The sequence below is a fragment of the Rhinoraja longicauda genome, chromosome 22 (assembly GCF_053455715.1).
Source record: "Rhinoraja longicauda isolate Sanriku21f chromosome 22, sRhiLon1.1, whole genome shotgun sequence".
NCBI classification, from domain to species: domain Eukaryota; kingdom Metazoa; phylum Chordata; class Chondrichthyes; order Rajiformes; family Arhynchobatidae; genus Rhinoraja; species Rhinoraja longicauda.
In genome coordinates, this window is record NC_135974.1 from 13,552,974 (window position 1) to 13,841,331 (window position 288,358).

Here is a 288,358-nt window from a genome sequence, read left to right on the forward strand (position 1 = left end):
CAAGAAAATAATTTCACTGTCTTGTCACATGTGACAATAAAGTATTCCATTCTGCACAATTCCATTACATTGAGAGGTGCCACATAGGAGCAGGCCCTTTGGTTCATCATGCCTATGCCAACCATTTTAATGTGTCCATCTAAAGGGCGGCACGGTAGCGCAGCGGTAGAGTTGCTGCTTTACAGCGAATGCAGCGCCGGAGACTCAGGTTCGATCCTGACTACGGGTGCTGCACTGTAAGGAGTTTGTACGTTCTCCCCGTGACCTGCGTGGGTTTTCTCCGAGATCTTCGGTTTCCTCCCACACTCCAAAGACGTACAGGTATGTAGGTTAATTGGCTGGGCAAATGTAAAAATTGTCCCTAGTGGGTGTAGGATAGTGTTAATGTACGGGGATCACTGGGCGGCACGGACTTGGTGGGCCGAAAAGGCCTGTTTCCGGCTGTATATATATGATATGATATGATATCAATATAGTTGGCAGCATTTGGTCCATAGCCTTCCACGCCTTTCTGATTCAAATGCTTTCTAAATATTGTGAAAGGGTGGCACGATGGCACAGCCGGTAGAATTGCTGCTTCACGCGCTAGAGATGTGGGTTCAATCCTGACCTCAGGTCCTGTCTGTGTGGAGTTTGCATGTCCTCCTTGTGACTGCGTGGGTTTCCTGTGGGTGCTCTGGTTTCCTCCCACACTCCCAACGTGTGGGTTTGTAGCTTAATTGACCTTCTATAAATTGCCCCTAGAGTGTAGGGTGGATGAAAAAGCGGTGTGAACTCAGTGGGCCGATGGGCCCGTTTCCATGCTGTATCTAAATTATCTAAAAATGGAGAAATCCGCAGTCCAATGTGAAACTTAAACAAAACTTTAAGATTATAAGAATGTATGATTGTGAAAAGAAAAGTTATCCGGATCCTGACCAACATCATTAAAACATGTTAAGGTCTTCATTGTTTGTGTGAACATACTGTGTACAAATTGGCTGCCATCTCTTACATTGCAACAATGTTCACACTTTTAAAAGTAATCAATGGGTTGAAGTGGAGTCCGTGCAATACAAACTTGCTTCGGACATGCCAAGACTATTAAAGATGATATGAAAGCAACATAATATTGCCACTGCTTAAGTTTGAAATTTGTGAAACTAGGGAATGACTGATGGCTTCTGAAGCACTTTAGCCTATCACATTGTAAGCTATCAGTTTTAAATGTTGAGTCAAAGGAATAAAACAAAGAAAATGGCAAATCAAAAAGCAAACATCCAATATAAATAGAGAATAGTGTGTATGTAGTCTTTTACCCAGGGTAGGAGAACCAAGAACCAGATGAATGTAGAAACAAAGAACTGGTTTATACGCTGGTTTATACTAAAGATAGATAGTGCTGGAGTAACTCAGTGGGTCAGGCTGTATATCTGGAGATAAAGGATCGGTGACTCTTCTTCACACTTCTGAACTTTATGTCTATCTCAAGAACCAGAGGACACTGGTTTAAAGTGAGAGGGGAAAAATGTAATAGGAACCTGAGGAGCAACTTTTTCCACAGAGGGTGGTGGGTACATGGAACGAGCTGCCAGAGGAAGTAGTTGAGGCAGGTACTATAATAGCATTTAAAATACACTTGGACAAGTACATGGATAGGAACGGTTTGGAGGAATATTGCCCAAATTCAGTCAAATGGGATTAGTTTGGTTGGTTGGTTAGCACGTTGGTCGGCATGTGCAGGTTGGGCCAAATGGCCTGTTTTCTTACCGTATGGTATCTATAACTCTAAAGAGATGGAATAATTTTATTTTTTTTAAAACAGCGGCATCACCTGCAAAATAATTTCAACAAGTACAATAAAGAAGGAAAAGAAAATAAAGCAGAGATAAATAGTTGGGGCAAATTAGGGAATTAGGGACTATTTGTGCGGCAATTGAGGGAATAATATTTTTTGCTGAAATATGGCAAATAAAATAGCTAAAACTCAGATCAAAGAAGTAAGGAAATAAATTATCTTCAAACCAATGCTACAATCATTTTCAAGTAAGACAGAGGAACGATAAACAAAAACCCACCTAGATACGCATGGTATTAATTACAGACTTAGCTCCAATTTAATCTATCTTTGCAGGCCATACAACACAATTGATTTGGAAAGAACTGGGATAGTGTGAAAGGGAAGGGAGTGGAGGTGTAAATGATACCTTTATAAATGGCTGAGAGATTAAAGTCAACATTATGAACAGCTAAAGTCACTACTGACAGAACTAGAGGAAAGACGCCAATGCATTTTGAGAATATATTATAGATCTACCTGTAGTAAATTAGCAAAGGAATGTAACAGTGTGTGAATTATGAAGACTTGTCACTAGAAAATTGGTGTAAAATATTTATCAGCACATGGAATTGAAGAGATGTGGCAGCAAAGATGGAAAGTTTCCAAAAGCCGATAACATTAATTTGATGGAGGAAGCATAATGAGGGTGAATGAGAAATGATCTGAAGCACAACCATAGATGAATATCAAATGCCTTTGAATGTGGGATTGCTGGCTCTTTTTAAGCTAGATGAATTGAAATAGGTTGAACCTTATCTTACAGTCATTACAACGAGTACTTAATCCAAGTGTAAGGAACATGTTAGGAACTATGTTGAATGGAAAAAAAATTGTTTTGGAATGGTATATTTTGTTTTAGATTTTAGAGATACAGCATGAAACAGGCCCTTTGGCCCACCGGGTCAGCGCCGACTAGTGGTCACCTCGTACACTAGCACTACCCTACGCACCAGGGACAATTTACAATTTTACTGAAGCCAATGAATCTACAAACCTCCACGTCTTTGGAGTGTGCGATGATACGGGAGCACCCGGAGAAAACACGAGCGGTCACAGGGAGAACATACAAACTCCGTACAGACATCACATGTGGTCAGGATCAAACCCAGGTCTCTGGTGCTGCAAGGCAGCAGCTCTACCGCTACACCACTGTGCCGCTCTTTTTAAGAATGACGATGGATTCAATTGAAAGAGGCTGAACGTTATAGTCATTATAACAGGAACCATAAAGAATGGGATAAATGTATATTTTGTATTGAAAGATAGATAGTTCACAAACAAATTAAACATGCTTGCATTCAAGCAATAGGTCGATTGAGATCAGTTATTTTTGTTAATCAGAATTAGAAAATATTAATTTACATAGAGATTGAAAATTGAGTCCACATTTTGTTTACAATTTTCCTTCATTTTTTTTAATATAGGATAAATTAATGGCAAGCAGTTCCTTAACAGGGTTCAACAATGAAATCCATTTAGGAGGGTTATAGAATACATAAGATAGAGACATCCCTAAAAGTCAAATACTCTTTGCGAATGTGATCAAGACCATAATGAATAATCCAGGAACTGGATTAGATCTTTCAGCCTTCAAACACATTCCAGCATTTAATAATAACATAGCTGATCATTAACATTACGTCACATAATCCCTTTTGTCCCATATCCATTAATACCACCAGGTAGCAAACATTTATCAATCTCACATTAGCATACGGAAAAGAATCTAAAGACATTGACCAGCTTTTTTTTTTTCTGTAGACATGGCAAAGCAACGACACTTATTTGCACATCCCATTATCTGATGGTACACGGACTGAGGCACAGATTTCAAGATCTGGGCATAAGATTAATGGGTGAGGTGCAGAAACCCCCTCAACTTTAAAAAATGAGGATAAGTTATGATCTGGAATCATTACCTCCCGGGTGATAGAAACCATCATCAGGGTATTCAAATGGGGGGAAAAAAAAACAAAGTGCCAGAGTAATTGAGTGGGTCAGGCAGCATCTCTGGAGAACATAAATATGTCGCCTATCCATGTTCTCTAGAGATGGTGTCTGATCAGCTGAGTTACTCCAACTGGTCTTTGTGTCTTTTTTTAAAAAAACGAAACCAGCACCTGCAGTTCCTCGTGTCTTCATATTCAAATTGGAATTGGATAAACATTTGAGAAAAAGTAACTTGCAGGGTTTTAAGGAATGTGTACAGTTATGGAATTATTTGGACTCGAGCATGACAGGCTGAATGGCCTCCAATTAGGCTCTTATCATGTTACACAATGAGCCTATACATGATATTGTGGTGCAATTATTGTGAGGGTCTATGCCAACAGCCAAAAGGTCATGGTGGAGCATCTAGTGGAACTGCTGCCTTACAACTCCAGTGACCGGGATTTAATATGGACCATTGGTGGTGCCCGTGTGGAGTTTGCACATTCTCCCTGTAACCACATGGCTTTCCACTCAAAGCTGTTTTCTCTAATATCCTACAAAATTTGTGGTTTGAGAGATTAATTCACCACTGTAACTCACCCCGAGTGTGCAGATGACAGCAAAATCTAGGTGGAGAATAAAATGGGAGTAGGATTAGCATTAAAATGGATGCTTGATGGGCAATTGGGACACAAAGGATCCATTCTGTGTAATACCTATGATTTTATCAGGCTTTGCCTGCTAAACTAAAATAGATTATTAAAAAGAAAATTACATGGTTTACATCAAGCAACATCATTATCACATTAGTTTTGAACAAAGGTTGTGTGAGGAAGGTGGAGGAACTGAGCATCGACTATATTTATTGATCTTTACTGATATTGGTTTATAGTTGTCATAATTGCCAAGATACTGTGAAAACAATTTTGCATGCTCTCCGGGCAAATATCATACATCAGGTAGTGCAAAAAGAAAAAATAAACAGGGTGCTGAATATGTGTTACAGCTGCAGATGTAGATTTTTTTTTTAAAGTGCAAGGGCTACAATGAGGTAGATTGGAAGATCGGGAATTGAGCCTTAGCCTATGAGAAATCCATTCAAAAATCTGATAACAGCTAGTCCGTACTTTTTAACTTTATGTTCATTCTCTGAAAAAAGGTCTTTAAATCCTAATGTGCATTTAAAACATCTGGTGCAGGTAATGAGGTTTCAACAAATTCCTATCAATTCCTCTAACCACACAACTTTGTATATGTGATAAATTGGTCAGTACTCCAATCAATATTTATTTGCCCACATACAGAAGGAACACTGAAGAGGTCACGAAGAGCCAATGTGCATCTTCCTGATCTAATCTTATAAAGACATTCCAGTTTGATTCAGAACTAAAGAAATAAAGATTTTTTTTCTTCCCATACCAACTTTATTAACAAATCCCAAGTACCACTGGGTGTTTAGTTTAAGCCAAACACCAAGGCTGTCTAAATACATGCATCTCAGTTGAAAAACAGACACCATAATGCGAAGGCAAAATGCCAGGTTGACATGGAACTTGGAAATTAAATGAAAACTTTCAGAAACAGGTTAGTTAGCAAATATGGAGAGACAAAGTTAACATTACAACTCAATGCCTTTCATGCAAACCTCAACATCTTTTCTTTTTTATTTCAAATCAGCCACTCCACACTCTAAAATCAGGGTTTCTGGAATTCTAGCTTTTAAAAAGATATGTAATTGCACAATTTTATTAAAATAACCATCACTCCAAATTAGAGGGACTCACGAGAAAATCTTATTGTTTGGATAAGGGGGTAGGGCAGTTATGTTATTCAATAATTCTCCTTTAATTTAGTTTGGAGATACAGCGCAGAAACAGGCCCTTCGGCCCACCGAATCTGCACCAGCCAGCAATCTCCATACACTAGCACTAGCCTACGCAGTAGAGATCATTTACAAGATTTATCAAAGCCGATTAACTGACAAACCTGCAGGTCTTTGGAGTGTGGGAGGAAACCGGAGCACCCAGGGAAAACCCACACGGTCACAGGGAGAACATGCAAACTCTGTACAGATAGCACCCATAGTCAGGATCGAACCCGGGTCTCTGGCGCCGTAAGGCAGCAACTCTACCGCTGCGTCACTGTGCCATCCCCTCTGTGCAATCGTGCCGCCCCATGGTTTGTGCGTTACTGTCCAAAATCACTGCCGTTAGGTCTTAGTTTATTTGATCAGTCTTTAATTATTCTGTACTCTGATGTAGAATACATCATGAAAATGTCAAGCAGAACTTCAGTGATGCGAAATTCAGTAGCCAGATTTCTGCCTATAAATTCTGGGTGGGTTAAAACCCTTTTATATTTTCAATCTTGCTCTTGCACACCCACAAGATATACATGTAAAGGCAAATGTACACATTACATAATAACCAACAGACACACCATCAAATACATAATGATAATAAATACATCAAACACCCACTAAACCTACACCATCATATTAAATGCAAGTATAAACTCAAAAAGGAAAAGCCCTCTCTTAGGCACTTGGGTTAATCTTTCGTACTTCAAGCAGAGAACGTAACAATATGAAATAAGGCAATGTGCTTGCTTTGACCTTTGTATTATGGACATCTTCTTTTCTTTCAATCAGCCAGATTGTGTAATTGTATTAAAAAATATGCAATTTCAGGAAAAGATCAGGCAGCATTTATGGAATCTATGCAGAGACAAAGTTAACCTTACAACTCAATGCCTTTCATCCAAACATCAACAACTTTTATTTTTTATTTTAATCAGCTACTGTACGCTTCTAAATTAGGATTTCTGGAATTCTGTTTTTTAAAAAAACAAACAATTTCCATTAAAATAACCATCAGCTTCAAACTGAAGAGACTCATGTCAAAGTCTTATTGTTTTAACATGAGAGAAGAGTGGTTATATCGTTCAATAATCCTACACGCTTGTGCATTAATATCAGAGTGGACATCTAGAAGGCAGCTTGCGAGTTTTGTTTCATAAATTCTTGTGAAAACGGGTAAGGGGGAAGATCAGAACACCATTCGAAATAGGGGGAAAAAAAAGTATTTATAAATCAGTCCTGCACACACAGAGAATAGGCTGTTCACTGGTAAACAATAACGACTCCGGAGTTCTGGTTTGTTCAGTGAGAAAGGCACTGGGCAGCCATTTTGGGGTGCAGGAATCAAAGCCACATCTGACAGAATCTACCAGATAACTGATGCTTGGAAGAAATCAAGTCGTATGTGACTCCAAAACTAAATAAATTGCTGTAGGGATTGAACAGGTCATACAGGCTGCATCTGCGGGAGGAAATGGACCAGCACTCTTTCCCGTTGCCTCTTTCCACCAGCTATCTCCCCTCCACTCCACCAGTTTGAAGGGTCACAACCGGAAATGCAGTCTATCCATTGCCTCCACAGATGCTGCCCGACCTATCAGTTCCTCCAGCATTTTGTCTTTGCTTGAGATGTCAGCATCTGCAATCTCTTGCAACTTCACTAAAATCACGAACAGCATGTTTTTATCCTGAAAACAAATTCAAGCAATTTTTATTTGTGCTTTTTTTTTTTGAGGGGTCATGGATGTCAGTTCCTGAATTCGAAAATAATCTCCCTTTGTCTTTATCCTCAAAACCAAAATCATCTTTATTTGTGTGGTTAGATATCAAAGCAGTGAAGTTAATTATGTATCAAAATTGTATTATGTCCCTCAAAGCAACCGAGGTAAAGAATTTAAAATTTTCCCTTATTTTATTCCTTACGTTTACAAAATGCAAATTAATTTGAGTCATTCAGGAGAATCCATTTCTTTTCATTATCCACCCAATTGTTGCATCGTTTCTACAACAATAGTTTCATTTTTGATTCCATCTATCATAACCAAGGGATATGGGGAGAAACCAGGAACGGGGTAACGATTTAGGATGATCAGCCATGATCACATTGAATGGAGTTGCTGTGTCAAAGGGCTAATTGGCCTTCACCTGCACCTATTTTCTATGTCTAAGCACAATCTTTGATTATCAAAAAGAAAACCAGGTACGGTATTACAGACAATAAAAAAGGGAAGAAAAAGCCAACACTTATAAAGTGGTTGTACAAAACAATGGTACTTTTTGTTACGTAGGATCTTTCATATCTACCCATTGGAGGCAGGAGTCTCAATTGAACACCCCTTTCATGAGGTGGCACCTCTGACAACGCGAAGGTCCTTCAGTACTGCAACAGAGCGCACGGTTGGAATCTTTCGAATGGGGCTCGAGTCAAGCATCAGATGCAGAGGCGAGAGAGCTAAACTCCGGTCTTCAGCTACAAAAAAGGTGGTAAAATGTCTCCAATTTTAAATAAAAAGACACAGTCTTCAGAGAAAAATAATGCATCAAAACCGTAAACATTGTTTCCTCCGTGCAAAGAAATGACGTGCATGTTGGTATGCACAGCTGCAAGGCCAAACAACTATAATTCATCCAAGAAGCATGTATTCTGGTTGTTATGTTGAAGACTTGATATCTATCCATTGCACTGCCGGCGCTTGCTTAACTGCACTAGCCATTGGGTGCAGAATGAGGCGGTGTTCAGTTGCGCAGTGTGAATGAAGCCAGAGTGGGTACCTCGCCATGGCCGAACACCCTGCTCGTCAACTCTCTCCTGTCCCTCGCGGTGTACTGACCGGCCTCACGGCTGCGGATGGCGTTCAGGTGCCTGTTCCGCGAGAGGATGGCCACCATGTTGTTCAGCTTTGAGCGGATGGTGGAGTAGTGCATCTGCCGTTCTTTGCTCAGCTTCTGAAAGTAGTTCCACAGCGTGGCGTCGGCACTGTGGTGGGCCAAGTGCGGGTAACCGGCAGCTTGGCGGCAAGGCTGACCCTCAGAACCAGTGGTACCAGATGAAGTACTTGAACTGTCCGTGGACTCAGCAGTGGAGGCAGGAGGCAGATTGGGCAAGTCCATAGTCTCGCTGACACCCACCGTAGTGGGTGACACCAGCACTGAAGAAGTTATTACTTGAGCCCGTTGAACGACCCCAGATGTCGGAGTGTCAGACGATTGAGAGAGGAATGATGTTTGGGTTTCCATCTCCTTTGTTAAAATACAGGTTTGTGTAGAAACCCCCTGCATCCTGGCCTCTGGCATCCACTGCAGCTCAGTCTGTGTAGAAATGGTCCTCACCTCTTCATGCATCAGTGGAACGTTACCAGCCAGGGCCGATGCTTCACACGCGCGCTGGTCCGTTGACTCGGGGCTCTCTTGTCGGGGCCTTTTGTCGGCAGGTTTGAGCTTTCTTGGAGTAGACTTCACGATCCCTTGTCTTAGAGCATTGGCGAGAGCGGGATCTTTGGCCACCAATCTTTTCATCGTGAGCTCCTCGTAAATAGCCTGCTTCCCGTAGCCCATGTGGGTGGAAGGTATCGGCTCCGACTGGGCATACAGTATCCGGAACTCTTCATCATAGTACTCTGCCAACTGCCCCGACAGCACAGTCAGGTTACTGCGGTTCAGTTTGCCATCCGTCCAAGTGAAGCTGCAGAAGAATTGGAGGCAGCAAAACATAGGGGGTAAGGGTTAAACACAAACAGGGACAAAATGGCAGGGAAAGGTTAAATAAAAGGCAAGGACCAATTTAAAAAAAATTACAGTCAGCGTTTCAAGAGATGGCTCCAATAATACAAGTTAGTTTAGTTTAGAGATACAGTGCGGAAACAGGCCAACTGGCCCATCGAGTCTGCACCAATCACCTATCCCCGCACACCAACGCTATCCTACACACACTAGGGACAATTTACAATGCCACCAAGCCAATTAACTTACAAACCTGCTCATCTTCAGAGGTAACCGGAGATCCCATAACAAACCTTTGCAGGCAATGGGGAGAATATACAAACTCCATACAGACAGCACCCGTAGTCAGGATCGAACCCAGGTCTAAGGCTCTGTAAGGCAGCAACTCGACTGCTGTGCCCATTCTTATTGCCTAAATCAATCTATCTATTTCTCCCCTCAATCCTAATTAGATGTATTGAATTGATTAAAAGATACAGCATGAAAACTGACCCTTCAGTTTCCACACCGAGTCCACACTGACCATCAATCACCCAAGTTCTATGTTGTTCCACTTTTGCATCAGCTCCCTCCACTCTTGGAGCAATTTTACAGGGGGGGCAATTAACCTGCTAACCTGCACTTCCTTGGGATATGGGAGGAAATAAGAGCACCCGAAGGAAACCTACAGTCACAGAGAGAACGTACAAACTCTACACAGACAGCACCAGAGATCGGAATCAAATCTGGGTCTCTGCAGCTGTACAAGCAGAATTTGCTTAAATCAATAATGCTGCAAGGCTCACAGTCAAACAGTGACCAATGCACATTGTGCATTCAAAGTAGGATCCAAGGCTGACTCAGCATCGACTGAACCAAACAAACAGCTGTACTATATGTAAAATGCTCTGCACTTTCATATACAGATCCACCACTGATTTTCCAGCAACTAATGGTCCGGCACCTCCTATAATCAGGACAAAATTACAAAAGTGCAATCCCCCCCCCCCCCCCCCCCCTCTCGAAGATGTGGCGCCGAGGCCACATATGGCGAGGTGACTGATCTCGACCTCATCGGGACTTCTGCTCAGATCAGCGGGTCGAATTTGCCCCCTGCTGCTGGGGCTCTGGAACTCTGGCCCGGCCACACCCGGCAGATCCGTTCCCATAACTGACCCGAGACCGACTTTGCGGGCCGGTATCACAGCCCCCAGGCGGCCCACGCGGACTGTTCCAGTACCATTGGACTCTTCTTGGAGGCCATGAACTTTGTTGGCCTAGCAAAACGGACAATGCAAAGGCTCTGGAACCAAGGGTGCTGGGGCGGGGGGGTGGACGGGGACGGGACAGGGGGGAGGAAAACGGTGGTAGACCTGTACAAACCACTTAAAAATTAAATGATCTAATAAAGAAGTGATAAAAGGCACAGTGCTGTGTGTGGGGAAAAGAATACTTCTTCTTCCCCTACTGCAAGGCAAGGGGAATAATTTCTCTACCTCATACCTTCCATCAACAAATGAGTGTTTAAAGGATACCCACTTTCTGGGGAATCGTTCGCGATACAAAGGAATTGCATGGCAATATTATTAACAATTACAATTCATAGTAAACCTAATGGTTATTATTCATAGATTTAAATACAAACAGAGGTCCATTTTACCTGTAGGAGCCAGTAGCTACTTTCTCACAGTCAATTAACAAGAATTTTTCATGGACTTTTCCAATGACTTTGGCTCCTGTTCTTGAGTAATAAGTACATCCCTTTAAAGTGCGGACTCTCATCTTCTGGAAGTGAAGAATAGATAAATGTGAAACAGAGAGTTCAGGCAGCCTTTAGACCAGGGGTGTCAAACTTATTTTAGGTCACGGGCCGGAATGGGCAAAATGCGACCATGCGGGCCGGGGAACAGTTGTGCACGCGCAAACGCTCCCACAGCTTTCGCTGCCTTCATTTTTTCAACCCGCTCTCACATGTCTCAGTCTCTGCTACAACTACAAAGTGTTTCACTTTACGAATATTGTTTCTTATGAAGAAGATTGCCCAGCAAGCATTACTTTCATGATTGGTATCTAGGCCCGAGGATGTGGAAATAATGTTTCCAGTAATAGGAGAGTCCAGGACCAGAGGTCACAGCGTCAGAATAAAGGGTCATTCATTCAAAATGGAGATGAGGAGGAATGGGTGGTGAACCTGTGGAATTCATTGCTGCAGACAGCGGTGGAGGCCAAGACATTGGGTATTTTTGAGGCAGAGATTGATAGGTCTTGATTAGGTTACAGGGAGAAAGAATGTGGTTGAGAGAGAAAATAGGTCAGCCATGGTTGAATGGCAAAGTAGACTTGATGGGCTAATTGGCCTAATTCTGTTCCCCTGTCTTAGAGTCTTCCTACAGTGTTTATGTTTTGCCCACAATGGGCTGGCTGGGTGGTGAACAGCCATGGTGAAAGATGGTCTGTCCATCATCTCACCTGAAGGCCCCGCTCCCCATCCTTCTCCTTATGTCTGTCTTCCTTCCCCTCACATCCTCTGCCCTCACCTCCCATGTCCTTCTCTACCCTCACCTGCCCTCTCCCTTCCCTCAGCCTATCCCTTCTCTCATCCCCACTTCCTTACTTCCAGCTACTCCCCCACTCCATCCTCTCTTTCCTTACCTCGTTCCCAAATCCCCTCCCTTCCCTCATCCCTAAACACCATTCCTTCTCTCATCTGCTCCCTTCCTCACCCCCTCCCTCCCCACTTCCTTTCTTCTCCCCCACTCCCCTCCCTCAACACCCTCTCTTCCCTTCCTCAACCCTAAAAACCCTCCCTTCCCATCCTTTACCTCCACCTTCTCCCTTCTCTTCCCTATTCCCGCATAACTACCGGCACACCTTCACATCCCACCTAACCTTAACCCAAACACAGAGCCCCCACCCTGGAGAGCAGCTCAGATTTTGGATCGCTGGCTGCGGCCCCATTCACAGTGCGGCGACTTCCCACCAGCCTCTATCCACGCGCTCACCTGGGTTTCAGGTACATGGTGGCGGTCTCTGTGGTGGCAGCCCAGGCACTTCCCGGTGTCCACAACAACGCTGAGACTCCCCACCTTCCCCAGCGGTGGCCCTTTTCCCGCCCACATCACCACATGGCCGGATATGGGCGTAGCTTCCACTCACCCCCGGGAGCTGGGGAGTGGGAAGGTGACAAATCATCCCGCAGGACGGATTGGACCCCTTCGCGGGTCGGTAGATTGACACCCCTGCTTTAGACTATACTTTATAGTTACAGCACGGAAACAAGCCCTTCAACCCACTGAATTTGCGCGCCAACCAGCAATCACCCTAGTAAACTAGTTCTATACTACACACTGGGGACAATTTACAATTTTCTACCAAAGCCAATTAACCTATAAATTTCTACGTCTCTGGGATGTGGGAGGAAACCGGAGCATCTGGAGAAAACCCACGTAGTCACAGAGGATAAGGTACAAACTCCGTACAGACAGCACCCATAGTCAGGATCGAACCCAGGCCTCTGGTGCTGCAAGGCAGCAACTCTACCACTGTTCACCCCAAACCGTGGTAACACATTTGTGTGAGCAAATGTTTCCATGTTTCTAAATTGCAACCGCATTTAGTACAGGGTACCATCTGATAAAATACAAAGGGAAGAGATACAAACCAAAATGTAGTGTCAGGCAACCATGTTAGGCTTGAATGTTTAGGGTTGAGGCTCAGGGAAGGGAAAGTTTTAAAAACAGCTACAGATGCGCTTTCAAACACAATCTCAAAAGAAGCCATTTCATTTTTTTCATTTTTTTAAAGTACCTACAATAATTTGCCCCGAAAAGGATTCATGAATAGGGAATTGCAATAAGTATTTGAAGGAGCTATTGTGGAAGGGAATAATGGAATTAATCAGATTAAAAGTCTCTAAAGGCTAGCACAGTGCAATGGGCAGAAAGGCCTCCAAATTCTAGCAGGCATAGCTTTAAGGTGAGAGGGGCAAAGTCTGAAGGAGACGAGTGGGGCAAGTTTGCATTGTTGTTTTTGTTATACTGTTAAATACAGAGGGTGGTGGGTGCCTGGAATATGCTGCCAGTGGTGGTGGGTGCCTGGAATATGCTGCCTGGGGTGGTGGGTGCCTGGAATATGCTGCCTTGGGTGGTGGGTGACACAGATGAGCAGACTCAGTGGGTTGAATGGCCTAATTCTGCTCCTACGGCTTATGAACTTCTGACGCCTTTCACTATATCTCGGTTCACACGACAACAATAAACTAAAAGTAATTAGACACACCCTCTCTTCGTCCACCCAGACACCAGCATCCCGGCACATTTGTTGAAACAGTGGGAGACCAGATTGATCGAGAAGGATATAGACAGGGATTCTTTTCCTTCTGCAGGCTTCATGGAGGTCCTGGAGAATGTCAATATCGGTGAACGAGTCCATCACTAGTGCAATGACCTGCAATGTATTAAAAAAAATAAACATGCTTAGAAATTCAGTGAACTCTGCAACTCTGTCGCCATTAAAACATGGCAACACTTGTGTAGCGCCTTGGTCAGGTTTGCTACATGATTCCACTGGGTTGTATGCAAAATGAAGCATTTCACTATCCCCAGGAGCGTACGACAATAAGGTATCATAGAATCAGTGAGCAGTGGGTTAGCGGGGGGTTGAATTTCGCAATTTGGACCAGTTTGCTACCATAAAAACAGTGCTGGAAACACTCGGCAGCTCAGGCAGTATCTGTGGAGCAAGGTTGGTGTTTAAAGTCAACGACGCTTCATCAGAACACAGAAGGTGTTGGAGAAACACGAGTGGGTCAGGCAGAATCTATAGAGGGAAAGGGCAGACCACATGTTGGGTCTCTTTCAGGGTCTTTCAGTCGTCAGGATCGAACTCAGGCCTTTGGCGCTGTAAGGCCGCAGCTCCACCGCCGCGCCATTGTACTGCCCATGGTGCTGGCTGCCCTTTGTTTCCTTTGCTCTGAATTTCCAGAACCTATTATATATTTTTTCTTTTAAATTCCCTTTGATTATCCACAGCCAAGGACTTGAGCAGCGTTTGTGTTTAGAAACATAGAAAATAGGTGCAGGAGTAGGCCATTCGGCCCTTCGAGCCTGCACCGCCATTCAATATGATCATGGCTGATCATCCAACTCAGTATCTTGTACCTGCCTTCTCTCCATACCCCCTGATCCCTTTAGCCACAAGGGCCACATCTAACTCCCTCTTAAATATAGCCAATGAACTGGCCTCAACTACCTTCTGTGGCAGAGAATTCCACAGATTCACCACTCTCCGTGTGAAAAAAAACGTTCTCATCTCGGTCCTAAAAGACTTCCTCCTTATCCTTAAACTGTGACCCCTTGTTCTGGACTTCCCCAACATCGGGAACAATCTTCCTGCATCTAGCCTGTCCAACCCCTTAAGAATTTTGTAAGTTTCTATAAGATCCCCCCTCAATCTTCTAAATTCCAGCGAGAACAAGCCGAGTCTATCCAGTCTTTCTTCATATGAAAGTCCTGCCATCCCAGGAATCAATCTGGTGAACCTTCTCTGTGCTCCCTCAATGGCAAGAATGTCTTTCCTCAGATTAGGAGACCAAAACTGTACGCAATTCATCGCATGCCATCATCATGTGGGATAAAATAAAGGGAATGGAGTAACAGGACCCAAGGCATTGTTAATGCACAAGGTAGTCTAGCCAAAAATCACGATTCTTCAGATGAATAGTGTTGTAATTACCCATTCCCTTTGGCTCCAATTCATTGCTTTTAATTGCTGCTGCCCCGTTGATTGCAAGTAGTTTCATGGTAGTGAAGCTATGTAGAACAATACAGCATAGGAAGAGGCCCTACGGCTCATAATGTGCATGCTGAACATGGTACCAGGTTCAACTATTCTCCTCTGCCTGCATGTGATCCATTCCTTCCATTGCCCACATATCCATGTGCCTAACCAAAAGCCTTTAAATATCACTCCCATATCTATTGCCACCTCTGCAATGCATTCCAGGCACCGACCTCCCTGTACAAAAATAAAAACTTGTCCAACACGTTTCCTTTAAACCCTCTCACCTTAAAGCCATGCCCTCGATTTCGCTGGAAGACTGAGAATGTGAAAGTTGCTATAAAATTCACTTTTATCTTCCACTTTCCCCCACAAAAATAGTTGATAAGTAGTTTAGTTTAGAGATACAGCGCGGAAACAGGCCCTTCGACCCACCGAATCTGCAACGACCAGCGATCCCTGCACATTTACACTATCCTACACACGAGGGACATTTTTCACTTATACCAAGTATACAAACCCAAGCCAATTAACCTACAAACCTGTACGTCTTTGGAGTATGGGAGGAAACCGAAAATCTCGGAGAAAACCCACGCGGTCACGGGTGGAACGTACAAACTCCGTACAGACAGCACCTGTAGTCGGGATCAAACCCAGGTCTCTGGCGCTGCAAGCGCAGTAAAGCAGCAGCTCTACTGATAATCCAGTGATGAACTCTGACAATCCAGCATCGTTGGAGAAGTGGAACAGAGAGATTTTCCAGATCAAAATACCCATCACGTTGAGGGTATGGTAGGAAAGATTATAAAAGTCGCCAAGTGAAGAGTGCTGGCAATTGGAAATAAACGAGGAAGCAGATTAAACCTTAACATTGGAGACACAAGGAACTGCAGATGTTGGAATCTTGAGCAAACTACAAAGTGCTGGAGGAACTCAGCGAGTCTGGCAGCGGCTTGAAGGGACTGGGGAGAAGGTTCCCGATCTGAAGCATCACCTGTCCATTCCATCCACAGATGCTGCCTGACTGTCTCAGTTCCTCCAGCACTTTGTGTTTTGCTTAAAATTTAACATTGGGTTTTGTACAAGTACTGTACAATCATATTTGGAGCTCATTGCAAAAACAATAACGGTTTATGGATGTGCATGCTTTGAGTTCAGACCCTGCAAAAAAAACAAAAAACACTAATACATATTTCAGTGTTATCGAGTTTTCAGTGTTATCCTATACCAATACCCAAGGGTAGATGTTAAGTATATATATTTGGTTATGTGATTGTGGATTACAGCCTGTATTTCCAGTTCTGGAATGCCTTAACTTCAATCTATGTGCTTATTAGGTTGTCTACTAAGAAAGAATGAATCACCAACCTGTAAATCAATACTTACAAACAGAATAATCTGTTTTGATCATCACACATATAAACAAAGCAACTTACTCATTGCTATCAACTCTTCCATCTCCTTGGCAGCAATAAACACAAGATGCTGGAGTAACTCAGCGGGGCAGGCAGCATCTCTAGAGAGAAGGAATGGGTGACGTTTTGGGTCGAGACCCTTCTTCAGGCTGAAAGTCACGGGAAAGGGAAACGAGAGATACAGACGATGATGTAGAGAGAGTCTGAAGAAGGGTCTCGACCCGAAACTTCACCCATTCCTTCTCTCCTGAGATGCTGCCTGACCTGCCGAGTTACTCCAGCATTTTGTGAAATAAATACCTTCGATTTGTACCAGTATCTGCAGTTAATTTCTTACACTAGAGAGAGATATAGAACAAATGAAAGATATGCAAAAAAGTAACAATAAGGAATTAACAATGCCATGTTTCCTTTATCATTGTTACTTTTTTTGCTTCTCTTTCATTCCTTCTCCTCTCCAGAGATGCTGCCTATCCCACTGAGTTACTCCAACATTTTGTGTCTATCTTTGATTTAAACCAGCATCTACAGTTCCTACCTACTTCCTACTTATATCCATGGCAGCAGATAGGTCTAGAGCCTTGTATATGCAGAGTGTTCAGATGCTGTGTTTACAGTATTTCTTCTGGTTTACCCTAATAGGAAGGAGCTACAGATGTTGGTTTATACCAAAGATTCAGACCACAGTCTGAAGAAGGGTTACAACCTAAAATGTCACCACTAGTATAGATGGGGCATTTTGGTCGGCAAGGGCACGTTGGGCTGAAGGGCCTGTTACCATACTCTATGACTATGTTTCTAGGAGTTTAAAAGGTCCCAATTCACCAAAATAGAGCAGAAGAGTTAATCCTAACATGCCAAACATCTTTGGTATAAACCAGCATCTCCAATTCTTTGTTTCTACTACACGAATCAGTTTGAAGAAGGATCCTGACCCAAAACATCGCCTAAATAAGTTCTCCAGAGATGCTGCCTGGCCCGCTAAGTTACTCAAGAATTTTGTCTTTTTCTCCTACACGGAAGTGGTTCAATTGGATGGGGAAAAGCACAATATAACTGCAATATGATCCCACATCTTTTAAACCTTCTGGATGATGGTTCAATAACAACATTGAAAAGACATTTAGCCAGGCACGAGGATATGAAAGGTTCACAGGGAGATGGGCCAAATGGGATGAGCTTAGATGGGGCACCTTGGTCGGTATTGGACGAGTTGGGCCGAAGGGTCTGTTGCATAACTCTACCTGTTTTGCCTTCCTGATGAGGTTCCTGATGGCTTCCTTGCAGCTGTAGATGAGGTCGCCGTAGTTGGGCTGGAAATGCACCTCCACCTGAGTCACCCCTCGGCACTGGTCGCCCGGGAAGGTGGGCCACCCCAGGTCCAGGTCGGGGACCTCCATGTCCGAAACATCAGGGAAGTAAGTCCCGGTGGATTGTCCCTGGGAGCCGGTGAAGGACTGGTCCAGGGTCTCGCCAGTGGTCTCTGATGCTCTGACGGTGGAGCTCAAGATCTCCTCGATCTCCTGGCTCGACAAGAAGCCCGGCATCTTCTCGCGGTCCAGGAAAGTGGTGTAAGCCTCCCTGCCACCGGACACCAACTCCTCCAGGGCCAAGCGCTGGCTTTCGCAGTAGAAGTCGCGGACCCCCACCTCTTGTTTGTCCACGGCGGTCCACCGGGACACCACCGGGAAGTCATCCAAACACTGGGAGTCATTCATGGCGCGGTGCCAGATACTTCACACCTCCACCTACCTGGTGGTCCCCCGAACCCCTCCTGAGATCCCCCCCCACCCCGAGGTTCAATGGGTCTCCTGTACCTCGCCCCTCTCTCTCTCTCTCGCCTGGGTTACTGTCGCCCCATGTAAAAGTCTTGGACCCCAGCGAAACTGGGACTTGCTGCCTTGAAGTCTTGACCCCCTCCCTCCCTCCCTCCAAACCTCCAAACCTGAGCTCGCCAGTGGACGTCCCGGCACCGACTCTGCTGCACGCCTTGATCCTCAACGATAACTCCAGCTGGTCGTGTCTGTCTGGGACCTCACAGCCTGTACAACGCCCCCTGCGAACATCTACCCCTCCCCTGTCGTTTGGGAGCTAAAGAACCAACGCGTTCAAAGATCCCAGTCCTGAACCCATTGGTTACAGTTCCTGCAACCACTCCCACTCCCACCTTCCCTCCCACTCCAAACTTCTCCCTCTCTCTTTCACTTTCAACGGATTTTTATCCACAACCACTTCGGGATTGGCTCCTGGTTTAAATTCATCCGAAAACAGCCGGGAGGGTAGGGGCCGGGCCGGGCCGGACCTGTTATACAATGAAGGCAGGCTCGCCAGTAAACGCTGCAAACACACACAAACACACAAACAGATACTGAAACTCAAACGTTAAACAACGGGCGCTGCAAAGACTTGCGTTTGTATCAAACAGGATTTCACGCCAGTCAGCCACAAGGGTGTGGGGGGTAACGATATGTGTTGCGATATGGCGGGTTAATTCAATAAATTCAGTATTGAATATTAATAATAATATAACATATCCCTTTATTTGTTCCACGCCGGGGAAATTTGCAGTGTAACAGCAGCATAGTGGATAGCAAGAGACATTCATTATAAATAAAAAATAAAGATAAGGATAGTTGTTACAAGTTACTGTGAACTGGTCTGTTGACTGGTTTGCTGGGAGTAGTGCTGTATCGTACAATGTATGTATAGCCTCCGAGAATGTCGGGTGGAGCTTTTTACACGGTCCATCTATTGTATATATTACTTGAATAAAGTCTATTTTGATTTATTTTTTTTAAACAACAAATGCTGGCGGAATTCTGCGGTTGCAACTGTTGGGGGGGATTGCAATTTGTGGGTTTTTGTTTGCACATGATCCCAGGCAGCATCCGCAATCTCTCGTGTCTCCACTTCCATTTGTTGCGCCGGTCTTTTTATCCACTTCTTTTGCAGCATGTTCAAATCGTGCAGTGCTTATTTTTCAAAGAAACAAGTTTTTTAAAAAAAACAGCGAGCACTAATGAAATGCAAGGGGTGACGCCCGATTTGCAAACAACGCAAAACGCCAACATGTTTGGATTAAAGAATTAAAATATTCAATTTTCCAGCATCTGCGGTTTCTTTGTGTGTGCAATAGTTTATATATATATATCGCCGAGGCACTGGGAATAACCCACACCTGTTACCCCTCTTCCCCTCCACTTACCCCCCACTTCTCCCCCACTTCACCTTCTCTTCCCCACCCTCTTCCCCTCCACTTACCCCCCACTTCACCTTCTCTTCCCCTCCACTTCTCCCCCACTTCCCCTTCTCTTCCCCACCCTCTTCCCCACCCTCTTCCCCTCCACTTACCCCCTCACTTCTCCCCCACTTCCCCTTCTCTTCCCCACCCTCTTCCCCTCCACCTTCCCATCGTTCACCTTCCCACGTCCTCCACCTCCTCCTCACTACCCCTCCTCACTTTTCCCCCACTTCCATCCCAATCCCCACTTTTCTCCACATTACTCCCTTCCTCCCACCTTACCCCCTTCCTCACAACTTACCCCCCTCACCCCACCTCCTTACCCCCTCCCCACCTTTCCCCCCTCACCTCCCCCCACTTCTCCAACCTAGTCTTCTCCCCTTTCCCCTACCTCTTCACCCCTGTTATCATCCCCCTCTCTCCACCACTACTGCAATTATTCAATTAATAGATTTGAAATTACTCAGCTCCCTGGTAAACTAGGAATTCATGTCTCTGGAATTATAGTTCAGATTTTGGGGTTTAATGCTTCAGTAATTAAACCACAACGCTAAGATTCGCACAGTGGAAGTGTTCCAATGAATCACACAGGACTCGGAACTTAACATGACTGGGTGCTGTTTATGCAATTGGAGAAAAAGCAGGAGAGAGTTGAAATGTATGTCATTTACAGCAAATGATTCATTTTAATGGTGAGCATAGATTGAAACAAGATACTTACAAAAATATAAGCAAGTTAAACACAACAATATATATATATATATATACACACACATATACAGTTAGTACAGCTTTTGGGTTTTTTCAGACGAATTTGGGGCAGTTTAATACCTTGTACAATATTAATACAGCTATTACAAAGTCTAGGTAGCATGTGCAACAACCAAGATCTAGCTGAGTAGAGACATGAGAGCAAAATGGAAATACATGTGCAATTAGTCCTTAAAGTCAAAGACAGGGGTGACACAGTAGTGTTGCTGCCTTACAGTGCCAGAGACCCGGGTTCGATTCTGACTACAGGTGCTGTCTGTGTGGAGCTTGTACGTTCTCCCCGTGACCACGTGGGTTTTCTCCGGGTGCTTCGGTTTCCCCCCACACTCCAAAGATCTACAGGTTTGTAGGTTAATTGGCTTTGGTAAAGATTGTAAATTGTACCCAGTGTGTAGGAATAGTGCGAGTGTACTAGGTGATCGCTGGTCGGTGCAGACTCGGTGGGCCAAAAGGCCTGTTTCCACACTGTATCTCTAAACTAAACTGCATCGACCCATTTAATTTTTTTAAAATTACACCTTGTTAAAATATTGTGGGAAACACGCATAACACAAGCCCATCACAACAACTGAATTCCATTCACAAAAATACATTATCGTTGGAACCCACCAACAAAACCATCAACATAGCCACAAAAAGCTGGAGTAACTGAGCGGGTCAGACAGCATCTTTGGAGAAAAGGAATAGGTGACGTTTCGGACCCGCTTTTCCTTTTCCTATTCCTTTTCTCCAGAGATGCTGTCTGACCCGCTCAGTTACTCCAGCTTTTTGTGTCTATCTTCGGTTTAAACCACCATCTGCTGTTCCTTCTTACACAAAACCACCAGAGACACGATCTCACAATGATTTATTTATTTATTCGCTGGGGTATGAGTTAACTGTTATCTTGTTAAGATCTCGAGTCATTCTGATTTATGTGGCTTACTTACAAAAGAAGAAAGTTAATGTAATCAGGGAAGTAATTGTCCTTACATCTTCAAATAACAGCTGCATGCCCCATCTCACAAGACTTTAGTTCGAAAAACACCTCAGCACATTTTCACACGTAGAACTCGTGATTAGAATCATCTTCTCCTGGAGATATTCAGTGTTAGGGAAGCAATATTCATATGTACTAGAATACAAAATCAGGGATGTAATGCTGACGGATCTATAGGGCACTGGTCAGACCGCATTTGGAGTATTGTCAGCAGTTTTGGGCCCGATATCTGAGGAAGGAGGCGCTGGCTTTGGAGAGGGTTCAAAGCAGGTTTACGAGAATGATCCTGGTGATGATTGAGTTAACGTATGAGAACCGTTTGACATCCCTGGGCCTGTTCTCGTTGGAGTTTAGAAGGATCTCATTGGAACTTACTGAATAGCAAAAGCCCTGGATAGAGTGGACGTGGGGAGGATGTTTCCACTAGTGGGAGAGTCTAGAGAGCACAGCCTCTGAATAAAAGGACGTGCCTTTAGAAAGGAGATGCGAGGAATTTATTTTGCCAGAGGGCGGTTGAATTCATTGCCACAGATTGGCGGTGGAAGCCAAGTCATTGGGTATTTTTTAAACGGATTAGTAAGGGCATCAGAGGTTATGGGGAGAAGGCAGGAGAATGGGGTTGAGAGGGAAAGATAGATCAGCCATAATCGAATGGCGGAGCAGACTTGATGGATGTGTGTGTGTGTGTGTGTGCATGTGTGTATATGTGTGCATGTGTGTATGCGCGTGTGTATGTATGTGTGTGTGTGCGTGCGTGTGTGTGCGTGCGCATGTGTGCATGCACGTGTGTGTGTGTGTGTGTGTGCGTGCGTGTGTGTGTACGCGCGCGTGTATGTATGTGTGTGCGTGCGTGCGTGCGTGTGTGTGATATATGGGAGCAGAGGCTGGTTTTTTCTTGGCCACATATTTACATTTTGGAGGATTTAGTTGGGTTGAAGTTCTTTGGAAATCTGGGGTTGATCAATGGTCCTCACTCAGTGCCAAGGTCACATAGAAAGAAACTAGATAAGAGAATACCAAAGGGGAACAAAATAAAATGGTAACAACATTCCTTCCCAGTCCGACCTCAGTCTCCGTTTGGAGTTACATCAGCATTGGCTTTCAATGCGCTGGGGATCGGAGATTTCCAGTGAATTTATTGTCTTGGCTTTTAGATTGATAAGTACAGGTGTTACCTGCACTGGTTAACATCCCTGCAGGTAACAGGTGTTAACTGCAATGGTTGACAATGGTGGGGAAGATGCTGGAGTCAATTATAAAAGAAGAAATTGCGGAACATTTGGATAGCAGTAACAGGGTCGTTCTGAGTCAGCATGGATTTACGAAGGGGAAATCATGCTTGACTAATCTTTCTGGAATTTTTTGAGGATGTAACTAGGAAAATGGACAAGGGAGAGTCAGTGGATGTAGTGTACTTGGACTTCCAGAAAGCCTTTGATAAGGTCCCACATAGGAGATTAGTGGGCAAGATTAGAGCACGTGGTATTGGGGGTAGGGTGCTGACATGGATAGAAAATTGGTTGGCAGACAGGAAACAAAGAGTAGGGATTAACGGGTCCCTTTCAGAATTGCAGGCAGTGACTAGTGGGGTATCGCAATGCTCGGTGCTGGGACCGCAGCTATTTACAATATACGTTAATGACTTAGATGAAGGGATTAAAAGTAACATTAGCAAATTTGCGGATGACACAATGCTGGGTGGCAGTGTGAACTGTGAGGAGGATGCTATCAGGATGTAGGGTGACTTGGACAGGTTGTGTGAATGGGTAGATGCATGGCAGATGCAGTTTAATGTGGATAAATGTGAGGTTATCCACTTTGGTGGCAAGAACAGGAAGGCAGATTATTATCTGCAGGGTGTCAAGTTAGCAAATGGGGAAGTACAAAGAGATCTGGGTGTCATTGTTTATCAGTCACTTAAAGTTAGCATGCAGGTACAGCAGGCAGTGAAGAAAGCTAATGGCATGTTGGCCTTTATGACAAGAGGAGTGAGTATAGCACCAAAGAGGTCCTTCTGCAGTTGTACAGGGCCCTAGTGAGACTGCACCTGGACTACTTTGGTCAGAGGGTGGTGTGTAGACGGAATGAGTTAGCAGAGGAGGTAGTTGATGCAGATACCATAACAACATTTTGAGGGATTTGGGCTGGTACAAGGATAGGAAAGGTTTAAGAGGGTCATGGGCAAATTGCAGGCAAATGGAACTAGCTTAGATGGGGCACCTTGGTCAGCAGGAACAGGGTGAGCTGAGGGGCCTGTTTCCATGTCAGACTTTATCCAGCTTTAGACTTTAGGCACTTTAGAGACACAGTGTGGCAAACAGGCCTTTCGGCCCAACAAGTCCGTGCTAACCAGTGATCACTCCGTATACTACCAATATCCTACACACCAGGGACAACTTACATTTTCCTGAAGCCAATTAACCCACAAACCTGTAATTCTTTGGAGTTTGGGAGAAAACCGGAGCACCCGGAGAAAATGCTTGCGGTCACAGGGAGAACGTACAAGCTCCAGACAGACAGCACCAGTAGTCAGGATCGAACCCGGGTCTCTGGCTCTGTAAGGCAGCAACTCTACTCCTGTGCCACTGTGCCACCCCAAAGCTGGAAAGATGTCCTCACCCATTGTCCATTGTTGACCCTGGGGGTGGTATAATGGGTGGTGGGGAGTGAGTCGAAGTTATAGATGAACCTTAGCAGGATCAACCCTCCCTAACCCAGGTCCACTGAGGACAACTTGAGGACGCCCTGGATTCGAGTGACTGAAAATCCGTGGAATGAACTTCTATTTGAGCCTTCCACTAAACATTTAATGTAAAACTTGATATGATAGTAGTGTCACAACTCAATGATGATGGAAATCTTGTGTTTAGAACTGCACATTGTTTAAGCAAAGATACTTTGCTACGGGTTGTTTAAGCAAAGTCTGAAGAAGGATCCTGACCTGAAACGTCACCTATCCCTGTAACTAAGTTTCCTATACTTGGGAGGAACAGGTAACTTGGGATTAACGATTTCCAAAGTGCTGTATTGTGGAATTTGTTTTGACGCAAGGAACTACAGATGCTGCTTTGCACAAAAAAAATCAATTTGCTGGAGTAACTCAACAGTTCAGGCAGCATCTCTGGAGAACATGGATCCATGTTCTCCAGAGATGCTGCCTGACCCGCTGAGTTACTCCAGCACTTTGTGTCCTTTTGTGCATTAACCAGCATCTGCAGTTTCTTGTTTCTATCTTTGTACATTTCTGACGCAACTCTCCACAAAAGGCATGGGCCGATAAACACGTTGAGGAAAGAATGCTGACATCAGTATTGGCCTAGATTTTATCTTTGCACAGCAGCAGAATTTCTTGTTCAGCTTGAATGATACATTGAGCTATTTTTTGCTGGTCTATGTGGAATTGAGAAGCAGGAAGCTCGACGCTTTTTAACGAGGGAGCTGAACTCATAAAATGAAAGGGCACTACAGATTTCCAGGACTTTGAAAGCCAGCACTGAAATGAAAACAGAAAGAAACAGAAACAGGCAGTGGGTCAGGCAGACTTTAGACTTTAGAGAGACAGCACGCAACTGGGCCCTTCGACCCAACGAGTCCGTGCCGACCAGTGATGACCTCGTGCACTTTGTACATACTGTCCTGCACACTCGTGATAATTTGATAATTTTTACCAAAGCCAATTAACCTACGAACCTGCAATCTTTGGAGTGTGGGTGGAAACTGGAACATGCAGAGGAAATCCATGCGGTAACGGGGAGAACATACAAACTCCGTATGGACAGCACCCGTAGTCAGGATCGAACCTGGGTCTCTGGCGCTACGAGGCAGCAACTCTACTGCTGGGACACTGCAGAAAGAGAAATAGTTAAGGGCACAAAGTGCTGGAGTAACTCAGCAGGTGAGGCAACACCTCTGGAGAACATGGAGAGGTGAAGTTTTGGGTCGAAAGCCACCTGAGGTTTTCGATCCAAGTTCTCCAGGAATGCTGCCTGACCTGCTGGGACACTCCAGCACTGTGTCCTTTTGTGTTCTAACCAGCATCTGCACAATTCTTTGTTTCCGCAAAGAGAAACAGTGTGTGTTTCAGATCGGATACCTTTTGTCAAACCCTTTCTGAAACATTAACTCTTCCCCTTCCACCGGGACGTTGCCTGACCCGCTGACTGATTCCACTACTTCTGAATTGATTTAGGAATTTCCGTCATCTGCAGCTTTCAGCCATCAGTTGCTGAGAATGCTCAACTGGCCTGTTGCAGTCAGGAGCTGCAGGAACAAAAGTGTTTAATTGTCCTGTAAACTGAAAACAGAACAATTGAATTCTTACTTGCAGCAGCATGACAGGTCAGTTGCAAGTAAGAATTGCATTGTTCCATGACGCCGGAGATTCAGAAGTAAAGTCAAAAGCAGTGGTCTGAAGAAGAGTCTCGACCTGAAATGCCACCCATTCCTTTTCTCCAGAGATGCTGCCTGACTCGCTGTGTTACTCCAGTGTGATGTGTCTATATCAAAAGTAGTGGAATTGCTCAGTGGGTCAGACAATATCCATGGAAAGAGAAGAGTTAGACAGGGGTGGAGGCATTCCTTTTGATATAGCAGTCCCCATCTTTATTCTTGGTGACATTAGTGCTCGTTTCACCAATGGAGGAGCCAGAGTCTGACCAGTCTCATAGGACAAAAGACACAAAGTGTCACAGAGGGTGGTGAATCTGTGGAATTCTTTGCCACAGAAGGCTGTGGAGGCAAAGTCAGTGGAAATATTTAAGGTAGAGATAGATTCTTGATCCTTATGGGTGTCAGGGGTTATGGGGAGAACGCAAGAGAATGGGGTTAAGAGGGAGAGATAGATCAGCCATGATTGAATGGCATTGGCTCGATGGGCTGAATGGCCTCATTCTACTATCACATGATCTTATGATCTTATGAAGTGCTGGAGTAACCCAGCGGGTCAGGCAGCAGCTCCGGAAAACATGGATAGGCAATGTTTCGAGTCGGGACCCTTCTTCAGACCAGAGGAAGAAGGTTCTGAAAAAGGGTCCCAATCCTCTCTCCAATCAGGCAAGAGGTACAGAAGTGTGAAAACGCATACCTCCTGATTCCATGACAGTTTCTTCCCAGCTGTTATCAGGCAACTGAACCATCCTATCAACAACTAGAGAGCGGTCCTGAGCTACTATCTACCTCATTGGAGGCCCTCAGTCTTTAATCGGACAGTCATTAATGTGGAATTCACTGCCTCAGAAGGCAGTGGAGGCCAAGTCTCTGAGTGCATTCAAGAGAGAAATAGATAGAGTTAGGGATAGCGGAGTCAGGGGGTATGGGGAGAAGGCACGAACGGGGTACTGATTGAGAATGATCAGCCATGATCACATTGAATGGTGGTGCTGGCTCGAAGGGCTGAATGGCCTCCTCCTGCACCTATTGTTTATTGTCTATTGTCTATTACTGGATTTTATCTTGCACTAAACATTATTCGCTTTATCATATATATATATATATATATATATATATCTGTACACTGTCTTTCCATTGACTGGTTAACATGCAACTAAAAAGTTTTTCACTGTACCTTGGTGCACATGACAATAAAATGATCCAAAACATCGCCTATCCACGTTTTCCAGAGATGCTGCCTGATCCACTGAGTTACTCCAGCACTTTGTTTTGTTTTCGTAATTCGGCATCTGCAGTTCCTTGTTTCTACATTCTGTTTCCTAGGTGACTGCCCAATATTCCATTAAGAGGACAGACACAAAAGCTGGAGTAACTCAGCGGGGCAGGCAGCATCTCTGGAGAGAAGGAAAGGGTGACGTTTCGGGTCGAGACCCTTCTAAGAGGAGCAGGAGTCACTGAGGACCATTGAAATATGAATCTTCACTGGGAGTGTCCTCAACTCGGATCCATCATCTCTCTCATTTGATAACGGCCCACTTGGTTGATCATCGAGGAGAATGTGTACTGACGTAAGGTTTGTCTATTGTTCCTCATGGGTGTCAGGGGTTATGGGGAGAAGGCAGAAGAATGGGGTTGAGAGGGAAAGATAGATTAGCCATGACTGAGTGGTGTAGATTTGATGGGTCGAATGGCCTAATTCCGCTCCATCGCTTATGAACTTATGAACTCGTGAGCATTCCAGCTATGACACATCCTTCAAGCCTGGCAGGGCCAATTCAAGAGACTTGAAACACAAGGACTTCAGGATTCCTTCCTCACAAACACTCCCCAACCATCCCAGACCCTCACCCGGTATCATTCCTGGACAATCTATCCCCAGAGAAAGTTGAAAGTAGACTTGATGGGCCAAATGGCCTAATATTGATTTCTCTAATTGTAAGAAACCCTTAATTCCCTCTCTCTCTGTTCCACCCCCACCCTAGTCATCCTGCTAGTTTCATTGTTCACATCTATATATCCCTTCGTTATCATCTCTTCCACAGCCAACAATGGACCTTTGTGGGCGCCACCTTTCCTTGGTCATCGGTGCCGGCTCTAATTTTCATACCTCTAGTTTCCCGCTTGCCACCTGACTCTCAGTCTGAAGAAATGTCTCGACCTGAAACGTCACCTATTCCTTTTCTCTCGAGATGCTGCCTGACCCGCTGAGTTGCTCCAGTATTTTGTGCCTGGGGTTTGAGCTTTGTGGACTGAAAGTCGAGTTTTGATACATGGAAATGTTCCCCAAAAAACCACATTGGAAGATCTTCAGTCACTTTCATCCCATCGTGCAAATGTGCAATATAGTAAAATCAGTTCCTAGTTCAAGTTTACACAGCTGTCCTCAGTCCAAACTCTCTGGTATTGGATGGTGGGATGAGCATAACCAGGCAGGGTTCCCAAGAGAAATCAGCTTGAAGGACAGACCAACCCTTGCTTTGCCTCTGGTTGGAGAACAAAATTATTCTTAACTTCCATCAGTATAAGTTATCATACTTTCTTACAGCATCATGTGGAAGGAGGCCATTTGGTCCATTGGGTCTATACTAACTCTCAGAGTAATTGTATCAGTCCCAATCTCATGTCCCCATTTATTACACTGTAACCCATTCTCCCTCACACGTCTGTTTAGAAAGTCAGCGTGGAAACAGGCCCTTCGGCCCACCGAGTCCGTGCCGCCCAGCGATCCCCGCACATGAACACTATCCTACACCCACTAGGGACAATTCTTTTTACATTTGCCCAGCCAATTAACCTACAAACCTGTACGTCTTTGGAGTGTGGGAGGAAACCGAAGATCTCGGAGAAAACCCACGCAGGTCACGGGGAGAATGTACAAACTCCGTACAGTACAGCAGCCGTAGTCAGGATCGAACCTGAGTCTCCGGCGTTGCATTCGCTGTAAGGCAGCAACTCTACCGCTGCGCCACCGTGCCGTTCTACCTTATCCTACTTTCCCATCCACTCCCTACACACTGGGGGCAATTTGGAGAAGCCAATCAACGTACAAATACATTCGTCTTTGGGACGTGGGAGGAAACCGGAGCACCCGGAGGAGACCATCGCGGTCACAGGGAGAAGGTGCAAACTCGACACAGACAGCACCTAAGGTCGGGATTGAACCTGGGTCTCTGGCGCTGTGAGGCAGCGGCTCTACCCGCTGCACCACATTGCCACCCCCTGAACTAGCATCACGTCCTTCAACTTCCCAATTCTACCACAGCCCATCGACACTGGGAGTAGTTTACAATTGCCGATTCGCCCGCCAACCAGCATAATGTTGGAATGTGGGAGGAAACCAGAAACATCAGGTGACAGGGAGAATGTGCAAGCTCCACACAGACAGAACTGGAAGCAGGGTCCAACCCTGGTCGCTATGCTGTTTGGCAGCAATGCAAAAGCTGCACCACTGTGCTACAGGAACAATTTCAGTGAGGCGATGCATTAGTCACATGCCTTTGTGACTACTACAGACCTGACTGCTAAAAGGAATTACAGAGGGGATGACCTTAACACCTCCTTTACCCCACACATACTCTCTCCTTGAGGGGAGAATAACATTGCACTTAAAACGACAACTTTCTTCATTCCTACAAACTCCACAAGAGAGTTGTGTAGCATTTTGAGGACCGTGTTACATTGATACATCAGAAATCTTACACAAGGCAAGTAAGTGTACAATGTTTGAGTACTTCAAAAAGAACCAATAAATCTGTCACATTTCTTTAAGATCCTACTTGGAAATAAACAGTTTAAAACCGACATTTATTTCCATCAAAGATAGGCACAAATTGCTGGAGTAACTCAGCGGGTCGGGCAGCATCTCTGGAGAAAAAGTAATAAGTGACGTCTCGTGTCAAGAACCTTCTTCAGACTAGAAGGGGTCTGAAGAAGGGTTCTGAACTGAAACGTCACCTATTCCTTTTTCTCCAGAGATGCTGCCTGACCCTCTGAGTTACTCCAGCATTTTGTATCTACCTTCGGTGTAAACCAGCATCTGCAGTTCCTTCCTGCACACTTATTTCCACCAGCTGTATGGAGCAGATGAATGGGCTTTGAATTTGACACCATTGAGTTACAGAGACATAATCCAGAAGAAGGGTCTCGACCCGAAACGTCACCCATTCCTTCTCTCCCGAGATGCTGCCTGACCCGCTGAGTTACTCCAGCATTTTGTGAATAATCCCTTGAAATGTTTTTCTCAAAAGAATCAAAAATGACGTACAGTAAAATGGGAACTTGGATTAGCAAGTCCAGACAGTACACGGTATGTGACTTATAACTGCTGGGTGGTTAGGAATTCCATTCAGTAACCCTTAACCTGTTGAATAGTTGGGAACTCCAGATGATACAATGTGTAACCTGTATCCTATGGAGAGTTAAAAGCTCCAGTCAATTACTCAGTCATTCACTCTTACCCTCACAGAATGAAGAACTCCATAAAGTTGCCCAGTCCTTGCATTAAAATAGTGCTTAAGTTAACATTCTCGTGTCAGTACTTTCACTTGGAAGTCCCAACGCCAACCTTGTCTCCCAAGCAGCCGTTTCCATCAGATGCAACTTGAAGCAGCAGTTTTCTGGCCCCGTTCCTTCTCCGCCGTCACACAATCCTGCAGCAGCCCTGTCTCTTCACCTCTGGCGCCTCCGACGGGGCCTTCAGTCTGAGTATCGGAGGGTCACCGCTGGGGTGAGGGTGGTAGACGGAGCTACCGTTGGAACTGACCGCCGAAGTCCTTGGCGAGCCCACTAGGCAGCTCTTTGGCGGCAGTCGGTCACTTCCCGGGCCACTACTCTGGCCATTTGCCAGCGCGGCATCCTGAGACAACAGCTTCCTCGGTTTGGCTGCCGCCCGCTGCCTCTTCAGCTCCGACAACGTCTGGCAGCTCCTGTCCCCGCTGAGCTGTGGCGAAGGGCTCACGTCGCAACTCTCATGTGGAACCTGTCCATTCACCTTGTCCGCTGCGGTGGGGGACCGGGAAGCTGAACGTTGGGAGGCCGGAGTGGAGACCGCGCTGTTGCTTCCCCCACTGGAGTCTGACGGCTTGGTGCTTCCCCCACTGGAGTCTGATGGCTTGGTGCTTCCCCCACTGGAGTCTGATGGCTTGGTCCTTCCCCCACCAGCATCTGATGGCTTGGTGCTTCCCCCACTGGAGTCTGACGGCTTGGTGCTTCCCCCACTGGAGTCTGATGGCTTGGTGCTTCCCCCACTGGAGTCTGACGGCTTGGTGCTTCCCCCACCAGCATCTGATGGCTTTTGCAAGGATTCTGTTTGTTCCACCTCCATGGTCTGCAAGATCTTGGGTGGATCCTACGTTTAAAACAGGAGAGGAACGGATTACTTTCCAATGCCGACCAAACTCAACAAAATAAAAGTAATTGGCAGTAGAGTCAGAGAGTCAGAGTGACACAGTGTGGAAACAGGCCCTTCGGCCCAACTTGCCCCACACCGGCCAACATGTCCCAGCTACTCTAGTCCCACTTGCCTGCGTTTGGTCCATATCCCTTCACACCTATCCTATCCTTGTACCTGTCTGTTTCTTAAACGTTGGGATAGTCCCAGCCTCAACTACCTCCTCTGGCAGCTTGTTCCATACACCCACCCCCATTGTGTGAAAAATGTACCCCTCTGACTCCTATTAAATCTTTTCCCCTTCACCTTGAACCTATGTCCTCTGATCCTCGATTCCCCTACTCTGGGCAAGAGACTCTGTGCATCTACCCCATCTATCCCTCTCATGATTTTATACACCTCTATAAGATCACCCCTCATCCTCCTGCTCTCCAAGGAATAGAGACCCAGCCTACTCAACCTCTCCCTATAGCTCACACCCTCTAGTCCTGGCAACATCCTCGTAAATGAAGTTGGACAAATTGCAATGGTGTGGAATTTTTTTAAAATAATTCTGTTGGCAGGTTCTGGAATATTGGCATTGAGAGGGACTGTCCTAAAACGGTGCAGAAAGGAACTGCAAATGCTGGTTAATCCCAAAGAAAACACAAAAGTAACTCAGCGGGACAGGCAGCATCTCTGGAGAAAACGGATGGGTGACGTTTCAAGTCAGAACCCTTCTTCAGAATGAAAGTAGAGGGGACGGAACTAGAGAAAGGAAAAGGTCAGAACAAATCAGAGCAAGCAACAGATGGCCAAGGAAGGGTGGAGCCCACAATGGCTGATTGTTGGCTGGGGAAGAGGTGATAACAAAGTGATACAAGGAGTTCAAATAATTCAGCAGTTTCTGGGACCCCCATCTCCCAATCCCCTCTCCATTCACTGCATTGAAGTTTAGCTTTATTATATTATTGTCACGTCTACCGAGTACCATGAAAAGCTTTGTTTTGCATGCTATCCAAACAGATCAGATACACGGTCCACAGATGCAGGTCCACCACCGATTTACCAGCACCCTTGGTTCCAGAGCCTTTCTCGATTATATGTTTTGCCAGATCAAGAGAAGTCAGGGCTTGCGAGAGGAGTCCAGCGGTACTAGAACGGTCCGCCTAGGCAGGTGGATACCAGCCCCGCCACGTCGGCCTCAGACGTCGGCTATGGGAACGGGTTGGCCAACTCCGGCCAATCTGGAGTTCCAGGGCCCTGGCCACCGGGGGCAAATTCGACCCGCCGATCGCCCATGGAAGTCCCGATGAGGTTGATATCGGCTGCCTCACCCGACCTAGGCTCCACATTTTCGGGGGGGTCTTCCAAGGGGGATTTCAAGTGCGCGCTTGTAATTTGTCCAGATTAAAGGCGGTGCCGGTCAACCATTTGCTGTAAAGTCAGTGGTGAACCCGTGTAACTAGACAGTGGACAGAGGGGAGAGACTCTCTAAGCATTGAGATGGCACAGTGGCGGAGCAGTAGAGTTGATGCCTCACAACGCCAGAGTCCCGGGTTCGATCCTGACTACCGGTGCTGCCTGTACGGAGTTTGTACGTTCTCCCTGTGACCGTGTGGGTTTTCTCCAGTTTCCTCACACACTCCAAAGACGTACAGGTTTGTAGATTAATTGGCTTCGGTAAAAATTGTGAATTGTCCCTAGTGTGTAGGACTAGTGTGTCCCTAGTGTGCGGGGATTGCTGGTCAGTGCGGAAGCAGAGGGCCGAAGGGCCTGTTTCCGCGCTTTATCTCTAATCTGAACTAACAACATTGCTGAGAAGCAGCCGATGGACTAAAGAATGGGGTAATGATGTGTATTTTGCTTTGAGATAGTGGAAAAATCAGTTCAAGATTCAGATAGCTCATGATGTTTACACCCGAGTCCAATGCTTTTTGCAAGTGCACCATGAACACTTGTTCTTATTCTATCACCTCCAATGTTCGGCCGGGGATTGGCTTGAGATGTCTGCCATCTAGTGGCAAACCTAGAGCTCTGCAGTCTCCCGGTTCCTAACCATTTTAACTTTCCTTCCCATTTCCATCCTGACCTTTATTCACAAAATGCTGGAGTAACTCAGCAGGTCAGGCAGCATCTCGGGAGAGAAGGAATGGGTGACGTTTCGGGTCGAGACCCTTCTTCAGACCTTTCTGTCCTGGGCCTCCTCCATTGCTAGATTGAGGCCTGAGCGTGTACACACTCAAACCAGAGGAACGGCGTCTCACATTCCGCTTGAACAGCTTACAACCCAATGGTATGAACATTGAGTTCTCCAATTCAATGAGCGAGGTGGACCGTCGAGAACAATGGGGGGAGGGGGGGGGGCTCGGCGGGGAGCCATCAAGGGCCGCCGAGATCGAGAGGGGGTCCCGGGGGAGCTGCTGCCTCGTGTGGCGGGAGGCCAATCAGTGAACCTTTGTAACTGTGTCAGCGCCAAAATGTGGCGTCACTTGTGTACTGCCTGCCTGGGGTTTGCTGTATGATTTTACCGGATGTATGCACAAACAAAGCACTGCACTGGAGCGAGGTGCATGTGACAATAAAGTAGCATTGAATTGAATTGAATTGAATTGAATTGAATTCATACCAAACCCTCACCCATTTTCTCCCCCACATGCCCCCCCCTCCCTCACTCCTCCCGTCCCACCTAGACTCCCACCTATATTTCCCAACCTCCTCCGACATTCCTTCCTCTGGCTGCACAATTCACAACTCTTCAACCCCGTCTCACACCTTCTACTCTTATCTCTGGCCTTTGTTCCAACCATCTGCCTATCTAACCCCCTCCTTGCCTGCATCCACTTGTTACCCTTCCCCCGCTTTGTCCTGCCTTTCCCCTCTTCCAGCTTTCTTCTCCCCCCCCTCCACCACAATCAGTCTGAAGAAGGGTCTCAAACCGAAATGTCACCCATCCATGTTCCCCAGATACCACCTGACCATGCTGAGTTACTCCAGCACTTTGTGTCCTTTTGTGTAATAACCAGCATCTGCAGGTCCTCGTCTGCAGGTCCTCGTGGGCAGAAAGACCAACATATTTCCAACTCAAAGCCTGAAGGGTTAGTCAGGTAGAAACACAAAAATCTGCAGATGCTGGAATCTTGAGCAAAAAAAGCAAAGTGCCTGAGGAACTCAGCGGGCCAGGCAGCATCTATGGAGGGAAATGGGCAGAGGACATTCCAGGTCGTGATCCTTCCACTGGCTGATGGAGGGCACACATTTTTGCTTTTTCCAAATGGTGCCAGAAAAGTCCGAGGTCCAGTCAGGATCAGGACGAGTCATTTGGACCCTGTAGCCAGTTCTGTCATTCAACAAGAACATGGCTGATAGGATTAATATGTCAACTCCAGTTGCACCAGACCTGCTGATTATTCCCTACGCACAAAAAAAGTTATTCCATGCTGCCATATTGTTGTTGGTTTCTGTTTTGCACAGACACATGAAGCTGGGGGTCAAGTTTAATCTCTCCACAAGGGTGGGTGGCGCTGTGGTGCAGCGGTAGAATCACTGCCTTACAGCATTAGAGACCGGGGTTCGATCCTGACGACGGGTACTGTCTGTACAATGTTTGTACGTTCTCCCTGTGACCTGCATGGGTTTTCTCCGGGTGTTCCGCTTCACTCCCACACTCTAAAGATGTACATATATGTATAAGAAAATAACTGCAGATGCTGGTACAAATCAAAGGTATTTATTCACAAAATGCTGGAGTAACTCAGCAGGTCAGGCAGCATCTCGGGAGAGAAGGAATGGGTGACGTTTCGGGTCGAGACCCTTCTTCAGACTGATGTCAGGGGGGCGGGACAAAGAAAGGATATAGGTGGAGACAGGAAGATAGAGGGAGATCTGGGAAGGGGGAGGGGAAGAGAGGGACAGAGGAACTATCTAAAGTTGGAGAAGTCGATGTTCATACCACTGGGCTGCAAGCTGCCCAGGCGAAATATGAGGTGCTGTTCCTCCAATTTCCGGTGGGCCTCACTATGGCACTGGAGGAGGCCCATGACAGAAAGGTCAGACTGGGAATGGGAGGGGGAGTTGAAGTGCTCGGTCACCGGGAGATCAGGTTGGTCAATGCGGACCGAGCGCAGGTGTTGAGCGAAGCGATCGCCGAGCCTGCGCTTGGTTTCGCCGATGTAAATAAGTTGGCATCTAGTGCAGCGGATGCAATAGATGAGGTTGATGTACAGGTTTGTAGGATATTTGGCTTCGGTAAGTTGTAAAATTGTCCTCAGTGTGTGTAGGTTTGTGGACATGGTGATCGCTAGTCGGGACGGACTTGGTGGACTGAAGGGCTGGTTTCTGTGCTGCACTTCTGAAGTCTAAAGTAAAGTTTCTCATTCATCTGTCCAAATCCAAGCATGGAGAGGACATTAAGGGCATGTCAATGTCTACAATAATCACTACATTACAGCACGAACACGACAACACTAGATGGTGATACTGAGGGGACTTATGAGCACGTTACTCGGGATGGAGAATTTGAATGAATGAATGAATGAATGAATAAGTTTATTGGCCAAGTATACATGTACAAGGAATGTGCCTTGGTGCTCCGCTCACAAATGACAACACAAACATACAGTTAACAATTAAGAATAAAGCATAAACACATCAAAACAATAAGAATACAACATTACGGTCTAAACATGTGGGTGAAAATAAACCAGAGCAAAAAGAGACTATATGTGGGTGAAAATAAATCTTAGCCACGAGGAGAGATAAGCAAGGCCAGAAGAGTCTCGAGCAGAAATCTCACCTGGCCATGTTCTTCCTGAGATGCTGCCTGACCTGCTGAGTTACTCCAGCACTTTGTGTCTTTTTGTGTATTAACCAGCATCTGCAGTTCCTTGTTTCTAAACAAGGCAGTGATTGTTTTCCCAGGAGCAGCGAAGGGTAAGAGGAGATTTAACGGAGGTTTATTAAACGATGAGAGGCCCAGAGAAAATCGCGAGGGTCAATGCATTTCCCTTGGCAGAGAATTTATTGCATTGAATACAGGATGGACTAAAAAAAGTAGGGACGTCTTACTCCAACTGTAAAGAGTAATTTTGTGCCATACATAGTATTGTGCACAGATTTGCTCTCCATATTTAAGAAGTAATATACTGGAGGCAGTTTAGGGAAGATGGACTGGGTTGATTCCCAAGGTGTGGGAGTGGTTACTTATAAGAAAACGTTGAGCAGGTGAAGCCTATGGTGAGAAGAGACCCAACCTAAAACGCCATCTGTCCATTCTCTCCACCAAAGCTGCCTGACATACTGAGTTCCTCCAGCAGTTTTATTTTTGGATCCTAGAGTTAGTTCAGTACAGGAGAATGAGAGGTGATCGTACGACAGCGTCTCAGATCCTAAGGAAGCTTAACGGGATGGTCGCTGAGAGGACCTTGCCTCTTTGAGTGGTAACCCAGGGGTCAGAAAAGGGGGCAACCGTTTAACATTCAGACGAGGATGACTTTCTTCACTCAGAGGGTCATGGTATTATCTCTTCCAGATTTCTGGAAACAGAGTTTCTTCCCAGCTGTTACCAGGCAACTGAACCATCCTATCACCAACTAGAGAGCAGTCCCGAGCTACCATCTACCTCATTGGAGACCCTCGGACTATCTTTGATCGGACTTCACTGGACTTTATCTTGCACTGAACATGATACCCTTTATCCTGCATCTGTACATTGTGGATGACTTGATTGTAATCATGTATAGTCTTTCCACTGACTGGATAGCACGCAACACAAACGCTTTTTGCCGTACCTCGGTACATGTGGCAATAATAAACTACACTCAACTAAATTAAACTAAACTAAACTCAAGTCTGAAGAAGGGTTTCGATCCGAAACGTCATTTAGAACTGAGATGAGGAAATTAGAACTGAGATGAGGAAAAACTTTTTCAGTCAGAGAGTTGTGAATCTGTGGAATTCTCTGCCTCAGAAGGCAGTGGAGGCCAATTCTCTGAATGCATTCAAGAGAGAGCTGGATAGAACTCTTAAGGATAGTGGAGTCAGGGGGTATGGGGAGAAAGCAGGAACGGGGTACTGATTGAGAATGATCAGCCATGATCACATTGAATGGCGGTGCTGGCTCGAAGGGCCGAATGGCCTCCTCCTGCACCTATTGTCTATTGTCTATTGTCATCTATTCCTTTTCTACAGAGATGCTGCCTGACCCGCTGAGTTACTCCAGCATTGTGTGCCTATAAACTAAACTCAATCATTGAATAGATCGAGACAGAGAATATTGGGAGGGTAACATCAAGGGTTATAGAGAACAGGCAGAAAGATGTCATTGAGGCTAAGATTGGATCAGACTTGATCTGAAGCAGGTTATCAGGCCAGATGGCCAGAGTGGTCACTATCCACAACATTTTAGTTGAAGTCATTACCGGCATCACGTTCTCCTGATCTTTGGACGAATCTTTATCCTCTCCATCGCTGCTCGCCACCTCCTTCTCCATTTCTTTCCGTCCCATCTGCTGCCAGATAATTGCTTCCTGCTCGCACTCCTTCCTGTACAGATTATTCCGGTCACACACGCTGGCTCTCCGTACCACTGTTCTGAAAGGAAACAGGAGAGATGCATCACAGCGAGCTCAAAGTTCACCGTCGGTCTGCACGGACTGTGCAAACACGTGCAACAGCTGCCCCCCTACCTCCTCCCTCGACTCTGTCCAGGGACCCCGACCGTCGTTTCAGGTGAGGCAGAGGTTCACCTGCACCTCCTCCAACCTCATCCACTGCATCCGTTGTTATACATCGGCGAGACCAAACGCAGACTGGGCGATCGTTTCGCTGAACACCTTCGCTCAGCCCGCCTGGGCCTACCTAATCTCCCGGTTGCCAAACACTTTAACTTCCCTTCCCATTCCCACACTGACCTTTCTGTCCTAGGCCTCCTCCATTGTCAAAGTGAGGCCAAATGCAAATCGGAGGAACAGCACCTAATATTTTGTTTGGGCAGCTTACACCCCAGCGGTATAAAGATTGATTTCTGTAACTTCAAGTAACCCTTGCATCCCCTCTCTCTCTGCCCCTCACCCACCCTAGTCATTGTACTACTTTCAGTCATCCTGGTGAGTTTCAGTGTCTGTATAACTCATTTCCTCCCAGCCCACAGCTAACAATGGACCATGGTCCTTGGTCATCGTTACCTTTTCGCACATCTTTCATTCATTCGTTCTATATCTCACTATATCACCGTCTATATCTCTCGTTTCCCTTTCCCCTGACTCTCAGGCTGAAGAAGGGTCTCGACCCAAAAACATCACTTCTCCCTTTTCTCCAGAGATGCTGCCTGACCCGCCGAGTTACTCCAGCCATTTTTGTGTCCGTCTTCTGTGCAGACACAAGGCTGTGTAATGCATTCACCACAGTAACCTGGTTCTTTGCATGAACACACAGACGGTCAGCTTCAGGGCTTTGCTCTTTGCTGCATCTCTCTCGGTTTCCCTTGTATTTTCTATTTCAGGATAATAGGCAGAAACAACTCCGATGGGGAAGTCAGGAAGAACGTACTTTACCCTGGCAATGTTCAGGATAGGAAACCCTTTACCAGATGAGATGGCCAGAGTAGAAATATCCAATTGAAATCTGGCCGAGAATAGGAGGCACAGATGAATAACTGTGGGGGAGATTTTTTACGGAATATACACACTGCCATAAATCATCAGGTTAAATGCGCAGCGCACTATATTTTTAGATACACAGCATGGAAACTGGCCCTTCGATCCACCGTGTCCCCTGACCAGCGGTCACTCTGCCACTAGTTCTATCCTGCACACTAGAGACAATTTACAGAAGCCAATTAACCTACAAACCTGCACATCAGAGTAGGAATACACGGGTCCCTGACAAGAGTAGGAATAAATGGTTCCCTGTCAGAATGGCAGGCAGTGGCGAGTGGAGTGAAGCAAGGCTCGGTGCTGGGGCTGCAACTATTTACAATATATATTAATGATTTAGATGATGGAAAATTTGCAGATGACAAAAAGCTGGGTGGCAGTGTGAACTGCGAAGAGGGTGCTAGGAGGTTGCTGGGTGACTTGGACAGGTTGAGTGAGTGGGCAGATGCATGGCAGATGCAGTATAATGTATATTTGTGAGGTTATCCACTTTGGCGGCTAGAACAAGGAGGCAGATTATTATCTCAATGGTGTCAGATTAGGAAAAAGGGAAGTGCAACGAGACCTGGGTGTCCTTGTACACCAGTCACTGAAAGTAAACATGCAGGTACAGTGAAGAAAGCTAACGGCATGTTGGCCTTCATAACGAGAGGATTTGAGTATAGGAGTAAAGAGGTCCTTCTGCAGTTGTACAGGGCCTTGGTGAGACCACATCTGGAGTATTGTGTGCAGTTTTGGTCTAATTTGAGGAAGGATATCCTTGCTATTGAGGCAGTGCAGCGTAGGTTCACGAGGTTAATCCCTGGGATGGCGGGACTGTCATATGAGGAAAGATTGGAAAGACTAGGCTTGTTTTCACTGGAATTTAGAAGGATGAGAGGGGATCTTATAGAAACATATAAAATTATAAAAGGACTGGTGGACAAGCTAGATGCAGGAAAAATGTTCCCAATGTTGGGCGAGTCATTTTCGTCCAGAGATGCTGCCTGACCCATTGAGTTACTGCAGTACTTTGTGCCTATCTGGTATAAACCAGCATCTGCAGTTCTTTGTTTCATTGTTTCCACATAACTCTACTCTTACTGAGTGAACCCACATCTGACATTGGGAGGTTAGAATTCAAGACCAACATGTTTCTGAGAGGAAGAAAAACAAGGATGGCAAGGATTGTCAAAAGATGTTGCAAATACAGTCAAAGGTAGAAATGAAGCTGACGTAACATCTAGGGAATGGAAATTGGACAGGGTCCTTAAGGAATATCAAGGAAGCAGGAAAGAACTTAAAAAGGGAACCGGGAAGGCTAAAAAGGGCAAATGAAATGTGTTGGAAGGAAATGCAGATGCTGATTTATACCGAAGATAGACACAAAATGTAGGAGTATCTCAGCAGGCAGCATCTCTGGAGAAAAGGAATAGGTGATGTTTCAGGTTGGAACCCTTTTGTAGACTGAGTCAGACAAATGAAATCTCCTTGGAGAGAAGCATTAAGGAAAGTCCCAAGGCATATATGGGCAGCAGAGTGGTGCAGCTGCTGCCTCACAGCGCCAGAGACACGGGTTCGATCCTGACCTTGGGTGCTGCCTGTGTGGAGTTTGCACGTTCTCCCACGACTGTGTGGGTTTCCTTCAGGTGCGCCAGTTTCCTCCCACATCCCAAAGATGTTTGGATTTGTAGGATAATTGGCCTCTGTAAATTGTCCTCAGTGTGTAGGGAGTGGACAAGATAACAGAATAACATAGAACTAATGTGAACGGGTGATCGATAGTCGACGTGGACTCAATGGGCCGAAGGGCCTGTTTCCATGCTGTATTTATAAACTCTAAATGCATAATCAGCCTCTTGTAAATTGGTAAATTTGGGCAAATTGGAGAGAACACGAGAAGAATAAAACAATGGGATCAATGTAAATGAGTCAACATGGACCCAGAGGGCTGAATGGCCTTTTTCCATACTGTATTGAGAAGTAAGAGGACTAAACCGAAAATATGTTCTCTAATTTCAAGGAACCCCTGCATTCTCTCTCTCCACCCTCCATCACCCGGGTCGTCCTACTAGTTCCACTGTCCGCATGCCTGTATCCTTTTGTTATCACCTCTCCCCCAGCCAACAATGGGCCATTATGTGCTCCACCTTTCCTTGGTCATCTGTTGCCGGCCCTGATTTGTTCTGTCCTTTTCCTACCTCTAGACACACACACCCCCCCCACCACCCCTCTACTTTCAGTCTGAAGAAGGGTTCCAATCTGAAATGTCACCCATCCTTTTTCTCCAGACATGCTGCCGTTAAGTTACTCCAGCACTTTGTGTCCATCTACAGTGCTTTCACACAGTTGCAGTGAAAGCAAGATGTCAGCCCATATTTTGGTACGTAGTTTCTGACTCCGAGGCAGCTGTGAACCTCAGCCTCCACAGGCATGGTCTGCTGCAGGTTAGTTACCTGCCCCGGGTATAGGAGGGGAGGGTTTGAAAGGTCTTACTATACCGACCCTCGGCTTCCAGCACTAGATGTTCTCCTGGTCAGAGACGACTTGTTCTTTCCCTGCGACTTCTGGATGTTTTCATGTTTGTGCTTGAGCTGTCGTAGCAACGTCCTGAACTCTTCATCCTCACAAAGATCTGCAACGGGAATTTAACATAAGACGGGTATCGCACAGGCCGAGTCAATCTGCTCACAACATAGCGTAACGCCGAACACTATTTTTGCATTGAGGAGGGCTGTCGGACAGCAATGAAGGCTGGTGGAGAGCTATGGCCTCTGATCCTGGTCTCCCTCACCAGTGCAAACATCCTCTCCACATCCACTCTATCCAGGCCTTTCACTACTTGGTAACTTTCAATGAGGTCCCCTCTCATCCTTCTAAACTCCACATGTAGATGAAGTCGATGGTGTACTTGATAACTGGGCTGCGTTCACAATACCCTGCAATTTCATGCCATTTGGGCAGGGCAGTGACCAAGCCAAGCAGTAATGCGTTCTCTGGTGCATCTGTAGAAATTGGTTGTAGTCGTTGGAGACGTAATTCAAGTTGGCTGCTGCCTCTGTCCCACCCACTTGTCCAGGCAAACGCGCGGGAAGGCTCGTCGGTCGGTGGGACTGGAATCCTGCCGGAGAGATCGTCGGTCGGAGGGACCGGGAGAGCCGCTGGAGACGTAGGGAGCAAGAGGAGCAAGGGCCGGTAGGAGGGTGAACCGGGGCAATGCCTCCAGCGCCTTCAAGGTAGACTGCAGGGGGCGAACCCGGAACACAAAGATGGCCGGGAGAGGAGAGGAGGAGAGGAGAGGAGAGGAGAGGAGAGGAGAGGAGAGGAGAGGAGAGGAGAGGAGAGGAGAGGAGAGGAGAGGAGAGGAGAGGAGAGGAGAGGAGAGGAGAGGAGAGGGACGTCAGTTCACTGGAACTGCTCCGGCGCATCAAGCGCACGGGCCGAGCGGACTTTGAACTTTGAATAACGGCGCCAGAAATGGTGGCACCTGCGCGTGTAACACATGCAAAAAGAATTTGCATATGTAACAAATAAAGCACCATGGAACCATCGAACCCAATATGTGACTAACCAATTGGTGTTTCTTTCAGGGATGTCTTGGCATTCAGACTGGCACCATTGGCTGTCAGTAATTCTGCGATTTGCATCTGTGAGGAAGAAAAGGCAAATGAGAGACGTTGTATTTGTCGGGCATGAAGAAAAGCTGCAGCATTTATTTTGTCCATCGCAACTCTTCAAAACACAGCTGCTCAATAAACCCTCCAGAATACCTTACTCACACACAGCATTTTAAATGTTTTGTTAATAATGTTAATCTCAGGATAAAAGGACATACCTTTGGAAAGGAGATGAGGAGGAATTTCTTTAGCCAGAGGGTGGTGAATCTGTGGAATTCATTGCCACAGAAGGCTGTGGAGACCAAGTCATTGGGTATTTTTATAGCGGAGACTGGCAGATTCTTGATCAGTACAGGTGTCAGGGGTTATGGGGAGACGGCAGGAGAATGAGATTGAGAGGGAAAGATAGATCAGCCATGATTGAATGGGGGAGTAGACTCAAGGGGCTGAATGGCCTAATTCTGTTCCGATGACTTATGAGTTTGCTGTCCACAAATTTCCTGCTGTGTTTCTTGCACTAGAACAGTGCCTGCACTTTAAAGTTATTCCACTGGCTGTAAAAATATCCCAGGGGTCAAGCAAGACGCCATATGAATGCAGTATTTTTTAAATATTAATTTCATAGAAAAGTCCATTTTCGGATGACTTTTTTACGGTGTTCCTCAAATCCACACAAAAGCTGTGTTTGGACAAATATCACTGGAATTGGCCATCTCCCCTCTCAATCCCTGGGGTAAGAATGCAAACCAGTGACTGTGGCTGCAAAATTATCTAACGTTTTGTAAATGTTCAGCACCAGTTTAGTTTATTGTCACATGTACCGAGGTACAGTGAAAAGCTTTTGTTGCGTGTTAACCAGTCAGCAAACTTGCATTCAAATGATCAAATTCCATTATTATTAACATGTTTGCCCATTGGACTCATTGATTTTTATTTTATATTTCTTTCATTTGGTCAATAGAGTTCACGTTTCTGGAGAGAGATTTAAAATTTACAATTAGGACAGCACGGTGGCACAGCAGGAGAGTTGCTGCCTTAAATCGCCAGAGAGCTGGTTCGATCCTGACCATGGCCACTGTTTGTTTGGAGTTTGTATGTTCTCCCTGTGACCACGTGAGCTTTCTCTGGGTGCTCTAGTTTCCTACCACGTTCCTGAACTACTATCTACCTCATTGGAGACCCTCGGACTATCTTTGATCGGACTTTACTGGCTTTATCATGCACTAATTGTTATTCACGTTATTCCCTTTATCATGTATCTGTACACTGTGGATGGCTCGATTGGAATAATGTATTGTCTTTCCGCTGACTGGTCTGCACGAAAGCTTTTCACTGTACCTCAGTACACGTGACAATTGACTCAACTCAAACTCACAGACGTGCGGGTTTGTAGGTTAATTGGTTTCTGCAAATTGTCCCTAGTGTGTAGGATAGGACCAGTGTATGGATGATTGCCGGTCGGTGTGGACTCGGTGGGACGAAGGGCCTGTTTCCACGCTGCATCTCTAAAACTAAAAAACTAAAACTAAAAGATCACAACTGTATACTTGCCCCTTCTAACTTCACTAAGACAAGAGGATTACTCATGATGTTGGAGATTTTCACAGTTCGTGGTGCCTGCTCTTTATCAGTGCTCATATATCTTACAAGGAATTTATCATTGCAAGAATTGACCAGATGAGGGAGTTAAACTACACACAAGGATTGATTATTGGGTCTGAAAGCAGCATCGTTTGTTTATTTAAAGACATTCTTGCTTGTTTCTTTCTGCAGCCTCTACATGATATATAACCCTTTCTTTATTATTGTACTACAAAAGTCTTGCCCTGTACGTGTCTGTTCAGTATCATTAGTACCTCAGACATGACTGGAGAACATTTTGGAAACATATTCAATCATGAGTCGACAGAAGGAACTGCAGATGCTGGTTTACAAAAAAAAGACACAAAGTGCTGGAATGGATCAGGCAGCATCTCTGGCAATGTTTCAGGTTGGGACTCTTCTACAGGCTCTACTATCTTTAATCGGACTTTACTTGACTTTATCTTGCACTATACGTTATTCCCTTTATCCTGTTACTGTACACAGTGGGCAGCTCAATTGTAACCATGTATAGTCTTTTCGCTGACTGGATGGCACGCAAGATAAAGCTTTTCACTGTACCTCAGTACACGTGGCAATACTAAACTAAACTAAACTGAAGACAGATTTTGTCCTGAAACATTGCCTATCCGTTCTCCAGAAAAGCTGCCTGACCTGCTGAGTTACTCCAGCACCTTGTGTCTTTTTTTCAGTCACGGGTTGTTAGCCTTTACTGCCCATCCCTGGTTTGCTCTAAGGTTATGGTACAAGGCTGCCTTCTTCGGCTATTCCTCTCAGTAAAAAGTCCTGGCCTGGAACGTCACCTGTCCATTCGCTCCACAGATGCTGCCTGACCCATTTAAGTTCCTGCTGCACTTAGTGTCTTGCTCAAGATTCCAGCATCTGCAATTCCTTGTGCCTCAGTAACTCAGTAATGGACATGATGTAAAGAGCAGGAGAAGGCCATTCAGCCCTTTGTGCCTGTTGCTCCATTCGTCAATATGGCGGCTGATTTTCTAGGTCTGTGGGATTTAAACAGAACTCTCACCAGATCTTAAAGCCCAGCAGTCTATTAATCTCTGTTTGAAATGAATGTGGTCTGGGTTTCTACAGCTGCCCCAAGTAGAGAATTCCAAAAGTTCACCACGGAAGAAATTCCTCCAACAGCCTACTGCTTATTGAAAAGACAGTGCCTCCTGATCCTGGAGGAAAGGTTCTGACTGCCCACCCCATCTATGCATCACATAATCTTACATACCTCTATCGGGTTTCTTTAGACTTTAGAGATACAGCATGGAAACAGGCCCTTCGGCCCACCGAGTCCGCACCGCCCAGCGATCCCCCCTATTGCAAATTGTCCCTAGTGTGTAGGGTAGACATAGTACACGAGTTCTATCCTACACACTATGGACAATTTTACAGAAGCCAATCAACCCAAAAACTTGCACGTTTTTGCAATGTGGGAGGAAACTGGAGCACCCGGAGAAAACCCACGTGGTCACAGGGAAAACGTACAAACTCTGTACAGACAGCAGCCACAGTCAGGATCGAACCCGGGTCACTGGCGCCGTGAGACAGCGATTCTACCGCTGCCCCGCCGTGCCGCCATCTGTTGCCAGCACTGACCTGTCCCCAGCAGGCAGCTGCGTGCAGCGGCTCCCAACCATCACGGTCCTTGATGTTCACCTTAGCTCCATGTTCAAGCAGCATCTCAGCAACTGTGCAGTAACCGTTGGCAGCGACCACGTGCAGCTGAAGAGGAAACAGACAAGAGACCTGGTGTCAAGTGGTCATTCACTGACAAGAAGCAACAGGACGATAACAAACATCATCTGTGGAGAGTGCTAACTAGGAGAACTTCCAAAGAGATGAAAGCAAACTGTCGGGGCATATTGCATGAAAGAGCTTGTGTTTGGTCATTCCTTATTTTCTCATTATAAAGGCCCTACCTCAATGTTGTATTGATTCAACCACACAATAGCGTGTGACTATTTCATGGGGCAAAGACCCGTTAATAATCTTCCCCACCACCATCAGGCAATTGAACACTGCAAACACCAAATAAACTTTGAACTACCAACTGTCTTGGTTGCACTCGTGACTACGGGCCTTGTTTTGCTTTGTGCTATATATTGTTTATTTTTATTTTATTGAACTTTTTTTGTTTGCTTATTGTGTTATCTATTTTGTGCCGGCACCTTGCGTTAGTGCGAGGATCACACACATGAAAAGCAGCGTGTAAATCGAAAAGCGTGTAAACGAAACATATGCCAGGCACCGCGCACTATTCCACTGCCACAGGGTGCCAGGCAGAACTCTGAGCCCGTTTTTCCTGAAAATAGGAGTGTTTAAAATCAAACTTTAGTAGTAATTAGAGAAGCTAACATTTTTATTCTAAAAATGCGTAAATCAAGTGTCCATAAAATGCAAGGTGCCTGTACAATGTTTGCACGCCTGTTGTGTTGCTGCAAGTACGAATTTCATTACATATGACAATTAAACACGTTGCTCTTGACTCTCACTTATATAATTGATAAGCTGTGAGATTTATTTCATTGAATCTCTTCTGCGTTTTGCTATCTTCACAGGTGAAGCCTCATGCTTACGGTGGTTTGATGTGTCTTGCTCCTCCTGATTAAACTTTCATCAATAGAAGTTGCATATAAGCACCTATCCCTTTTCTAGATTTGAAATGGCGAAAATAGACTTTTACTTTAGTCTTTAGAGATACAGCGCAGACACAGGCCTTTCGGCCCATCGAGTCCGCACCAGCCTCGTACACTAACACTATCCCACACACTAGGGACAATTTACAATTTACAGACGCCAATTAATCTATAAACCTACACATCTTTGGTTAGTGGGAGGAAATTGGAGCACCCGGGGAAAACCAACGCGGTCACGGGGAGAACGTACAAACTCCGTGCAGACAACATCTGTGGTCAGGATCGAACCCAGGACTCTGGCACTGTAAGGCAGCAACCATACTGTTGCACCACAGTGCCATCCAGTGGATGTCATATAAACTTCTAGAATGATGATTATTTTCCAAAAACTTGCCAATATGGGTCCAAGCAACTGCAAGCTCTTGACATTTACTTCAATATCACGCAGAATAATATGCTACTTCTTCAAGGTCAGGGTGTCCTCCCAAATCTAGGGCCACAGCACATCAAGGTACCTATTGTGGTGTTGGGTTTGCTGTGAGGATTACAAAATGGCCGCCTACACAGGTGTGCCTGTCCCAACCTTTGCCCAATTTAGTTCTCAAAATAACCTACAAACAATGCTGCAGCAATCTTCACCTTGCATTGCAGTAAACTACAATGCAATGCAATAATCTTCACCCTGTCGGGTGGATTGCAACAAAGGTTCTCCTTCATCCCATGGCAGGAATGATCTTCAAATGAAGCTGGACCATGACGACTCCACTTACCAAGGTGGCTCCCTGTGCATCTCTTGCGTTGAGATCAGTGCCCTTCTGAACGGCCTCTTTGATATCTACAATCATCTGCTGTTCCACCGCCGTGCGGATTTGGTCAATTTTCTCCTGAGTGATCCCTGACGAGGATTCAAAGAGGAGAGATTGATAAATACCATCACTACAACGCTCCATTCACAAACACATCTCAAAGAGACTCATTGCGATTTTTTTATCATCACAGACTTTAGTTTAGTTTAGATAATTGGCTGTACCAAGGTACAGTGAAAAGTACAATACTTTGTCTTTCCGCTGACTGGTAAGCACGCAACAAAAGCTTTTCACTGTACCTCAATACACGTGACAATAAACTAAATTCAAACTCAAAGCTTTTTTGTTTCAAGAAGAGGCAGCGCACCAGTGATCTTTATCTGAATCTTTGATCTGAAACGTTAACTCTCGCTCTCCACAGCTGCTGCCTGACCTGTTGAGTATCTGCACTATTTTAATTTTTTAATTCAGATTTCCAGCATCTGCAGTTTTTCTTGATTTTCTATGAAAACATTGTGGCCCGTTGATCATTTTTAATTTAATTCCAGTGGGATCTAAACGTTGACCATCTTATCTCATGGTAATGTTATGGAGTCAGAGACTTATACAGCGTGGAAACAGGCCCTTCAGCCCAACTTTCCCATGCCGACCAACATGCCCCATCTATACCAGTCCCATCTGCCTGTGTTTGGCCCATATCCCTCTAATACCATTCTATCCTTTTAAGAGTTCAGCAATAAAACTGAAAAGCACATCACTAAAGAGGTTTTATTCTGTTGCTTCTATACCTCGTGTGACCTTCCCCTCAGCTAACAATGATCCATTCTACATTTCCTTTTAATCATCTCCTGCTCTGACCTGTCATTTTCACACCTTACCTTTCCACATATCTCTAGCCTCCCTCTCCCGACTCTCAGTCTGAATACGGATCTCGACCCGAAACGTCACCCATTCCTTCTCTCCAGAGACTCTGCCTGTCCTGCTGAGTTACTCCAGCATTTTGTGTCCATCACTAAAGAGGCTTGTGGATATAAGCGCATGGATATGCTGGGAATGGATGATGTGACATTGGGGATGACACCGGGTTGGGTAGTGACTGCAGTAGGGTAGTGACTGGACCACAATGGGGCGCTGTCCCTCATCGTCAGGGTGCATGTGAGGCGACGCTGGTGATCTCGGACTTGTCCCGGCAGCTCAGTCCTGGTCTCGAAGGAGGAGGCATGACGATCTCAGGCTTCTCCCTGCAGCTCACGCTTGCCCCCAGAGGAGGCGCTGGCAGTCTCGTGTTTATCCTAGCCGATCAGCTTTGGGGCTTGAAGAAGTGATGCTGGCGATCTCTGGATCATCCTGGCAGCTAAGTCTCTGCCTCTGTGTATGTGGGCACAGTCCATAGTTTTTCTGTGGAGTGCAAGAGGCACTGGCATCTCAAGTCTTAGCCTCAGAGGCGCTGGCTGTCTAGGGCTTCTTCCCGACAGTTCAGTCTTTATCACACGGTGATGCTGGTGGTCTCAGGTTTGACCCAGTGGCTCAGCCTGCCTCAAACCTACAACAGGGGAACACAACTAGCAGGGAGGCGCCCCACTTTCTCGTCTTTCCTCCTTCCATCTTTCCTTCTTTCCCTCCTTCCTCCTTCCCTCTGGCTGGAATGCCTGGGTTTCGTAGGGAGTAGGCTGACAATAGGCTGAAAGGCTTGGGTAGAGTGGACATGGAGAGGGTGTTTCCACTAGTGGGAGAGTCGAGGACCAGAGGTCATAGCTTCAGAATAAAAGGACGTTCCTTTAGAAAGGAGATGAGGAGAAATTTCTTTAGTCAAAGGGTGGTGAATCTGTGGAATTCATTGCCACAGAAGGCTGTGGAGGCCAAGTCAATGAATATGTTTAAGGCAAAGATAGATAGATTCTTGATTAGTCAGGGGTTATGGTGAGAAGGCAGAAGAATGGGGTTAGGAGGGAGAGATAAATCAGCCATGATTGAATGGCGGAGTAACCTTGATAGGCCGAATGGCCTTATTCTGCTCCTAACACTTATGAACATACATCAAACCATAGTATCAGCTAATGGGCTGCAGCTGTTACCAATGCTGCTGGGGATTGGCCTCTCCGGGCCTGTCAGGCAGTGAGAGGGATCAGAGCAGCATCCAAGGCAGGGGGCGCTGTCACAGTGCCTGGAACCTAAGAATGGATGAAATCAGGGACAGTGGACCAATGCATCACACTGGGCTTGATAGCCGGCTGTCACATTTGCTGCATGCTTTCATTTGCCAAGCATGTGAATCTTTGTATGATGTATTATTAATAACAATTATTAATTTACGCCCCAGCTGCTCCCCTATCAAGTGTTGTAACCACTTTTTGCTTAAAACAAATGGTAAAAGAATGCAACATCGCATAAAATAACAGCAATAATGCAAGTGTATGAAAATAGCACTGGTTGGAGACTGATATTGTAAACTAGTCTAATCTTTTAATTCCATTTATGTACATAAACAGAGACGTTAATGTATTCCCAGTGCATATTTCCCATCCACAGTGTGTTACACTCAGTAAGGTATTGCTAAAGAGACCCACTCTCGTTTGATAGTGCTGTTCCCACATACCCAGACGTTGCAAAATGATAGTAATAAATGCATTTTTGGAGTTCTGTGTAATATAATTGCAATCTTTGGGTGCTTTTTAAACATGAATCAGTCTGATAGATTTCCCTTGTCTTTCTTCCATTCCCATAAGAAGCCAGTCACGTAAGCAGTAAAGGATCTGAGGCCAAAGGAATGCTGGTTTCAGTTACTTATTCATGACCTACGAGCCACCGCATTGCGTAATCTGCCAACGGCTGCTGGAAAGAAGATCGACAAAAGTGCTGGAGTAACTCAGCGGGTCAGGCAGCATCCTCGGTAGAAAAAGGAATAGGTGGCGTTTCGGGTCGAGACCCTTCTTCAGACTGAGAGTCAGGGGGAGGGAAACTAGAGGCATGAAAAGGTACATAACAAATCAGAGCCGGCACCAATGACCAAGGAATGTTGACTGTTCACATCTATATATCCCTTCGTTATCACCACTTCCACAACCAACAATGGACCATTGTGGGCTCCACCTTTCCTTGACCATCGGTGCAATTCACAAGGCTGTTCTAAAAAGAAGCTGGGTTCCTTAATTGAGCTCAGTTTAGTTTAGAAATACAGCATGGAAACAAGCCCTTCGGCCCACCGAGTCCACTCCGACCATCGATCACCCGTTCGCACTAGTTCCATGTTATTCCACCTTAACATCCACTCCCTACGCACGAGGGGCAATTTATTTTTGACTTACAGGAGCCAATTAACCTGCAAACCCGCCTGTCTTTGGGATGTGGGAGGAAACCGGAGCACCCGGAGAAAACCCACGCGGTCACAGGGAGAACGTGCAAACTCCACACACAGACAGCACCTGAGGACAGGATTGAACCCGGGTCTCTGGCGCTGTGAGGCAGCAGCTCTACCAGCTATACCAGAGCAGTATTATCCACTAATCAATCTTACTGAACAGATGATCATATTACTACTTTGCTTGCTTCGTTTCCCATATTTAAACAGTGACTACACTCCAGAAGTAATTAATTTTCCAAGAAACATTTTAGTTGGCTTGAAACATGTGAAAAGCAATTTGTAAATACAAGCTATTTTCTCCCCCTCCACTCAAAAAATTCACAGTAATGTGTCAAGTCATATCTAGATCCTGATTTGTGTTACTTTCCCCAATGTTTCGTCTCTTAAACCGCTAACATTTATTGTTTTGAGTCCAACTTCTGTGGGAAATGTCTGCATCAGCAATTAAATATTTTGTATAAAGATATCAATGCTGTGTTCATTCCAATGTTGCGGATAAGCAAGGAATTTATACAATGCACAAGTTGGAATAGAATTGATTTCTACCTTAATAGTTTACTTTTCAAAATGCAGAAAATGGTGCAGTGGGAGTGAAGATGAAGAAAAATTTAAGGGTATTCACTTTCTAGTTGTGACCAATTTGGAGCCCCATATCTGAGGATGTGCTAGTGTGGGAAAGTTCAGAGGAGGTTTACGAGAATGATCTCAGGAATGAGTAGGTTAACATATGATGAGCATTTGACGACACTAGGCCTGTGCTCGCTGGAGTTTAGAAGGATGAAGGGGAACCTAATTGAAACTTACCGAATAGTGAAAGGCCTGGATAGAGTGGATGTGGAGAGGATGTTTCTACTAGTGGGAGAGTCTAAGACCAGATGTCATAGCCTCAGAAAAAAATGACTTAACTTTAGGAAGAAGATGAGTAGGAATTTCTTTAATCAGAGGGTGGTGAATCTATGGAATTCATTGCCACAGAAGGCTGTGGAGGCCAAGTCAATGGATATTTTTAAGGCAGAGATGGATTCTTGATTAGTGTCAGGGGTTATGGCGAGAATGAGGTTGAGAGGGATAGATAGATCAGCCATGATTGAATGACAGAGTGAGACAAAATGACCTGATGGGCCGAATGGCCTAATTTTGCTCCTATCATTTATGAACTTATGAACTAGTTAAAGATGGTACATCACTAGGAAATTTCCCATAACCTTGTAATGTGGCTATTCCTAGTGACACAGCATAGCACAGTGATGCCTACAGCCAGCTCAACAGCATCCAGGTCAGGACAGTACAGTCACCCAGGCTAGTCCGTCAGCACCTCGATAGCACAGTCATCCAGGCTAATCCGACAGCTCCTCCTGGACCCAAGATGCTCAATGTCAGTTTATCCTGTCAGGGCGCATTGCAGCTTGGTTTGGCAACTCCTCTGCCCAAGACTTCAAGAAGTTACAGAGTGTTGTGGGCACAGCCCTGTCCCTCATGAAAAACAGCCTCTTCCCTCTCCAATCACCCCCCTGCCCATCGACCCCCTCTGCAGGTCAGGAGAGATTGAGCAGTCAAGGGCTCTTCCTTGGAGCGCAGGATGATGAGGGGTGATCTTATAGAGGTGTATAACATCACGAGAGGAATAGATCGGATAAATGCACAGGAACGCTGCACGACTCCGTGACTCTATCACAAGCTTCCTTGACAAAGCTGAAAACATAATCAAGGACAATTCACACCCCAGTCATTCCCCCTTTTCCCCTCTCCCATCAGGCTTGAAAACACATACCGCCACATTCAAGAACATCTTCTTCCCCTATGTTTTCAAACTCTTGAACGCATCTCTCATAATCCCAGGATGAATTCCCAATCTCCCAATCTACCTCATTGCAACCCTTGCATTTTTTCTCTATCTGCACTTTCTCTGTAGCTGCAACATTATATTCTGCACTTTGTTTCCTCTCTCCATTTGCACCACCTGTTGTGCTCATGTACGATATGATTTGCCTGAGGAGCACGCAAGACAAGGGTCTTGACCCGAAACGTCACCCATTCCTTCTCTCCAGAGATGCTGCCTGACCCGCTGAGTTACTCCAGCATTTTGTGTCTACCTTCGATTTAAACCAGCATCTGCAGTTCTTTCCTACACACTGTTTTTCGTTGTACCTCGGCACATGTGACAATAATACACCCATACCAAGACCAAGCTTCCAGTCAACCTGATGAGTTTATAAGGAGTGTTTGAGAAAATGACCTGGCGAGATTAAAATGAATATGAGGAATGGTCAGTTCACAAGAAACATGGGGAATGTGGTCCTAGTAAATTTTAAAAGGTATATGGGAAGTGAGGCGCCTGTGAACCTAAAGGGGGTGAGGTGACAAGGGCCCTATTGAGCTACAAATGAGAGCAGGTGACACAGACCCAGTAAGTTTCAAGGGAGTGTAGAAAACGAGGCTCCAATGGATCTACGGAGAATGTAAAGGGAACGTGGGGATTAATTGCACCTTCTGGATGATGTGTGATGTGCCAACCATCTCCATTAAAAGCCACAACATTTCCATCCAGTCATTACCACATTGAATTACTGGTCTTGGAAGCTTTCTGTGAACAGATTAGTTGCTACATTTACTACACCACAACAATAACAGCATTTCAAAAGAACTCCATTGACTGCAAATAGACACAAAGTGCTGATGTAACTCAGCGAGTCAGGCAGACTGAAGAAGGGTCCCAACTCGAAACATCACCCACCCTTTTTCTCCAGAGATGTTGCTTGGTGGCAAGAACAGGGAGGCAGATTATTATCTGAATGGTGTCAAGTTAGGAAAAGGGGAAGTACAACGAGATCTGGGTGACCTTGTACATCAGTTACTGAAATTAATTATGTAGGTACAGCAGGCAGTGAAGAAAGCTAATGGTATGTTGGCTTTCATAACAAGTTGATTATAGGAGCAAAGAGGTTCTTCTGCAGTTGTACAGGGCTCTGGTGAGACCACACCTGGAGTATTGTGTGCAGTTTTGGTCTCCTAATTGGAGGAAGGACATTATTGCTATTGAGGGAGTGCAGCATAGGTTCACAAGGTTAATTCCCGGGATGGCGGGACTGTCATATGTTGAAAGAATGGAGCGACTGGGCTTGTGTACACTGGAATTTAGAAGGATGAGAGGGGATCTTATTGAAACATATAAGATTATTAAGCGATTGGACACGCTAGAGGCAGGAAACATGTTCCCGATGTTGGAGGGAGTCCAGAACCAGGGGCCACATTTTAAGAATAAGGGGTAGGCCATTTAGAACGGAGAAGAGGCAAAACCTTTTCAGCCAGAGAGTAGTGAATCTGTGGAATTCTCTGCCTCAGAAGGCAGTGGAGGGCAATTCTCTGGATGCTTTCAAGAGAGAGTTAGATAGAGCTCTTAAAGACAGCAGAGTCAGGGGATATGGGGAGAAGGCAGGAACGAGGTACTGATTGTGGATGATCACAATGAATGGCGGTGCTGGCTCAAAGGGCCGAATGGCCAACTCCTGCACCTATTGTCTATTGTCCTGACCTACTGAGTTGCTCTATTTTGTGCCTATCTTCGGTATATGCCAGCATCTGCAGTCCCTTTCTACTCCATTGACAGCAACTTGGTTTGGGGAAGTAATATACAATATCTATCTTGTCAATCCCACTGAATTTTGTATGCTTCAACTTCTCTAAAGTCCAAACGATGTTACATTCTACGCAAACTCATCGAGCAACCACCTTGTGAATCTATGCACAGCACGTTGAAGGTACCTGATCCCTTCCCCACTCAGGCTTCTCCAGGTACGGTACCATCAAACCCTGTGCAGTTCCTTGGGTTTGTGCTTTGTTATGTAGGCCATGTGTTAGTGAGAAGTCATTTCAAGTCATCAGCATCATTGGTGCCGAAGTGGAATTGGTTGAAGTTCCTAAGTGCAAATATTGTGGTTACAGTACATTGTAGCTATGGCCATAAAAAGCACACCAACGCCTCTACTCATACCAACCTCTACAGATGCACCATAGAAAGCATACTGTTGGGTTGCATCACAGCTGGGTTTGGGAACAGTTCAGCCCAAGACTGCAAGAAATAGCAGAGCATTGTGGATATAGCCCAGTCAATCGTGCAAACCAGCCTCCCCAATTTAGCCTCCATCTACACTTCACGCTGACTTGCGAAAGTGGCCAACATAATCTGAAGAAGGGTCTTGACCCGAAACGTCACCCATTCCTTCTCTCAAGCTTTGTGTGTCCATCTTCGGTTTAAACCAGCATCTGCAGTTCCTTCCAACATAATCACGGACCGTTTTCTTGAATATGTTCAACCCTATCATTCCCTTTTCTCCCTACTCTCCCATCGGTCAGAAGATACAAAAGCTTGAAGCAGGTACCACCAGACTCAGGAACACCTTCATCCCCTCTGTTACGAGGCTGATCAATAGCCCTTCCATAACCTAGGGTACAGTTCCAAATTTCTAAACTACCTCATTATGGACATTGGACTTTTTCTGTGGAACAGTTATGTTATAATGCTGGAAACTATATTCTGCACTCTGTTATTTTTGTCTTTGCTCTACCTGTTGTGCCTGTTTACGGCTTGATTACATTCAATTATTGTACGATATGATCTAATTGGGTAGCACACAATCAAAAGCTTTACACTGGAACTCGTCACACGTGGCAACAATAAACCAGGCATCTAACCCAAGTCAGCAGCTACACTTGGATTCACTGTTCAGCTAACAACACTTCAGCCAGGCAGTCAGGGCCGTCTTAACGCATGGGCCTGATGGGCACTTGCCCGGGGGCCCCATGCTGATCTGTGTATGTTAAGTGACTTGCAATAAATAAATACTACTTTTAAAATGTAGGTTCAATAAGTGCTTTTTTCACAACATTTTCAGTGCTTCTCACAACGATCTGTAAGTGCTTTTCGCAACAATGTAGCACCCTAAGTCCATCGCTAAGTGCTTTTCGGTGTGCTTTTTGCCAGCACGACAGGGGGGGGCTGGTAGGGAAAGTGGGGTGGGGGAGAGTAACGGTAGGGGCCCCAGTACACTGCTTTGCCCGGGGGCCCATAATGCTGTAAAAACGGCCCTGCAGGCAGTGACTTATCTTTTAACTACTAATTGTTATAAAAGCTAATTCACCATTAATAATATCCATCTTAACGTTTTATAATCCCCTGCAGTCTGATATGTCAGAGCAATGTTTCAATCCCGAACACGAAACATTATTTTCAACATTAGGAGAAGGGAAACGATAGAATTCCTAGGATCACATTGGCCAGACAAGGATCAATTGCATGGCCATATATCTAAAGCAAGTGTGTGTGTTTATACACTACACTGCAATAATAAAAATAGACCTCAAAACAAAAATACATCGTTGGGTATAAAGAGCTTTAGGAAACCTTGAGTAGTGAATGATGCTATTTATTCTTGCCGTGCACACACAAATCGCAGTTAAAGATATTTCTCCATTTATTTGCACAAATTGGGACTAACTGGTTTAATGTTTTAGTTCAGGAGCTCCCACGATGTTAGGGGCATCAGGTTTCCATCAAACCCACACCATGTGTCTGTTCTCTTGAATAAGAACTCACGGTGCTATTTTGAGAAATCACAGGGGAGTTGAGGCCAATGCTCCAGCTTCAATCAGCTGCACTGCAACAGATTACCTTGACATAATCATGTTGCTGTTTTGTGGGATCTTGCTGGGTATTGCTGGCTTCCGTGTTTCTAAAGATGACCACAATTCATAGAACATTGAACAATGGTGACACAGCGGTGGAGTTACTGTCTGTATGGAGTTTGTCCGTTCTCCCTGTGACCGCTTGGGTACTCTCTGGGTGCTCCGGTTTCCTCCCACATTCCAAAGATGTGCAGGTTTGTAGGTTAGTCGGCTTCTGTAAATTGTCCCTAGTGTGTAGGATAGAGCTAGTGTATGGGTGATCACCAGTCGGCCTGGACTCAATGGCCGAAGGGTCTGTTTCCATGCTGGATCTCTAACCTAAACTAAACTAAACATAGAACAGTACAGCACAAGAAGAGGCACCACGTCTGTGCCGAACATAATGCCAAGACCAGCTCTTATCTGCCTACACAAAATCCATATCCCTCCATTCGCTGCATATTCGTACACCTATCCAAAAGTCTTGTAAATGCCACCATAATATCAGAGTCCACCACCACCCCTGGCAGCACATTCCATTCACTCACCACCCTCTGTGTAGAAAACCTGCCCATCTCCTTGAAAAAGCAAGGAACTGCAGATGCTAGTTTACACAAAAGTTCACAAAGTGCTGGAGTAACTCAGGGATCAGGCAGCATCTCTGGGGAACATGGGTAGGTAATGTTTCAGGTCGGCACCCATCTCCTTTAAGCTTTACCCCTCCCACCTTAAAGCTATGTCCTCTGGTAGATTATTTATCCCTCCTGGGAGAAAGGTTCCAATTCTCTACCCTATCTGTGCCTCTCATAATTCTATCGAATGCACCACAACATCCAGCGTTCCAGAGGTTCAAAAACATCTCATTGGCTTTCGACGCCTTCGGACAAATGCAGTCACACAAAGTCACTCCAAAGACGTACAGGTTTTGTGGGTTAATTGGCTTGGTATAATTGTAAATTGTCCCGTGTGCGTGTAGGACAGTGTTAGTGTGTGGGGATCGCTGGTCGGCACGGACTCGATGGGCTGAACGGCCTGTTTCTGTGCCGATGGTCTGTTTCTGTTTCTGTTTCTGTTTCTGTTTCTGTGCTGTAATCTCTAACCTAAACTAAACTAAGCTAAACGAAATGCAATAATTGTTAATGATGCAAACCCGATTACTGATGAAAGAACTTTCTCAGTGCTGAGCGGTTTTCCTCCCTCAGTGACACTTCAACGATGCTGGTATAAAGTCTTGAGGAGAAGCTGATTGCAAAGGAGTTCTTTCTATGGATGATATTTCTTTCTATGGATGATATTTCTTTCTATGGATGATATTTCTTTCTATGGATGATATTTCTTTCTATGGATGATATTTCTTTCAATGGATGATATTTTGCGGGGCTGCTTGCTGAAAAATTCTGACTGAAAATAATTTAAAATATGAGTGAGGTACACAAAATGTTCAGAGTGTTCAGGGCGGCACGGTGGCACCTTTGCTGCCCTACAGCACCAGAGACCCAGGTTCCATCCTGACTACTGTACGGAGTTTTCACGTTCTCCTCGTGACCACGTGGGTTTTCTCCGCGTGCCCCGGTTACCTCCCACACTCCAAAGACGTGCGGGTTTGTAGGTTAATTGTAAATTGCCCCGAGAGTGTAGGGGTAACGTAGAGCTAGTGTGCGTGGTGATGGGTGGGCGGCACGAACTCAGTGGGCTGAAGGGCCTGTTTCCACACTGTATCTCTAAACGGAACCGAACGAAACTAAACCCGCACTTACACACATTCATTGCCATTCAATGGATTTTTACAAATGGTACAAAAACAATCTGAAGTGTGGGAAGTAAAATGATTCTCCATGAAGGAATGGGATACACAGGATAAGCTATCGATTATAAATGCAGTCAGCCCCACCTACCCCGACTAAAGGAATTGTTGGAATGCTGATTATTCCACTCCTCTAACTGCACTCTGCATCTCTTTTCTAAAAGTAAATACCTTGTATTTTTATTAATCTATTGCAAAAGCCTCAGTGATTAGATGGTGACCTCTTACGATGAACCTAGCTGCCTTAACCTTTGCACCTGATCCCTGCCCTCCAGTTCATGTGATTCTTCCATTTCCATTGCCTTCCTCGCTCCCCATCCACCTTCTTGCTGCCCCCACTCATTCCCAGGCTGGGGGTGTTACTGGGAGAGCCGACTCACTGCCTGCCTGTCATTGCCCTGAGGAGTGTGGTACGGTTGCATGGGAAAGGTGTTCCCACAGTGCTGCTCAGGAGGAAGTCACAGGACATTTCTTTTACACTTCTGCCTTAAAGGGAATGTTTAGGTAAGACCAGAATGGAGGTGGAGAAGCAAGAGATATCAGCTCAACAGATGTACAACTTTAACCATCTAACGGCACAGTGGCGCAGGGATGGCACAGTGGCACAGGGACGGCACAGTGGCACAGAGACAGCACAGTGGCACAGAGACGGAACAGTGGCCCAGGGATGGCACAGTGGCACAAAGATGGCACAGAGATGGCACATTGGCACAGAGACGGCACAGTGGCACAGAGATGGCACATTGGCACAGAGACGGCACAGTGGCACAGAGATGGCACAGTGGAGCAGAGACGGCACAGTGGCACAGTGATGGCACAAAGATGGCACAGTGGCACAGGGATGGCACAGTGGCACAGAGACGGCACAGTGCACAGAGATGGCACAGTGGAGCAGAGACGGCACAGTGGCACAGAGACGGCACAGTGGCACAGAGACGGCACAGTGGCGCAGCTGGTAGAGCTGATTCATCACTGCCGCAGAGACCCAGGTTCGATCCCAACCTGAAATGTTGTCTGTGTGGCGTTTGCACGCTCTCCCTATGACCATGTGAGTTTCCTCTGTGTGCTTCAATTTCCTCCCACATCCCAAAGACCTGCAGCTTTGTTGGTTAATTGGCTTCTGGAAATCGCCCCTAGTGTGTCGGGAGTGTATGCAAAAGTGGGATAACGTGGAACTAGTATAAACAGGCGATCGATGGTCTGCGTGTACTCGATGGGCCGCATTATTAACAAAAGTAAACGAACAATTTCAGTCTCTGCTCCTCTTCCCCAAAACATTTTAAATATTTGAGGTATCGAAGGTTTAAAGGTTTTTTTTTAACATCTTTTCACATTTAAGTAGCTAATGGATATCCTAGTTACATTCCATCTCGCAAAAGCAAAATAGAAGTCCAAAAAAATGACTAATGGAAAGAACTATTATTGTCCATTCCTTATTATGGAGTAAATTTGACAGCAATTTAGCCAAAATATGGGATGTCCCGGCTAATACGTGCCAGTTGGCAACCCTATGGTGGAGGCAGATATGATTGTGGGTGCGATCACCAGTTCTATGTGTTACCCAGTCTCACATCCTGCACACTAGGGGCAATTTACATAAGCTAATTAACCAACAAACCTGCATGTCTTTGGAATGTGGGTGGAATCAGAAGCACCCAGCCACAGGGAGAATGTACAAACTCCACACAGACAGCACTCGGAGTCAGGATCTAACCTGGATCTCTGATGCTGTAAGGCAGCAACTCTACCGCTGTGCCACTCTGCCACTCCTTTCTCTCGTAAGGCTGGGTAAATTTAGTACATTTCACAACAATACTAGAACAAGCAGAAATGTGTTCTACAGGTATTAATATTCAACCTCCTTCAGTCCTCTACAATGAAGCATGAGACATCTTATAATGTACAATATGAAACAATGCAGATTGGGTAAACATGTCCAGTGTGGTCATTCATCTTCTGTGGTTCAGTTCAAGTCCTGCAATTACAATTGGAAACCTTGCCTCTCCAAACATCCTGCATTCTGCACACATCAAACAGGATGATACAGCCGTTCCCAAATCCCTTAAAAAAACTTCCTGCATTATGTGTAAACATTTGTTATTAGTTATTCCAGTGTTGCTTGGTTAGAACAATGTTTCTTGATCCAACAGTTAACAACATTTTTGAAGAACTAACTATAATAACCACAGGCACATCAGCACGGTGGTGCAGCGGTAGAGTGGCTGCCTCACAGCGCCAGAGACCCGGGTTCCATCCTGACTACAGGTGCTGGCTGGACGGAGTTTGTACGTTCTCCCCGTGACCACGTGGGTTTTCCCTAGGTGCTTTGGTTTCCACCCACACTCCAAAGGTGTGCAGGTTTGATGATGATTGGTATGGATGTCAGGGGTTATGGGGAGAAATGAAGAGAATGGGTTTGAGAGGTAGACCCGCCATAATTGAATGGCGGAGTAGACTTGATGGGCCGAATGGTCTAATTCTGCTCCCGCAATTTATGAACTTATGAGCTTATGAAAGCTTGTAGGTTAATTAGCTTCTGTAAATTGTCCATAGTGTGTAGGATAGTGCTAGTGTATGGTGTGATCGCTGGTTGGCATGGTCTCGGTGGGCTGAAATGCCTGTTTCCGCGCTGTAACTCTAAAGACTAAAGTCTAACCATTTTCTTTCTATCATCTAGCTAACAGATATTTTTATTCATAGTCCGTTTTGCTACATTTTAGTCACTGATGAGCATGATTACACAGACACATTACGTACCAAGGGACATGTTATATATTCACCTCATTACACGAGTAGTTTGTCTTGGAAAGTCTCTCCCCTTGAAGCCCGACTGGTAACCAATTAACATTCCACAGAATGCCTACAACTAAAGCTCACAAATATATAAAGGTAATTCAGACCAAAGCTCTTGACCCTTGAAAGGAACTTTCTACCACTCGGTACAGTTCAGCTAAACCACACAGATACATTTAAGAGCACAAAGTGCTGGAGTAACACAGCGAGTCAGGTAGCATCTCTGGAGAACACGGATAGGTGATGTTTCGGGCTGGGACCCTTCTTCAGGCGGGGAAGGGGAAGAAAGGTGGAAGAGAGGAGAGGCAGGTCAAAGCACGGCAGGTAACAGATGGACCATTTAAGGTGTGGCACATGAAGGATCAAGGAGACACCTCTCCTGGTAGCTAATGCCCCATAATAAGGGCAGCATTGTGGTCAGCCTTTTCTGCACCCCCCACAGAGCCTCCACTTTCTTCCGGTAATGGGGTGCCCATTACAACAAGGTGATGTAAACCTTGTTCACCGTTTCTGTTTCTTTGTCCATTTGATGGAGTGGAGAGCTTGGTTCTCTGCAGTAATTGAAGTGTGACCTCATCACTGCAAAGGTTAGGCGTGGTAGGTGAGATGGACTGCGGATGCCAGCATTAGTTTGGATGGTCTCTCCAGTGCTGCGTGCATGCTGGATACAGCCCGCCTGCCGAACCAGCCTGCTGCATCTTACCTTGGTTCACCATCGCTGTCTCGATGAGCTCCAGTGTCTGGTCATCATCACACAGATCATAGGGCATGTTCCCATCTGCATTGACCGCTAACAGGTCCGCTCCCCTGTAACGCGAGGAGTGACAGTAGGTTACTGTGTGCCCTGGGATCAAAGCATTCTTTAACTTGCAAACAGCAAAAACAGAGACGCCAGAGACTGCAGATGCCGGAATCTGGACTCCATCTACACCTCACGCAGTCTCGACAAGGCCGCCAGCACAATCAAGGTTCATTCTCACCCCGGTCACTCCCTCTTGTCCCCTCTCCCATCAGGCAAGAGGTACAGAAGTGTGAAAACGCACACCAGATTCAAGGACAGTTTCTTCCCAGCTGTTGTCGGACAACTGAACCAACTAGAGAGCGATCCTGACCTATCGTCTATCGCATTGGAGACCTTCAGACTATCTTGAATCAAACTTTACTGGACTTTATCTTGCACTCAATGTTATTCCCTTTATCCTGTATCTGTGCACCGTGGACAGCTTGATCGTAATCATGTGTAGTCTTTCAGCTGACTGGTCAGCAAATCAATTCAATGGTTAAATGACATGGGGGGAGGAAGGGGACGAGGGGAGGGGAGGGGAGGGGAGGGGTGTGTAGATGGAAGTTACTTAAATTGGAGGATTCAACGTTCATACCGCTGGGTTGTAAGTTACCCAAGCAAAATATGTTCCGCTTCATAGGTTTTAATTAATGAAGTCATTGACCGTAAAGAAAATGCAGTTGAATTATGTGGATCCAAAGCAAGGCACAATATTTTGTGTAATTTCCCTTGTAAGAGAGCAATGAAGGGAAGACATTTTGTCAGGTATGTGGTTAGAAAAGGTTTAGAGGGATATGGGCTGATTGCAGGAAAATGGGCCGAGCCTCGATAAGCTTCTTGGTTGGCATGGACATTGGACCAAAGGACCTGTTTCTGTGCTGCATGACCCTTTGACTCTTTGACTCCAAGAGGACATTCCTTCCCTCTGAGGCCCCCCTTGGTTATCAGGGAGCACCATCATTAGGGGCACACTCATTAGTGAGTTTGGTTTAGTTTAGTGTAGAGATACAACATGGAAAAACCCCTTCGGTCCACCGAGTCCATGCCGGCCATCGGTCATAATCAGAGAAAACCCACAAGGTCACAGGGAAGAACATGCAAACTCCACACGGACAGCACCCACGGTCAAGATCAAACCTGGGACTCTGGCTCGGTGAGGTGGCAGCTCTACCAGCTGTGCCACTCCCGAAGATTTACCAAAGAAGGTGAGTCCTTCTTCAAAGGTCTTTCTGCAGAATCCCTTCAGTTCAAGTCTTTCGGCTCAGAAATAATTAACGAGATAGCAAAAGATAACAAGGGCAGCACGGTGGTGCAGCAGCAGAGCTATTCCTTACAGTGCCAGAGACCCAGGATCGATCCCGATTACAGGTCTGTGTGGAGTTTGCATGTTCTCCAGGTGACCGTGTGGGTTTGCTCCAGGTGCTCCGGTTTCCTCCCACATTCCAATGACATGCAGATTTGTAGGTTAATTGGCTTCGGTAAATTGTCCTTAGTTTGTAGGATAGAACTGGTGCATGGGTGATCGCTGGTCGGCGTGGACTCTGTGGGCCGAAGGCTAGATGCAGGAAGATTGTTCCCGATGTTGGGGAAGTCCAGAACAAGGGGTCACAGTTTAAGGATAAGGGGGAAGTCTTTTAGGACCGAGATGAGAAAGTTTTGTTTCACACAGAGAGTGGTGAGTCTGTGGAATTCTCTGCCACAGAAGGTAGTTGAGGCCAGTTCATTGGCTATATTTAAGAGGGAGTTAGATGTGGCCCTTGTGGCTAAAGGGATCAGGGGGTATGGAGAGAAGGCAGGTACGGGATACTGAGTTGGATGATCAGCCATGATCATATTGAATGGCAGTGCAGGCTCGAAGGGCCGAATGGCCTACTCCTGCACCTATTTTCTATGTTTCTATGTATCTCTAAACCAAACTACTCGAAACTGGTCTGAACTAAACTAAACTAAATAAACTGAGTTACACTATAAACGAAACCATGCCAGGCTAAAATAAGGACAATCCCCCTCCAGAAATGACTGGTGTAAACTGACCGCTCTACCAGGAGCTTCACCAGGTTGGTATGCCGGCACGTTGCAGCTGCATGCAGTGGCGTCCACAGTTCGTTGTCCGTCGCATCCACGTTGGTCCCATACTCCAGGAGCAGCTTCACCATATCTTCAAAGTTGTCGATACAAGACTGGAAGACAATCGCAAAGCGTTACACAGACGAGAATGCAAACATTTCCTTGGAAATGCACAATATATTGCTCCCCTAAATGGACTATCGGCATGGAATTGGGCAATGCTAGCAGGGCAGATTTTATTGCACGTGATTTGGGGGTGGCACGGTGACGCAGCGGTAGAGTTGCTGCCTTACAGCGCCAGAGACCCGGGTTTGATCCTGACCTCGGGTGCTGTCTGTACGTAGGTTGTATCTTCTCCCTGCGACCGTGTTGGTTTTATCCGGATGCTCCGGTTTCCTCCCACATCCCAAAGACATACAGGTTTGTAGGTTTAGACTTTTATTAGATTTAGAGATACAGCGTGGAAACAGGCCCACCGAGTCCGTGCCGCCCAGCGATCCCCGCACATTAACTCTATCCGACACACACTAGGGACAATTTTTACATATTACCCAGTCAATTAACCTACATACCTGTACGTCTTTGGAGTGTGGGAGGAAACCGAAGATCTCGGAGAAAACCCACGCAGGTCACGGGGAGAACGTACAAACTCCGTACAGACGGCGCCCGTAGTCAGGATCGAACATGAGTCTCAGGCGCTGCATTCGCTGTAAGGCAGCAACTCTACCGCTGCGCCACCGTGCCGCCACGGTTAATTGGCTTTGGTAAAATTGAAAATTATCCCTGGTGTATAGGATAGTGTTAGTGTACGGGGGTGATCGCTGGTTGGCACGGACTTGGTGGGCTGAAGGGCCTGTTTCCATGTTGTATCTCTAAATTCTAAAGTATAAAATGATTTTATTATTATGCCAAAATGATGCTTCATTTCTTTTTAAAACTTCTTGCTAGCCATGCATTAAAGTCAGGAGTCATGTGCCGATATGATCTGGAAAGGATGACACGGGGGATCCATCAGCATGATTTTGTGCTGACACCATCCCTTCCAATTGCCAACTTTATTCAGTTCTCCCTCATAAGCAAAGGTGGGGTTTGATCTTCCTACCTCCTATGGTCAGTGCAGGAAACACTCCATCACCAACATGTTGAGCACACTTCCACAGAAGGCTTGGAAGTTGCATTAATTGTGCATTGGCATGTCTCCAACAACCCTCACCAGCTTCTACAGAAGCTGTATCCATAGAAAGTGTTTTATTGGGATGCATCACAGCATGGTTTGGGAAAAGCTCCATCCAAGACCCCAAGAAATCTCAGAGAATTGTAGACGCCACCCAGATCATCAGGCACACCAACCACTCTTCCATTGACTCCATCTACACTTCATGCCACCTCAGCAAGGCCACCAGCATAACCAAGGACCAGTTTCACCCCAGCCACTCCCTCTACTCCCCTCTACCATCCGGCAAGAGGTACAGATGTGTGAAAATGCATACCTGCAGATTTAGGGACACTTTCTTCCCAGCAGTTATCAGGCAACCGGACCGTTCTATCACCAACTAGAAAGTGGTCTTGACCGACCATCTACCTCATTGTAGACCTCAGACTATCTTTAATCGGACTTTACTGGACTTTATGTTGCACTACACATCATTCCCTTTATCCTGTATCTGCACACTGTGGACATGTGATTGATTGTAGTCATGTATGGTCTTTTCGTTGACTGGACAGCACGCGACAAAAAAAGCCTTTCCCTGTACCTCGGTACACGTGACGATAATAATAAAAGTAATAAACTAAACTAATATACTGAATGGTACTGAAATATCCAAAGGCGTGGACTACTGAAGATCGCCATGGCAACCGTGGAGTTTGAATGTAATTATTTAAATAAATTCAGAATTAAAATGAAGCATCAGTAGCAGCAACTCCCCAATTTAGTCAAAAACCACTGCAGTTCATTAATTTACAATGAAAGCACACTTGCCATTTTCACCTGATTTGAACTATGTCTGATTCTAGTTACATCAATGTGATCGATTCTTCACTGAAAAGGCAAGCAAGCCAATACATATGGATTAACATAGGAATGCTTAATAAATATAGACCTTGGCAGCGATGTTCATAATCCCATTATTAAGTAAATAACACTGTTATCTCTGAATCAGACAAGTGTCCTGCCATGTGCTCCTGTATACTTGGACAACAGTGTAACTGGGGATGTGTGTTTCTCCTGACATTAACCAATGAATAATCAATAAAAATACATGATAAGATATGTTAAAATCAATGTAGAAGACTGAATGATGGCAAAGTCAGTAAAATATTCTAAATCTTTTGTCACAGTTCAAACCAATAGTTATTCCAATACCTCAATGAGATTAGTGTCTAATGTAATACTGAGCAGTTACAGAACAAGTCTGAAGAAGGGTCCCGACCCGAAATGTCACCTCTCCATTTTCTCCAGAGATGTTGCCTGACCCGTTGAGTTACTCCAGCACTTTGTGTCTACCATTGGTATAAACCAGCTTCTGCAGCTCATTTTTATTACAGTCACAGAACAACTAGCTTTGGTTTTAAATATTATTTAGTGTTTCATAAGCGAACTAAGCTTTCTCTTCTTCTGCATAATTTACAGTATGCAGAAACAAAGAACTGCAGGTGCTTGTTTATACCGAAGGTAGACACAAAGTGCTCGTGTAACTCAGTGGGTCAGGCAGGTGATGTTTCGGGTCGGGACCCTTCTTCAGACAAAAATTACCCCAGAGATGCTGCATGAGCCGCTGAGTTACTCCAGTACTTTGTGTTTATCTTTGAACTTACAACAGTCAGACTCTGGCAAGAATGAAACTGAACTGCCCAAGCATTCTATTGTAAAACCCTCCTGTCTCTGACACACACACCCTTGGAGAACACAAACATACATAATTTGCAAAGAAAGAACTGCACATTTACAGTTGCGCTGTAGATGGGCAGATCAGATATTTCAATCCACATTTTCTAGCAAAGCCCGCGGGGTGGCAATTATGGTTAAGAAAAACATAGATTTCAGACATATTTCTACAGTAAGTGACCCGAATGGTCGATTTCTCATAGTAACTGGGTACCTTTACTCCCTTCATGTAACACTGCTTAACATTTATGGTCCGAATATTGATGATGCAGCTTTCTTCCGCAAAATCTTTGATAAGCTACCTGACCTTTCTAATACGAATGTGATTGTTGCAGGGGACCATAACACAATCCTCGACTGGCACCTGGAAAGGTCATCAAATAAAATGTGTAGCCCTTCGAATGCATCCACGGTTTTGAAAAATCTCATCTCCTCCACCAATTTAGTTGACATTTGGAGGATACAACATCCCACAGACAGAGAATACTCTTTTTTTTCTAAAATGCACAATTCATACTCTCGAATCGATTATTTTTTATTAGACTCGAAACTCATACCTAATGTAATAAATACCAAATATCATAACATTTTGATCTCAGATCACGCTCCAACCTCAATTATCTTTGACTTTAAGCTGTCTAAACGATGTGCTAAATGGCGACTACGCCTTTCCTTGCTTAATGATGGAACTTTCTATTAATACATGTCTGAAAAAATTACAGAATATTTGGCGACCAATGACACTTCTGATGTCTCAGACTCCACCTTGTGGGAAGCTTTCAAGGCAGTTATGAGGGGTCATATTATTTCGTATGAAGCGTCTTTAAAGAAATCCAGAGAGAGACGTCTACAAGAAATTGATTCGGAGCTTTCTCCAATGGAGACTTTGTATAGGAGCACAAACAACCCCCAAACGCTGCAAAATATGCTTAGTCTTAAATATGAGTATAACACGATTCTAACAAATCAAGTCAGTGACCAGCTACTGTGACTGAAACAGCGATATTTTGAATTAGGGGACAAACCGCATACATTGTTAGCCCGTCAGCTTAGAGGGCAACAAGCAAGTAGGGCCATACATATAATAAAATCAGGCAAGGGTGTTGCCTTAACCGATCCAAAATTAATAAATGAACGCTTTAAGGAGTATTATCAAGAGCTGTATAAATCCAAAGCTAACGGTGATATCAATGCATGGTTAAAAAAGTTGGACATACCAAAATTAGATAGTGCCTCTTGTGAGGCCTTAAACTCAGAACCCTCCTCTGTAGAAATCATGGATGCAATTAGGTCGTTGCAAAACGGCAAGAGCCCTGGGCCAGACGGTTTTGGAGTCGAATTTTATAAGAAGTTTGCTGACCAGGTAACTCCGATTCTGCACAGGATGCTCTCCCACTCAATTGAGTTGAAAAAGCTCCCACCATCATTGTACAATGCTAATATTTCTCTCTTATTGAAACAAGACAGGGATGAAACCAATGCCTCCTCATACTGACCAATTTCTATGCTTAATTTGGATTTCAAAATTTTTACTAAAATAATGGCGACTAGACTAAATAAGTGTATAGAATCCATTATCCATACGGATCAGACCGAGTTCATCCCCAATAGGTTCTCTTTCTTTAATGTTAGAAGAGTAATGAATATTATGTATCACAAATTCGACCGTTCTTCCAAACAAGCCATTCTGTGTTTAGACGCAGAAAAAGCTTTCGATCAGGTTGAGTGGGGATATTTACTCAGAGTGCTGGAAGAGTTTGGTCTTGGTGCCTCTTTTATTTCCTGGGTACGTCTTGTATATGCTCATCCCACCGCTTCCATACTCACAAACCAGGATAGGTCACCCCCTTTTGCCCGTCAGAGGGGTACGCGACAGGGCTGCCCCCTCTCGCCGCTCCTCTTTGCGTTAGCCATTGAGCCGCTGGCAATCGGCATAAGAGGGCATGCGCTTATAAAACCGATAATACTGGGTGGGGTGGAACATAAGATTTCACTTTATGCGGATGATATTGCCATCTTTGTATCTGACCCTGAACATTCTGTCCCTTACCTATTCCAGCTTATTAATTCCTTTGGCGAGGTCTCAGGTTACACTATAAACTGGCAGAAGAGTGAACTTATATCGTTAACAGCAGAATTAGACCCTGTATTCTTAGCCAACATGCAATTTAAAACAAATCCGGACAGTATAAAATATCTGGGCATTCAAATATCTAAAAACCCCAAGACCCTTTTTAAAATTAACTTTACCGAAAGGTTGAACAAGCTAAAGGAGAACATAGAGAAATGGAGAACGTTGCCTATTTCCTTGATTGGCCGCGTGAACGCAGTAAAGATGGTCTCCCTGCCGAGATTTCTGTATTTATTTCAGAATGTCCCTATTTTTATCCCCAAATCCTACTTTAAGTTAATCGATTCTATCATTATGCCATTTATTTGGGGATATAAAGCACACAGGATCTCAAAAGCTTATCTTCAAAAAACGAGGGAACAGGGGGGACTGGGGTTACCGTGCTTTTTATATTACTATTGGGCGGCCAATGTTAGAGTCATGGTATACTGGCAGTATGCATATGAACGGGGAGTTGGATATGACCTGCCCCCTTGGCTGGCGATTGAAAAAAGCTTAACCCCAAAAACTTCTCTCCCTGCTCTCCTTTTTTCATTACCCAGATCTCTCACCTCTCTTAGAGAGGATCACTTCACTCTGTCCAATGCTCAGAGAATATGGCACCAAATTAGGAAAGCTTGTGAGCTTCCAAATACGTCAATGCACGCCCCAATCTGGCATAACCACGCTTTCCCCCCCATCATTTACAGACACAGCGTTCAGAGAATGGAGCTGTAAAGGGATAGTTACAATAAAAGATCTTTACATAAATAGACACTTTGCATCATTTGATCAGCTACAATCCAAGTTCTCATTGCCCAAAACTCAATTCTTCAGGTACTTACAGCTGAGAAATTATGTTCGACAAAACAATTCGCTTTTTGAGTCCCTGCCCGAAGACGACTCATTGTCCAAAGTTTTGCAGGGTCCCCCGGAAGCAAAGAACCTAATCTCATCTTTTGTAGGTATCTTTTCAAACAAACTAGATAAATCTACTTTAAAAATAAAACAAACCTGGGAAGAAGACCTTAACATTGAAATTGATGACGATGTCTGGAAGGTAGTACTGAAAAGTATAAAATCCTGTTCTATTAATTCTAGGCTACAACTGATTCAATTCAAGGTTATACACAGATTACACTACTCTAAGGTTAAGCTGCATAAAATCTTTCCTGATCTCTCACCTTTGTGTAATAGATGCAAGACCGCTGAGGGTACACTCGCTCACCACTTTTGGACTTGTCCAAAACTTCACAACTTTTGGTGTCTTTTATTTCAATGGTGCTCTACTGTTTTAAACGTCACTTTAACTCCGGACCCTGAAACTGCTCTATTCGGGTATTCCACAACGCTTGAGAGAAGCTAGACCATAATGCTCGCACAATCTTGGTTTATGGTATGGTAATTGCCAGCAGATGTATTTTGAAACTATGGAAATCAGACTCTGCTCCTCAGTTTGAGACTTGGTTAAGAGAATTAATGGGCATCTTACACGTAGAGAGGTTGAGATATGAATTGTCTGGCAACCCTCAAAAGTTCTTCAACATATGGAACCCAGTGCTGCAGCATATTAAGGACAAGTAAAACTATCCCCTCAATGCCACATGTTTTTGTACCTTCTTTGAATCCAGCGGTGAAAATACTGAAATATTTGACTTGTGAAAATTACCTTGCCTCATGTTTTTGTGTTTTTGTCTTTTTTGTCACATTGTAGTTATGTTTTTTTTTAAATTTATTTTTATTTATTTATTTGTTTGTTTGTTTTCATGATTATGTAGGGAAGGGGAGGGATGGGGTTTACTGTTGTTGTTATATGCACTGTAATTAATTAAATTCAAAATTAAAAAAATAAACATAAAACCCTCCTGTCTCTGACACACACACCCTTGGAGAACACAAACATACATAATTTGCAAAGAAAGAGCTGCACATTTACAAATGAAGAATCCACTAAAGCAAACCTCAGGGACTGAAGGCATGCAGATAATCACCACCCCTTCCCTTTTAAGCTTGTCTGCAATCAGCAGTCATTGTCTATTGGGGATTATTATCAGATGGTAACCAACTCCTTTTATCGTCTCGTTTAGTGGCACTCTCGCTTCATCTCATCCTATTGTAAAAATAATCCTTCATCGGGCGACACAGTGACGCAGCGGTAGAGTTGCTGCCTCACCGCGCCAGAGACCCGGGTTCGATCCTGACTGTGGGTGCTGTCTGTAATGAGCTCGTACGTTCTCCCTGTGACCATGAGGGTTTTTCTCAGGGGGGGCTCCAGCTTCCTCCCACACTCTGAAGAAATAAAGGTTTGTTGGTCAATTGCCTTCTGTAAATTGTAAATTGCCCCCAGAGTACAGGATCGTGCAAGTGTACGGGGATTGCTGGTCGGCACGGACTCAGTGGGCCGAAGGGCCTGTTTCCGTGCTGTATCTGTGTTATCACAAATAAAATTTATATTTAAGGCTACAATGCTTGCATCAGCGAAAACCCACTCGGTAACAGGGAGAATGTAGGGCGGCACGGTAGCGCAGCGGTAGAGTTGCTGCTTTACAGCGAATGCAGCGCCGGAGACTCAGGTTCGATCCTGACTACAGGTGCTGCACTGTAAGGAGTTTGTACGTTCTCCCCGTGACCTGCGTGGGTTTTCTCCGAGATCTTCGGTTTCCTCCCACACTCCAAAGACGTACAGGTTTGTAGGTTAATTGGCTGGGTAAATGTAAAATATTGTCCCTAGTGGGTGTAGGATAGTGTTAATGTACAGGGATCGCTGGGCGGCACGGACTTGGTGGGCCGAAAAGGCCTGTTTCCGCGCTGTATATATATGATATGATATGTAGATACTCCATACAGACAGCACCCAGAGTCAGGATCAAAGCTCGGTCTCTGGTGCTGTCAGGCAACAACTCTACTGTGCTGCTTTTCATACAGTCATAAATTAGTCTAACAATTGAATTTAACTTTGCCAGCTGCCACAGTGGGATTTTAACTCATGTCTGCAGGCGATGGTTTTGAATACCAGTCCACTAATTTATGCACCATGTTACTCTGCTTCAAGGCATTAATCTCCAGGACACAGCTATGAGAGACAGCCAGGAAAAAAATCTCAAGAAAACAGATTGTAGAGATGATTATCCTCAGGTTTTTTTTAAACTATCAATGACTTAATAAAATCAAATTGCAGGCAAGTTTAACTGGATAGGCTTGACTTTACACTTTAGACTTTAGAAATACAGCGCCAAAACAGACCGTTCGGCCACCGAGTCCGCGCCGACCAGCGATCCCCGTACACTAGCACTATCCTACACACTAGGGCCAATTTACAATTTTACTGAAGCCAATGAACCTACAAACCTGTAAGTCCTTTGGAACGTGGGAGGAAACCGGAGCACCTGGAGAAAACCCACGCGGTCACAGGGAGAACGTATAAACTCTGTACAGACAGTACCCGTAGTCAGGATCGAACCCGGGTCTCTGGCGCTGTGAGGCAGCAACTCTACCGCTGCGCCACTGTGCTGCCCCAAAACCGCATAACACCCAGAAAAAAAATGTCAAGAAAACAGATTGTAGAGATGATTATCCCCATTTTATTTAAACTATCAATTAAACAATAAGAGCAAATTGCAGGTGAGTTTAAGTGGATAGGCTGTTTGGAGGCTGCAGGAAATCTCTGCAGGAATCCATGGTCCGTGCAAGAACCTTCCTCCCGCCTCTCCCTCTCTAAGCCTCTACCGGCACCGGATTGTCCATCCACCCTCTGCCCCCTGGCATTGCACAACACAACCAAAGAGTCAACCAAGATAACGAGAGCATCCTCGCTGCATTTGTGGTTAGGTAGCATTGTTCGTGATGATGGTTTGCCAGCTTTCAGCTGCTTCAATGTTTGGGGACTTTCCAAAGCCACATCCAACATATTAAAAGCAGCAGATGTGCTCATCGTGCTACGGTTCAAATTCCGATTATCACTAAGGAGGCAACTTCTCCGACAGTCACGAAGCAGTGAAGCATGAGCACCAGGCCCGCACTAACCCTCAAGCAAGGCACAGTGGCGCAGCGGTAGAGTTGCTGCCTTACAGCACTGGAGACCTGAGTTCGATCCTAACTCCAGGTGCTCCAGGTGTACGGAGTTTGTGGGTTAATTGGCCTCCATAAAAATAAAACTACCCCAAACGTGTGTAGAATGTTAGAGATAAGGGAAATTAGAGATATAGACGATGATGTGGAGAGAAAAAGAATGATGAATGAAAGATATGCAAAAAAGTAACGATGATAAAGGAAACAGGCCATTATTAGCTGTTTGTAGGGTGAAAACGAGAAGCTTGTGCAACTTGGGTGGGGGAGGGATAGAGAGAGAGAGAGAGGGAATGCTGGGGCTACCTGAAGTGAGAGAAATCAATATTCATGCCACTGGGGTGTAAGAAAATAACTGCAGATGCTGGTACAAATCAAAAGTTTTAATTTCACAAATTGCTGGAGTAACTCAGAGGTCAGGCAGTATCTCAGGAGAGAAGGAATGGGTGATGTTTCGGGTCGAGACCCTTCTTCAGACTGGGATGTAAGCTGCCCAAGCGAAATATGAGATGCTGTTCCTCCAATTTGCGTTTAGCCTCACTCTGACAACGGAGGAGACCTAGGACAGAAAGGTCTGTGTAGGAATGGGAAGGAAAATTAAAGTGAATAACATGGGTTAGGATAGGATTAGCATATGAATGGGTGTTTAATGGAAGGACAGCATGCTCTTGGTGGGCCGAAGGGCCTGCTTCCAATACTGTATTTCTCTATGATTCCTTGACTCCTATGAAGTCAGAAAAGTTGTGAAGTTAACATAGCAAAGATTTGAAAAACAGAGAGAACATTTAAAGGCGGCACAGTGCAACAGTGGTAGAGTTGCTGCCTGACAGTGCCAGAGACCTGGGTTCGATCCTGACTATGGGTGCTATCTGTACAGAGTTTGTACATTCTCCCTATGACTATGTGGGTTTTCACCGGGTGCTCCAGTTTCCTCCCACATTCCAGACGTATAGGTTTGTAAGTTAATTAGCTTTGGTAAGATTGTGACTTGTCCCTAGTGCACGGGGTGATCGCTGGTTGGCACGGACTCGATGGGCTGAAAGGCCTGTATCCACACTGTATCTCTAAAGTCTAAAGTCACTCACCCCGCACACAAGTAGTTTAGTTTTAGTTTAGTTTATTATTGTCACGTGTACTGAGGTACAGTGAAAAGCTTTTTGGTGCATGCTATCCAGTCAGCAAAAAGACTATACATGATGACAATCGAGCCATCCACAGTGTACAGATACAGGATAAAGGGAGTAACGTTTAGTGCAAGATAAAGGTTCCCTCGCAGATCCCATTGTAATGTTGTCAGTTCCTTGAAGGGAAAACAAGCTGCCTCTGTTGGCTTATCTATTAACATTTACCATTACCGTACTTGTTTCCCGTGGGAGGGGAGGGGTGGGTTGGGAAAAGCCCAGATAACGGTTTGAAAGAATGATGTGCAAACACGATCACAAGAATAAGTGAAATTGCTCAAACATTTATCCAGAACGTTAGAAGAAATACTTGAGATGTAAACAAAAAGCAGGAAGACAGTGCAGTGGCCATTTTCACTCTTTCTTTTTTTTTTCTTCTTTTTTTTTTCTTTCAAATCTTTTTATTAAATTTCCAAAAATAATAAGCATAACAGTGATATTGATACATAGGGATCAGGATTACATTAACAACAAATGTAGCCTTAATATAAATCCAGTTTCAAAATACATATAGGGTGTAGACCTCCCAGTCTCTATGTAATTATAAATAAAAGGTTAAAAGAGAACTTATATATATATTTTTTTTTTAAAGATAAAAAGAAAAAAAAAGATTTTTTTTTTTACCCCCCTAAACTAAAATAAGCAAACAAACAATAAAACCCCCAAAACAAAACAGAATCTGGGCTGCAAAAAAAAAAATGTCAACAGTTTAGACCCCTGTTTGTCGTTAAATCTGTTCCACCAAATAAAGGTAGAAAATTATTATAACGGCTGGAGAGGGAACAACTTATATTGTGTGAAAATATTGAATAAAGCTTACCCAAGTCCTATCAAATTTAATCGAGGGCTCAACAATATCACTCCTAATTTTTTCTAAATTTAAACACGATATCGTTTCAGAATACCAATGGAGTGTGGTGGGAAGATTTTTCACTCTTGACCGAATGCCGCATTAAACCAACAATGAGCTGTTAAACAACACCCGTGTTGTTTAATTAACCCCTGTTGTTTATCTTCAACCTTCTAATACAGAGGTGAAGTGGCAGAGAATATTAAAGGGTCATCGAGTCATGGTAACAGGCCCTTCAGCCCAACTCATCCATGACGATCATGATGCCCCATCTAAAGTAGTCCCATTTGCCCATATATATATGTATATATATATATATATAGGATAGGATTAGTATATGAATGGGTGCTTGATGGACAGCATACTTTTGATGGGCTGAAAGGACTGCTTCCAATGCTGTATCTCTCTGTGATTCTTTGACACCTATGATGTGAGATATCTCATAGAGTTGATGAAGCAAAGATTTGCAAGGGGAGTGATTACTCCTCTCAAACATATGTAGAGTATACAAGGATTAAGTAACGGCCTGTGTTTGGGCCATCTATATAATGAAACTCTCGTTTGTTTGTTCGTTTGTTCCTGAACTACAGCCAAAACGGTACACGATAGCGCGACAATGTTAGGCCCACATTTTTCCCTTTGGTGCTAATGGAAGAAGTTTTATTGAAATTGGTGTTATATTTTTTAAGTTATTCATATTTTAAAGTTTAAATCGATCTCCTAGGGAGGGAGGGGGGGACGGGTTTGGGAGGGGAGGAGGATAAGGGGGGTTGAGGGGGATGGAGTGGAGAAGAGGGGAAGCGGGGGAGGGGAAGGGGGAGGTTGGGAGGGGGGAGGGGGGGGGGGGAGGGAAGGGTGTTGCACCAATGTAGGAGAAGTTTGGGCCCAATGGGTCCACTTGGTCTAGTATCCCTCCAAATGTTTCCTAACACGGATTTTCATCCAGAGACCCAGGATCAATCCTCGCCTCGGTTAGTAACTGTGTGACAAGCTGAGTTACTCCAGCACTGTGTGTCTATCTTCACAGGTGGACATCTTGGTCCGCATGGACGAGTTGGGCCGAACGGCCTGTTTCCGTGCTGTATGATTCTATGATTAGAAGCATTTGGCCATTCAGCCCATCACGCCTACTACATGCCTACTACACCACTCAATAAGATCGCAACTGACCTACCCCGTCTTATGCCTCGTTCCTGGACTAACCCAGACAGCTTTAATATCTAAAAACAACTTTCAAAGGGCTGGCATTGCCTTTGTGGGCTGAATGGCCCACTTTAATTCCAGGTTCGGAGGGACCACATGCTTCCCTATGGCTTTCCCTCTGAATCAGATCCAAACCAGCTGATCAAAACTCATTGAGCAGTGAAAATTCCTGAAATTGTTCAGGATTAACTGCTAATCAACAAAAAATCTCTGGTTCCAATGTTTCACAGCCCTCAACCTCCACCAATGAATTTGAGCTGCATAACTACCACTTGCTTCAGTCTGAGTTTATGAGGCTGATAGGATTTTGGCAGCAAAGCTCTATAGTCATGGGGTTTGATACAATAAAATTTAAACTTGGCTGACAACAGCCTAACAGTCTCCACATGTTGCAAAGCAGCTGATCTAAGTTTTTGAACTGGCGTTGGTTGCATTTCTTAACATAACCACGGTACAACACACGACTCCCAGAAAACGGCAGAAATTAATATTACAAACAAGCACAGGCAAGTGCAGGGACCAGAGGGAGATATAGATCGTGTGCAGAAAGATAAGTTCATAAGTTGTAGGAGCAGAAATAGGCCATTCGGCCCATCAAGTCTACTCCGCCGCTCAATCATGGCTGATCTATCTATCTCTCTCAACCCCTTCTCTCCATAACCCCTGGCGCCCATTCTAATCACGAATCTATCAATCTCCACCTTAAAAATATCCATTGACCTGGCCCGATCAGTAATATGTAGGAAGGAATTGCAGATGCTGGTTTAATAATAATAATAATAATAATACATTTTATTTATATAGCGCTTTTCATATACTCAAAGACGCTTTACAGAGATTTTGAGAACATAGGGGAAATGAATAAATAGATAAATAAGTAAATAAATAAATGAACAGAGAAAGGAGACAGAAGGTGAGGTGACCTTCAGTGGTTGAAGGCAGTACTGAACAGGTGAGACTTCAGCGATGTTTTGAATGTGGTGAGTGTGGGGGAGTCTCTAACGGTTTGGGGTAGTGAGTTCCATAGGGTGGGAGCAGCGATGGAGAAAGCCCTGTCCCTCCAGGATCTGAGTTTAGTCCGGATGTGGGGGGATAGGAGAATGGCAGCGGCAGAGCGGAGGGTGCAGGTGGGAGTGTGCCTGTGGAGGAGGTCGGTCAGGTAGGATGGGGCCAGGTTATGGAGGGCTTTGTAGGTTATGAGGAGGATTTTGTACTGGATTCTCTGGGGGATGGGGAGCCAGTGGAGTTTATAAAGGACGGGGGTGATATGGTCACGGATCGAGGTGTGTGTGAGTAGATGGGCAGCGGAGTTTTGAATGTATTGAAGTTTATTGATGATTTTTGAGGGTGCGCCATAGAGGAGGCTGTTGCAGTAGTCCAGACGGGAGGTGATGAAGGTGTGGATGAGGGTTTCTGCAGCTGTGGAGGAGAGGGATGGACGGAGACGGGCAATGTTTTTGAGGTGGAAGAAGGCTGTCTTTGTGATGTGTTTGATGTGTTTGTCGAAGGAGAGGGTTTGATCAAGGATGATTCCAAGATTCCGGATGTGAGGTGAGGTGGATACTGGGAGAGTTTATACCGAAGATAGACACAAAGTGCTGGAGTAACTCAACGGGACAGGCAGCATCTCTGGAGAAAATGGATGGGTGATGTTTTGAGTCGGACGGAACCCTCCTTCAGTCTGAAGAAGGGTCCTGTCCCGAAACGTCACCCATGCTTTGTCTCCAGAAATGCTGCCTGACCTGCTGAGTTGTGTGGCTATGACAATAAAACATTCTTGACTCTCTTGATTCTTGCTCTGGGGCAGAGAATGAGGACTTTGAGACACCAGTACTTCTTGCCTATCTGAGATCAGTTTAATGGCATCATGTTTGGCCCAACCATTTGTAGGTCGAATGGCTGCATAGCTGTTCTATGTTCGATCATGGCAAAGAAAAAACCCAGATTTGGGATCATAATATTTGGCTATAGAAAATCCACACGGTCACAGGGAGAACATACAAACTCCATACAGACAGCACGCATCGTCATGATCGATCACGGATCTCTGGTGCTGTGACGCAGCAACTCGACCTCTGCACTACAGTGCCGCACCTGCCCCCAACTGTGCTGGCCAATACAATGACGCAAGATGGCGGGTGGGTTGGATGGTCGTTCAATGCTCAAACCAAAGTGGGCGTTCAAACCGTTCACCAACACAACAACACGTGTTCCGTGTAAAAGCTGACGCAAACTGTCCTTCACCTCCCACCAGAACACATCCACTCTTTATTCCCACCCCCCCCCCCCCCCCCCCAACTTTGCTAACATTTTAACCTGGACAACAGGCCCTTTGTCTAGGAACAATGAGTCAATTAGGGAAGAAAAGAAAATTTACGGAAGGAATCTGTGCTGTTTCTTTGCGGACAAAGACACCATTGAAGGAAGAACGAGAGAAGAGAGCAGTGCTGGGATGCTGTACTTTACGCCCTCTCTCACTAACATGCGCTTGCTTTACTGGCTCCCTTCCCCCTCTCTTTTATTTTCACTTTGTTAGACTTTAGAGATACAGCGTGGAAACAGGCCCTTCAGCCCACCGGGTCCGCGCCGCCCAGCGATCCCCGCACATTAACACTATCCTACACCCACTAGGGACAATTTTTACATTTGCCCAGCCAATTAACCTGCAAACCTGTACGTCTTTGGAGTGTGGGAAGAAACCGAAGATCTCGGAGAAAACCCACGCAGGTCACGGGGAGAATGTACAAACTCCGTACAGACGGCGCCCGTAGTCAGGATCGAACCTGAGTCTCCGGCGCTGCATTCGCTGTAAGGCAGCAACTCTATCGCTGCGCCACCGTGCCGATCACCCCGTACACTGGCACTACCCTGCACATTAGGGGCAATTTACAGAAGCCAATGAACCTACAAACCTGTACGTCTTTGGAATTTTTTTTAGTTTAGTTTAGAGATACAGTGTGGAAACAGGCCCTTCGGCCCTCCAAGTCCGTGCCGACCAGTGATCCCTGCACACTAACACTAACCTATGCACACTGGGGACAATTTACAATTTTACTGAAGCCAATTAACTTACAAACCTGTACCTCTTTGGAATGTAGAAAGAAACCGGGGCACCTGGAGAAAACCCACACGGTCACGGGGAGAACGTGCAAATTCCGTACAGACAGCACCCGTAGTCAGGATGGAACTCGGGTCTCTGGCAACGTAAGGAGGAAACTCTACCACTGCACCACTGTGCCGCCTCTCGTCAGTGGTTAAGGGTGCAGAATGCAAGGAGATTTCACACAAGACCCTCGGCAACCGGCCATGTCTTTGAACCCACATGTTGAAAGTCAGCGGCAGAGACAAAATCTGGAACGAGCCTATGATGAGATACCCACTTGTAAACAACAGTCTGTCACTGCACCTCCCCTCCTCACACCTCAACTAAATCTGAAAACGTGCTGCAATACTTGCTACAAATCATCTCCAACCATCTGACATGAACTGAAACGAAACGAAACTGGCGGAAAGAGAACTTGAATTCTCCAATTCCAAACTATGCCCCCCACCCCAAACCCAGGTGCCCAAACATTGCTCCCTGCACTCCGACCACCCTCAGTCACCCCACTCCTCTCCCTTCTGTCGTACACTCGTAACCCACGCAGTCACAGGGAGAACGTGCAAACTCCCCGTAGATACCACCCAAGGTCAGGATTATACCCAGGTCTCTACCAGCTGCATCTCGGTACCGCCCAAAGTGACAGGGTATTTTGTTTAAAGGTGGTCGTGAATACCACTGGGTACGGTTGTATAGACACTGAGAACGACTGAAGAGTTTTGGCACCGGTTTTGCTTTGGATATATTTTTTATTATGGATTAAGTTTACTTTTGGGAAAATACATTCACGGATGTGTTATCTCAAAATGTTTGATGTCAAGCCAGGTAAAAGAAACTCCAGGGCACTGTGACCATAACTTTAATCAAGGAATGTCTTAAAAGAGATGAGGTGGGCAAAGAGGTTTAGCGAGGGAGTTGCAGAGCCAAGGCTGGTGCCAACGCGAGCAAGACCACGGCAAAGTTGCACCAGAGGCCAGAATTGGAGATCGGTGAGAATAACAGAACTGAAATGAAAGGCAAGGGTGGCGCCCAAGCCAGGCGACTCTCTGCGTGCTGGTCTGCCGTGAGGCGGCACAGTGGCACAGCGGTAGAGTCACTGCCTTGCAGCGCCAGAGACCCGGGTTCGATCCTGACTAGGTGCGCTGTCTGTATGGTGTTTGTACGTTCTCCCTGTGACTCCATGGGTCTTCTCCAGGTGCTCCATTTTCCTCCCACACTCCAAACACAAGCAGGTGTATAGATTAATTGATTTTGGTAAAAAATAACAAATTGTTACTCGTGGGTAGGATAGTGCTTGTGTACGGGGTGAACGCTGGTTGGTGTGGACATGGTGGGCTAAAGGGCCTATTTCTGGATGGTGTCTTTGAAGTTGAAAGTAAGTGTATCTCGAAAGTCACTCATTACAATCGCTCCACTCTTTTTGGTCTCTACTCCAGCACCAGCATTTCCTACTTTAACTGTGCTCATCTTAATCTCCTCTCAGATCTGTCGATTCTCTGACTCCTGGGACCAAAAGGTGCCGTGAGGACACTACCAGTCAGGCCTTGGGCCTACCAACCTCCAAGAGCCTTCAAACGTCTCTACTGTCACCTCATTGAAGACACCCGGGCTATCTTCAATCAGACTTTACCTTGCACTGCACATTATTCCCTTTATCCTGTACCTGTATACTGTGGACGGTTCGATTGTAACCATCCATAGTCTTTCTGCTGCCCGGTTAGCACGCAACAAAGAAGCTTTTCACTGTACTTCAGTGATAATAAACTAAACGAACTAACTAACTAAAAATGATACGAAAGAGGGAGTTTGAAAACCACTGAGGGATCTAAAAACAAGGATGAGAATCTAAAATTAAGAAAAAGTCAGACCAACTGATCAAATTCACAGTGCGTAAAAAAATCATGCTTTTCCTCTCAAAAATGGGGCATATTTCCAATAATCAATTTAGAAAAAGTCAGACCAACAGTAATCAAATTCACTGTGCATTTAAAAAAATCATGCTTTTCCTGTGAAAAATGGGGCATATTTCCAATAATCAAGTCAAGTCGTGTTTAATTATCACTGATAAAAAGCAATGAAATTCTTATGTGCAGCAGCATAACAAACCTGTAAACATAGTACTCATGGATAATGTAATAAAGAAAACAAAAGTTCAATAAATGTGAACAAACAATGTTAGCGCAAGAATAGCCTGAAGTCCCCAGTGCAACCGATACAGTTTGTAGTTCATCTTTTGGTTGGTGTTTGTCGTGTTCTTTTAGACTTTAGAGATACAGTGCAAAAACAGGCCCTTCAGTCCACGCCAACCAGCAGTCACCCTGTGCACTATCACTATCCTACACACTAGGGACAAGTTACAATTTTACTGAAACCTATTAACCTACAAACCTCTGGAGTGTCTTTGGAGTATGGGAGGAAACTGGAGCACCCAGGGTAAACCCATGCAGTCACAGGGAGAACGTACAAACTCCGTACAGACAGCGCACGTAGTCAGGATCGAACCCCGGTCTCTGGCGCTGTAATGCAGCAACTCTACCGCTGTGCCACTGTGTCGCCCGAGTGCAAAAAAAGTCCAAAGTCCCTAGGGCAACCGAGACTATTTGTAGTTCGTAGTAAAGTTGGTGTTTGTAATGTTCAAGAGCTTGATGGTTATTGGGAAGAAGCTGTTCCTGAACCTGGAGGTCACAACTTTCAGACTCCTGTACCTGCTTCCCAATGGCAGGAGTGAAATGAGAGCGTGGCCAGGGTGCTGTGGGTCCTTGATGATCATGGCTGCCATTTTTTGTGACACAGCCTGAGAAAGGAAGCACATCTTTTTGTTGTTCTTCTGACCTTAAGAACCAACGAGGTTGTTGGACCCAGCTCACAACACTGGACTGCTCTTATGTTGAATTCTATCAGTTACTGGACATCCAGTTGACAACTCTGGGAGTTTGTACGTTCTCCCCGTGATCGCATGGGTTTTCCCTGGGTGCTCTGGTTCCCTCCCACACTCCAAAGACGTACAGGTTTGTAGGTTAATTGGCTGTGGTAAAGAATGTAAACTGTCCCTAGTGTGTAGGAACGTGCAAGTGTATGGGTTGATCACTGGTTGGCATAGACCCAGTGGTCTGAAAGGCCTGTTTCTGCGCTGCATCTCTAAACCAAACTAAACTAAACTCAAGATCTTATAGATCTTCAAGTTCTTATAGAGGTGTATAAAATCACGAGAGGAATAGATCGGGTAGAAGCACAGATTCTCTTGCCCAGAGTAGGACAATCGAGGACCAGAGGACATAGGTTTAAGGTGAAGGGGAAAAGATTTAATAGGTATCTGAGGGTAACCTTTTCACACAAAGGCTGGTGGGTGTATGGAATAAGCTGCCTGAGGAGGTAGTTGAGGCTGAGACTATCCCTACGTTTAAGAAACAGTTAGACAGGTACATGGATAGGACAGGTGTGGAGGGGTATGGACCAAACGCAGGCATGTGGGACTAGTGTAGATGGGACAAGTTGGCTGATGTGGGCAAGTTGGGCCAAAGGGCCTGTTTCCACGCTGTGTGATTCTAAGACTCTAAGACTTGCTTCAAGGCAACAAAGCCTCCAGCTGTTCCAATAACCCAGAATCTGCTTATCCAGTTGAAGACATCCAATTAACTTCCAATTACTCTTGTAGATAATCAACGTCTCGGTACATCTGGGTGTTGATTAAGAAAAAAAATGAAATATGTATACACCAAATCCCAAAACAGTCACACAGCAGCTGGAGAGCAAGAGATATTCTCAGGAAATATCAGCATAAATAAAAAAGAGCTGGGCTGCATAAAACCTCTAAAATTGAGACAAAGGGAACTGTCGGTTTAAAAGAAAAAAGGCTACAGGAGTCCAGAGTTAGAAGGCGTAGGTTTAAGGCGAGAGGGGAAAGATTTTGAAAGAGGCCTGAAGGGTGGTTTGTATATGGAGCGAGCTGCCAGGGGAAGCAATGGAACAGCAATGTTAAAAAGGGATTTGGATAGGTACATGGATAGGAAAGATTTAGAGGGTTGTGGGCCAAATGCAGGCAATTGATCTCGCTAAATTATAAAACCTAGTCGGCATGGACAGGTTTACATGCTTAGTTTAATTTAGAGATACAGCGTGGAAACAAGCCCTTCGGCCCACCTAGTCCATGCCGACCACGATCACCTATATACTTGTTCTATCCTACACACTAAGAACAATTTACAGAAGCCAATTAACCGACAAACATGCCAATGTGGGAGGAAACCAGAGGACCCGGAGAAAGCCCACTCACGGAGCCCACGCCAACAATTGATCGGCCATACACTTGCGCCATGTTACCCACTTTTGCATCCTACACACTAGGGGCAATCTACAGAAGCCAATTAACCTACAAACCCACGCATCTTTGGGATGTGGGAGAAAACCGGAGCACCCGGAGAAAACCCACGGGGTCACAAGGAGAACGTACAAACTCCGTGCAGACAGCACCCGGGGTCAGGATCGAACCCAGGTCTCTGGCGCCGTGAGGCAGCAACTCTACCGCTGCGCCACTGTGACTGCCCTGTATGATTCTACGACATCCTTCTCAACACCAAAGAACACAAATTAGTTTTTGTCAACCTGTCCTCCAGGGACAACCTTCTCATCTCATCCCTTTACCAATCTCTTGAGGAAACCAACTTAACTGATTGTTTCGGAGTTTAACCAAAGAGAGCACATTTTGTCGGGAGGGCAATTCTACCGGCTGCACAAGTCACACACCAAGCTCTCTGACAAACATAGATTCATCTGATAATCTGAGCAGCATCTCCCAAACAGGAAGTGTTTGGCCAAAATAAGACTAAGCCTCTAAGGAAATATTTTCACCGCTGAAAATATAACATCGCTGCTATTTCGATAGACTTTAAACATTTCCTGGGTCTCTTGTAATTTACTTTCTCTTTAGAAAGATGCAATCATTCAGCAGTAAGCCACAGGGTGTTTAACCTTAAACTTTCGTGCCTTGTGTCACAGTGTGTTGGACAGCAGGGGCCTGAGTCACACCCATGTTAACTCATAGATCTCAACTTAATGGCTGAGGAAAGAATTGTTTTTCTCTCTCTGAACAGACTAGCAAAATAATCAGGAGTGCCACTGCTGTATGTCATATAGTTCAATGATTATATCCTGTGTTGTACTGTTCAATGTTCCATGTTCAAACAGATCCAGAGGTTTATGAGAATGATCCCAGGAGCAATCCAGTGTTGATCCATCAATGACATCCATGTCTAGCTGGGAGTGGATGCCATTGATGTGTCGACACTGGACCGTTAGACAAAGCTAATTGGATTCCTGTTGCTTTGTGTCTAAGCTATTACAAAGATAACAATTCAGGAAGGACCAGGGGCAGGAAGAGGAAAATACCACTTGGTGATGTTACTCCATCTTGAGTGGACATTGTGTTTCCAACCTGTCTCCTCGCTATCTCCGTAAGGTTATGGTATTCAATAGTTAGGCACATAACGTGATGGGTGACACAGTGGCGCAGCTGGTAGAGCTGCTGCCACACAGCGCCAGTGACTCGGGTTCAATCCTGACCCCGGATGCTATTTGTGTGGAGTTTGCACGTTCTCCTTGTGACTGCGTGGGTTTTCTCCGGGTGCTCCAGTTTCTTCCCACACTCCAAAGATGTGCGTGATTGTAGGTAAATTGTCCGTGGTGTGTGGGTTAGAACAAGTCAATAGACAATAAACAATAGGTGCAGGAGGAGGGCATTCGGCCCTTCGAGCCAGCACCGTCATTCAATGTGATCATGGCTGATCATAGTGTATGGCAGATGGGTAGTCGCCACAGACTCGGTGGGCCGATTGGCCTGTTTCCATGCTATGTCTCTAAAACTACTAAAAACTACAACATGTTTCTATGATTCTATGGGAGCTTATGTGATTATGGTAAACAAGGCTTCATAAGAGACTCTGCTAGTAATAAGGAGATTGAATGCCGGCTTCTTCAGACTATTTATGTAACTGATGTTCCTAATTTCTGGTACCATTTCAGTAAATCTCTGTGTAGTTTTTAGTTTAGAGACACAGTGCAGAAACAGGCCCTTCAGCCCATCGAGTCTGCCCCGACCAACGATCTCCACTACACACACTATCCTACACCCACTAGGAACAATTTATAATTTTACCGAAGCCAATAAACCTACAAGCCTGTATGGCTTTAGAGTGTGTGCCATCAGGACAAATTTATAGGAGCCAGTAAACTGTAACGGCCAGGTTCAGGGACACCCTCTTCACATCAACCATCAAGCTATTGAATTCTACGAACTTCAATTAAACTCTGAACTAGGAATGGCCTTGATTATACTAGGGACTTCGGGCTTGTCTTTTTGGTTTTGTAATATCTTGGTTTTTTTAATTATTTATTGAAGTTTTTGTTGTTTATCATGGGTTTTACAGAGTCCTACGTTTACATATCTGTTGTGCTGCTGCAAGAATTTCATTGTTCCGTTTCAGAACATATGGCAATAAAACACTCTTGACTCTTGATACTTGTGCTATACACAAGCATTTATAGATGTGCAATTACTAACTCTGACAACTAACTCCCAGTTAAATAATGAGATACAGCACGAAAACAGGCCCTTTGGCCCATCCAGTCGCTGTTGTCCATGAATCACCTATTTACACTGATCTAATCCAACTTTATTCTCTCCATGTTGTTGTCCATTCGGATTTTACCACTCCCCTACACACTAGTGAGAAAAACTTTACAGAGGGTCCATTAACTTACCAAACCCACCTCCAGTTTAAATTCCATTTGGAATATTTTGGAGGACCAAGAAACAAGAACCATGAACCACACATGTGGAAAGAGACCAGAGCACCCGGAGGAAACCCACGCAGTCACAGGCGGAACGTGCAAATTCCACACAGACAACACCCTAGGTCAGATTTGAACCCGGGTCTCTGGCGCTGTGAGGCAGCGGTTCTACCGCTGTGCCACCCCTCTGTTCTGGAGGCTGCATCCAATCCAGGCTCCAGTTTATTCAGCTGAATGACACGAAAGATTTTGGAAATGTAAAGTGAATCAGAAGACTCCTTCTCACCTGATGTAACGCAGTGAGTCCGTCTTCATTGCACAAGTCTGGATTTATATTTTTCTTCAGTAAGTGGCTCACTGCAAGAAAAACATTACAATTACACATTGAAAAATCTCTGCGTTTAGGCTGACTCTCCCCAATTAACACAAGGAATTGAGCTTTACAGAATGATAGATTTTAGAATGTATCTTTTCAGCTTGTTCCCGCCCTTCTTCCTTCTTCCTCCCACTTCCGAAAGGCGGAAGATACAGAAGCTTGAAAGCATGAACAACCAGCCTCAGGAACAGCTTCTTCCCCTCTATTATCAGGCTTCTGAACGGTCCTTCCATAGGCTAGAGTACAGTCCCGATTGTCCGATCTACCTCACTGCAGGCATTGGACTTCTCTGAAACTGTTACGCTACAATGCTGAGAACTATATTTAGCTTAGTTTAGAGTTTAGACATACAACATGGAAATAGGTCGATCAGCCCACCGAGTCTTCACCGCCCATGCATCTACCATTTACACTAGCTCTACATTATTCCACTTTCTCAACCACTCCCCTGCACACTAGCAATACAATAGAATCTTTTTTTACAGAGGCCGATGAACCTACAAATCCGCACGTCTTTGGGATGTGGGAGGAAACTGGAACACCCGGAGAAACCACCACGTGGTCACAGGGAGAGCGTTCCAACATCCACACAGACAGTAGCCAAGGTCAGCATCGAACCCAGGTCTCTGGCGCTATGAGGTAGAGGCTCTACCTTGACTCATTGCTCTACCTCAGGGGTTCCCAACCTTTTTCGTCCCGTTTACCCCTATGCAACTTTTTGAAAGTAAATTTACCCCCACCCTGTTTTGTTCAGTAATCTGAGTTTACACTTCCACTGTAATAAAACGACCGACAAAGGGGTAATTTTAAAATACTGTTTTTAACATTATTATTTTAAGTTCAAATAACAATAATAATAGCACATAACAATGTTATTTCACTTATTTTTGAACAACTAATGATGAACAGATACTGGAATACCAGAACCAAACACAGTCAGTCAATATCTACAAATCCAGAGTCAACAAATTTACCCCCTGGGTAGGCGAAATTTAGCCCAGATTTACCCCAGGTTGGGAACCCTTGCTCCACCTTATCTTATGTTAAGAAACATTTAGACAGGTACATGGATAGGACAGGTTTAGAGGGATATGGGCCAAATGGTGGCAGGTGGGACGAGTGTAGATGGGACATGTTGGTCGGCGTGGGCACGTTGGGTCGAAGGGCCTGTTTCCCTACTGTACGACTCAATGACTCTACCTGGTGCACTTGTGTTTGGCTTCATTGTATTCATGTATCGTATTATCCGACTTGATTTGATAGCATAGGGAATGAAAGGTCTGGTTAGCTTCTTGGCCTCAGAGAATCAAATAGGTGTACAGCGTGGAAACAGGCCCTTCAGCCCACTGGGTTCATCAACCACACATTTACACAAATCTTACATTAATTCCATTTCTCTCCACATTCCCATCAATGTCCCCCAGATCCCACAGCTCATCAGCAAGCTAGGACTGATATACATAGGACATTTAACCAAGCAATCTGCAAGTCATTGGGATGCGGGATGAAAATGGGGCACTGCGAGGAAACTCACCCACAAGGTCAGGGGAAAACGTGCAAACTCCACACAGACAGCACCCATGGTCAGGATCAAAGCCAAGTCTCTGGTGCCATAATGGACAAAATTTAAGAGGAGAACATATCCCATAGTGAAATCGCACATACATATTAGCTTTGGAGAGCATGATCCCAAATTCCTTTGATTGTAAGCCAATGAAAATGGTTACATTGAACTATAGAGGCCATATCTCGGGCTCATGATGCCTTAATCCAACCTCACTTGGAAACGCAACAAAGCACCAATTTGGCCCTAGCCTCCCAGATGAGAGAAAGACAAAATGTGTAGGAAGGAACTGCAGATGCTGGTTTACACCAAAGATAGACACAAAATGCTGGAGTAACTCAGCGGGTCAGGCAGCATCTCTGGAGAAAAAGAGTAAGTGGCGTTTCGGGTTGGGATCCTTCTTCAGACTAAAAGTTGAGGTGGGGGGGATTTTTAATTCGCTTCAGTCTAAGATCTCGAACTGTAACATGTTATTTTTTGTTGCCTGATGCTGCCTGACCCGCTGAGTTACTCCAGCATTTTGTGTCTTTTCTTAAGAGAAAGACAAAATTAATTCATCTAACGGCAGTCGAGTTGCTGCCTTACTGCGCCAGAGACCCAGGTTCGATCCTGACTATGGGTGCTGTCTGTATGGAGTTTGCACGCTCACCCAGTGACCGCGTGGGTTTTCCCCGTGTGCTCTGGTTTGCCTTCGGTAAAATTGTAAATTGTCCCCCGTATGTAGGACAGTGCTAGTGTACAGGGATCGCTGTAAACAACAACAACAACAACAACAACAGGGATCGCTGGTCGGCGTGGACCCGGGGGCCGAAGGGCAGTTTCCACAATGTATCTCTAAACTAAACTGTTGCTCTGACATACTCAGAACAGCAAAGTTGAGGTTTCTAATGAGCTGTCCCTATGCTGAGCCAAGCTGCTGAAATAACCGGAAACACCTTAAACATGATAACGATAATTAGAGAAAAATGCAATCTTGCACGATCAGAACTTTTAGCAGTCACACCCTTAATTCATCCCAATACTTATAATTACTTCAGTTGCCAGCAAATGACATTGGATATTCTAACATGGCAGTTAAGGAATTAATTCGGTGCCCAGTGGATGACATCAAACAAACCAATTAAACCCATAATGAAACAATTAACGTAAAGGTGCGGCACAGTGGCACAGCGGTAGAGTTGCTGCCATGCAGTGCCAAAGTGCAGGGTTCGATCCTGACTACGGGTGCTGTCTGTACAGATATTGTACATTCTCCCTGTGACCGCGTGGGTTTTCCCCGGGTGCTCCGGTTTCCTCCCACACTCCAAAGACAAAAAGGTTTGTAGGTTAATTGGTTTCTGTAAATTGACCCAAGCATGTAGGATTGAACGAGCGTATAGGTGATCACTGGTTGGCATGGACTCGGTGGGCCAAAGAGCCTGTTTCCACTCTGTATCTCTAAAGTCTAAAAAGGAGGAAGAGAGGAAGTTTGCTGATGCTCACCAAATGCTCAATTTCATTGGCAAATCCTTGACAAATGAAGAATTCAGTTGATGCATTTAGCAAAGTGTTGATAACGTTCAGATATAGCCAGATAAATGGCAAGTTATGCTCACACTGCAGATGTGCCAGACATTTAGCATCTGTGATAAGTGAGAGTAACCACCTAATCATGACATGCTGTGGTATTAGTATCGCTGAGGCACCACCATCCACATCCTGCGGTCGCCATGGACCTGAACCTCAGCAAGTCCATCCAAGGGTGGCACGGTGGCGCAGCAGTAGAGATGCTGCCTTACAATGCCAGAGCCCCGGGTTCGATCCTGACTAAGGGCGCTGTCTCTATGAAGTTTGTATGTTCTCCCTGTGACCACGAGGGTTTTCTCCGGGTGCTCTAGTTTCCTCCCACTTACCAAAGACAGACAGGTTTTTGGTCAATTGCCATCTGTGAATTGTCCATAGTGCTGGTTTACTGGGTGATCGCTGGTTGGCACAGACTCGGTGGGCCGAAGGGCCTGTTTCTGCACTCTATTTCTAATGTCTATTGTGGCTAGATTTAATCCCGACAATATGTCTTCCAAAAGGGGGTGCAATTCTTGAAACAATAAAACTGCTCCTGACGGCATTTTCTATTTTCTAGTTTCTATTTTAGGCTTCATTTTATTTTTAACTCCCAGTTAAATAGTGAGATACAGCACGGAAACAGGCCCTTTGGCCCATCCAGTTGCTGTTGTCCATGAATCACCTATTTACACTGATCTAATCCAACTTTATCCTCTCCATATTGTTGTCCAGTCAGATTTTACCACTCCCCTACACACTAGTGACAACTTTACAGAGGGTCCATTAACTTACCAAACCCACACGTGTGGAAAGAAACCAGAGCACCCGGAGGAAACCCACTCGGTCACAGGGGGAACGTGCAAATTCCACACAGACAACTCCCAAGGTCAGATTCGAACCCGGGTCTCTGGCGCTGTGAGGCAGTGGCTCTACCAGCTGCGCCACTGTGCCGCCTCTCAGTTTAACAAACACTTTCAAAGCTGATGACCCAAATGATTTTGTATAGAGAGGCCCTTCATGTTTGCGACAGTCAGATGGAATCTTAAACTAATAACTTGGGGAGAGACCAGAGGGAGAAAAAAAAAAGTTCCTATTTTCAAATAAATAGTCAGCGGGAATTGTAGTCTGAGTTGATCATTAACTGAATAATCGCTCCATTGACATGTGTTATCACAGCTTGAGTGAAGGCACAGCTGAGATTATCTGCCCATTTTACATGCACATGCACACTTGCACACGCGAATGCACATGCAGACACAAAGTAATGGTGTGTTGGATTAGTTAACATGAACATTTACACTTGGCAGCAGCTGTGTCACCGATGCAAGGTTGTAGTGTTGGCAAAGTATTCCTCATTAAACTGAGAGGATCAAAAGGGCACAGCTGTAATTCTCTCTTGGAAACATGCTGGTCTTGGTCATCCATGATTGCCCACAGTAATTGAGCTCATGTTGGTGTAGGAAGCATATATGTCTAATGCCGGAGGTATAGGAGCTTTGAACAGCAGACACGTACCTCCAGCAGGGTAATGGACTTGGAGTGGATGTCTCTCGCTTCCACGTCCAGGCGTCTGAGTTTAAAGCAGTCTTTGTTAACCGGCGAGACCAAACGTAGACTCGCCGACCCTTTTGCTGAACACTTACTCTCAGTCTGCCAAGGCCTACTGTATGTCCCGGTTGCCAACCATTTCAACTCCCCTCCCCGTCCCCACACTGGCCTTCCTGTCCTGGACCTAGTCCATTGCCAGAGTGAGACCGCACGCAAATGGGAGGAACAGAACTTCATATTTCGCAGGGGCAGCGTACAACCCAGCGGCATGAACGTCTAAATGTCTGCTACCATTTTCAACTGGACGTGGCAGGCAGGAGAGCTCAGCCCAGAGGGCGGCACAGTGGCACAGCGGTAGAGTTGCGGCTAGAGACGACCAGGGGCCTGGGTTTAATCCTGACTACGGATGCTGTCTGTACGGAGTTTACATGTTCTTCCTGTGACCATGTGGGGTTTTCTCTGGGTGCTTCCGGTTTCCTCCCACATCCCAAAGACATGCAAGTTTGTAGGTTAATCAGTTTCTGCAAATTGTCCCTAGTGTGTAGGATAGAACTAATGTACGGGCGATTGCTGGCCGGCGTGGATTCAGTGGGCCGAAGGGCCTGTTTCATAAGTTCAAGTTATAGGAGCAGGATTAGGCTGTTCAGCCCTTCAAGTCTATTCCGCCACTCAATTCACAGCTGATCTATCTTTCCCTCTCAACCCCATTCTCCTGCCTTCTCCCCATAACCCCTGACACCCATACTCATCAAGAATCTGTCGGTCTCCATTGAATTGACCTCCATAGCCTACTCTGGCAATAAATTCCACGCTGTATCTCTAAGCTAAACAAAAAACTAAACGAAGCTGCCATTTGATCCATTGGCTGTGTACATATTTGCTATGTTCTGCCTTCTGTGCATTGCTTTACCATGCTAGTTAAGCAAAGCTAATGTGAAAAGAAGACAGCTCCTGCAAGGATTTTGTGTAGGAATGAACTGCCGATGCTGGTTTAAACCGTAGACACAAAATGCTGGAGTATCTCAGCAGGATAGGCAGCATCTCTGGAGAGAGGAATGGGTGACAATAGACAATAGACAATAGACAATCGACAATAGACAATTGTCGACACGGTAGCGCAGCGGTAGAGTTGCTGCTTTACAGCGAATGCAGCGCCGGAGACTCAGGTTCGATCCTGACTACGGGTGCTGCACTGTAAGGAGTTTGTACGTTCTCCCCGTGACCTGCTTGGGTTTTCTCCGAGATCTTCGGTTTCCTCCCACACTCCAAAGACGTACAGGTATGTAGGTTAATTGGCTGGGTAAATGTAAAAATTGTCCCTAGTGGGTGTAGGATAGTGTTAATGTACGGGGATCGCTGGGCGGCACGGACTTGGTGGGCCGAAAAGGCCTGTTTCCGGCTGTATATATATGATATGATATGATATGATAATAGACAATAGACAATAGGTGCAGGAGTAGGCCATACGGCCCTTCGAGCCAGCACCGCCATTCAATGTGATCGTGGCTGATCATCCACAATCAGAACCCGGTTCCTTCCTTCTCCCCATATCCCCTGACTCCGCTATCTTTAAGAGCTCTATCTAACTCTCTCTTGAAAGCATCCAGAGAATTGACCTCCACTGCCTTTTGAGGCAGAGAATTCTAAGGCAGAGAAGGGTCGAGACCCTTCTTCGGACTGTTGTGGGTCTGAAGAAGAGTCTTGACCCGAAACATCACCCAATCCTTCTCTCCAAAGATGCTGCCTGTCCCGCTGAGTTGCTCCAGCATTTTGTGTTCACCTGCAAGGCTTTTGTTGGTTTCTAAAGATATAATACCGAGAGGAGCAGGCAGCATGTTTCTGCTATTGTTAACATAACTTTGACCCTGTCTCTGAAATAAGAGTTACTTTACAGACCCCCGTAGACAGCGAAGAAGGTTGGTCATAAGATCATGAGATAGGAGCAGAATTAGGCCATTCGGACCATCAAGTCTACTCTGCCATGGCTGATCTATCTCTCCCTCCTCACCCCATTCTCCTGCCTTCTCCCCATAACCCCTGACACCCATACTAATCAAGAATCTATCTCTGACATGAGATGTTGAGACATGAATCGAGACATGAATTCTGACCAGTCTTCCCATGGCCATTACATAATCACGCAGAGTAGATCTTGGATTAGTAGTTTAATTTTCCTTTAAGCTTCTTAGAGGTTAATCAAGCTCTCTGCCAGACTACTGTACTAGTGTTGCCCTGCTCAAGTAAGGAGCCAGAGTTGTTACATAGACACAAAAAGCTGGAGTCAGTGAGTCAGGCAGCATCTCTGGAGAAAAGGAATAGGTAACGTCACCCATTTCGTGTCTATCTTCGGTTTAAACCAGCATCTGCACTTCTTTCCTACATTTTCTACAAGGCAACTCTGTGGCTAGTGGGTCAATTAATTCAGACAAGCTTCACAGCCTTAAGTCAAAGATAGACACAAAAAACTGGAATAACTCCGCGGGACAGGCTGCATCTCTGGAGAGAAGGAATGGGTGATGTTTCGGGTCATTTCTTCACAGCCTTAAGTCAATTTGGTTTCCTCAATAACTCAAAGTCAGCTAAGCCCTAGAGACCGGTCATAATTATCATCCTCGTCAAAAGGAATTTACTCCTACTAGAAGGATACATCGCCCTGTTACTGTTATCAGGGCAGATTCCAACCCAGCGATATGAATATTGATTGCTCTAATTTCAAGTAACCCTTGCATTCTCTCTCTTTCTGTCCCTCCCCCACACTAATCATCGGGCTTGTTTCCCTGTTTGTATCCCTTCGTGATCGCCTCATCCACAGCCAACAATGGACCATTGTGGGCTCCACCTTCCCTGAGTCATTGGTACCGCCTCTGATTTGTTTTCGACCCTCGACCCACGATGTCACCTCCTCCTTTTCCCCAGAGATGCTGCCTGACCCGCTGAGTTACTTCAGCATTCTGGGCATATCTTTGGTTGAAAAACCGGCAACTGCAGTTCCATCCTACACTGTTATCACTTCTCGGCTTCCACGGCACAATCCAGAGGGGTTACAATCAAACTGAATCATGCTCTGATCCCACCTTGCAGCAGGTTAGATGAAGAAACATGTGCAGATTTGTAGGTTGATCGGCATCTGTAAAAAATATATAATTCCCTTGTGTTTAGGATAAAACTAGTGTACAGGATGATCACTGGTTGGCACAGACTCAGTGGGCCTGTTTGCACACTGTAACTCTAAATCTAAACAAAAGACAGCAGATGTTGGCACCTGGAGTAAAAAGTAATCAGCTGGAAGATCTCAGCGGGTCAAGCAGCATCTGTGGAGGCAAAAGGGATGTGTCGAAGTTTTGGGTCAAGGCCAAAGATGTGAAGCCAAGGCCTTGCCTCCCCTTGCAGACGGTGTCGAAAGGTGCCAGGGAGCTACTCCAGTGGCACAGCTGGTAGTGCTGCTGCTTCACAATGCCAGAGACCTGGGTTCAATCCTGATCTCAGGTGCTGACTGTGCACTTTGTACGTTCTCCTAGTGACCGCGTGTGCTCCGGTTTTCTCCCACATCCCAAAGACGTGCATGGTTGTAAGTTAATTGAGCTCCGAAAATTGCCCCTAATGTGTACGGCCCGGATGAGAAAATAGGATAACATAAAACTGGTGTGAACAAGTGACCCATGGTCGGCATGGACTTGGTGAGCCGAAGGGCCTGCTTCCATTCTGTGTTTTAGTTTTTAAAGATACAAAGTGAAAACAGGCCCTTCGGCCCACCGAGTCTGTGCCAGCCAGCGATCACCCATACAGCAGCACAATCCTACACACTGAGGACAATTTAAAGGAGCCAATTAACCCACAAACCTGCGCATCTTTATATTGTGGGAGGAAACCGAGAGGTTGCCAGAGAAATCCCACGTGGTCATGGGGAGAATATGCAAACTCTGTACAGTCAGCGCCCATAGTCAGGATTGAACCTGGATCTCTGGCGTTGTAAGGCAGCAACTCTACCGCTGCACCTCTGTGCTGCCCCATGGTCTGTGTGTCGCAATCAATCAAAGCAGCAGGGATGAGAGTTCCCTGAATCATGCCCAACCCCCCCCCCCCATCATCCAACAGCATGAACATTTACAATACAGTTATGAGAAAATAACTGCAGATGCTGGTACAAATCGATTTATTCACAAAATGCTGGAGTAACTCAGCAGGTCAGGCAGCATCTCGGGAGAGAAGGAATGGGTGACGTTTCGGGTTGAGACCCTTCTTCAGACTGGACAATACAGTTATTGTCCATTGGTGTTTCTGAGAGCTTACTGTGCATAGATTAGGTTACCTTGCACCCTGTGTTACAACAATAAGTATAATTCTGGAGGTAGACACAAAATGCTGGAGTAACTCAGCGGGTCAGGCAGCATCTCAGGAGAGAAGGAAAGGGCAACGTTTCGGGTCGAGACCCTTCTTCAGACTGAGTAAGAAAATAACTGCAGATGCTGGTACAAATCGAAGGTATTTATTCACAAAATGCTGGAGTATCTCAGCAGGTCAGGCAGCATCTCAGGAGAGAAGGAATGGGTGACGTTTCGGGTCGAGACCCTTCCTCAGAATAAAAGGATGTACCTTTAGAAAGGAAATGAGGAGGAATTTCTTTATTCAGAGGGTGGTGAATCTGTGAAATTAATTTCCACATATGGCTGTGGAGGCCAAGTCAATGAATATTTTTAAGGCGGAGATTGACAGATTCTTGATGTCAGGGGTTATGGGGCGAAGGCAGGAGAATGGGGTTGTGAGGGAAAGATTGATCAGTCATGATCGAATGGTGGAGTAGACTTGATGGGCCGAATGGCCTAATTCTGCTCCTAGAACTTATGAACTTGAAAGACACCTTCATGAGCACCTATTACATCCAACCATCCAGCAGTGGAAACCCTGCCCTCCTCCCATCAAATTATGCCAAAACAGCCCAGACCATCACGCAAACCAACCTCCCTACCATTGACTCCATCTTACACCTCATGCTGCCTCGGCAAGGCCACCAGCAAAATCAAAGACCTGTCCCACCTCAGCCACTCCCTCTTTTCCCCTCTCCCGTCAAGCAAGATGTACAGAAATTTGAAAACGCACACCTCCAGAATTATGGGACAGACTTTCTTCTCGGCTGTTATCAGGCAACTGAACCGCCCTATCACCAACTTGAGAGGGGTTCTGAGCTACTATCTGCCTCACTGGAGACCCTCGGACTATCTTTAATCGTACTTTATCTTGCACTACACGTTATTCCCTTTATCATGTATCTGTACACTGTGGATGGGTCGATTGTAATCATGTATAGTCTTCCCGCCGGGTGGTAAGCACGCAACAAAAGCTTTTCACTGTACCTCGGTACACGTGACAATAAACTGAACCAAGCCAAGTAAACCTCCATCTCGAAGAGGGACCCAGCACAGAACAATATTGAAGCCATGATTTTGCCGGGACGTATCGTCGATTGAAACTTGCTTGAAAGAATACAGGCAGCATCCCTGGAGAACATCGATAGGTGACCTTTCAGGTCGGGACCCTTCCTCAGACTGATAGATTGGTTGCGACCCAAAACGGCACCTATCCATGTTCTCCTGACCCACTGAGTTATTCCAGCACTTTGTATCTTTCCTTGGTAAACCAGCATCTGCAGTTCCTTGTTTCTAGAAAAAATACAGATTCATTTTCTTAAGCACTACATGAACAAATCATGAACTTGTAGCGTATGGCTGCTTTATTAACCTTATCACACACTTTCTCCCATTGTCAGCATGGAACTATGGCAGCAGAGTTTATAATGGAGCATGTTGCTGCCTTTTCATGCAGAGATAAGGGATTATTTAGATGAGATTTTACCTGAGGAGATTAAATGGTTTAATTAGAATCTAAATTCAAGTGGATTATGTATGTTTTGAAAAGGATTGGGCTGGATGGTTTGATGAAGTCTCTCAGTAGAATAATCACTTTTTAGTTTAGTTTAGTTTAGAAATACAGCTTGGAAACAGGCCCTTCGGCCCACCGAGTCCGCGCTGACCAGCGATCCCCGAACACTGGCACTATCCGACAGACTAGTGACAATTTTTTTAACCAAAGCCAAATTAACCTATGTGGTATGTGGGAGGAAACCGGAGCTTCCAGGGAAAACCCACGCGGTCACAAGAACGTGCAAACTCCGTACAGACAGCACTTTTAGTCAGGATCAAACATGGGTCTCTGGCACTGTAAGGCAGCAACTCTACCGCTGTGCCACTGTGGCGCATCAACAAGCTGACCATGCAGACATGCACAAAGCTTTCAGAACGCATTCTGATGTAGTGGAGGTGAAAGGTTTGAAATTAAGGACCATCTGTAACTTAAACTGATTGTCTGTTCATTGTCATTATCGATAAGTCTGAAGAAGAGGTCCCAAGCTCGAGCATTGTGAGGAAGTGTAACAGCTATTGATTGCTTTTCTAGCAAGAAGCTAACCAAGTACAGGAGCAAGATTTACACTTTCTTGGTTACGTGCCTCTGTTTCACATCTTCCAGTCCCGTTACAAGCAAGTCATCCAGGAAATAGGGTGGCACAGTGGCGTAGCAGTAGAGCTGCTGCCGCACCAGCTGCAGAGGCCTGGGATCGATCCTGACTTCGGGTGCTGTCTGTGCGGGATTTCAACCTGCACTTTTGGTCATTCATTATTATTCAATGACATTTTCGCAAATGGTGCAGAAAAGTCTGAAGAGTGTGAGGTGGATCGATTCTCCTTGAAGGAACGGAGTGCAAGTGTAGGTTAATTGGCTTCTGTTAATTGTAAATAGTCCCTAGTGAGTAGGATAATGCTAGTGTACAGTCGATCGCTGGTCAGCACAGACTCAGTGAGCCGAAGAGCCTATTTCCATGCTGCATCTCTAAAGTCTAAAGTCTAACCCGTGAGAATATAAAATAAACTCCCTATTCTGGCAAGGAATATGAAAAGGTTAAAAATGATTCAAACTTTATACTCTAGAAACTGAACCATGCAACAACAAACAAGACCTGTATTTATTCAACACCGTTAACGTAACAACATTTTCCAAGCCACTTCACACGAGAAGACACAAAGTTTTTTAGTTTATTAGTTTTAAAGATACAGGGCGGAAATAGGCCCTTCGGCCCACCGAGTCCGCACCGACCAGCGATTCCCGCGACTCAGCAGTGCGAAGCAACTCAGCAGGTCAGGTAGCGTCGCTGGGGGACATGGATAGTTTAGTTTAGTTTAGTTTAGTTGAGTTTAATTGATTTTATTGTCACGTGTACCGAGGTACAGTGAAAAGCTCTTGTTGCATGCTATACAGTCAGACTGTGCATAATTACAATCGAGCCATCCACATTATACAGATACATGATAAAGTGGGTTACGATTCAGAACGTCACCTATCCACATTCTCCAGAGAAATTGCCTGACCTGCTGAGTTACTCCAGCTCCCTCGTTTTAAGGAGCATCTTCAACGAGAAGAGGAGGTGGGCATGTGGATAGATCCAACAAGGCGGCATTGGTGACAATGATTTACTAGGATTGTTGAGTATAAAATGGTTTCTCCCCAGAGTCTACATGAATTAGTCTGTGTCCACCTCAGCTGAGACTGGACAATGTTTAAGCTTGGGCTGATAAGGTTCAAGTACCTTGCATGGAGATGCACTGGTAGAGTTGCCGCCTTACAGCGCCAGAGACCCGGGTTCGATCCGGACCAGGGGTCCTGTCTGTACGGAGTTTGTACCTTCTCCCTGTGACCGAGTGGGTTTTTTCCCGGTGCTCCGGTTTCCTCCAACACTCGTATAGGTTTGCAGTTTAGTTTACTTCTGCAAATTGTCCTCAGTGTGTAGGATAGAACCAGCCGTATGGGTGATTGTTGGTCGGCGCGGACTCGGTGGGCCGAAGGGCCTGTTTCTACGCTGTATATCTCAAATAAACTAGCCACAAAGGTTGCAGGGTTGATTGAGATTAGAGAAATGTTGAGACAAGATTATAGAGGTAGGTTGAGGTGAGATAGCAGAAGGATTGCAAAACAAAGGAAAAAATCACCAGCTAATTCTACCTTGAAAAAAAATGTGTATAGTGTCATATTAAAAAACCCAGGGTCTCAAGTGATAAATTAGAGAGAGATCTAAAACCGAGGACAAGAAGGCTTTTCTTCATTATAATATTTCAGAGCAAATCATTTAATCCCCATGCAAACAAATATTTCAAAAGCAAGGAAAGGTTATATTAGCAAATATGCTAATGCATGATCACTACTAGGAGGCACAGTGTCACAGCAGTGGAGTTGCGGTGTTACTGAGCGGAGACCCGGGCTTGATCCTGACTATGGGTGCTGTCTGCGCAGAGTTTGCACGTTCTCCCTGTGACCCCTTTTCTTTTTCTCCCACAGCTCCGGTTTCCTCCCACACTCCAAAGGCGTACAGGTTTGTAGGTTCATTGGCTTCTGTAAATTGTCCTCAGTGTGTAGGATTGAACTGTTGAACGATCCATCCCGGCAAAATCCTGACTTCAATATTGTTCTGTGTTGGGTCATTGGTCCCCCTTCGAGATGGAGGTTTACTTGGCTTGGTTCAGTTTATTGTCACGTGTACCGAGGTACAGTGAAAAGCTTTTGTTGCGAGCTAACCACCCGGTGGGAAGACTATATATGATTACAATCGACCCATCTACAGTGTACAGATACATGATAAAGGGAATAATGTGTAGTGCAAGATAAGTACGATTAAAGATAGTCCGAGGGTCTCCAGTGAGGCAGATAGTTGGTCGACACGGATTCAGTGGGCCGATAGGCCTTTTTCCATGCTGTATCTTTGAACTAAACCAAATATGATTAGAATTGGTTCATAAGCCGTAGGAGCAGAATCGTCATTCGGCCCATCGAATCTACTCCGTCATTCAATCACGACTGATCTATCTTTCCCTCTCAACCCCATTGTCCTGCCTTCTCCCCATAATCTTTGACTCCCTTACTAATCAAGTACCTGTCAATCTCTGTTTTAAAATTACCCAGACTTGGACTCCCCAGCCCTCTGTGGCAATTAACTACCCAGATTCACCACCCTCGGCTAAATAAATTCTTCCTCAACTCCTTTCTAAAGGTACGTCCTTCTATTCTGAGGCAATGCGCTGTGGTCCTAGACTCTCCCACTAGTGGAAACATCCTCTCCGTATATACACTATCCTGGCGTTTCATTATACAATGTTTCAATGAGATCCCCCCCCACCCCTCATCTTCTAAACTCCAGCAAGTACAGGCTCAGAGCCGTCAAATGCTCATCATCTGTTTACCCAATCGTCCCGGGCAACATGCTCGTAAATCTCCTCTCCAACGTCAGCACATCCCTCCTGGAGGTGGCACGGTGGCGCAGAGGTAGAACTGCTGCCTGACAGCACCTGAGACCCGGGTTCGATCCTGACCATGGATGCGGTCTACACAGAGTTTCTACATTCTCCCTATGACCTGCATGAGTACTCTGGTTTCCTCCCACATTCCAAAGACGTACAGGTTTGTAGGTTGATTGGCTCCAGTAAAATTGTAAATCGTCCCTAGTGTGTGTAGGAGAGTGTTAGCGTGTGGGGATCGCTGGCCCACTGAGTCCGCGCTGTATCTCTAAACTAAATAAGACTAAATATGGGGCCCAAATTCGTCGCATATTTTTTTTGTTTTAATGTAATGGCTCGGACATGGAGGAGTGGGGTGGGTGCTGTGATAGTGGATGGGGAAAGTGAAGAGTCTGCAATAATACAGGAAGCAGCAAAAAGACGCTTGTTCACACCTCGAGATGGTGTTTATTATTAATTATTTTGTATCACTACTGAGCCAGTGAGAGGTGGCAAATAGTCTGTCAACATTAATCTTTCCCCAGTCTGTAATTATGTTAACACACTTGGCTGCTAGCGTTTGGAAAATATAACATCAGTTTTACAACCCGAATAATTTAAGTTTGCTTCCTCCTGAACAAATAGGAGGTTGGGAAAATATTTTTCAATGATTGATTAGGATTGTTGAGTATAATTGTTTTCTCCACAGAGAAGGAATGTGTGACTTGCGGGTCGAGAAGGGTCTATCTTCCATCTTTGGTGTAAACCAGCATCTGCAGTTCCTTCCGCTACATGAATTAGTCTGTGTCCACCTCTGGACAATGTTTCAGCTTCGGCTGATAAGGTTCAAGTGCCTTGCATGGTAGTGCAACGATAGAGTTGCTGCCTTACAGCGCTAGAAACCCGGGCTTGATCCTGATCTATGGGTACTGTCTCCACGGAGTTTGCACGTTCGCCCTGTGACCACGTGGGTTTTCTCCAGCAGCTCCGGTTTCCTCCCACACTCCAAAGACGTGCAGGTTTGTAGGTTAATTGGCTTCTGCAAATTGTCCTTAGTGTGCAGGATGGAGCTTCTGTACGCATGATGGTTGGTTGGCACGGACTCAGTGGGCCGAAGAGCCTTTTTCCATGCTGTATCATTGAACTAAACCACATTTTCCCCATCACCACGTGGGTTTTCGCCAGCTGCTCCGGTTTCCTCCCACACGCCAAAAACGTATAGGTTTGTAGGTTTATTCACAAAATGCTGGAGTAACTCAGCAGGTCAGGCAGCATCTCGGGAGAGAAGGAATGGGTGACGTTTCGGGTCGAGACCCTTCTTCAGGTTAACTGGCTTCGGTAAAAATTGTAAATTGTCCCTCGTGTGTAGGATAGTGCTAGTCCAGCCTGACCACTGATCACCCATTCACACCAGCTCTATATTATCCCACTTTCACATCCACTCCTGACACACTCGGGCCAATTTACAGACGCCAATTAACCTACATACCTGCACGTCTTTGAGCTGTGGGGGGAAACCCGCACAGTCACAGGGAGAACCTGCAAACGTCTCACAGACAGCGCCTGAGGCAAGGATTTAACCCAGGTCTCTGGTGCTGTGAGGCAGTAGCTCCACCAGCTGCGTCACTGTGCCACCATTTCATGACCTCTTCCCAACCCCCCCATGCAAAGTATTTTTCCTTTAGTTGGAGAATGGAATAAAAATGAAAGTTATATTTTTGGGAAATTTACTACGATGGGCAAGGTTATTTTGCAGGGTCTGAAGCAGGGTCTTGACTCGAAATGTCACCTGGCCATGTTCTCCAGAGACGCTGCCTGGCCCGTTGAGTTACTCCAGCACCTTGTGTCCTCTGCTATAAACCAGCATCTATAGTTCCTTGCTTCTAGGTTATTTTGCAGTATTGTACATTTCTAATGACCTGTGAATGGATTTGATTATAATGGTAGTAAGTGCTTCAGGGTATTTAGCATCATTAATCCTGGTTGAGGCTCTCCAAAGTCACTACGATATGTCATAGCGAGAACTGCTCAGTACATTAATATGCTTTAGAAGAAGCAATTAATTGGACAACATTTCAAACCTTTCAGACTGTCCCTACATATACAATTTCAAAAAGCAATTAAGAATTTGTCTTGCTTCCAGCAAAAATATCGCTACGCTCTGCCCAGGCAATTACTTGAGCACCACATGGCACATTGTTGGCCAGACATCTCTCAACAAGACATTCTGGCTATCTGACGTAAAAGAAAAATAGACGATGCTTCATCAAGGTTCTTGATAGGTGTCAGAATATTGAGATAACATCAATGCAAGACCAGGACGATTCTCAGAGTAGGTTTGTATAAAACGCTGGTTGTTTAAGTTTAGAGATACAGCATGGAAACAGGCCCTTCAGCCCACCGAGTCCATGCCGACCATTGATCTCCCATTCACACTTGTTCTATGTTATCCCACTTCCGCATCCACTCCCCAGTTTAGTTTAGTTTAGTCTATTGTCACATGTACCGAGGTACAATGAAAGCTTTTTTGTTGCGTGCTATCCGGTCAGTGAAAGGCTGTGCATGATTACAATCAGGCTGTCCACAGTGTACAGATTCAGGATAAGGGAATAATGTTAAATGCAAGATATAGTCTAGTCCCTACACACTCGAGGCAATTGATAAAGGCCAAATAACCGACAAACCCGCACGCCTTTGGGATGTGGTAGGAAGCCGGATCACCCGGAGGAAATGCAAGCAGTCACAGGGAGAACAACTCCTCAAACAGACTGCACCCAAGGTCAGAATTGAACCCTTCTGAGGCAGTGTCTCGAGCTGTGCCACTGTGCCAAGCTGATTGCGCACGAACTAAAGTACTGGGTACATTTCCAGTCACCATATGGCAGGAAAGAAGTGCAAGAACTTCAGATCGTGCAAAAGCGATATCCTCTGAGGATGCTGCCAGTGCCAGAGTGTTTGAATTATAAACGGTGGACAAGGAAGACCCATTTCTCTTTGCAAAATAAATCAAATGTTAGGAGTTACAGATTTAAGGAGTTGGTGGAAATGTTCCAGGGAGCCATTGAAGTATTGTAGTGGAGTCCAGAACTCAGTGCCTGAAAGGACTGAAGATGGAAACATTCATCATGTCTAAAGATTACCCGGATGGGCACTAGAAGTACAGGAGATGAGATTCGGAGATGAGATTGTGGACTGAATAAATGTCTTCAATTTAGTTTAGTTCAGAGACACAGCGTGGAAACAGGCCCTTCGGCCCACTGAGTCTACGCTGGCCATCGATCACCCATAGACTAGTTCTATGTCCTGGACACTAGGACAATTTACAGAGGGCCAATTAACCTACAAACCTTCAGGTCTTTGGAATGTGGGAAGAAACCAGAGTACTCAGAGGAAACTCACACAGTCACAGGGAGAACGTACAAACTCCACAGACAGGACCCGTAGTCAGGATCGAACCCTGGTCTCTGGGACTGTGAGGCAGCAGCTCTACCACTGCGCCACCGTGCCACACCCTCTGTGTTGTAAATGTTCTTGAATCTACCAATTACACGGGGATAGCTTAGAAGAATGTCTTCTGCACTGGGGCAAGCAGGGTTATTAGTTCCAGATGAGTGATAAGATGAATATACAGTATTATCCTCCACAAGTCACAATTCCATGATGGAGCATTACTTCTGGCTCTATGGTTTCTGTGAAATGAATGGTCTCTTAAGCTTATAATGGTCTTATCTACTGTGAACAATACACCATCTTATTCACTAAAGCAGATATATATCAGCATGAATTACATTAGCATTATGGAGGCATATAAAACCAGGGGGGAGGGGGGGGGGGGGTCATAGATGAGGTGAATGATCAGAGTTCTTCACAGGGTGAGCTAGTCCAAAACTAGAGGGCATAGATTTAAGAGACGAGGGAACGATTTAAAGGGAGGCGATTTATCACACAGAGGGTGGGTGGGTATATGGAATGAGTTCCCAGTGGTAGTAGCTGGTACAATTATAATGTTTAAAAGACACTTGGACAGGTACATGGTAGGAAAACTTTGGCGGAAAATGGACTAAATGCAGGCAAATGAAACTAGTTCAGGTTGGCAACTTGGTCAGAATGGGACAGTTGGGCTGAAGGGCCTGATTCTGCGTTTGGAACTTCAATTCTCAGCCCACAAAAATAACATGGAAAACTGTAGAGGTGATGAGGAACAGGTGAAGTTGAATGTAAGATTCACAAACTTTCCACGCTGTCTGGTTTCCCATACTGCACATGTGACTCTGTTTTAAACTATAAGCCATCTATATACAAAAACTCTTGTTTGTTTGTTTGTTTGTTTGTTCCTGAACTACAGCCAAAACGGTGCACGATAGCGTGACAATTTTGGCCCACCTTATTCACCACCATCCCTCTGGTGCTAATGGAAGAAGTTTCATTGAAATCGGTGTTATATTTTTTAAGTTATTCACATTTTAAAGTTTAAATCTATCTCCTAGGGAGGGAAAGGGGAGGGAGGAGGGGGGGGGAGGGAGGGGGAGGAGGGAGGATAAGAGGGGGTTGAGGGTGGTGGAGTGGGGGGGAAGGGGGGAGGAGTAGGGGGGAGGGACAGAGGGGAGGGGTAGGGGGGAAAGGGGAGGGGGGGAGGGGTGGGATAGGGGAGGGGGAGGAGTGGATGCTCCACCAATACAGGAGAGGTTTGGGCCCAATGGGTCCACTTGGTCTAGTGGATGATAAAAGGTGAACACAATAGATAAATGAGTCCTTTATAAAAAATGTTCCAAGCCTAAGATCCAAAACTAGGACTGAAGAGCTTTGAAAGAGTCAGATCAATGCTGATGGTTTTGCTTTGCTTAATGCAATGCTTGTGACCCCCTCTCACTGTGCTTCTCCCTCATGGTCAAAGTTGCTGGGTACTTTTCACAGTAAGCCCCCCAACAACAAGGTTGGCCAGGATTTCACCTGAAAGCCACACTTGCACTTGAAACAGTGATCACTGCACCACATTGGAGGGTAGCTCATGTTATCCCACTTTTTAAGAAAGGAGGGAGAGAGAAAGCAGGGAATTATAGATCAGTTAGCCTGACATCAGTGGTGGGGAAGTTGCTGGAGTCGATTATTAAAGATGTAATAGTGGCGCACTTGGATAGCAGTAACAGGATTGGTCCAAGTCAGCAGGGATTTATAATGGGGAAATCATGCTTGACAAATCTTCCGGAATTTTTTGAGGATGTAACAAGGAGAATGGACAAGGGAGAGCCAGTGGATGTAGTGCACCTGGACTTTCAGAAAGCCTTTGATAAGGTCCCACACAGGAGATTAGTGGGCAACATTAGAGCACATAGTATTGGGGGTAGGGTATTGACATGGACAGAAAATTGGTTGGCAGACAGAAAACAAAGAGTAGGGATTAACTGGTCCCTTTCAGAATGGCAGGCAGTGATGAGTGGGGTGCTGCAAGGCTCGGTGCTGGGACCGCAGCTATTTACAATATACATTATTGATTTAGATGAAGGAATTAAAAGTAACATTAGCAAATTTGCAGATGACACAAAGCTGGGTGGCAGTGTGAACTGTGAAGAGGATGCTATGAGGATGCAGGGTGACTTGGACAGGTTGGGTGAGTGGGCAGATGCATGTCAGATGCAATATAATGTGGACAAATATGAGGTTATCCACTTTGGTGGCAAGAACAGGAAGGCAGATTATTATCTGAATGGTGTCAGGTTAGGAAAAGGGGAAGTACAACGAGACCTGGGTGTCCTTGTACATCAGTCACTGAATGTTAGCATGCAGGTGCAGCAGGCAGTGAAGAAAGCTAATGGCATGTTGGCCTTCATAACGAGAGGAGTTGAGTATAGGAGCAAAGAGGTCCTTCTGCAGTTGTACAGGGCCCTGGTGAGACCACACCTGGAGTATTGTGTGCAGTTATGGTCTCCTAATTTGAGGAAGGACATTTTTGCTATTGAGGGAGTGCAGCGTAGGTTCACGAGGTTAATTCCCAGGATGGTGGGACTGACATATGATGAAAGAATAGAGCGACTGGGCTTGTATGCACTGGAATTTAGAAGGACGAGTAGGGAATTTATAGAAACATATAAAATTATTAAGGGATTAGACACGCTAGATGCAGGAAACATGTTCCCGATGTTGGGGGAGTCCAGAATCTGGGGCCACAGTTTAAGAATAAGGGGTAGGCCATGTAGAATTTAGATGAGGAAAAACCTTTTCACACAGAGAGTTGTGAATTTGTGGAATTCTCTGCCTCAGAAGTGGAGGCCAATTCACCAGATGCATTCTCAAGAGAGTTAGATAGAGCTCTAGATGGAGAGTTAGATAGAGCTCTAAGGGCTAGTGGAATCAAGGGATATGGGGAGAAGGCAGGAACGGGGTACTGATTATGGATGATCAGCCATGATCACATTGAATGGCGGTGCTGGCTCAAAGGGTCGAATGGCCTACTCCTGCACCTATTGTCTATGTATCTATGCAACAAGGATCAAAGCAGAGAACTCACAGCAAGCTAATACAGACCAGAGAAGACCTGTGACAATCTGAGCGCAACAAAAAGCTTTTCACTGTACCTCGGTACACGTGACAATAAAGCAAACTAAACTAGATACTTGAAAGAAAACGCAAACCTCCAAGTTCAGGGACAGTTTCCTCCCAGCTGTTATCAGGCAATTGAGCCCTCCCCTCACCAGCTAGAGAGCAGCCCCGACCTCCCATCCCCTCATTGGACACCTTTGAACTAACTTTAAATCGGACTTTATCTTGCACTAAATGGTATATCCTTTATCCTGTATCTGTATACTGTCGACGGTTTGATTGTGATCATGTGTAGTCTTTTCGTTACCTGGATAGCACGCAACAAAAAGCTTTTCACTGTACCTCAGTGTACAGTACGTGACAAAACTAAACTAAATTAAACTATTCAGACTGTCTGTCTTCATGCCCACTCTATAAACTTAAGGTGGGAATACTGCCAATAGATAGAAAATGAAAAGCTTTCCTAGATTAAGAGCCCAGAAGAGATGTTATCTAAAATAGCGTCTTCAATCTGCAAGTGCTGCCTGAAGAACATCAACTCGATGAAGGACATTCCTTTTGAAAGACAGACCACGCCTAAAGCTTGTTGACCTCCCAGCAGAGCGAGATGCCCATCGGGGAATGTTGCCCACTGGCCCGCTCCAGACTGCAGGAGTACGTGCTGAGGGACGCACTGAAGCTCGGTGCGGCCAACGCCAAGGCTCTGTGGGGGAGGACCACAGTCTAAAGTGGCAGTATTGGGTAACCTATGGCTTGTCATTTAATGGAGACTAAAGCCATTTCCTTTCTCTGTTCACTCGACCACCGCCTATCAAAAAACTCTCCTCACCTGCGTCAATCTATTATCTGCCAAGCCTCTTGAATTGCTGCAGTCATTAATAAAGTATTTCCATTGTAATGTTAGGGAGGGAGTTTGAGATTTTGACCGTAGCCTTACAGTGCCAGAGACTTCAGAGGTTCGATCTTGACTATGGGCGCTGTCTGTATGGCGTTTGTATGTTCTCCCTGTGATCGCGTGGGTTTTCTCCGGGTGCTCCGGTTTCCTCCCACACTCCAGGGATGTACAGGTTTGGAGGTTAATTGGCTTCGATAAAATTGATAATTGTCCCTAGTACGATAGTGGTAGTGTAAGGGGTGATCACGTGTTGGCACAGACTCGGTGGGCCAGAGGGCCTGTTTCTGCACTGTATCTCTAAAATCTAGTCTAAAGACCAGCATTAATATAGAAGTGGGGCATTCTAGTTAAAACCTGGTTGGTGTGCAACATAAAGGGGAAATGTTGTGGTGACCCAAATATAGCACTTGCTGCCCGTTTACTCCAGAGTTGTAGAGAATGTGGCTTTGGGAGGTCCCGTCGAAGGAATGTTGGTGGGTTTCTCAGTTCCTCTTGAGGATAGTGGACCACAAGACAATGAATGTTTATCAGCAACACACAAGCAAAATGATCATTCGTGACTTTCCAAAATTAGCCTTGAGACTCAGAAAACAAGGAACTGCAAATGCTGGTTTACGCAAAAGGACATCAAGTGCTGGAGTAACTCAGCGGGTCAGGCAGCATCTCTGGTGAACGTGGATAAGTGGTGTTTCGGTTCAGGACCCTTCTTCAGACCCGAAACGCCACCAATCCGTGTTCTGCAGAGATGCTGCCTGACCCACTGAGTCACTCCAGCACTTTGTGTCTTGCTTTCTCGGTGACATTGTGGAAGAAAAGTTAATTTGTTTATTTGTTTAGTCAAGATAGCAGCATAATTATCACTGGACATCCTGCAGATTGACTAAATTCTAGGGATGATGGCTCAACAGTTTATGAGCACTGGAAAGATAATAGAGTCTCTGAGGGTACCTTGTTTTATTTATCAAAGTTCTTGGCATAACTTACTGCCAAATACGGCTCAAACTCAAAGCTGAAAGGAGTGGAGCAGAAAAACATTTGTGAGGGGGTTCACAGGAGAGGGTGGGTCTTTGTTTAGGTTCGAAAGAAGAACTGAAATGTTCTTCAGTAATAAAAGGAGTCAATAGGAGTGAATAGAAGCCCTAACAAACATAGGCAAGGTGAAACTAAAACACATTGAATGCTGGAAATCTCAAAAAAAGCACAACATTTTATAATTAGTCAGCAAGGCAGGCCGCATCTGTAAAAGGGGAGTTAAAGTCAATAATATTCCATCAGAATGGGGAAATGCTTGTAGAAACACGGAACTCAAGGATAGTGAACCACAAGACGATCAGGGTTTATCAGAAATGTACAAGCAACATAGTCTTTATTGACGCCCAAATTAGCCTTGAGACCTAGAAACAAAGAACCGCAGGTGCTGGGTTACACTAAAGGACACAAAGTACTGGAGTAACTCAATGGGTCAAACAGCATTTCTGAAGAGCACAGGCAGGTGAGGTTTTGGGTCGGGAACCATCAGTTAGAGAAGGGACCCGACCCGAAACGTCACCTGTCAAAGTTCTCCAGAGAGGTTGCTTGACCCATTGAGTTACTACAGCACTTTGTGTCCCATCATGGGGAACTGCGTTACTTGTCTAGGTCTGTATTGTCACTGGAGAATTGAAAAGGGGGAGGATATTTCAATGGAAAGGTACAAAGTTCTGATGGAAGATGCAGGAATCATATTTCCACTGGTTGGGGTCTAGAACCAAGGACCACCATCTTGGAATATGGGCTTAGACAGTTAGGAGTGTCATAATATTAATTGGACTGAGACAAGGGGAAATGTTTTCATTCAGACAGTGGTAAACCGGTAGATTTTTTTCCCCACAGGTCATAGAAGCCAAGGGACTGGATACGTTTTAGAATGAGATGGATCGCCAGACATAAAAGAGAATAATGAGTTTAGGGAAAGGGCAGGAATGTGGCTGAGGATCTTCCCTCCTTCTCCCGCCAAATCACAGCACCGTGTTAAAACCTCTGATCATTCATAGATTTATGTACGGAAGCAGGCCGTTCTGACTGTGTGATGTTCGTACATTCTCCCTGTGGCTTCCTGAGTTTCCTCCAGGTTCTCACGCTTCCTCCCACATAGAGTCTAGAGTGATACAACGTGGAAACAGGCCCTTCGGCCCAACTTGCCCACACCGACCAACATGTCCCTTCCACACTAGTTCCACCTGCCTGCATTTGTCCCATGTCCCTCTACAACTGTCCTATCCATGTACCTGTCTAAAGAAGGGTCTCGACCCGAAACGTCACCCATTCCTTCTCTCCCGAGATGCTGCCTGACCTGCTGAGTTACTCCAGCATTTTGTGAATAAATCTACCTGTCTAAATATTTCTTAACCATTACGATAATACCTGCCTCAACTACCTCCTCCGACACTCGTTCCATACACCCACTGCCCTTTATGTAAAAGAGTTACTCCTCAGGCTCCTCTCAAATCTTTCTCCTCTCACAATAAACCCATGTCCTCTGGCCCCCAGACATGCAGGTTGGGAGGTTAATTGGCCATTGTAAATTGCTCCGAGTGTGTAGGGTGTGCTAGGAACTGGGGGAAATTGATGGAAATGGTGGGTAGAGTAAAAAATGGGATGAATCTAGGATTAGTGCCAAAGGGTGGTTGATGGTTAGCATGGATGTGAAGGGCTGAATGGCCCATCTCTATGATTCTATTTGCTTCATCCAGTCCATGCAAGCATTTCATTCAATGAAAGCCTCCCCACATCTAAACTTATCTTTTCACAACAGTGGGATTGATTCTAAATCTGTTAGATCCCTTAAGAAATGTTCTCAAAACACATCCATGACGGTCTCTCCTTCAAAGGATAAAGCCCAGATCAGCCCCTCTAGTTTGGTTCCCGAGCTACCTCCAGCAGTAAATTGAAAAGTAAAGTCTCAACTTCCTTGCGCAGTCAATTGCAGTAATTACCAAAGCGGTTAGTTGTAAGACAGGATGCAATTATTATTGTGGCATGTCTCTGTTAGCAACTGAACCCTGGGGGGAAACAAAATTTGCAATCATCTCCAGTTTAATTTCAGTGGAATAAAATTAAGTATACAATACATAGCAGGCATAACTGCTACCCTTCATACAGGCAAATGCAAGGCAGTCTTTAAATGAGCATTAATTATGCCATTGGTAAATGTCATATTTTCCCTAGATTTAAGCTAAAAATTTAACCCAACCTCCAAAACTTAAATTGCAAATAAATTATCAAATTTCATTTGCGCAGCATTATATTTAATCCTTCTTCCCTCACTGTGTGTACTCTATTGTAAATATAATGCCCACATGGCATCTAGCAACAGCCTTATAACAAAAAGATCACAAGGTCAGACCAAAAAACAACCTTGGCCGTCACAACACTCCATTTCTGAATCATAAATCTCAAGATTTCGCACAAGACTTTGACAGAAAGGCTTGTGATTACTGAAGCAATCGCCAATCAATATTCAAAGCTGGAAAGGACCCTTCAGGCTCCTGCAGGATTTAATCTCGCACTCTTTAAATATAATATCTGATATTATCTGCGGCTTCTATCAATGCTTTGATTTGCAAAACAAAATTGAATTGAATTGATTGTTGCAGCCTTCGACCTGCCAAGGTCACGTCCACCTTTGATCGCCCATTTGCACTAGTTCTACGTGTCGGGAAAAAAACTGCAAACGCTGGTTTAAATTGAAGGTAGACACAAAATGCTGGGGTAACTCAGCGGGTCAGGCAGCATCTCGGGAGAGAAGGAATGGGTGACGTTTCGTCCCGAAACGTCACCCATTCCTTCTCTCCCGAGATGCTGCCTGACCCGCTGAGTTACCCCAGCATTTTGTGTCTACACTGGTTCTATGTTATCCCCACTTTCGCATCCACTCCCCACATGTTAGAGCCAATTATGGAGAGCTATCAGCCTTCAAACATCCACCTCTTTGGGATGTGGGAGGAAACCGAAACACCCGGAGGCAATCTACGTGGTCACAGGGAGAATGTGCAAACTCCACACAGACAGCACCAGAGGTCAGGATTGAATTCATGTCTCTGGCACTGTGAAGTAGCAGCCCTACCACAGCACCACTGTGCTGCTCTCTTCTTTTGTAAACCAGCATCTGGTTCTTACTTTTGTTGGCTTACTTTTGTTTTAAATTGATATCTTTATACACGTTTTGTTCCTGCTTAGAATGGTGTGAAATACAAATACAAGGGCCATCTCTCACCAACCACCCCCCAAGTCGACACCCACCCCCACCCCCACTTGTTAATTCAGATTGCAAGCACTGTAGTTTCATGTTCCCAATGTTGGGGGAGTCCAGAACAAGGGGTCACAGTTTAAGAATAAGGGGTAGGCCATTTCGAACTGAGATGAGGAAAAACTTTTTCAGTCAGAGAGTTGCGAATCTGTGGAATTCTCTGCCTCAGAAGGCAGTGGAGGCCAATTCTCTGAATGCATTCAAGAGAGAGCTGGATAGAGCTCTTAAGGATAGCGGAGTCAGGGGGTATGGGGAGAAGGCAGGAACGGGGTACTGATTGATAATGATCAGCCATGATCACATTGAATGGCGGTGCTGGCTCGAAGGGCCGAATGGCCTCCTCCTGCACCTATTGTCTATTGTCTATTGCATTTTTAGTTTAGTTTAGTTTAGTTTAGATTAGAGATACAACGTCGAAACAGGCTCTTCAGCCCACCGACTCCATATCGACCAATCACTCTCACACTCATTCTATCCTACGCACTAGGGACAATTTATAGAAGCCAATTAACCTACAAACCTGCACGTCCCTGGAATGTGGAAGGAAATCGGAGCACCCGGAGAAAACCCACGCGGTCACAGGAAGAATGTGCAAACTCTGCGCAGACAGTGCCCAGAGTCAGGCCCTGGTCTCTGTTCTGTGAGTCAGCAATTCTCCCACTGTGCCACTGTGACGCCCATACATGACGTTTGTTCTGCTGCCGGCGGATTATACTGAAAAATAAATATTGGACAAGTTTCTATCAGAATGTCCAAAAGAGATTTATAGGCATTGGGAGTATTTGTTAAAGTGAAGCAATGAAGGAAATACCGTAGTAGCCGATTTGTAAACAGATACAGCAATGTGATAATTACCTCCCGGTCTGATGTCAATGAAATGGATACTCTCCAGCACGTCATAGACCACACCCCCGGCTTTCATTGAAATCCCACTGTGAAACATCTCACCTGAGAAGGCATGTAGGATGTGGGTGTGCCACCTTTAGACTTTACTTTAGGCTTTAGAGATACAGCGTGGAAACAGGCCCCTCAGCCCACTGAATCTGTGCCGACCAGCGATCACTGTGTGCACTAGCACCACCCTACACAATGGGGACAATTTACAATTTTACCAAAGCCAATTAACCTACAAACCTGCACGTCTTTGGAGTGTGGGAGGAAACCGGAGCATCCGGAGAAAACCCCAAACTGTCACAGGGAGAACGTACAAACTCGATACAGACAGCACCTGTAGTCTGGATCGAACCCGGGGCTCTGGTGCTGTGAGGCAGCAACTCTACTGTTGCGCCACTGTGTTGCCACTGGAAAATCAATGACATTTCTCTCCGTCGCTCTCCGTCCGAGTTTTTGGCACTCAATTTGCTGGCAAAAACATGAACCCCATGACCTCTGACAAAGTGCAACCCATTGATCCTGACTGAATAACCCTCCATGCTGGGCTGTGGGCAGTTTCGGGTTGGAGTCATCCTGCATTCTCCGGGAGGTATGCTGTGCCACCCTCCCCCCTTATTCGTCACTCTTGGTTTAATGACAAATAGACAATAGACAATAGACAATAGGTGCAGGAGTAGGCCATTCAGCCCTTCGAGCCAGCACCACCATTCAATGCGATCATGGCTGATCACTCTCAATCAGTACCCCGTTCCTGCCTTCTCCCCATACCCCCTCACTCCGCTATCCTTAAGAGCTCTATCCAGCTCTCTCTTGAAAGCATCCAACGAACTGGCCTCCACTGCCTTCTGAGGCAGAGAATTCCACACCTTCACCACTCTCTGACTGAAAAAGTTCTTCCTCATCTCCGTTCTAAATGGCCTACCCCTTATCCTTAAACTGTGGCCCCTTGTTCTGGACTCCCCCAACATTGGGAACATGTTTCCTGCCTCTAATGTGTCCAATCCCCTAATTATCTTATATGTTTCAATAAGATCCCCCCTCATCCTTCTAAATTCCAGTGTATACAAGCCCAGTGTAGAAAGAACAGCAAGCCCACACGGCCTTTAATTCATTCACAGACATTATTGTCGAAGCCAGCACTAGATGCCCATCACCAACTGACCCTTAAACTGAAGGCGTGATCATCAATCTCGTGACAGTGAAGTCTCATGTACATTATTATCGTACGTTGGTATATTGTACGAAAATGGCAAATAGCTACAACAACACACCCCACCACCCATCGGCTGTATCCACCTATCACTTGCCAAGCTTTGTCCCTCCCACAACTCTCTTGTCCAGCTTTCGTCAACCCCTACTCCAATCAGTGTGATGAGGGGTCCCGACCTGAAACATCATCTATCCACTCCCTCCACAAACATAGTTTAGATTAGTTATTGCCACGTGCACTGAGGTACAGTGAAAATCTAGTTGCTTGCTATCCAGTCAGCGAAAAGACTATACATAATTACAATCTAGCCTTCATACAGTATACAGATACAGGATATAGGAAGTATCATTTAGTGCAAGTTAAAGTCCAGTAAAGTCTGATAAAAGATAGTCCAAGGGTCTCCATTGCGATGGTAGGTCTGGAATGCTCTCTAGTTGGTGATAGTTGCCTGATAAGAAAGCTGGTAGAAACTGTTCCTGATCCTGGACCAAAAACCAAAACAGTCTACAGAAGGGTCCTGATTCAAAACGTGTGTCCAACCCCTCCACAGATGCTGCCTGACCCACTGAGTTACTTGTGGCAGATAACTTTCCCTTTTGAACCAGATTTTAGTTTAGTTACAAACCTGTAATTACAAAAGGTAGTCTTTTATTCCAGATTTAAGTAACTAAATTCACCAACTTCCTCAGTGGGATTTGAACTCTCAATCACTAATCCTGGCCTCTCCTGGATCTCCAGCCCAGTAACATACCACCAAACCTTTCACTCAGAGGGTGGTAAGTATATATCATCATCATCATCATATATATACAGCCGGAAACAGGCCTTTTCGGCCCTCCAAGTCCGTGCCGCCCAGCGATCCCCGTACATTAACACTATCCTACACCCACTAGGGACAATTTTTTACATTTACCCAGCCAATTAACCTACATACCTGTACGTCTTTGGAGTGTGGGAGGAAACCGAAGATCTCGGAGAAAACCAACGCAGGTCACGGGGAGAACGTACAAACTCCTTACAGTGCAGCACCCGTAGTCAGGATCGAACCTGAGCCTCCGGCGCTGCATTCGCTGTAAAGCAGCAACTATACCGCTGCGCTACCGTGCCGCCCTCTGAACAACGATTGACACAAAAAGCTGGAGTAACTCAGCGGGTCAGGCAGCATCTCTGGAGAGAAGGAATGGCTGACGTTTCGGGTCGAGACCCTTCTTCAGACTGGTTAGGGATAAGGGAAACAAGAGCTATAGAGGGTGATGTGGAGAGATGAATGAAAGATATGCAAAAATGTAACGATGATAAAGGAAACCAGCCATTGTTAGTTGTTTGTAGGGTGAAAATAAGAAGCTGGTGCGACTTGGGTGGGGGAGGGATAGAGAGGGAGGGAATGCCGGGGCTACCTGAAGCGAGAGAAATCAATATACATACCACTGGGCTGTGAGCTGCTCAAGCAAAATATGAAATGCTGGTCCTCTGATTTGTGTTTAGCCTCGTTCTGACAATGGAGGAGACCTAGGACAGAAAGGTCTGTGTAGGAATGGGAAGGAGAATTAAAGTGTCCAGCAACCGGGGGATCAGGTAGGTTCAAGCGGGCTGCTTGATGGAACGATATTATATGGAACGAGCTGCCAGAGGAGCTCATTGAGGCAGGTACAATAACAACATTTAAAAGACACCTGGACAGTTAAATGGATAGCAAAGGTTTAGAGGCCAAATGCCAGTAAATGGGATTAGCTTAGCTGGGGCATCTTGGTCAGTATGGGTGAGTTGGGCTGAAGAGCCTGTTTCTGTGCAGCATGCCTCGATGATCTTGTAATCGATTCACAAACTATGAATGATTTTGGCTGCAACGTTCCACTCGAATCAAGTTGTGCTAGTTCGGCAACAGGAGCCAAACCAAAATGGTCTGAAGAAGGGTCCTGGTCCAAAACGCCATCTAGCCGTTCCCTCCACAGATGCTGCCTGACCCAGTGAGCTTCTCCAGCACTTTGTGTTTCGTTCAAGAAACCGAAACAACTCCAAAATGAAAGACTGTAAGACTGCTTCCTGCAAAGAATCTTACTCTTTTTCAATCCCAATCCTGAATCCAGATTAATTTTATACTAAGGATAGACGGAAAATATTGGAGCATGTTGGAAATGTTCAAGTCAGGACCCTTCTTCAGACTGAAGAAGAGTCTGAAGAGGGGTCTCGACCCAAAACGTCACCGATCCTTTTTCTTCAGAGATGCTGCCTGACCCGCTGAGTTACTTTCAGTCTATTTTTGGTATAAACCAGCATCTCCAGTTCTTTCTTTCTACTTCTATCTTAATTCTAGTTGGGTTGCTGTTTCAGGATGAGGGTGCATGATAGAGTTAGGTTTGCTCTCTTTCAAATGGGAAAGACCAATGATTAAACAGAGTTACGACAATTCATTAAATGGTTTGACTAGCAATGGAACACACGGAGAAACTATTTCCAATTGCTGCTCAATAACCAACGCTTTTGAAGGGAATAGAACTAAAGGCTATTTGAGGAAAGTGTTTTTTTAAATGCCTTGAGTGATAGAGGTTTAGAAAGCCCTGCCAGATACAGCAGTGGAAACAGACTCAGTCACAATCAAAATGGAATTATATAAATACTTGAAGGAAAAATATTACAAGGATATGGGGAAAAAGAAAAGAGTGGAATTAACTGGAGCGTTGCCCAAAAGAGATGACATAGATTAAAGTTAGTTTAATTTAGTTCAGTTTAGAGATCATGGAACCAGCCCTTCGGCCCACCATCGATCACCCGTTCACACCGGTTCTGTTATCCCACTTTCTCACCCACTCTCTACACCAGCGTTTCTCAACCTTTTTACCCTTGCGGAACCCTTGAAATAATTTTCATGTCTCAGGGAAACCCTACATAAAAATGATTATATATCTTTATTAATCTCAATAGACAATAGACAATAGGTGCAGGAGTAGGCCATTCAGCCCTTTGAGCCAGCACCGCCATTCAATGTGATCGTGGCTGATCATTCACAATCAGTACCCCGTTCCTGCCTTCTCCCCATACCCCCTGACTCCGCTATCTTTAAGAGCTCTATCTAGCTCTCTCTTGAAAGCATCCAGAGATTTGGCCTCCACTGCCTTCTGAGGCAGAGAATTCCACAGATTTACAACTCTCTGAATGAAAAGGTTTTTCCTCATCTCCGTTCTAAATGGCCTACCCCTTATTCTTAAACTGTGGCCCCTGGTTCTGGACTCCCCCAACATTGGGAACATGTTTCCTGCCTCTAACGTGTCCAACCCCTTAATAATCTTATATGTTTCAATACTCATCTCTTTCTTTCTCTTTCATAAACTTAAAGTTCATAAGGGAAACGTCATATATTTTTCTGATAACTGGTTTAAGCAAAAAATAACAGGTTTTTCTCGTTTATTGACAATGGAAAACACAAAAATGGCTCATAAATGCATTTACATACGATTAGCCTATTTATCACTATTTCTCTCAGAACTCGCCGTGACCTCTCGCGGAACCCTAGGGTTCCTGGGAACCCCGGTTGAGAAACGCTGCTCTGCACACTGGGGGCAATTTCCAGAGGCCAATTCATCTACAAACCCGCACGTCTTTGGGTTAAGGGAGGAAACCGGAGCACCCTGAGGAAACACACGGTCACAGGGAGAACGTGCAAACTCCACACAGACAGCACCCAAGGTCAGGATCAAACCCGCGTCTCTGGCGCTGTGAGGCAGCGGCTCTTGCAGCTGCGCCACTGTGCCGATCGGCATTCTTCTCCGCTGCATGATTCTCTGGTAAACGCAGCAAAATAAAAATGAACTGCTATATCATTCCTGTAGCAGTTCCATGCCTGTATTTTTAATTGAATTTTAATGATTACACTCACGATACTTCATAGCAGATCCTTTGTTCCCTGACAGCAAGATTAAGCAGCACTTGACAAACTGCCCCACCTTCATTATCTGGCTTATTTACCAAGATATTCTCAACAATTTTTGACACAAATTACACAAGTATGAAACAAAATTGTATAATTTATAATCCACCTAATATCTTCTCTCCATGGATGTTATCCCAATTTTGCCGTGAAGCTGAGTATGGATGAAGAACGACCCCTCTAGGGCCAGCTGGGTCCATCGCTCAGTGTTAGGAAATGGACAGGAAAGCATCCCTTTACACACATCATTACATATACCATCCATGTTCTCACAGGCATGGATCCATCAAACACAGAGAACCATGTGCCATTTACAAAGTAGTACACAATAACAGTGTGTCTCTCTCTGCATACAGAATAGCATACAGGATGCAACAATTCATTCTTTATAGACTGCTAGGTTGGATTACTGACAGTTAAAACAACCGGCAGTTTAGTCCCTTCCATGGACTCTAGTTACACCTCACGATGCCTCGGCAAGTCCACCAGCATAATCAAGGGCGAGTCGCACCACGGCCACTCTCTATTGGCCCCTCTCCCTTCACGCAAGAGGTACAGATGTCTGAAAAGGCATATCTCCAGATTCAGGGACAGATGCAGCCTGTCCCACTGAGTTGCTCCGGCATTTTGTGTCATTCTTCCCCATTGTTAACAGGCAACTGAACCATCCTACAAACAACTAGAGAGCAGTCCTGAGCTATTATCTACCTGATGAGAGACCCTCAGACTATCTTTGATCGGACTTTACTGGCTACATCTTCCACTAAACATTATTCATGTTATTCCCTTTATCGTGCATCTGTACACTGTAGGTGGTTCGATTGTAATCATGTATTGTCTTTCCGCTGGCTGGTCATCACCCAACAAAATCTTTTCACTGTACCTCGGTACACTTGACAATAAACTAAACTAAACTCAAACTCGGTTTAACTTAGCTTATTGTCACGTGCACCAAGGTACAGTGAAAAGCCTTTTTGTTGCGTGCAGTCCAATGAGTGGAAAGACTAGACATGATTACAATTGAACCATCTACAGTGTGCAGATACAGGATAAAGGGAATAGAGGGAATTATTGCAAGATAAAGTCCAGTAAGGACTGATTAAAGATTGTTTGAGGGTCTCAATGAGGTAGATGATAAGTCAGGACTCCTCTCTAGTTGTTTGTAGGATGGTTCAGTTGCCTCATAATATCTGGGAAGAAACTGCCCCTGAATCTGGAGGTGTGCGTTTTCACACTTCTGTGCCTCTTGCCTGATGGAAGAGGGGCAAAGTGAGACTGGTCCTTGATTGTGCTGGTAGCCTTGCCAAGGCAGCATGAAGTGTAGATGGAGTGAATGGAAGGGAGGTCGGTTTATGTGATGGTCTGGGCTGCGTCCTCAATTCTCTGCAATTTCTTGCGGCCTTGGATGGAGCTGTTCCCAAACCATGCTGTGATGCATCCCAATAAAATGCTTTCTACACCGTAGATGGCACAACTGTAGAATTTTTCCTCTTCTGGTGCCAGTCCTATGAAACCTAGTCCAGTTCACCTTCCAGCATCTTACTCTTTCCGCAGACTCCACAAAGCAGGAGATGTGAATTGTGGTGTAAATGGTAGTTGACGTAGCCTAAATCAACTCCAAATGCTCCACAATTCACATCTTAAGTTTGACTGATTGGTTGAAGGGTACAGCATGGAAACAGGCCCTTCGGCCCAACGATTCCACACTGACCATTGATCACCCATTCTCACCAGTTCTAAGCTCTCTCACTTTCTCATCCACTCCCTACACACTGGGAACAATTTACAGAGGCCAATTGACCTGTGTCTCCCAGCTCTCTTTAACATGGGCAGAACACCATTAAGCCTCTATCTGTCTTACATTTTGTGTTCTAGCAAAGGATCATTGCTGAGAGTAGAAATCCTGATGGAAGTAACATATCGAAAGAATAATCCTGGTGAATTTGCCTCCAGGTATATTTATATTTGCTTTACCCAAGGACAATGCACTGAAGCAGCTTGCTCACAAACTGCAAAGTCTGATCTTCCACGAAAAATAAATAAAACCCTTTTCACAGCTCTGGGGGCCTTGGGCCCTTGAAGCACATTATTAACCAACTGACCCATTACTCAAACTACATTAACTCAACAAGCAGAACTAATGATCTGGAACCCACACAGCTATATGCATGCTTCACAGGAGCAGTCAACAGGGCAGCCTGCAACCCAGCGGTATGAACGATGATTTTTCTCATTTCAAGAAACGCTTGCAATCCCTCCCTGACCCTAGTCGGCCTATTGCTTCCACTGTTCGCATCCTTGTATCCCTCTCATTAGCCCATCTTCCCCAGCCAACATTCGACTCCATTCTTCCTGAGGTCATGTGTTGCTGGCCCTGATTTGTTCCAGCCATTTCTCACCTCTCGCCTCCAGTTTATTCCCCCACCTCACCCTCCCCCCGCCCCCCCCCCCCCCCCCACCTCTAACTTTCATTCTAAAGAATGGATCAAAGCCGAAACGTCACCCATTCCTTTTCTCCAGAGATGCTGCCTGACCCGCTGAGTTACTTCAGCGTTTCGTGTCTATCTTCGGTATAAACCAGCATCTGCAGTTCCTTCCTACACATGTCATGTTAAGATCTCTCTGCTGGACACGCATCAACATACGTCCATGGTGGGAGGAGAAATGCTAAGACAGTTCAACTGGTACAACTCTCACTGTTCAAGACAGAATCGCCGAGCTCCAAATGTCAGTCTAAGTCTTTGGCACACCATCAAAGGCAGTCCAAAGCAGAGGTAACAAAAGAAAAAGCCTTTTTATTAAGAGCTCAGAAGTTGATGGAGACTGGGTACAGAGCCAAAGAGTATGAGAGACAGATTAAAGAGAGAGCTAGGTCAGTATCAGAAAGCTTGCGCACGCACTAAATGGCTGCTGCATTTCCACCGTTGCTATGGGGACAATGCCCTAAAAAAACACTTCATTGGTCATAAAGTGTTTCAGGACACCTTCGAGTTGTGAAAGATGCTATAGAAATGCAAATCTGTCTTTTTTAATAGGCCAAAATGTTTAACTGCAAAACAAAACTTTAAAAATGGACTGTTTATACAATAGTTTGAATGCTCTGAGGGCTTGCAAGTTGAATTGTGATTCCAAGTTTTTTCTTCCTCTAGGGGAATCAAGAACCAGGTTTAAGGTGGAGGGGGGGGGGAACATACAATAAGAAACTGAGCTGCCGGAGGAGGTAGTTCCGGCTGGTACTGTTTAGCCTGGGTAAATCACTGTACGTTAATCCAATCTATTCCCCTCATGATTTTACACACCTCTATAAGATCACCTCTATAAGATCACACTTCAGCCTCCTGCGTTCCAAGGAATAATATCCTGCCCTGCCCAACCTCTCCCTCTAGTCCTTACAACATCATTATGAATCGTCCCTGCACTGTTCCCAGCTTAATGACATCCTTCTAGTCAGTCGGAGAGGGAACCGTGCTTTGTCTAATGTATGCTCTGGTGCGTACTATTGGACATGGAGGCATTGAAATAATTGATGTTCCATTCTTTGACAGTAACATCCCTCACTTTGACGAGCACAGAAATAGATAAAGTGAAGCCATCAGGGATGAGAGGGAGCTGATTCTGACAGAGGCACTCGAGAGCTGAGTGTCTGCATCCGCATCCAAACTCCACTAAGCGAAGCCACTTACAAAAACAATTTACCTGGATTTTTATCGCGCAGAGATAGGAGAATTATTTTAAGAAGCTGATTGAATTTTGCATGTTAAAAAGTGTTTTAAGCAAGAGTAAAGGCTCACAGTCCGAAAAGCTGCTCCAGCATACTACAGGATCATTGACAATATCATCCACATTCCTAATTCCCCCTTTCTCTCAAGAGTCAGGCAGCACAGTGGCGCAGCTGGTAGAGCTGCCGCCTCACGGCACCAGAGACCCCAGTTCGATCCTGACCTTGGGTGCTGTATGTGTGGGGTTTGCACGCTCCTCCCTGTGGTCGCATGGGTTTCCTCCGGGTGCTCTGGTTTCCTCCGACATCCCAGAGACACGCGGGCCTGTAGGTTAGTTGGACGCCTGCAAAATTGCCCCAAATGAGTAGGGAGTGGATGAGAAATTAGGACAAGTGTGAATGGGTGATTGATGGTCGGTGTGGTCTCAGTGGGTCAAAGGGCCTGTTTCCATGCTGTATCTCTAAAACTAAGTCAAGAGTGTTTAATTGTCATATGTATGCCAATGGAACAATTAAATTCTTACTGCTCCAGCTTTAAAGACTAATTAATGAAAACACACAAATAAAATAATCAATAATGCAATAATTTAATAATCAGTAATACTAGGTAACCAGTCCATAATAGTGGATAATAGTACACAATAGTTCAGTTGCCTGATGACAGATGAGAAGAAATTGTCCCTGAATCTGGAGGTTTACATTTTCACACTTCTGTACCTCCTCTCCCATCAGGCAAGAGGTACAGAAGTGTGAAAACACAAACCTCCATGATCAGGGACAATTTCTTTCCAGCTGTTATCAAGCAACTGAACCACCCTACCAACAACTAGAGAGCGGTCCTGAGCTACAATCTAACTCATTGGAGACCCTCGGACTATCTTTGATCGGACTTTACTGGACTTTATGAAGCATTATACGTTATTCCCCTTCATCCGGTTTCTGTGCACTGTGGACGGCTCGATTGTAATCGTGTATAGTGTTTCCGCTGAATGGATTGCACGCAACAAAAAGCTTCTCACTGTACCTCGCTCGGTAAGCTAAACTAAATAACCAAAGTCTGTAGTGAAACCAAAAATAAATTATTTGCAATGCACAAGACCCTCAATCCCCTTACAGTCCAAAAATACATGAACACATTTATGAAACAATGTACCTTGATGGAGTCATGTCATCCTCTTTACTCCATTAGTAATCTATACCCTTGTGCCAGTATAGAATAAGCTATTTACTCGACTCGAGTCACTTGGAATACAAACTGCAATCCAACACACTCTCTCTCCCAAAAGGCCTGTAATCTGCTTTGAACACTTTCACGTTTGGGGCATTCAACGATCTTTTGATAAAAATAGCAAGCAGCCAGATTGCAGTGCAGAATAATTTATAATTTATGGGATACAGAGCGCTCACGATCAAAAGAAAAAGGCAGTCCAGTTTGGAAAGGGCTACTTATTGTTCGCATGTTCTTTGATAAGTCTGCATTTGAGTAGGAATGTCTCTGATATTCAGAAACATACAGAAAACACTGCAAAATTAATAGAGCAATTATCGAACAATATTAAAAATAAAACACTAGGACAACAAAAACATTTCACAGATTTCAATTATTCAGAAATTATGCATTATTAAACCCTTGCCCCTTGAAGCTGTTAATTCTCCACTCAAAAGTAGAGTATTGTGTTCAGTTCTGGGCACCATGTTTTAGGAAAGATGTTGTTGAGCTGGAAAGGGTACAGAGAAGATTTACGAGGAATTGCCAGGACTCGTGGGCCTGAGCTACAGGGAGAGGTTGAGCAGGCCAGGACTCTATTCCTTGGAGTGCAGGAAGATGAGGGGTGATTATTTTCGAGGTGCACAAAATCGTGAGAGGAATGGACCGGGTAAACGCACAGTCTCTTGCCTAGAGTAAGGGAATCAAGAACAAGATGATGGAAACATTTTGTAACTTTGTCAGCACCAGACACGTGGCAACACTTGTGTACTGCCCAGGTGAGGTCTGTTGTACCGTTTTACCAGGTTGTGTGCAAAACAAAGCACTTCAGTGAACCTAGATACATGTGGCAATAAAGTATAATGGAACATTGCATATTCATTGAAGGTGAGGGGCAAAAGATTTAATAGGAACCCAATGGGTAACTTTTTTACACAAAGGGTGGTGGGTGTATGGAACGAGCTGCCACCGGTGGTAGTTGAGGCAAATAGTATCGCAACATTTAAGCAACATTTAGACAGGTACATGGATAGGATAGGTTTAGAAGGATATGGGCCAAACGCAGGCAGGTGGGGCTAGTGTAGATGGGACATGTTGGTCGGTGCGGGCAAGTTGGACTGAAGGGACTGTTTCCATGCTGTAAGCCTCTAAAAGGAATTGTACACAACTTGTAACACGTCTGCCTGCTATTAAGTCAGTGGGCCACATGCCAGCATTTTCTCATAAACTCCAGCCTACTGTGTTTGAAGGACAGAATGTACTCTGATTCCACACTTTGCATTCTCAGATGAAATGTACTTCAAATGGTTTATTGTTATACAGCACATAAATGCTTCGTCAGAAGGTACATTTAGTTATCAATAGCCAAAGCCAAGATTATCAATAGCCAAAACTCGAGCTACCTATAGTTATATTTTATATTATCCCCTAGCTGAGAACTATTCTACTCACACAGCACACCTCATGACGGATCTAATGGAACAGGGTTTTGCTTTCTACATTTTCATGGGCAACTTAAACCATATTGATAGGGGCAGCTGGTAGAGTCGCTGCCTCCCAGGGCTAGAGATCCAGGATCCATCCTGACCTCAGGGTGCTGTCTATGTGAAGTTTGCACGTTCTCCCTATGATCGCTTGGGTTTCCTCCGGGTGCTCCGGTTTCCCTGCCACATCCCATTGATGTGCAGGTTTTATGGGTTAATTGACCCCCTGCAAAACTTTCTCTGGTGGGTGAAAAAGTGGGATAACATAGAACTGGTGTGAACAGGTGATCGATGGTCAGCATGGGCTCGATGAGCTGAAGGGCCTCTTTCCCTGCTGTATCTTTCAATTCAATTTAATTCAATTCAATTCAATTCAATTCAACTCTTTTTCAATTAGTTTAGTTTAGTCTAGTTTCGTTTAGTTTAGAGATACAGCGCAGAAACCAGGCCCTTTGGCCCACCGAGTCCCGCCAACCAGCGATCCCCGCACATTAACACTATCCTACACACTAGGGACAATTTATAATTTTTCCAAGGCACTTAACCTATAACTCTGTACGTCTTTGGAGTGTGGGAGGAAACCGGAGCACCCAGGGAAAACCCAGGCAGGTCACAGGGAGAATGTACAAACTCTGTACAGACAAGCACCCGTAGTCAGGATTGAACCCGGGTCTCTGGCGCTGTGAGGCAGCAACTCTACCGCTGCGCCACCGCCCCACCAATGCAATTACCTTGGGAGATGCAGTTACTTGAAAATGGAACATTTAAGCCTGTACAGTTTACGGATGTGGTCACCCACACAGACCATGGAACATTCAACAACTCATCGCAGGACCCATAATCATGAAGTATCGTGCTCTGTACTCCCAACGCAATAATCTAACACAATGTTAAATGATAGTTATACAATTACAACAACAATTCAAAGCAACCAAAGGTGATTGACATGCCTTGAAAATGTTAGTCATTGAGAAATCGGTTTGTTATTCATTTACACTGGAACATTTCCTTGAAGGATGTTAGAGTTCAGCTCAGCTGCAAGTTTAACTTTCGATCCAGGAAGGGAACAGTTCCATTTCACATAAGAACTCTGCAGCTCTGACAAACTCCTGATTATATTGTCTGGTCATTTTCCGTTGTGGTGCAACACACAGAATAACATTTTGTCAGCATTGTCACAGTCAAAGCTGAACATAACAGCACCCAAGTTCTGAAAAAGTTCTAAGGTTGGTGGCTGCAACCTTCCCCCCATTGACGAACTGTACACTGCAAGGGCCAGGAAGCGAGCGGGCAAGATCATCTCTGATCCCTCTCACCCTGGCCACAAACTCTTCGAAGCACTTCCTTCTGGAAGGCGACTCCGGACTGTCAAAGCAGCCACAGCCAGACATAAAAACAGCTTTTTTTCCACAAGTGATAGTTCTACTCAATAACCAAAGTCTGTAGTCTCTTTTTTGCTCTGGTTTATTTTCACCCACATGTTTAGACCGTAATGGTGTATCCTTATTGTTTTGATGTGTTTATGCTTTATTCTTAATTGTTAACTGTATGTTTGTGTTGTCATTTGTGAGCGGAGCACCAAGGCACATTCCTTGTATATGCACATACTTGGCCAATAAACGTATTCATTCATTCAACTCCACCAGACAGCACCTGTAGTCAGCATTGAACCTAGGTCTCTGGCACTGTAAGGCAATAGCTTTACTGCTGCGCCACCGTGCCACCCTTGAACAATGCACTTGAACAATGACTTTAGGCTTGACTCACAATCAGTGATTCAGCACTGTTCATATTCAACTGAACTTATCAAATATCGCACTGTATCTCAAAGGAGGATATATCCACAAGTCTCCATTACAATTGCATTTGATGACACCTATAAAATTCCACAATGCTATTCAATCCTCTAATGATATGTCAGAGTGCCAAATGAAGCGTGATGTTAGCACAGTTGAAGCAGCTGGTAGTGCTGCTGCATCACAGCTCCGGAGACCCAGGTTCGATCCTGACCACGGATGCTATCTGTGTGGAGTCTGCACGTTCACCCTGTGACCGCATCATAGAGTCATACTTCACGAAACAGGCCCTTCGGCCCAACTTGCCCATGCCGACCAAGATGTCCTATCTACACTAATCCCACCTGCCCGCATTTGTTCCATATCCCTCTAAACCTTTCCTATCCAGGAGCTCCGGTTTCCCCCCACATCTCAAAGACATGCGGGTCTGAAGATTAATTGGCCTCTGGAAATTGCCCCTTGTGTCTAGGGGGAATGGATGCAAAAGTGGGATAACATTGAACTAGTATAACTAGTATCAATGGGTGATCAATGGTTGGCATTCACTTTGTGAGCCGAAGGACCTGTTTCCATCATTGTATCTCTAAACTAAACAACACTAAAAATGTCCCATGGAGACTACGGGTATAATTTCTGAATACATACTTCAGAATTCCCCTAACATTTCTTTCAGAACATATTGAGGTAGGGTAGGTTTAGGTTTAGAGGGTTATGGGCCAAATGCAGGCAGATGGGGCATGTTGGTCGGTGTGGGAAAGTTGGGCCAAAGGGCCTGTTTCCACACTGCATGACTCTATGACTAGCTATCATTTTAGTTCTTTTGTGCTCGCATTACCACAATTTCTGTCTCTTTGTACTTCGGTCTCTCTGGGTTTCTACTCAACTACACATCTAGTTTCCGAATTTCCTCAGCCTATACATGATCCATATTTGTTCCATTTCCTACATAATCCATGTATTTATATAAAATCCTTTTAAAATGCCATTATCATGTCACCATCTACCATGATCACACATCTCTCTTCCGCCCCAACCCCCTCTCCCATCATCACTTTCCTGGCTCTGTATTTGCTCAAAGCAGGTTCCATTTTCATCTTAAGACAGTGCTGCAGAAACGTCATCATCTTGAAACATTAACACTGCTCCACCGTCCCAATCTCCCGGAGACTCAGGTTCGATCCTGACTACGGGCGCCGTCTGTATGGAGTTTGTACGTTCTCCCCGTGACCTGCGTGGGTTTTCTCAGAGATCTTCGGTTTCCTCCCACACTCCAAAGACGTACAGGTATGTAGGTTAATTGGCTGGGCAAATGTAAAAATTGTCCCTAGTGGGTGTAGGATAGTGTTAGTGTGCGGGGATCGGTGGGCCGAAGGGCCTGTTTCTGCGCTGTATCTCTAAATCAAAATCAATGTTCTGTCTAATCAGCTGTGAATTTTCACCACGTTCAGTTTCATTTAGTTTATTTTGGTTTAGTTCAGTTGAGAGAAACAGCACAGAAACAGGTCCTTCAGTCCACATTGACCAGCGATCACCAGTACGCTAACTTTATCTTGCACACTATTGACAATTATTACAGAAGCCAATGAACCTAGAAACCTGCACGTCTTCGGGATGTGGGAGGAAACCTGAGCACCTGGAGAAAATCCCCCAGCGGTCACAGGGGGAAACGTACAAACTCCATACAGACAGCGCCCGTAGCCAAGATCAAACCTGCGGCAGTGGGAGGCAGCAACTCTACAGCTGCACCACTGTGCCGCCCTTTCTGTTTACACTCCTTTGGAATTCTAAACCAAGATGTTTTTAAAAATGTTTGAGTCCAACAGAAAAAATAAACGTGAAGAGGTTTTAGAAAACATCTCAGGAGACTGCCTGAAAGAACAGAACGCTGATGAGGAAGTGGTGTGTTTCGAGACAGGAACTTTGGCTGGGCTCCATTTGGAGTATTATTGTGTGGCTTTCTGGACATCCCATTGCAGGGAGGATGAGGCGTCTTTGGAGAGGGTGCAGATGAGGTTTACCGGAATGCTGCCCGGATTAGAGGGCATTAGCTGTATGCCCAGTCTGCACGGACACAGACACTTACAAACTGGGAATGTTTTCTCTGCAGTGTCGGAGGCAGATGCAATACTGGCATTTGGGAGGATATTAGATCGGCACATGGATATGCAGGGAATGGAGGGGTGTGGATCATGCGCAGGCAGAGATTAGCCCTTGGCATCATGCTCAGTACAGATATTGTGAACCGCAGGGTCTGTTCCTGTGATGTACTGCCTGACTGTCCCGACCCTGAAACGTCGCCAGTCCATTCCCTCCGCAGATGCTGCCTGACCTGCTGAGTTCCTCCGGCACTTTGTGCTTTGCTGCACTGATCTGTGGTCTTCATTCTATGTTCAAACCAGGATTCACCTACCTTCTTGCAGGTCGTTGCGGGAGGAAGCCTCCAGCAGGGTAACACTGGGCGTGAACATCACCCGCCTATGATTCCCTGCGCTTTTCTTTTTGTCCGTTTTCCTCTTTTTGTTCTGCATGTCCTTCTCGTACTGAGCCCATTTCTTCAGTTGCTGCGCCCGCCGCCTCTTTGCGACTCTCAGGCGGTCCGGAGTCGGCAACCTCTCCGGGAACGGCAGGTCCGTGAGGAGGTCCGTGTAGCTTGACATGACCAAGTGAAGGATCATCAAATCAGGAGTGACGGGAGCCGGGCGAGGGGGGGGGCAACGAGCGGATGTCTGCTCATTTGTCCAGGGCCGCTGCCGCTGCCGCTGCCGCTGCCTGGGGTCTGGCGTGTGGTCGACAGCCGCTGTTCAGTGCTGGGACAAGGAGCAGGGAGCGGACGCCCTCCGGAAATCAGCTTCTCCTAAAAAGTGCAAAGCAAAACAGTGGCACAATAAGGCGTAGGTTGCAGGACGTGTACTTCACATGATGTGTACTTCACAGGACGTGTACATCACATGACGTGTACATCACATGACATGTACTTCACATGACGTGTACTTCACATGACATGTACTTCATAGGACATGTACTTCACATGGCGTGTACTTCACATGATGTGTACTTCACATGACGTATACATCACATGACGCGTACTTCACATGACGTGTACATCACATGACGTGTACATCACATGACGTGTACTTCACATAACGTGTACTTCACATGACGTGTACATCACATGACGTGTACTTCACATGGCGTGTACTTCACATGACGTGTACTTCACATGACGTGTACTTCACATGACGTGTACTTCACATGACGTGTACATCACATGGCGTGTACTTCACATGACGTGTACTTCACATGATGTTTACTTCACATGACGTGTACTTCACATGACGTGTACTTCACATGACATGTACTTCACATGGATAATGTGGCAGATGAAGATCCGGACAACAACATTAGGTTCGCACACACACAGACACAGACCCCAAGTCTGCACAGACAACAGCCGCAGGTCACCACAGAAACACACAGACACCGACACCAGGCGTGTACAGACATCGACCCCAGAAGTGTACAGACACAGACACTGTCCGCAGGACCACACACGCGTACACACACACGCACGCTAACCCTAGGTCTGTGCAGACACTGAACCCAGGAGTACACACACACTCAGACACTGACCCTAGGTGTTCACACACACCAGCCACAGGTCACCACACACACGCACACAGAAACTGACCCCCAGGTAGGTATGTACACACACACTCAGACACACACAGAAACTGACCCCCAGGTAGGTATGTACACACACACACACACACACACTCAGACACACACAGAAACTGACCCCCAGGTCTATATAGACGCAAACTATAACATCTTGTATGGGTTACTTAAAAACCAAGCTTCACTGTAACAAGGCATAAACTGGATTTACTTCCAGTTTACTAATAGCTGTATTAAAAAAAAAAATTTTTTAAAGTGGTTAAGTGGATTTTTGTGAAAAGTGTGTGGGCATTCTTTGAAAATGTACGGGAAATGCATATCTGGTTTCTGGGTTGCATATCTGGGTTGGGAGCCCACTTTAAATGTAATGGCTGATGGCCATAAACATCGCAAAAATTCCCACGCTTACCTGACCGTCAAACTGTCGCCTCCAATCTATCTATCTGTCAAATGTCCTGACAGTAAATAAATTGGTTAAACACAAGCATTTTATGGTATTTAGAAATGACTTTACTTATTTTAATATTATGTGCTTCTAAATACATCATAGAGAACCTAGCAAACCTGGGGACAGCTTGCGACAGCGCCCGCAATAAACAACGATACCTGGCGACAAGCCAACTGTCGCTGAGAAATTTCACTCCGGATAATTTTTCAACGACGCGCTGAGATCCACTACGATTTTTGGAAGACTCCTCATGATCATGTCTGCGACATCCCGGCGAACTGTCGGCGACAGCCTAGTCCTCGGCAGTCGCCTTAAAATCACCTAAGTGGGACAGGCCCTTTAAGACGGCTGTGTGAGCCATTTTATTGCTCCCTCACCTCAACAGAACCTCTGGATGCTATTAGTCTTTCTCCATCCTGGCTGCTGAAGCCAACTGCAGTAGTTCTTACTGCACTGCACCACTGCCTTGGTTGCCATCTCTCATTAGGGGAGCACACCAGCACAGCTACTGCCTCACACCGCCAGGGACCCAGGTTCGATCCTGACCTCGGGTGCTGTCTGTGTGGAGTTTGCACGTTCTCTCTGCGACCGTGTGGGCTTCTACCAGGTATTCCAGTTTACTCCCACATCTTAAAGATGTGCAGGTTCGTTGGTTAATTGGCCCTCTGCACTATTGCCCCGAGTGTGTTGGGAGTGGGTGAGAAAATGAGATAGCATAGAACTACTGTGAATGAATGATCAATGGGTTAGCATAGCTTGGATAGAGGGCATGTGGAGAGGATGTTTCCACTAGTGGGAGAGTCTAGGACCAGAGGTCATAGCCTTAGAATTAAAGGATGTTCCTTCAGGAAGGAGATGAGGAGATTTTTTTTTTTAGTCAGAGGGTGGTGAATCTGTGGAATTATTTGCCACAGAAGGCTGCGAAGACCAAGTCAATAGATATTTTCAAGGCAGAGATAGATAGATTATTGATTTGTATGAGTGTCAGGGGTAATGGGGAGAAGGCAGGAGAATGGGGTTTGGAGGGAGAGATAGATCAGCCATGATTGAATGGGCCTAATTCTGCTCCTATCACTTATGACATAATGATCATTGACTTGATGAGCTGCAGAGCCAGTTTCCACGCGGTACCTTTAAACTAAATTAAACTAATCCTCCCAGTGTTCAACATGCAGAATTCCCCTACATTTACCGTAAAATTCACAGGAAAGCACCTTTAAAACCACAGCAGATTCTATCACTTGATGGCTTTTGAGAATGGTGATTAGTATTTACAGGATAGGAAAATATCACTTTTCCTCAAATAGACTGCTATATCCAAATAAGAAACAAAATTCTGAAGGAATTCTGCAGGTCAGGCAGCATCTGTGGGAGGGAAATGGACAGACAATGTCTTGTGTTGGGACCCTTGGTCAGACTGGTGAAGGAGAGGGGGGGGGAGCTGGAAGAGAGAGGTGAAGGGGCGGGACAGGGACTAGCAAGTGATAGGTGGATTCAGGTGGGGAGGGGTTGATTGTCACCTGGCTCTGGAGGGCGAGAGAAGGTTGGAGATAGCAACCAAAGATGGAGGTGATAAGTGGAGAAGACAAAAGTTTAGTTTCGAGATACAGCGGGGAAACAGCCCACCGAGTTCATCCAGCACTTTGGGTTTTGCTCAATTATTTTATGATGTTGACTACAAATCTGTATCAACACTCTCAGTCACTTCCGTACAATGCCTCTGTGGTTTTTAAGTCCTAACCTGGTTGATAAATGCCACTGGGGACACAAGAGGCTGCAGATGCTGAAATCGTGAGCAAAACACAAAGTATTGACGAAACTCAGTAGGTCAGGCAGCATCTGTGGAGGGGATGGACAGACGACAATTGGGTCAGAACACTTCTTCCTTCCAAGATATAGACAACTACCGGACTCAGTAAAATGAATGGATATACATACAGGCTTGAAGCAGTGAAAATAATCTACTGAATGATACACGAATTAGAAGCAACACTAGCAATTTTGCGGGTGACATAAAGCTGGGTGGCAGTGTAAACTGTGAAGAGGATGTTAGGGGGTTGCAGGGTGACCTGGACAGGTTGAGTGAGTGGGCAGATGCGTGGCAGATGCAGTATAATATAGATAAATGCGAGGTTATCCACTTTGGTGGCAAAAACAAGGAGGCAGATTATTATCTCAATGGTGTTGGGTTTGGTAAGGGGGGGGTGCAGCGAGACCTGGGTGTCCTTGTACACCAGTCACTGAAAGTTGGCGTGCAGTACAGCAGGCAGTGAAGAAAGCGAAGAAAGCTTATGAAGTTGGCCTTCATAATGAGAGGATTTTAGTATAGGAGTAAAGAGGTTCTTCTGCAGTTGTATAGGGCCCTGGTAAGACCACATCTGGAGTATTGTGCACAGTTTTGGTCTCCTAATTTGAGGAAGGACATCCTTGTAATTGAGGCAGTGCAGCGTAGGTTCAGGAGATTGATCCCTGGGATGGCGGGACTGTCATATGAGGAAAGATTGAAAAGACTAGGCTTGTATTCACTGGAGTTTAGAAGGATGAGAGGGGATCTTATAGAAACATATAAAATTATAAAAGGACTGGACAAGCTAGATGCAGGAAAAATGTTCCCAATGTTAGGGGAGTCCAGAACCAGGGGCCACAGTCTTTGAATAAAGGGGAGGCCATTTAAAACTGAGGTGAGAAGGAACTTTTTCACCCAGAGAGTTGTGAATTTGTGGAATTCTCTGCCACAGAGGGCAGTGGAAGCCAAATCACTGGATGGATTTAAGAGAGAGTTAGATAGGGCTCTAGGGGCTAGTGGAATCAAGGGATATGGGGAGAAGGCAGGCACGGGTTATTGATTGTGGATGATCAGCAGTGATCACAATGAAAGGCGGTGCTGGCGCGAAGGGCCGAATGGCCTCCTCCTGCACCTATTTTCTATGTTTCTATGTATCTAAGACTGGATGAAGCAAAACACTGCATTATTAGTTATCTCTGAAAGCATTGTATAAGTAGGAAGTTCAGGACAGTGGCTCTGAACAGACAAATGATGGGGGTACTCCTCTCTTGTTTGGGTAATAGTACCGTGTGATTTTTTGCACTGTGGGTGGCACAGTAACACAGTGGCACAGCTGATAGAGCTTCTACCTCACAGCTCCAGAGACCCCGGTTCAATCCTGACCTTGGATGCTGTCTTGTAGAGTTTGCACATTCTCCCTGTCATGGGTTTCCTCCTGGGTGCTCCGGTTTCCTCCCACATCCCAAGGATGTGCAAGTTTGTAAATTGCCCCTAGTGTGTAGGGAATGGATGCAAAGGTGGGATAACATAGAACTGGTGTGAAGGACTGATTGATGGTCGGTGTAGACTCGATGGGCCAAAGCGCCCGTTTCCATGCTCTTGTTTTCAATCAATTCAATCAATTGAGAGTGAAGAGGGGCAGTTGTGGTTTTACACGTCATCAATAAAACCACAGAATACCCCTCAGTTTGTCTGGTTCCTGATTCCGAGGCAGAAATACTAACTAACTCTAAAGCAGTATAAACGAAGGCCCGAAGATGGACACAAAATGCTGGAGTAACTCAGCGGGTCAGGCAGCATCTCTGGAGAAAAGAAGTAAGTGACGTTTCGGGTCGAGACCCTTCTTCAGACTTCTTCAGGCCAATTTGTCTTCATTCCTAATGAGCCCCATCATGAACGATTGATACGTATTTCCTAACAAGACATATTTAGGGTAGACTAGACCAAGTGGACCCGTTGGGCCCAAACCTCTCCTGCATTGGTGCAGCACCCTCTCCTCTCCCCCTCCACCCCTCCTCCTTCCCCCTCCTCCTCTCCCCACCCCTCCGGCCTCCCTCCCAAGGAGATAGATTTAAACTTTAAAATGTGAATAACTTTAAATATATAACCGATTTCAATGAAACTTCTTGTTTCAAAGGGATGACAGTGTTTAAGGTGGGCCTAAAGTCGTCGGGCTATCGTGAACCCTTTTGGCTGTAGTTCAGGAACAAACAAACAAACAAACGAACGAGAGTTTTAGTATCTAGACGAACATAGGAGTAGCAACTGAGGATGAAAATATGCCTCTGTAGTTGGTACCCCAGCACCACTGTCAACCTTGCCACACGTGTCTCTGTGACGTGTTCTCTGTGTGTATGATGCACATGCACACACGCTTACACATTTGGTGATTATTTCACACCATAACACAGGATCTTTCTCAGCCTTGCAGGTCTCTTTCACACCACCGTGAATCAGCGGAGTAAGCAGACAACTCCAACATAACTGCACGAGAGTTGTTTCAATTATTCGGAGGATTTTGGTACGTTTGTCAATTTTTTCCTTAAAGTGCTGCATGGATTATCTGAGTCCAACATTTATCAAAGTATATAAACAAATTGCAGAACAGATTACACAGTGTAACCAAACTAAGGGCAGACATTCTTACATATTATATGAGTTTGAAGAAGGGTTCCGACCCGAAATGTCACCTATCCAGGGATGCCGCCTGACCTGCAGAGTTACTCCAGCACTTTGGGTCTTGTTTTGTAAACCAGCAGTTCCTTGGTACTACGTTGAAACATTGTCTGTCTATTCTCTCCACAGATGTTGACGTGAGGAACTGTAAAACCATAAAGTGCTGGAGGAACTCAACGGGTCAGGCTGCTTCTGGGGAAAGAATGGACAGACTGCGTTTCAGGTTGGGACCCTAGATCAAGGGACTTGATCAGATTGAAGAAGGGTCCCATCCTGAAATCCAGGCGGTCCATTTCCCTCCACAGATGCTGTCTGATGGCATCAGTCTCTTTAAAGACTTGAATGATTCTGAGGGGCCTTTGTAAAGTAGACACTGCAAATAGGTTTCCACTAATGGGAAAGTCTAGAACAATGGACCACGGGCTTAAGATGAGGGGTCAGCCACTAACGGCTGAGATAAAGAGGTACTTCTCTTGATACTGTGGTGAATCTGTGGAATTGTTTACCACAGACGACTGTGGAGGCCAAGTCAATGGATATTTTTAAGGCAGAGATTGACTGATTCTTGATTAGTACAGGCATCAGGGATTATGGGGAGAAGGCAGGAGAATGGGTTTGAGAGAGAAAGATAGATCAGCCATGATTGAATGGCGGAGTTGACTTGATGGGTCGAATGGCCTAATTCTGCACCTATAACTTATGAACATGAAATTCAGAGCCCACCTATTAAATTTAACTTCTAGTCTGAGAATGGGTCCATTGGTCTGAAATGCTGGGTGAATCGTGTTGTTTCAAGAGTAGGTTAATTGGCGGGTGTAAATTTCCCCTTGTGAGTAGGGAGTGGTAAATTTGATGGATGCAGAGTTTAAATAAAATTGGAGAAGAACGAAATGTGGGCTTGAATGGTGGTGAATGGTGGTGAAGAGTCTGTGAGCCAAAGAGGGGGTCATTGTGCTGTCTGATGACCACGCCAGTAATCCCAGCATATCCTACGTTTATCACACATCCCTCCACTCCAATGAAACCATTTGGGGCGGCACAGGGGCACAGTGGTAAAGTCACTGCCTTACAGCGCCAGAGACCTGGGTTCGATCCCGACTACGGGTGCTGTCTGTACAGAGTTTGTACGTTCTCCCTGTGACCACGTGTGTAGGGAGTGGATGAGAAAGTGGGATAACGTAGAACTACAGGCCTGTTGCACAGACCTCTGTAATCATGAAGACCCTTGAAAGACGTGCTGGCCCACCTGAAAAATATCACAAACCCCCTTCTGGACCCCCTGCAGTTTGCATACCGGGCAAATAGATCAGTGGATGATGCAGTCAACCAAGGCCTGTACTTCATCCTCCAGCACCTAGACTGCAAGGATTTTGTTAGTGGATTTTAGCTCTGCATTCAACACCATTGTGCCAGAGCTACTACACTCCAAACTCTCCCAGTTGACTGTGCCTGAACCCCTCTGCCAGTGGATCACCAACTTCCTGACAGACAGGAAGCAGCATGTGAGGCTGGGAAAGCACATCTCGGACCCGCAGACCCTCAGCATAGGAGCACCACCAGGCTGCGAACTCTCCCCTCTCCTTTACTCTCTCTACACCAACGACTGCATCTCCACAGACTCCTCTGTCAAGCTCCTCAAGTTTGCGGACGACACAACCCTGATTGGACTGATCCAGGATGGGGAGGAATCTGCCTACAGACAGGAAGTGACACAGCTGGCATCCTGGTGCCATCACAACAACCTGTAGCTCAATGCTCTTAAGACGGTGGAATTGATTGTAGACTTTAGGAGAGCTCCCCCTCCCCTCCCCCCACTCACCATCAACAACACCACAGTCACATCTGTGGAGTCATTTAAGTTCCTTGGAACCATCATCTCCAGGCACCTTAAATGGGGGGCCACCATCGACTCCACAGTCAAAAAGGCCCAACAGAGGATGTACTTCCTGCGGCAGCTGAGAAAACACAATCTGCCACAGGCAATGATGGTTAGTTTTATACTGCCATCATGGAGTCTGTCCTCACCTTCTCCATCATGGTCTGGTTTGGCTCAGCCACCAAGCACGACATCCGGAGACTGCAGCGCATCGTTCTCACAGCTGAGAAGGTTGTTAGCTGCAACCTGCCCCCCATCGACACACTGTACACTGCAAGGGCCAGGAAGCGAGCGGGTAAGATCATCTCTGACCCCTCTCACCCTGGCCACAAACTTTTTGAAGCACTTCCCTCTGGAAGGCGACTCTGGACTGTCAAAGCCGCCACAGCCAGACATAAAAACAGCTTTTTTTCCCACGAGCAGTAGCTCTACTCAACAGCCAAAAGTCTGTAGCCTCCTTTTGCTCTGGTATTTTATTTCATTCTTCACATGTTTAAATTATAATGTTTTAATTTTAATTGTCTACGGTATATCGTGTTGTTACTTGTGAGCAAAGCATCAAGGCAAATTCCTTGTATGTATGTATATTTGGCTAATAAAATTTATTCAATTCAATTCAATTCAATTCAATTCAATTCAATTCAATTCGTGTGAAGGGGAGATCAATGGTCAGTGTTGACTCAGAGGGCCGAAGGACCTGTTTCCATGCTGTATCTATCAATTTAATTCAATATACTGTATGAATGCCAACAAATATTTTAATTTCCTTATATTACTAACTTGAAAAATCCTATAACAATCAATGAGAAAATTAGTGTAAATTTGAATTTTCGGAAGTCGGGTCATTTGGACAGCACGTTGGCGTAGCAGTATAGTTGCTGTCTGACAGCACCAGAAACCCGGATTCAATCCTGGCTCAAGGTGCTTATGATGTGCTTACTTATGGCAATACTGCACTGAATTGTACGTAAGAAAATAATTTCACTGTGCATTTGTACACGTGACAATAAAAGCACCCTTGTTTACATGTTCTCCCCATGTCCACATGGGTTTTCTCCGGGTGCTCCGGTTTCCTCCCACATTCCAAAGCCGTGCAGGTTTGTAGGCTAATTGGCTTCTGTAAATAGAGTGCAGGGAGGTGCTAGAGTATGGATGATAGCTGGTCAGCATGGACTCGGTGGGCTGAAGGGCCTGTTTCCACGCTGTAAACTAAACTACACTATACTAATTTGTAACCCAGGGAGCCCCTGTAGTTTGCTTTCCATCTGGACTGACAGCAATCAGCAGAGTAAAACAAAGGCCTTGCCAGGAATAGTTAAGAGCTGTCTGTCACCTGAAGTGATTAAACTGGAACAAACTGTATTTAAATTATCCAACCATAGACAGAGAACTTACACTTGATTGAAAGGCACTTAAAATGCAAGCTGGGAGTGCAGCCAGTTATAATGCTGCCCTTTACGATAACTTACATAAGTCGTTTAAAATTTGAAGAGATTGGGGAGGGTCGAAATAAACTGTTTGCTGCAGATGAGAGGGTACAAAATTACAGAAAAATGGGCAACAGATTTAGGATGCAGAGTAAGGGAAGATTTTACGTTAAGATGAGGAGGTCTGGAAGATTGGTGTGTATTGGTAAAACATCAAGTGCAGGAATAACTCAGCAGGTCAGGCAGCATCTGCGGAGGGAATGGATAGGTGACGTTTCGGGTCGGGACCCTTCTTCAGACTGATTGTTGTAGGGGGAAGAGAAAGCTGGAAAAGAGAGGTGAGGGCTGGACAAAGCCTGGTGAGTGATAGGTGGGGGTGGATTTGAGTGAGTAAGTGACAAAGGCTAGAGATGAGAAAGAGACAAAAGAGTGTTAGATAAGGAGAGAAGGGGAGTGAAATGTAAAGCCAGAGGATGTAGATGGAAGTGGACGAGGGGTGAAAATGGGGCTGGATAATGAGAAATGGGTGTGCACTGGTGTGGAGGGGGTGGGGGGTGGGCAGAGAAAAGAGAGACAGGGTGGAGGGGTAGTACTTAAAATTGGAGAATTCACTGCTCATACCGTTGGGTTGTAAGCTACCCAAGCAGAATATAAAGTGCAGTTCCTTTAATTTGTGTGTGGCCTCACTCTGGCAATGGACGAGGCCAAGGACAGAAAGGTCAATAAGGGAATGGAAGGGGAGTTACAATGGTTAGCAACCAGGAGATCCAGCAGGCCTCGATAGTCAGAGTGCAAGTGTTCGGCGAAATGGTTGCCTTGTCTGCCCTTGTTCTTGCCAAGAAAAGAGAAGGCCACATCGGCAAAAATAGAATGGGTAATTTTGTTCGTTTCAGCTTACACTGAGCCAACAGTTTAATGGGATGGTGGAAGGAAAGGAGTTAAAAGATTTGGGAGAAGGGTGGGTTTACAGTTGACGAGAAGAACAGCCAATCTGCTGGAGGAACTCAGTGGGTCAGACAGCATCTGCGAATGGAAAGAAAAATGGCTGATATTTCGGGTCGAAACCCTGCATTAGGGCTGAGAGTGGAGAAGAGCCATAGTCATACATGGCAGTCTCGGCGGTGCAGCGGTAGAGTTGCTGCCTTACAGCGAATGCAGCGCCGGAGACCCGGGTTCGATCCCGACTACGGGTGCTGTCTGTACGGAGTTTGGACGTTCTCCCCGTGGCCTGCGTGGGTTTTCTCCGAGATCTTCATTTTCCTCTCACACTCCAAAGATGTACAGGTATGTAGGTTAATTGGCTTGGTAAATGTAAAAATTGTCCCTAGTGGGTGTAGGATAGTGTTAATGTGCGGGGATCGCTGGGCGGCACGGGCCCGGGTGGGCCGAACGGCCTGTTTCCGCGCTGTATCTCTAAACTAAACTAAACTAAAAAGAGCGGAAACAGGCCCTTTGGCCCAACTTGCCCACACCGACCAACATGTCCCATCTACTCTAGGCCCACCTGCCTGCGATTGGTCCATATCCATCTAAACCTGTCCAAATATTTCTTAAATGGGGATAGTCCCTGCCTCAACTACCTCCTCCAGCAGCTCATTCCATACAACCACCACCCTTTGCTTAAAAGTGTTACCCCTCAGGTTCCTATTAAATCGTTCTCCCCTCACCTTAAACCTATGTTCTCTGGTTCATAATTCCCCTACTCTAGGCAAGAGCATGCGTTTACCTGGTCTATTCCTCTCATGATTTTGTACACCTCAAGAAGGTCACTCCTCATCCTCCAAGGAATAAAGACCTCGCCTGCTCAAGCTCTCTCTGGAGCTCAGGCCTTTGAGTCCTGGCAACATCTTCGCAAATCATCTCTGCACCCTTTCCAGCTGGACAACATCTTTCCTATAACAGGGTGACCAAACCTGAACACAATACTCTAAATACGGCCTCACCAACGTCTTATAAAACTGTAACATGACCTCCCAATTTCTGTACTCAATACAGTGACTGATGAAGGCCAATGCGCCGAAAGCCTTTTTTGGCCTCTCTATCTATCTGTGACACCACTTTCAAGGGACTATGTACCTGAACTCCCAGATCCCTCTGCTCTCCTGGATCCTTGCCATTCACAGTGAAGATCCTGCGTGGTTTGACTTTCCAAGTTTGAGTCATAAGGTCACTAGGTCATAAGGAATAGGCGTGGAATTAGGCCATTCGGCCCATCAAGACTACTCCGCCATTCAATCATGGCTAATCAATCTCCCCCTCCTTACCCCATTCTCCTGCCTTCTCCCCATAACCTCTGACACCTGTACTAATCAAGAATCTATCTATCTCTGCCTTAAAAATATCCACCGACTTGGCCTCCACAGCCTTCTGTGGCAAAGAATTCCACAGATTCACCACCCTCTGAACCAAGAAATTCCTCTTCATCTCCTTCCTAAAAGAACATCCGTTAATTGTGAGGCTATGACTAGTGGAAACACCTTCTCCACATCCACTCTATCCAAGCGTTTTACTATTCTGTATGCTTCAATGAGGTCCCCCCCCCTCATTCTTCAAAACTCCAGCGAGTACAGGCCCAGTGCCGACAAAAGCTCATCATAGGTTAACCTACTCATTCCTAGGATCATTCTTGTAAAACCTCCTCTGGACCCTCTCCAGAGCCAGCACATCCTTTTAGAAGTATGAGAGGAGATCTTATCGAAACGTATAAGATTATTAAGGGGTTGGACACGTTAGAGGCAGGAAACATGTTCCCAATGTTGGGGGAGTCCAGAACAAGGGGCCACAGTTTAAGAATAAGGGGTAGGCCATTTAGAACTGAGATGCGGAAAAACTTTTTCAGTCAGAGAGTTGTGAATCTGTGGAATTCTCTGCCTCAGAAGGCAGTGGAGGCCAATTCTCTGAATGCATTAAAGAGGGAGCTGGATAGAGCTCTTAAGGATAGCGGAGTCAGGGGGTATGGGGAGAAGGCAGGAACGGGGTACTGATTGAGAATGAGCAGCCATGATCACATTGAATGGCGGTGCTGGCTCGAAGGGCCGAATGGCCTCCTCCTGCACCTATTGTCTATTGTCTATTGTCTTCCTCAAATCCTTCCTGGCAGCATCCCCGTAAATCTACTCATATGGTCATCTTCCTTCCCCAGAGTCACCCAAAAGACGACAGAAACGTCTGCATTTCACTAACAGGAAAGAACCGGAAATCTGGCACCAACATCCAGTGTCTTTTGTGCAAGTGCTGAACTGTCCAAATCCAAGAGAAATTCATTAATATTAAATTCCTCATACGGAAAAATTAATTGTGGAAGAAAGGATAGTTGGCATGGAAAAACGAGCTTGCGTTTGCTCAGCGTTCCATTGCATTTTGGGGATGTCTCAAAATATTTCAGAATCAATTACTTTGAAAGTACATTGAAGATTGCGTTGCTAAAATGTAGCAAATACTCTGCTTCAATAATTGTTTCAAGAGAGAGTTAGATTTAGCTCAGGGCTAAAGGAATCAAGGGATAAGGGGAAAAGGCATGAACGGGGTACTGATTTTGGATGATCAGCCATGATCATATTGAATGGCGGTGCTGGCTCGAAGGGCCGAATGGCCTTCTCCTGCACCTATTTTTCTATGTTACTATGATGATTCGTCAACAATAATCGGAATGACTGGATCATTTGTTATTTTCTTTCTCCCTGTAATGTTCATTGACAAGGAGAGTTTGTAACTTCTTTCTAATTAGTCATGGGATCCGTCAAGCTCGGATTGAAGGGATTTTCTTTTTCGGGACAGCATCTCTGCCGATGTGACTCGAGAGCCTGAAGTATAGGAAAGGTTGGACAGGCTCGGACTTTATTCCTTGGCTCGCAGGAGGCTGGGAGGGGGATCTTACAGAGGTGCATGAAATCATGAGTGGGATAGATAGGGTGAATGCACAGTCTCTTATCCAGAGTAGGTGAATCAAGAACCAGGGGGCATAGGTTTAAGATAATTTATTAGGAACTTGAGGGGCAACTTTTATACACACAGGGTGGTGGGTATATGGATGAAACTGCCAGAGGGGGTAGTTAAGGCAGATACTACAGGAACATTTAAAGGACACCTGGACAGGTACATGGATAGGAAATGTTTAGAGGGATATAAGCCAAACACAGGAAGGTAGGACTACCACAGATCAGGCATTTTGATCGGCATGGACAAGTTGGGCTAAAGTGCCTGTTTCCCTTCTGTGTGACTATGACTATGATTGGGAAGGTTTGGAGGGATATGGGCCAAATGGAAGCAAATGGAGCCAGCTTAGATGGGGCATCTTGGTTGGCATGGATGGGTTGGACCAAGGGACCTGATTCTGTGCCAAACGGCTCTATGACTATGCCAGATCTCTGCTCAAATCCATGGGAGGGGCACGAGTCCTCACTTTGCGGAATAAGCCGTGTGACTGTGAATTGTGTCAATGGAATCCAGGTTGTGGTTGGATTGCAATCCCTCAGTGTCAAATTGCAATAAGGTGTTGCGTAAATGCAATGCTCTTCAGCAATACCTACGTCAAAATTCCTCACAATTGTTTAAAAAGACTTGACACTGAATCGTCAAACGATGCGGTACAGAGGGAGTAGACACAAGGAAATGCAGACGCTGCTTTACAAAAAAAAACACAAAGTGCTGGAGTAACTCAGCGGGTCAGCCAGCATCTCGGGGGGACACGGATAGGCGATGTCTCGGGTCGAGGCCCTTCTTCAGACAGAGGAAGGATCATGTGTAAGAAGGAACTGCAGATGCTGGTTTAAAACAAAGGAAGACACAAAAAGCTGGAGTAACTCAGCAGGACAGGCAGCATCTCTGGAGAGAAGGAATGGGTGATGTTTCAGGTCGAGGACCTTCTTCAGACTGGTTGGGGATACGGGATACGAGAGATAGAGACGGTGATGAAGGGTCGTGCTCTCTGTCCCAACTGGCTCATCAGTCAACCAGTCCCACTGCACCTGGATCCTCCCATCACCCAGATACAGAGTGCTGGAGTAACTCAGCGGGTCAGGCAACATCTCCGGAGAAAATGAAATGGGTGACGTTTTGGAACGTGACCCTTCTTGAGAAAGGACAAAATGTAGAAAGAAATAAAGCAGTCTGAAGAAGGGTCTCAACCCAAAACATCACCCATCCTTTTTCTCCAGAGATGCTGCCTGACCCGCTGAGTTACTCCAGCAGTTTGCATCTATCTTTGGTATAAACTAGCATCTGCATTTCTTTGTTTCGTGCCCTGTCACTTGCCAGCTGTTGCCCTTGTCCCGCCCTTTCCCCTCACCTCCCACCTATCTTCCCTCCAGTCCCTCGGACCCGAAACGTCATTTGTCCATCTCTCTCCACAGATGCTGCCTTACCCGCTGAGTTCCTCCAGCACTTTGTGTTTTGCACAATTCAACCGGCTCGTTCCACAATGCCGCCGATTTTTACTTCCATTTCTGACGCGAACTCAGTTCCCTTTTGAAAGTCGCTTATTCAATCTGCTCCTGACTACCTTTAAACAGCGCATTCACAGCAGTTTAGCAGAAGTCATTATAAATTTGGACTCTGTACCCATTAGTAACCATATCTTACTGCCTATCTAGTCCGAAAAAGGGTCTTTAACAATTTCCCACTTCCACAGATGCTGCCTGATATGCTGTGTTTAAAGCATTTTCTGTTCTTATTTCTGACCACTGGGAACAATATTCCAGCGTAGGAAACTGCACCTCCCTACTTTACCAAAACTCTTCATAATTCTATTAAATCTTCTTTATCACTAACTGCTTTAAAGATAACAATAGTGACCTCGTTTTGGGTATCAAATTCACTTCAAACAGGGCAGGGTGGCGCAATGGTAGAGCTGCTACCTTACTGCTACCAGAGACCCATGTTTGAACCTGACTATGGCTGCGGTCTGCATGGATTTTGTACGTTCTCCCTGTGTCCCCATGGGTTTTCTCCGGGCGATCCGGTTTCCTCCCACACTCCAAAGACGTGCAGGTTTGTAGATTAATTGGCTTCTATAAATTGTCCCTGGTGTGTCGGATAGAACCAGCGTACAGGTGATCTTTGGTCATCACAGACTCGGTGGGCCGAAGGGCCTGATTCCATGCTGTATCTTTAAACTAAACTAAACTAAACTAAACAAAAAAGGGACTCGCCTGAAGTGCAGTTAAGTCACAGCTTCAACAATCCAAAAACTTGGGCTAAGACCTTGAGACAAGAGTTCAAATCCCACTGCTGCCGATGGGAAATTAAATCGAGACCATTAAAAAAAAGCTAACATCAGCAGACACAGCACAGAAACAGGCCTTTCAGCCCATTCTACCTGCCCACACTGGCTCCATTTACGCATACTTGGTCCATAGCCTGGGCAATTCAAGTGCATGACTACACGTGTCTTAATACTGATGGCGACTATAAAACTTCCAGATTATTACACAAAACCCTACTATACCCTTGAGGAAAGGGAACCTGCCATTCTTACCTGGTCAGAACCACACATCAAATCCACAGCAGAGTGGTTGACTCGTAATCATCCCCGATTATGGTGAAACAAATCAATTCCAGGAACAATTAGGAAGGACTTTCAGTGTCACTGACACCCACCTTCATTGAATAAATAGAAATGAAAGGCCAGAGTTGATGACAAATAATTTCAGGCGAAACAGCTGTTCAAAACTTCAGTTAAAATAGAAAGATTTAATCTAAGAACGAAAACAAAATCAGGAGCAATAAAATCAAACGAAAGTAGGCTTTCACCGTTTACCTGGAAGAGCCCAGCTAAAGGTCTGCAGTTCAGCTTGAGACTGAGCGATATTTTCCAAGACTGTGATACTTCACATCGGTACTAGAAGCCCCATTTTACCCCTGACTCTTCCTGTTCGGAAGTACCCGAGATCAACACAGTGACAAGCTACTTCCTCTTCTTGCACGTCACCGCTTCTGAGTTTCCATTCGACCCTCTGAGCGTCTAACGGAAGCTGGGATCCTGGAATCTTACTTCACGACAGTCAGGGAACGGCGCGAAGGGGGGAACAATGAACCACGGGCTACGATTGCAAACGACAAAAAAATCACAAACGGCCACAATGTGCTGGAGTAACTCCGGGCTAACTCCAGCACTTTGTGTCTTTTTTTCCTCAACCAGCATCTGCTGTTCCTTGTGTCTCCAAAATCACAAATTCCATTTTCATGTCATTTGAAACACTTATTCGATGATTCACTTGTGCTTTTAACGGGGCACTCCAACCAGTTATGTTCTTCGTTATGGTTTGAACTTTAAGGTGCTTTAAAAATCATCTCCAAACTTGTCCTGCTGAAACAGAGAATCATTATCGTGGAAATTTGCCTGTGATTGCAGGAGTCCGGCAGACCTAGTTTTAGTTTAGAGATACAGTATGGAAATAGGCCAATCGGCCCACTGAGTGCATACTGACCATTGTTCACCCATTCACACTAGTTCTATGTTATCTCACTTTCGCATCCACCCTGCGCACTAGGGGCAATTTGCAGAGCCCACATAGCGCCAGAAACCAGGGTTCAATCCTGATCTCAGGGACTGGTACTGTCCATGAAGAAGTTTGCACTTTCTCCCTGTGACCGCGTGGGTTTCCTCCCACATCCCAAAGACGAGGGGCTTTGTAGGTTAGTTGGCCGCTACAAATTGCCCCCAGTGTGTACAGCAGTGAATGAGGAAGTGGGATAACGCAAAACTAGCGTGGTCGGGTGATCGATGGTCATTGTGGACTCAAAGGGCCGAAGAGCCTGTTTGCATGCTGTATCATTCCATCAATCAATGACCAGCACTGCGGCCTGATGGGGGAAGACTGCACTCTCACCCACTATCTCTCTACACTTATACTCTGGGATTCTGAGGTGTCCTGTGCAACTCAGGTATCAATGGACACAAACTGAAATTGTTGGGGTGCTGAAGACAGAAACTTATTGCTGGAGTAAAGCAGCGGGCCAGGCAGGATCTCCGGAGAAAAAGGACGGGTGACCTTTCAGGTTGGAACCCTTCTCCCATCTGAAGAAAGGTTCTGACCCGAAACATCACCCATCCCGAAGCCAATTAACCTACAAATCTGCACGTCTTTGGAGTGTGGGAGGAAACCGGAGCACCTGGAGTAAACCCAAGTAGTCTCAGGGAGAACGTACAAACTCCGTGCAGACAGCACCCGTAGTCAGGATCGATCCTGGGTCTCGGGCGCTGTAAGGCAGCAACTCTACCGCTGCACCGTCGTCCCACCCACCTCTGTATTTCCATTCATGATTCTTGATAAATGTTGGCGTGGGAGTGGGGTGACAGCCTGCCTTTGTCTGTGCATATAAAAGATAGCTACAAATGTCACCGTTTGTCAAACTGGCCATACATTGCTCTCTGAAGATATCGCAAAAATGCCACTTCCTCAAAATAAGTGATTTACGATAAGCAAACAAAAAAAATCCGTAAAACACTGGAACATTAAAGGCCGTTCAGTACAAAAGTCTCCAATGGAACCATTGTACGTTCTGACCCGAGGCACAAATAGTGTTTACTTTGCATCTTTAAATTGGAAGCGCAGCCACACCTGTAGAACTTCTGCTCATTTAGAATGTATTTGGAATGTGTATTTTTGAAAAGCAAAATAGAATTTTATAAAATGGTCAGAAAGAAAGAAAGAAAGAAAGAAAGAAAGAAAGAAAGAAAGAAAGAAAGAAAGAAAGAAAGAAAGAAAGAAAGAAAGAAAGAAAGAAAGAAAGAAAGAAAGAAAGAAAGAAAGAAAGAAAGAAAGAAAGAAAGAAAGAAAGAAAGACAGACAGACAGACAGACAGACAGACAGACAGACAGACAGACAGACAGACAGACAGACAGATAGATAGATAGATAGATAGATAGATAGATAGATAGATAGATAGATAGATAGATAGATAGATAGATAGATAGATAGATAGATAGATAGATAGATAGATAGATAGAGCATGGAAATAGGTCCTTAGGCCCACTGAGTCCACGTTAACAACCGATCACCCATTCACAGTAGTTCTATGTTATTCCACTTTCTCATCCACTCCCTCTACACGAGGAACAATTTTACAGAGGCCTATAAACCTGCACTTCTTTTGGATGTGGGAGTAAACTGTAACACCTGGAGGAAATCCACGTGGTAATACGGGAGAACATACAAACTCCGTACAAACAGCACCCGTAGTCAGGATCGAACCCGGGTCTCTGACGCTGTACGGCAGCAACTCTACCTCTGCGCCACTGTTCCATCCTGTGGAACTGACGGGTCTGGTGTCTGCAGCACCAGAGGTCAGGAACGTGGGTAGGTTTGCATCATGAGCCTCTCTACAGCACCTGCATACTTCCTGCTCACTTTATACATAGCAGCTTCACTGGAAAACTCATCATATTACTGCTAGAAAGTGAGATAAAATATTGTGTAGGAAGGAACTGCAGATGTTGGTTTAAACCAAAGATGGACACAAAATGTTGGAGTATCTCAGTGGGTCAGGCAGCATCTCTGGTAAAAAAAAGGATGGGTGACGTTTCGGGCCGGGACCCTTCTTAAGGCTAAAGAAAGGTTTCAGCCTGAAAAAAAGGTCCCAACCCGAAATGGCACTCATCCTTTTTCTTCAGAGATGCAGCTTGACCCGCTGAGTTACTCCAGCACTTTGTGTCTATCTTTGGTAGAAACCAGTTTCTACAGTTCTTTGTTCCTACAAAGAAATCTGCAAGTTCAGCGCTGTCAAAGCGCGAAGGCTGTTAAATGATGGGAGTTTTAGTGGGATCCGTGAGTTGGGGTGGATGTGTGAGTCAGATCAAGGAGTGGTTGTTGCCATCGGGGAGAAGGGACGGAAAAAAGCCTGAAGATTAAGAGGCAAGTACGGGGTTAACTCATGGGGCACCTAATTCAGGACCAGATTATTAACGACAAGTTTAGTTTAGAGATACAGAGCGGAAACAGGCCCTTCGGCCCACCGAGTCCGCACCGACCAGCGACTAGGGATCATTTACAATTTTTATACCAGGGCAATTATCCCACAAACCTGCACGTCATTGGAGTGTGGGAGGAAACCGAAGATCTCGCAGAAAACCCACGCGGGTCACGGGGAGAACGTACAAACTCCGTGCAGACAGCACCCGTAGTCAGGATCGAACCCGAGGTCTCTGGCGCTGTAAGGCAGTCGCTCTACCGCTGCGCCACCATGCCGCCCAGACTTGTGACCGATGGGCCGAATGGCACCCTTCTGCTCCACACTGATTCCACCAGACCAGTGAGTTTGGTCTGACTTCACACGGAACACAGAGAGACTAACATAATAATCATGAGCTAAGGTTCTGGAGTCAGCGTCGAGGATGAATCAGACCAGGATCTTCCTGTTCAAGTATCAAGGATGAAATGTAATTACTTTAATTGCTGGTTAGGCTTTTTCACTCTCAGTTTAGGCAATTTGCAATGGTGTAATGGAACATAAAAAGATAGAACACAGAACAGTACAGCACAGGAACAGGCCCTTCGGCCCACAATGACTGTGCCGAACACGATGCCAAATTCAACTCAACACTGCCTGCACATGTGTCATTTTCACCCTCCCATTTCCCTGAATATCTATGTGCCTGTCTAAAATCTCGGAAACACCATTTTTGCATCCGCTTGCACCACCATCCATGCCATCGCATTCCAGGCACCCATCACTCTTTGTGTAAAAAAGAACTTGCCCTGCACATCCTCTTTAAACTGCCTCCCCCCACCCCGCCCCTTAGTCTTTGATATTTACGCCGTGGGGAAAGGTTCTGAATATTTGCTGTATCTACTACGCCTCTCATAATTCCATTAAGCCTCCCTTCTTCCTCTGACATTCCAGAGAAAACAATCTAACTTTGGCCAACTTCTCCTTTAGCTAATACCCTCTAATCCCAGCAGCATCTCTTTTGCACTCTCTCCAAAGCCTGCACCTCCTTGTTGCAATGGGACAACCAGAACTGCACACCATACTTCAAGTGCAGCCTAATCAAAGTTTTATAAAGCTATTTGCAATATGCTATACTGTTGAATAATCACAAGATGTACAGTGGCTCAGCGGTAGAGTTGCTGCTTCACAGTGCCAGAGATCCGGCTTTGATCCTGACTACAGGTGCTGTCTGTACGGAGTTTGCACGTTCTCCCCGTGTCCTGCGTGGGTTTTTCCCGGGTGCTCCGGTTTCCTCCCACACTCCAAAGACGTACAGGTTTGTAGGTTAATTGGCTTCGGTAAAATTGTAAATTGTCCCTAGTGTGTAGGATAGTGCTAGTGTGCGGGGTGATCGCAGGTCAGCACAGACTCGGTGGGCTGAAGGGCCTGTCTCCGTGCTGTATCTCTAAAGTTTCATAAGATTATTAAGGGGTTGGACACGTTAGAGGCAGGAAACATGTTCCCAATGTTGGGGGAGTCCAGAACAAGGGGCCACAGTTTAAGAATAAGGGGAAAGCCATTTAGAACGGAGATGAGGAAAAACCTTTTCAGTCAGAGAGTTGTAAATCTGTGGAATTCTCTGCCTCAGAAGACAGTGGAGGCCAATTCTCTGAATGCATTCAAGAGAGAGCTGGATAGAGCTCTTAAGGATAGCGGAGTCAGGGGGTATGGGGAGAAGGCAGGAACGGGGTACTGATTGAGAATGATCAGCCATGATCACATTGAATGGTGGTGCTGGTTTGAAGGGCCGAATGGCCTACTCCTGCACCTATTGTCTATTGTCTAATGTCTAATAGAGTTGCTAGGTTGACTTATTCCCCATCTATCACACCAGGAAGAAGGGGGGCAACAGGTTCACTGTGTTAAGACAGTGGAATTTTAATCTAACCTAACTTTAAAAACAAAACAATTATTTTGGTGAGTTTGGGCCAATAAATGTAAGAGGAATGTAAGGACTAGCTTCCTTACTCAGAGACAGGGTCTGCAATGAATAGTTCTGGCAAATCACACAGAAGTATTCAAGGAAAACTAAACAAACACTAGGGGAAAAGGATGAAGACGCACTCTGAGCATAATTACCAACACAAACCACTTATGCTGAATACAATAACTACCATCTTACACAAATCATCCCGAGATATGGAAGGTCAATTGGTTCACGAGATATCCAAAACATAAAAGCGCTCTCAAATTAGTAGGCAGTGCAGGCCCGAGACTCGACAGCACACGCAGCTTGCTGTAAATAGAATCATTCTTCCCAGCGACAAGTCTTGTTTTGGGACCACAGGACCACGTCCTTTAGACGTCTTTGCAGAATCCTTTACTTTTCTGTCAAGTTTAGTTTAGTTTAGAGCTTAGAGAGGCAGTGTGGAAACAGGCCCTTCGCCCACTGAACCACGGCAACCATTGATCATCCGTACACTAGTTCTGTGTTCCCACACACTCGGGGCAATTTAGAGATGCCAATTAACCGACAAACCTGCATGTCAGAGATGTAGGGGTGCTGAAGCACTAGTTGTTCTTGATTGTTCGCGATTCTCTTTTCTTCTTTGCTTTCCCCATTCTAATTTCCTCGTACAGTCTTTGAATCTCTTTTTTCTGTTCTCCGTGTGGTCGGGCATTAACACACCATGCAAATATACGATCTTGTTGTGAGATCAAGAAAGCATCTTTCCAATAACAGCACCGGGAAGAATCAATGCTCCCTGCCAAAAGTTTCCCAGGTAATCTAACTGTGTGGCTTTCCTCCGGGTGCTCCGGATTGCACGGTAGCATCACGGCCCGGTTCAGCACCTCAAATACCCAGGAACAAAGAAGATTGCAAGAAGTGATCAACGCTACCCAGTCCTTCACGGGTACTGACCTCCCCACCATCGAAGGGATCTACACCAGTCGCTGCCTCAAAAAGGCAGCCGGCTTCGTCAGAGACCCACACCACCCTGGCCACGCTCTCATTTCATTCCTGCCATCGCGAAGAAGGTATAGAAGCCTGAAAACTGTAACGTCCAGGTTCAGGAACAGCTTCTTCCCTGCAGCCATCAGGCTAGTAAACGCTACAAATAAGCTCGGAACGATATAGACTTTGGAGCATTATTTTTGACTTGGCAATATTATTGTTTGTTTATTGTTTATTTTTTTATTTTTTGTAGTGGGGGTTTACAGAGTGTTATGTTTACATATCTGTTGTGCTGCAGCAAGTAAGAATTTAATTGTTCTCTTTCGGGACATATGACAATAAAACACTCCTGACTCTTGACTCGTGAAGCTGACATCCCACCTTTTCAATTAAGAGCAAGACTTAAGGGGAAGCCAGGAAAGTGCATGAGAGAGACGAAATCGTGATGTATAAAATCATGAGAGGAATAGATCGGGTAGGCACACAGAGTCTCTTACCCAGAGTAAGGGAATCGAGAACAAGAGGACATAGGGTTTAGATGAAGGGGGGAAGATTGAATAGGGGTCAATTTTTCACACAAAGGGTGGTGGGTGTATGGAACGAGCTGCCGGAGGAGGCAGTTGAGGCAGGGACTATCGCAACGTTTAAGAAACAAATAGACAGGTATATGCATAGGACATGTTTAGAGGGATGTGGGCCAAACGCAGGCAAGAGGGACTAGTGTAGATGGGACATGTTGGTCGGTATGGGCAAGTTGGGCCGAAGGGCCTGTTTCCACGCTTTATGACTCTATGAATCTATGAAAAGAATAGATGGAAATGACAAGGTAAGGACATAGGGAAAGAATAAACATCAGCTAGGCTGGTCAGGTTGAGTGGGCTGCTTGGTCATTAGTTATTAGTTTATCATCATGTGTACGGAGGTACAGTGAAAAGCTTTTGTTGCGTGCTGACCAGTCAGCGGAAAGATAATACATGATTACATTCAAGCTATCCACAGTGTACAGATACATGATAAAGGGAATAACATGATTCACGTTTAGTGCAGGATAAAGCCAGTAAAGTCTGATCAAAGATAGTCCGAGGGCCTCCAATGAGGTAGATGGTTGCTCAGGACCACTCTCTAGTTGCTGGTAGGATGGTTCCGTTGCCTGATAACAGCTGGGAAGAAACTGCCCCTGAATCTGAAGGTGTGCGTTTACGGACTTCTGTACCATATACGCAAAAACAAGCATTCACTTCTCACCAGTTAGTTCTCCCCTTCACCACGCCGGCAGGTCACGATATCCTAGAGAGGCTGCAGCAAGTGGAACAGCCTCCGTTCCTGGCGCAGGCTGCTGATGTAATGCAAGTCTTTGTTTCAGTTTAGACTTGCACAAAACATGATCCAATTAGGAAGGCTGACCCATATTCCTGTTTCCTCTGAAATACTTGGAAGCATTCTCACCGGCAGATGGTCATTTAGACCATTGAGTCATTTTCCTCCCGCTCTCAATGAATATAAATACCAAAAACACTTCCATTTCCTCCAAAAACACCAGGCTCTTCCTGGCTCTGAAATCCGTAACATTTATTTTAAAGTGACCAAGTTTAGCATGACATCTCATAATTGGATTTATTACTGTAGGTTCATAAATTCATAAGTCACAGGAGCACAGTGGCACAATGTGTTTTCTTGAGATTTCTTGTGGGTGTTAGTCAATTTTTAGGGCAGCCGAGTGGCTCAGCAATAGAGTTGCTGTCTCACAGCGCCAGAGACCCAGGTTCGACCCTGACCATGGGTGCTGTCTGTACAGAGTTTGTATGTTCTCCCTGTGACCTCTGTGGGTTTTCTCCGGGAGCTCCGGTTTTCTCCCACATCCCAAAGTCATACAGGTTTGTAGGTTGTGTAGGAAAATAACTGCAGATGCTGGTTCAAATCGAAGGTAGACACAAAATGCTGGAGTAACTCAGCGGGTCAGGCAGCATCTCGGGAGAGAAGGAATGGGTGACGTTTTGGGTCGAGACCCTTCTTCAGACTGAAGATGAGTCTCGACCCGAAGCGTCACCCATTCCTTCTCTCCTGAGATGCTGCCTGACCCGCTGAGTTACTCCAGCATTTTGTGGCCACCAGGTTTGTAGGTTAATCGGCTTGGTAAAATTGTAAATTGTCCCTAGCGTGTGTAGAATATTGTTCGTGTACGGGGATCGCTGGTCGGTGCGGACTCGGGGGGGCTGAAGGGCCTGTTTTCACGATGTATCTCTACACTAGACCAAAAAAACAGTTGTACATTGTGGATGGCTCGATTGTAATCATGTATCGTCTTTCCGCTGGCTGGATAGCACGCAACAAAAAGCTTTTCGCTGTACCTCGGTATACGTGACAATAAACTAAACTTAAATAAACTATCTTAGAAAATGTTAAGCATTAAAACTTTAAATCCATCCTCAAGGAACTGCCTTTTGCTGGACCCTCTGACGATTCTTTCAATAACCCTCTTTCAATAATCCTCGGCATTAGCCCTTTGACCATTCTTTCAATGTGAGATGGAATGTCATTTAATGAACTATTGGTAAGCTGCAGACCCCCATTCCAGCCTTTCTTCACCCAATTGCTCAACAGGGGCCGTGGAGCACTGCAGAGAGCTGAGGGACTAAATGTCCGCGTGATCATTAATCCCCTGGCCCAACATGTGCCAAATAGATATCACTACAAAGGTAAGCTCGGTGATTTAAAAACTTGGCTTGTCTTACCTTGTATTGCAAGTTTACATTAAACGCGAGGGAAAAAAAGGATTAAGCCATGCATATGGACAGCACCTCCCTTCTCTCATTTCACAAACCCCGTGCCCAAATTCCTCTCAGCATCTTTCACAAATCAAACTAATTACAGGGTCAGAGGATGGATAACCGGGCAGTGCCTCTTGTCTAGGCCGGGATGCACCGTGCAGCGGCAAAAGGCCCCCAGGATACGGTGTGGAGCCGAACGACCCGGAGGCCCAAGAGCAACCCGGCATGGGGGGGCCGAGATAAAAGAGGGACCCGACACAGGGGGGGGGGGGGCACCAAGAATGAAGACAGACCCAGCGGGGGACCGCCAAGAACAAGGAGGGGCCCGATGTGGAGGGGGCACTGAGAACAAAGATGGACCTGGTGTGGAGGGGGCACTGAGAACAAAGATGGACCTGGTGTGGAGGGGCCACCGAGAACAAAGATGAACCTGGTGTGGAGGGGGCACTGAGAACAAAGAGGGACCCAGTGTGGAGGGGCCACCGAGAACAAAGATGGACCCAGTGTGGAGGGGCCACCGAGAACAAAGATGGACCCAGTGTGGAGGGGCCACTGAGAACAAAGATGGACCCAGTGTGGAGGGGGCCACTGAGAACAAAGATGGACCCAGTGTGGAGGGGGCCACTGAGAACAAAGATGGACCCAGTGTGGAGGGGCCACTGAGAACAAAGATGGACCCAGTGTGGAGGGGCCACTGAGAACAAAGATGGACCCAGCGTGGAGGGGCCACCGAGAACAAAGATGGACCCAGTGTGAAGGGGCCACCGAGAACAAAGAGGGACTCAGTGTGGAGGGGCCACCGAGTACAAAGAGGGACCCAGTGTGGAGGGGCCACCGAGTACAAAGAGGCCCGCCAAGAGTAACTCGGCAGGCCGAGCTGCCAAGAACAAGGGACCCGGTGGGGGTGGGGGGGGGGGGCCGTCGAGAATGGAGAGGGGCCCGGCAGTTGGGCCCCCTGCAGCGGCAAGCCTGGTTCGCTGCTGCCAGAAGATAAGACTGTACTACGAACATTAGAAACTTTGTCGGCGCCAGAAAAGGTGGCAATTATTGGCGTACTTCCTGGGTGGAGTCTGCTGTGTGATTTTCCCGGATTGTATGCAAAAACAAAGGGTTTCACAATACCTGAGTACATGTGGCAACACGGTATCATTGAATCACCTTTACAAAAAGACACTAAGTGCTGGAGTAACCCAGCGGGACATCTGTGGGGAACATGGAAGGGTGATGCTTCGGTCCGGGACCCCTCTTTGGGTTGGAGTATTGGTGGCAAAGGGGGCAGGTTTGGAGCACACTGCACCGTCGGTAGGGCCTGAGGCAGGTTGAGCTGTATATTTTGGAAATAGTCCATCATACAGCTCAATGCACTGATGCTGGCAAAGCAAATACTTAAACTGATGCATGGGGAGTCTTTAAAACTCCTAATTTCCTTTTCGCTTACTTAAACTAACATTGTTTCAGGAGATGCCAGACAAAACATAGAACCTAGAACAGCACAGCGCAGGAACGGGCCCTTCGGCCACGATGCCTGTGCCGAACATGATGCTAAGTTAAACTAAGGTACACACAAAATGCTGGAGTAACTCAGCGGGTCAGGCAGCATCTCGGGAGAGAAGGATTGGGTGACGCTTCGGGTTGAGACTCATCTTCAGTCTGAAGAAGGGTCTCGACCCGAAACGTCACCCATTCCTTCTCTCCTGAGATGCTGCCTGACCCGCTGAGTTACTCCAGCATTTTGTGTCTACCTTCGATTTCAACCAGTATCTGCAGTTCTTTTTCCTACTAAGTTAAACTAATCTCATTCTGCCTGCACATGATCCATATCCCTCTGTTCCCTGCACATCCATGCGCCCATCTAAAAACCTCTTAAACGCCACTATCTGCTTCCACCATGGCAGTGCGTTCCAGGCCCCCACCACTCTCTGTGTAAAGACTTGCCCCGCACATCCCCCCCATTGAACGTCCCCCCCTCTCACCTTATAGCTGTGCCCTCCAGTGTTGGGCATTCCCATCCTGGGTAAAAGGTTCTGACTGTTTATCCTGTCTAAGCCTCTCATAATTATATACATTTCTATCAGGTCCCCCCTCAACCTCTGATGCTCCAGAGGAAACAATCCAAATCTGTCCAATGTCTCCTTGTGATGAATGCACCCAAATCCAGGCATCATTCTGGGGAATCTCCTCTCCAAAGCCTCCACATTTTTACTGTAATGGGGCAACCAGAAATGCACGCAATACTCCAAATGCGGCCGGACCAAAGTCTTATTGAGGTGCATCTACAGGACGAGGGCTTTTCCATTCAAAGCAAGGAGTAACTCTGCTGTATATCCTGAAAATAAGTTTTCATTTGGATAAAAAGTTAAGATTACATTAGAGCGTTGGTTCCTCCTGAAACTGTCTCGGAAATATCTTTCTAGACCTTGCAACAACATCATGCGTTTATTTGAAGTTTCAATGGACAATTAATTACATGGTGAACAGAATTAGTGATTCAAAGTGTCTTCAATGGTTCAATTCAAGGGTATTTTATTGTCACGTGTACCTTTGGCCCCCGTATCTGAGGAAGGATGTACTGGCACTGGAGAGGGTCCAGAGCAGGTTTACGAGAACGATCCCAGGAATGAGTGGGTTAACATATGAGGAGCGTTTGACGGCACTGGGCCTGTACTCGCTGGAGTTTGGAAGGATGAGGGGGGGGGACCTCATTGAAACTTGGCAAATAGTGAAAGGCCTGGATAGTGTGGATGTGGGGAGGATGTTTCCACTAGTGGGAGAGTCTAGGATCAGAGGGCACAGCCTCAGAATAAAAGGATGTGCCTTTAGAAAGGAGATAGAGGTTGTTGAATTTGTGCAAATCATTGCCACAGACGGCTGTGGAGGCCAAGTCAATGGATTTTTTTAAGGCGCAGATTGACAGATTCTTGATGAGTAAGGGTGTCAGGGGTTTGGGGGAGAACGCTGGAGAATGGGGTGAAAGGGAAAGGTAGATCAGCCACGATTGAATGGTGGAGTAGACTTGATGGACCGAATGGCCTAATTCTGCACCTACAGTCAAACTCTTTTTGTTGTTGTTGCATACAGTTCAGTGCCAATCCCACTGAGCATTAGGCACAATCATGCTAAGTATAAGAGTGTAAGATAGTAGAACACACTGAGTCAGCACACGAGATTCGCCACGTTTTAGGCGCCATCTTGTACCCTTCACGTCTGAATTTGTAACAGACTATGTTAGAGTCTTAACTTGGCCGTAAAGGCCCGTTGTCTTGGTGGCGGCACTGGGCCGGAGTTGCAGGGGTCGGCCTGGCCGGGCGATGTGTCGATGTCCTCCGCTGTTTAGAGCATCCCTGAAGAGTTTCGACGCTGACACATCCCACAAGGAATAACCATTGGACCATTGGGTCAGAAGAAGGGTCTCGACCCGAAACGTCACCTATTCCTTTTCTCCAGAGATGCTGCCTGTCCCGTCGAGTTACTCCAGCATTTTGCATCTATCTTCGATGTAAACCGGCCTCTGCAGTTCCTTCCTACACATTGGGCCATCCTGTCCTGCGTACCCCACATAAAAAGCTGGGCCTACTCATACGAGGAAACTGGAACACCGCCTCTACTTCCCTGTCAGGATCTTGCAGTTGGAGGTATTCCCATGTGTCTGGATCCCTTGTACCTAAGGGTGGTAAAGGGCGCAGGTTTGGAAGTTGTTGTGTGTTTTCAGGGCTTTGGCAAGTTGCTGCTGTGTATTTTGGAGACAGTCCATCATACAGCTCATACTGGTGGCACCAAAGCAAATACTTCAAATGATGGATGGGCTGTCTTTAAAATGGGCTGCTTTTTTTTCCTGGATTGTGTTGAACCACTTGAAGGCATTGGAGAGAATTATTTCATATTGCTGCCTGGTGTGGTCCTTCTAGATGGGGGAAGGACTTTAGAACAGTACAGCACAGGAACAGGCCTCTCAGCCCCCAATGTCTACACCGAACATGATGCCTAAGATAACTAATCCCCTCTTCCTGCATGTGATTCATATCCCTCCATTCCCTGCATATCCATATCTATATACTAAAACTCTCGTTTGTTTGTTTGTTTGTTTGTTCCTGAACTACAGCCAAAACGGTACACGATAGCGCAACAATTTTAGGCCCACCTTACTCACCGTCGTCCCTTTGGTGCTAATGGAAGAAGTTTCATTGAAATCGGTGTTATCTTTTTTAAGTTATTCACATTTTAAAGTTTAAATCTATCTCCTAGGGAGGGAGGGGGGAGGGAGGGAGAGGGAGGGGGGAGGGAGGGGGGAGGATAAGGGGGGGGTTGAGGGGATGGAGTGGGGGGTAGGGGAAGGGGAGAAGGGAAGGGGGAGAGGGGAGAGGGGAGGGGGAGGGAGGAGGGGGAGGGAGGGGGGAGAGGGGAGGGGGAGGAGGGAGGATAAGGGGGTTGAGGGGGTTGGAGTGGGGGGGTAGGGGAAGGGGGAGAAGGGAAGGGGGGAGAGGGGAGGGGGAAGGGGGAGAGGGGAAGGGGCAGGAGAGGGTGCTGCACCAATGCAGGAGAGGTTTGGGCCCAACGGGTCCACTTGGTCTAGTGGCTATCTAAAAGCCACTTATGTGGCACTAGTAACTGCCTCCACCACCACCCTTGGCAGCATGTTCCAGGCACCCACCACCCACTGTCTAAACAACTTGCCCCACATGTCTTTAAACATTGCCCCTCTCACCTTAAAGCTAAGCCCTCCAGTCTTTGACATCTCCAACATTTCTACCCTGGGAAAAAGGATCTGACTTTATCTCTGCCTCTCACAACGTTATCTACGTCCATCAGGTTTCCTCTCAACCTCCAGCATCCCAGAGAAAACAATTCAAGTTTGCCCAACCTCCCCTAGCAGCTAATGTCTTCTAATTCAGGTAGCAGTCTGGTAAACTTCTTCTACGTCCTCTCCAAAACCTCTACATCCTTCCTGTAATGAAGCGACCACAATCACACGCAATGCTCTCTATGTGGACTGACCAAAGTTGTAGAGAGCTGCATCCTGAAAGAAGACTGGTGAACATGCTGATGGGGGCGGTGAGTGGAGGAATCTCCAGCAATATATTCCAACCCTGCCCCATTCTTCCAAGTTTCACTTCACACAAAACACTTCACCCAGTTTCTGTTTCCTGAACCTCCATTGTAGTTCAGCTGCCAGCAAATGGTGGTGGAGTGGGTGATGGAGAGAGAGGGCAGGCTGCAACTCAACCTTCTCTTCCCTGTTCCTCCTCCCCCTTTCCAAAGAACAGCACGAAGGTGGCACAGTGGCGCAGATTGTAGAGTTGCTGCTTCACACTGTCAGAGACCCGGGTTCAATCCTGACTGCGGTTGCTGTCTGTATAGAGTTTGCACGTTCCAGCTGTGACCTCATAAGTCTCCTCCAGGTGCTCCGGTTTCCTCCTACATCCCACAGACGTGCAACCGGAAGAAAGGTCCCCACCCGAAATGTCGCCGATCCATGTTTTCCGGATATGCTGCCTGACCCGCTGAGTTACTCCAGCACTTTGTGTCCTTGTGTGTATGTAATCCAGCATCTGCAGTTCCTTATTTCTATACCAAAGACGTGTTAATTGCCCTCTGTAAATCACCTCTAGTGCGAAGGGAGTGGGTGCAAAAGTGGGATATCATAGAACTAGTGATAATACAAAGTGTTGGAGTAACTCACCGGGTCAGGCAGCGTCTCTGGGGAAAAGGATAGGTGACATTTCGAGTGAAGAACTCCTTTAGACTGAAGAAGGATCCCGACCCGAAACATCACCCATCCTTTTTCTCCAGAGATGCTGCCTGACCTGCTGAGTTACTCAAGCACTTTGTGTCTATCTTTGGTATACACTAGCATCTGCAGTTTATTTGTTTCTAACATAGAACTGCTGTGTACAGGTAATCAACAGTCGGTATGGACTCGGTGGGCCGAAGAGCATGCTTCCATGCTTTAGTCTTTGGATATACAGCACAGAAACAGGCTCTTTGGCCCACTGAGTCCGTGCCGACCAGCGATCACGAGGGACAAATTGTAATTTTACTGAAGCCAATTAGCCTCCAAACCTGCACGCCTTTGGGATATGGGAGGAAACCGCCGCACCCGGTGAAAACCCACGCGGTCACAGGGAGAACATACAAACTCCGTACAGACAGCACCCGTGGTCAGGATCGAACCTGGCGCTGTGAGGCAGCAACTCTACCGCTGCATCACCGTACCACTGTATCTTTCAATCAATTAAACAGGTGGGGCTAGGCATGGAAGCTACCGACATCTTGTCTTATCCGTTCCTTCAGGCCATTACATTAGAATGCAAAATAAGATCAGGCATGCAATCAGCACTTAAGTTGAATTCCATTTTCAGGCAATGTTGTTTTCATGCACATATCCCAAAGGCAAGCCAAGGCAATGATTTACATTTTTGAAGTCGGCTCCATATTAAATACTGAATTCAATTCCTCTGCTCAGGATGAATATTCCACTCAAACATCTTATGGTCAACACCCTAATTATCATGAGTGAAAAAGACCCTCGAATCATTTAAAATGCACAATACTGACTGGCCACGAAAGGCTATGCCAAAAGGAACTGAAGTTAACTGTTCAGCAAAGACCTGTGAAACCAGTAGATCGGCCAAATGCTGACCAGCTACTTGGATCAGTGGACCAGCCTCACCCCTAGATAACTTGCAGAGGTAGGCAACAAACAAATCACCCCCAGCTCTTTGTTTTCCATGCAGAGAGAGCTTTCACAGAGCTACACTGATCTCGAGGTTTATACTGGACCATTGCTTTGCCTCTGTGGCCCTGTTCTATAAATCTGCTCTTACCCAAGATAGCTCTGAGAACTAAGTCTGAAGAAGGGTCATCCATTCCTTCTCTCCTGAGATGCTGTCTGACCCGCTGAGTTACTCCAGCATTTTGCGTCTAACTCTGAGAACATTGAATTCTCCAATCTTAGATAAATAACCTGCAATCCCACCCCCCCCCCCCCCCCAACCACCACCACCACCTTCTCTCCCTTGTCCCTCTCTTCCCTATTTTTCACCTGGATGTGCACAATAATTTCTCCCTTCTCCTTCCACTTGTATTCCATCCTCTGGCTTCACAATTTGCTCCTCTTCTATCCTTAACTCATGCCTTTTATCTTTTCATCTCTGGCCTTTGTCCAACCATCTGCCTATCAAAAAAACCTCCCCCCCCCTCACCTGTATCCACCTATCACTCACCAGGCTTCATTCTGCCCCTCCATTTTTCCTCTCCTCTCTTTCTCTCCCCCTCCCCTCACCACAATCAGTCTGATGAAGTGCCCCGATCTGAAATGTCACCTATCCATGTTCTCCAGAGAACTTTGATGCCCTTACTAACCAAGAATCTATTAATCGCCACTTTAAAAATACCCAATGACGGCCTCCACAGCCATCCGTGGCAATGATTTCCACAGATTCATCACCCTTTGACTAAAAGAAATTGCTCCACATCTCCAATCTAAAGGCACAACCTTTTATTCTGAGGCTGTGTCCTCTGGTCCTGTACTCTCCCACCATCTCAGGGAAAGGCTCTCGTTTGATGCTTTGCCCTACTGGGGATAGTGGTAGGTTGCACAATTGCATTGCTTCCGTCCTTCTGCTGCAAGAATTTACATCCTGCTGATGCTGCTGCTGTTGTAGGAGTTCTTGGATCTTGGCCCAAAGCATGAAAGGAGTGGCAATTCAGTCTGACGAAGGGTCCCGTCCCGATTATCCATTCAAGAGTCAAGAGTCAAGAGTGTTTTATCGTCTTATGTCCCAGACAGAACAATGACATTCTTCCTTGCAGCAACATGACAGAATGTGTATATATATAATAATATAATAAATGGAAAAAAGCTCAATGTTATATATTTTATATCTAATATATATATATAAATAGATATAAAATATATAACATTGAGCTTTTTTCCATTTATTATATTATTATATATATACACATTCTGTCGTGTTGCTGCAAGGAAGAATTTCTATTCAAGAATTCAAGGAAGAATATATATATATATATATATATATATATATACAACTGAACTTGGAACTTTTTTTCAGTTTATTATATTGTTATATATTTTTATATATTGTTATATATATTGTTATATATATTGTTTTATATGTTGTTTTATATACTGTTAAATATTGTTATATACATTGTTATATATGTTACATATTCTTCACATATGTATACATACTGAGCTTATAACTTTATCTTTACATATATATAAACGTAAAGTTCAAAATACAGTGTATATATATATATATATATATATATATATATATGTATATGTACACATACAAACATAAAAACAAACAATAATAGTGCAAAAAGACAAAACCAATGTCCCCGTCTATGTAGTTCAGAGCTTATTGGAGGTTGTAGTGTTTAATAGCCTGATGGCTGTGGGGAAGAAGCTGTTCCTGAACCTGGACGTTACAGTGTTCAGGTTCCCATATCTTCTTCCCGATGGCAGGGGTGAAATGAGTGTGTGGCCAGGGTGGTGTGGGTCTCCACAGATTCCCTCCACAGATACTGCCTAACCCGTTGAGTTTTTTCAGCACTTTGTGTTTTGCTCAAGATTCCAGCTCCTGCAGTTCGTCGTGTCTCTCAGGAAAGACGATGCGGGATGGTGTGTGATTTGGAAGGGAATTTGCAGGTGACGGCTCTGTTGAATATCTTGAAGCATGAAGGTGGGACATCTACCTAGTCTTATGTTTACCTTTTAAAACGAGCCCAACAAAAACAAATTTCGAGACTCGAAATCAGTGATAACTAAACATGGTTTTGCTTGATTCCATTCCAGTTAGCTTACTACCAGCATATACACCTTACATACTGGCACTCCAAGGTCACCCAAGCTAAAATATAAAGTCTTTAAAATCGTACAAAGGTGAGGTCCAATCTTGCACAATCAGGGTCTTGACCCAAAACGTCACCTATCGACATTCTCCAGAGATGCTGCCTGACCTGCTGAGTTACTCCAGCACTTTGTATCATTCGTTGGTATAACCAGCATCTGCCATCCCTTGTTATTACAATCAGGGCTTGTTAGCCCAGGGTCAAATGTTGCCCACTCAACCTACCTGAGTGTCAGTGCCGCTCTTAGAAAAAGCCACCAATTAACCTCAATCCACAAAGTCTACAGGAGATGTATTTCGGGGCAAGTGTGTTGAAGAACAGGATAATCTAAATAGTGGAAATCGTAGGCACAAAGTGCTGGAGTAACTCAGCGGGTGAGGCAGCATCTCTGGAGAAAAAGGGTGGGTGGCGTATCGGGTCGGAACCCTTCTGCAGACCCGAAACGTCACCCGTCCTTTTTTCTCCAGAGATGCTGCCTGACCCACTGAGTTACTCCAGTATTTTATGTCTATCTTCGATATAAACCCACAAAGTGCTGGATCTGCAGTTCCTTCAGACCAAAGAAGGGTCTCGACCCGAAATGTGTCTGAAGAAGGGTCTTGACCTGAAACATCTCCTATTCCTTTTCTCCAGAAATGCTGTCTGACCCACTGAGTTACTCCAGCTTTTTGTGTCTATCTTCGGTTTAAACCACCATCTGCAGTTCCTTCCTACTCAGACCTGTTTCCATGTTGTATTTCTAAACTAAACTAAACTTAACAAATATCCTGTAAAGTGGAGATTAGATACGGAAAGGATTGGAGATCACTGTGTTATCTCCTGTTGAATAATCCATCGAGTTTGACATGTAAAAAGTGGGCATCTCAAGATATCTGGAGACATAAGGAACATTTGTTCAGTTTATTATTGTCATATGTACCGAGGTACAGTGAAAAGCTTTTTGTTGCATGCGATCCAGTCAGCAGAAAGACTGTACATGATTACAATTGAGCCATCCACAGTGTGCAGGTACAGGATAAAGGAAATAACATTTAGTGCAAGATGAATTCTGATAAAGTCCGTTAAAGATAGTTTGAAGGTCTCCAGGTAGGTAGATGGGAACTGCTGATCCAGGTATATTGAGCAAAAGACAAAGAGCTGGAATAACTCAGTGGGTCAGGCAGCATCTATGGAGGATATGGATAGGCGACGTTTCGGGTCGAGACCCTTCACCTTTCCATTTTCTTAAACGACATTTGGACAGGTACGTGGATAGAAAAGGTTTAGAGGGAAATGGGTCAAACGTGAACAGATTGGATTGGTGTAGATGGGGCATCTTGGTTGGCATGGGCAAGTTGGGCTGGTGGGCCTGTTTCAATACTGTATCACTATGACTCTATGAGATGCTGCCTGACCAACTCAATTACTAAGTGTACCTCAAGATATCTAGTCATAGAGTGATACAGTGTGGAAACAGGCCCTTCGGCCCAACTAGCCCCCGCCCCTTACCAACATGCCCCTTCTACACTCCTCCCACCTGCCTGCATTTTGCCCATATCCTTCCAAACCTCGCCTGTGCCTGTCTAACTGTTTCTTAAAATATTGTGATAATACCTGCCTCACCGTTCTCCTCCGCCAGCTCGTTCCATACACCCACCACCCTCTGTGGTGTGCCCCTCATGTTCCTATTAACTCTCCCTGGTTTTAGACTACAGTGGATTTTAAGGTGAGGGTGGGGTGGGGTGGGGTGGGGTGGGGTGGAGGAACCCACCCCCACCTTAAAACCCACTGTAGTCTAAAACCAGCGAGATAGAGATTGAATTAACTACTCAAATGGCATTGATCCTTAAAATGACATTTTTGTTACAAGTATAAATCCAAATCTCACACGAGTAACGCATTGCAAGATAGGTACTCGGATTTAAACAGGCTGATATAACGAGTGTCGGTTACTAACACCAGCATTCTTTAGGTCGATCGCGACAGTTTTACGGAGCATATTGATATATATATATATATATACTGTATATAAATGTATACGTTCCATCAAGCTGTCGGGAGCGTCAAGGCGCTGGGAGACACACAATGAATGACAAGATATTGAGACAACAGCCTCATTGAGACACACAATGACAAGATGTTTACCTCGGTGAAGTCGAGCAGCCGAGGCGATCGGAGCTAAGTTGTTCATATCCCCGGCATGAGAGGGAGAGAGCAACAGGCTGTTGTATCAGTGGAGCACCAGAGCTGACACTTCCCAGCCGCCGGCGCCCTGCTCTCGGGGACTTTGGCAGCAGTCAATGAACTGGTGGGTGAAAGAGCGACCTCCAGCCTCAGAGGTCCAGTCCGGGGCAGAGGGAGGGTGGGGTGGTGGGGGTGAGATGGGCAACAGACACGCAGACAGGAGCAGGAGCAGGAGCAGGAGGAGGAAGGCGAGATCAGCCAGCACTGGCAGAGCAGAGCAGAGGCACTGGAGAGCAGGGAGACTAAGCCGGTAGGTGGAGTGAGTCCACGGCAGCCAGCCCAGGATTGGAAGATCCATTCACTTGTGCTATTACTCAGTGGAAATGTGGCATGAGTTATTCGCCTGCCGTGATGGAAATGAGATGTGGCAGACTGCCAGTTAGTTGGAGAGGGGTTTGATTTACAAGTGTGCACTGCCCAGAGTAGGAGGGAGGGTCGACAAGCAGAAGAAGGCAGAGGTTTAAGGTGAAGGGGGGGAAGATCTAATAGGAACCTGAGGGGTACATTTATTTATTTTTACACAGAGGGTGGTGGGTGTATGGAACGAGCTGCTGGAGGAGGTCATTGAGGCAGGTTCTATCGCAACTTTTGAGAAAAGGTACAGAAGTGTGAAAACGATCAGCTCCAGATTCAGGTATTTATTCACAAAATGCTGGAGTAACTCAGCAGGTCAGGCAGCATCTCAGGAGAGAAGGGATGGGTGACGTTTCGGGTCAAGACCCTCCTTCAACCTCCAGATTCAGGGGCAGTTTCTTTCTAGCTGTTATCAGGCAACTGAACCATCTTGCCAACAACTGGAGAGTAGTCCTGAACTACCATCTACCTCATTGGAGACACTTGGACTATCTTTAATCGGACTTTACCGGCACTAAACATTATTCACATTCCCTTTATCATGTGGATGGCTCGAATGTAATCATGTAATTAGCACCCAACAAAAGTTTTCCACTGGACCTCGGTACAACGTGACAATAAACTAAACTAAAAGGATAGGTTTAGAAGGGTATGGGTCAAACGCTGGCAGGGGGGGGACTAGTGTGGATGGGCAGGTTGATCGGTGTGGGTAAGTTGGGCCAAAGGGCCTGTGTGACCATGACTGTACATGAGTCGAGTTTACAACAGATGGGAGAAGAGGAGGCACCAGCAACTGCAGAAGTGACCAACTCAATTACTAAGTGTACCCCAAGATATCTAGAGTCTGTTTCCACACTGTACCACTCTACAACAAAGTGCCAGAGGAACTCACCAGGGTCAGGCAGCATATGTGGAGGGAAACGAAGGAGATTTCAGTGGATATTTTTAAGGCAGAGACAGATAGATTCTTGATTAGTACAGGTGTCAGAGGTTATGGGGAGAAGGCAGGAGAATGGGGTGAGGAGGGAGAGATAGATCAGCCATGATTGAATGGCGGAGTGGATGTGATGGGTCGAATGGCCTAATTCTACTCCTATTCCCAATGACCTGATGAGTTGGGAGAGAGAAGTGAGTTGTGTTTCAGTCGAGGTTGCCCCAAATCAGCCCATTCTTGCAGGTGAGTTGATCACCGGGAATGTTGTTACGTTTAATTTACTGTCACGTGTACCGAGGTACAGTGAAAAGCTTTTGTAGCGTGCTATCCAGTCTGCAGAAAGACAGAAGGAAGTGCAGGAGGGTGGTGCGTTGGTCAGGGTGGGGAGAGATCTGGCCCAGTGTTTGCTGCTCCATTCCCTGTGTGTGTGTGTGTGTGGTGTGTGTGTGTGTGTGTGTGGTGTGTGTGTGTGTGTGTGTGTGTGTGTGTGGTAAAGCTGACAAGTGCCTCGGGAGCGAGTTGTGGGGCAACACTATTTAGGGTCTCAACCCGAAATGTCACCTCTTCCTTTTTTCCGCCTGACCCGCTGAGTTACTCCAGATTTGTGTGTCTATCTTCGGTGTAAACCAGCATCTGCAGTTCCTTCCTGCACTATTTACCGTCCGCCTGGAACGATTTGGCAAATGGCTCAATTATTCATAAACATTTGGGGAAAGTGCTGGCTAAATATTTCAGAACATAACATGAGGGCTATGGAAACAGTGTAGTCAGCGGCAACCAAATAAGCTGGAACACTTTGTGCTGTGGGTTTCGGGAAGTGAGAAGGTTGACTTAGAGATTTGCAAACCCAGATTAATAAATGGGTAAATACCCTGATATTTCCAAGAGTTTTGTTTGATTAGGTTTGGCATTCATGAAATATTTACATTGTCCCCCCCCCCCCACCCCTCCTCCCCCTCCCCCTCCCCCTCCCCATGCTTGAACTGGATTAGAATCATGGAGACACACAAGACGCCAAAGACGTATAAATATGTAGGTTAATTGGCTGGGCAAATGTAAAACAAAAATTGTCCCTTGTGGGTGTAGGATAGTGTTAGCATGCGGGGATCGCTGGGTGGTGCAGACTCGGTGGGCCGTAGGGCCTGTTTCTGCGCTGGATCTCTAAATCTAAAATCTAAAGACTGCAGATGCTGGAGTTTGGAGCAAAATACTGGTAGAATTCAATGGGACAAGGTTTTGGGTTTAGTTTAGCTGATACAGCGTGGAAACAGGCCCTTCGGCCCACCGAGGCCTTGCCTGCCATCAATCACCCCATACACTAGTTCCAATCCTACACCACTAGGGACAATTTACAGAAGCCAATTAAACTACAAAACCTGCACATCTGTGGAATGTGGGAGGAAACCGGAGCACCCAGCGAAAACCCACGTGGACACGGGAAGCACGAGTAAATTCCACACAGACAGCACCTACAGTCAGGATCGAACCCGGATCTCTACCCCTGCGCTACTGTGCCTGCCACAGGGTTGTGACCGTGAATCGTCAAGACCTGATGCAGTGACCTCCTGCATGATTGGGGCTTGAGGCGGAGTCTAGGCCCGAAACATCTCACTGCCTCCATAAATGCTGCATGATCCTCAAAGTTCCTCCAGCACCTTATTTATTGCTAGGGATGGAATCCATGACTATTCAGTTCATCAGTTCTAACTAGAGAGTGAAATTGGCCTGGTACTAATTCAGGGGATATCAGTCTGAAGAAGGGTCTTGACCTGAAACGTCACCCATTCCTTCTCTCCAGAGGTGCTTCCTGTCCCGCTGAGTTACTCCAGTATTTTGTGTCTATCGTCAATTTAAACCAACATCTGCAGTTCCTTCCTACACAGGGGACTAAATTATTTAATTATAATGCTAGCAATTAGAAGTTAACATTATTTAACCATGTTACATACTATTAGATGCAGTATTCTTGCATACACTGCCACAACTAATGGATGTCAAGTCAAATGAAGTCGAATGGGTATTCCGGGTAAGGCCAATATTTATTATTCAGCATAAAACACAAAGTGCTGGAGTAACTCAGCGGGTCAGGCAACATCTCTGGAGGACATGGATAGGCAATGTTTCATGTCGGGACCCTTCTTGAGTCTGAAAAATCAGTCTCATCCAAAACATCGCCAAGACTGAAGAAGCAGCCCAACCCGAAACGTTGCCTATCCATGTCCTCCAGAGATGCAGCCTGACCCACTGACTTCCATTCAGTTCAAGGTTTCAAGGTTTCAAGGTCAGTTTATTATTACATGTACTAATTAATGTACAGTGAAATTCGAATTACCATACAGCCATACTAAAAGAAAAAGCAACAAGACACACAACTACATAAAAGTTAACATAAACATCTACCACAGCGGATTCCCCACGTTCCTCACTGAGATGGAAGGCAATAAGGTCTAGTTCTATGCAAGATTCCAGGATCTGCAGTTTTTTGTGTCTCCATTCATTGTTCAGCCTTACTAGGCTTTGAGAAGCTGCCATCTTGAACTATTGCTCTTCCTTTGATCAGGATGCTCCTCAAGTGTTGGGAGAGAGTGCCGTGACTTAAACAAAATGATGAGGAAACTTTTGCATCCACTCCCCATACACTCAGGGCAATTTACAGAGGGCCAATTGATCTACAAACCCCCACTTGTTCAGGATGTGGGAGGAAACCAGAGCACCCAGAGGAAACCCAAGTGGTCACAGGGAGAGGGTGCAATCTCCACACAGACAGCACCCGTGGTCAGGATCGAACCCGGGTCTCTGACGTTGTGAAGCAGTGGTTCTACCAGCTGTGCCACTGTGTTATGTGAGGTTTGGGCTTCTGTCAAAGTAGTCTTGTCAACTAAGCTATCATGTTGCAGTTATATAAGACATTTAGAGTATTCGAGGGGTGATCTCATAGAGGTGTAAAAAATCATAAGAGTCGCTTGTCCAGAGTAGGGGAATCGAGGACTACAGATCATAGGTTTAAGATGAAGGGGGAATGATTGAATAGGAATCTGAGGGGTAACTTTTTCATACGAAGGGTGGTGGATGTATGGAATGAGCTGCTGGAGGAGGTAGTTGAGGCAGGTACTATTGCAACGTTTAAGAAACAATTAAGACAGGTACAATAGACAATAGACAATAGGTGCAGGAGTAGGCCATTCAGCCCTTCGAGCCAGCACCACCATTCAATGTGATCATGGCTGATCATTCTCAATCACTACCCCGTTCCTGCCTTCTCCCCATACCCCCTGACTCCGCTATCCTTAAGACCTCTATCTAGTTCTCTCTTGAATGCATTCAGAGACCTGGCCCCCACTGCCTTCTGAGGCAGTGAATGCCACATGGATAGGACAGGTTTATGTCCTAAGATTTATGGCTAAGACAGGATATGGGCCAATCGCAGGCAGGTAGGACTTATGTAGATGGGACATGTTGGTGGGTGTGGGAAAGTTGAGCTGAAGGGCCTGTTTCCACGCTAGTATGACTCTATGACTATTAGATTAAGGGGGCAAGGAATGCAAGCAGATAACAGAGGGTAGAACAAAGCCCATACCCATGGTCACCAAGTTATTATATGTCAATGTTTTTTTCCCAAATAAACAACAAATTAAAATAGAGAAGCTTTGTCTATTAATTGGAATAACTTCAAAGGAAAATAGAGCAGCAGAAGAAATAGCTTAAGGAGAAGAGGAAAAACTCAATGAAAGTGTACAGTCGGTGCAGTAAAAGCAACCTGCAAAACCCTCAAAAAGACACAAAGTGCTGGAGTAAGTCAGCAGGTCAGTCAGAAGAAGGGGCCCTACCTGAAACATCACCTATCCAAGTATTCCAGAGATGCTGCCTGACACCCTGAACTTGCTTTCATATTGTGCTTCGCAGTAATATTTTAGTTATTTGTGTAGTCTTTTTTTTTTCACTGACTTGCAAAATTTGTGTAAATTATACGCAAGTTATACATAAATTATGCATAAAGTAGAGGTTGATAGGTAAAGCAGAGATTGATAGGTTCTTGATTAGTAAGGGCATCAAAGGATAAGGGGGGGGCAAGGCAGCAGAGGCAAAATTAGCTCAACCATGATCGAATGGCGGAGTAGGGTCGATGGGCCGAATAGCCTAATTCCGCTCCTATGTGTTATGGTCTTAAATTCTGTGTTTGTGCGTTGACTGAGGATATATGTGCCAGCAATGTTGCAGAAGCAAGATTTTAATTTATTTTTAGATTTTTTTTAGATTTAGAAATACAGCGCGGAAACAGGCCCTTCGGCCCACCAAGTCCGCACCGCCCAGCAGTCCGCACTGCCCAGCACATTAACACTTTCTACACACACTAGGGACAATTTTTACATTTTACCCAGCCAATTAACCCACATACCTGTACGTCTTTGGAGTGTGGGAGGAAACCGAGGATCACGGAGGAAACCGAGGGTCACGGAGAAAACCCACGCAGGTCACGGGGAGAACGTACAAACTCCGTACAGACGACGCCCGTAGTCAGGATCGAACCTGAGTCTCAGGCGCTGCATTCGCTGTAAGGCAGCAACTCTACCGCTGCGCCACCGTACCTGTACATCACCGTACGTCTGCACCCAACCTTAAACTCAACTTGACTTGACAATTCCTGTGTGCTTTTGTATCCATTCTATATTTCCATTCTTTAGAACTAGGCATCCCATTTCCATCCTCAGCCCAGACCCTTCCACAGCAGCATTAATATTCCAATAATACAGGGTTGACAAGATTTTAATAGCGCTAGAATGACAGATTTTTGGATGTCATTTCTATTAATAATGCTGCATACTTTTAATTCATTCTTTTCAAAAATGTTATACCATATAATCAACTTTCCAGTGAACCAGATAAGGTTAAAAAAGGTGCTGTAACTGCAGACGTAGATACAAGGAACTGTAGACGCTGGTTTACACAAAAAGACACAATGTGCTGTAGTAACTTGGCGGGTCAGGCATCATCTCTGAAGAGCATTGTTTGGTGATGCTATGGCTCACGACTCTTTTTCAGACTGAAGAAGGGCCCCGACCCGATACGTCACGTATCCATGTTCTTCAAAAATGCCGCCTGACCCGCTGAGTTCCTCGTACCGTAAACTGGAGTGGACAAAATCATGAGAGGAATAGATTGGGTAAATGCACAAAGTCTTTTTGCCCAGAGTAGGAGAATCGAGAACCGGAGGACGTAGGTTTAAAGCGAGGGGGGAAAGATTTAATAGGAACCTAAGGAGTAACATTTTTAAACAAAGGGTGGTGGGTGTATGAAACGGGCTGCCAGAAGAGGTAGTTGACGCAGGTACTGCAACATTTAAGAAGCATTTAGATAGGTACATGGATAGGACAGGTTTAGATGGATATGGACCAATCGCAGGCAGGTGGGACTAGCGTAGACGGGCATGTCGGTTGGTGTGGGTAGGTGGACTGAAGGAGCTTCCACACTGTATCACTCTGTGACTCTATGGAGCCCTGCTGCATTAAATTGGAGTGCAGAAACTAGGGCCCTAGTGTGTAGAGAGGGAGCACAGTACCTGTGTCCCCGGTGAGTTTGAGAGCACAATGAAGCATCGTGTGAGGCATAAGTGCAAACATTGAGCTTTCTAAGTGGATGGACAGTGGATTATCAGACTTTATTGTACACTTAAATCAATTTACAAGGGCTGTATGAGCAAACAGGTTAAAGATGATTCTACATGGTATTGCGGGGAGATCATAAGTTCTAGGAGCAGAATTAGGCCATTCGGCCCATGAAGTCTACTCCGCCGGAACAAATATGATACTTTTTAAAATATCTGGCGTCCTTATCTACAAAAGAGGGGCCTATATATATATAGAAGAATTGTTCATATTCTCAATGGTTCTTTTGGGAGAGATGTACATATATATACAGTTTATTCTGTTTGGAATTCCATGGGGCGTGTGCAGGACCCCCAACACCCAGGCAATCTTTAATCTTTTTTTTCTTTTCTTCTTTTTTCTTATTTGAGGTTAGTATAAGGGGGGGTGGGGGGAAGGGTGGGAGGGTTTGTTTTCTAAAAAGTTCTGTAAAAATAAAAATAAATAATTTTTTTAATTTTTTTATTTAAAAAAGTGTACTCCGCCGTTCAACCAGGGCTGATCTATCTTTCCCTCTCAACCCCATTCTCCTGCCTTCTCCCCATAACCCCGGCACACATACAAATCAGGAATCTATCTATCTATCTCCACCTTAAAAATATCAATTGACGGCTTCACAGCCTTCTGTAGCAATGAATTCCACAGATTCACCACCCTCTGGCTAAAGAAATCCCCCCTCATCTCTTTCTAAAGTGAGTACATAGGAATATTGAGTGTATGTGGATAGATCTTGGAAAAAGGCATCTGTGACCCAGTGGGGTTGAGTGCAGATACAACTGCCTGGAATAAAACCCAGGAATAAGTCGAATCTTCACGGCATAATAGGTTGTCATCTCAGGGGCAAAAGATTCAGAGTACAAGCCAGCACATGCGATTTCTCATAAAATGAGTTCCTTGTCATTTATTGTACTTTGACGAGATGATGAATACTTCCTCAAAGGAAAAGTTCTGATGGGCTCGGAGGGACAGGACTAATCATTCAGACAGCTCTTGCCTCTTCTGACTATATTTCTCATGGAGTTTTATCTGCCTGAACTTCTTGCTGAGAGAATGATATATGTCCAACACAACACAGCTGAATAACATATTAAGAGGGCGACCATAACGAATACCATTACACGCTCTATGACTCTATGGTCTGTATAAACAAGGAATTGTAGATGCAGGTTTACAAAAACAAAAGACACAAAGTGCTGTAGTAACTTAGTAGATCAGGCAGCATCTCTGGAAAACACAGATAGGTAAGATTTTGGGTCGAGGCCAGACTTCAGTCCCAAAACGTCACCTAGTCATGTTCTCCAGAGATGCTGCCTGATCCGCTGAGTTACTCATGCACTTTGTGACCTTTTGTGTAAACCAGCGTCTGCAGTTCCTTGTTTCTACCATCACACAGTACTTCATCAGCTGTGGAAAGCACTTCTGAGACTTCCTGAGGTGCTGAAAGGTGCTAGTTAAACGTAAATCTTTCTCATAGCAAGAGCCATGGACCTGGGCGAGAAAATAAAGTGTATACAGTTCTCTGGTTATTTGGTTTTCCATCCTGTTCACATCGAATGAGGTAACTCACCACAAACATCATACATATTAGTTCTGATATTTTCCATGCTGAGCAGATGGATGTTTTGTTACCATGGAGTAAATTGTCAAACACCAACACTCCAGCTATAACTTATTGGTACTGGACTGAAAACTGACATCGTACGGTCCTCATACACTTTAAATTCATAAACCATTCATGGTTTAGGTTCATGAGCAGACAACTTAATATGTAGAATCTACATTAATAAGGCCAAGATAGAGTGGATGTGGAGAGGATGTTTCCACTAGTGGGAGAGTCAAGGACCAGAGGGCACAGCCCCAGAACAAAAGGACATTCTTTTAGAATGGAGTTGAGGAGGAATTTCTTTAGCCAGAGGGTGGTGAATCTGTGGAATTCATTGCCGCAGATGGTGGTGGAGGACATAAATGGGTTTTCTTTTTAGATTGAGAGGTTCTTGGTTAGTAAGGGCACCAAAAATTACAGGGAGAAGGCAGGAGAATGCGGTTGAGAGGGAAAAATAGATCATCCATGGTCAAATGGCAGAGCAGACCTGATGGGCCAAATTGTCTAATTCTGCTCCAATATCTAATTCAGATTATGGATCATAGGGATTGCTGACACCACCATTTTATGTTCCATTTTAATTGCCTCCAAAACGATGATCAGTTGGGCTATTTTGGTAGATAATAAACAATCACAGTGCAGCAAATCTGAGTCGAATATAAGCCAGATCAGGTCAGGACAGCAGATTTTCTTCCTTGAAAAATATTAATGACAATAATGCTATACTTTCATGGTCACCATTATTGATATTTGCTTTGTTTTTTTTTTAAAGCAAGTATCAATAAAAGGTTTCTGGGAAAATGCTGAGCCATATTTAAGGGCAGCACAGTGGTGCAGCGGTAGAGTTGCTGCCCCACAGCGCCAGAGACCCAGGTTGGATCCTGACTATGGGTGCTGTCTGTGTGGAGTTTGTACGTTCTCCCTGCGACCACGTGGGTTTTTTTCTGAATGCTCTGGTTTCCTCCCACACTCCAAAGACATGCAGGTTTGTAGGTTTCAGTCATTTGTCGCTAGTGTACTTGATGTAGTAAGGTGTACAGGCTGATCGGCGTGGACTCAATGCGCCGCAGGGCCTGTTTCTACGCTGTATCTCTAAATAAAAGTAAACTAAGCTGCTACCAGATCATATATTGGGATTCACACACTTGTCTCCAGATATTTACAGCAGGCTTCTTGATTACTAATCCAGTAACTTAACCACACTACTGTATCCCTTCGGAACCATTAATCTTAAATCAAACATATTTTCTTAAAGCATAGGTCTATTTGATTCCTGTACGCGTAGTTGACTCCTGGCCTCGATCAATCAGCACTTTCAAAGGAAAATAAATTCAATTGCACAATGTTGTTTTTTGAATTAGAAGCATGCCTTTGCTGGAGTAGTTCATAATCCACTCCAAAATTGGTGAAAAATTCATGAACGTGGATACAATTCTGCTCCATCAAGCCCAGAAGTTATATCCTTGAGGGATGAAAAAATGGTAACCGCCAAGAATTATATTTGTTTCACATGTGAGTGAAATGGATGGGCACTAAAATTTCTGCGCGGTCACAGCGACTGTGCTTCAGAAACTAATTTCACCTCAAGGTAGATCAAACCTAACAACCTTCCGATGGTGATTATTATTAAAGCCGCTTGTACCCATGTTAATGATCTTAAGCAAGAAACAATAAGTGCTGGAGTAACGCAGCGGGTCAGGCAGCATCGCTGAAGTAGATGGATAGGTGAGATTTCAAGTCGGGACCCTTCTTCTGTCTGATTGTAGTAGGGGGAGATAAAACTGGAACAGAGGTGTGGGCAGAACTGAGCAGATAGTGATAGGTGGATACAGGTTTAATTTAGTTTAGTTTGGGTTAAGATAGAATGTGGAAACAGGTCCTTCGGCCCACTGACCAGCAATCACCCATACACTACTTCTTTCCTACACACACACACGAGGAAAATTTTATAATTTTATCAAAGCCAATTAACCGACAAACCTGCACATCTTTGGAGTGTGGGAGGAAACTGGAGCACACGGAGAAAACCGACGCGGTCACTGGGAGAATGTACAAACTCTGTACAGACAGCACCCGTGGTCAGGATCGATCCGGGTCTCTGGCGCTGTAAGGCAGCAACTCTACCGCTGCGCCACTGTGACACCCCTTTAAATCTTTCCGATCCATGTGCATCCATGTATCCCATAGTGTTATGAATCCTTACCTTCCCATAGTGTTATGAATGCCTACCTCTGTAATATTTTGTATCTATAAAACCATTGAGAATGTCTGGCCCTCTAATTGTACATTCTTGATTATTTGTGACATTGTGCTGTGTTAATTCCCAAGCACCAAAGATCTAGTATTCCCTCCCGAAACCTCTCCGCACTTGTCCTTACAACTTTAAGAAGATTATCACAACCTACCTCTGGCGCCTGCCTTACTATGTTGCTTAGTTTCAAATTTTGTTTGCTAACATTCCTGTGAAATCCCTTGACGTGTTTAAGCCATGTTAAAGGCACTAGAAAAATGGAAATTTGTTACATGAAGCAGACAAAATGTTTTAATAACTGTAGCTGGAGGCACAGACAACAGAAGAACATCAAAACCGTCCATTTTTTCTAGTTTGTGATAAATTAGAAGCAATGAGGCTTCCAGCTATTATAGATCAGTTGGCTCATGAACAAATTGCCGCGAGGCACATTTAGTCTTGAGTATCGTTTAGGGATACAGTGCGAGAACAGGCCCATCGGCCCACCGAGTCCAGACTGACCATCGGTCGCCCTTTCACACTAGTCAAGTCAAGTCAAGTCAAGTCAATTTTAATTGTATAGCACATTTAAAAACAACCCACGTTGACCAAAGTGCTGTACATCAGTTCAGGTACTAAGAACGAACATACAATGGCACACAAACATAACAGCACATACATAAACAGTTCACAGTGCCCCCTCAGAGGGCCTCAAACGCTAGGGAGTTCAGAGGGCTTCAAACGCTAGGGAGTTCCATGTTTTCCCACCTTTCGCATCCTACACACTAGGGGCAATTAACGGAAGGCAATTAAGCTGCAAACTTGCAGGGAGAACATACAAGGGATTTGCAGGGAACTTGCAGGGATAACCCATGCAGGGAGAACATACAAACTCCGCACAGACAGAACCCGTAGTCAGGAACAAACCCTGGTCGCAGCGGCTCCACTGCTGCATACTGTGCCGCCCTAAGTTGGTTAAGAAAACCGAAGATCATAATCTTTACAGAAAATAAATATGCATGGAGGGATTAATCATGGACAACCCATCATTTGTTAGCTATCTATTAAAACAAGAGCAGGGCTGAACTTTCAGCTAAAATCTTGTGGGGAATTACAGTTTCTTATCTGACAACGCTTCTGTTAATTCCTGTCACACAAAGAGTCCAAATTAAAATGGAGACAAGAGACTGGAGATACTGGGCAAAAAAACAAACTGCTGGAGGAACTCAGCAGGTCAGGCAGCATCTGGGGAAGAAAATGGCTGACGTTTTGAGGCGGGACTACTTCAGACTGAGGGAGTGGAGAGGAGATAGTTGACATAGAGATGTGAGGGGAAGTGGTGGGGCAAGAGATAGGTGGATCGCGGAAAGAGGGGTTGATTGATGAATCAAAGCAAGATAAGGCTGAGTGAAGATAATGACTTGGATAAAGCAAAATTCCGGGAGGAAATTCATCTTTGATATTGTGATCAAATGCCTCCTTGCATAATGTGAATGACATTTCTCTTTCAGATGGCAAGTAAATTTTCAGCATATTCCTTGGAGCGCCGGAGAATAAGGAGTGATCTTATAGAGGTGTACAAAATCATGAGAGGAATAGATTGGGTCGACACACAGAGTCTCTTGGCCAGAGTAGGGGAATCGAGAACCAAAAGACCTAGTTTTAAGGTGAGGGGGGGGAAAGATTTAATAGGAACCTGTGGGGTAACTTTTTCCCACAAAGAGTGGTGCGTGTATGGAACGAGCTGCCAGAGGAGGTAGTTGAGGCAGGTTTGGAGAGATATGGGCCAAACGCAGACAGGTGGGACTAGTGTAGATGGGACATGTTGGCCAGAATGGGCAAGTTGGGCCAAAGGGGGTGTTTCCACATTGTAAGACTCTAGTTACTATCGCTTGATTACAACTAATAAATAACAAAATAATTATTTGCAGGGAAAAGGAATTCATTTTAGTTCAAAATTTAGTTTGCATTCTGAGTAGGATAATGATGGCAAAAATGTCGGCAGCACGTGACGCAGCGGTAGAGCTGCTGCCTTATAGCGCCAGAGACCCGGGTTCAATCCTGACTGTGGGCACTGTCTGTACGGAGTTTTTTCGTTCTCCTCGTGGGTTTTCTCTGGGATCTCTGGTTTGCGCCAACACACCAGAGACGTGCAGGTTTGTAGGTTAATTGGCTTGGGATAATTGTAAATTATTCCTAGTGTGTGCAGGGTAGTGTTAGTGTGTGAGGATCACTGGTAAGTGTGGACTCGGTAGGCCCAAAGGCCTGTTTCCGCACTGTATCAATAAAAAAAATTCCTTTCAATCTTCTTTTCTCTCTTTTCTCCCCGTCTAAATGCCTGCCTGATGTGCTTGACGCTCCTAATCTGTTCCTCTATGCCTTCGCTCACACCACAGGTGCTGGTGAAAGCTGCCTGGTCACATCAGCCATAACAGCAATAATTGTCAAATCCTCGAAGTACTTCAGGGTTACTAACAAATGGCAGACGACATCTTCAGGATCAAACTTAAACTCCATCAACCCTCAGTGTAAAACCCACGCATTGCCTTCCCAATGATACGAAGAGCAGGGAATTATTCCTGGCAAACTAGTTTTTTGTGCCTTTGGTTATCTTGAGTTACCTTTGGAGGCAAAGGCGGCAGATCACAACACAAGTAAATAAGGCACATGGTGTGTATGCTATCATCGGCTGGGGCATTGAGTATAAGAGTCAGGAAGTCATGATGTAGTCATAAGACTTTGGTTAGGCCACATTGGGAGTATTGCGTGCAGTTCTAGTCACCCCATTAAGGAAAGGATTTGTAGGCTTTGGAAAGGGTGCGGAGATTTCATAAATTCCTAACTTAGGAACAGAATTAGGCCATTTGGCCCATCAAATCTACTCTGCCATTTAATCATAGTAGCTCTATCTTTCCCTCTCAACCCCATTCTCCTACCTTCTTCCCATAACCCCCGACAACCCCGTCAATCTCAGCCTTAAAAAATATCCACTTCATTGGCCTCCACAGCCATCTGTGGCAATGAATTCCACAGATTCACCATCCTTTGATCTAAAAAAATCCTCCTTATCTCCATTCTAAAGATATATCCTTTTATTCTAAGGATGTGACCTCTGGTCCTAGACTCTCACACTAGTGGAAACATCTTCTTCACATCCACTCTATCCAGGCCTTTCACTATTCGGTAAATTAGCAGACTGGTGGCTGAATGAGGCGGTATTAGGGATAGGGATAGATTGGACAGACCTGGATTACCTTCGCTGGAGCGCTGGAGATTGAGGGGAGATCTGATAGAAGTCTATACAAAGCCTACACATCCTTTCTTAATGAGAGGTAAAGAAACGGCCGACATTCAGAACCTTTTTCCTATGGTGGAAATGTTAAAAGACTAGAGGGCATAGCTTTATGGTGAGAGGATCATAGTTTAAAGGAGCTATGCGGGACAAGATTTATTTTTACACAGTGGGTAGTGGGTACCTGGAAAGTGCAGCCGTGGGTGGTGGCAGAAGCAGATGGCGTTTAAGAGAGGCACATGGATATGCAGGAAATGGAGCGACATGGATCATGTGCGGGCAGAAGAGATTAGTTTATCTTAGGTTCAGCACGCACATTGTGGGACAAAGTGCCCGAGAAGGGTTCTGTCCCGAAACGACACCTATCTACGTTCTCCAGAGATGCTACGTGACCCACTGAGTTACTCCAGCACTTTGCATCTTTTTTTTTGTAAACTACCATCTGAAGTTCCTTGTACCTCTAGTACTTTCCTACCAACACAAATCTTTCTATTGTCTGGAGAAGAGGAAGGAAAATGGTTCACCAGGGTTTGATGGCACGGGTTAATTATCAGGAGAAAAGAGTAAAGAAGCTGGCTGATTTTATTTTTTTGGAAATAGGCAGGCATTAGTAAGATTGAAAGATGCAGCTATATTACTGCACCAGCTGAAACATAGAAAATAGGTGCAGGAGTAGGCCATTCGGCCCTTCGAGCCTGCACCGCGATTCAATATGATCATGGCTGATCATCCAGCTCAGTAACCTGTACCTGCCTTCTCTCCATACCCCCTGATCCCTTTAGGGCCACATCTAACTCCCTCTTAAATATAGCCAATGAACTGGCCTCAACTACCTTCTGTGGCAGAGAATTCCACAGACTCACCACTCTCTGTGTGAAGAAATGTTTTCTCATCTCGGTCCTAAAAGACTTCCCCCTTATCCTTAAGCTGTGACCCCTGGTTCTGGACTTCCCCAACATCGGGAACAATCTTCCCGCATCTAGCCTCTCCAACCCCTTAAGAATTTTATATGTTTCTATAAGATCCCCCCTCAGTCTTCTAAATTCCAGCGAGTATAAGCCTAGTCTATCCAGTCTTTCTTCATATGAAAGTCCTGCCATCCCAGGGATCAATCTGGTGAACCTTCTCTGTACTCCCTCTAAGGCTAGAATGTCTTTCCTCAGATTAGGAGACCAAAACTGTACACAATACTCCAGGTGTGGTCTCACCAAGGCCCTGTACAACTGCAGCAGAACCTCCCTGCTCCGATACTCAAATCCTCTTGCTATGAATGCCAACATACCATTTGCTTTCTTCACTGCCTGCTGGGTCTATACATACAGCTGTTTGTTACCTTGCTCCAGATGACTCACAGAGGAAGCTGGAACCTGCGTTCAGTTTCTTCCATGTAAAGGAAACTCCTTTCTGAATAACTTGTATTGATTTGGTTTTATTTCCCAGGTTTACATAATCTACAAAAGCACCATCTCGTTCATGGAATGTTTTCCACTGACTGGAGTAGACATTAGGCTTTGGAAAGTATCAGTAATCTTGTGTCACCGAATGATTATATCGCTGCTACTGCCTAAAACAAATGGGAAATGGACAAAGCAAATCAGCAAGGGATTTTCTGCTAATTACTGAATTTTCTTTCAAGGCATATTCTTCAGTGTCATAGGGCAGTCCTTTCAGAGTCATGTTGCCACCTTAACCATCCATTCCCTCCTTCACCAGTGCACCATGGACCACCTAGAAGCTCGGAAGACACAAAGTACTGGAGTAACTCAGCGGGTCACAGTGTGGGCAGCACAGTGACGCAGCGGTAGAGTTGCTGCCTGACAGCGCTAGGGACCCGTGTTCAATCCCAACTATGGGTGCTGTCTGTAGCTGGTTTGTACATTCTCCCTGTGACCATGTGGGTTGTCTCCAGGTTCTCTGGTTTCCTCCCACACCCCATAGACATACTGGGTTGGAGGTTAATTGGCTTTGGTAAAATTGTAAATTGTCCCTAGTGTGTAGGATAGTGTTAGTGTATCGCTGGTGGGCCGAAGGGCCAGATCTGCAACGCACCTCTATAATCTAAGGGTCATGCAGCATCTCTGGAGAATACGGATAGCTGACGTTTCGGTTCGGGAACCTTCTTCAGATTCTGAGTCTGAATAAAAGTCCCAACCCGAAACATCACCTATCCATGTTCGTCAACAATACTGCCTGACCAGTTGAGTTACTCCAGTATTTTCTGTCTTTTTTTGTAAACTAGCATCTGCAGTTCCTTGTTTCTACATTTTGGGGGGGGTGTGTCTCTAGAATGTGACTTGAATACACAAACCGTAGACTTTAGAGATACAGCACAGAAACAGGCCCTTCGGCCCACCGAGTCCGTGCCGACCAATGATCATCCCATACACCAGCACTATCCTACACACCAGGGACAATTTACTATATTACCAAAGCCAATGAACCTACAAACCTGCACATCTTTGGAGTGTGGGAGGAAACCGGAGCACCCGGAGAAAATCCACGCGGTCACAGCACCTATTGTCAGGATCGAACCCGGGTCCATGGCGTTGTAAGGCAGCAACTCTACCACTGAGCCCCTGTGCCGCCCTGCTTGAGAAGCAAGAATGCCCTGTGACACAAATAATTGTGCTGTGCATTAGAAATACTTTGCAGATGAACCTCCAACTAGGTTCAGCCTGCATCAGGAGAGGTACATACTTTACCAATTGACAGTACTCACTCCCAAGAGCCTCTTCTATTCTCTTACTTTACTCTCTAGCCAAAGCCCTGTGCTTTTTGATGTATTTGTTATGACAAGAGCTTGGATTTCAAATGTACTCAGCCGCACGATTGCCAATAACTCTGACATAAAAGTCAAGCTTCTCAATCTTTCTCCCCCTGGGGGCCTGAATTATTCTACCATATGTTTCTTTTGTTCCTGTTTCTTTCATATTTTTATACTTTTTAATAATTTTTCAATGAATGGAACAAATTTAACCTGCCGATAAATTACCTTGTAGTTCAGTTGGTAGTTTTCTCAGTTTAGAAGGTCTTGTCTTTGAAGCTCGTGGTGCATTCCAAAGATTCACCGAGTTGTGGCTGAAAACATCTCTTCTCAGCTCTGTCCAGAATGGTCGTCACCTTATCTTCAGACTGTTACCCCTGGCATCTGCATATCCCATCCTGGGGAAACACCATCCTGGGGAAACATCTCTCCCTCAAGCCCCCTCGCGTTGGATGTTTCCTTGTGATCATCTCTCGTTCTTCCAAACTCAACAGAAGATGAGCCTTGGCTGTCTGCCAAATCGCTCTGATGTTCTGCAAGATGTTTGCAGATCATATGATAGGTTTCTCTTCGATAATAACAAGGATTTGACGGGGCAAAACGTAACAAAGACGACAGCTCCAACATATTTCTAATTTTTCATCTAATATTCTAAGAGTGCAATCTGCTTTAATGCATGAAATAAACAGAATATTCACTATTATTGATGAATAAAAACAACTTTGCACCTCTGATGCTGCCGTTGCAGGTTGATAAATTATACCTCTTTTAGTGACAGTTTACCAAAATAAATTTAAAAATTCAGAATAGGAGGCAAATCTAAAAAAAAGACAAAGTACACCTTTCGAGTCTAAGTCAACAAATTAAGCTCAATCATTTGCTATTTTAAAAATATATTGGAACCATACTACCTGCATCATGGACCGTCAGAACCAACTCCCTCCGTACAAAAGGAAGAGAAAGGTAATCAATACCAGACCTCCCAACATTTGATTTTACAAATTCATAATTTTGATGTGCAAAATTCAGAATTTTACAATAAAATTCATAATATGAATGCAAGTTTTCAGCATTAAAAAAGTCTGCACGCCAAATGCGCAAACGTGTTGCGCTACATTCATGTGGGAAAAACGACTACTATTTCCAAGTCTGTAGTTCTTGGACTACAAGTACAATGTCAGGCCTATCATGTGTATATTCTGCTATTTATAGAAACGTTATTGAACAGAAATACTTTTCACAACACAAAGAAAAAAATGTTTGTTTTTGTTTTTTCTATTTTGCCTTTTCCTTGCACATCCCAATTCTATTGGTATTGAATAAAAGAAAAATGGTCATAAAATGTATGACTAAGTTATGAAGAAAGAGAAAACTGCACATACCTAATTTCATTAGACATATTTGCTCCAGTGGTCTTCAACAGCAAAACACAATGGTCCATGACCCCCCCATTCCACTCTCCCCACCCCTACTCACCTCGTCCCTACCCTCCCCCCCACCCCTACTCTACTTCCACTCCCCCACCCCTCCCCCACCTCCACTCCCCCCTCCCCCACACCCTTCCTCAGCCCACGCCACCCACTCCCCCCTCCCCTCCCCCCTACCCCAACCCCACCCCCATTCACCCACCCCACCCCCCCTCAACATCAACGGGCCTCACGCTACACAGCGAGGCCAGGCCAGCGACGAGTCCAGCCCAGCGGCGAGGCGAGCGACAAGGCCCCGGTGAGCCGAGGCCAGGCCGGACGAACAGCGAGGCCAAGCCAGGCCAGCAGTGAGGCGAGGCGGGGCAAGAGGCGAGGCGGGGCGAGCGACGAGGCGGGGCATGGCCAGCGGCGAACGGCGGGGCGGGGTGAGCGGCGAGGCGTGTGTTTTGAGGAAAGATGTGAGGCGAAATCGGAATGACGGAAATGAAATAAGAAAGCGGAAACTTTTCCGCCAAATTCGGAAGGGTTGGGAAGTCTGAAATACTATTGTTGAATAAAATCTGACGTTTTCCAAGAAATTAAACAACCTTGCTTTTGCCTCAAGTGTCACAACATTAGAGAAGTGTATCACCCCAGACTCTTCTCCTGGACTGCAACCTTGACGTGGTGGAGAGGCTTGCGTACTCCAGTGATCCGGTGAGCTATGCCGGATGGGGTTTTATATCCCTGGCAGGTTCAACCAAACCGGACAGGTCATGGGTGAGGAGGCAGACGAAGCAGTCCCTGGTCCTCCAAGTTGGGCGTGGGGTTAATTACCCCACCCTGGAAAAAAGTGTGAGTTACAGAAACTTTGACGAATGAAAACCAAATTGCACACTTGGTTGAAGAAGTTGCCCCAGCGACGGGGAACATGACGCTTCCCAGCCAAACCCGCCAGGGCGCTGGGAAGCTGACACGCCTTGACGCCAAAGAAATCCATCCTTGTGGGGACATGGAACATCCGAACCATGTTCCAGGCTGGCAAGGCTGCCACTGTTGCCAACAAAATGGTGCGCTACAATCTCTCAGTCCTGGGCTTGGCAGAAACAAGATGGACACAGTCAGGGGAGATCAAATTGGCCAGTGGGCAGTCCATTATCTACTCCGGAAAGGAAGATGAGAGAGCGAAACATACAGAGGGAGTGGACAAATTTGAAAGAGAAAATGGAGTTGGATTGGACACACCCTCAGAAAACCTGCCACAAACATCACCCGGCAAGCCCTGAAATGGAACCCCCAAGGAAAAAGGAAAAGAGGTCGCCCCAGGAACAGCTGGAGAAGAGGTGTCCAGGCAGAAATGTCTGGGAGTGAGCTCAACTGGGGAGATCTCGAAAGAACCGCCAACAACCGAGTGAGGTGGAGGACATTTGTCAATGGCCTATGCTCCCTAGAGGAGCCAAGGGCTTAAGATGAAGAAGAATCACCCCAGACTGTAGTTTGATGGTCATACTATGTTTTATCCACAGTGACAAGGCCAAGTTACATTTGTGGGAAGGGATATAAAGAAACATGAAATTTTTTCTTATCACTTTCAAACCACATCCCCTCTCAGCTAGCCTTATGAGTAGCACTCAATCATGTTGGACCATACTTCATATTTTTGAGAAGGTATTGATGTACAAGTAATACATAACCTGAAGAACAATATAATTTCAATTTTTAAATTCTGTAATGCAGTTCAAATCCAGAAAATAAATGTCTCTCATATAAAAAAAAACCATCAGGAGCTGTGTATTTAACTTCCAACGCACCTAAGTTGACTTCAATTTAAAATATATGTCTCTCATTATATGCAAAAGCCAGGTCAACACTGAATGTCTTCAAATCCTTCAACTTGTCAGTGCAGTGGCTCTGGCTTTGTAAGGCGCATCGGTACGTAAACATTAGAAGCAGCGTGTTCACTCAAGTACTCTCCCCCCATCTCTTCATAGTCTGCCAGCGTGATCCAGCCCTCAGCTTGATCAATGTGCTCAATAGCCCAGTCTCTTGCACCAAACCAGGCATCTAGAACAGGATTGGCAGCAACGACCACCTGAAAAATACAAGGGCCCATATCAATATATACAATTCTATGCAACTTAGAAATTACTTAAAGGAGAAAGGTAACTACATGGCCACTAATTCATGGTGATATCGTGTCACTTCCATGAATTTTGTTTCCAGAGATTGGGCCGCATGGCGGCACAGCGGTAGCGTTGCTGCCTTACAGCGTCAGAGATTCGGGTTTGATCCTGTCTACTGGTGCTGTCTGTATAGAATCTTTTGGCCTGCGTGATTTTTCTCCGGGAGCCCCAGTTTCAGAATTACAGAATTACCCCTAGTATGTGTGGGATAGTGCTAGTGTGCAGGGATCGCTGGTCGGCGCGGACTCGTTGTGCTGAAAGCCCTGTTTCCGCGCGGTATCTCTAAAGTAAACCAAAAAGCATCCATTGCCCCAAAAGTTGGTCAACAGTGGGTCAGAGGGGAGATCAACTTTGCTTTCCACATTTGTCATTACTGCCTCCTCCATGTCATCCCTCCAAGATATCCAACTTAACACAGCTTTGAAGTCATAGTACCTTGAACGACGACTGAAATGGCCTCATGGCAAGAAGCTCCCTCTCCATCCGCGTCTTCATCCCAGGATATAGAATGTTTCCGCCAGTAAGGAATACATTTTGCACAAGTTCATCTTGTTCTGCCTTGGTGTATCTATTAAAGCAGAATTAAAGCAGATTTATTGAGAGCAATTTCTGCCCCCATATCCGATGAAGGATGCGCTGGCATTGGAGAGGATTCAGAGATTTACGAGAATGATCGGGTTGACATACGATGAGCGGTTAATGGCACCGGGCCTGTACTCGCTGGTTTAAAAGAATGAGGGGGGGACCTTATTGAAACTTACAGAATAGTAAAAGGCCTGGATAGAGTAGATGTGGAGAGGACATTTCCATTAGTGGGAGAATCGAAGACCTGACGCCATAGCCTCAAAATAAAAGGACACACGTTTAGAAAGGAGATGAGGAATTTTGTGAAGTCAAAGGGTGGTGAATCTGTGGAATTCATTGCCAAAGACAGCTGTTGAGCCCGTCAATGGATATTGTTAAGGCAGAGATTGAGAAATTCTTGATTAGTAAGGGTGTCAGGGGTTATGGGGAGCAGGCAGGAGAATGAGGTTGAGAGGGAAAGACAGATCAGCCATGACTGAATGACGGAGTAGACTTGATGGGCCAAACTGCCTAATTCTGCTCCTGTAACTTATGAACTTATGAATTTATATTTTACAGCTTTCTGTTGCAGTTTTCAATCTTTCTCCGACTCACTCCTCCATGGTCATGCCATGTTTTGTACAAGCGATGGATCTGTTGGCAATGGCTCTCCCAATGGCTTCCTCCCAAGGTTATTGTGAGATTGACTCTCAGCTAGGGTTTGTTTGCCTTGCACTCTGCCATCTCAAGGAGCACTAAGAGATTAGATGGAGCTGCTGCACAAGGTTGTGGTGAGTTTAGATTTAGATGTTAGAAGCTGTTTCCATTAGCAGATGGACTAGGCGGCACAGATTCAAACTAACAGGCAAAAGACAAGTTTACTTTAGTTTATTATTGTCACCTGACCAAGGTACAGTGAAAACCTTTTTTGTTGCGTGCTATCCATTCAGCGAAAAGATTACACGTGATTACAATCGAGCCGCCCACAGTGTACAGTACAGGATCAAGGGAATCTGTTGAAATAAAGCTTTGGCGCCATCTTGAATTCAGATGTGCAGGGAATGTGAGGATTTTTTTTAAAAGTTTGGTTCTGATGTGGCATTTACTGTCTGCACTGAAGGTGGAAAAAGTCAATCAGGGCTTATACAGAGAAATTAGATGAGTGCGGGGGAAAATAATTCGCAGTGACACAGGAAAAGGATGGAGGCTGGGACTAATCAATTAGCTCCACAATGGGCTCAATGGACTGGTGGCATACATGCGCCTTGAATCACACTCTGTACTGCCTCACCATTTCACAGTGCAGCAAAGACCAGAAACCCACATTGCAATCACTGTGGCAATTTTACAGTGCAATGTTAAATAACTCTAATCGGCGGTAGAGTTGCTGGCTAACAGCGCCAGAACCCCAGGTTCAATCCTGACTACAGGCGCTGTCTGTACGGAGTTTGTATGTTCACCTTGTGACCGCGTGGGTTTTCTCCGGGTGTCCCGGTTTCCTCGCACTTTCCAAAGAGGTGCAGGTTTGTAGGTTAATTGGCTTCTGTAAATAGTCCCAAGTGTGTAGGATGGAACTAGTGTACGGTTGATCATTGGTTGGCCACAGACCCGATGGGCCTGTTTCCACGCTGCATCTCTAAACTAAACTAATCAACACAAGCCATCTTGTTCACCTATCTCAGATAAAACTTAATGCACAAAAGCTAATATTTCTATTCGACTTACAATCATAAATCCATCCTCGTACATGATGAATGAGTAAGGGTGAACAAATGTTTAAAACACGATTGCCAAGTTTTGGGTTATGGAATTGATATCCTTTCTGGATCAGCCTCAAAAGAAATAGATATTCAGCCAAGTATTTTAAGTCTGCTTACATGCAGACTCAATCATTATTTTATTGAGGCGGGCACCATTATGTTGCTCTCTAGCTGGTTCCTGGTGCAATTAAACAAACTGTGCCACGAAAAAGAAAGCTCATCGGCCACCATCGTTTTTCGTTGCTAGTTCTTTAGTTCAGAATAGCAGCTTTTTTTATCCAAATAGAGAAAGCCAGTATAAGACCAGTGAAAAAGCCAGGTTTGAAGTGTAGGCTTAGGTTTATTATTGTTACCTGTACCAAAATACAGTGAAAAGCTTTGATTTGCATATTATCCAGTCAGATCAGATAATACTCTACATAGATACAATCATGTCAAAATTCACGCACAATAGGTAGAGCAATGGGGAAGATTCAGAGGGCAGATTAGTCTTCAGCATTACAGTGGACCATTTCCATAGACCTCAGTGAAGTAGAGGTGAACTGCACAATACCCTAGCTCATGGATGGACCGTTCAGAAACCTGATAACAGAGGGGAAGAACCTGTTCCTATGACTAGTGGTGCATGCTTTCAAGCTTCTGTTCCTTCTGCCAGGCAGGAACAGGGAGGGATGAAGAAATGACCCAAGTGTGTCGTTTTTGAGTATACTAGCTGTTTTTATCGTTGTGAAGTGTAGATTGAGTCAATGGTGGGAGGTTTGGTCTGTGTGACGGACTGGGCTACATCTACAACTCTGCAACGTCTGGGACAGAGCTGTTCCCAAACCAAGATGTGACACAACCCAACAGTATAGACCTTTTGAAGCTTTTACACTGGCAGATGGGACTAGTGTAGATGGGACATGTTGGCCAGTGTAGGCAAGTTGGGCCGAAGGACCTGTTTTCACGCTGCATGACTATGACACTACAATAGGTAGAGCAGAGGGGAGGATACAGAGTGCAGAATATAGTTCTCAGCATTGTATGGGACTTGGTCTGACATAAATCGCTATCTTTCTTCCTATCCTTTTTGATAAAGGACTAAGATCAGGTCTCTCAGGATAGGCGTAGAAATTGGATAGAAATTGAGTAGGTATATAGCACATGCCAGCTGCACGTGATTAACTCAGAGAAAAATGTTACCCTGTTTCTGCTCCTACTCTAGCAGACCTATTCTTTGTTCTTTAGAAAGATTATGGCATTTTTGTGTCCTATCTCACACCAAGACCCACTCACTCATCGCCCGTCTCTGCTTAGTTTAGTGATACAGCGTGAAAGGGAGCCTTTTGGCCCACTGGGTATGCTCCAACCAATGAACCCCGTTAGCACTAGCACTATCCTACACACCGGGGACAATTTTTAACAATTTTTACCGGTCAATTTACCAACAAATCTGGGCAGGAAGGAACTGCAGATGTTGATTTATACTGAAGTTGGGCACAAAGTGCTGGAGTCACTCAGCGGATCAGGGAGTATTTCCGGAGAAAATACGTGGGCGACGTTGTGGGTTGGAACCTTTCTTCAGTCTCACCCGAAACGTCACCCATCCTTTTTCGCCAGAGAGGCTGCCTGACCTGCTGGTTACTCCAGCACTTTGTGTATAACTTCAACCCACAAACCTGTACGTCTTTGGAGTGTGGGAGGAAACCGGAGCATCCGGAGAAAACCCCACGCGGTCACAGGGAGAACGTACAAACTCTGTACAGACAGCTTCCGCAGTCAGGATCGAAACCAGGTCTATGGTGCACAAAGGCAGCAGGTCTACCGCTGCACCACTGTGCCACCCCTTTTTAAAACAAGCGAACTAGACAGAAAATGGGTCAGAATGAGAGGTGGGACAATATATCTTGATCTCATAGCAAGGTCACAGATCTCTCCTTTGTCAGGTGATTGTGGGCAGTTGGTGACAAACGTCCTGCATTCCCTCATCTCATAGGGAAACCTGTCTAGTGGCTTTGTCATAACATCTCTCAGCGGAACAGAGATACTGAAGAGATAGTGGCACACACGCAATTTAAGGTATTTGATCACAAGTTGAAAATAAACAGACCAATTTCCAAATGTAAGCCTATTTCTATTCTTAGATTTTAGTTTTAGTTTTAGTGATACAGCGTGGAAACAGGCCCTTCGACCCACCGAGTCCACAAGCACCTGTACACTAATTCTATCCTGAACTAATCCAGTCTGAAGAAGGGTCTCGACCCGAAACGTCACCCATTCCTTCACTCCAGTGATGCTGCCTGTCCTGCTGAGTTACCCCAGCATTTTGTGTCTACCTTCGATTTAAACCAGCACCTGCAGTTCTTTCCAACACGCTAGTTCTATCCAGTATGCTAGGGACAATTTACAGCGGCCAATTAACCTACAAAACTGTGCGTCTTTGGTAAGTGGGAGTAAACCGGGAGAAAACCCAGGCGGTTACGGGGAGAACGTACAAAAGCCATACAGACTGCACCCGAGGTCAGGATCGAACCCGGGTCTCTGACACAGTGAGGCAGCAACTCTACCGCAGTGCCACTGTGCCGCCTCTGCTGCACCACTCTGTTCTTATGCTGTTAAAGGATTCGATAAAACCTGAAGGACATACCTGTCCAGAACATACTGCATTGTTTCGGCTATCCCAGACTGTTCCTCTCCTATCAGAGATGGCTGGAACATAATTTCAGGAACACGGATGCGCTCACTTCCCAGGTGCAGCTGATGATATTCTGCAAGGTTGAACATCTGTCCGATTGGCTATATAAAAAGGTAGAAGTTGATAATAATAAATAAAATTCAAACATTGGGCACTGTGAATGTTTTCTCCTTTTAATGAATTCACAGGTTGGTGTCATTCACATTTTAAAAATACTTGGACACACTAATGGAATCGCACAAAGCTGCTACAGATTCTTATAAAGACAATTTTTAAACACAAGTCAGATATCTCAATCCCCTAGCAGACTAACGCAACAGATGTGAATAAATGTAAACCTGAAGGGTAGATACAGGGACTGCAGATGCTGTTTTACAAAAAAAAAGTGCTGGAGGAACTCAGTGGTCCGGGCCTGAGCCTGAGCCTGAGCCATGCAGCATGAAAGCAGGCCACTCGACCCAATATGCCCATGCTGACCAAGATCCCTCTACCTACAAGCTGTTTCCGCGCTGCATCTCTAAACTAAACCAAAGTGTCTGTTTCCACGCTGTATCTCTAAAGTCTAAAGTCACAGCATACCATTTGCTTGGATTTCGCTATCATTGAAAACAGATGCAAAACTGCATATATTCACTTGAGATATTCTGTACATGTACGTAAAGGACTTGCAATGTGCCCTTCACAGTACAGATTGAAAAAGCATGACTAAAATACCGGAAATCTGAAATGACGGCAGGCAATGTTGGACTCAGTGGGTCAAGCGGCATTTGTGAAGGCCAGCATAGAGTTAATGGTTTAGGATTTGCTGAATCCATCAGGAAGGATGAGAGCATTAGAGGGGTGACATTGCCAGGCACAGGGGGAACTCAGTTCAATATCTCCCTGTACAGTGATGATCTTGCTTGAATCCATGGTTGATCCACAGATTTATCAGCATCTACTACCGATTTAAGTTGGCATCGAGAGGAGTGACGCTTAACAGCATTGATGTACAAAGAGATCGTGGGGTGGTCCATAACTCCCTGAAAGTGGCAACACAAGTGGATAGAGTGGTAAAGAAGGTAAAGCTGTGGGCACCCGCATGGGCCTCAGCTATGCCTGCCTCTTTGTAGGGTATGTCGAACAATCCCTGTTCCAGGCGTACACTGGCCCTATCCCCGAACTCTATCTCTGTTATATTGATGACTGCATCGGTGCTACCTCCTGCACCCATGCAGAACTCATGGACTTCATCAGCTTTCATCCTGCACTCAAATATACTTGGGCCATCTCCGACACCTCCCTCCCCTTTCTTGATCTCTCAGTCTCCATCACAAGAAATAGACTATTGACTGACATCTATTACAAACCCACTGACTCCCACAACTATCTCGACTACACCGCTTACCACCCTGCTTCTTGCAAAGGCTCTATCTATCCCCTACTCCCAATTCCTCCGTCTACGCCGCATCTGCGCCCAAGAGGAGGTGTTCCATACAAGAACATCCGAGATGTCATAATACTTTAGGGAACATGGGTTCCCCTCTCCCATCATAAATGAGGCTCTCACTCGTGTCTCCTCGGTACCCTGCAACTCCGCCCTTGCTCCCCTTTCCCCTAGTCGCTACAGACAGAGCCCCCCCTAGTCCTTACCTTCCACCCCATCAGCCGTCGCATACAACACATAATCCTCCAAAATTTCTGCCACCTCCAACGGGATCCCACCACTAGCCACATTTCCCCATCTCCACCCCTTTCCGCCTTGCGCAGAGACCGTTCCCTCCACAACTCCCTGGTTAACATCCCTTCCCACCCCCTCCCCAGGTACCTTCCCCTGCAACCGCAGAAGATGCAACACCTGTCCCTATACCTCCTCCCTCAACTCTGTCCAGGGAACCCGACAGTCCTTTCAGGTTGGGCAGAGGTTCACTTGCACCTCCTCCAACCTCAGCTACTGTATCCATTGCTCAGGATGTGGACTCTTATACATCGGCGATACCAAACGCAGACTGGTGATCGTTTCGCGGAACACCTTCGCTCAGCCCACGTGAACCAACCCGATCTCCCGGTTGCTGGACACTTTAATTCTCTTTCCCATTCCTACACAGACCTTTCTGCCCTCGGTCTCCTCCATTGTCAGAGTGAGGCTAAACGCAAATTGGAGGAACAGCACCTCATATTTCACTTGGGCAGCTTACAGCCCAGTGGTATGAATATTGATTTCTCTCACTTCAGGTAGCCCCGGCATTCCCTCTCTCTCTATCCCTCCCCCACCCGAGTCGTACGAGCTGCTCATTTTCACCCTACAGCCAGCGTACAATGGCCTGTTTCCATTATCATGGTTACCTTTTTGCATATCTTTCATTCATTGTTCTTTATCTCTCCACATCACCGTCTATAGTTCTCGTTTGCCTTATCCCTAACCAGTCTGAAGAAGGGTCTCGACCCGAAATGTCACCCATTCCTTCTCTCCAGAGATGCTGCCTGTCCCGCTGAGTTACTCCAGCTTTTTGTGTCTATTAATGATTTTGGATGATGGATATTTACAACTGGTTGAAGTGTCAATTCTGGTTCATTTCTTCATCGGTGTAGCCACATCTAGCAGCATTTTCTGTTTACGCAACAATTGCATAATTTCCGGCTAAAATGCACAAAAATTCCAAATATTTCCTCCTGGTACTCCAGCCGAGAACCTGGGATCTTTCTGATACGAGTAATAATACAGCCATCAATCTAGATTCCCTGCACCCACATTAGGACCTGTAATTCAGTCAGTCACTCAATCAACACGAGATGCAATTATTTAAGCCATTTGCCCTTGAGATTATCTAATTAGTGACCCTAAAAGTTATTTTGTGATTGTTAACCAAAAATATGACAGTCCTCTTTAATTTCCCATGACACAACGTTGGAGCTGCCACCTAATCACCTCAAACAACCTTCATCAACCAAAGTACAAAAAATCCACAAAGTGCCAGAGTAACACGGGCGATGCTGGAGTAGATTTGCTGCCGAACAGTACATGTACGGTCTCCCTGTGACCGTGTGGGATTTCTCCAGGTGCTTTAGTTTCCTCCCACACTCCAAAGACAAACAGGTTTGAAGGTTAATTGGCTTCGGTCAAATTGTAAATTGTCCCTAGTGTGTGGGATTAGGCTAGTGTAGGCGGGATCGCTGGTCTGCACGGACTGGGTGGGCCGAAGGGCCACCTGTATCTCTAAACTAAACTCAGGTCGGGCAGCATCTCTGGAAAACATGGATCCATGTTCTCCAGAGATGCTGCCTGAACTGTTGAGTTACTCCAGCAAATTGGGGTTTTTTGTGCAAACCAGCATCTGTAGTTGCTTGCTTCAAAAAAAAATCCACAATACAGCACTTTGGAAATCGTTAGTCCCAAGTTACCTGTTCCTCCCAAGTATAGGAAACTTAGTTACACGCCATATCTCCAATCATTTCAATGCCTTTTTCTTTTTGTTTTGTGCTGATAGAAATCACTGTACTAACTGTTTTCATTGCCTTTTGTGGGAAGCATCACTAAAGTGGTAGAGCTGCTGCCTTACAGTGCCAGAGACCATGGTTCGATTCTGACTGTAGGTGTTGTCTGTACGGAGTTCTCGCTGTGACCGCGTGGGTTTTCTCCGGGCGCACCAGTTCCTTCCCACATTCCAAAGACGTGCAGGTTTGTAGGTTAATTGGCTTTGGTAACAAATGATAAATTCCCCCTAGTGTGTAGGATAGCGCTAGTCGGCACAGACTCTGTGGGCCGAAGGACCTGTTTCCACGCTGCATCTCTAAACTAAACTAAAGTGCCTGTTGCTACACTCTATCTCCAAAGTCTAAAGACATACGCTTCTCACTGGAAACAAATAAGGTGGAAAAGCAGGGGAAATGGAGTTAATTGCACAATTCTCGCTGGTACAGGCAGAATGGACTAAAAGGACCTTATGTGCTGTACGCTTAAATAAACTGAACGAAATATCAGAATGGCAGGCTAGTTTTGAATTTATTTCCTTTTAAGACGATGCCAATAACTACTGTACGGAGATAGTGAAATAGCCTGTCCTGGACAAATCCTCCACCCTAGTGGGTTTGGAGGCCGGATCATTGAGGGGTATTTAAAGAAGAACGAGGAGTTTCTGAAAGGTCAGGGAATACTGGGCTCTGTGGCACCGACCGACACAGATGAGATGAAGACAGGGACAGATCAGTTATGATCATGATCGTATTGAATGGTGAGGCAGATTTGAGGAGGCCCAGGAATCTATTCCCACTATTTTCTTATGTTCTTGCGTCTGTAAATTAACTGCTACACTTCAGAACCAAGTATGACAACAGAATTAGCCTGCTTAGTCTTTTGTTTTAGGGACACAGCATGGAAACAGGCCCTTCGTCCCAATGAGTCCACGCCGACCATTGATCTCCCGTTCACTCTAGATCCGTGTTATTCCACATTCACATCTGCTTCCTCTACATTGGGGGCAATTGACAGAGGCTAATTAACCTACAAACCTCCAAATCTTTGAGATGTGGGGAGGAAACCGGAACACCAGAAGGAAACTCATAAGGTCACAAGGAGTAAGGTGTAAACTCCACACAAGCTGCACCTGTGGTCAGGATTGAATGCGGGTCTGTTACGTTGTGAGGCAGCAGCTTCACCAGCTGCACCACTGTGCTGTCAATTCAATATTGTAGTCAATTCAAGGCTGTAATCTAATCTTCATTAATCAATACACAATTAATTAAAAACTATCGACAACATCACAATTAATAACTGACGCTCAGCTTTAAATGCAACTTGCCTGAAGCCCACGAGCATACAAATGGATTTATCTGCAAAAATACATTTCTCCACATATGATTTTCATTTGCAAGTATGATTGCCAATGCTCTGGATTTTGTTTGAGAAGCAGAACGCAATGCACAAGGGAGCTTCGTGCTGAATAAATAGCTGTTGAAATCCTACCTGAACGACATTGGTTTGCTTTCCAAAATCACTCTGATATTCAGGGAAAAGCTGTTCCAGATCATTGACTCCTTCCAAGTCATCCATTGTCTGATCGCAATTCAATACCTGATCCAGATCAGAAACCTGCAAACACGTTTGAACACAAAATGAGAGTCAATTACAAACAGTGAGCAAAGGCCTTTGAAGTCCCCTCTTCATCAATTTAGCTTTGGGATGTATTTGCATCAATATTGGGGGTTATTCGATTATTGAATGCTTGCTTATTATATATGATCTGCATGTATTGCATATAGTCCAGCTATGTGCTGCTGCCAGTGGGTCTTTCATTGTTCTATTGTCGGCACATGTTGTGGCAATTAAACACCAGAAACAAGTCAATTGCAGATGCTGGTTTACAGGGGGGAAAAGGCACAAAGTGCTGGAGTAACTCAGCAGATCAGGCAGCATTCCTGGAGTACATGGACAAGCGATGTTTCGAGTCGGGACCCTTCTTCAGAGTAAAAAAGTCTGAAGAAGGGACCTAGCCCTGGAGAACATGGATGGGTGACGTTTTGAGTTGGGAGCCTTCTTCAGACTAAAATAAAGGTCTTTGAGTTTGAAGAAGGGGCCGGACCCAAGCCGAAACTTCACCTATCCATGTTCGCCAACCGTGCTGCCTAACCCACTGAGTTATTCCAGCACGTTGTGTCTTTGACAATTAAACACTCTTGACTCTGGAGCTCAGATCATGCACGTCTAGCAGGGCAGGACTCAAATCTTCCTCTTGCAAAGCACTGTATGGGTACATTGGGGGTAGGAAGGTAGGTGATAAAATGTAACGTTTGATATCTTGATGCAATGTTGGCTTCTCCGATTATAGGAACAAAGAATGAATCCACATCTGGTATTGTGTATCTGCAAACTTGGCACAACAAACTCATGCATTCTAGTTAATCATGACCTCCTGGACTTGGCTCAACCACACTTGCAATATGGTGAACAGACCTGATCTGCACATAAAGAGAGAGGCACTGCAAAAGGTGAACAAAAATAATTAATAACAATGAGGCTAGACAGAGTGAATGTGGAAAAGAGGTTTCTAGTAATGGGAGAATCTAGGACCAGAGGACACAGCCTCCGAATAAAAGGACGTACCTTTATAATGGAGATGAGGAGGAATTTCTTTAGCTAGAGGGTGGTGAATCTGCGGAATTCATTGCCACAGACGGCTATGGAGGCCAAGTCATTAGGTAATTTAAAATAGAGAATGATCGGTTCTTGATTAGGAAAGGTGCCAAACGTTGCAGGGTGAAGGTTGAGGAGGAAAATAGATCAGACCTAATTGAATTATGGAGCAGACTTGATGGGCTGAATGACCTAATTCTGCTCCTATGTGTTATGGTCTTACGCTATACCCATCAAGAAAGGACAGGTTCTTATTTTTCCTTCAGAGAAAGAGTGAGTAAATCAGCAGAAGTCTTCAACATTATGAAAGAGTTCTGAGCAAAATAAGAAATGGGAGCCACATACAGAGTCATTGCGATACAGCATGGAACGAGCCTCTTCGGCCCGTCAAGTCCATGCCAACCAAGCCCATTTTATTCTCCCCACATTCTCATTAGCTTTCTCCCAGATTCCACTGCTTACCTACACACTAACCTAATTAACCTTCCCAGCTGCCAATCTGTGTGATGTGGAAGGAAACTGGAGCACTCAGTGGAACCCTACACAGTCAGAGAGAGAACATGCAAGCTCCACAGACAGCACCCAAGGTCAGGATTGGACCATGGTCTCTGCATTGTGAGGCAATAGCTCGACCAGCTGCACTGCTGGGCACGATAAATTCCAACAAACCCATTAATCAAGTCAGGAAACAATGTTTTTACTGTAAACTTCTTTAACTGCTTTTACTATGAAGGGCAGCACAGTGGCGCAGCGGTAGAGTTGCAGTCGTACTGCGCCCGAGGCCCAGATTCAATTGTGACTGTGGGTGCTGTCTGTACAGAGTTTGTACGTTCTCCCTATGATTATGGGGGTTTTCTCCAGGTGTTCCGGTTTCCTCCCACACTCCAAAAACATACAGGTTTGTACGTTAATTGGCTTCGGTAAAATGGTACAATGTCCCTAGTGTGTATAGGATAGTGCTGGTGTATGGGGTGGTGGCTGGTCAGAGCGGACTCGGTGGGCCAAAGGCCCTGTTTCCGTGCTGTATCACTAAAGTAAAGTCTTTCTAAAGTAACTCATAACCACAGATGAACTGAAAACCATATATCCGAGTATAAAATTGAGACCTGACCTCACCACAACTTATGCAAATCTGACTTAAGCTCAATTTTTTCCATACGAAACAATTGTTCTAAACATAATCTCAAGTATGTTGACAATCAGGTTAATGATAAAACAACATCATGTAACAATAAATGACATGATGAAACAATGAATAGCAATCACGAGTATATATGTGGTGTCACAAGTCAATCACGCTGGCATGGATAAAGAGCTTCGGGTCGGGAACCTTCTTCAGACTGAAAGTAGAGGGGAGGGAAGTGGAGGGAAGAAAAGGCCAGAACAAAGCAGGGCCAACAACAAATGACCAAGGAAGGGAGGAGCCCATAATGGTCTGTTGTTGGCTGGGGAAGAGATGGTTACGAAGAGATACAAGGATGCGAACAGTGGAACTAGTAGCACGACTAGGGCGGGCGAGGGGATGGGAGAGACCAAATGCAGGGATTACTTGAAATTAGAGAAATCAACATTCATACGGCTGAGTTGTAAGCTGCCCAAATGCAACACGAGCTGCTGTTCCTCCAATTTGCATGTGACACTCTGACAGTAGATGAGGCCCAGGACAGAAAGGTCAGTATGGGAAGGGGATTTGAAATGTTCAGAAACCGGGAGATCGTGTGGGCCAAGACGGACACCGAGAGGACTTTACTCGTACTAAACATTATTCCCTTTATCCTGTGTCCGTACACTGTGGACGGCTTGATTGTAATTATCTATAGGCTTTCTGCTGACTGGATAGCACGCAACAGAAAAAGCTTTTCACTGGACCTCAGTAAATGTGACAATAAACAAAACTAGACTAAAGGAGGCTACATAACCAGACAGGGGAAAAAGAATTGTATGGAGTGGTGGGAAGGGAGCAATGGAGCACAAATACTACTGGGGATCAGTCAGAACAAATGGCCTGTAGATATGTTTCTAACCCAGACATTTATGCTGCTTCCTGATGACTGATAACACTTTATTATTTTCTATTCTGTCCTCTGCCGTGTGTGGAGATGAGCCTACAACAACCTGCAAGTCTTTCACAGACTGTCCCCCTCTTACACTTGCAGCTCCTGCTCAGGAATATCACCACAACTTCAAGCTGCTACACGAGGTTCTATGTTAAGTGAAAACGATGTCAAGGTGCACAAACACTTACATCTGGCTTTGTGTCAACCACATCCACCTCCACATTCACCTCTGCCTGCAGTATCTTTTGCTTGGTCTGCTCGATGACCAGGCTAAGCTTGTTAATGTACGACTGCAGCTCCTCTGCAGAATCCATGTTCATTTCCAACAACGCACGCTTAAATCGGTCCATCATGCCTTCTTCTAGAAGCTCCTAAAATGATAAAGTATGCGTGACAATAATATGAAAATCCAAAGTACAGAACATTTTGGAAATCTGAGATAATAGTAGAAAATTTAGGCCAGCACGGTGGCGCAGCGGTAGAGTTGCTACCTTACAGCGCCAGAGACCCGGGTTCCATCCTGACTATGGATACTGTCTGGACGGAGTTGTACGTTCTCCCTGTGACCACATGGGTTTTCTCCAGGAGTTCCAGTTTCGTCCCACACTCCAAAAATGTGCAGGTTTGTAGGTCAATTGGCTTTGGTTAAAAAAAAAAACATTGTAAATTCTCCCTAGCGTGTAAGATAGCGTTAGTGTGCAGGGATCGCAGGTCAGCACGGGCTCGGAGGGCCGAATGGCGTGTTTCCGCTCTGCATCTCTAAACTAAACTAAAATAATAGGCACAAAATGGTGGATTAACTCAGCAGGTTAGGCAGTATCTCGGAGAAAATGGATAGGTGATACTTCAGGTCTGGACCCTCCTTCAGACTGAATGGATGAAGCTCTTCACCTGCTCTCTCAATGGCTTGGTCTAGATTCCTCGAGTACAACCGGTCATTCACACCATTGTCACTTGTGTGCAAAGACAAAGCCTGGTGGCTGTACGCCATATGATTCACTCATTCCAAATATAATTTTAGGAGTAATTTAATACGTAAGGGCACTGTTAATGGGAAAAATACATTCGTACTCCTCAAATATTTCCTTCTTTTACATTAAAACAATGTGTTGATCGTGTTTGTGTTTAAAGGACCCATATGTCATAAATAATGGTTTAATTTTACCCAAGAAGATCTCCAGCAAAACTTATCAAAATGTAAAATTGGACCATTGACGTGAGTTTTACAAAAAACAAGAAAGACCCAGGTAGATAGCATATAGAATTCACATAGAAACAAGGAACTACAGATGCTCGTTTACAAAAAAAGATACGAAGATACAAAGTGCTGGAGTAACTCAATGGGTCAGGCAGCATCTCTGGAGAACATGGATAGGTAACAATTCCTCTTCATAACTTTTAATCCATAATTCACATGAATAGTATTAATTTCCAAAACATAACTAAAACTTTCCATTTATAATCGCCTTTCATTACCTCAGGAAGTCCCAAAGAGGTTTACGACAATCAAGTACTCTTTGAAAAGCAAACGAGGTGGAAAACATTTGTATGCTGCAATCTGCCATCACAACACTGTGTTGATACCAGATGGTTGGCTTTAATGATGTTGATAAAATATATTTTAGTCATAAAATGTTCAGGTCAACATTTGCAAAGCCGGGCCCTGTTAATCCTCTCACTGATAATAATAATAATAATAATATATTTATTTTATATAGCGCCTTAACACATGCACAAAGCGCTTTACAAATACAATTAACATAGAAACAAACAGACAAACAGACAAACTATCCTGACGGAAAAGCGGCGAATAATCAACGCCAGCGTCCTCTCACGTCAGGGTCCGGCAGTAGACATTAAAGAACACAAGACACACAGATACAATTTTTTACACAAAACAGCCATCACAGTGATTGCTCTAGGCATACCCTCACTGTGATGGAAGGCAAATGTGATGACATGCTAATGTGAAGCAGTTGTTCATTTAAAACCCTAAAGCAAATCGTTCATGGGGGTTTTAAAGCAGATTTCAAGCAAATGTGTGTAACGGCAGGCAGGCCTTAATGTTGTCCTTCCCCATGGAGTCCACGCAGATGCTGCCCTTCAGCTTCAATGCCCTCAGCACAATATTCTGAGCCATAGCGTGTTTGCTTATAGCATCCGCCATGGACACCTGGCCTACCACCAGAGCGAGATGTCTGACAGGGAATGTTGCCGACTGGCCTGCTCCAGACTGCAGGGGTACGTTCTGAGGGGCGCACTGAAGCTCGGTGCAACCAAAGCCGAGGCCCTGCTGGGGAGGGCCACAGTCTAGGGTCCTTCTGCAGCTGAATACTGAGGGGCAGCGTCGGGTGGAGACATTCCTCAAACAAGGGAAGGGATATCACCCCAGGAAGTCACAAGTGGGGAGGGGGTTCTGTTTAAAGATAGGTGCAAACTCCACTCAGTATGACCCTTAGTAGGGCAGCACAGTGGCACTGCAGTAGAGCTGCTGCCTCACACCGCCAGAGACCCAGGTTCGATCCTGACCTTGGGTGCTGTCAGTGTGAACTGTTGCTTGTTCTCCCTGTGACCGCGTGGGTTTTCTCCGGGTGCTTCGGTTTCCTCCCACAACCCAAAGACATGCAGGTTTGTAGGTTAATTGGTTTCCATTAAAAAATTAATTTAGTGTGTAGCAAGATTGTGAGAGGGCGGGATAGTATGAGGCAGTGGGCAAGTGGTCAATGGTTGGCATGGGCCAAAGGGCCTGCTCCCGTGCTGTATCTTTCATAGTCATGGAGTCATTCAGCATGGAAACAGGCCCTTCGGCCTAACTTACGATACAATGCGATAGAACCTTATTTATCCCAGGAGGGAAATTGATCTGCCAACAGTCGTAAAATACAAAATCCATGAAACATGAAATAAAAGTGACGAGTGGCATAGCTAAGCTGATACAACCAAGGAGGAAGCATAGCAGGTAATGCTTATAAGGTTATAAAGGAACTTAGGAGTAGAGAGAAGAGGCTGGCATAGAGCCATGATTGCTGGAAGAGACTGGCTGGCTAAAACACGACACGTTTCAGACTGTTGCAAGCAATTGAAGCAAATTCTCCTTTGTAAAGGATAAGGAATTACTGCAATTTAATGTTCCACTAATTTGGAAAATAATGTTAGCAGTTGTCAGGACGGTCAGGTCTTCCAAGTGCACACACTTTAGACTTTAGAGATACAGCACAGAAACAGGCCTTTCTGCTCACCGAGTCCGCACTGACCAGCGATCACTCTATACACCAACACTATCTATCCTACACACTAGGGACAATTTTACCTAATCCAATTAACCTACTAACTTGTACATCCTTGGAGAGTGGGAGGAAACCGGAGTACCCAGAGAAAACCTACATGGTCACAGGGAGAACGTACAAACTCCATACAGACAGCACCCATACTCAGGATCAAACCTGGGTCTGCGGCACTGTAAGGCAGCAACTCTATTGCTGCGTCACTGTGCCGCCACACATGCATAGATTTTCTGGCACTCATTTGGAGAAATGTGTTTGACATGTGAAGAACTGCTGACTTTCCCCTGTTAAATGTGGCCATTTTCTCCCAAGTGCTTCAGAGATACAAAGCATTTTATTTGCATTGAACCACTATGCCTTCAAGTGGTAAATATCAAGTACTGCAGTTAAATGTCTGTCATAACACATGAATTTAGTGTAGGAAGGAACTGCAGATTCCGGTTTAAACGGAAGACAGACACAAAAAGCCAGAGCAACTCAGCAGGTCAGGCAACATCTCTGGTGGAAAGGAATAGGCGACATTTCGGGTCAAAGCCCTTCTTCAGTGATTCAATCTGAAGAAGGCTCCTGACCCGAAACATCACCTGTCCACCTTCTCCAGAGATACGGCCTGACCCGCCGAGTTACTCCAGCACTTTGTCTCTTTGTTTCTTGTTGTAAACCAGCGTCTGCAGTTCCTTGTTTCTACAGGTGAATTTAACTTTGACGGTGCAATAATAAAGAAAATAGAAATTATAATCTAGAACCATGATGGTATATTTATAGTATCCTGAATAATTTTGCACCACAATATTTTGTGCTTAAAATTATAACCAAGAATGCTCTATGGTGACACTAGTATCATTGAAAACATGCACCGCTTTAATGGCATTCCTTTTTTCTACCAAGGTGGAAATTAACAAAAACGTCATTAGCAGGCGAGGATATTGGCTGGCCTCCCTTTCAATAGCAATGCAATGCAAGATGGCATTAACTACTGTATTCACAAGGTTCACAATAATAGAGGATGGAACGGTTGAGTGCTGTGCATCTAATCGTCTACCTACATACTTCATATATCTGTGTTTAGATTAGTTTAGTTTAAAGAAACAGCACAGAAACAGGCCCTTCGGCCCACCGAGTCCGCGCCGGCCAGCGATCTCTGCACACCAATACTATCCTACACACTAGGGACAATTTATAATTTTACCAAGCCAATTCGCCTACAAACCTGTACGTCTTTGGAGTGTGGGAGCAGCCGGAGAAAGCCCACGCAGCCATAGGGAGGGCGTACAAACTCCGCACACACAGCACCAGTGGTCAGGATCGAACCCGGGTCTCTGGCGCTGTAAGGTAGCAACTCTACCACTGCGCCACAGTACTGCCCCCTTTGCTTGTACTTGTTGAGGGTTTTGAAGTAGTTGCGTGATTAGGATGGAAGGATATCATCCCTGTCTGCCCGCTGTGTGGGCCTCACACAATATATTTGCCTTCAGGAAAATAGCGTGCTTCCTCCTGTACACAGAGAGGGAGGCACATACACGCGGATTCACTATTGTCTAAATGCACGTGGGGACCGTGGACGTCAAAGGGGTTGATGCAAAATATGGTCATTAAAGAGAAACGGAAATGAAGAGGACCACAGTACTGTATCCTACAGTACAGCAGGCGGCCACAGTCTAATCAGCCTGTGCCAACTCCCTGAAAGAGCCTATCTAATTAGTCTCAGCCATCATCAGGCAAGACAAAAAAGCTAAATAATTCAGTAATCACCTCCAGCCTCTGATCTCAGGCAACAGATGTTGCAGTACCTAGATATTTCAATAACAAAGATGCACATTTGAACCCTCAGATTTAATTAATTGCAAAATAAATAAAGGAGACGGCACGGTGGCACAACGGTAGAGTTGCTGCCTTACAGCGCCAAAGACCAGGTTCGATCCTGACTACGGGTGCTGTCTGTACAGAGTTTGCATGTTCTCCCTGTGACCACGTGGTTTTTCTCCAGGTGTCCGTTTCCTCCCACATTTCAAATACATACGTGTTTATAGGTTAATGGGCTTTGGTTAAAATTGTAAAATGTCCCTAGTGTGTAGGATAGTGCTAGTGTATGATGATCGTTGGTCGGCACGGACCCAGTGGGCTGAAGAGTCTGTTTCCTCGCTGTATCTCTAAACTCTAGTCAAAAGCTTAAGTTAGGAAGATATATATTTGGAAATAACTATGTCCCTTGTATTGAAGGTCATCATGATGGTGACTAATGCTGAGTGTCTATGGCTATTTTTATAACAAAGGTTGAGTTTTGTTTAGTTTTTTTTAAAGGTGTTTCGGTTACTGGTCTATCCAATGTTATCCATTTTTTTCTGGGAAACAGAAACCTGACATGCAGGAAAAAAATCCAACATTTCAAGAGTAATCAGCTTGACTCAGCTGGTACAGGTCCACCATCCAAGTTTCAGCGACTGGTGGTCCCCCCCCCATCCCACCCCACCCCACCCCAACCCCCCTTCAATCATGACAAACCCCTTCCCGGAACGCCTATCGAAATTGTGGCACCTAGGCCTGGTGAGGCAGCCGATCTCAACCTCATCAGGACTTGCGCACTGACCAGTGGGTCGCATTGGCCCCTATTGGCCGAGCTCAGGAACCCCGGCCCGGCCAGAGACGGCTGATCCATTCCTATAGCCAATTCCCGCCAACGGCTTTATAAGCTCCGAGGCCGTGACCTCTGTTGGCCCCGGCAAAACCAATAATTCAGAAGGGCTCTGGAACCAAGGGTGCCGAAAAACCAATGGTGGACCTGTAGCGCTCAAGCCAGAAGGTTGTTGGTTCAAACCTCCCCTGGCCCACTTCTTTGCAGGGAATGCAATATTGTCGCTAGAGTATCCTTCATAGGAGCCCCAAACATAAGGTTCTATCTGACAGGCGTTGAGGAATTTTTCTGAGAGCTACAACCAAAATCATCCAACACATTAAGTCGGAGAGACACATGGCACAGAAACAGGCCCTTCAGACGACTTAGCTTGCAGCAACCATCATACACCTGTTTATACTAATCCTGAGGCCGAGGCCGAGGGTGAAGGTACGTCCTTTTATTCTGAGTCTGTGCCCTCTAGTCCTAAACTCCCACTAGTGGAAACATCCTGTCCATGTCCACTCTATCCCGCCCTTTAATCAGTCTGAAGAAGGGTCCCAACCTGAAAAGTCACATATCCATTTTCTCCAGAGATGTTGCCTGATCCGCTGAGTTACTCCAGCATTCTGTGCCGATCTTTGCCATGCGTAAATTGCCTGCCACATCCACTCTCTTTATAGAGTGTGGAGTTGACCCTGAAATGCTTTGGAACATCCAAGTGCTGAGGGCATGAAAAGCTGAACACATTCCCACAAGATATAGACTTTTGAGCTTGTTCCCCCGTCTTGTGGACCATCACATGCATGATATGGATGGGAATGGAGAATTTTGTTTAGAGATACAGCGTGGGGACAGGCCCTTCCGCCCGGGTCAGCGCCAATCAGCAATCCCAGCACACTAACACTATCCTACACACACTAGGTGCAATTTTACCAGGCCAATTAACTTACAAACCTGCACATGTTTGGAGTGTGGGAGGTAACCGGAGCACCTGTAGAAAACCCACCCACTTTAAAACTAGGATTAAGAATTGGAAATATTTAATTTCAGGATTGTTTTGATACCCCTAAAAAGAATTTAATAAGAAATTAGCCGGAAGTGTTTCCTTCTTGTCTCGTTTCCTTCTTTCTTCTTTCTTTCTTTCCCTTTTTTAAATCTTTCTTCTTCTCCTTTTCCCTCTTTTTTCTAACTGGGGGGGTGGGGGGGAGGGGGGTTGTGGGTGGGGAGATAATACAGAACAATACAAGTATAATCGAATTTAAAATGTATAATCGAATTTATAATGTAGGTACCATCGCGTACTATGAGTTCATACATGTATTTGTTTTGTTAAAATTTAAATTAAATTAATTTTTAAAAAAAAGAAAACCCACCCAGATCATGGGGAGAACATACAAACTCCGTACAGATAGCATCCATAGTTAGGATCGAACCCGGGTTTCTGGCGCCGTAAGGCAGCAACTCTACTGATACGCCACCATTAATGAACACGATGGATAAAGTGATAACATGGTGGAAGGCCCTTTCTTCGTCTAGCCCGAATCCTTTACCTGGATGCTGAGCAGTCTCTCCAGCCTCTCCTGGTCGAGCTGTAGCTTCTCCTCCCTGCGTCGAGCGTTGAGCTCCTGCAGCCTGCGAATCTGCTGTTGCCTCCGTTCCATCTTCTCCTCCACCGTCAAAGTGCTGGCCAGCAGCTTGTTGTTGAAGGGCAACTGCATCCTGTGAAGGTTCTTCTCATAGAAATCCGGGAGCTTCCACAGGCCGAGTTCTACAGAAGGGCAAAAACTCAGATCAAAGCCACATTAGAATTGCAACTCAAACTTCAAGACACCGCATCAGAGACCAGCATGCTGTAACCAACATTGTTCAAAGAAGGGTATCTACCCAAAATGGCACCTATTCCTTCTCTCCAGAGATGCTGCCTGACCCGCTGAGTTAGTCCAGTATTTTGCGTCTATCTTCGGTGTAAACCAGCATCTGTAGTTCCTTCATACACACATCGAGAACCAAAGGACATATGTTTATGTAAAGCGAGAGGGGAAACAATTTGATAGAGACCTGAGGAGTAAAACATTTTTTTTTACACAAAGGGTGGTGGGTATATGGAACAAGCTGCTGGTGGGGGTAGTCGAAACATGTATTATTGTAATGTTTAAGAGAACTTTGGACAGGGACATGGATAGGTTAGGTTTAGAGGGTTGTGGGTCAAGCACAGGCAGGTGGGACTAGTGTAGTGCCTTTCACGCTGTATGACTATCACTCCAAGTCAAATACTGGAGGGTAGAAACAAGGAACTGCAGATGCCAGTTTACAACAAAAAAAAGGACACCAAGTGCTGGAGTAACTCAACAGGCCAGCCAGCATCACTGGCGAACATGGATAGGTGATATTTCAGGTCAGGACCCTTCTTCAGACTGATACTAGAGGGCATAGCTTTAAGGTGAGAGGGGCAAAGTTTAAAGGAGATGTGTGGGGAGGGGTTGTTTTTTATTTTACACAGAGAGTGATGAGTGTCTGATACGTGCTGCCAGGGGTGATAGGATAGTGGCATTTAAGAAACGTTTGGATAGGTAGGGAATAGAGGGATATCAGTTATGTGCAGATAAAAAAAAGAGGGTCCTTGCATCATGTTTGGCACAGATATTGTGTGCCGTAGGGCCTGTTCTTGTGCAATACTGTTCCATGTGCGAGATATTTCATCCCCTAGATATCGGGGCAACAAAGGTTTGTTCTGAAATTATTTTCCGGCAACATTTCATTACAAGGTGGTGTCAGGCAGGGAGCTCCACGATTTATGGCAGCGCAGAGACGTAGCAGAGGAGTTGCTGCCTTACAGCGCCAGAGATCCAGGTTTGATCTTGACTGCGGGTGCTTTCCATACGGAATTTGTATGTTCTCCCAGTGACCGCATGGGTTTTTCCCCGGGTGCTGCAGTTTCCTCCCACACTCCGAAGACATGCAGGTTTGTAGGTTAATTGGCTATGGTAAAGACTGTAAATTGTCCTTTGTGTGTGGAATAGTGTTAGTGTACGGGATGATCGCTGGACGGCGCGGACTCAGTTTCCGTGCTTGATCGCTAAACTAAACTACTAGTAAGGGCATGGCTGGACCAAACTGTTCATCAATAGTTGTCCTTGACCAGTTCATCTAATGAAGGCGATGACATGAGGGAATCTTCAGCAAAAACACAAAGTGCTGGAGAGACTCAGCAGGTCAGGCAGCATCTGTGAAAAGAAATGGAAAGATGACTTTTCGGATCAGGACACTTCTTCAGATGAAGGAAGGGTTCTTCAGTCTACAGATGCTGCCTGACCTGCTGAGATCCTCCAGCATTTGAAGGTGGTGTCAGGAAGGGCGGTCCAAGATTTTGACAGGTGCGAGCCAAACACTCACCACCCTCTGTGTAAAAAAAAACCCACTGAGCACACCTCCTTTAAACTTTGCCCCTCTCAGCTTAAAGCTATGCCCTCTAGAAATGTACTTGTTCCTCCTGGGGAAAAATATTCTAATTGGTATTCAAATTCCATCAGACTAACAACAAGGCAACCAGGGACAAGGTCACATTAAATCTGGGATGTTTTAAGATTATGATTGTACAAGTTAATGGTTTTCAGATGTTGCAGTGACAGGTCAGACAAATATGCAGCTGAGAATATCCTCCAGGCAACAGGACTAATGCAATGTCATTGTTTGGAAAAAGAAATGACAGCTATAAAGAGAATTAAATATAGTTAATTATACTCATAGTTCAGTGGAACCATAAACTAACAGGTGCAAAACATATGCAGCATATGTAATTCAAATCAAATTAATTAACCAGTAACGGTAAAAGTGGCAGTGATATTAAATTCTTCAATAAATCACCTTCGTCCTCTGGCTAGGGACTGGCTTTCACAGGTTGGTGTATTGAAGTGATGTAGCTGTATCTGCTTACAGTAAATGAGGATGACACACACCAGATCTACCACCACCAAGTATGAAACAATGTGTATTCTTGAGTATAGCCAACATTCAAAAAATGAATAATGTAGAAAGGAGCTGCAGATGCTGCTTTATACCAAAGATAGACACAAAATGTTGGGGTAACTCAGCGGGTTGGGCAGCATCTCTGGAGAAAAGGGGTGAGTGACGTTTCAGGTTCAGTCTGGCCTGTTAAATTACTCCTGCACTTTGTGAGTATCTATTCAAAAAATGAAACTGATTAAAGTAAGCATTCATAGGAAAATGCTCAAAACTGTTTTTCGGAAGGAGGGGGAAGTTTTGTGTTTATATAGTCCCTTGCAGTAGGTCTAATAAATGAAAAAGCCACAGCTAATTTATGTGCAGCAAGCTCTCTCAACTAAGCAATGCGACAATGACCAATGACAATATTGTCTTGATAAAGTGAAGGGTGGCACAGTGGCATAGCTGGTAGAGCCACTGCCTCACAATGCCAGAGACACGGGTTCGATCCTGACTTCGGGTGTTTTCTGTGTGGAGTTTCCATGTTCTACCTGTGACCATAAGGGTTTCTTCCATGTGCTTCTGTTTCTTCCCAATCCTAAAGACTTCCTCCCACTTTCCAAAGACGTGTGGGTTTGTAGGTTAATCAGCCTCGGTAAATTGTCCCTGGTGTGTACAGTGGAGAAGATGGAGAACATGGATAGGCAACATTTCAGGTAGGGAACTGATGGTGATGGGGGGGGGGGTGAAAGCTGGAAGAGATGGGGGGGGGGGGGGGGGGGGGGCGGGACAAAGTTTAGCAAGTGATAGGTTGATACGGGTGAGGGGGGGTTGATTGGCAGAAAGTTGGGCAAAGGCCAAAGATGAAAAACAGTGAGATAAGGATAGCAGATGCACAAATTGTGAATCCAGAGGAAGGAATATATCGGTAGAAGGGAAAAGGAAGAAGTGGGTGTGCATCCTGGTTGGGCATGGGAAGAGAGGGGTACAAGAGGGAGGGGAGAAAAGGTGTTTGTAGGTTCGCTACCTAAAATTGGCTAATTCAATGTTCATCCGGTTGGGTTGCAAGCTACCCAAGCGGAATAGGAGGTGTTGTTCCTCCAGTTTGCCTCCGGCCACACTCTGGAAACGGAGGAGGTGCAGGACAGAAACGTCAGCGTGGGAATGGGAAGTGGAATAAAAATGGTTAGCAACCGGGAGATCCAGTAGGTCTTCGGAGACTTCTTCCTTGCTATGAAATTCATGGCAGGTGAAGGTCAGTCAGGACTCTCATTTTGAGCTGTGGTATAAACATAGTAACATACAAAATTGGTGCAGGGGTAGGCCATTCGGCCCTTCAGGCCAGCACTGTCATTCCATATGATTATGGTTGATCATCCAAAATCAGCACCCTGTTCCTGCTTTCTCCCTATATCCCTTGATTCCGTTAGCCCGAAGAGCTATATCTAACTCTCTCTTGAATACATCCAGCGAATTGGCTTCCACTGCCTTCTGTGGCAGAGAATTCCACAGATAAGCTGCAAAAAGTATTTAGCACTGTGCAATGGAGGCGGCCCAGGGCAGAAAGATCGGAATGGGACTGGAAGTACAGTTGATTATCTACTGACGCCATCAGTGGCAAATTATTGGCAAACAAAAATCAAGGTTCAATTAGGATAGAAAGAGATTTAGGGAAAATTCCTCTCTGAACAGCTCTATTCTATCTAGTCTGCCCCCAAACCCCCAGGAAACAGGAACAAGCTTCGAGCATCAGGTGAAGCAACTATTATTTCTAATGACACTTGCCATTCTATACTAGCTAAATAGCTAAAGAACTAGTAACAATTGAGGGGCGACGCGGCGCTAGAGCTGCCGTCTTACAGCGTCAGAGATCTGGGTTCAATCCCGACTATCTCCGTGCTGTCTGTACGGAGTTTGTACAATCTCCCTTTGATTGCATGGGTTTTCTCCGGGTGCTCTCATTTCCTCCCACACTCCAAAGACATACAGGTTTGTAGGTTAATTGGCTTTGGTAAAAATTGTCCCAAGTGTGTAGGATAGTGCTAGTGTACGGGGATCGTTGGTCGGCGCGGACTGGGTGCCTGAGAGCCTGTGTTGTATCCATGCTGTATCTGTATCTATGTAGCTCTAAATTACCTTCCATGTAGTCGCCTGCGATGTAGCAGTGTTCATGGAGAATTTCCTCCACTCTGCTGAGCGTGATGGCTGGTAAATGTCCAGGGTACTTGAGCTGCAGCAGGCGTTGCATGTACGATGCTGCTTGGCTTCCACCAAGATTAATCCTTTTACTGTTACAGGCATCCAGCCTGCATTTGACAAAGAAAATATTAATCATCAAAACACAAAGCAAATGCAGTCTCACACAAATATACAACGCGATAGGATTCCCTCACAGACACCATCTTGGATGAGGGTAGCTGGGTATCAATGTAGACACAAAGAACTGCAGCTGCTGGTTCACAAAAGAGGGCACAAAGTGCTGGAGTAACTCAATGGGTCTGGCAGCATCTCTGGGGAACATGGATCAGTGATGTTTCGGGTCAGGATACTTCTTCAGACACAAATCTGAAGAACCTCAGTATGAAGAAGGGTCCCAACCCATAACATCACCTATCCATGTTCTCCAGAGATGCTGCCACATCCATTGAGTTACTCCAGCACTTTGTGTCCTTGAACGAGGTCCTTTAAGATGGAGTAAAATCTTATCTGTCTGTTTTTGTCCTATTTAGGCCAACCTCTCCTTAAGCCAGTAGTCCAGTGACCTCAGAACTCATCGGTGCGGTAATATGCAGGATTCCTTCTCATTCAAAGTTGGCCACATCGTCCGACTGCTGTGTTTTGGGGCTCACCCCAGCTTTAGTCAGCCAATGTGAGTTGCCATTCCCATTTTGCTTCCAGATGCCAACCAAGCTCTTTCCTACTGATTCCCTTACTATTCCCTCCCAAAATGAATTTAAATCCAAGGATTGGCGTTGACTCAGTTGGTGCAACCCTAAACGTTGGTACAGTTCCATTTCAGTGCTGTGCTAAGGGAAGTCCCTTGGATGAAGCATTAAACCAAGAACCCATCTTTCTCCCTTCCAAATAAACGAAAACGATTTGTAAAAAAGCAGGAAATAGTCAGCAGGTCAGGACTTATCTGTGGGAAGTAAATATTTCAAGCTGAAGACAAAGTTCCAATGAATTATCTTCAATCATGAATATTAACTCTTGTTTCTCCTTCCACAGTTCCAAACAAATTTGCTATTCCCAGAGTTTTCATTTTAGATTTCCAGTATCTGTAGTTATTTTTCTTATTTTCACTTAATGGAAAAGATCCAAGAGAGTCAAGAGTGTTTTATTGTCATATGTCCCAAAATGGAACAATGAAATTCTTACTTGCAGCAACACAACAGATAAGCAAACATATTACTGTGTAAAACCCATAATAAACAACAAAAAGTTCAGTATATATAAAAAAACAGGAAAATAAATATACAGTAGTTGTGCAAAGTCAAAAATCTATATATTTCAGAGCCTATTTGGAGATCGCAAGTAGCTATTCAAGTAAAACGTAGAAACTTTCTTAATATCCTGATCAAAATGTATCCCGAACAGTCACATATCTCCATGCTGACTAACTGTTTAGTCTGTACAACCTTTCCTTTTAAACATCTACAACATTTCAAAAATAAATCATTTTATGATTCAATTGCTTTGGGCAGTCACAAAAATGGTTAAAAATAATTCAGCAGATATTAAAAGAGAGATTGAAAAATATAATACATTTGGAACGAAGATAGACGCAAAGTGCTGGAGTAACTCAGTGGGCCAGGTAGCTTCTCTGGAAGACATGGATAGGTGACGTTCCCGAAATGCACCCGTTCTTTTTCTCCAGAGATGCTGCCTGACCTGCTGAGTTACTCCAGCACTTTGTGTCTTTCTTCATTACATACCAGCATCTGCAGTTCCTTTCTACACAATACATTTGGAACTCCAGGTCCAGCTTCTGGCTCAAAGTCTAAATATTTTGCTCTGATACTAATCTTACTCTATAATATACAGTAAACTGGACGGAGGCATCATGCATGTGTTTTTTTGTGCAGTTTCTTTTCACCCTTTCAATGAAGATGCTCCACAAACCTGCCATTCAGCACTGGCAAAATATGACAGCAATGATACCCAGAGGAAACGATCAGTCCAGTGGAGTTTGGTTTATTATTTCGGCAAAAGCTGTAGAGATTGTCAATTCCATACGACACTTTGGGAACGTGGTAGCACTCGAAGAGGAGCTCGGACATCAACTGTCGGGAATACAGTGGATTACACGGAGCTTCTGTTAAAACTACTGGATGTTCCACACGACTCTGTAACAGGGACACATGGAAGTAGTTAGCCCAATTTTCAGAACTTACAACAGCAGCTTCTATTATTTAAAATGACACAACATGCTGGGGTAACTCGGAGGGTCAGGCTCAACTCTGGAGAACATGAAGAGGTGATGTTACGGGTCAGGATCTTTCTTCAGACTGATTCCACTCGCCCCCCACCACCCAAGCATTCCTCTCCAGATTCCATCCCCACCATCCCCCTGCAGTAGCCCCTGCCCATTCCCCATCCAACAATCCCTCACACAACTCCTCTCCCCACTAAAAGCTTTCTGAGTCATCTCATCCCCTTCAATCCCCCTTAACTTCCGCCAATCCCTCCCATCTTACCCACCCAATCCCTCCATCTCCCTCTCACCAACCATCTCTCCCTCTCCCCATCCCTCTCTCCCTCTTCCCATCCCTCCCTCCCTCCATCTCCCCTATGCCCCCCCATCCCTCTCACTCCCCAATGCCCCCATCCCTCTCTCTCCCCTATGCCCCCCATCCCTCTTTCCCCCCAATGCCCCCATCCCTCTCTCCCCTATGCCCCCCATCCCTCTCTCTCCCTCTTTTCCCCCAATGCCCCATCCCTCTCTCCCCAATGCCCCCTTCCCTCTCCCCTATGCCCCCATCCCTCTCTCTCCCTCTCTCCCCTATGCCCCACATCCCCCTCTCTCCCCTATGACCCCATCCCTCTCTGCCCTAAGCCCCCCATCCCTCTCTCTCCCCTAAGCCCCCCATCCCTCTCTCTCCCCTGTGCCCCCCCATCCCCCTCTCTCCCCTATGCCCCCCATCCCTCTCTCTCCCCTATGCCCCATCCCTCTCTCTCCCCTATGCCCCCCATCCCTCTCTCCCCTATGCCCCCCCTATCCCTCTCTTTCCCCTATGCCCCCCATCCCCCTCTCTCCCCTATGCCCCCACCATCCCTGTCTCACGCCTAAGCCCCCCATCCCTGTCTCTCCCCTATGCCCCCATCCCTCTCTCTCCCTATGATCCCCATCCCTCTCTCTCCTCTAAGCCACCATCCCTCTCTCCCCTATGCTCCCCATCCCTCTCTCCCCTAAGCCCCCCATCCCTCTCTCCCCTATGCCCCCCATCCCTTTCTCCCCTAAGCCCACCATCCCTCTCTCCTCTATGCCCCCATCCCTCTTTCCCCCCAATGCCCCATCCCTCTCTCTCCCAATGCCCCATCCCTCTCTCCCCTATGCCCCCCATCCCTCTCTCCCCTATGCCCCCCTATGCCCCCCGCCATCCCTCTCTCTCCCCTATGCCCCCCCCCCATCCCCCTCTCTCCCCTATGCCCCCCCCCCCATCCCTCTCTTTCCCCTAAGCCCCCCAATCCCTCTCCCCTTCCCTCAGCATCCTACCCATCTACTACCACAACCCCCATCCCTGCTCTCTCTCCCTCCCGGGTCTGTAACGTGCACCTGGGAGGCGATGCCGAAGTGCTGGAAGATGTGGTCGAAGACGTGCTCCTGGATGTCGAGGTTGACCACCACGTTCCTGTCGAACTGGCTCTTGAGGAGCCAGCGGACGAGCTCGACGTTGCCGATGTCGTTGCCGACCTGCGTGTCACTCCGCGCCGCCCCGCGGCCCCGCGCCGCCATGTTCCTAAAGATCAGCCTCGGCGCCCGATCCGCCACCACCGCCCACCCCGCCCAGCCCGCCCGGCATTGGAACGACCCGTTGTCCACCACCAGCGGCAGCCGGCCCTCCCCCAGCTCGAACACCGGGTCCGCCACCGCCTTTGCGTCCCGAAAATAGTAAACATTGGGCGGCGGCGGCTCAGCGACATCTCGGCCCATGGACGCCGCCATCTTGGTCCGCCCACAAAAACAACCCCTCCACACACAAAGCGCCCGGAACTTTCGTTCCTGCTATCATAAATTTCAAGGAGACACTAAGAACTGCAGATCCCCAAGATCTATCATTGTACCTGTACTTCACCGTGCTTGTGTATATGACAATAAAGGAAGATAGACACAAAATGCTGAAGTAACTCAGCGGGTCAGGCAGCATCCCTGGAGAAAAGGAAGAGGCGATGTTTCGGGTCAAGGCCATTCTTCAGGTGTCCAAAGAACGGTCTCGACTCAAAATATCACCTATATTTCTTTCTCAAGAAATGCTGGCTGACCGCTGAGTTACTCCAGCATTTGTGTCTATTGATAATGAACTTGACTGAGTAACAAAAGAAGACACAAAGTGCTGGAGTAACAGTCATGTTTATTGTCCTATGCACTAGCACACTGAGGTACAGGTGCAAAGGTGGGTCTTGCTCACAGCACAGAGGCTCAGACAAACACACAAAAACAAATTATGCGTAAATTACATATACATTTTAAAGAGGAAAAAAAATAAGGCATCAGTGCAAAACACAATTTTAGCAGCATTTCCCAAGGGCCTGTTTCCATGCTGTATCTTCTTGGAACCTATATGATTCTAATTTAATCCCCCCTTAATGCCCTGACCAAGTTAATACTTTCTCTGATGCATATGGCTAAATCACCTCTCCTATCAGGCAAGAGGTATGGAAGATTGAAAACACATACCAGAGAGTGGTCCTGACTTCCCATCTACCTCATCGGAGACCCTTGGCCTATATTTAACCGAACTTTATCTTGCACTGAATGTTATCCTGTGTCTGTACACTATGGCCGGCTTGATTGTAGTCACGTTTAGTCTTTTCGCTGACTGGAAAGCACACAACAAAAAAGCTTTTCATTGTACCTCGGTACACTTTACAATAATAAACTAAACTGAAGGGCGGCACGGTGGTGCAGCGGTAGAGGGTACAGTCGGGCAGACCCCGGTGCTCCTGGCAGCATTGTTCTGTCTCAGCCCCAGCGACACTGGCTCGATCCTGCCATCCAGCACTGCCAGTGTGGATTTCTTCATGGGTGCCTCAGTTTCTTCTACATCTCGGACATACGGGTTGCTAGGTTAATTGGGCACTGCCTCAAAAAGGCAGCCAGCATCATCAAAGACCCACACTACCCACACTACCCTGACCATGCTCTCATTTCACTCCTACCATCGGTCTGATAACCGTGACCACCGAGTTCAGGAACAGTCTCACCCCCACTATCATCAGGCTCTTGAACACTACATAACACTAACCTCAACTATGAACTATGGATTGTCTTTGCATTACGGACTTCGAGCTTTTATGCACAGGTTTTGGGGTTATTAATTTATTGATTTTTGTTTATTACGTATTATCTAAGTGTGTTGTAAAGGCCTGCTAAGCTGCTGCAAGTAAGAATTTCATTGTTCCGTTGTCAGTACATATGACAATTATACACTCTTGATTCTTGACCATAAATTGCCCGTTGTGCGTAGGTGAGTGGTAGATTCTGGGAGTTGTTGGGGATGTGGGAAGAATGAAATGGAATTGATGTAGGATTAGCATAAATAGAATGGTTGATGGTCGGCGTGGACTCGGTGGACTAAAGAACCTGTTTCTGTGCTGTCTGTCTCTATGACTCTCATTAGGTACAGGAAATAGCCACTACTCATGTGATTAATTCTGTGAGGAGTGTTTGATGGCTCTTGTGCCTGTACTCATTGGAGCTTAGAAGGATGAGGGGGGATCTCATTGATATCTACCCAATGATGAGAGGCTTCGATAGGGTGGACGTAAAGGATGTTTCCAGTAAGGGGAGAGTCCAGGACCAGAGGGCACAGCCTCAGAATAAAAATAAGTATCTTTAGAAAGAAGAAGAGGAATTTCTTTCGCAGAGGGTGGTGAATCTGTGGAATGCATGGCCACGTACAGCTGTGATGGCCAAGACATTGGAAGGCCAAGCAAAGGTTGATAGGCTCCTGATTAGTAAGGGCATCAAAGGTTACTAGGGGACGGCAGGAGAATGGGGTTGAGAGGAAAAAATAGATCAGCCATGGTCGAATGGCGGAGTAGACTCGATGGGCCGAATGGCCTAATTCTGCTCCTATGTAGAAAAGATGTTATCAAGCTGGAAAGGGTACAGAGAAGATTTACCAAGATGTTGCCAGGACTAGAGGGTCCTGGTGCGCAGGGGGATGAGGGGTGATCTTATAAAATGATGAGAGGAACAGATCAGGTAGATGCCCAGAGCCTCTTGCCCAGAGTAGGTGAATCGAGGACCAGAGGATATAGATTTAAGGTGAAGGGGAAAAGATTTAATAGGAATCTGAGGGGTAACATTTTCACACAAAGGGTGGTGGCTGCATAGAACAAGGTGCCAGAGGAGGTAGTTGAGGCTGGGACTATCCCAACGTTTAAGAAACAGTTAGACAGGTACTTGGTAGGACATGTTTGGAGGAATATGGACCAAATGCAGGCAGGTGGGACTAGTGTAGCTGGGACACGTTGGCCGGTGTGAGCAAGTTGGGCTGTAGGGCCTGTTTCCGCACTGTATCACTCGATGACTCCATGTCTTATATTCTTATGATCCAATCCTTCTGCTCCACCATTCAATAAGATTATGGGTGATTTTATTCTAACCTCACCCTCTTACCCAATAGGTCACAATTTCACGGTTACTGGTTCTCTTTTTCCAGGTTTTTCTTGTTTTTCTTCTTATTTCCATTAATAAATAATAGTAACTAGTCAGTTATCAACAGTGACCCAGAGTACTTGGGCAAAACTGGCTCAACCATCTATCAAAGTCGACCTTCGAGGAGGAACTTAATTCTAGTCATAGACATTTTAGCATTGACCCACTCACCCTCAAATGTTGCAAGAAAGAATGGGTCAGCTGAGAACTAATCTTAAAGTCATGAAATAAATCCAATGAGCAATTCTGGTAAAACTTATTCACCCAAAAAGTGGTGAAAACGTGCAAACTGCTCCAACAGGGGGTGGTTGAGGTAAGTGGAAGTAAATGAGGGAAGTTAGGAAGAGGTTTCAGTGGTCCATGAATATCAGTATGAACATATTGGGCTGAACGGTCTGCTTCTATACCACAAATTCCCCATATATTTCCATGTGAAGTAAGATTTAGCCCTCTTATTGGAGACACAGAGTCTTTGGACTTTAGATTTTAGAGATACAGTGCGGAATCATGCCCTTGGACCCATCTAGTCCATGCCAACGAGCGATCACCCTTTACACCAGCACTATCCAACACACTTAGGACAGTTTGCAATTTTTTACCCAAGCCAATTAACCTACAAACCTGTAGGAAGGATCTGCAGATACTAAAGATAGACACAAAATACTGGAGTAACTCAGCGCGGCAGGCAGAGTCTGAAGAAGGGTCTTGACCCAAAATGTCACCCATTCCTTTTCTCCAGAGATGCTCCCTGTCCCTCTGAGTTACTCCGGCATTTTTTGTCTAACCTACAAACCTGTGTGTCTGTGGAGTGTGGGAGGAAACCGAAGCACCCAGAGAAAACCCATATGGTCACAGAAACAACCTACACGCTCTGTACAGACAGCAGCCATAGCCAGGATCAAACCCGGGTCTCTAGTGCTGTAGAGGAGCCACTGTGCCATCCCAAATACAGCTTGAAAACAGGCTCTTCGACACAACTCATCCATGCTGCCCAAGATGCTCCATTTACACCAGTCCTACCTGCCCACATTTAGCTCATATCCTTCTAAACTTTTCCTATCCATGTATCAGTCAAAATGTGTTTTAAATTCTGTTAGCACCTGTTTCAACTACTTCCTTTGGCTGCTCATTCCATATATCCACCTCCTCCTGCATAAAAAAGTTGTGCCTCAGGTTCCTATTGAATCTTTCCGTTCTAACCTTAAACCTACGTCCTCCGGTTCTTGATTTCCCTAACCGGGGTAAAAGTGTGCGCTCACCCTATTAACCCCCCCTTGTGATTTTATGCAACTCTGTAAGATCAGCACACAACCTCCTACACACCAAGGAATAAAGTCTTACCTTGCCCAAGTTCTCTCTGTTGCTCAGACCCTCTAGTTCTGGCAAAATCTTCTCTGTACTCTATGCAGCTTAATGACATCTTTCCTATTGCAGGGCGACCAAAACTGAACACGATACTCCAAATACTCCTTTTGCCCATCAAGTCCATGCTGACCGTCAACCACCCATTCAAACTAATCCTTTATAATTGTTAAATTATCTCTCTACTTAAATAATTTTTAGAGAAGCATAGTACTGGAGTGATCACTTCTGGAGATGCAGCCACTGGAAGCCATAAAAACACTGTGTGGTTGCGAGAACAAGAACCAGAAAAATCACCAGGAAACACCAAAAAGTATATATAATGACCATTCATGCTTGTAAAAAAAATGTAGAATTCAGCATGAAACAGATTCATATATTCCCTCTCCCCTGACTCTCAGTTTGGAGAAGGGTTTCGACCCAAGATGCCACCTATTCCTTTTCTTCAGAGATGCTGCCTGACTCACAGACTTACTCCAGCATTTTGTGTTTATCTTCATATATTCAATATGTTCTGCTTATGTGCGACACAATTGATATATTCAGTGAAAGCTATAGATAAATATTGGCTGGACCAGCGACTCACATCCACAAAGCTCCATTATGGGGTTCCTTGGCAGAGGTATTTGCATCATCGATATCCATGGGTGAGGTGCCAGTAGACTGGAGAGTTGCTAATGGTGTGGCACTGTTTAAGAAAGGTTGCAAAGAAAGGTCTGAGAACTCAAGAGCAGTGAGCATTGCATCAGTGGTAGGTAATGAAAGGCCTGGATAGAGTGGACATGGAAAGAGTGTTTCCAGTAATGGGAGAGTTTTAGTTTAGTTTGGAGATGCAGCGGGAAAACAGACCCTTCGATCCACCGAGTCCGCACCGACCAGTGATCCCTGCACATCAACGCTATCTTACACACACGAGGGACAATGTACACATACACCAAGCCAATTAACCTACATACCTATACGTCTTTGGAGAGTGGGAGGAAACCAAAGATCTTGGAGAAAACCCACGCAGTCAAAGGGAGAACGTACAAACTCCGTACAGACAGCACCCGTAGTTGGGATCGAACCCGGGTCTCTGGTGCTGCAAGCATTGTAAGGCAGCAACTCTACCATTGCGCCACCGTGGCGTTTTGTTTTGTATACATTGTGGCAAATGGACAAAGATTGAAGGATATAATAGGAGCATAAAATAATCACTGTACGCAAGTATTGAGGCCCAGACACCCCTGATATCGGGCACCAGACCCCTCCTCAAGATTCCAGCATCTTCATTTCCTTGTGTCCCCATTTCCATCGTGTTAAAAACAGTCTGGGGAAAAAGATTGAACCACAATTTGTTCATAGAGTCAGAGTCATATAGCATGGAAACATGCCTTCAGCATAACTCCTTAATGCCATCCAAGATACCCCATCAAAGCTAGTGACATTTACATGTTCGGCCCATATCCATAGAATCGTAGAGCAACAGAACAGAGTCATAGAGTCACACAGCATGGAATCAGGTCCTTCGACCCAGATTGCCCATGACAACCGAGACGCCCCATCTACACTAGTGCCACTTGCCCAAGTTTGACCTATAACCCCCTAAACCTTTCCTATCCATGTACCTGTCCAAATATCTTTTAAATGTTGTTATCATACCTACCTCAGCTACTTCCACTGGCAGCTTGTTTTATTTCCCCATCAGATTCACAGAGAAAAATTTGCCCCTCAAATTAGTATTAAATCTTGGAGGGGATGGACACAAAAAGCTGGAGTAATTCAGCAGGACAGGCAGCATCTTTGGAGAGAAGGAATGGGTGACGTTTTGGGTCGAGACCCTTCTTCTGAGAGACAGGATCTACATGCAAAGGCTGACCAAGTAGCAATAGTCAGCATGGCTTTGTGCATGGGAACTTGTGTCTCACCAATTCAATTGTTTGTTTGAAGACACAAGGAATACAAGGAACACTTGTCGTTTCAAGAGGCAGCTTTGGAGAAGGTGTAGTCCAGATAACTGTAGTGGTTTTGCAGTGGACGTCAGTCGATAGTCTGACCTTGCGATGGAGACAGAGATCAAGGAAGGGGAGAGGGGTGTCAGAGATAGTCCAAGTGCATTTGACGGCAGGATGGAGATCTGCATGGGTGCAGAAGTGATAACTGTGGGAGTCAGTGGGTTTATAGTAGACCCAAAATATAGCTCTTCGAAACAAAAAGTTTTTGAAGAGCTGGCAAAGAGGATTTATGAGGGCATTGCAGCAGACTTGTACACATGGGCTTTGACAAGATATCACATTGTAGGCCAGTCTAAAAGGTCATATCAAGTAAGGTCCAGGATGAGCTAGCTAATTAGATACAAAATTGGCTTAAAGGCAGGAAGCAGAGGGAGGCAGTAGAGAGTTGTTTTTTAGCGTGGAAGAGCTAAGAAGGATGTAAGAGCAGGACGATCTGAATAGATTATTTGTATTTTGTGCATCAGAGAGGCAATATGACCTAGTAAGATGATTGTTTAGAGTCAGTGACAAAGGGCTGCAGGTTACTCAGCAGGTCAGGCAGCATCTGCAGAGGCAGAAAGATGGGCAACATTTCAAGATTTATCTTCTTTCAAGGTTGAAAGCCAGAACATTTCCTCAGAAGCCAATCCTCTGTGTTTGGAGATTAACCTTATGGCCTGTTCCTTCCACAACACCCAGGCATTTCTCTCTCTTCTTCACTCATCAGATTTGGCTTGGTATTAACGTGCAACATTTTTCTCTGAAAATCAAAAATGAATGAATGAATGAATGAATGAATGAATGAATGAATGAATGAATGAATAAGTTTATTGGCCAAGTATGTGCATATACAAGGAATGTGCCTCGGTGCTCTGCTCACAAATGACCACACAAACATACAGTTGACAATTAAGAATAAAGCATAACCACATCGAAACAAAAATGCTGCAGATGTTGAAAATCCGAAACAAAGGTGGCAGATTCTGGAAATACACAGACAGCACCCGTGGAAGGAAAAACAGAGTAAACGTTTAGTGCTATTCATCTTTGCTGTTCCAATTTCTGATCCGTCGAGATTGTGTGGATTGAGATTGATGTCTGTTCACTGTCTCCTCAAGCTGCGGTTGCCGTTGTTGGTCAAGCACTTCCTTCATTCTGCATCATGAGGTCCATTTTAAATGTCACCCTTGTTTCTCATGTGCTGTCATTTGTGGCCCCTTTCACATCTCTTTTTGTTCATTCTTGAATTGGTTCCAGGCAAGAGTCAAGAGTGTTTTATTGTCGTATGTCCCAGAAGGGAACAATGAAATTCTTACTTGCAGCAGCACAACAGATATGTAAACATAGTACTCTGTACATAGATATATATGTGTGTGTGTGTGTGTGTGTGTGTGTGCGTGTGTGTGTGTGTGTGTGTATGTGTACATAAAAAATAAAATACATATACAAAAAACAAACAGATAATAATCGTGTAAAGTAAAAAATAATGCTTTTTTAATAAGTCTATAGTTTGGAGCCTATTTGGAGGTTGTGGTGTTTAATAGCCTGATGATTGTAGGGAAAAAGCTGCTTCTAAACCTGGACATTACAGTTTTCAGGTTCCTATACCTCCTTCCAGATGGCAGGAGTGAAATGAGAGTGTGGCCAGGGTGGTGTGGGTCTCTGGTGATCCTAACTGCCCTTTTGAGGCAACTCTTATAGATCCCTTTGATGGTGGGGATGTCAGTACTCATGATGGACTGGGCAATGTTCACCACTTTTTGCAATCTTCTTCATTCCTAGGCATAATAATAATATCTAACATATGAATATCAAGCCATCAGCCCCATGATATTCAATGGCGTTAACATCACTGAGTTGCCCACCATTAACATCATGGAGGTTATAAATGACCAGGAACTGGCCCGGAGATGTCAGATACACCACGTAGCTACAAGACCACGTCAGAGGCGAGGAATTCTGCAGTGAGTAACTCAGCTTGAAACTCGCCAACATCTCTCCGCCATTCACAAGTCTCATATCAGGAGAGTGATGGAACACTCTGCACTTGCCAGCGTGAGTGCAGCTTCAACAACACTCAAGAAGCTCGGCACCGACTGGATAAGCACCCCATCCACCAACCATTCACTCATCCCCAACACTGGCACACAGTGACATTAGTGTTGTACCATCTACAGGATGCACTGCAGTAACCCAACAAGTCTCCTTAGCTGAAGAAGGGTTCCAACCCAAATAGTCACCTATTCCTATTCTCCAGAGATGCTGTCTGGCCCGCTGAGTTACTCCAGCATTTTGTGTCTATCTTCAGTATAAACCAGCATCTGCAGTTCCTTCATATGCAAAATTCCTTCAAAACCCACCACCTCTACCACCTTGAAGGATAAGGCCAGCAAAGTCATGGGGAACACCACTACCTACAATAAAAAGGAGCTGCAGATGCTGGTTTATACCAACGTTAGACATAAAATTCCGGAGTAACTCAGCGGGTCAGGAAGCATCCCTGGAGAAAATGGATAGGTGACGTTTTGGGCCGGGACCCTACTTCATATAGTCTGAGGAAGGGTCCCGATCAGAAGCATCACCTAATCATGTTCTCCAGAGATGCTGCCTGATCCATTGAGTTACTTCAGCATTTTGTGACCACCACCCAGAAATTGCCCACCAAGACCCACTGAATTGGAAATGAATCCCTGTTCCTTCATCATCATCATTGCTCATGTCAAGAACCCTGCACTTACAAACTGAGACTTGAAAATGGCTCCAAAAACCGGCGACTCTGGATACTATCTCAGTGAACCTCTGCTATGTACTTGTACTGTATCTGAGATGCTGATGTAAAAGTTCCAGGAGCAGAATTAGACCATTCGGCCCATCAAGTCTACTCCGCTATTCAATCATGGCTGATCTATCTTTCCCTCTCAACCTTATTCTCCTGCCCCATAACCCTTGACACACGTACTAATCAAGAATCTATCAATCTCCACCTTAAAGATATCCATTGTCTTGACATCCACCGCCTTCTGTGGCAATAACTTCCACAGATTCACCATCCTCTTGACTAAAGAAATTCTTCCTCGTCTCCTTTCTAAAGGTACGTCCTTATAATCCTGAAGCTGTGGCCTCTGGTCCTGGACTCTCCCACTAGTGGAAACATCCTCTACGTCCACTTTATCCAAGCCAAATGTCGGATAATGTTAGTGTGCGGGAATCGCCGGTTGGTGCGGACTCAGTGAGCCGAAGGACCTGTTTCCGCGCTCTGTATCTATAAACTAAACTAAACTAAACTAAACTAAACCAAACTAAAAGTATCTAAGTGCTTATGTATAGGGATACTTGTACAGAACTGAAACAGAAATCAATTTCACGGTACGTCGGTACATGTGACAAATACAGTACCATTGAATCATTGAACCCACTGGGTCAAAATCCTGGAAGTCCCTCCCTAGTAACAACGTGGGCGAGACACCCCTCAAGGAGCGCAGTGCTACAAGAAGACCATTCGCCAGCACCCATCATCTCAAGTGGTGTTACCCTCAATCATTCATTCCCTGATCATAATCACATTACCCAGTGCTCTTTGCCAAAACGCCCATATTAATAATCTCTGGCTGAAATCCATATAACAGGGGTTATCTATTCAACCAGGCACGGGCGGCTGTTGGATGACAAATACTTTGGACCGAGAGAGAGAGGTCAAGCGCTTTGGTTAAAGTCTCTCCGAGCTTTCACGTGTTCGGGGCTTGCTGCTGAAATTGAAAGGAGAGAGAGAGGTACTGAAAGAGATTGCCAAAGTGCCCATTGGAAGTATGGCGAAGATCGGGGTATTCGCCAAGAAGGCTTGGAGCCTCCGGAAAGCCATCGTGGTCTGCTTCACGCCTGTGCTACTTTCCCCTATCTTATTCTTCATAAGTCCCAAGGTAAATATCATTCTGTAACTGCTGCTCCGGGTAAATCGGACGGCGTTTGAACCAGTCGCGGACAGCAATTGCTTTTTTAACAAATATTTTTGAAGCGAGAATGTGAATCGGTTTAACTTGTGACAACGCCTTCGTTCTTTGAGGATTGAGGTTTTGGTACTTGAGTCCTGATGAGGTGAGGATTAATTCTGTCCAACTCTTCCCTAACTTGTGGCCCGACGCGAGACATCGTCTGCCCAGCTTCTCAGATGGACATCTCCATCTACATTTACTTCCATCTACATTTCACTTCAGTCCTTGTACTTATACGAGTAATATACACGCGGGTTGGATGGGACACGAGAGATCAACATCTTGAGGAGAAGAAAGACAAGTAAGTGCTGGAGGCACTCAGCAAGTCAGGCAGCATCTGTGGAGGGAGTGGACAGACGAGATCTCGCGAAGGGGCCCTTCTTCAGACAATAATTAGACGTTGTTTAACATGTTCTTGCTAAATTGGGTCACTTTTTAAGTGGAAGTGACAGGTGTAGTTTAGTTGAGTCAGGAGTCAGAGTGATACAGTGTGGAGACAGGCCCTCCGGCCCAACTAGCCCACTCTGGCCAGCATGCCCCAGCTACAGTACACTAGTCCCACCTGCCTGCGTTTGGTCCATATCCCTCCAAACATGTCCTATCCATGTACCTGTCGAACTGCTTCGTAAACGTTTCTTGAACGTAGTCCCAGCTTCAACTACCTCCTCTGACAGCTCCATCCACACACCCACCACCCTTTGTGTGAAAAGGTTAGCCCTCAGATTCCAATTAAATCTTTTCCCCCTCCTCACCTCAAACCTATGTCCTCTGGTCCTCGATACACCTACTTTGGGCAAAAGACTCTGTCATCTACCCAATCTATTCCTCTCATGATTTTCGACACCTCTATTAGATCACCCCTCATCCTCCTGCGCTCCAAGGAATAGCGTCCCAGCCACCATCCCGGCACGGTAGCGCAGCGGTAGAGTTGCTGCCTTACAGCGAATGCAGCGCCGGAGACTCAGGTTCGATCCTGACTACGGGCGCCGTCTGTACGGAGTTTGTACGTTCTCCCCGTGACCTGCGTAGGTTTTCTCCGAGATCTTCGGTTTCCTCCCACACTCCAAAGACATACAGGTTTGTAGGTTAATTGGCTGGGTAAAATGTAAAAATTGTCCCTAGTGTGTGTAGGATAGTGTTAATGTGCGGGGATCGCTGGGCGGCGCGGACTCGGTGGGCCGAAGGGCCTGTTTCCACGCTGTATCTCTAAATCTAAAAATCTAAATCTAAAATCTACTCAACCTCGCCCTATAGCTGAGACTCTCTGGTCCTGGCAACAGGAGGTAGGAGGTTGTAAGTTCAAATCTTATCCAAGGTTATGAGTGCAAAATCCGTTATTGTCCCGCACAGCACTGAGGGAGTGTTGCACTCAATACTGCGCTGTCTATTGAATATGATGCTGAAGGAATTTCCAACTGTCCTCTCACGTAGACGCAAAAAGAAATCCAGTGGCATCGGTTATCCCGAACCATTTATTCCACAATCATCATTTATTCAGTTTAAAGACACAGCATGGAAACAGACCCTTTGGCCCACTGAGTCTGTGCTGACCAGCGACCTTACAGTGGTTCCTACACATTAGGAGACATTTACAGAAGCCAATTAACCTACAAACCTCTACGTCTTTGGAATGTGGGAGGAACCTGAAGCACCCGGAGGAAACCCACACAGTCACGGGGAGGACGTACAAACTCCGTACAGTCAGCACCCGAGGTCAGGATGGAACAGGTCTCTGACGCTGTAAGACAGCAACTCTACCGCTGCACCACTGTGCCACCCACCATCACAGATGCAGATTATCAAGTCATAGGGAAGGCACAGTTGATAGAGCTGGTGCCTCACGGCGCCAGAGACCCCAGTTCGATCCTGACTTCCACTGCTGTCTGTGCAGAGTTTGCACTGCTCCCTTTGACAACGTGGGTTTCCCCCTGGTGACCCGGTTTCCTTAAGGAGTAAGGGCAGAGTTGGCCATTCAGCCCACAAAATGTTAAATGGTCAGCTCAACATAGATTACCACATTTACACCAATCCCAAACCTATCAGTAGACGAGGGCATTTGATTCAATTTGAGATACCAGCTATCAAGACAGATGTTTATAGCAACTCATTCTTCCCTCGCACAATTAAAACATGGAATAGTCTTCACCCTACTATAGTTACTCAACCAGAAGCAACTACATTTAAAGCAGCTCTTCTCCAAGAAGCCCTTCTTGCTTAAGTCCATACTCCGCCACCTCCAGTTTAAATTCCATTTGGAATATTTTGGAGGGCCAAGAACCAAGAACCAAGAGCCATCAAGTCTGCTCCACCATTCGATCATGGCTGAGCTATTTTCCCTCTCAACCCCATTCTCCTGCCTTCTCCCCGTACCCTTTGACACCCATGCTAAGCAAGAACCTATCAATCTCTGCTTCAAAACAACCCAATGACTTGGCCTCCACTCCTGTCTATGGCAGAATTCCACAGATTCACCACCCTCTGGTTAAAGAAATCTCCAATCCTCATCTTCAATCTAAAGGTACAACCTTTTATTCTGAGGCTGTGCCTTCTGGTCCTGGACTCTCCCACTACTGAAATAATCCTCTTACATCCCAAAGACGTATGGGTTTGTAGGTCATTTAGCCTCTGTAAATTGCCCCTAGTGTTTACAGAGTGGATGCAAAAAGTGGAACAACATAGAACTAGTGTGAATGCGTAATCAATGATCGACATGGAAAGGGGAAAGAGGATACAGTTAACGTTTAGGTTTATTATTGTCACATGAACCGAGGTACAGTGAAAAGCTTTGCTTTGCATGCTGTCCAAACAGATCAGATAATACTATACATAAATACAATCAAGCCAAACTCCAGTACAATAGGTAGAGTGTGGGGAAAGATACATACTTTTGCTTTTCTTATTTCAGATGTTCAACATCTGCAGTTTTTGTTTTCTAATTGCTCACAATCCCAACTGTGGTCTCTGGTGCTGTAAGGCAGTAACTCTACTGCTGCGCCTCTGTGCTGCCCCTCCAGTTCTCTGGATTATGTTTGAAGGCAGTATAGGGGGACTGAATCTGGCTTTAACATTTTATTGTATTTCATTGATTTCCCAAAGATAGCCTGAAAATGTACTGGAGGGAGACTCCTTATTTTGGGTAAATTAAATAAATACTTAAGTGCATAAAAGCTGGTAGAGCTGCTGCATCAGAGCGCCAGAGACCTGGGTTCGATTCTGACCTCCGGGGGGTGTCTGTGTTGAGTTTGCACTTTCTCCCTGTGACCGTGTGGGTTTCCTCCTGGTGCTCCGGTTTCCTCCCACGTCCCAAAATGATTGGGTTTGTAGGTTAATTGGCCCCCTGTAAATCACCTTCTATTGTGCAGGGAGTGGATGAGAAAGTGGGATAACATAGAAGTATGAACGGGTGATCGATGGTCGGTGTGGACTCGGTAGGCCGAAGGGGTTGTTTCCATGCTGTATCTTGAAACTAAACTTAACTAATATATGGTGGTCTATGTAAAACCCTCCCCCAAAGAATAGGCATTGGTAAAATGGGTTTAAAAGCCCCTTTCATGCCCATTAAAAATATAACTTAAATAACCACTGCAGTTTTAAAATATACTAGACCAAGTGGACCCGTTGGGCCCATTCCTCGTATAGGGGGGGGGGGGGGGGGGGGGCAGGGAAGGGGAGAGGGTATGATTGAGTGAGGCCTAGACCCAAAGCCTCTCTTGTATTTTAGCACCCTCAACCCCCCACTCAATCCCCCCTTATCCCCCCCCCTCCTCCCCCTACTAACCCACTCCACCCCCCCTAGCCACCCCCACTTGCCCCTGGAGCATCTCTGGAGAGAAGGAATGGGTGATGTAAAACATCACCTGAAATGTCACCCATCCCTTCTCTCCAGAGATGCTGCCTGTCTCACTGAGTCACTCCAGCATCTTGTGTCTATCTTCAGTGTCAATAGGTAGTTTAGTTAGCACTGATAAGTTGGGCTAAAGGGCCCAGTTTACACGCACACTATCTAAATCTATGAATCTATATCTTTTCTAGGAGGGAAGATGTCTTTATGTGATTCTCCTGATGGCTTTGTACTGGTGTACAGAGGCTTTGCCTATCGCTGTGACATCCCTGCTTCCCATCAGTCTCTTTCCTCTCCTTGGTGTCATGCCAGCCAGCGTAGTCTGCCCCCAGTACTTTCTTGACACCAACATTCTGTTTATGAGTGGCCTGATCATGGCACTGGCTGTTGAAGAGTGGAACCTCCACCGGCGAATGGCGCTCTTTGTCCTAATGCTGGTGGGATCATCCCCCGCAAGGTAAGCAATGGCAATACCTGCACATTTATCAACTGCAAAATATATTAGTAAATAAAGTTTATTTGTCTCTCTAGCACATTTTTATTTGTTTGGTGAACTCTGGGAAGAAGACAAGAATTTACTGTCCCTGGAGAAGTCATTTTTCATACAGTAAACCCTCGTTTTAACGGACCTCTTTGTAACGGATTTTGGTTGTGGAGGCAGACCAAACGACTACCCTCTAACACCACCCCCAGCTCGTGCCGCCACCCCAGGCCGCTTTCAGGCCGGGCCTACCGCTGCCATTGCTAGCCCACACAGTTTCCTCAGCCGCGTCCAGGCCACGCCTACCGCCACTGCCGCCACAGCCCACCCTTACCCGCACTGCGGCCGCCCACGGGCCATGACCATTGACTCCATCGATACTCGTCTCTCCCTCGGCCGCCAGCAGGGGGGGGCCGTCCACTCACCTGGATTCCAGGCACCAGTTCCAGACCAAGAGTCTGAAGAAGGTTCTCCATCCAAAACATCACCTATCCATGTTCTCCAGAAATGCTGCCTGACCTGCTGAGTTACTCCAGTACTTCGAGAACTTTTGTGTGTTCACCAGCAACTGCAGTTGTTCATTTCTCCTGCTTATACAATGATAATAATTTGCTCGGTAATAGCGGAGAATCAGCAATAATGGACACCATTTCCCCCTCCATTGTCCAGTATAACAAGGGTTTACAGTATATTATGTCCAGGATAATTCAGAAGAAAGGTCTTGACCCAAAACGTCACCCATTCCATCTCTCCAGAGATGCTGCCTGTCCCGCTGAGTTACCCCAGCATTTTGTGTCTACCTAATGTTATTATTTTATCCTTCTGGAATAATCATAACTCTTCCTTAATGATGGATCTTGTCTACTACACTTGTCAGAGGTATAGTTTCACAATATGTCCTAACACAAACAAAACAAACTTAAAAGCTTTATAGATTACATGTAATTCAAGCCTAATTTAATTACACATGGCTCTCCTGAAAGTGAAAATTACTGTGTGCATTACTTTTAAACATCCTATCAAGTCTTCTTAGTCATGGGATATAGAAACAGGAATAGATTGAGATTGCTCAACAAATCTGACACCATCTATGAAGAAATGAAATTATTAATATTTGAAAGTCTTGCAGTTAAGTTTAGGATAGTTGAACCTAAAATATAATGCCCATTTCACTCTCTGGCTGTCCTGCCTAACTTTCTATTTTTTGTTATCCTGCTTTTTCTATTTTTCTTTCCAATTTACATTTTGTGTGATATTTCTTTGCCCAGGAAGGAAATGTTAATGAAGATAAAATAAGTTAGGGCAGTAGAGATGCTGCCTTATAGCACCAGAGACCTGGGTTCGATCATGACTGTGGGTGCTGTCTGTGTGGAGTTTGTACGTTCTCCCTGGGGCTGCATGGATTTTCTCTGGGTACTTTGGTTTCCTCCCACATCCCAAAGATGTGCGTATCTGTAGGTTAATTGGGTTCTGTAAATTGCCCCTAGTGTGCAGTAAGCGAGACTGGGATAACGTAGACCTAGTGTACGGGTGATTTTTGGTCAACACAGATCCGGTGGGTCGAAGGACCTGTTTCCATGCTGTGTCTCTAAACTCAACTAAACTAAATTGAGCTAGCATTGCAATGGCATGAATAGTCAGGGGAATGACATCCAAAAAAAAGAACCCCTGCTCTTTTAACGCCAATAGAAGTAACTTTATGTTCAGCACAATAAGCTCCCGAGAAGGCATGTAGAAACAAATGTGTTTTGAGTGGAAAATTCTGCCAGGTTCATCTTCCCCAAATCTTCATTACTAGTTCTTTACTTTAAACCAGGAGTGAAACAAAACCCTTTTAATCAAATTCTGAAGTAGTTCCTTTGACCTTATTTTAACCTAGTTTCTAAATCACACAGCAATGGGAGTTTATAGCACATATAGCATATATTTTTTGTCCTGTCCGTAACTTTGTGGACTGTTATATTACATCCCAAAGAACATTTTTCACCATATCTACGAGAGCAGCAAAATGGCATTCATTTGGATTGTCGTGTTCTGTTTTGGCCACCGTGCTAGCCAAAGGATTTTGTTAAACTGGAAAGTGTTCAGAGATGATTTACGAGGATATGGCCAGGACCTGAGGGGCTGAGCTATAGGGTGAGGTTGGGCAGCATAGGACTTTATTCCTTGGAACACAGGAGGCTGAGGGATGATCTTATAGAGGTGTATAAGATCATGAGGGGAATAGATGTCTTTTACCCAGACTAGCAGAATCACGAACCAGAGGACATAGGTTTAAGGTGATTCACCTCTACCACATTGCGGACATTGGACTTTGTCTATGGAGCGGATGCGCTACAATGCTGAGAACTATTTTCTGCACTTTGTACCTTCCCCTTACGTGAGTTTGACTTGACTGTATTTTTTATGGTATATCTGATCTGTTTGGATAGCATGTTAAACAATGCTTTTCACTGTACCTCGGAACAAGTAACAATAATAAACCTAAATCAAATTATTTTAAATGTTTATTTCATAAATGAAGGAGTCATGCAGAATCACAATCTCATTTTCTATCTTACATCGGCAATTTACCAAATGAAAATTAGAGAGTAGAGATTCTATAATAGGGATTATTTCAACATGAGCATTAATGCATTCATTTTAGATCGGTTTATGGGAGCATTGGTAAATTTCCAGTCTAGGCTCAGACATAGTAAAACAGTGTTAAGGTTCATAGAAAATGCTAATAATTATATTGCAAAAGCAAACTGCTGGAGGAACTCCCCAGGTTAAGTAACATTTGTGGGGTGAGGAAGGGGGGAGGGGAGGGGAGGGAGGGGAGGGGAGGGGAGGGGTGGGAGGAGGAATTTTTGATGTTTTGGATCAAGACTCTGCATCAGGACTGGGTTGTTCCAGACTTCAGCTTTTGCAGTCTCCGGTGTTAACATTATGTTTGTGTGCTTCAAACAGGGAAAAATAATATGTAATATATTTATGTTATATCTAGGGAGAGATGTTGGTAATTAGAACATTGAACATAGGACAGTACAGTACAAGAACAGGCCCTTTGCCCGCAATGTCTGTGCTGAACATGATGCCAAGACCAACACTTATCTGCCTGTACATATTGCATATCCCTCCATTCCCTGCATATGCATGTGCCTATATAACGGTCTCTTAAATGCCACTATCGTATCTGCATCCAGCACCACCCCCAGCAGTCCATTCCAGGCACCCAACTTCCTCCGCGAAAAAAAAACTTGCCCCGCGCATCCACTTTATTAAATAGATATTTTGATCAAAAAATGATCTAACATTTATGTAGAAGAAATACACAAACTACATTACAGACCAGAATTGAACATTTAAAGGAATATGCCTAGCACTATAGCGTTACTGCATGCCAAGATACACCTTTTGGGAAAGGGGAAAAAGAAAGTGATATCGGGCTTATTTTTGCATCAGCAAATTCCAAAAATATATATATTTTCCATTGGGAAATCAAACATTCTCTTTTCCCATTAAGAAGCCAACGAGGACTTTAGCATTATTTTTTTTGTTCTGTCTGTAACTTTGTGGAAACTGATGGATTCAGGAGGAGGTGGTGAGTTCTACTGAAGATATTGAAGATAGCGGTAATAATGGTTTATTGTGTGACAAAGCATTTGATCTTTTTTTTACTTTAAGTGTTTAAACTTTGTAATAGTTCCCTCTATAGAATTAATTTGTTGATCATAATCATCTAATGATGAGCAAAAACACAAAATGCTGGAGGAACTCAGCGGGTCAGGCAACATCTGACAAAGGAATAGACCAGGTGGCATTCTCGTCACTGTACAGATAGTCCGCATATTCTCTTCACTGAAATACAGCGTGAAAGCAGTACCTTTGGCCAACCAAGTCTGTGCCGACCAACGATCACCTGTTCACTAATTCTATGTTATCCCAGTTTCACATCCTACATACAAGGGGCAATTTACAGAAGCCATTTAACCTGCAATCCTGCACGTCGTTGGAATGTTGGAGGAAATCGAAGCACCCGGAGAAAACCCATAGGGAGAACGTACACACTCTGTCCAGACATCACCTGTAGTCAGGATGGAGCCTGGGTCTCTGGCACTGTAATGGCAACAACTTTACCACTGCATCACTGTGCCACCCTCGCTGCGCCACTGGGCCGCACTGTAGACAAAGTTGCAACAGCAGATACATTTGAAAGTCTGGTGAGCCACGCCCAGGACACCCTAATCGGCACTAGATAGGTAAATTGGTTGAAAATACACTGTATTTTTCTCCAAGTCATGATACAATTTCTGCTTTTTAGTTTTAGTAGGTTTTCAACTAATGTAGTAGATTTAAGTCTGAAGAAGTATCCCGAACCAAAACGTCATCTGTCCATTCTCTCCACAGATGCTGCCTGACCTGCTGAGTCCCTCCATCACCTTGTGTTTTGCAAGGAGATTTAAACCCTGCTATCCAGTTATGATGATCAATCTATTGCCTTTATAGGGAATGCCGGGGCTACCTGAAGTGAGAGAAATCAATATTCATACCACTGGGCTGTAAACATTCCCTCTCTATCCCTCCCCCACCCAAGTCGCACCAGCTTCTCATTTTCATCCAACAAACAGTTAACAATGGCCTTACTTTTTTACATATCTTTTATTCATTGTTCTTTATCTCTCTATATTATCGTCTACATCTCTTGTTTCCCTTAATCTCTAACCCGTCTGAAGAAGTGTCTCGACCCGAAAAGGTCACCCATTCCTTCTCTCCAGAGATGATGCTGCCTGTCCCGCTGAGGTACTCCAGCATTTTGTGTCTATCTTCAGTTTAAACTGCATCTGCAGTTCCTTCCTACACATAATGTTTCAGACCAGTGTTTTTTCTCCATTCTAATTCAGAACAATTGCATAAACCAAGTTGTTTACATAGTAGCAAAGATTTGGTGTTATTTTGTGTTCTGTTTTGTAGGCTTATCCTGGGAATGATGGTAACCACAGGTTTACTGTCAATGTGGCTTAGTAACACTGCCTCTACTGCCTTGATGATGCCTATAGCCAAAGCAGTGCTCCAAAACTTATTTGGCAGCATGGAAGCTACCCTTGAGTCTACTAAGCTTAAAGATTGCGAAGAAGCCTCTGACCTTAAAGGTATCCCCAATAACCTTAAAAGCACTGATATGTATTTGTTACTGCATGGAAACCTGCAATCTGGCTTCTGGTTGTGAAAGCGCTAGAAAGGACACAGAGGAGATTCACCGGGATATTGTGCGAGATGGAGCATGAGGAGCAAGTGGAGAGGCTGTTTATTTTCCCGACGATCATTAATCGGACTTTATCGTGCTCTAAATGTTGTTCCCTATATCCTGCATCTGTACACCATGGGTGGTTTGGATGTAATCGTGTATAGTCTTTTCCCTGCTTTCTACCTTGGTACATGTGATAATAATAATAAACTAAACTAAAAGGTGGCTCAGCGGTAGAGTTGCTGCCTTACAGCGAATGCAGCGCTGGAGACTCAGATTCGATCCCGACTACGGGCGCCGTCTGTACGGAGTTTGTACGTTCTCCCCGTGACCTGCGTGGGTTTTCTCCGAGATCTTCGGTTTCCACCCACACTCCAAAGACGTACAGGTATGTAGGTTAATTGGCTGGGCAAATGTTAATAAATAAATAAATTGTCCCTAGTGTGTGTTAATGTGCGGGGATCGCTGGGCAGCGCGGACCCGGTGGGCCGAAGGGCCTGTTTCCGCGCTGTATCTCTAAATCTAAAAAATCTAAACAGAGGAGAGAGGAAGTGACTGGGGAAGATAAATCCGTGAGTGTACAGAGCGGATAGAATGCAGGAAACTTTGCCATCATCAGAGGTAGAACACAAACCAACCTCCTTTCCATTGACTACATCTACACCTCACCCTGCCTCGGCAAGGCCTGCCTCGGCAAGGCCACCAGCATAATCCAGGATGAGTCTCACCCCGGTCACTCCCTCTTCCCCTCTCTCCCATCAGGCAAGAGATAAAGAAGTATGAAAACGCACACTTCCAGATTCAGGGACAGTTTCTTCCCAGTTGTCATCAGGCAACTGAACCGGCATATCACCAACTAGAGGGCAGCTCTGACCTGCCATCTACCTCATTGGAGACCCTCGGACTTCCTTTAATTGGACTGTACTGGACTTTATCTTGTGCTAAACGTTATACACTTTATCCTGTATCTGTACACTCTGGACAGTTTGATTGTAATCACGTAGAGTCTCTTCTGCTGGCTGGATAGCAGGCAACAAAATGCTTTTCACTGTTCTCTACTATGATACACGTGATGATAATAATAAACTAAACTAAACAGACGATGTAAAGAGAGGAAATGACGGAGGCAGATAAAACCGTGAGGGTGCCGATAGGGTAGACTGCAGGAAAAAAAATCCCAACATCAGAGGTAGATAAAACAAGATGACATCGTTTTAAGGTAAGGGATAAGAGATGTTTTAGGGTAAGGGATAAGAGATTTAGAAGGGATCTGAGGGGAACCTTCTTCACTCAGAGGGTGGTTCCTGAAATACACTGCTGGATAGAAGCTGAGTTGCTGACACCATTTAAAATTTGTCTTAACAAGCACTTCAGTAGCCTAGGCATAGAGGGCTGCAGGGCAAGTGCTAACAGATGGGATCAACATCAATGGTGCCCACTGGTCAGTGTGGGCTTGGTGGGCCGAATGGCCTTTTTTTTTTTGCTGAATGTCTCTATGGTTGCAGAAATTGCAATGCCCTCTCTTTCACTGATGTATTTTAATCAAGCGGATTGCAGGAGGACAAGAGGGAGATAGAATTATGAATTAATTTCCCAGGGAAGCAAGTGTTCAACTTCAAGTCCAGTAAGTCAAGGATGGCAGAGTGGCACAGCTGGTAGAACTGTTCCCTCGAATTGCCACAGACCCGGGTTGAATCTTCACCTCAGGCGCTGGTCTGAATGGAGATTGCACGTTCTCTCTGTGAACCCATGGGTTGTTTCTGGGTGCTCTGTTTCCCTCCCACATCCCAAACATGCACAGGATGGAGGTTAATTGGCCTTTGCAAATTACCTGCAGCCTGTGGGGAGTAGATGCGAAAGGGGAATAATGCAGAACTAGTGTGAACATGTGTTCGATGGTCAACATGGGCTGAAGGGCCTGTTTCCATGCTGTATCTTTATACTAAACTAAGTCAAGACAAGTTTATTGTCTTACGAACAACTATGGTGAGGCACAGGTACAATAAAAATTTAGCTTGAGGCAGCATCACAGGCACATTTACCCAGACAACTTGCAAAACATAAATAAATTATACTTAAATTATACAAGATAATGAAAAGAAAAAAACTCTGCAAAATACAGACTTTAGTGCAAAACATATTTAAAAACAAGTCCATGGTAGTGCAAGAGGTCCATAGTGTTCCACTGCTGAGGTGGGATTAGGGGTGTGCAGGTCGGTTCAAGAATCTAAAAGTTGTTGGAAAAATGCTGTAATCAATTGCTGTCACACTTTAGTATCTCAACCACATCTGATGTTTGTCTGTGTGCAATTTCCTACTTTTCCCCCATTACTTTAATCGAGAACCACCTTCACACCACTTTCTACTAAGCCACTAGTATCCGGGACTTTAAGTGGAGGTGGTGTTTAACAAGTCTTCTGTCCAAATACACAACATTTACAGTTACCTGACTCAATGCATCAGCATTGACCCTGTATCTGAGAAGATATGTGCTGATGTTAGAGAGGGTCCAGAGAATGATCCCGGGGATGACTGAGTTAACATATGATGAGCGTTTGACAGCACGGGGCCTGTAATCGCTGGAGTTAAGAAGGATGAGGGGGGATCTCATTGAAACCTACCAAATAGTGAAATGCAAGGATAGAGTAGATGTGGGGAGGATGTTTCCACTAATGAGAGAGTATAGGATCAGAGGGTACAGTCTCTGAATAAAAGGACGTACCTTTAGTAAGGAGATGAGGAGGAATTTCTCTAGCCAGAGGATGGTGAAGTTGTGGAATTCATTGCCACAGATGGCAGTGGAGACCAAGTCTTTGGATATTTCTAAAGCAGTTTGACAGGTACTTGCATAGTAAAGGTGTTAAAGGTTATGGGGAGAAGGCAGGAGAATGGGGTTGAGAAGGAAAGATAGATCAGCCATGTCACGTGATAATGAATATCAGCCATGATTGAATGGCAGAGTAGACTTGATGGGCTGAATGGCATAATTCCGTTCCTATGGCTTATGAACTCATGAGCAGAAGGTTTGCGATTTTGGTGCTGCATACACATCTATTTAGGTCATTGCTGAGAGTGCAATGAGTGTTTCTTTTGGAGTGCTTCTTTTGGAATGTTTCATTTGGGTTTGCTCTTTGTTTCATACATGCTTGCTACTTTCTGCTCCAAATTTGGGTGTTTTCCAGTTCTTACTGTTGTCTGGCGTAGTCTGCTTCACCACTCGATAGCGCTGAACATGAAGGACATAAAACAAGTGCTGCACTCCTAATAGAGAGAAGGGCTTTGATGAAGTTCAGAGAGAGTTGGCCTGAGGAGGTTGCACAAATGGAGCCATTAGTATGCGATTCAGGTCTCCAGCCACTAGACCGTTGACTCGCACAGTGGAGCATTTAGTGGGGTGTCCTGGTAATAATAATAACTATACCAAGTGGACCTGTTGGACCCAAACGCCTCCTGCATTGGTGCAGCATCCCTCTCCTCCCCCCCTTTCCCTCCCCTCTCCCCCCCTCCCTCCCCCATCCCCCTCCCCTCTCACCCTTCTCCCCCTCTCGCCCCCTCCCCTCCCCCCTCCCCTCCCCCCTCCTCCCCTCTCCCTCCCAAGGAGATAGATTTAAACTTTAAAATGTGAATAACTTTAAAAATATAACACCGATTTCAATGAAACTTCTTCCATTAGCACCAAAGGGACGACGGTGAGTAAGGTGGGCCTAAAATTGTCATGCTATCATGTACTGTTTTGGCTGTAGTTCAGGAACAAACAAACAAACAAACAAACAAACAAACGAGAGTTTTAGTAAATAGATGGCAAGATTTTGAAGATAAATTTGATGACTATTATTTAAGATAGGATTAGACCAATTACATACACTCTCCCATAATATTCTTACATAGAAACATAGAAAATAGGTGCAGGAGTAGGCCATTCGGCCCTTTGAGCCAGCACCGCCATTCAATATGATCATGGCTGATCATCCAAAATCAGTACCCCGTTCCTGCTTTTTCCCCCAGAATCACTTGATTCCATTAGCCCTAAGAGCTAAATCTAACTCTCTCTTGAAAACTATCTTTTATACTGCTCAAAACTGCACAGACATTTGTTACACTTGGTACTTTATGGATTGATACTTCATTATCACGTGACATGTTCCAGTGAAATTCTTTGAAATTCTTCTGAAGAGAACGTATGGCCCATTGGCTTCATGGTTAACTGGTCAGAGTCAGAATCAGAAATAGGCTCTTCAGCCCACTGAGTCCACACCAACCATTTCATTTCATTTCATTTCATTTTATTTTATTTCGAACATGTTAAAAGACATCAATTAAAAAACAAAATAAACAAAAAAAAACAGAATACAAGGAATTTCATCCATTACTTAACATGTGCGAAAAGGAGTAGGAAGAAGTGTGAACTTATTTAATCCTACCCCCATTCCCTAATCAATATTTATCAAGTATCAGATATTAATACAAAAATACTCATACACCCTTATATGTTCATATAGATATACTTATTTAAATAATGATGTGTTATTATATGTAGACCCCTGGTGACTGTTAATCCCCCTCCTCACTGTACCTCACAGGAACCATCAACCAGCCATTTACATTAATCCTATATTAATCCTACGTTCCCATCAACATACAAATCAAAGATAGACATAAAAAGCTGGAGTAACTCAGCGGGTCAGGCACTATCTCTAGAGAAAAGAAATAGGTGATGTTTCAGGTCGAGACACTTCTTCAGACTGAGAGCCAGATGAAAGGGAAAGGGAAACGAGTGACACAGACAGTGATATAGAGATTTATGGAACAAATGCTTAGAACAAATACAAGGCATGTCAGTCAAGTCAAATTAATTTGTGGGTGGCACAGTGGGAGAGTTGCTGCCTTACAGCGCCAGAGACCTGTGTTCGATTCTGACCATGGGTGCTGTCTGTATGGAGTATGTACTTTCTCCCCGTGACCACATGGATTTTCTCCGGGTACACCGGTTTCCTCACACGCTCCAAAGACGTGCAGGTTTGTCGATTAATTGGCTTCTGTAAATTACCCCTAGTATGTAGGATCGTTCTAGTGTACGGGGTGATATTTGGTCAAGGGCCTGTTTCCAAGCTGCATCTCTAATGCCTAAAGACCAAAATCTAAAAGTAAACAAGTAAGGTGAGGTGCAGGTACAATGAAAATCTTGCTTTCAGCAGCTTCGCAAGCACATAGACTCAGACAACACAGAAAACATAAATTATACTTAGATTGTACAAGACACTGATCTCAAGCAGTCTCATACACGCTAGGGGCAATTACAGTGGCCAAATAACCAACAATCCTCATATCCTTGGGATGTGGGAGGAAACCAGAGAAACCAAAGGAAACACATGCGGCCACAGGAAAAGCATGCAAACTCCTCACACAGCTCCCATGATCAGGATTGGACCCCAGTTTCTGACACTATTAGCCAGCGGTTCTAGTCAGCCAAGGAATTAGCTGTAAGTGACCAGGTTCAATACAATTCACAAAATGCTGGAGTAACTCAGCAGGTCAGGCAGCATCTCAGGAGAGAAGGAATGGGTGACGAAGAAGGGTCTCGGCCCGAAATGTCACCCATTCCTTCTCTCCTGAGATGCTGCCTGACCTGCTGAGTTACTCCAGCATTTTGTGAATAAATACCTTCGATTTGTACCAGCATCTGCAGTTATTTTCCTATACTAAGGTTCAATACAATGGTCATATTTACTCTATGAATAAGTCACGTCCGTGCATAACAACAGCACCTCTTAAGGTCAGCCACACACAGGACATTAATTAACACGTTTGTGCACTTTGTTCCTTGAGATTTAAATAACGCCTGTTAGATAATCTGAAGATTTAATTTTAAAGATAAAAATTGTTAAACCATGTGACGCTGATGTGATGCTTTCGAACAATGAATTGGAGCTCATTTAATGTGTCTGCCACGTCTTTTCTTTCCCCCCTTCCAGATGGCACTTCAAAGGAGCCACTGCCCAATGAGGGGTTACATTTGCCTTCTGAAGACAGGTACTTTACAAAAATTGGTGCACATAAAATGTCTACAAAGGTTGAATATGCACGAAAAATACAAGGATATAAGAAATCGAAGGAGCAAGTAGCTCTCCAGTTTGATCAGCTGATAGTTGATCTTCTACTTGAAGTCACAGTTGATCTTCTACTTGAAGTCCTACTTCCTGCCAGATCTCTTATCCACTTCCTGTCCACAAATTATCATTATTAAACCGGGCACAGTAGTGCAGCAGTAGAGTTGCTGCCTTACTGCAGCACGGCAGAAACCTGGGTTCAATCCTGACTACGGGTGCTATCTGTACGGAGTTGTTATATTCTCCCTATGACCACGTCCGTTTGCTCCGGGTGCTCCAGTTTCCTCCCACACTCCAAAGCCATGCAGGTTTGCAGGTTCATTGGCTTTGATAAAATTGTAAATTGTCCCTAGTGGGTTAGATAGTGTAAGGGGTGATCGCTGACCGGCGCGGACTCAGTGAGCTGAAGGGCTTGTTTCCACGTTGTATTTCAAAAGTAAAGTCCAAACCCAACAAAAAAAGGAAATTTAATTAACCTTAAAGTTAAAATAATTCCCTTGGCCTTTAACCTGTTTGTTCTAAGGTAACAGGTTCAATAGGTTGCAGGCATTCAGTTAAGTGTTGGCAAGAACATACTGTGCAGTTATGGCTAATCATTTATGTTTACCCACTATTACTGAATCCCACACTCTTTCCTTTGCCCCCCCTCCCTCACCCCAACTCCAGTGCACACCCATTTCTCCCCCTGTCCCACCCGCCCGAGTCACCCTGTTCTTTTCCCCTCCTTTGTACAGTCACATCCCATCCCTGAGTCGCTTGTTTCTCTTTTATTCCCCCCCACCCACCCCCCTCTTGATGAAGGGGCGATCTTATAGAGGTGTACAAGATCAGGAGAGGAATAGATAGAGTGAATGCACAGAGTCTTTTACCCAGAGTAGGGGAATGGAGAACCGGAGGACATATAATGCTGTCGCACTATATTCTGCACGCTGGTATTTTCCTCTTTGCATTACCTGTTGCACTGTGTCAGGCTTGATTGTGTTCATCTGTAGTATGATTAGACTGGATAGCACATAAACCAAGCTTCTCACTGCATCTCGGTACAGGTGATAATAATATACCAATGCGACTATCATCGGGCCTCGACCCGAAACGTCACCCATTCCTTCTGTCCAGAGATGCTGCCTGTCCCGCTGAGTTACTCCAGCTTTTTGTGTCTATCTTCGGTTTAAACCAGCTTCTGCAGCTCCTTCCTACACACTACTATCATCAGCCTAATTACCTATTTTAAATGACCTGTCCAGGGACCCCACCTGTCCTTTCAAGTTAAGCAGTGGTTCGCATGCACGTCCTCCAACCTCATCTACAGTATCCATTGTTCAAGGTATGGGCTCTTATACATCAGCGAGACCAAACAAGGACTGGATGATCATTTCACTGAACACCTTCGCTCAGTCCACCTGGACCTAACTGATCTCCCGGTTGTCAAACACTAATTCCCTTTCCCATTACACACTGACCTTTCTGTCCTAGGCCTCCTTCATTGTCAGAGTGAGGCCAAATTCAAATTGGAGGAGCAGCATCTGATATTGGGTGGCTTACAGGCCAGTGGTATGATTGAATATTGATTTCTCTAACGTCAAGTAACCCTTGCATTCCCTCTGTCTCCATCCATCCCCCACCCAAGTCATACCAGCTTCAAAGTCGAAGGACCCGAAACGTCACCCATTCCCTCTCTCTTTGATGCTGCCTGACCCACTGAGTTACTCAAGCATTTTGTGATACCTTAATTGAGTCTCATGGTCTGTACTCGTTCTCACCTGACAAACAGCTAACAATGGCCTGCTTCCTTTATCATTGGTACTTTTTTGCATATCTTTCATTCGTTTGTTCTATATCTCTCTACATCACCGTCTATATCTCTTGTTTCCCATTGCCCCTGATTCTTAGTCTGATGAAGGGTCTCGGCCCGAAATGTCACCTATTCCTTTCCTCCAAAGATGCTGTCTGACCCGCTGAGTTACTCCAGCTTTTTGTGTCTATCTTTAATGACCTACTTTAGTATCTATTCGATTAGTGTTCTCATTCCTGAGAACAGTACATTTAGCTTATGAACCTGCATTCAGAGGTGATTATGGCTACTGCCTGTTGCTAAACCTTTGGTTTCCCTCCACAGTAAAAGCCCAGAGAAATTTGAAACTGATACTAACTTGACACTCATGCAGCAGAATGGTGCAGAAGACCAGAAGATACTATGGAAGGGTTTCCTTGTCTCCATTCCTTACGCTGCAAGTATCGGAGGGACTGCCACACTGACTGGGACAACTCCTAACCTGATTCTGGTTGGGCAGCTGAAAATGTAAAGTGAAACTCGCAATTATGCTTTAAAATAACCATTGTCACTTTTGCCGAACGAAACTGCAGGAATAGTGAATGAGGGTGATGGCCTGATGCTCTGGGAGGTGCCTTATTGAGACACAATAGACAATAGACAATAGGTGCAGGAGTAGGCCATTTGGCCCTTCGAGTCAGCACCTCCATTCACCGTGATCATGGCTGATCATCCACAATCAGTACCCCGTTCCTGCCTTCTCCCCATATCCCTTGACTCCGCTATCATTAAGAGCTCTATCTAACTCTCTCTTGAAAGCATCCAGAGAATTGGCATCCACCGCCTTCTGAGGCAGAGAATTCCACAGCTTCACAACTCTCTGAGTGAAAAGTTTTACCTCATCTCCATTCTAAATGGCCTACCCCTTATTCTTAAACTGTGGCCCTGGTTCTGGACTCCCCCAACATTGGGGACATGTTTCCTGCCTCTAGTATGTCCAATCCCTTAATAATCTTATATGTTTCAATAAGATCCCCTCTCATCCTTCTAAATTCCAGAGTATACAAGCCCAGTCGCTCCAGTCTTTCAACGTATGACAGTCCCGCCATTCCGGGAATTAACACAAGTGTTACTCTGCTTCTAAGCTGTGTAATATATAACCCGAGGTTACTTTCCAATATTGAGAGAGATAAAAGAAAAATAAGGTTGCTCTTGCTGCTCAAACTTTTAGTTTTAGTTTTAAGTTCATAAGTTATAGGACCAGAATTAGGCCATTTGGCCCATCAAGTCTACTCCGCCTTTCAAACATGGCTGATCTATCTTTCCCTCTCAACTCCATTCCCCTGCCTTTTCCCCATAACCCCTGACAGTCGTACTAATCAAGAATATATCAATCCCGCCTTACATAGAAACTTAGAAAATAGGTGCAGGAGTAGGCCATTCGGCCCTTCGAGCCTGCACCGCCATTCAATATGATCATGGCTGATCATCCAACTCAGTATCCCGTGCCTTAAAAATGTCCATTGGCTTGGCCTCCACAGCCTTCTGTGGCAATGAATTCATCACCCTCTGACTAAAGAAATTCCTCCTCATCTCCTATCTAAAGGTACATCCTTCTATTCTGAGGCTGTGGCCTCTGGTCCCAGACACTCCCACCAGTGGAAACATCCTTTCCTTTTAGTTTTGAGATACAGCGTAGAAACAGGACCTTCCGTCCACCGAGTCCACACCGACCAACGACCACCCTACACTAGTTCTACTCTCACAATGCCAGAGACTCGGGTTCAATCCTGATCTCAAGTACTGCCTGTGTGGAGTTTGCATGTTCTCCCTGTGACCGCGTGGGTTTCCTCCAGGCGCTCCGGGTTCCTCCCACATCCCGAAGACATGCGGGTTTGTAGGTTGTTAAATTGCCCCTAATATATACGGAAAGTGGGAAAGCAGAGAAATATTGTGAACGGGTGTCAATGGCTGGCATGGACTCGATGGGCCTGTTTCTAGGCTGCATCTCGAAACTAAAAAAAGCAAAACATCTCCATCAAACACCCTTCATCATAACTGATAAAGTGAGAAAACAGGTTAATTTAAAGTTACAGAGAGAGAGTGGAGGACCAGTTTGAGATTCTTTTTTTCTAAAAGATAAAAGATTCTCTCTACATCAATGGATGTATGCAAGATAGTGGGACACAGTGGCACAGCTGATAGAGCTGCTGCCTCACAGCGCCTGGGAACCATGTTCGATCCTGACCTCTTGTGCTAACTGTGTGGTGATTGCACGTTCTCCTGTGACCACATTGGTTTCCTCCGGGTGCTCCAGCTTCCTCCCACATCCCAAAGATGTGCGGGTTTGCAGGTGAATTGGCAGTCTTAATTGCCCCTAGTGTGTAGGGAGTAGATATGAATGTGAGATAATGTGTGCGTGGGCAATCGTTGGTTGGCACAGACCCGGAGGACCAAAGGGCCGTTTTCCATGCTGTATCTCGAAACTAAACCAAATTAAACTCTCCCATCACACGTTTACTAATCCCTCCTTGGGCAAGAAAATTAATCTTGTGATTTTACAGATGATGTGCTGTGATTTGCTTTGTTTCTCCAAGTTATGAGAGTGAGAGATGCTCTTATTTTGTTTCAGTTATTTCCCTGCCTGTGACGAGCTGAACTTTGCCTCATGGTTCATGTTTTCCTTCCCGCTCGCGTTCCTCTTCCTGATTGTTGGCTGGATATGGATCGCTTTCCTATACGGAGGATTCAACATAAGGTATCAAGAAGGACAAAAGGAATAGGTGCAATTCTGAGTTGAAATCTTCCTTGCGTGCCTTTAGTCCAGGCCTTGGCATATCCACCTCTCATCTCCAAACCTTACCTTTAGACTTTAGAAATACAGCGCAGAAACAGGCCTTCCGGCCCACCGTGTCCATGTCAACCAGTGATCACCCTGTACACTAGCACTATCCTACACACGAGGGGCAATTTGTAATTTTACCACGGCCAGTTGTAGGTCTTTGGAGTGTGGGAGGAAACCGGAGTACCTGGAGAAAGCCCACACGGTCACAGGGAGAATGTACAAACTCCGTACAGTCAGCACCCATAGCCTGGATCGAACTCGAGCCTCTGGCACTATAAGGCAGTAACTCTACCGCTGCATCACTGTGCTGCCCTATAAGAGTATTTCAGTCAACCAAATGAAAAATCCCTACATTGATTATGTTTTCACCAACAAATGAAGATACATGGATAGGAAAGGTTAAGAGGGATATGGGCCTAATATGGGTAAATGGGACTAGCTTAAATGGGGCATCTTGGTTGGCATGGATGAGATGGGCCAAAGGGCCTGCTTCTGTGCTGTATGACATTATCTCCACCTCATTGTCAACCACGCACTTCAGTTTGTATCATCCACAAACCTCTTTATCACGCCACTACTTTTAAATCATTATTATTTTAAATTAAGACCTAGCGACTGTGTACTGCATCCTACGGAATAATCCTGGTAACGGCCTTCCAATCATAAAAACACCCATCTACCATTCCACCTTTTGCCCCTGTGACAATTTGAGATCCACTTTGCCACTCTCCCTTCGATCCCACGGCCTTTAACATTGCTGAATGCATCTAATAATGTTTTGATTGATTGAAAGACACAGCACGGAAACAGGCTCTTCAGCCCACCAAGCTCACACCAACCATCGATCACCTGTTCACACTTGTTCTATGTTACGCCATTTTCACGTCCACTCCCTACACACTCGGGGCAATTTACAGAAGCCAGTTAACCTACAAAACCGTATATCTTTGTGATGTGGGAGGAAGTGTTCTGGAGGAAGAAGTGTTCTGGAGGAAGCCGCTGATTGGTGGAAGCGGACTAGAAGAAGCAGCTGATTGGGCGTAACCCCGGGGTTGTAATTCTGCTTTTTGTTCGTACTTTTAGTTAAGGGTTCAGTGAGTTCAGGGTTCAGTGAGTTAAGGGTTCAGTGATTTAAGGGTTCAGTGAGTTAAGCGTTCAATGAGTTAAGGGTTCAGTGAGTTAAGGGTTCAGTGAGTTAAGGGTTCAGTGAGTTAAGGGTTCAGTGAGTTAAGGGTTCAGTGAGTTAAGGGTTCAGTGAGTTAAGGGTTCAGTGCTTTTTAGTAAAGGTACAGTTTAAAGGATTAAGAGGGATTTGATTTAATTTGGGGGTAAGACATGTCAGATGAGATCGGCCCCGTGGAATGCTCATCCTGCAACATGTGGGAGATCAGGGATATTGTCGGTGTCCCTGATGACTACGTGTGCAGGAAGTGTGTCCAGCTGCAGCTCCTGGCAAACCGCATTGAACGGTTGGAGCTGCGGTTGGACTCATTCTGGAGCATCCACGATGCTGAGAAGGTCGTGGATAGCACGTATAGTGAGTTGGCCACACCACAGGTAAAAGATAAGCGGACAGAAAGGAAACGGGTGGCCACTAGCCAGCGTAGCAGTAGGCAGGTAGTGCAGGAGTCCCCTGCGGTCATCTCCCTCCTAAACAGATATGCCATTTTGGATACTGTTGGGGGAGATGGCTCATCAGGGGAAGGCAGCAGCAGCCAAGTTCATGGCACCGTGGGTGGCTCTGCGGCAAAAGAGGGGAGGAAAAAGAGTGGAAGGGTTACAGTGATAGGGGATTCAATTGTAAGGGGAATAGATAGGCGTTTCTGCGGCCGCAAACGAGACTCCAGGATGGTATGTTGCCTCCCTGGTGCAAGGGTCAGGGATATCTCTGAGCGGCTGCAGGACATTCTGAAGGGGGAGGGTGAGCAGCCAGTTGTCGTGGTGCACGTTGGCACCAACGATTTAGGTAAAAAACGGGATGAGGTCCTACAAGGTGAATTTAGAGAGCTAGGAGATAAACTAAAAAGTAGGACCTCAAAGGTAATAATCTCTGGATTACTACCAGTGCCACGTGCTAGTCAGAGTAGGAATAGGAGGATATTTCAGATGAATACGTGGCTTGAAAAATGGTGCAAGGGGGAGGGATTCAAATTTTTAGGACATTGGAACCAGTTCTGGGAGAGGTGGGACCAGTACAAATAGGACGGTCTGCACCTGAGCTGGAATGAACCAATGTCCTAGGGGGAGTGTTTGCTAGTGCTGTCGGGGAGGATTTAAACTAATGTGGCAGGGGGATGGGAGCAGGAGCAGAGAGTCAGAGGGGTGTAAAATGAGGGTAGAAGCAACAGGTAGCAAGGTGAAAAGTAAAAGTGGTAGGCAGACAAATCCAGGGCAAAAATCAAAAAGGGCCACTTTTCAACATAATTGTATAAGGGGTAAGAGAGTTGTAAAAACAAGCCTGAAGGCTTTGTGTCTCAATGCAAGGAGTATACGTAATAAGGTGGATGAATTAAATGTGGAGATAGTTATTAATGATTATGATATAGTTGGGATTACGGAGACATGGCTCCAGGGTGACCAAGGCTGGGAGCTCAACATCCAGGGATATTCTATATTCAGGCGGGATAGACAGAAAGGAAAAGGAGGTGGGGTAGTGTTACTGGTTAGAGAGGAGATTAAAGCAGTGGAAAGGAAGGACATTAGCTTGGAGGAAGTGGAATCGATATGGGTAGAGCTACGAAACACTAAGGGGCAGAAAACGCTAGTGGGAGTTGTGTACAGGCCACCTAACAGCAGTAGTGAGGTTGGGGATGGCATCAAGCAGGAAATTAAAAATGCACTAAAGGTGCAGCAGTTATAATGGGTGACTTCAATCTACATATAGATTGGGTGAACCAAACTGGCAGGGGTGCTGAGGAAGAGGATTTCTTGGAATGTTTGAGAGATGGTTTTTTAAACCAACATGTCAAGGAACCAACGAGAGAACAGGCCATTCTAGACTGGGTATTGAGTAATGAGGAAGGGTTAGTTAGCAGTCTTGTTGTGCGAGGCCCCTTGGGCAAGAGTGATCATAATATGGTAGAGTTCTTCATTAGGATGGAGAGTGACAAAGTCGATTCAGAAACAAGTGTTCTGAACTTAAAGAAAGGTAACTTTGAGGGTATGAGGCGTGAATTGTCCAAGATAGACTGGCGATTGATGCTGAAAGGGTTGACGGTGGACATGCAATGGAAGGCATTTAAAGGTCGCATGGATGAACTACAACAAGTGTTCATCCCAGTTTGGCAAAAGAACAAACCAGGAAAGGTAGTGCATCCGTGGCTAACAAGGGAAATTAAGGATAGTATTAAAACAAAAGATGAAGCATACAGATTAGCCAAAAAAAGTAGCATACCAGAGGACTGGGAGAAATTCAGAGTCCAGCAGAGAACAAAGGACTTAATTAGGAAAGGGAAAATAGACTATGAGGGAAAACTGGCAAGGAACATAAAAACAGACTGCAAAAGCTTTTATAGATATGTCAAGAGAAAAAGATTAGTTAAGGCAAATGTAGGTCCCTTGCAGTCGGAAACAGGTGAATTGATCATAGGGAACAAGGAGATGGCAGACCAATTGAACAAATACTTTGGTTCTGTCTTCACTAAGGAAGACATACACCGTCTGCCGGAAATAGCGGGGGACCGGTGGTCTAATGAGATGGAGGAACTGAGGGAAATCCAGGTTAGTCGGGAAGTGGTGTTAGGTAAATTAAATGGATTAAAGGCAGATAAATCCCCAGGGCCAGATAGGCTGCATCCCAGAGTGCTTAAGGAAGTAGCCTCAGAAATAGTGGATACATTAGTGATAATTTTTCAAAACTCTTTAGATTCTGGAGTAGTTGCTGAGGACTGGAGGGTAGCTAATGTAACCCCACTTTTTAAAAAGGGAGGGAGAGAGAAAACAGGGAATTATAGACCAGTTAGCCTAACATCGGTAGTGGGGAAAATGCTAGAGTCAGTTATTAAAGATGTGATAGTATCACATTTGGAAAGTGGTGAAATCATCGGACAAAGTCAGCATGGATTTACCAAAGGCAAATCATGTCTGACGAATCTTATAGAATTTTTCGAGGATGTAACTAGTAGAGTGGATAAGGGAGAACCAGTCGATGTGTTATATCTGGACTTTCAGAAGGCCTTCGACAAGGTCCCTCATAGGAGATTGGTGTACAAACTTAAAGCACACGGTATTGAGGGTTCAGTTTTGAGGTGGATAGAAAATTGGTTGGCGGACAGGAAGCAAAGAGTAGGAATAAACTGGTCCTTTTCGGAATGGCAGGCAGTGACTAGTGGGGTACCGCAAGGCTCAGTGCTGGGACCCCAGTTATTTACAGTGTATATTAATGATTTGGACGAGGGAATTGAATGCAACATCTCTAAGTTTGCGGATGACACGAAGCTGGGTGGCAGTGTTAGCTGCGAGGAGGATGCTAGGAGGCTGCAGAGTGACTTGGATAGATTAGGCGAGTGGGCAAATGCATGGCAGATGCAATATAATGTGGATAAATGTGAGGTTATCCACTTTGGCGGCAAGAACAGGAAAGCAGAGTATTACCTGAATGGTGACCGATTGGGAAAAGGGGAGATGCAACGTGACCTGGGTGTCATGGTGCACCAGTCATTGAAAGCAAGCATGCAGGTGCAGCAGGCAGTGAAGAAAGCGAATGGTATGTTGGCATTCATAGCAAGAGGATTTGAGTTTAGGAGCAGGGAGGTTCTGCTGCAGTTGTACAGGGCCTTGGTGAGACCGCACCTGGAGTATTGTGTGCAGTTTTGGTCTCCTAACCTGAGGAAAGACGTTCTTGCCTTAGAGGGAGTACAGAGAAGGTTCACCAGATTAATCCCTGGGATGGCGGGACTTGCATATGAGGAAAGACTGGATAGACTGGGCTTGTACTCGCTGGAATTTAGAAGACTGAGGGGGGATCTTATAGAAACATATAAAATTCTTAAGGGGTTGGAGAGGCTAGATGCGGGAAGATTGTTCCCGATGTTGGGGGAGTCCAGAACCAGGGGTCACAGCTTAAGGATAAGGGGGATGTCTTTTAGGACCGAGATGAGAAAACATTTCTTCACACAGAGAGTGGTGAGTCTGTGGAATTCTCTGCCACAGAAGGTAGTTGAGGCCAGTTCATTGGCTATATTTAAGAGGGAGTTAGATGTGGCCCTTTTTGCTAAAGGGATCAGGGGGTATGGAGAGAAGGCAGGTACAGGCTACTGAGCTGGATGATCAGCCATGATCATATTGAATGGCGGTGCAGGCTCGAAGGGCCGAATGGCCTACTCCTGCACCTATTTTCTATGTTTCTATGTTTCTAAACCGGAGCACCCAGAGGGAACCCAAGCAGTCATAGGAAGAACGCACAAACTCCACACAGACAGCACCCGAGATCAATATTTCTCTGGTGCTAAGAGGCACCAGGTCTTTCAGCTGCACCTCTTTAACACATGTTAACGTACGATTAATATGAAAACAAAATATATATATATATTTATTTATTTTCATATTGTTACAATATGAAATATGAAAATTACATAATTGTTACAATATTATTACAATATGGAAAACAAAATATATATATATATATTTTTTTTCATATTGTAATCGTATGTTACCATGTGTTTAAGAGGTGCAGCTGATAGACCTGGTGCCTCTTAGCACCAGAGAAGCATTGATCTCGGGTGCTGTCCGTGTGGAGTTTGTACGTTCTTCCTATGACTGCTTGGGTTCCCTCTGGGTGCTCCGGTTTCCTCCCACATCACAAAGATATACGGTTTTGTAGGTTAACTGGCTTCTGTAAATTGCCCCGAGTGTGTAGGGAGTGGACGTGAAAGTGGCGTAACATAGAACGAGTGTGAACAGGTGATCGATGGTTGGTGTGAGCTTGGTGGGCTGAAGAGCCTGTTTCCGTCCTGTGTCTTTCACTCAATCAAAACATTATTAGATGCATTCAGCAATGTTAAAGGCCGTGGGATCGAAGGGAGAGTGGCAAAGTGGATCTCAAATCGTCACAGTGGCAAAAGGTGGAATGGTAGATGGGTGTTTTTATGATTGGAAGGCCGTTACCAGGATATATATATAGATAAGATAAAGTTTGTGAATTAATTGATGAGTAGCGGAGAAAGGGTAGGAATAAATAAGTGTATACTTCCTCCTACTCCTTTTCGAACATGTAAGATTTAATTTAGGTTGTTTCTGAGAATTTATTCTTTGAATTGTGTATAGGTTTATCGTTCATTTCATTTTATTGTCGTTTGTTTTGTTTTATCTTTATTTTGTTTTATTTTGTTTGAAATTAAATATAAACAAACAAACATACAAACAAATATGAATATATTCAGAAATCCATGTCAACCTGAGTTACTTAAGGACTGTTTGCCTCAGGCATTTCCTCAGTGGTTTATACAGAGGGCTGAGAAATAACCATTCTCTCTCAACAAATACACAAGGATCAGATTCAGATTTAAAAAATAACAAAAGTGCAGAGAATGCTCAGATGTCATTCTATGTTCTGCGTAAAATGTCTGATCTTTTTGACCCAGCTTGGACTATGATTTCAGAAAGTAAAATTCACTATTATCCAGTGTTAGAATCAAACTTTGTCGTAGTGATAATTCTAGCATTTCTTTTCTCGCCTTTGTCGCTCCTCCCTTTAGGTCGTGCGGGAAGAAGGGAAGTACTGCAGAAACTGAAGCCAGAGTAATGAGTTCAATAAAGCATGAATACAGTAAACTGGGACCATTCACGTAAGCATGGATGGATCTGCATTGCTGATGTGCTTTATGTTGTGTTATCTAGCAGGGTCCGATCATTGTTTTCCCCTCCGGTTCACTGAAATCAGTGCAGAATTTGGAAAAAAATGTTTCCTAATAGGCTGACATTTCATAGTTGCAGTGGAGTGATTTATTATCCATAACTTCCGTTGCCAAACGTTAATGCCACCATCAATACCAGTACAATTATTTTCTCTTTCGCGGTTCTAAAACGTAATCACATCAATGCGATATCTGTTAAAGATATAGGTCTCATTCCCAATATCACATCCTGTATCTCCAAGTAAGTTCAAACAGAGCAAGCTGCAAAATCTCAGCAGGTCAGGCAGCATCTGTGGAGGGAGAAACGGTCAACACTTCAGCTCTGCGAATTTAATGAAAAATCATCAAAATTCCAGGGTGGAAATCCCAAAGACTAGAGGGCACAGCTTGAAGATGAGCGGGGGAAAATTTAAAGGAGAGGTGCGGGGAAGTTTTTTTACACAGAGGGTCATGAATGCCTGGAACGTGCTGCCAGGGGTGGTAGTGGAGACAGATACAATAGTGGCATTTAAGAAACTATTGGATAGACACATGGATATGCAGGGAATTAATGCAGGGAGATAAAAGTTGGGCTTGGCATGATGTGCAGGCAGATATGAGTTTGTCCTGCCATTATGTTCAGCACAGACATTATGGGCCAAAGGGCCTCTTCCTATGCTGTACTGTTCTACGTTCTGTGTTTTCATCACAGACCTAAAGCATAGCCTGTTTTTCTTTCCACAGATGCGCTTCTCCTGCTGTTATTTTTCATTTTGTTTCAGATTTCCATCAGCAGTAGAAGGTTGCTTCAGCAACAGTCTGCTTTGGGATCTGATCGGTACCATGTTTAGCAAAGCATCGCTCCTTAGCCATTCCAGGCAGTCACTGTAGGTGCCACCTGAGTCAGTTAAACTGACTTTGAGTCTTAGATTTAATCATTGCAGAATAAATGGTTACAACATTTTATGACTAAGTCTGTCAGCCTTAAACCTCCGGGAGGCAAAGTCAATCAATGGGCAATCTTCAAAGTTTTCTCAGAAACCCATTAATCTTTTGCTAGAGTTCCCTGTTCTACAAGGAAATGGTCAACTTGATCATTTTCTATTCAAATCATTGGGTCTCTGTGTACATCTCATCCTCCTCCCGCTCACACCATCTTGTTCCTCTATCCCGTCCAATGCTCCCAGCAACCATATTGCCCCACAAGGTGGATGAAGGCCTTCCACAGAAGAGGATGTATTTGATCGAAGATGTTTCATTTTAATTCAATTGTGTAATTCCTATTATATTTTCCCAACGTACTCACCAAACTAATGAACACCAAATCCAGACACCCAGACCAGTGTAGTGTTGGTGAAGTGCCATCTTTTGGATGAGGTCTTAACTTAAAGCCCTGTGTCCCCCCTTGGCGTGACATTAAAAAAAACCCCATAAAACTCTACCAAAGAATTGCAAGGAAGCTTTTGACAATGCTTTAGCCAGTAGTATAGATTCCTCAATCAGCGTTGTCGATGGTGGCACAGTGGCACACTTGGTAGAGCTGCTGCCTCACAGCGCCAGAGATCCCAGATCGATCCAGATCTGGGTGCTGTCTGTGTGCAGTTTGCACGTTCTTCCTGTGGCCATGTGCGTTTCCTCTCGGTGCTCCGGTTTCCTCCCGCATCCCAAACACGTGTGGGTTTGTAGGTTTATCATCCTCTGTAAATTGCCACTGGTGCATAAGGAGTGGATGCAAAAGTGGGATAACACAGATAGAACTGGTGTGAATGGGTGATTGATGGTCAATGTGGACAAGGTGGGCCGAAGGGCCTGTCTCCATACTGTATCTTTCAGTCGATCGAAACAAACATGTCATTTGATCATTGTCACATTGAGCAGTCCGGTTGTACATGGACCTCCTGCTACTTTCCTACATCACCTCCATGCTTATATTTTAAATCGATTTAATGATACTTTAAGTACAGTGAATAGTGTTCCCCAAATGCCAGGTTTGGAAAAAGTGCTTTGAAACTTCCCGAGATCGTGAAAAGTGTTGAATAAATGCTTGTTTGTTCTTTTTGAATTAATTTTCAGGTATGCAGAGGGTGCTATCTCGGTGTTCTTCTTATTATTTGCGGTTTTGCTTTTCACGAGAGATCCAAAATTCATTGCAGGTTGGGCCATTCTGTTCCCCAAGGGGTAAGAAGACCTTCTTTCCATGTGTTTAGATGAACTGAAATATTTTGAAAGATGTGTAATAGAAATAAGCCACTCAGTATTCCACTGTTCAATAAGATCATGCCCGCCATTGTCCCAAACACACTTCCCCACCCACTTCACGAATTTATTTTATATCCAAAAATCATGAATCACTAACTTGAATATACTCAAAGACTAAACATCCTTGGTTATCTAGATCGAAGTGTGCAAACGATTATAACCGCATAAGTAAACAATAGACAATAGATAATAGACAATAGGAGTAGGCCATTCGGACCTTCGTGCCAGCACCGCCATTCAATGTGATCATGGCTGATTATTTACAATCAGTACCCCGTTCCTGCCTTCTCCCCATACCCCCTGACTCCACTATCATTAAGAGCTCTATCTAACTCTCTCTTGAAAGCATCCAGAGAATTGGCCTCCACTGCCTTCTGAGGCAGAGAATTCCACAGATTTACAACTCTCTGAGTGAAAAAGATTTTCCCCATCTCCGTTCTAAATGGCCTACCCCTTATTCTTAAACTGTGGCCCCTGGTTCTGGACTTCCCCAACATTGGGAACATGTTTCCTGCCTCTAGCGTGTCCAATCCCTTAATAATCATATGTTTCAATAAGATCCCCTCTCATCCTTCTAAATTCCAACATATACAAGCCCGGTCGCTCCAGTTCGTTATTGCCCCAAAGGCCATTTCTAAGTCCCGAACATCTACTTTGAGATCCCAGATCCCAGAAAATATTCACTTCGCCATTTATAGAGTGACCTCTAAGTAAGCCAGTGAGTTGAATGAAGATAGAAGGAATTGCAGATGAAAGGGTTACAAAAAAGACACAAAGTGCTGGAGTAACTCAGTGGGTGAGGCAGTGTCTCTGGAGAGCATGGATAGTTGATGTTTGCCCACCATCTGCCTATTAAAACTCCTTCACCTGTATCAACCTATTTCAATCTATCACCTGCCAGGCTTTGTCCTGCCCTTCCTCTCTTCCAGCTTTCTTCCCCCGTCCCCCTCCCCCCCACCCCCGCCAACCCTCACAATCAGACTGAGGAAGGGTCCCGCCTCGTAACGTCACCTATCTATGTTCTCCAGAGGTGCTGCCTGACCCGTTGAGTTACTCCAGCACTTTGTGTCTATCTATGAGTGGAATACATGAGATGTTTAACAAATCAAAGCAAGTAAGCCCAAAACTGATGAATGACCGTGAGCCCAAAACATTGATTCTGTTTCTCTCCCCTCATGCTGAATATTTCCTGCATTTTCTGATTTTTTTTTTCAGATTTCCAGCGTCTGTTTTTGCTTTGCCTTTTGGAACTCAAAACTATTCTTTCATATTCTCCCGTGCAGATTCAATGGAGAGTTCAGATTTATGTATTTAGAACGGTCAGAGAGGACATGTTTACTTTGGCAGTCGGAATGGATTAACTGGTTAACAAACCGCTGGATGTTGTAATGGAGAGAAAAGGTGGGGTGAAGTTTGAAAGGTTGACATCACATAGTTGATTCAGCTACTTCATTCAAATCATTTACCTTATTTGCAGATCAATGAAGACATCTTTCCTAACGATATAGAAGGAGCCATTTTGGCCCATCGAGTCTACGCTGGTTTACTAAACAATCCTAGTCTCCGTCTGTGGCTGGCCTTGATTTGTCTTGATCTTTTCTCGCCTCCAGCTCTTTAAACTCCCTCCCCACCCCCTCCTTTCAATCTGAAGAAGGGTCCTGACCCGAAACGTCACCCATCCTTTTCCTCCAGAGATGCTGCCAGAGAGAGTTAGATATAGCTCTTATGGCGAAGGGAATCAACGGAACGGGGTACTGATTTTGGATGATCAGCCATGATCATATTGAATGGTGGTGCTGGCTCGAAGGGCACCAGTTTTGCCCCTGCACCTATTTTCTATGTTTCTATGTTACTACAGCACTTTGTGTCTATCACCAGTCTCCAATAGCCTATTCTCCCTACAACACCATCAACCCCTTCCAATTTCTATCACTCACCTACATTGCAGGAACAAGACACAGCAATTAATCTACCAGTGTGGGAAAAAACTGAGCACCCAGATGAAACCCATGTTGTCAATTTACATATAAACAGCACCCACAGTCAAGATTGAACCTCGGTCACTGGAGCTATGAGACTCTGGCTGAATGGGGAGGATTTTACTCTTCTTGCTTTAGTGTGCTATGATTAATTTATTACTATCATCTATTCTTATCATTATTAATGGCTTATTATTATTATTGGTTTATTATTGTTATGTGTACTGAGATACAGTGAAACGTTTTTGTTTGTGTGCTGTCCAATCAAATCGGAATACAATCAAGCCATTCACAAGCACAACAGAGTCATAGAGTCACACAGCATGGAACCAGGCCCTTCAGCCCAACTTGCCCATACTGACCTGACACGTTTAGGTTTAGGTCTATTATTGTCATGTGTACCGCGGTACAGTGAAAAGCATTGATTTGCATGCTATCCAAACAGATCAGATATATTATACTTAAAATATACTCAAGTCAAACTAAAGCATAATAGGGTGGCACGGTGGTGCTGCGGTAGAGTTGCTGCCTTACAGAGCTAGAGACCCGGGTTTGATCCTGACCACCGAGTATGTACGCTCCCCCCGACTGCGTGGGGTTTTTCCGAAAGCTCCAGTTTTCTCCCACATTCCAAAGACGTACAGGTTTGTAGGCTAATTGGCATCGGTAAAAATTGTAAATTGTTCCTGGTGTGCAGGATAGTGCGAGTGTACGGGGATCGCTTGCCAGCACAGACTCGGTGGGCCAAAGGGCATGTTTTCACGCTTTATCTCTAAACTAAACTAAACTGAAGATAGAGCAAAGGGGAACACACAGAGTGCAGAAAATAGATTATCAGCATTTCTCACAGGAACTGGACTTGGCAGCATTTATTATCTATCCCGAAATTGGCCCTGAACTGTAGCATCAGTTCAGAGGCAGCCACATTGGAGAGACTGGGCTTATGTGTAAGCCAGAATAGGCACGACAAATTTTCCTGCACAAAAAAACAAGTGAGCAGTTTAGTTGAAGGGTTTCAACCCAAAATATCAACAGTCCATTTGCATCCACAGATGCTGCCCAACCGGCTGAGTTCCACTAGAAACACTAATCTTCTTTTACTCCAGAGTCCATTCTCTTGTGCCTATTTTGTGCTTATTTTGTCCCTATTTTGTGAGCACTGGCTTTTTGTTCCAGATTTATTTGAATGCTCCAGCTGAGATGGTGGGAGTTCAGATATCTTGCTCAACCAGTTGTCGAGACACCTAGATACTAATTCAGTAATCCCAGATACTATCTCACCATTCGATCTGGAGTCTGAGTTCCACTGATGTATTTCAGGAGTTTGACAGCAGGTCCAACACTGAGTGGAGCAGCTGGTAGAGTCACTAACTCACAACTCAACCTACCCAGGTTCGATCCTGACCTTGGCTGCTGTCTTTGGTGAGTTTGGGTATCCTCACTGTGGCACATGGATTTCTTCTGGGTGCTACCATTTTCTCCCACATTCAAACCTCGCTGGTAGATTAATTGGTTACTGTAAATTGGCCCTCATATGTATATGATGTGGGGAGGTGAAGGTTAGTGGGAATGGGGGTAGGAAGAATAAAATGGTTCAGGGTAGGCTGCCAATCTTCCCTCTACACTTTCAATCCTGATGTAGGGTCTTGCCCCAAAACGTTGACCATCCTTTTACTTCCACAGATGCTGCTTGAACCACTGGGTTCTTCCAGCAGCTTGTTTTTTGACTGAGAAAGAATTCTTCACACAAATGGTTTGCTCCTAACTAGGAGGTGAGGTGAATAGTAAAGGTCAACCTCTTCCTCTAAGCTTTGTTCCACAACGCTCTCTTGCAGTTACGTGTCGGATGCAGTGACGGGAATGACGATCGTTATTGTGCTGTGCTTCTTTCCGTCCCAAAAACCTTCGCTGAAATGGTGGTTTAATCCAAAAGGTAGGTGAAGCTTTGCACTTGAACTATGGACGAGAGAAGACTCTGTGGAGGGAACATTTGGGAAGTTTGCTTCTATATAAGAGGTACATAATTAGGGTTAGGTTTAGGTTCAGATTTACTATTGTCGAATGTACTGGGCTACAGTGAAAAGCTGTTTGCATGCTATCCAAACAGATCAGATAACACTGTGCATGTGTACAATCATATGAAACTCAAATACAATAGATGGAGCAAAGGGGGTACAAAGTCCAATGTTCACTATGGATAGAGGTGAATCCTAGCTCATGAAAGGAATGTTCAGAAGCCTGATAACAGAGTGGAAGAAGCTGCTCCTGAGTCTGGTGGTGCGTGCTTTCAAACATCTGTACCTTCTGCTGGATGGGAGCATGGAGAAGATGGAATGACGGGGCCTATTTCTTCGAGATTCATGATGGAACTAGAAAGAAACATCTTTATTCAAGGAGTGATGAGCGTTTCCCCCTTCGTCTCAAGTCTCCAGTCACAGAAAACTGCCTCAGTTTTTATTCAGACATCAGGGGTAGCACAGTGGTGCAGCTGGGAGAGTTGCTACCTCACAGCATTGGAGACCCAGATTTGATCCTGTCTGTGTGGAGTTTGCAAGTTTTCCCTGTGACCGTATTGATTTCCTCCGGGTGCTCCAGTTTCCTCCCACAACTGGTGTGTAGGTTAATTGATCTCTGTAAAAATTGCCCCAGGTGTGTAGGGAGTGGATGCGGAAGTGGGATAACATAGAACTAGTGTGAACGGGTCATCGATGGTCAGCATGGATTCGATGGGCCAAAGGGCCTGTTTCCATGCCATATCTCCAAACTAAACTAATCGTGATTGGAAACTAATAACCTGGAATTGTCCTGGGATCGGGGAGCGGCATCACCTTCTGCCCCTCTGCTTGCTGATGATGCTAAACCATGAATACAGACAAGGCCGTAAAGAAGGACATCAAATGGATGGGAGGAAGGTGAGGGATGAGGGAAAGGAAGGGCCAGAATATGGCAGACAGAATATGTTAAAAATGGGGGTCATCACCTTTAAACCGATATGCAAGATATTGCTATCTTTAGATTAGATGGTGATAATGTACCAAGAAACCCATTTGTGCATGTCTTTGAAAGCCAAAATGCAGGTGAAGCAAGCAAGTATTGCTGCAGTTACGTAGGTCCTTAGAGAGACTGCACTTGAAATATTGTGCACAATTTTGCTTTTCATTATGTGAGAAAGAATGTATTTGCCATAGAGAGAGCATGGTGAGAATGGGTCTAGGTCCATAGAAGGCAGGATTGCTGTATGAGAAGAGAATGAATAGATTGGGACTGTATTAGAAGAATGAGAGAAGATTAAAATGAAATTTACAAAACTACTTACGCAAGGAACTGCAGATGCTGGAATCTTTAAGCAAAACACAAAGTGCAAGCATAACTCTGTGGGTGAGGCTGCCTGTCCTGCTGAGTTATTCCAACTCTTTACATTTTTAACAAAATTTGCTTACTTATTTACCACAACATGGAAGGAGGCTGTGGGAGTGGGATTGACATTTAGCGATTCCCATTTCTACCTTGAGGTGATAAATTCTGCAAAGTCCCTGAGTCCAAGGAGATAGAGATTGCAGTTGAATTGTGCGTGGCAATGTGATAACATCCAAAGTGTCTGGAGCTGTGTATTGTGTGTGGGGAGATGGATAATGAAGATAGCTCTATAATTCAGTCTCGTGCACCTTGTTTAATCAGCGGAGTTTGCAGAGGATTACACTGGAAAATCACTAACGTAACAAAATGTGAGTGAAGATTCATGGCTCCCTGTATTATCAAGGATATGGTTATTCATTAAAATGTTTGATGTGTTCGAAAGAGTAAAACATTTACACCTAGAACACATACGTGTAAACGCTGAATTATTTGCTCAATTAAAACAGAACTCTTTTTTTGACCTGGACCCCTTGCTGCCTGGTTGTCATATTTGATAGCAAATCGTGGAGCACCATCACTGCCCATTCCCATCTTAATTTAGTTTAGTTTAGTTTAGAGATACAGTGTGGAAACAGGCCTTTCAGTCCTCCCAGTCCACGCCGACCAGCGATCTCCACACACTAACAATATCCTACACACTAGGGCCAATTTACAATTTTACCAAGCCAATTAACCTACAAACCTGTACGTCTTTGGAGTGTGGGAGGAAACCGGAGATTCCGGAGAAAATCCACGCAGGTCACAGGGAGAACGTACAAACTCCATACAGACAGCGCCGGTAGTCACGATCGATGCCGGGTCTCTGGCGCTGTAAGGCAGCAACTCTATCACTGTGCCACCGTGTAGCACCATCTCTGTAATGATGGCCTTCTTTGCCTATTCCACAATTCAACCGCTGCTGAATTTGCCATCCAAGTGTTTGTCAGCTCTCGACTTGCTATCTCAAACTCATGCTATCCTCCTGAAGGTATATCCTGACTTGTACCATTCCAACCATCCATCTGCACTGTGTTTGGTGACCAAAGCTAACTCCTTCCAAGCCTCGCCCTGCTATAGCACTTTAATCTCATTGTTCCCTGCCTCTTCTAGAACTGATATTCGGGTTGGAGGAAGGGTCCCGACCTAAAACATCGCCAATCCAGGTTCTGCAGAGATGCTACTTGGCCCGCTGGGTTACTCCAACACTTTTGGGTCTTTTTCTGATGTCCCAGAATTTCAATTGATGCACCATTGGTGGCCATGTCTTCAGTGGCCTGGACCCTGAACTCTGGAATTTCCTCTCTAAATGGTGTCTTTCAACTATTTCCCTCCCTCTTCTATGATATTTCTTCAACGTTAGCACTTTCAAGCTGTGAACACCTGCCTTATTATATTCTTCTGTAGTTTGTGTCAAACATTGTTCACTGACATATCTGTGAAGTGCCTTAATACTTTTTTGCTACAGTATAGATAGGGTGCATGCGCAGAGCCTTTTACCCAGAGAAGGGGAATTAAGAACCAGAAGGCATGCGTTTAAGGTTTGAGGGGAAAGATTTAATGAGCCCCGAGGGGCAACATTTTCACGCAGAGGGTGGTGAGTGTATGGAACGAGCTGCCAGAGGAAGTAGTTGTGGCAGGTACTATAATGACATTTAAAGGACTTTTGATCAGGTACGTGGATAGGAAAGGGTAGGTGGGGCAAGTGTAGTTGGGCATCTTAGTCGGCATGGACAGGTTGGGCGGAAGGGCCTGTTTTTGTGTTCTATGAAGGACTCCATGTCTCTATCACTAAATGTTCTGTATAAATTGGTGGTGGGGAGGTAATATGCTGTTACAAATGTCAATCATCTTTGAGACCATTAAGATGATTAGCATTAAGAACCACTGACATTTCTTCCCAAATTTGGCAATTAACAAGCTCTTGCAAAGATACAGGGCGCCACAGTGGTGCAGTGATGGAGTAGCTGCCTTACAGTGATAGAGACCCAGTTTTGATCCTCACTACGGGTGCTGACGGTACGTAGTTTGTACGTTCTCCCCGTGACAGCGTGGGTTTTCCTCGGGTGCTCCAGTTTCCGCACACACTTCAAAGACATGCAGGTTTTTGTAGGTTGATTGGCTTCCGTAAATATTGTAAGTCATCCCTAGTGTGTAGGATGTGCTAGTATATGGAGTGATCGTTGGTCGGCGTGGACCCGGTGGGCCGAAGAGCCTATTTCCGCGTTGTATCTCTAAACTAAACTAGACAATAATGTGCTTGTTGTTTTCCTCAATTGTTCTTCAACAGCCTCAGGAAAAACAAATCCACCTTTGCTTACTTGGTCGAAAATTCAAAGTAATTTACCCTGGAATGTCATTCTGTTACTTGGAGGAGGCTATGCCATAGCAAAAGGATGTGAGGTACAGTTCAGAGTGATTTGATATCCTCAGTATTTGACATCCTTAAACATTGCACAAACAAAAAACAATTTTGCAATTTAATCTCAATTTTAGGTGTCTTTCCCTAAGCCTGTGGCAAATTTCAAAAAATATTTTAAAAAATAAGCTGCTCAGGCAGGTCACAACCCAACGGTATGAATATTGATTTATCTCATTTCAAGTAACCCTTTCATTCCCCCACTTTCTACGCCTCCCCCCCCCCTTCCCCCCCCCCCCACCATAGTTGTCTTGCTAGCATTCCAAATATCCCTTCATGATCATCTCTTCCACAGCCAACAATAGACCATTGTGGGCTCAACCTTTTCTTGGTCATTGGTGCCAGCCCTGACTTGTTCTGAACCTTTTCATACCTCTAGATTCCCTCTCCCCTGATTCTCAGTCTGAGGATGGGTCTCAACCTGAAACGTCACCTATTCCTTTTCTCCAGGGATGCCACCTGACCCATTGAGTTACTCCAATCTCTGTGCTTGATTTCCATCTTTCTTGATCAAACTTTGGGATGGGACTCTGCATAACTATGAATCAATCTGCATAACTGTTAATCCATTCACTCTGATCGCCCGTTGAGGATATGTGGTGGAGAAATAAAAAGGGGATAATCGCCATGTTGGGATTGTACTGATGGCCCTCAAATCATCAACGGGAATTAGAGTATAAATATGTTGGTAGATGTCAGACAGCTCCAAGACAAATAGCTTGACATAGGAGAGGGTTTTAACTTTCTCAATGTAGACTGGGATGGCCATAGTGTCAAGGGCTTAGATGGGGTGGAATTTGTCAAATGTGATCAAGAATATTTCCCCAAACAATCTGCAGAGGGTCCCTCCATGTGAAAGAGTAAAACCTGACCAATGCTAGATCAGCCATGATCGATTGGCAGAGCAAACTCGATGGGCCTAATTCTGCTCTTAAGTCATGGTTTTGACCTACTTTTAGAGAATTGGGCAGGGCAAGTGCACAGGGCCTATTTACACCAGACAGAACTCCTGATATGCATCAAGGTGAAGCTGAAAGCAAAATAAAATGACTAAGTTTTACCAGGTTAATCTACTGCCGTTTAATATCAGGGTATTTGATGCACAACGTGTTTTGTTCATGAATAGTGTGCACAATAGAAGTGCCAGCCGCTAAATTAACAGCCCAGACATTAATCAATGGGAGATGAGATTGGGGAAGTGAAAATGGAGAACCAAGCTCCCATTCAAGATTCAAGATTCAAGATATCTTTATTTGTCATCCAAAAAACAAGTTTTTTGGACGAAATTTCGTCACCCACAGTCCAACAATAAGAGCAATAAAATAAGCAAATTACACAACCCCAACCAACACAAAACCCCCCAAAAAGAAACATCCATCACAGTGAGTCTCCTCCAGTCCCCTCCTCACTGTGATGGAAGGCCAGAATGTCTTTTTCTCTGTGCTTTGGTTTGCTCCAACGTTTACAACGTCACTGTTTTTGACTCTGGGAGGTCCACTATTGGCGTCGTAGAGACATACATCATGGAAACAGGCCTTTCGGCCCAACTTGCCCATGGCAACCAAAATGCCCCATCTAAACTAGACCCACCTGCCTGCTTTTGGCCCATATATCCCTCTAAACCTTCCCTATCCTTGTACCTGTCCAAATGTTTCTTAAATGTTGTGATAGTACCTGCCTCAACTTCCTCCTCTGGCAGCTTGTTCCATACTCCCACCCCCTATGTGTGTAAAAGTTATCCCTCAGGTTCCCATTAAATCTTTCCCCCCTCACCTTAAACCTACATCCTCTGGTTCCCGATTCCCCTACTTTGGGTAAAAGACTGTGCATTTACCCGATCTACTCCTCTCATGATTTTGTGCACCTCTATAAGATCACCCCTCATCCTCCTGCCCTCCAAGGAATAGAGTCCTAGCCTGAACAACCTCTCCTCTATAGCTCAGTCCCTCGAGTCCTGGCAACATCTTGGTAAATCTTCTCTGAACCCTTTCAAGCTGGACAACATTTTTCCTATAACAAGGTGACCAAAACTGACCGCAATACTCTACATGTATCCTCACCAATGTCTTATACAACTGTGACATGACTTCCCAAGCATGTGAGCTTTACTATGTCTGTTGTCTTTGTTTTCCAGGTCTCAGGATTGTCCATCTGGATCAGCAAACATATTCATCCACTTGCAAACCTCCAGCCAAGCATTGCTCTAATTCTGATCATGATGCTAGTCACCTGCTTCACTGAATTTGCCAGCAACACTGCCACCATTGTAATATTGCTGCCAATTTTAATTAAACTGGTGAGTTTCCTCATTTGAACGTAATGGAAGGAGAAAGGAAATCCTGCATTTACTTAGTGCCTTTCTCAAACTCAACACATCGCAGATAAGACTTGCATTCTGTGCACTGTCGGAAACCTGCCTCCACTCTGCACACACCAAGATCACACAAGCAGCAAAGCGAAAGGAACTTCACTGAAATTAAAATAGGCAGTGGCAAAATCAGGATTGGTGAGGCCATTGGTGAGATTGCCCTGGATCCCCAAAAAAATGCTTTCATGGAGTCTTTGGTATCCACATGGGAGAGCAGAGATGGGCACAATCTAATGGCACATCTTAAAGAATGCAATGCCAACAGTGCACAACTTCACTGAATGTCACCCCATTCTCATTCTTAAGTTCTTGAGTAGAGTCAACCCCTCAGCTTTCCGATTTGAGAAAACCAAAACTAAATAGAAAATGCTTCAAATGTTCAGCAGGCCCAGCAGCACGAAAGGAGGGAGAAACATTGCAGGTTAATGATCTTTCATCATTAAATAGTATTGAGCAGCACTGATACTCAGGCTTTTACATGGACTATGGAAGGTGACACCTGGCTAATTCATCCTACTGATGCAGGCACCATTAACAGTAACCACTCTATGGGAAAAATAAATAGAAGCAAATGTGGATTTGTCAGAAAAAGAAAAAATATAAACCACTCTTTTGATGTCTGGCTTCAACATGACTTGGGATACATAAAAATGTAGTTAAGACCATTACAAAACGAGCAGAATTAGGCCATTCAGCCCATTGAGACTGATCTTGCATTTGATCATAGCTGATCTATCTTTCCCTCTCAACCCCATTCACCTGCCTTCTACCCATAACCTTTGAGGCCCTTGCATATAAAGAAGCTATCAATCTCCGCGTTAAAAATACCCAACGTCTTGGCTTCTACAGCCGTTTTTGCCAATGAATTCCACAGATTCACCACCTTCTGGCTGTTGACTCTTATCTTCTCTCAAAAATGGTTCAGAAAGTCACTCAGTTCCAGGACAATTAGAATTGGGCGACAAAATATCTGCATGGCCAATAATATCTACATCCCATGGCTGGACCTTCTATCCACAAAAGTAACCAGCGATGTGGTGTGTCTACAGTACATTGCACAGCAAATACTATTTAACTTACTGTACATTCGCCTTTTCCATCTGTGGTTCAACATAGACATTGAACTAAAGAATCTTTTTTTTCTCTCGGTTAAGATTTAATTTAAGTCGACATTTTAGGTGGTAGGCTTCTCCCAAAGGTCGGGATGGTGATGCAGCGGTAGAATTGCTCCCTGACAGAGCCAGAGACCCAGGTTCGATCATGACCATGGGTGCTGTATGTACAAAGTTTGTATGTTTTCCCCGTGACTTGCGTGGGTTTACCCCGGTTGCTCTGGTTTCCTCCCACACTCCAAAGACGTACAGGTTTGTTGGTTATTTGTCTTGGTAAAATTGTAAATTGTCCCTAGTGTGTGGGATAGTGCTAGTGTGCGGGGATCGCTGGTCGGCGCCGACTCGGTGGGCCTAAGGGCCTGTTTTCGCGCTGTTTCTCTAAACTAAAAAAAATAATTGAAACTAAAATGCTTCATAAACCGAAGAAATGTTATCCTATTCTTTAATGTGAAAAATGGTGCTCAATCATTTATTTTAATTTCCTCACGGGATGTTGACTTGACTGGCAAGGCCAGTATTTAATGCTCATCCCTAACTAGGGGAAGGCTGGATGCACTTTTGAACCGTACTCTCTGCTTGATAAACTTAGCAGTAGTTTGGTGCAAGCGAGGAGCGCACTATCTATGGTGCAATGGTGCTTCCTTTGTCACATGTGGTACTGCATAGTGAAATTCTTTTTGCATATTTACACATGCGGGTGCTGCCACCATTTCCACAAGTCCAAAGTCCGGTCCGCCTACGCACTCTGCAGTTCCCAATCCAGGCAAGCCCCAGGCTCCTGCAGGGCCTCCCTCCGTTGCCTTTGACTGGATCATCCTGCGATCTCCTCGCCCGGCCATCTTTGGGTCCTGAGGGCTCTTCCTGCAGCCGACCTTGGCCGCGCTGGAGACATTGCCCCGGTTCACCCTCCGACCAGCCCTTGCATCTCCCACGGTTCCCTCCCAGTACTGCGGACCACCGAGCCTTCGGATCGTCTGCTAGTCACTCTCTGATGGCAACATCTACCAATGTGATGGTGGAGATGTTGATGACACCATGGCGAAGTGACTGGGCTTTCCCTTGTTGGGGATGGACACTTCCTTTCCCCTGTACGACTTCATAATTTCAAGCAGCAGAATAAGGTTATCAAGTCTACTTTGCCATTCAATCATGGCTGATTTATCTTTCCTCTTGACCCCATTCTCCTGCCTTCGCCCCATAATCCATGACACCCTTACTAATCTGTCAATATGTTCAGCATTGTTGTATCTCAGACATCAAGACATAAGCGACTGCAGATGCTGGAATCTTGAGGACAAATCAGGTGCTGAAGGACCAGCATCTGCGGAGAGAAATGGACAGATTATGTTTTTGGGTGGGACTCTTCTTCTGTTGATCAATGGAACAGTGAACTGCCCTTAATCTCGAAGACAATATCTCATCCTATGTACTTATTGTTTATTCCAGTCTCTCCAGATGAAGGTGAATCCACTGTACTTCGCAGTACCAGCAACTATTGTATGCTCCTATGCTTTCATGCTGCCAATATCAACACCTCCAAATTCCATTGCATTTGCGACAGGCCATCTGAAGGTCAAGGATATGGTACGTAGAATTTCTCTTGTGGGCCAAAGAGGGGATTTAAACTACAAGATCTTGTACTCATATGCTTACTATATGGTGCAATGGAGGCACAGTAGTGTAGCTGGTAGAGCGACTTTCTCACAGCCCCAGCCACCCGGCTTCAATTCTGACCTCTGTTGCTGTGTGTGTGGAGTCATTGCGTCATACAGCACGGAAACAGGCCCTTTGGCCCAACTCGTCCGTGCTGACCAAGATGTCCCAGCTAGGGTAGTCTCATTACTTAGATGGGATTTTAGTTTAGTTTAGTTTAGTTTATCGTCACGGGGACCGAGGTACTGTGAAAATCTTTTGTTGCGTGCTATCCAGCCAGCGGAAAGACTGTACATGGTTACAATCGAGCCGTCCACAGTGTACAGATACATGATAAAGGGAATAACTTTCAGTGCAAGACAAAGTACAGTCAATTCTGATTAAAGATATTCCGAGAGTCTCCAATGAGGTAGTAGGTCAGGACCATTTGGCCCATATCCCTCCTAACCTTTCCTATCCATATACCTGTCCAAATGTCTTTTCAATGCTATAATACCTGCCTCAACTACCTCCTCTGACTGCTCATTCCATATACCCACCACCCTCTGAGTGAAAAAGTTGCCCCACAGGTTCCTATTAAATCTTTGCCCTCTCGCCATAAACCTATGTCCTCTGCTTCTAGATTCCCCTCCCCTGGGTAAAAGACATTGTGCATTCACCCTCTAATCCCCTCATGATTTTAGCTTGCATGTTTTCCCTGTGACCGTGTGGGTTTCCCCTTGACGCACCGCTCTCCTCCACACATCTCAAAGGCATGTGTTGATAGGCAAACTGTAAATTGGTGCTCATGTGAGTGGTAGAGTCTGGGACAAGTTGATGCAAAAGGGGGTGAAACAGGTTACAGGGATAATTAGTTGGAAAATGGGGAAGATGCATGAACCAGCATCTGACATAAGGAAATATAGGTTTAGGTTTATTATGTCACATGTACCGAGGTACAGTGAAAGGATTTGATTTGCATGCCATCAAATCACATCAGATAATTCTATACATAGATACAATCAAGGCAAACTCAAGTACAATAGCTAAACCAAAGGGGAAGATACAGAGTGCAGAATATAGTTCTCAGCAATGTAGCGCATCAGTTCCATAGACAAAGTCCAATGTTCACAATGGGGGTAGAGGTGAATCGGACAGTACCCTAGCCTATAGAAGGACCGTCCAGAAGCCTTATAACAGAGGGGAAGAAGCTGTTCCTGAGTCTGGTGGTGCGCATTTTCAAGCTTCTGTATCTTCCAGTGAAGTGTGGAGTATCTACTCCATACAGTATCTTCAGCTGAAAGATACGATACAGTATCTTTCTAGCTACTGTAAGGAGACCCTTTGCTGGAATGAATGCAGTTCTAGTTGTGAATAGTAGATACGAAAAAAGTCGAGGTCAGTTAATAAACAATCAGCTTTCCTTTAAATTTTTAGATTTAGATTTAGAGATACAGCGTAGAAACAGGCCCTTCGGCCCACCGGGTCTGCACCGCCCAGCAATCCCCACACATTAACACTATCCTACACCCACTAGGGACAATTTTTACATTTGCCCAGCCAATTAACCTACAAACCTGTACGTCTTTGGAGTGTGGGAGGAAACCGAAGATCTCGGAGAAAACCCACGCAGGTCACGGGGAGAACGTACAAAATCCGTACAGTACAGCTGGAGAGAGCCCACGCGGTCACAGGGAGAATGTACAAACACTGTAATAGTCAGGTTTGAACCCAGGTTTCTGGTGCTGTAAAGCAGCAACTCTACCGCTGTGCCATTGTTGGTTGGTGATCTGGTGGGTCAGTGATTGCTATGCATACAACGGACTCAGCAATCACAAAATGGATGAATGTTTGATATTCACAATAAATGCAAGCAGCTCTAATAATGTATTGAAGTTTAATTTTCTTTTTTTTTTAAACTGTTACTTCAGTTCCAAATTATTCTATTATGGATGTTTTTAGCAAACTTGATGAATGGTATTAGCAGTGACAAAACTAGTCTTAGCACATAAACAATTAACAGAATTGTGTTCACTGGAATCTGATTGACCTTTACATGACCGGATTTTAACCAATCCGGTGATTTAACGCACAGCCCACGATTCACTAATCTTTGTGAAATAATGGTACATTGGTTGCATTGGCATTCACTTTTGGACCAGAAAGTCCAGATCTAGCTCCAGATTTAGCTAGAGGTTGGCCTAAAGAGGGCAAAAAACAGTCAAGAGTCCACTCCATCTTGCTAGAAGATGGTTAGAAAACACAAAGTTCTGGAATAACTCAGTGGGTCAGGCAGCATCTCTGGAGAACATGAATAGGTGACATTTCAGTTCAAGACCCTTCTTCAGACAGGAAATATCCTTTGTAGACACAAAATGCTGGAGTAACTCAGTGGGACCGGCAGCATCTCTGGAGAGAAGGAATGGGTGACGTTTCGGGTCGAGACCCTTCTTCAGAAGGAAATATCCTTTAACTGGCCTTACTTGTTTCAGTGTAATGAGTCCTTCTTGGTGCACCAAAATAGCTATTCCTTCTTCCCCTGACAATATTCTCGTCACTATAGCTGGTGCTCAACATGTCCGTCAGAAAGACCTGCAGACATTTTGAGCCACATTTCATAAGTTTAAGTTCATAAGATGTACGAGCAAAATTAGGCCATTCGGCCCATGGAGTCTACTCTGCTATTCAATCATGGCTGATCCATCCTTCCCTCTCAACCCCATTCTCCTGCCATCTTCCCCGTAACCTCTGACACCTGTACTAATCAAGAAACTGTCAATCTCCACCGTACAAATATCTTTTGATTTGGCCTCCACAACCTTTTATCACTTTGGTCTTGGTTTTTATGAATAGATGTTGCTTTAAATTAATTAAAATCTACTGTATGTTGCATTAATCAATTGAATTTATTTGTGCAGGTGAAGTCGGGGATTATTATGAACATTCTGGGGATTCTCCTGCTCTTGTTAGCTGTGAACACGTGGGGTCATTACTTGTTCAATTTGTCCACTTATCCCCAATGGGCAGAGCCTATGCAGAATGCCACGCACATCTTCGCTAATGGCACTGCGTAATATATATGGCACCAAGGGACTTCAAGGAAGAGTCAATGCAATGCTGCAAAGATTGCTGAAATGAAGAAACTGTCTCAAGATTAGACCAGATCCAACTGTGCCAAAGATCTGAAGAATTTACACATCTCATACATATCTTTTTTTTTAATGAATATTAACCATTAGTTTTTATATTGAATATAGAAGCATAATTGTTTTTGACAAAAAAGGACAGAAAGTGCTGAAGTAACTCAGAGGGCCAGGCACTATCTCTAGCGAACCTGGAACCTTCTTCAGAAAGTTATTTTTAGATTTATTTCCATTAATGATGATTGTTACAATGTGCATTAGATGGAGAATGGAGACATCCTATGTTTAAACTCTCTCTATGTTACCACTAGCATGCAGAGTGACTGCCTCAGTTATCCATTCATGAAAACTCGGCAAGGAAATTATTTTCCAATCAGTTTTGAACAGACCGTCTAATTTTAGCTTTGCGACATGGTGCATGATCAATGAGATTTATCAGACTGTATATTTTCACACTTAGATCAATCTGGCGTGAAAGACTGTCACTGATATTTGTCAGGAACTGATGGTTAATGATCATTTTAATTACGATGGCAGGAGCATTTCTTAGCAAAAGTGGGAAATATCTGAAGATGTAGAAATAGTTTGAAGAATTATACAAGATTTTACCGAGTTGTGCGCAAAACACAGCATTTCACTGTACCGAGGTATATGTGACAATAAAGTATCATTGAACTGAAGGCCCACACTGGTACAGACCAAGATGGAGACCTTGAATTATCCACACACACATACATGCATATTCGCACACATGAATGTAAAAAATTGAGCAAACTGAATCCGTCTACAATTAAATTTGTAAAAATTAGATGTTCATGCTTTATAACTGGCATTTCTCCTATCTGCAAACCTCAGACCACTGACTATATTCAGTGCTTAGACATCTTACAAAGTTTTTCGTATTAACCAGCATTTATCACCAGTATATCCTATTCTGCATGCTGAATTGTTTTAGTATCAGAATCTGAAAATCTGCAAACTAATGACAGCATAGTGGTGCAGCGGTAGAGTTGCTACCTTACAACGCCAGAGACCCGGGATCGATCCTGACTACAGGTGCTGTCTGTACAGAGTTTGTACATTCTCCCTGTGATCGTGTGGGTTTTCTCCTGGGTGCTCCGGTTTCCTCCCACACTCCAAAGACATACAGGTTTGTTAGTTAATTGGCTTCGGTAAAATAGTAAATTGTAAATTGTCCCTGGTGTGTAGGATAGTGCTAGTGTATGGGGTGATTGCTGGTCAGTGCAGACTCGGTAGACCGAAGGGCCTGTTTCCATGCTGTATCTCTAAGGTCTCCTTTCTAAAATGTGATTAAATTTGCGAAATCGCTGGAGTGCCATGGTTTATCTGTCTGGCTGTCTCTCCTGCCTTTGGGATAACTATCTGCACTTCACCCTTAAGTGCTAAAAATTCCATTGATTCTCAATGCCACAGGTTGCTGGATAAACCCTGGCAGCAGCATCCAATTTGTTTGGACGTGTGCGAGCTGTGAATAAAATCTAACAGTTTATAAGATGACTAGCTGCACCTTAAACTCCTAGCTTCTTCCAGCTCATTACCAAAGACGATTAAAGCTGCTTTTGTAATGAATGGTGTTAGTCAGGCATGTGACACTGGGACAATCATGTACTACTTCTGTAATTATGGAAAAGTTTAGCTTTGGCACAGTTAAGAGCTTGCTTATATAACACACTAAGGGCACGAGGGATCATCCACGACTGCCTAGTTACTGATTCCAAATGCAGAAGGTTGAGTCAAACCAAGAGCAGTGATGCATTCCAGGAAGTCCACACGCACACAATTTGCAATCAGGGTAAAGAAGGGAAAAAGGAGACTCTTTCACAACTCATGATAATACTCATGCTTCACTGCTAATGGAGCACTTTGAATTTTGCACGTTGTCATCAGGAAACAGGATGCATAGCAAACTCCCAATACAGAGTGAGATAAGCAGGGGTGCAGTGCCACCGGAGCTCACCGGACCGCCACTCCGGCACCTCTGTAAAAATAAAGCCAAAATAAACAGCGGGGAATTTAACAGCAGCCGCTCTGGCACCAGTGACAGCTCCGGCACCTAAAAAATTAGCACAGCAACACTGGAGTTAAGTGACTAATAATGTTTCGTGATGGTGATTGAAGAAAGGATTTCACTGTGACATATCGCATGTGATAATAAAGTATCGTTCATTCATTCATTGGGAAGACAAATATTAACCAGGACATCTGGGAATAATCTCAACTCTCATCCCAACCCACCCTCACCCGCAGGCCCTGTGTAAGAAGTTGTAATGACGACGGGTCGTTTAACTTCATGTAAAGTTCTTTATTAGCCATAAGCATTGGAGACCACGGAGAAAGAGACACACGCTCTCAACCATCTCGATTGTTCTAATATCTTATCAATAAAGCCACGACCACGCATGCGCCAGACACATACTATAGGAATGTCAGTCTGAAGACCCGGCCTGGATCAGGAGTCTAGTGACTGATCTACACCCTGCTCCCGAACTCTTCCATGTAAAGTGTTGTGGAATCTTTACATATCCACCTAAGAAAGCAAGTGAGCCTTTGGTCTTTAATACAGCAGCGTTAATAAACAACATTTGACACAAAGCCATGGAGGGACGATATTATTAGAGTCGTAGAGAGTCGCAGAGTCATACAGCATGGAAACAGGCCCAACTTGCCCACACCAACCAACATGCCCCGTCTACATTAGGCCCATCTGCCCGCACTTAACATAGAAACATAGAAAACGGGTGCAGGAGGAGGCCATTTGGCCCTTCGAGCCAGCACCGCCATTCATTGTGATCATGGCTGATCATCCACAATCAGTAACCTGTGCCTGCCTTCTCCCCATATCCCTTGATTCCAGTAGGCCCTAGAGCTCTATCTAACTCTCTTTTAAATTCATCCAGTGAATTGGCCTCTACTGCCTTCTGTGGCAGAAAATTCCACAAATTCACAACTCTGGGTGAAAAGGTTTCTTCTCACCTCAGTTTTAAGTGGCCTCCATTTTATTCACTTGGCCCATATACATCTAAACCTATCCTATCCATGTACCTGTTCAAACGTCTCTTAAACGTTATGAGAGTACGTGCCTAAACTACCTCGTCCATATACCCATTACCCTTGGTGTAAAAAAAGTTATCCCTCAGGTTCTTATTAAATCTTTCCCCCCTTTACTTTAAACCTATATCCCCTTGATCTTGATTCCCCCCTCTGGGGAAAAAAACTCTGTACATTTACCAGGTCTATTCCTTTTGTCATCTTATGCACCTCTATAAGATCACCCCTCATCCTCCTGCACTCCAAGGAACAAAGTCCTCGCCTGCTCAACCTCTCCCCATAGCTCAGGCCCTTGAGTCCTGGCAACATCCTCGTAAATCTTCCCTGTGCTCTATTGCCGATGACAAAAACTTTGTCAAAAGTGCAGGCAAAATGGATCATCTTTAAGAGGGAAAGGCAGATAGAGATTGCAGAGGTGTGAGGAGGAAGTTGATAAATGGTTGAATGTTGGGTACAGAAAAAGATTTGAGCCCTGGTGATATTCCAGGTTCAGAAGTGAAAGAGTTTGTTTCAGAACTAACTGCTCTGGAAGCTTAGTTGTCAAATTATATCTACAACAATAGACAATAGACAATAGGTGCAGGAGGAGGCCATTCGGCCCTTCGAGCCAGCACCGCCATTCAATGTGATCATGGCTGATCATTCTCAATCAGTACCCCGTTCCTGCCTTCTCCCCATACCCCCTGACTCCGCTATCCTTAAGAGTTCTATCTAGCTCTCTCTTCAATGCATTCAGAGAATTGTCCTCCACTGCCTTCTGAGGCAGAGAATTCCACAGATTCACAACTCTCTGACTGAAAAAGTTTTTCCTCATCTCAGTTCTAAATGGCCTACCCCTTATTCTTAAACTGTGGCTCCCTGTTCTGGACTCCCTCAACATTGGGAACATGTTTCCTGCCCCTAACATGTCCAACCCCTTAATAATCTTGTACGTTTCGATAAGATCTCCTCTCATCCTTCTAAATTCCAGTGTGTACAAGCCTAGTCGCTCCAGTCTTTCAACATATGACAGTCCCGCCATTCCGGGAATTAACCTAGTAAACCTACGCTGCACGCCCTCAATAGCAAGAACACTGGAATCTAGTGACAATATTGCAACATTATTGTTGAATATTCAAACTCGGCTTCCAAGGAGACACGAGGAACTGTAAATGCTGGAATCTCAAGTAAAGCACAAAGTGCTGGAGGAACCCAGCGGGTCAGGGAGCGTCTTTTGAGGGAAGTGGACAGGCGATGTTTTGGGTCAGGACACTTCTAATTGATAGTAGCAAGGAGGAGAAAGCTGGGGTTGGACAAGGAGGAGAGAGGTGGGGTTGGACAAAGCCCTGCAAGTGATAGGTGGACACAGGTGAGTTTGGCAGATTGGTGGAGATTCCAAGTATCCTGACTTGGAAGTATATTCCTTTGCCACCACTGGGTTAAAATCCTGCAACTCTCTACCTAACAGTATTGTGAGTGTACCCACATCTCAGGTACTGTCAATTTCGAGGCCACCCTTGAGGTAGGCAAAGGAATGGGAACCAGAGGAGGGGAAGAGGGAACCCAGAGCTGGCGAATGGTTCATGGGTGGAGACGGGGTAACCAGGGTCAGAATAACTTGGTTCCACCAATATTTCACTGAAATTTCACGAGTAATTAATAGTTTTAGAGACCTACAACACAGAAACAGGGCCACCGTCCATCAAACCACCCATTTACACAAATCCTGCATTAATTCAACTTTTTAATTCTTTGCACATTTCTATCAATTTCCCTCAGATTCTACCGCTCTGCTGCAGAGTAGCGACAAATTTCAGTGACCAATTAACCTACTAATCCGCACATCTTTAGCATGTGGGAGGAAATAGGAGGAAACCAATGCTGTTAGTGGGATTCCACACAGGCAGCAGCCAGGGTCAAGATCAAACCCAGATCATCAGTGCAGAGAGCTCCATGCGGTGCTCCAGTGTCACAGGTCCTCGGGTGCTGTCCGTGTAGAATTTGCATGTTTTCCCTGTGACTGCGTGGGTTTCTCCTGGGCACTCCAGTTCTCTTCCACACCCCAACCATGTGTGGATAGCGTAATCAGATAGGTTCATTTCTTTCACTCAGAGCGTGATGATTCTTTGGAAGTCCAGTCTTCTTTTCCAATGTAACCTACATGCAGCAATTAACCCTGAAATTATAGAGTAAGCAGCATAAACAAACACTGCATCAGTGAAAAGAGCAGACGGCCAGCTCACAGTGGGAAGCCATTTAACAAGTAAGCTTCAGAAAAAGATGATCACTTCACACTTGTATAAAGTTATTCCCAGGGAGCTGGGGAAGCTCAGTCAATGAGTTCATTCAAAACAAAGATTGATAGACGTCTGGACATTAAGGAAATCAAGGGATGCAGGATCAGTGTAGAAAATTGGTAATGAGGTAGAAATGTATAGTTCTTAAGATACAATTAGGATAGTTTTGGTACAAAACAAGTACAAATAATGATTCTAGAGAGCGTTTCATTTCTATGATGCTCATATTTCTGAGAACGCATTGAGAAACAGTCACAATGTGGGAAACATAGCCATGATCATATTGAATGGCGGTGCAGGCTCGAAGGGCCGAATGGCCTACTCCTGCACCTATTTTCTATGTTTCTATAGCAGACTTATCATTGAAGTTGAAACACCAAACCGAAAAGGGTCATTGATAGCATGGATACTGTTAGGAAGCAGCAGCCATAATCATCTAATGTGGTACAGCTGGCATTAATACAAATGAAGAACTAGCTTTGAATCTGACTTCAAATGCAACTAACAAGCAGTTAGTTACTCTAAACTTATAAGTAGGCTGCATCAACCATCACTGCATCGGTGAAGAGGGCGGACTACCAGCTCACAATGGGAAGCCATTTAATAAGTATGCGTTGGAAACTGACAAGGTAATCACTCAATACTTGAGCTATTTTGTTAAATAACATAACATCCATCCACACTGTTGCTTGTTTAAGGCAAGCCATTAGTAGAGAGACATTCAGAGCTCGGTACCATTGTAAACAAATAATAAATTTTGCTATGGTAACTAAATAACGTCGAAACCCCTAGGATAAGATCAGGGAAGATTTCATACTAGTCTCCTCCATTTTCAACAAGATGAATTATGGGACAAAATAACTGCAGAGGGGAGAAATTATTATCAAATGAAAGTTGAGAAAGTATCCACTTGGCCCACCGAGTTCTCGCCGGCCATCGATCACCTGTTCACAATAGTTCACAATCCCACTTTCTCATCCTACACACTAGAGGCAATTTACAGAGGCCAATTAACCTACAAACCCGCACCTCTTTGGGATGTGGGAGGAAACCGGAGCACCCGGAGGAAACCAACGCAGTCACAGAGAGAACGTGCAAACTCCACGTGGATAGCGCCCGAGGTCAGGAGCAAACCTGGGTCTCTGGCGCTGCCTGTGAGGCAGCAGCTCTACTGACTGCACCACTGAGCTGCCCTGAAGATCAAAGTTCCTTTGGTCATTGTGTGAATAACGGTTTTTTCTGTTTGCTTCTAGTTGATGAAATACTTAGTCAAATCAACTGATACTTATTCATGCTTTGCACAGTTTAATACAGACACAGCTGTTAAAACCCACACTAACACGAAAGAGTGCAAAAATCAGGTTTGTGCAGAATCATGTAGCATTTCATACTTCAGTACAACAAATCTCCACATTCAGGGTAAATAATGTGAAAATTCATTATTTTTATTAGTTTAGTTTATTTTAGTTTATTATTGTTATGTAAAAAGTACAGTAGGCACAGTAAAAAGGGTTTCTGTTGTGTGCTACCCAGTCAGTGAAAAGACTATACGTGATTACAATCAAGCCTTCCACAGTGTACGGATACAGGCTAAAGGGAATAAGGTTTAACGCAAGTCCAGTAAAGACCAATTAAAGATAGATGGAAATAAATCCTGGTTTTCCCAGTGAAGCCCTAAAATCCTGAAAAACAAATAAATAAATAAATAATATTGAAAACAAAGTACAATGTGTTCATGATTATGGAATCATGCTTGGTCCTTCCCTCCAGAACACCTATGTTCTCATAGAACATAGAACTGTTCGGCACAGGAACAGATCCTTCAGCCCACAATGTCTGTGCCAAACATGATGCTAAGACCAACTCTTACCTGCCTGCAAATAATCCAACAATCCACAAAGTCAAATGTTTAGTTCTTGAAAAATTATGAAGATGTTTTCTTCCTTTGTCCCCTGAATATCTCAATACCAAAGTCAAATGAAGGTTTTTACAATAAGTAATGTGTCTAGGTTTGAAGGTTTATCAGAAGGTGCAACCAACAAATGAAAAGATAGCGGCCATTGCCAGTGCCTGAAAATAGAACAGCACTATGCTCTTTCCTGAAGATGGTCTTCAGACTTTACATTGGACTTTCGAGATACCGCAAAGAAACAGGCCCTTCAGCCCAGAGTCCACGCTGATCAGCGATCACCCTGTAGACTTGCACTATTCTACACATTAGGGACAATTTACAATTTTACACAAGCTAATTAACCTACAAACCTGCATGTCTTTGGAGTGTGGGAGGAAAACACAGCAACCGGAGAAAGTCCACGCGGTCACAGGGAGAACGTACAAACTCCATACAGACAGCAACCCGTAGTCAGGATCGAACCGGGTCTCTGGCCCTGCAAGGCAGCATCTCTGTGTCGCCCTAAGTAGTACATTATTTGAGATTCTTTCCGGATTTTGGTCAGACCATCCTATCAATTGTTGAAAAAGAATGTGAAGTGAATATGTTTGCAAAAAGCAGAAAGTGAATATAGTGAATGTAGGATCAGATTAACAAGAAAAACTCTCCTTATTCACTAAGTGTAAGTTTAAGATGGCACTTGACCCATCAAGCCATGGTGGAGGTGGATTAATAAGCAATGTGATGAATGATGAACAAAAAAACCCTGTGACTTTCACTTCTCATACTCTCACAAAGGCCAAACATAATTATTTAGTTGAGAGATACAGCACGGAAACAGGCCCTTTCGGCCCACCGGGTCTGCGCCGACCAGCGATCCCCGCACATTAACACTATCCTACACGCACTAGGGACAATTTTTACATATACCAAGCCAACCTGTGGGAGGAAACCGAAGATCTCGGAGAAAACCCACGCAGGTCACGGGGAGAACGTACAAACTCCGTACAGACAGCACCCGTAGTCGGGATCGAACCCAGGTCTCAGGCTCTGCATTCGCTGTAAGGCAGCAACTCTACCGCTGCGCCACCGTGTCGCCCCAAAATTATGAACAAATCAATAAAGAAGCATGTGAAATGGCACATGGAATCAAAAAGTTCTATGTTTTTGTGAGGCAAATCTTTTGTCCAAGCAATGTATCATAAGCCACAACCAATTATATCAGGTCCCAATCCAACAATACTCAGGATGCAAAATAGGCGATCTTATGCAATATGACTGTACAATTAACAGGAACAGGAAATGAAGCATATGATGTTGATACTCATTCCTGGACTTGTATGGGACTCAACATTTGAGACTTTGCGTGTTTTTTAAAGTTCAAGACACAATAAAATGTATGCTCATCTCCCATCCCGGATTTCCCTTTTATCCAATCTTTTCCCTTCCCTGTCCCATTGCACCAATTTCCCTACCTTCAGCTCTCTATTTCACCCCTCTTCTTTCCTTATTTGACACCCCTTTGTCTCTTTTTCACCTCTAGCCTTTGCCACTTACTCCACCCATCTGCCAATTAAATTCCCCTCATTTTATATTCACCTATCACTTGCCAGGCTTTCTACCCTTGCTTTCTACGCTACTCCAGAGAACATACAAACTCCGTACAGACAGTGCCCATAGTCAGGATCGAACCTGGATCTGTGGTCCTGTCAGGCAGCAGCCCTACCCCTGCGCCACTGTACAAGAATTAGTATGGGTGTGAAAACTGAGATCTTCAGGAATCTAACTGTTGAATCTCTCTTCCTTCCCCATTTATGTGACACATTAATTAAAGGGGCATGAGAAACTTCTGAGCTCTTGAAGCAGACAAAGCAAGGAAACATCACCATGTGTAAGTTCCTCCTCGAATCGCATATCATGCTGATGTGGAAATATGTCCCTGTTCCTTCATTATTGCTGGATCAAGACTGTAGTAGAGTGGGGAACTGCAGTGAACACTGGCTTGTTGCCACACCAAGAATGAATGAAGTGACAGCTATGAGTTGCAAGGTAATTCCAGATGGTGGGCAGTCAAAAGAATTGCATACACAAACCAGCAGTGTTCCCTGAAAATGACCCATCCCAATTATCTGTATCTGATAACTCTTCATTTTCAACTCTTCAAAATAACTATCGAATCTATCTATCTATGAACTCTAACTAAACTACAAACTCCGAATTGCCGGGGTTGCACTAGGGACTTGGTGCTTTGTTTCGTTTTTGCACTATATTGTTTTTTAAAATTAATTGAACTTCTTCCTTTGTTTCGTTTAGTTGAGAGATACAGCGCGGAAACAGGCCCTTCGGCCCACCAAGACCACGCCGACCATCAATTCCCATACACTGGCACTATCCTACAATTTATAATTGGCCTCAGTCTGACAATGGAGGAGGCCCAGGACAGAAAGGTCAGTATGAGAATGGGAAGGGGAGTTAAAGTGTTTGGCAACCGGGAGATCAGGTAGGCCCAGGTGGACTGTGCAAAGGTGTTCAACGAAACGATCGCCCAGTCTACGTTTGGGATAGAGTCTTTGCAGAAGGCAGGGTGGGAAGAAATGGAGTCTAGATAGATGTGGGCGTCAGTAGGTTTCTCAACAACTTTTTCTTCAACTCCTCCCACTTCCTCCAAATCAAAGGCGCATGTGCCCCAACTATGCCAGCCTCTTTGTAGGGTACGTTGAACAATCCCTGTTCCAGGCGTACAATGGCCCTATCCCAGAATATTGCCGCTACAGTGACATCTGTATCAGTGCTCAAATTCACTTCAACAATCTCCGACACCTCTGTCCCATTTCTTGATCTCACTGTCTCCATCACAGGAGATAGACTATCGACTGTTGTCTATTATAAACCTACTCACTCCCACAGCTATCTAGATTACACTTCTTCCCACCTTGCCTCCTGCAAAGACTCTATCCCCCAACTCTCAATTCCTCCATCTATGCCGCATCTGCGCCCAAGATGAGGTGTTCCATACCAGGACATCCAAGATGTCTTCAATCTTTAGTGAACAGGAATTCCCCACTTCTATCGTAAATAAGGCCCTCACATGTGTCTCCTCGGTACCCTGCAGCTCCGCTCTTGCTCCCCCTCCCCCCAGTCGCAACAGGGACAGAGTCCCCCTAGTCCTTACCTTTCACCCCAACAGCCGTCGCATACAACACAGAATCCTCCGACATTTCCGCCACCGCCAACGAGATCCCACCATCTTCCCATCTCCACCCCTTTCTGCTTTCACTTTCCGCAGAGACCGTTCCCTCCACAACTCCCTGGTTACAGGGATTGATGCCATTGTTCTGCTGGAGCCAGCATAGATCGAATGGGCTGAATGGCTTTTTTTTGCAGAACACGTAAAACTAATATATGTGGCCTTTTCACGATACAGATATTTATTAAATGATTTTTTTTTAAACTACAATTTTGTGAGTTCCTCCTTTTGTCTTGATTCCTTGACCTGCATCTTTTCTCGAGGGTGGAGGTGTGTTGGTCGGTAGTTGAGAGAGGGAAGATGAGGTGACATTTTGTGAATGGGGATAAGGGAGGGCAAATGAAGGTAGGGGGCTAAGGAAATGGGGATAGGGGTTATGTTACCCGGATCTCTATGATATCTTTGTTGAAGTGATTATATTTCCTTTGTGAACTGGATGGTGTATCCTTTCTAGTTACGCCACCATGGGGAATATTGGACCTGAACCTGCAAATGCTGGAAATATAAACAAAACACAAAAATGTTGGAAATGCTCAGCAGGTCAGGCAGCATCTGTGCGAGGAGAAACAGTTGACGCTGCAAGTCAAAGATATCCATTAATTGGATGAGGATAAACATTCCTGTACCATTTAGGATCGATTCTTAAATACTTTTAAAATTATCCAGAAAAGGAAAAAAACGATTTTATTTTCAAAAGAGGAAACAATACATTTTCGAAATGCTCACAGCGTCATGTAAATCGGGAAGCTGTCAACTTGTTTGTGTTGTTCTCGATTTGTTCTCGAGCCAGGCTGTTCAAGTCATTGTTGAGGGTGTGGAGTGGAGGGTAAACAGCTTATAATTTAGCTCTTGTTTCTTTTCTAATTATTTCACAAGTTGGAGGTGCAAAAAACCGTTCAACTACAGTGACATCAAAAATGATGGGGATGGACAACCAACTTGATGTTAAAGTAATGAAGTAAGTAAATTATTTTGATGTTTCCATATCGGTATGGTTCCATGCTCAACTCAAACAATGCGGATGGAAATAATTTTGATTAACAGTGCCGTTTTTATTACTGCACAAAAATTCAACCTTTGGAGGATTTACCATTGGATTAGTTGGATTTTCAAATATCTATTGAGTGGTAGAGATGATAATTTCACCACATTTGATCCCAAGTTAGGGTAGGTCTTCTTGGACAGAATATTAGGAGGTTCGCTTAACTGACATGTTCCTAAGGTCTCGACCCAAAACGTCACCCATTCCTTCTCTCCTGAGATGCTGCCTGACCTGCTGAGTTACTCCAGCATTTTGTGAATATGTTCCTAAGGAAGACATATATCAATATTTCTGATTTCATTCAATATTTATTGACTGGTGCAAAATTGACATAAGAAAGGTCAGTCTGAAGAAGGGTCTCGACCCGAAATGTCACCTATCCATGTTCTCCAGAGATGCTGCCTGGCCTGCTGAGTTACTCTAGTACTTGTGTCCTTTTGTGTACAAGAAGGATCAGGTTCAGCTCCAATGTTCCCCATGGTGGCGTAACTAGATAGGATACACCATTCATCACACAGGAAATATAATCACTTCAACAAAGATGTCATAGAGATCCTGGTAACATAACCCTTGTCCCCACTTCCTAAGCTCCCTAACTTCCATTTGCCCACCCTCATCCTCATTCACAAAATGTCATCTCATCCTCCCTCTCTCAACCGGCCAACACTCTTCCACTCTTGAGAAAAGATGCAGGTAGACGAATCAAGACAAAAGGAGGAACCCACAACATTGAATACAACACTACATTAGGTATTGTGTGATCATGAAAACTCCCATTTCCCCAGCTGTTGTTAAAATAATGTTTGTAATCTGCCTGCCACAATATAGTAATACACTCACCAAAAATATTGCATGGCTGGTCTATAACTAGCCTAAAAGTAAACAGGGGAGAAATTCTTGGTTAATTGCTAAACGTGCCACATGAACTGTTAATTGAATTCACGTCTGTCCACTTGATTTCACTTAAGGCTGAATATGTGAAGGTAAAATCAACCCGTCGCCACCCCTCCTGTAGAGGGGTTAGTGTCTCGTGGATAGATTTACTTTCCTGCTGTGTGGGTGGGAGGATAGGATAGGTGTGCACTATAATGCCAATCATTGTTGAATACCCCGCTTATGAGCGGAGCTGATGCCCTTATAGTTATGTGGGACTATGTGTTTAAGGAATCCAGAGGAGATGGATTTAAAGTAATTATCTAAGAACAAGGATTTACAGGATCCAGGCCCTCAAGGTGCTGTGGACCTGAATCAACACACTGCAGATACCTCAGTGCTTCATTGCTCTGTGAGTGTAATTCAATTCTGCACAAAGTGCAGAGTGCAACAAAGTTTTATTTTTGGATAATAATTTATATTTCGTCTGAAGAAGGATCCTGACCCGAAACGTCACCTATCCATTTTCTCCAGAGATGCTGGTTGACCCGCTGAGTTACTCCAGCATTTTGTGTCTATCTTTTATTTTGTACTTTCTACTTTCTAATGGGATTCTGAAGTGAAATTATGCTTTTGGCCAGCTGGCTTGAATTGGGACGCCGGATTATAGTTACATACGAAATTGATGAGACCACACCTGGAATATTGTGTGCAGTTCCAACCCCATACTATAGAAAGGATGTGATTAAGTTAGTGATGGCAGAGAAAAGTTTCACAAGTATGATGCCAGGATTGAAGGACTTGAGTTATGAGGGGAGATCGGATTGGCTGGAACTGGAGCAAAGATAGATGAGGGGTGACCATTTAGGTTTATTTTTAGGTTTATTATTATTGTCACATGTACCAAGGTGCAGTGAAAAGTTTTGTTTTGTATGCTATCAGATCAGATCAGTTTATACGATACATAAATACATTCACGTCAAACCTAACTAAGTACAATAGGTAGAGCAAAGGGGAAAATACCAAATGCAGAATATAGTTCTCAGCATTGTAGCGCAACAGTTTCATCAACAAAGTCCAATGCCTGCAATGGGATTAGAAGTGAATCGGACAGACTTTAGCTTATGGAATGACCGTTCAGAAGCCTGATAACCAAGGGGAAGAAGCTATTCCTGAGTCTGGTGGTGCGTGCTTTCAAGCTTCTGTACCTTCTGCCGGACAGGAGCAGCGAGATAAAGAATGACCGGGGTGTGACGTCTTTGATTATACTAGCTGCTTTTCCGAGGCAATGTGAAGTGTAGATGGAGTCAATGGTGGGAAGTTTAGTTTGTGTGGCGGACTGGGCTGCATCTACAATTCTCTGCAATTTCTGCAGCAAAGCTGTTGCTGACATAGGGTGCAAGTTGAATCAAGAGCTAAAATTGGCATGTCGCAAATGTAATGCTATGGTGGTTGTGGGAGATTTCAACATGCAGGTAGACTGGGAAAATCAGGTTGGTAATGGACCCCAGGAAAGAGAGCTTGTGGAGTGCCTCCGAGATGGATTCTTAGAACAGCTTGTACTGGAGCCTACCAGGGAGAAGGCAATTCTGGATTTAGTGTTGTGTAATGAACCTGATCTGATTAGGGGACTCGAGGTAAAAGAGCCATTAGGAGGCAGTGATCACAATATGATAAGTTTTACTCTACAAATTGAGAGGGAGAAGGGAAAATCGGAAATGTCAGTATTACAGTATAGCAAAGGGGATTACAGAGGCATGAGGCAGGAGCTGGCCAGATTTGACTGGAAGGAGGCCCAAGCAGGGAAGACGGTGGAACAGCAATGGCAGGTATTCCTGGGAATAATGCAGAAGTTGCAGGATCAATTTATCCCAAAGAGGAGGAAAGATTCTAAGGGGAGTAAGAGGCACCCGTGGCGACAAGGGAAGTCAAGGACAGCATAAAAATAAAAGAGAAGAAGTATAACATAGCAAAGAAGAGCGTGAAGCCAGAGGATTGGGACTATTTTAAAGAGCAACAGAAGATAACTAAAAAGGCAATACGGGGAGAAAAGATGAGGTACGAGGGTAAGCTAGCCAATAATATAAAGGAGGATAGATAGTAAAAGCTTTTTTAGGTATGTGAAGAGGAAAAAAATAGTCAAGGCAAATGTGGGTCCCTTGAAGACAGTAGCAGGGGAATTTATTATGGGGAACAAGGAAATGGCAGACGAGTTGAACTGGTACTTTGGATCTGTCTTCACTAAGGAAGATACAAGCAATCTCCCAGATGTTCTAGTGGCCAGAGATCCTAGGGTGATAGAGGAACTGTAGGAAATCCACATTAGGCAGGAAATGGTGTTGGGTAGACTGATGGGACTGAAGGCTGATAAATCCCCAGGGCCTGATGGTCTGCATTCCAGGGTACTTAAGGAGGTGTCTCTAGAAATTGTGGACGCATTGGTAATCATTTTCCAATGTTCTATAGATTCAGGATCAGTTCCTGTGGATTGGAGGGTAGCTAATGTTATCCCACTTTTTAAGAAAGGAGGGAGAGAGAAAACGGGAAATTATAGACCAGTTAGTTGGACATCAGTGGTGGGGAAGATGCTGGAGTCAATTATAAAAGACGAAATTGCGGAGCATTTGGATAGCAGTAACAGGATCATTCCGAGTCAGCATGGATTTACGAAGGGGAAATCATGCTTGACTAATCTTCTGGAAATTTTTGAGGATGTAACTAGGAAAATTGACTGGGGAGAGCCAGTGGATGTGGTGCCACATAGGAGATTAGTGGGCAAAATTAGAGCACATGGTATTTGGAGTAGGGTGCTGACATGGATAGAAAATTGGTTGACACAGAAAGCAAAGAGTGGGGATAAATGGGTCCCTTTCAGAATGGCAGGCAATGACTAGTGGGGTACCGCAAGGCTCAGTGCTGGGACCGCAGCTATTTACAATATACATTAATGACTTGGATGAAGGGATTAAAAGTACGGGGTACTGATTGAGAATAGACAATAGACAATAGGCAATAGGTGCAGGAGGAGGCCATTCAGCCCTTCGAGCCAGCACCGCCATTCAATGTGATCATGGCTGATCATTCTCAATCAGTACCCCTTTCCTGCCTTCTCCCCATACCCCCTGACTCCGCTATCCTTAAGAGCTCTATCTAGCTCTCCCTTGAATGCATTCAGAGAATTGGCCTCCACTGCCTTCTGAGGCAGAGAATTCCACAGATTCACAACTCTCTGACTGAAAAAGTTTTTCTTCATCTCAGTTCTAAACGGCCTACCCCTTATTCTTAAACTGTGGCCCCTTGTTCTGGACTCCCCCAACATTGGGAACATGTTTCCTGCCTCTAACGTGTCCAACCCCTTAATAATCTTATACGTTTCGATAAGATCCCCTCTCATCCTTCTAAATTCCAGTGTATACAAGCCTAGTCACTCCAGTCTTTCAACATATGACAGTCCCGCCATTCCGGGAATTAACCTAGTAAACCTACGCTGCACGCCCTCAATAGCAAGAATATCCTTCCTCAAATTTGGAGACCAAAACTGCACACAGTACTCTAGGTGCGGTCTAACTAGAGCCCTGTACAACTGCAGAAGGACCTCTTTGCTCCTATACTCAACTCCTCTTGTTATGAAGGCCAACATTCCATTGGCTTTCTTCACCGCCTGCTGTACCTGCATGCTTCCTTTCAGTGACTGATGCACTAGGACACCCAGATCTCGTTGTACGTCCCCTTTTCCTAACTTGACACCACTGATTGAGAATGATCAGCCATGATCACATTGAATGGTGGTGCTGGCTCGAAGGGCCGAATGGCCTCCTCCTGCACCTATTGTCTATTGTCTATTGTCTATTGTCTATTGTCTATTGTCTATTGACCCAAGCTGTGACACAACCCAACAGTTTATACCTTTTGGGAGTATATAAAATCATGAGAGGCCTAGATCAGGCGAATGTTCACATTTATTTGCCCACGACAGGGAGTCTAGACTTTGCGGATACACATTTAGACTTTAGAGACCTTAGAGATACAGCGCCGAAACAAGCCCTTTAGCCCACAGAGTCCGTGATCACCCCGCACGCAAGCACTATCCTACACACTTGGGAAAAGTTACAATTTTTACCAAAGTCAATTAACCTACAAACCTGTACGTCTTTGGCTGTGGGAGGAAATCAGAACACCCAGAGAAAACCGACGCAGTCGCTGGGAGAACGTACAAACTCCGTACAGACAGCTCCCGTAGTCAGGATCGAACTCGCATCTCTTTCTCTGTAAGGTGGCAACTCTACCGCTGTGCCACTGTGCCGCCCATTCAAGGTCAGAGGGAAACATTTAAAGGGGACCTGATGGGTATCCTTTTTCTCTCAGAGGATTGTGGGTATGCGGAACAAGCTGCCAGAGGAAGTAGGTGGAGTTGGATACAGTTACAAATTTGAAAGACATTTCGCCAGATACATGGATAGGAAAGCTGAAGTTGGGCATGGGCCAAATTGGGTCGAATGGAATTAACTCGGTCAGGCATCTTGGTTGGCATGGAAAGATCCTATTTCCATGCTGTGTGACTCTGTGACTCGAATTATTTGATCATTCTTTTTCTGGTGTGAAGTCAGCACATTGAATAAAATGAATCAAATCAAACAGATAGCTTTTGTTCCATTATGCTTAAGTGTGGTTGCGGGCATCACAGCCTGTTTACATTGAAAGCCTCTTGATAGAGATTGGGAAATGTTTTAATTTCCCAAACGTTTAAAAATAAACTCATGCGAGTTAGTTCTCATTTGTTACATTCAGTATTATTCAGCAACTTTTAAGCGTTGGTTGGATAAGCCCTATTGTCAAGCTAAGTAATGAGCAACATTTTGGTGCTTCAGTGTTGGTGATACTTTCATTTGGGAAAGACTTCAAGTTAATGCTGTTTGCTAGGTGAGAACGAGGAGTCAGAGCGACTTGGGTGGGAGGGGGATGTAGAGAGAACGAATGCGGGGGTTACTTGAAATTAGAGAAATCAATATTCATACCACTGGGCTGGAAGCTGCCCAAGTGAAATATAAGATGCTGTTCATTGGAGATATTGGAGATCATAGTACTACACTATGCAAAATTGCATATTTACATCAGAAATAAAAGCATGTACAATTTGGGTAGTAAAGAGGTTAACAATCCTACAGCCTACCACCAACACACTTTTTTAGATACCTCCAAATAAGGAACTATGTTAAGACTCACTTACCACATTATGAAAATATGCCTGACATACCATACTTGACAGCCTTATTTGCCATGATCCTAACAGTAAGGGGTCAATCTCTTTTCTCTATTCATTCTTGCAAGCCCATGTTGTACTGTCTGATGCCAAATCAAGGAACACGTGGAGAGAAGAGCTGGGTACTGAAATCACTGACAATACATGGAAGGCAATTCTTATTAAGATATACAACAGTTCCATAAACATTAGATATAGACTTATACAATTCAAGATTGTACACAGACTCCACTACACAAAATTGAGGCTCCATGCTATATATCCTAACGTCTCTCCCCTCTGCGATAAGTGTAAACAGGACACAGGTACACTCGCCCATCAGCTGTGGCTTTGCCACAAGCTCCACTCCTTCTGGTCTCTTATTTTTGATTATATATCAAAGGCATCTAGTACAACAATAACACCAGACCCCTTTCTCACGATATTTGGGTTACCTGTGAACTCTGTCTTAGATAATCTTACTACTCAGGCATCTCACTCTGCCCTCTGCTCGCGAAACGTCTCGTTTTACAACAATGGAAATCTGAGTCTAGCCCCACATTCCACCAATGGCTGAGGGAGCTGGGAACTGATTCATGTGGAGGG

At 45.0% G+C, this 288,358-nt stretch overlaps 5 protein-coding genes across 6 annotated transcripts in view; 2 read left to right on the plus strand and 3 right to left on the minus strand.

The window, feature by feature from the left end:
• Window positions 1-7,935: 7,935 nt before the first annotated feature.
• On the minus strand, window positions 7,936-18,219 carry LOC144604642 (protein FAM83D-B-like). The gene is made up of 4 exons (XM_078419277.1): window positions 17,746-18,219; window positions 13,587-13,754; window positions 10,969-11,093; window positions 7,936-9,291 (listed from the first exon to the last, which is right to left on the minus strand). The coding sequence occupies exons 1-4, from the start codon at window positions 18,217-18,219 to the stop codon at window positions 8,346-8,348; spliced, it is 1,713 nt and encodes a 570-aa protein (XP_078275403.1). The 3' UTR covers window positions 7,936-8,345.
• Window positions 18,220-29,852: 11,633 nt separating this feature from the next.
• Window positions 29,853-165,337, minus strand: LOC144604643 (protein phosphatase 1 regulatory inhibitor subunit 16B-like). The gene is made up of 11 exons (XM_078419278.1): window positions 164,984-165,337; window positions 128,914-129,357; window positions 86,492-86,562; window positions 63,991-64,136; window positions 61,876-61,979; window positions 47,518-47,642; window positions 45,708-45,833; window positions 42,455-42,530; window positions 41,389-41,518; window positions 37,669-37,840; window positions 29,853-31,228 (listed from the first exon to the last, which is right to left on the minus strand). Exons 2-11 carry the CDS (start codon window positions 129,176-129,178, stop codon window positions 30,521-30,523), a joined length of 1,923 nt encoding a protein of 640 aa, XP_078275404.1. The 5' UTR covers window positions 129,179-129,357; window positions 164,984-165,337; the 3' UTR covers window positions 29,853-30,520.
• A 19,466-nt stretch (window positions 165,338-184,803) lies between these two features.
• Window positions 184,804-214,660, minus strand: actr5 (actin related protein 5). Its single transcript, XM_078419280.1, has 9 exons — window positions 214,271-214,660; window positions 212,617-212,840; window positions 210,631-210,800; window positions 206,103-206,320; window positions 198,843-199,025; window positions 195,431-195,556; window positions 190,441-190,589; window positions 185,926-186,058; window positions 184,804-185,399 (listed from the first exon to the last, which is right to left on the minus strand). Exons 1-9 carry the CDS (start codon window positions 214,658-214,660, stop codon window positions 185,205-185,207), a joined length of 1,788 nt encoding a protein of 595 aa, XP_078275406.1. The 3' UTR covers window positions 184,804-185,204.
• Window positions 214,661-224,207: 9,547 nt separating this feature from the next.
• slc13a3 (solute carrier family 13 member 3) lies at window positions 224,208-271,437 on the plus strand. Of its 2 annotated transcripts, XM_078418756.1 has the most exons (13): window positions 224,208-224,630; window positions 228,735-229,000; window positions 233,981-234,159; window positions 240,227-240,284; window positions 242,478-242,660; window positions 244,765-244,890; window positions 251,673-251,762; window positions 253,884-253,988; window positions 257,884-257,981; window positions 261,732-261,844; window positions 263,995-264,156; window positions 266,787-266,924; window positions 269,891-271,437. In XM_078418756.1, exons 1-13 carry the CDS (start codon window positions 224,520-224,522, stop codon window positions 270,044-270,046), a joined length of 1,785 nt encoding a protein of 594 aa, XP_078274882.1. In that variant the 5' UTR covers window positions 224,208-224,519; the 3' UTR covers window positions 270,047-271,437. The 2 variants fall into 2 exon arrangements, with proteins under 2 accessions (XP_078274882.1, XP_078274883.1); XM_078418757.1 differs by lacking the exons at window positions 251,673-251,762; window positions 253,884-253,988.
• Window positions 271,438-281,477: 10,040 nt separating this feature from the next.
• ocstamp (osteoclast stimulatory transmembrane protein) overlaps window positions 281,478-288,358 on the plus strand; it is a 16,597-nt gene continuing 9,716 nt past the window's right edge. The window contains exon 1 of the mRNA XM_078419281.1: window positions 281,478-281,556. Coding sequence (XP_078275407.1) covers window positions 281,516-281,556 — 41 coding nt within the window. The 5' untranslated portion in view covers window positions 281,478-281,515. The remainder of the gene's footprint in view (window positions 281,557-288,358) is intronic.

Excerpts from the sequence above, each read along its gene's own strand:
- LOC144604643 (XM_078419278.1), bottom strand. The coding sequence starts at position 129,178 with ATGATCCTTCACTTGGTCATGTCAAGCTACACGGACCTCCTCACGGAC. Across the intron at positions 64,137-86,491 it reads GACTCACTGCGTTACATCAG|TCTTGTATCGACAACTTTGA; the intron begins GTGAGAAGGAGT and ends ATTGTCTTCCAG. Across the intron at positions 45,834-47,517 it reads ATGCACAGGGAGCCACCTTG|CTGCACGTGGTCGCTGCCAA; the intron begins GTAAGTGGAGTC and ends TTTCCTCTTCAG.
- actr5 (XM_078419280.1), bottom strand. The coding sequence starts at position 214,660 with ATGGCGGCGTCCATGGGCCGAGATGTCGCTGAGCCGCCGCCGCCCAAT. Across the intron at positions 199,026-206,102 it reads AGAGACTGCTCAGCATCCAG|GAGCTTCTAGAAGAAGGCAT; the intron begins GTAAAGGATTCG and ends TTATCATTTTAG. Across the intron at positions 185,400-185,925 it reads CATTTCAGTCGTCGTTCAAG|GTGGTCGTTGCTGCCAATCC; the intron begins GTACTATGACTT and ends TGTATTTTTCAG.
- LOC144604642 (XM_078419277.1), bottom strand. The coding sequence starts at position 18,219 with ATGAATGACTCCCAGTGTTTGGATGACTTCCCGGTGGTGTCCCGGTGG. Across the intron at positions 11,094-13,586 it reads TCTGGGTGGACGAAGAGAGG|AAGATGAGAGTCCGCACTTT; the intron begins GTGTGTCTAATT and ends CTTCACTTCCAG. Across the intron at positions 9,292-10,968 it reads GTAGCTACTGGCTCCTACAG|CTTCACTTGGACGGATGGCA; the intron begins GTAAAATGGACC and ends ATTCTTCTGCAG.
- slc13a3 (XM_078418756.1), top strand. The coding sequence starts at position 224,520 with ATGGCGAAGATCGGGGTATTCGCCAAGAAGGCTTGGAGCCTCCGGAAA. Across the intron at positions 244,891-251,672 it reads TACGGAGGATTCAACATAAG|GTCGTGCGGGAAGAAGGGAA; the intron begins GTATCAAGAAGG and ends TCCTCCCTTTAG. Across the intron at positions 257,982-261,731 it reads ATGGTGGTTTAATCCAAAAG|CCTCAGGAAAAACAAATCCA; the intron begins GTAGGTGAAGCT and ends GTTCTTCAACAG.